Genomic DNA, 266,750 nt, shown 5'->3' with positions numbered 1-266,750 from the left:
TTGCTGCTTAGCATGTGTATTTATAAATAAACGGATACTATCAAAACACTGTGAGTCCCTAGTACTTTCTCCAGTGGTCAGACTCCTAAATTACCAGTGGCTTTTCCCAAAAAGTCCGTGGCTGCTCCTATCAAGCAGGTCAAGGCTCTTCAAAGGCAGGTGTTGGTTCCTATATGGTTTATGAAGAATTTTAAAAGTTTGGTCGAGAGATTGGGGAAGACAGCACCTCCCAGATGTAGTTGATTTCTGCTCTCAGATTTCTTTGCCATGGGCTCTCTGCTGACTAAAGCTGATAGGAATTGAAGTCAGACAGCCTCAGAAAGATCCCATGTTCCCCAGTTCTGGTGGGAGTGGAGAGGACTGTTCTTTGGGTTTTACCTCAGGCAGCAAAATGTCTTGGGCAGGCATTGTAAAATTCCTACAGTTTCTATGCATAGCTTGGGACCAAACATGGAGAAGTTCCCCCTGTTTAGACCACAGCTCAAGAATTCCCCTGTTGGTAGGGCCAGTTGCACTGTTAGTGGAGGATTCTGAGAACTGTAGTCCAAAAATGAGTTTCGCAAGCTCTAGGCTGAAGGACCATTAAGTGTACAGTTGACAGAATATGACACCACCATTTTGTCCAGCGTCTTGTTTCCCGGGGTGAACTGCCTGCCTGCCTCCAGGAACACAACTACTTAGGCATGGAGGAGAGAGAGCAATATCCAAGGTTGGGCCTTTATTCAGTGGCATGGCATGTTTTGCTCACGGAGGGTTCGTTGAGTCATGGAAATGAATTTTATTGATTGGGTGGTGAGAATATTTTGCTTCCTTTCATGTGTGACCAGTTTCCCACTGCATAGCATCTCTTTCTTTCCTGGAGTCCTGATCTAATTAAAGCTGATAAGGCTTACCAGGCGAGCTGAATTGGGGGAAAAGCAAGAGGGGACCAAAGGAAAGAATATCCTAACATTTTGCCAGTCTCTGTGGCCGGCATCTTCATTGCTGGGAGCCAGGCTTTGTTGAGTTTTAGACTTTCTTCTTTTTTGTTGAAGCTGTGCTGAAGTTTGTGGATTTCAGAAACATCAGCACAAATACCAGCAGAACTTCCACAAAAAAGAAGAAAGTCTAGAACTCAACAAAGCCTGGCTCCCTGCACTGAAAAATACAGCCTGCAAAAAAGTCAACAAACTCTACCCAGCAACAAAGACCGGTGACCACTGCATACAATAGACTAGTTAACGACACCCATCAATCACAATGAGAGATCATCTCCCCCCTTTTCACAACAATACACCCATAACAAAAAACACCCTGATCACCACAATCACCCTATCTCCTAAAAAGGACAAAAAGCTGATCCCACAGCTATAAATATTCAACTATCCCACACACTACACCAGAACACAGACAGAGTTCTAACTCCTGTCCTCTGAAGATTCTGGCCACAGAGACTGGCGAAACGTTAGGAAGAAAAACCTCCAGAACATGGCCAGACAGCCCAAAACCTACAACAACCATCGGATCCTGGCCATGAAAGCCTTCGAGAATACATTGTAGAAATTCTTCATTATTTTTTAGAGAAAACAGAAGGAGTTCTCCAACTGTCTAGGAGCCAATATGAAAGTGGTTATACCTGAAGTCCTGTGTTTACTTGGACCAGTGATTCCCAACCTTGGGTCCCTAAATGTTCTTGGACTAAAACTCCCAGAAGCCTTCATCACTAGCTGTGCCAGGATTTCTGGGACTTGTAGTCCAAGAACATCTGGGAACCCAAGGTTAGGAATCACTGATTTTAGATAGTAATAAGTGCCCATATATGGGAATTAAATAAAAGGAAATCTGAGGAATTCACCACCAACTTTATTTCACACTTCAGTTCCACAGTCTCTCAGAGAAATGTGCATACAATAATAAATACAAGACAGGCTCTGTCTGCAAGTTTATAACCTAAGAGATGGGATACAGAAAAGAGATGGAAGGAAAAGAGAAAAGACCAACCAGCTGTTAAAGTTTTTATTATTATTATTATTACTTCAGATGACCAGCTGAAATAAAAACTTTTCAGGGAGGGGAAGGGGCCTTTCAGCACAACTGATCAAATGGGCCTTCCTTGGTTGCTGTTGCTGAAGAAATGGCTGCTGCCACATCATAGCTGAAGGGAGTAGCCCAACAGGAGCTGGCTGGATGAAAGATATTACACCACAAACCACAAAAATGTGTGGTTGTCATACCACTGACATCTTCTATTAATACGAGCTCATGTGACACAAAGGTATTTAATAAAGGCACAAAAAATAGCTCCTCAAGTCCTCAGGCATTACAACTAGCTGGCAGTCAAATGTTTGATAATGAATCCAGTTTTTAGGATTTTTTTTTAAAAAAAGAATCACTATAATGTTGCAGGGGGGGTGGAATTAGACCCTTGCAGGTCTCTCCTTTAACACTGGCTGTCAGTAGGGAGCCTCTCTTATCCCTGTGACTGTCTTAACTGGACAGGTTTATTATTGTTGCATGATAGTGCAACTAGCTTATTGTGCAGCAGAGCAAATCAACATTCTCAAAGGCAATTCTAAAAACGGGGGCAGCTCAAATGAAAAATTATAACTTTGAAACTGGACTTTGGATCAGCACCAAATGCTATGCACCAAATTCTAAATCCCTACAACATATAAACATATAATACATACTATTGCTTGTTGGCTATGTCATGCTGCAGACAAGCCATTCTGGCTATTACATTCCTCAGAGTCCTGTTTTGTTTCCTGTGTGATTTACCATATGTATGAAACCACTGGGAGAGCTTGTCATCAATAGGCTTTGGTGTCATCAATATGTGGATGATTCCCAACTCTATCTCTTGTTTCCATCTAATTCCAAGGACGTTGTTTCAGTTCTAAATCAATGTATGGTTTCAGCCATGGGTGAATAAACTGAAGCTTAATCCAGACAAGGCAGAGATGATTCTGGTCAGTCAAAAGGCAGATCAGGGAACAAGGTTTGAGCCAGTGCTGGATAGGAAAACACAGGTGCTCAGCTTTTGTATGCTCCTGGATTTACACTTGAGTCAGGATGCCTAGGTCACACCAGTGCTGCCTTTGGAAAGCGTTCAGAAACTTCAGCAGGTCCAAAATGACACTGTCACATTGTTATCTGAAGTTGTACAGAGATCACACAACTCCCTATTATAGCTGCTCCACTGGCCAGTCTGTTTCTGGGCTAAATTCAAAGTGGTGATTTGGACTTAGAAAGCCCTAAATCACTTGGGTCCAAGCTATTTGAGTGACTGTATCTCCCTTTAGGAGTCTGTCCGGGTTTTAAAATCCTCAGGGGAGATCATTCTCTCCATCCTGTCAACCTCATGAGATCATCTGGTGAGCACATAAGAGAGGAGAGCCGTCTCTGTTGGTGCTCCCAAGTTGTGGAACTCTCTCCCACAGGAGGTCAGGCTGGTCCCCTCCTTGTTGTCTTTGCACAGGCAGGCAAAGACTTTTCTTCAGTTTTTTATCTCTCTCTCTCTGTATACATACAGGTCCTGATAATGTGTGTAACAGTAGAACCTCAGTTTACGAATTGAATGCGTTCTCTGGGACATTTTCGCAAACCGAAACGCGGTTTCCCATACGAACACATGCACAGGGGCAGCACTATTAACCTCCCAGATGGAATGCATCCTGGAGAAACGCTTCATATTGTGAAAAAAAAAATCGTAAACCGAGGCATTCTTTTCAATGGATTGTAAACCGAAAATTACGTTAACCGAGGCATTGGTAAACCAAGGTACCACTGTATATATGTTATGAGTGACAGTTTGTTGAACGGGAAGTGTTAATAACCCACATTTAACGGATACTCCCAGTGCTCTCTCTGGGAGCCATTTCTGCCCGAGGTCCTTCCCCAAGACCCTGGCCTTTTCCTGAGACTGCCTGACGGGCTTGGGCTCCATCTCCTGGTGTACTTCAAAGTGTTTCCTGTCAAAGTGCTTCTGCATAGCCCTCTTCTGCTCTGACAAGAGGGCATCCACCACCATTCTCCATCTCTGGCCTGTTTCCTCCTTTCCTCTTTCAAGACTCTCATCTCTCAGTTCCTCAGTGAAGGAAAGTGGAGCCTTCTTCAGGAAACTCACTGGGAGGAAGGCCTTCAAAGAGGCAAGGACCTGCCTGGGTAAGCCCCACTGCCGTTGGAGTTTCCTCTTCTGAATGTGAAATTCCAAGCGGCTGGAGATCTCCCGAGGAAGGAACAAGGGATCCTGTCGAAGGGATGGCAAGAGAGTCTGAGAACAATCAATTACTCTAACCCTGCAGAATCCAGGAAATAAAAGAGCGTAGACACCCAGAGGTTCCCATGCATTAGTTTCAGGCTGTGGAACTGGTCCTCTGATGGGAGTGGCACATGATGGGTTGTGGAGGCAGGACCAAGATGGTGGCCTCTGGGAAGGTCCTGGCCTCAGGCGGCTTGGTGCATTTCTTGCCCTCTGTGTCCATTCCCCACCATGGTTTAGCGGTCCTGTCGATGGATGAGTTTTAAAAGGTCACTTTTAAAGAAAGACCTTCTTTTTTGGGAGGCTCTAACAGTGGTTTGTGCTTGCTCACTGGTGACCGTGTGAGCATTTTCCTGCTGAGCATTTCTTTCCTTGACCAGAGGAGACCGTTGATCTGTGAATCTCACTCGGGCCGTGGATTCCTCTCCTCTCCTCATGGAGCCCTGCACTCTTGTTTGGGGTTTCTCTCGGGAGCCAGTGGGGCTCCGCTGCGCACAGCTGAATGCTGACATCTCAAAGGTCAAGCTCTCTTTTTGGCTGCTTGATAATTTCTCCTCTTTCTTCGCAATTTCCCCTCGGCTGGTGCTGGCTTTATATTTCCTGCTCTTGGGTGTCTCTTTCCGGCTGCCAGGTCTCCTCTCAGCTGGCCTGTCCAAGCAGTGGGCTTCCTGTCGTCTCACCCCTCCAGTCCCTGACTTCATGCCCGAGGCCTTGCTCTGGCCTCCATCTCTGGAGAATTTGTCATCTGGCCTTGTGTTCCCATGTTTTCTGCTGTGGTTCCCTTCAGAGGTCTTCTGGGTGAGAGAGGCAACAGTGGAGGCACCTTCTCTGCTCTCCTCACTCCTGGCTACCCTGCTTTTTGGAAAGGACAATTTCCTTTCCACAACTGAACCAGTGAAGGCCACAGTGTTGTCAGGATCCTGGGTGGTCTTAGAGGAGACCTCTTCTCCCTGGGATCTATAGAGGGTTTCAGCCTTTGTGCAGTGTCCCCCAGTGGGTCTCCCTGACATCTCCTGGTCTTTTTTGTGAGAGGCAAGAGTGGGGGCTCTTTCTCTGCTCTTTTCATGCCTAGGCATTGTCCCGCTTTGCATCCAGAGGTGCTGTTGGCCCCTCTTTGTAGAGCTGTGCTCCAAGGACCCAGTCATTTGGCTGCGCCTGGGGTTGTGGGCATTCCAACTGTACTCCCTGGGGAGTAAAGGACGTTGTTGCATGTCCTCCTCTTCTGAAGACTCAGGAAGGGCCTCCAAACCCTCCTCCAGTGCCAGCTTCTGCAAACAGGAGTGTGCAGCAGACCTGTGTACTGGATTCTCAGGTGGTGCTCTTCCTTGATGAAGATGGATCCATACTGTGCTCCTTTCCCAGCTGCCTCCTCCTCCTCCTGGGATCTCCATGGAGGGAGGATGCTGAAGTGATGTGGAGAAAGGGGGCTTTTCAGAGGAAACCCAAGGGCCAATTCTTCCCCCATGGCCCACCCAAAACTTCAGTTCAGTCCGGTAGGTGGGGGGCTTCTCCTGTAGACCAAAGGGAGGGTCCTCTGCGCTCTCATCCTGGAGTTTTCTTTCTCCTGTGGCCTCTGGCCTCCAGGTCTTCTCCCAAGGCCTGAAGAGATTCTCCAGGGTACTTTCTAATCTGGGAAGAAGGGCATCTGTTGTGCTCTCTTCAGAGGACACAGGAGAATTCTCCTGGCTCTCATCTGCTTCTCGTGGGAATGCTAAGTCTCGCTGATATGGAGCCGTGTGGCACCAACAGGGAGAGGAGATCACATGTGAGTCGTCTGCAGAAAAAGGCTTCCTTGGCATCCCTGGATGTGAGCTGTAGGGCTGCTGGAAACATCTGGGAAATGTTACCAAACCAGGGGGGCCTGGAAACATTCCCTGGAGGCTGCTTTCCAGTTGCTGGGAAATCTTTGCATTATCCCGAAGGAGTTTTTCAAAGGAGGAGTTTGCTGCTGGCTGTCGGCCCCTCCCTGCAGAGCTGTGCCCCAAGGACTCAGTCATTTGGCTGCCTCTGGGGCTGTGGGCATTCCAGCTGTACTCCCTGGGGAGTAAAGGACATTGTTGCATGTCCTCCTCTTCTGAAGACTCAGGAAGGGCTTCCAAACCCTCCTCCAGTGCCAGCATCTGCAAACAGGAGTGTGCAGCAGACCTGTGTACTGGATTCTCAGGTGGTGCTCTTCCTTGATGAAGATGGATCCATACTGTGCTCCTTTCCCAGCTGCCTCCTCCTCCTGGGATCTCCATGGAGGGAGGATGATGAAGAGATGTGGAGAAAGGGGGCTTTGTATCCTCCACAGACAGTGACATCTTGCTATCACTGATCTCTTTGGCTGTGGGTAGGGGCCCTCCTACAGTGCCATGCGCAGAAAGTGGCCTTTGTCCAGTGACAGCAAAAGTGGACCCTGCCCCTCGGGTGATCTGTGTCAGAGAAGTGGTGACGTCTGCTGTCAGGGCTATGTCAGAAGCCACCTCCATTCCTAGTGATGTCTCCAAGTTCCTAAAGTCAACGGTTTCATGGTCTGTATCCTCTTGGCTTCCATCAGCAAAGGCCACCTCCTCTGTGGCCTGTGGCATTTCACAAGCCACATTTTCTGTGGACTGTAGTCCAGCCGTACTTGCTACTCCCTCCTCCTCCTCCTCTTCTTCTGTTGTTGTTGTTGTTGGAGTCTTGCCAGTTATGGCTGTTCCTTCCATCTCTGAATGCCCTGTGCTAGAGCTCACTAGCTTAAGGGTTTCTGGCCCCTCACGAGAGATGCTTCCAGCCCTACTGGTTCTTGGGCTCTGTAAACCAGAAACACTCACTTCCTTTGGGGACTCCTTCACTCCCTCGGTGGCTTGCTGGTTTTCCCCAGAGAGGTAAAAAACCTCTTCTACAAGGAGATTTTCAGGACTTTCCTTCTCTGCCTCCAGGGCCTCACCAACAGCAGGGGAGAACATTCGTAGAGAGACACAAATTCTCTTGGGAAGGCCCCACTTTCGATGCGTAATCATTTTCTTTATGCTGTCTTCCAGGGTCTCTCTAAAAACAGTGGGGAGGAAAGAAGGCTGTTTGGTCTGGATTCTCACTTCCAGCCCTCTCCCTTGTGAAGGACAGGTTGGCACCAGTAGAGATGGTGCCAAAGCTTGCACAGATCTCTGCACAGCACCGGGCAGTCCCCACTCATGCTGAAGTCTCTTCTTCTTTAACAGATGTTCCAAGATCTCCCTTTGCTCACTCTGGAGATAAGGAGTCTCTTGCTTAAGAGTTTCTGGCCTCTCACAAGAAATGCTTCCAGCCCTACTGCTTTGTGGGCTCTGTAACCCAGAAATGCTCACTTCCTTTGGGGACTCCTTCACTCCCTCGGTGGCTTGCTGGTTTTCCCCTGAGAGATAAAAAACCTCTTCTACTAGGAGATTTTCAGGACTTTCCTTCACTGTCTCCAAGGCGTCACCAACAGCAGGGGAGAACATTCGTAGAGAGACACGAATTCTCTTGGGAAGGCCCCACTGTCGATGCGTAATCATTTTCTTCAAGCTGTCTTCCAGTGTATCCCTAAAATGGGTGGGGAGGAAAGAGGGCTGTTTGGTCTGGATTCTCACTTCCTGCCCTCTCCCCTGTGAAGGACAGGCTGGCACCAGTAGAGATGGTGCCAAAGCTTGAACAGATCTCTGCACAGCCCTGGGCAGTCCCCACTCATGTTGAAGTCTCTTCCTCTTTAAATGATATTCTAAGACCTCCCTTTGCTCACTCTGGAGATAAGGAGTTTCCACCTCCTGGACACAGAGACTCCACCTTCTGGCTGGGATCAGGGTGTTGGTTTCAGAGGTCGTCTCAAACAGCGGCTCTATGCACTTGCTGGTCTGACCCCATGCAGAAGTCCATTGTTTATATGGTACATTTGGTTCCAAGTCCTTTTGAGTACTGAAGGGCAGAAAAGCTGAGGCCTCTGGTCTCTCTGGGGGCCATTCCTGCCCGAGGTCCTTCCCCATGACCTTGGCCTTTTTCTGAGACTGCCTGACTGGCTTGGGCTCCATCTCCTGGTGCACTTCAAAGTGCTTCTTCATAGCAATCTTCTGCTCTGCCAAGAAGGCATCCTCCACCATTCTCCATCTCTGGCCTGTTTCCTCCTTTCCTCTTTCAAGACTCTCATCTGTCAGTTCCTCAGTGAAGGAAAGTGGAGCCTTCTTCAGGAAACTCATTGGGAAGAAGGCCTTCAAAGAGGCAAGGACCTGCCTGGGTAAGCCCCACTGCCGTTGGAGTTTCCTCTTCTGAATGTGAAATTCCAAGCTGCTGGAGATCTCCCGAGGAAGGAACAAGGGATCCTGTTGAAGGATATGGACATGGATCCCGTTCTTCTTGGGGAGGGACAGCTGGGGAGTCTCTTGCAAGAAAACCTTCAGGGATTTCTGGATAAGGACTGGGAAGCCCCAGGTGTGATGAATCTTCTTCTTTGTGACATGGGCTTCTAAAAGTTGTCTTTGGTGCTCCTGGAGGAAGGGGGTTTGTGCCTCTACGAATTCCGTTTTGGTCCGTCTCAGTCCTACATGCTCAGATAATGGTTTGCCTTCTATCATCCCACTTAGAGCCTCCATGTAACGTGTTCCCAAACCCCAAAGGGATGCCAGGCGGGCACGCCGAATGGCCATGTCAATCTGTCCAGCCTCCCCTGAATGAAGGAAAGGGAAAGAGGCCGAGCGGCTCCGCTGCCACATAAAGCCAGGTCGGATCACCTTAGGAAGACGCTGTTTTGAAAAGAGAGGCATTTGTGTCCATGAATGTCTGACAACACCTGGAATGGCTTCCAGCTGCACCTCTGTGGACTTCTTGGCCAAGTGGAGCTGTAGCTTGGATGCAATCTTTGGTCCCAGAAAGGAGAGAAGGTCACTCCTTCGTTCTGGATACCCAGGTAGAGGTTCAGAAGCTGCCCAATGGCCATACCTAGTCCGGGTCATGTCAGAGGACCGTGTCTGAAACAGAGGGCAAAGGAACAATTTGGTGGATTTCAGAACTCTCTCAGGCAACCTCCACTTTCGCTGCACCTGCATCTTCTGAAGGTGGAACTCCAAGCGGCTGGAGATCTCCCGAGGAAGGAACAAGGGATCCTGTCGAAGGATATGGACGTGGATCCCGTTCTTCTTGGGGAGGGACAGCTGGGGAGTCTCTTGCAAGAAAACCTTCAGGGATTTCTGGATAAGGACTGGGAAGCCCCAGGTGTGATGAATCTTCTTCTTTGTGACATGGGCTTCTAAAAGTTCTCTTTGGTGCTCCTGGAGGAAGTGGGTTTGTGCCTCTACGAATTCTGTTTTGGTCCATCTCAGTCCTACATGCTCAGGTAATGGTTTGCCTTCTATCATCCCACTTAGAGCCTCCACGTAACGTGTTCCCAAACCCCAAAGGGATGCCAGGTGGGCACGCCGAATGGCCATGTCAATCTGACCAGCCTCCCCTGAATGAAGGAAAGGGAAAGAGGCCGAGCGGCTCCGCTGCCACATAAAGCCAGGTTGGATCACCTTGGGAAGATGCTGTTTTGAAAAGAGAGGCATTTGTGTCCAAGAATGTCTGACAACACCTGGAACGGCTTCCAGCTGCACCTCTGTGGACTTCTTGGCCAAGTGGAGCTGTAGCTTGGATGCAATCTTGGGTCCCGGAAAGGAGAGAAGGTCACTCCTTCGTTCTGGATACCCAGGTAGAGGTTCAGAATCTGCCCAATGGCCATAACTTGTCTGGGTCATGTCAGAGGACCGTGTCCGAAACGAAGGGCAAAGGAACAATCTGGTGGATTTCAGAACTCTCTCAGGCAACCTCCACTTTCGCTGCACCTGCATCCTCTGAAGGTGGAACTCCAAGCGGGAACAAATGCTTGGAGGAAGAAAGGAGGGCTCCTGCCGTAGAACATGGACATGGATTTCAGTCTTTCGGAGGCTGGGCTGAGGGGGAGTGCTCTGTATGAAGACCTTCAAGGATTTCAGGAAAAGACCTGGGAAGCCCCAAACATGCTCAAGCCTCTTCTTTCTGACGTGCCGTTCTAAGCCTTCCCTGGCCTGGTCTTGGAGGAACGGAAGCGGCTGCTCCAAGAACTCGACATGAATGCCTTTGAAGCTCGGAGGCTTGGGAGTTGGTTTACCCACGAGTGCACTTGCGGCCCCCACGTAGCTTCTGCCCAGCCCCCAGAGGGATGAGAAGTGATTGCGCAGGACAGCCAGTTCAATCTGACAAAGATCCTCCCTCCGGACAAAGGGCAGGAAGTTGCGGCGGGGGCATGGGGGAGCACGGGGGCTGATTGGCTTGGGGAGGGGTTGCCTCAAAGATATGTTGAGCCAAGATTGCCTTGCAAAAGCTGGGAAGGCTGCCGTCTGCACTTCTACACATTTCTTAAGCAACCGGACCTGCATCTTCTGCTGAGCCTTAGACCTCCAGGTGAGCACAAGACAAGTCTTGGATGGAGGGTAAGCTGTGGTCCTTCTGCCGTCCGGCTCTTCTGAAGGCTCCTCGCAGCTTCTTTCTGGTGATGGATGAGGAGCTCTGGTCCTTTTCTCCCCTGGGATTCCCGCCTCAAGCTGCCAGCCCAAAGGTCTCAAGGACTGGAGGATCCTCTTGGGCAGATGCCATCGCTGCCGATGTTTCATGCTCTGTATATGTTGCTCCAGAAACATACAGACACCAACTGGGAGGAAAGAGATTTCCTCTGGCTTGGGCTGGATGTGTATCCTTGCCTTCTGGAGGCGGGGCATTGAAGGAGCCCCATGCATGAAGCTCTCAAGGGATCTCTTGACCAGACCTGGCAGGCTCCATTCATGCTGGATCCTCTTCTTCTTGATATGTAGCTCTAAGCCCTCTCTGTCCTTGTTGGAGAGGAACAGGATCTGTGCTCCTGAGAAGTCAACGCCTGCCCCTCTCTCCTGCAGGTCTGGCTTGGTCGAATCTCCGTCCTTCCTTTGTATGGAAGGGGGCAAAATGTGTGGAACGCCCTGCAAGCCAGAGACAGAGGCAGGGGACATGGCTCTCAGAGATCCCACCACCCTCCTGGGCAGCCCCCACTGGCGTTTCCGTTTCATTCCTTGAATATGGAACTCCAGGTCACTGCGGGTGTCCTGGGAGATGAATGATAACTCCTGACACACAATGTGTACATCAACTTCAGGGGTCTTCTGATGGGATAGAGGAGGCGGTACTTCTCCTACAAAGCCCCTGAGTGACTTCTGGATCAGGACCGGGAAGCCCCACTGATGCTCCAGTCTCTTCCTCCTGATATGAATCTCTAAGTCTCCTCTTTCTTGCTCCTGCAGGAATGGCAGCTTCGCCTCTGAAAATGGGAAAGCATTTTTGTGAATGATGTTGCATTCAAAAGCAAGCTCTTGGCATCGCGGCTGCTGGGCCTTCAGCCCAAGGGGGATAACTTTGGGAAGGCCATGCTGTTTCCTCATCCGGTTACCAGTTGTTGCCTGAGAGAGATGAAACAGAGGGTCAACTAGTTCCAGCTGGACCTCAAGGGCTTTTTTGGCTACATGACTTCGCAGTGATGAATATTTGCTTTGTTCTATGTGCCTCTTCCCAAAGAGATTTGGTGACTCCCTAGAAGGCGGCGTCTTCGTAAGCGTCTCCTCCTCAAGACACACTGAGGTCTTCTGGCTGCCTCTGGACTTTCTGGTCCTCCTCTTCACAATGATGTGCCACTTTAAGGTCCCTTGTGTGGCATCTCTCACAAAAGGAATGTTCACGGTCACAAATGCAGACCTCTGTGATGGGAGATTGCCAGATTGGAGATGGGTCACTGCTGAGGCTTCTCGGGACAAATGGAGGAGGTGCTTCTCTGGTTTCTGCGGAAGGGATTTGTCCCGGTCAGCTTCATCTTGGCTCTCCAAGGAACGGTCACTCTCGCTGGAAACCTCCTCTTGGTCTTGCTGGCCACTGGAACGTTCCAGGTCAGAGAGGGCAGGGAGTGGCGGCTGCGGCAAAGGAGGACTCCTGGGTGCTTTTCGTAATATGCGCGCCACTTTTGCCGCCTCCACGGCTGTGCGTTCACACAGAGCACAGTCCGCATTGTCACACAGCAGTCTGCGGATGGAGGTACTGCTGGTTCCACCTGGTAGCTGGCCAAGCTGGAGATCTCTCTGCTGGATGGTGGTGCCTGGGAGAGAAAGGGATACAGTGGCTCAGGACGGATGGAAGGAAGCACTTCGTCACTACAGCACATATCTAAACTAAGGCAGCCATTATAATCCAAGAATTACAGAACTGTAGAATGAAGAAGAACCCAAGGATCATCTCTAGCGCAGCCTCCTGCCAATGCAGGAAATCCACAGTGAAACGTCCCTCACAGGTGTCCATCTATTCTAACCTCTCTTTCAAAACCTCTGGGGATGGAGAGTCCACCAGCCTCTGAGACAGTCTGTTCCACTGCTATGCTTTTTCCACTGCTCATGCTGTTGAGAAGTTCTTTCTTAAGTGAACTCTCAGCATTCATACTTTGAATCAATCACTTTGGGTCTTACCTCTTGGAGCTACGGAAAAGATTGCTCCATCATCCACAGAGTAGCCCCTTAAGATGCCAGATGCAGGGGACAGGTATCAGGAGATGAGTATCTAGTTGTGTGCTCCCAGAGGCATCTGATGGGCCACTGTGAAATATAGGAAGCTGGACTAGATGGGCCCTTGGCCTGATCCAGCAGGGCTTTTATGTTCTTATTTGAAGGTGGCTGTCATACCACCTTGGACTCTTCTTTTCTTGATCCAAACAAACCTAGCATAGCCATTTTTCAGAGGTCCTTTGCCATCTTGATCATCTAGCATTTTTTCTTTTAGGACTTACTGAGTCTTCTTACACTTTGGATTCTCTCTTTCTGTCTGTCTGGTTTGTCTGTCTGTCTGTCTGTCTGTCTGTCTCTCCCCCCCCTCTGTGTGTGTGTGTGTGTGTGTGTGTGTGTGTGTGTGTGTGTGTGTGTGTGTGTGTGTGTGTGAGAGAGAGAGAGAGAGAGAGAGAGAGAGAGAGAGAGAGAGAGAGAGAGAGAGAGAGAGAGGTCAAAATTGAGGGGTTTTCCCCTCCCCTATCCCACCACTGCCCTTTTCTAATTGCTTTTATTATTATTTTTAAAGGCTGCAGTTGGTCTTTATTTCCATAACAGTTGTTTTCCTGCTGTGGCTTGCCTGTGTCATCTCCAAAGTCGGTGGGTGTGAAACATGCAGTACTCTTACTTCGGCTAGGCAGTGGATGGGCCAAGCCTGGCTGCTGACTGGGGACACTAAGGAGACATCTTCTGTTCACCCAACACATATATTCTCTGAACATGCCTTGGGTGGTTGGCAGGGGGAGGGACAGAAGGTAGAAAGGCAGGTGGTAGGAGCTTTAGCTGAAAACTAAAGGTCCACCACATGCCCAAATTCGATAGTGCTTCTTAGATCGTGGCTCATCCATTTTTATAGGACTATAGAAACCTGAGGAGAAATGAGTCCAAGCCACCTCCAAATCTGCTTAGGGTGGCTTGGTCCAAATTTTTATATAAATTGTATTTGCACACTCCTAGTGCTCAGTAATAACAATATTGTTGGGTTGTTTTCTTAATTAAATATTGATGGTACGTTCAGATGGGGTACCGTGGTTCACGTCCTAAGAGCTTACCTTCTTCATCATCAACATCTTCCCAACATTCCTGGGACTGGCATTCATTTTCCTCATATTCGTCCTGCTCAGAAGAGAAAAGACTTACTTACTTACTTACTTACTTACTTACTTACTTACTTACTTACTTACTTACTTACTTACTTACTTACTTACTTACTTACTTACTTACTTACATACTTACATACTTACATACTTGTTTGTTTGTTTGTTTATTTGCTGCCTTTCCAAAGAAACAAAACAAAACAGGTGGCCAAGTGACCAAATGTAAGGAGAGAGAGAGTGGAATGGCACAGGATGAGCGACATGTTGTATAGCTGGGCTGCTCGCCCATCAAGTCTAAACATACAACATTACCCAGGCATTCCTTCCCCAGTCAGTTCGTATTGAATTCAACATCATTCACAAAAGGTGAAAATATATGATGCTGCAAGATGAGCCCCTCAGGTTGGAAGGCATCCAATATGCTACTGAGAAAGAGCGGAGGACAAGTAGCTCCAGAACTAATGAAGCAGTTCGGCCAAAGCCGAAAGGATGCTCAGCTGCAGACGTGCATGGAAGTGAAAGGAAAGTCCAATGCTGCAAAGAAAAATAGTGCATAGCAACCTGGAATGTAAGATCTATGAACTTTGGGAAGCTGGATGTGGTCAAACAGATTACAAGAATAAACATTGACATCCAGGGTGTCAGTGAACTAAAATGGATGGAAATGGGCAAATTCAATTCAGATGATTATCATATTTACTATTGTGGGCAAGAATCCCGTAGAAGGAATGGAATAGCCCTCATAGTCAACAAAAGAGTGGGAAAGCTGTACTGGGATACAACCTCAAAAATGATGGAATGACTTCAATACGAATCCAAGGCAGACCTTTCAACATCAGAGTAATCCATGTTTATGCACCAACCATCAATGCTGAAGAGGCTGAAATTGACCAATTCTATGAAGACTGAAAAAAACCTTCTAGAACTTACACCAAAGAAAGATGTTCTTCACATTATAGGGGATTGGAATGCTAAAGTAGGGAGTCAAGAGATAAAAGGAGCAACAGGTAAGTCTGGCCATGGAGTTCAAAACAAAGCAAGGCAAAGGCTAATAGAGTTTTGTCAAGAGAATAAGCTGATCATCACAAACACCTTTTCCAACAACACAAGAGGCAACTCTACACATAGACATCACCAGAAGGGCAATACCGAAATCAGATTGATTATGTTCTCTGCAGCCAAAGATGGAGAATACAGTCAGCAAAAACAAAACCTGGAGCTAATTGTGGCTCTTATTGGCAGCTTCTTATAGCAAAACTCAAGCTTAAACTGAAGAAAGTAGGAAAAACCACTGGGCTAGTCAGGTATAATCTAAACCAAATCCCTTATGAATATACAGTGGAAGTGAAGAACAGATTTAAGGAACTAGACAGTGTGCCTGAAGAACTATGGATGGAGGCTTGTAATATTGGTGCAGGAAGCAGCAACAAAAACCATTGCAAAGAAAAAGAAATCTAAGAAAGCCAAGTGCCTGTCCAACAAGGCCTTGCAAATAGCAGAGAAGTCTTGCCACCTTCACAGGTGCGTTTAGTGGGGACACAGGAGAGGACCTTCTCTGTTGCGGCTCCTCGTCTCTGGAACTCCCTTCCACGAGAAGCGAGGCTGGCTCCATCATTGCTGACTTTCTCCAAGCAGGCAAAGACCTTTCTGTTCAGGCAGGCTTTCCCTTAATAACTGGTAGGCTGAGAGAGTTCTTTAAATGAATGGTTGAGCTGTGCTGTTTTAAATGTGTTTAAGTATTGGTTTTATTACTGCTTTTAATGTAATACTAGTTTAATTCTTTAAAAATATTTCTATACCTACTGTTTTTAGCTTCTACATGTTGTCTTTTTAATGAGGTAAGGCATCATGAGTTCTTTTTAAGGAGTAAGGAGGGATAAAAATATTTTAAATATTAGCCGCCCCGAGTAGACGTTGTCTAGAGGGGCGGGGTAGAAATTGAATAAATAAATAAATAGATAGATAGATAGATAGATAGATAGATAGATAGATAGATAGATAGATAGATAGATAGATAGATAGATAGATAGATAGATAGATAGATAGATAGATAGATAGATAGATAGATAGATAGATAGATAGATAGATAGATAGATAGATAGATAGATAGATAGATAAGAAATGAAATTATATTGGCGCTTTATTCCCACTAGCAGCTACTGATCTTTGGGCTAGAAACTATCATCATACCTATGCTGTCTGCTAGGAATCATAGTAACTTTTTTCCTGAGTTGTGGAAAGGATCTTGTGATGCTGAGACAGGCTTTCCTCTTGACTTGCTGATACTCACCTCCAATGGGTCCGTCTGAGACAAGACTGGTTGTCTCAGGGAGCGATGATTGGCATTTCCTCTTGGTGAGGAGTGCAAGATGCATTTCCAGACTCTGCCAACAATCCCGCTCCACACCAAGAGTCCACCAAGGTTAACTGTGGTGAGGAGCATAAACAGGACCAAGATGGCATTGCCATACCAGACCACCCAGCCGATCTGAGAAAGAAAGGACAAGCTGCAGGGTGCTGCCTCCATCCTTTCAACGAAAGAGAATGCTCTCCAAGGTGGGCACAACGCCATTCTCTATGTATGAGCTAATAGAAGCATTCTGAGGTGCATCACAAAGGAAGGAACAGTTCTTCATGCGCTTCTAGAACCAACAATCAAAAAGGACCCACCTGTGTTCTCTCCAGCCTGTCTGAGCTTAATGGAATCCCATTATTCCATTCCATTCCATTATTTATACCCTGTCTTTCTTGCAAATAAGATTCAAAAAGGCTTCCAGTATTAAAACAGATATCGAAATCTAAGAATACACTGAATCATTACAATATTAAAAACTAATTTAACCGGTACCATATTAGCTTAAGCAATTGTAAAAACATATTAAAACAATATCAAACCTATTAAAAAAGATCACGACAGTGGAAAAGCCAGTTATCTACTTAGATTTATGTTGACAGCTGTTTTGGGAAGTGTTCAAGATCCTACAGCTTTGCACTGTTGCAGTCAATCAAACATGGAGAGGGCCTTCTCTGTTGCTGTTTCCACATTTTTGAACTCACTTCCACAGGAAGCCAGGCTAACTCTATCTTTGCAGTCCTTCTGCAAGCTGGTGTTGTATTTGCTTGATCCTTTTTATGATTTGTATACTTATTTAGCTTTAAATATTTTCTTTTAATGGTGTAAGCCACCTTAGCTCCTCTTTAAGGAGAAAGGCAGGGTAAACATACACACACACACACACACACACACACACACACACACACACACACACACACACACACACACACACCGTCGTCGTTTAGTCGTGTCCGACTCTTCGTGACCCCATGGACCAGAACACGCTAGGCCCTCCTATCCTCCACGGCCTCCTGGAGTTGTGTCAAATTCATGTTGGTCGCTTCGATGACACTGTCCTGTGACAAACCCCAGACCTACTGGGATATGCCACAGTTTCGCTAAGCTGCCACCAACCATTCCCTATAAGAAGTCACACAGACCAGGAATGGATTTTTAAACAAACAAAGGAATAAGGTTTATTTAAATAACACACAGGGAAAATAAAATGATCAAGTGGATAAGATACAGTAACGTGGCTTAGTCTCAATCATACATACACCAGTTTGGTTCACACAGAACACCTTTCAATAAAGCACAGACCCTGAACCTATCAGTTCTGGCTAACCATAAAGACACCTGAACCTATCAGGTTGGTACTGACTGACACACAGTAGTACCCTGTCTGACACACAGACTCCCACACCAGCTTCTTCTCTCAGCTCTCCTTCAGCTCTCCTAACTTCTCCACACAAACTCCACATATATATACAGTACAGCCCCTCCTCCTGATGTCCCGCCTTCCACTCCCCATAGGATGGAACTTTCCCTCCAACCCATGACAGACAGGTAACATCAGTGCTGTATGTAACACCTCCCCTCTTTATAAGTTGTTTTGTAGGGGGAAAGCTAACGTGCTTTTCTCCAAAAAACAACCTGGATCCAAAACATACAAAAACAGTTATACATACAATACCATACTTACTCTAGGATAAACATATCAATTAGGCATTTCCACATTTACCATTTACAATACATCAAGTTACCTTTATTCATACAAACCAAGCATGTTTAATAAACAAGTACATTTAACCTTTGGTCACCAAAATATATACATAGTCCATGTTTCTTTCGCCGTCTTCATTCTTCGGGTCTTCTTGACAAGGCGTCAGCAACACAGTTCACTGACCCTCTGACCACCTTCACTTCAAAGTCATAGTCTTGCAGGTTTAAAGCCCACCTCATAAGTTTGCTATTGTGGGTTTTCATTGTCTTTAACCATTGCAGTGGTGAATGGTCAGTGCACAGAACAAAATGTCTTCCCCAGATGTAAGGCTTGGCCTTCTGGATCGCGTAGACTATGGCCAGGCACTCCTTTTCCACGGTTGCCAAATGTCTCTCACCTTTCTGGAGTTTCCTACTCAGGTAGGACACTGGATGCTGGTCACCATTCTCATCCTCCTGGCAAAGAACTGCTCCTACCCCACTGTTAGACGCATCGGTGTAGATGATGAACTCCCGGTCGAAGTCTGGAGCACGCAGCACTGGATAGTTGATGAGGGCCTCCTTCAACCTCTGGAACGCCTCCTCACAGTCGCTGGTCCACGGGATGCGGTCATCAGTCTTCTTCCTCGTCAGATCGGTCAGTGGAGCCGCAATCTCGCTAAACCTCGGGATGAACTTTCTGTAATAGCCCACCAACCCAAGAAATGATTTGACTTTTTTCTTGGTGTTGGGTCTGGGCCAATCACGAACTGCTTCCATCTTGGCCTCTAGGGGTTTTATCACTCCTCCCCCTACTATGTGACCCAAGTCTTTTATTTCTGGGCTACCCAGCTGCAGTTTGTTTTCTTTGCAGGGCCTAGGCCAAAGCACTTCCTCCCCTGGGTTAAAGTGCCTCTCCCTGCCTTCCTGGTCATCCCAAGCTTTCTTTCTGACCTTTTGAGCTGGCAGGGTCTCTGCTGCTAGCTCTAGGTTTCTCTTTAGGTCATTCCTTAAAGAGTCTATATATGTCACAACATCTTGTAGGTCATCCTGGGTGATCTGCTCCCAATTTTGTTTGATTAAATCAAGTGGCCCTTTCACCCTTCTCCCAAACAAAAGTTCAAACGGACTGAACCCAGTACTGGCTTGTGGCACTGATCGATAAGCAAACAAAAGGGATTGCAGCTTCTGGTCCCAATTGTTTGGATTCTCTGCCAAGTAAGCCCTAATCATGCGCATTAGAGTCCCATTGAACTTCTCCGTTAACCCATTACTTTCAGGGTGATAGGCAGTGGTTTCCTTGTGTTTAATTCCACAGATTTGCCATAACCGTTTCATGAGCTTCGATGTAAACGATGCGCCCAAATCTGTGATTATTTCTGAGGCAAATCCCATCCTGGACATATACCCCACCAAGGCATCTGCCACTGTGTTAGTTTCAATGTTAGTCAAGGGAATGGCTTCAGGGTACCTCGTGGCATGGTCCACAATGGTGAGAATGAACCGGTTCCCCCTCTTTGTGGCCTTGGGCAAAGGTCCCACAATATCCATCCCTATACATTTGAACGGAGTGTCAATCACAGGCAAAGGACACAACTTTGCTTTGGTCCTGTCACGGTTATTCCCCTGCCTCTGACACACATCACATTGTTTACAGAACTCCTTGATCTGCTTCCCTATTTCAGGCCAGTAAAAATTCTGTGTGATTCTCTGCTGTGTTTTGTTCACCCCTAAGTGCGCAGCAAACATGTCAGAGTGCCCCCTTTTTAAGATCATGGGGCGATACTTTTCAGGTACCACCAGCTGACTTCTGATCCCATCTCCCCCTTTTGAGATATTCCTCAGGGTCTCTCTATATAAAATTCCCTTTTTCTCTCGAAATCTCACTGGGGTTTCAGGTGTTAGCTGGGCGTCTGTCACCTGTTCAAAACACTTTTGGAGAGTGGCGTCTGCCTTTTGCTCTTGGCCAAATCTGCTGTCCGTGGTCAAGGTTTCCACCACAGCCTCGGAACTCCCCTCTGCTTCCGTCTCGGGCTCATCAGTACCCCCTTGAACTGTCCCCGTGGTGGCTTGTGAGCGTGTAATCACTAGCACCCGTTTCACATGTTCAGCCAGGTCATTTCCCACGAGCACGGCTGCTGGCAGAGTCGATGAAATCGCTAGCCGCCAAACTCCCCTCCAGCCTTGAAAGTTCACAGGTACCTCAGCTACTGGCAGCGAGATCACCTGTCCCTCAATCCCTGCCACCTTTAGGCTCTCATTCGGGATTATGTACTCCCTAGGAATAATATCTGGATGGCACAGGGTCACCTGGGAACAAGTATCCCTTAGCCCCCTATACTGATGGTCAAGTATTCCTACGTCCACCCCTGCGGTTTCAAACAACTGCGAATCTGTTCTCACTAGTAAGCAGCGCTTGACCTCCACAAGAGGACCATTTTCCCCAGCCTGATCAGCAGATGTATCTGTTCCAGATTGAGTAGCCATGGCAACAGGCTCCCTCAGTGACAAGGAGCTTTGCTCTTTCTGGACACAGAACACAGCTTTTGGCTTGGTTCCACTCAAATCATGAGGCAAATTTCCCTTTATCTGCTTCCATTTCTCACACTCTGAGATTAGATGGCCCTTTCCCTGACAGAAATAACATTTTCTGCTGTACTTGGAGTCTTTCTCATCTGGTTTTGGTTTTCCCTCCAAAATCTGAGGTCTGGACTGGCTCTGCCCAGAAGTTTTATCAACAAAATGGCCGCCCATTTTTGGCGGGCTCTGAACCAACCCTTTGGAGTACTTAGGGTCCCATGTTTCCCTCATGTTTTCTTCAGAATAATTCAGGTTTTGACGTTGTGCCTTAACCTGTGTGCCTTCTTTTGGTTTCTTTTCTAGCTGCAATTCCTTCTCTTTTATTCTCAAATCCAGCTCCTTTTGCTTAGCCTCAAACTCAGCCCTGATCTGTAAAAGTTCTTCCTCAGCCCTAGCTTTTATCTCTTTTACTTTTTCTTCAGTCTTATCTCTGATTTCTTTTAATTTAATGTCTTTTTGCTGATTATATTTTTCAAGATCTTGCTCACTTTGTCTGACCTGAGCCTCATACTTTTCTTTCTTTGACATTTCTTCAACTGATAAATTGTTAATAAACTTATTTAGGAAATCCAATTCCAATTGTACCATTCTAATTTGGTGTCTCAGTTCCATCTCTTTCATCCTCATGGCCATTCCCCTTTTCTTGGCATCTACCTCTGCCTGACTGATTTCAGCTCTTTCTCTGGCCTCCCTTTCCAATTGTCTCATCCTAAATTCATGCTGTTGGGCTAGGAGCATTTTTCTGAGTTCTGGGTTCTGTTCTCCCGTGCTGTCATCCTGCACTGAGCCAAATTCCTCCTCAGAACCTTGGTCTACCTGGGGTTCTTTCACTTCACCCATTTCTGCCATTTGGCTTCGAGTCAAGGGCATAATCCCCCCCCAGAACAGGCTGCTTTCAAAAGTCAAGCCTCAAAATAAAGCGACCACTTTTTTTCTTTTCTCTTTTGCCTCAGAACCAGCCTTCTATAGATTGCTGCTGTTCTTCAGCACTAACTTGCAACTGTTGCCAGCCAGAGTCCACCCCCCTCTGCTAGGCATCTCAGCAGACAGGCTAGATCACTGCTACTTCACTCAGCTTTGCCTCAGCTTTTTCCCGCCAAAACAGGTTGCCTCAGAGCTCCCTAATCTAGTCCCACCAATCTGAGGTCACACGTTCTTCCACTAGCCTACCTCCCCGTGAGGTAAGCCTAGAAGATTACCTACGCACTCTCAGATTGTCCCTGACTAGACCCCCCTTGCTCTGGGCACACTTGCCAAGGCTTTGCTGGACCACTGGACAACTGGACCAGTCGTATCCCACACGCTGGACACCAATCAATGTGACAAACCCCAGACCTACTGGGATATGCCACAGTTTCGCTAAGCTGCCACCAACCATTCCCTATAAGAAGTCACACAGACCAGGAATGGATTTTTAAACAAACAAAGGAATAAGGTTTATTTAAATAACACACAGGGAAAATAAAATGATCAAGTGGATAAGATACAGTAACGTGGCTTAGTCTCAATCATACATACACCAGTTTGGTTCACACAGAACACCTTTCAATAAAGCACAGACCCTGAACCTATCAGTTCTGGCTAACCATAAAGACACCTGAACCTATCAGGTTGGTACTGACTGACACACAGTAGTACCCTGTCTGACACACAGACTCCCACACCAGCTTCTTCTCTCAGCTCTCCTTCAGCTCTCCTAACTTCTCCACACAAACTCCACATATATATACAGTACAGCCCCTCCTCCTGATGTCCCGCCTTCCACTCCCCATAGGATGGAACTTTCCCTCCAACCCATGACAGACAGGTAACATCAGTGAGCCACTGATGGTGTAAGCCACCTTAGCTCCTCTTTAAGGAGAAAGGCAGGGTAAACATATACACACACACACACACACACACACACACACACACCGTCGTCGTTTAGTTGTGTCCGACTCTTCGTGACCCCATGGACCAGAACACGCTAGGCCCTCCTATCCTCCACGGCCTCCTGGAGTTGTGTCAAATTCATGTTGGTTGCTTCGATGACACTGTCCAACCATCTCATCCTATGTCATCCCCTTCTCCTCTTGCCGTCACACTTTCCCAACATCAGGGGCTTTTCCAGGGAGTCTTCTCTTCTCATGAGAGGGCCAAAGTACTGGAGCCTCAGCTTCAGGATCTGTCCTTCCAGTGAGCACTCAGGATTGATTTCCTTCAAAATGGATAGGTTTGTTCTCCTTGCAGTCCAGGGGACTCTCAAGAGCCTCCTCCAGCACCACAATTCAAAGGCATCAATTCTTCGGCGGTCAGCTTTCTTTATGGTCCAGCTCTCACTTCCATACATCACTACAGGAAAAACCATAGCTTTGACTATTCGGACTTTTATTGGCAAGGCAATGTCTCTGCTTTTTAAGATGCTGTCATGAAACATAATCCACGAAGCACCAGGATCCAATTGGAAAACTGAACCAGTTTGCAGTTTGGGGTTCTTGCCTGGCGGAGTGGGCTACCTGCTCCTGCTGCACCGCCACTGTCATGCCCCAGCCAGAACATGAATGCCACCATCATGCTGCTCAGATGGATTGAAGACCAGACAAACATCTACCCCAAGGAATTGCAGAAAAGTCTTCAAGAGCTACAGGACTCATCTTGTCTATATGGTAGCCAGTTTTTCCTTCAGAGCAGGACTGGGATTTCTTACTGCATTGTGATTCTGAATTCTGAGGAGGGTTTGTAGATTCATTTTGAGTCAAGTTAAATGCACTGGAAGCAGCAGCGTGACAGAGCTTTGTCCAATCCAGACCTACTGTTTCCGTGCAGCCACTTCCTTTCTTGCATATCCTGAAGAAATGTGTTTCCTGGGTGTTCTTTGTGACTGGGAGCACTGGCTAGCAAATTATTCGTGTGGTAAAAGAGGAGGGACCTCTCACGAAAAGATTTATTGTTGCTCTTATGTCCTTTCTTTTCCATCTGCTGGTGGGGGAGGAGAGCCCCTTTGTCCTTATTAAGCCATCTTGGCAAGGATGTATATAATTGTTAAAAACTGGAAGTTTTAAATGTTTTTAAGATATTTTTTCTGTTATATTTTTATTATGTATGTAAGCCGCCCCGAGTAGACTTTGTCTAGAGGGGCGGGGTAAAAATCAAATAAAAGTAAAGTAAGTAAAGCCTGACATTTAGAAGAAAGGATGCCTATTCCTTCATTTGACGGCCAGCAGCTGCTTAAAGGAAAGGAAAAAGGAGGATATGGCCAACTCTGAAGATGGCTGGCCTGAATGTCATGACGAATTTGGGTCCAAATCATGGCAGAAGGAGTCTTGGTAGTGGTGGGTTGGATGTCCAGCTCTCTGTTTGCCTAGAAAGGATGAATGCAGCTTGGAGTTCAGGATCAAGGGCAGATTGTTGTGAAGGGGGAACCTACTGTTTCTAAATTTCCAATTCTCTGTGATCTCATATAGGACATCCCAGATCAAATCTAACACCACTATTGTCACCAGATGAGATGCATTTCTTTGCAACCTCCCTTCCCCATTCTTGAAAATAATATGCACACCATGGTTTAATTGAAACCTTCCGCTTCTCTTCCCTCCCACTTAATTTTCAGTTTTCACCTGGTGAAGACTAGACTACACTCTTGAAAGCTTGTGCATTTTTGTTCAGTTCTGCACACATTTTTGATACCTATTTGTTTGGCCTATAAAGGCATCACCTCAGTATGTAGTCTGGAAATAGTTTTGGCTCAAACAGCTGCCATTGCATTTGCTTATCCAGGATTATTTTCTCGACTTTTTGCGGTAGACAATGGCAGCGTATAGGATCTCTACATTCATGGTGGCGAAGATGGTGTTTTACGGCAGACCGCTGGGGGATTGCAGTTTCGTTAGGAAATATATGATGACTCTTACTTAACTGAGGTCATAGATGGCACGTGTCTGAGATCAGAGGCCCTGACAAATCACCCCTTTCTTAAATCCAATCCCAAATACTCAGAATAGACACCTTTTTAAAAAGTGAGTTCTGTAGATCCATCCATAACTTGACAATTTCATTTATTAGTGTGGAACTCAGATAATTTATTTGCCCCTTAAAGATCTTCCAGATAGCTTCACTGATTTTATTCCTGCTTCCGAGCTGGACAATTGAGCAGCACAAGACTCATTCATATATTCTTAACTCTCTTTTTATTGAGACAGTTTAAATTTGAAAAGTATACATTCCAAAAAGCAATATGTCAAAAGTATAAAATTCTAGCCACTTGTACATAGTACTAGGGATATAACTTCCTTCACCTAAAAAGGTATCTAAGCTTATTAATAACGACGAACAAACAGCAACAAGAGTAACATCTCTTACTGTAGAAGGAATGAAAGGTGCGTGCATGTTTGGCCTGGATAAGGTAAAGAACCAGGGAGAGAGTTAGGACACAAAGATGGAGATCAACAAAACCCAGAGGAACTATGGGACTTTGTATTTCTGGCTATAGAAATTCAACTCTTGAATTGAACATTTTGAACTATGCTTTCAGTAAGTTGACAAAAAACATCTGCTCCTAATTCAGGGAGTGGAGCAAACTTGAGGGTTAAGAAGACCTGGTACGAGGATCCTCCTGAGCAAGCAGATTCCACACCTGTCCACTAAGAGATGGAAAACACATTAAGCATTCCATACTTCACTATAAGTGATAAGGACCATATATTAAGGGGGAAACAAAGAAACATCTAATGTGCATGCCCAGCTAGCAACCTGCCTAAAAAGAATATAAAAAGAGGGGTCTGGGCAACCATAATTTGTCTGCTGAGACCAAAAGGCTTTTGGAACTAACTAGAGTGGTGTCTCGCATAACGAGCGCCCCGTTTAACGACGAATACGCATAGCGATGCGGATTTTGTGATCACAAAAGCGATCGCATTATGATGTTGAAATAGGGAAAACATCGCATTGCGATGATCGGTAAGCGTTTCGCTTACCGATCTTCGCATTGCGATGTTTTAGAACAGCTGATCGGCAGTTCCAAAATGGCCACTGGGTCAACAAAATGGCCGCCCACAGCGTTTTCGTGCTAATTCCTCGCTTACCAAGGTGGTGAAAATGGCAGCCCTATGGAGGCTTTCCGCTTAGCGGTGAGTTTTCCCCCCATAGGAACGCATTAAACATATATATGCTGCCCACTCTACCCAGAGGTCTAAACAGGAAAGAATATAACAAAAGCTAGAATTTGTTTATGAGAGTTCCAGAATGGGATAAATTGTCAAAAACAAAAGGTTAAAATCGAAAACGCCTTGTGGATAAAATGAATTCGAGTAGGACGGGGAAAAAATCTTGAAGTATAATTAAAATTTGATCACATTAGCAGATTATTCCATTGGGTCTACATATGCAGGTATTCCAACTATATTTGTGCCAATCCCTAATGATAACAGAGCAGTCAGGATTGCCTGGTTTATGGATTTCAGGCGGGACTTAATGTTTGGTCATGTTTCCATGCAGGATAGGTCTGGCATATTTGTGAGGCATTCTTTCATTAGATCACGTAGTTATTTCAGGAAAATCACATTGTTTGGCTCATGCTCTCATGTAGAAATGTATTGGCCCACCTTGTGATTGACAGAAAATACAACCTAGTGTGCTTCTCTTTTTAACAATGGGCATCAGTGGTGAGCATGCTCAGAACCTGCGACTAATTTAAAGGTTTTCTCATGTACCAGCGTCCTTGGTCTTTCCTGCCCGTTGCTTCCTTTGCTAGCCATCTTTCCTCCCTCCTCATTTGTTTGATAGTTTTCTGCTTCAGAAGTACAAAACCATGGAGCACCAGAAACACACAGCGAAGATCCTCCATAGCACAGCCATTTTCGCTGCCTCTGCAGCGAGGAATCCATCCCAGAAGACAGCGGGCGGCCATTTCGTTTACCCAGGGGCCATTTTGAAACTGCCGATCAGCTGGCCAAAAATAATCACAAACAGGAGTGTGCAGCATACGTGTGTACCGGCTTCTCAGGCAGTGCTCTTCCTTGACGAGGACAGGCTCTTGTTTGCAGAAGGTGGCACTGGAGGAGGGTTTGGTGGCCCTTCCTGAGTCTTCAGAAGAGGAGAACATGCAACAATGTCCTTTACTCCCCAGGGAGTACAGCTGGAATGCCCACAGCCCCAAACTTAGCCAAATGACTGAGTCCTTGGAGCACAGCTCTGCAGGGAGGGGCCGACAGCTAACAGCAAACTCCTCCTTTGAAAAACTCCTTAGGGATAATGCAAAGATTTCCCCGCAACTGGAAAGCAGCCTCCAGGGAATGTTTCCAGGGACCCCTGGTTTGGTAACATTTCCCAGATGTTTCCAGCAACCCTACAGTCCACATCCAGTGGTGGCAAGGGAGCCTTTTTCTGCAGATGACTCCCATGTGATCTCCTCTCCCAGTTGGTGCCACACTGTTGCATATCAGCGACACTTAGCATTCCCACGTGAAGCAGATGAGAGCCAGGAGGATTCTCCTGTGTCCTCTGAAGAGAGCACAACAGATGCCCTTCTTCTCAGATCAGAAAGTACCCTGGAGAATCTCTTCGGGCCTTGGGAGAACAACTGCTACTCCTTCTTCTTCTTCTTCTTTTGTTGTTGTTGTTGGAGTCTTTCCAGTTATGGCTATTCCTTCCATCTCTGAATGCTCTGTGCTAGAGCTCACTTGCTTAAGGGTTTCTGGCCCCTCACGAGAGATGCTTCCAGCCCTACTGCTTCGTGGGCCCTGTAACCCAGAAACACTCACTTCCTTTGGGGACTCCTTCACTCCCTCAGAGGCTTACTGGTTTTCCCCAGAGAGATAAAAAAAAACCCTCTTCTACATGGAGATTTTCCCAGCTTTCCTTCACTGCCTCCAGGGCCTCACCAACAGCAGGGGAGAACATGCGTAGAGAGTCACGAATTCTCTTGGGAAGGCCCCACTGTCGATGTGTAATCATTTTCTTTAAGCTGTCTTCCAGGGTCTCCCTAAAATGGGTGGGGAGGAAAGAGAGCTGATTGGTCTGGATTCTCAGGTCCTGCCCTCTCCCTTGTGAAGGACAGGTTGGCACCAGTAGAGTTGTTGCCAAAGCTTGAACTGATCTTTGTACAGCACTGGGCAGTCCCCACTCATGCTGAAGTCTCTTCTTCTTTAAATGATGTTCCAAGATCTCCCTTTGCTCACTCTGGAGATAAGGAGTTTCTACCTCCTGGACACAGAGACTCCACCTTCTGGCTGGGATCAGGGTGTGGGTTTCAGAGATGGTTTCCAACTGCTGCTCTAAGGACTTGCTGGTCTGACCCCATGCAGAAGTCCATTGTTTATATGGTACATTAAGTTCCAGGTCATTTGGAGTACTGAATGGTAGAAAAGCTGAGGCTTTTCTGCCATTCGGTTAAATTCGGTTAAATTACGTTAACCGAGGCATTCGTAAACCAAGGTACCACTGTATATATGAGTGACCGTTTGTTGAATGGGAAGTGTTAATAACCGACATTTAACTGATACTCCCAGTGCTGTCTGTATTTAAATTTCATCTGATGTCTCTATCTGCAATCTCACCCCCAACTACAGGAAATTCTGGATAATGCCTCATGCATCTGATGAAAGTGGTGATAATCCATGGAAGCTATATACTGAAATCGATGTGTTAACCTTTAAACTTAAATACAGAGCTCCTTATTGTACAACTTTACGTGTTTCAGACAGAACCCTCCAGGCATGATTCTCAGACTTGACCACAAAGAGCTTTGATATTAATGAATGCTGAAGATTGTGTTTACTATTTCATTTCAATGCTAGTAAAATTTTGTTTGGTGGGATTTTTAATTTTAATTTAAAGCATACATTCTACAGCAGCTTGAAAACAGCAATAAAAGCTCCAATGCATCTACTAGAAACCTCGCTGCAAAGCCAGCTTATGTTTAAATGGTGCACAAGTGGCTCCCCCAGGGAAAAAGCTAAGCGGAATATCGAGGGGATGAACTGTATGGCATGACTGTAGGTTGTCCAAGCTTGATGCAATAAGGAATCTGGAAGAAGAAGAAGAAGACAGAGAAATAATACTCAGACAAGTAAAGAGGCATGGAATCAAAGAATAATGGAATTGGAAGGGGCCTATAAGGTGACTGAGTCCAACCCCTTGCTCAACGCAGGAATCCAACCCAAAGCAGATATGACTGATGGTCATCCAGTTTTCTCTTGAATGCCTCCAGCGTTGGAGAGCTCACAACTGCCCAAGATAACTAGTTCCACTGTCATACTGCTCTAAAAGTTGAGACATTTTTCCTGGTATTAAGCCTAAATCTGGCTTTCTATAGCTTGAGCCTATTACAGTGGTGCCCCACATAGCGAGGTTAATCCGTTCCGGATTAACCTTCGCTATGGGGAAACATCGCTATATGGATCAAAAAAACCCATTAATGCGATGTTTAATGCGTTCCAAATGGGCCCAAAACTCACCGTTCTGCGATGTTTCCCCATGTTCCGGCGGCCAGTTTGGGTGTTCCGGCGGCCATTTTGAGTGGTTCTGGCGGCTATTTTGGGTGTTCCGGCCACCGCCGAACAGCTGTTTCCCCCCGCGCAATGCGAAGAAACCGGTATGCGATCACATTAGCAATAGCAAAATCCGCATCGGTATGCGGATTCATCTTTAAACGGTGCGCTCGTTATGCGAGGCACCACTGTATTATGTGCATGGGTTTTGCCTTCAGAGCTTTCTATGAAACTGAGCTCTGATTTGCAACCAAGAAAATAGTTATACTGACTTGTGCTGTGCTTTGCTGCCAGGAAGCTGTTGCACTGGAACTCACTCCTTTGCAGTCTTACATAGAATTAAGTGGTGTTTTGCATGCTTGGTGTGAAAAAAAATTAAAACTTGTAAAAATCATAGCTAGCTCTGCCCATTTTGATTTAGCCAGCAGTCCCCAGACCGCTTCCAAACCGTCACACAGGGAAACAAAAGTTTGGCTGGAAAATAAAGGAAAAGAGTGCTCCCTAAAGATGGAGAGGATTTGCCATTTAAAGGCGTATTTGAAGCCAGAAAAGACTTATTTAAATGGTAATTAGTGTCCTTTCAAAAAGGGACGTGGTGGCGCTGCGGGCTAAACTGCAGATGCCTCTGTGCTGCAAGGTCGGAAGACCAGCAGTCGTAAGATCGAATCCATGCGAAGGAGTGAGCTCCCATCACTTGTCCCAGCTCCTGCCAACCTAGCAGTTTGAAAGCATGCAAATGCGAGTAGATAAATAGGTACCACCATGGCAGGAAGGTAACAGCATTCCGTGCCTAGTTGTGCTGGCCACGTGACCACGGAAACTGTTTTCGGACAAACACTGGCTCTACAGCTGGGAAACGGGGATGAGCACCACCCCCTAGAGCCGGACACAACTGGACTAAATGTCAAGGGGAACCTTTTACCTAATGTCCTCTCAAGGCTCCTGGGGGAACTATTTCCTTTTTTTTAGTCTCAGTTTTTCCCCCTACAGGAAGAGCACTCTGCTAAGATTGAGAGGTAGGCAAAAATGCCCCATGGACACCAGAGGTTGTTCACCATTGCCTTAGACCTATTCATTGCTGAATTGCATCCGCCACTCCAAGCCCTTCTCAAGTTGGAATTTGTTCCAAAAACAGAGAACGCCCTCTGCATAACAGCTTATATTAACCCCTTACTTTACCATCCTGAACTGAATTGACATGTTAAAGGAATGAAAACAAAACCAATCAACCACAGAACAGCAACTGAGCATACAAACACCCCAGCTCAAAATAGTGCTCTTTTTTTCCAGCCATTCTCAATCTCAATATATATATATATATACCAAATCAGGATTATATAAGCAGCAAAATGAACCTTATGAGGTGGCGTGTGGGGTTTCCAGTCCAGTCTGTTTCCAGTTTGTGGCCCACTTCAAATGTGCCAGGGCCTCCAGGGGAATCATACGGCCCCCGTTGAGAATGGTTGCTCTATTCTACAACCTCCTTCTGTATCATGGACGGTCCTTGTTTGAGTTCCCCTTTTTATCCTGTCCTTTATGGCACTTGCTTCAGGAGTTAGAAGGTGATCAAATATTTTCCCTCCAAAGAACTGATCTCCAAAGCCATCCTGTTTACACACCCATCTTGCAAATGGAGCCCCAGCTTATCTCCTGATGAGCAGCCATCAAGCAAAACCAGCTAATTTGCACATCTGATAGCCATTGCTAGTATAAACACATGAATCCTAAGAGAGCTCCTGTTTTTAAACCTGGGCTCCCTGCAACACCTCGTTTGACCCTTGGATCCATCTTGATTGGCCTTCTTTCTACTAGGCTCTTTGCCCACCGCAGGAATCAAGGATGGAGATGGTGAAGCAACAGACTTCTAATGGTCTGTAGTTGCTAGGAAGCAGGAGGAGATAATCTGTCAATACAGCTTGGCAGAGGAGACCAGGGAGTGCTATGCACTCACCTACTAATGGGACCAGAATCACTAGAATTTTGCAGTGTTGGGCTATAGGGCAGGGACGTTTTCCCCTGACTTCCCTGTTCTAGTCTAGTTCCCCAGACTCTATATCTAACAGACAGCTTTGGATCTGGCTCCTGACCCTGCTTTTGAATAATTAAACTAATCTGTATTTGTTACATCTCCTACTTTAGCCCCAGATCACCTCTGACCCTTCTATTATATTATGTGCCATCAAATTGCATCTGACCTATAGAGACCCTAATAGGATTTTGAAGGTATGTGAGATATTTCAGGAGTGGTTTTACCAATGCTATCCACTTCACTCCCCCAAGAATTTCCATTGCTGAGCAGGAATTCAGACCCAAGTTTTCGGAGTCCTAGTCTGCCACTCTATCCATGACATGCTCCTCCCCTTCTAATACTTACCAAAAACAGGAGCCCAACCAGCATGAAAACTATAAAAGCTGTTGCCATGCACAGAAGGGCAGTAGCCCATGCTGGGAAAGCATCACAGTCAGAATAGCAGGTTGCAGAATTTCCTGAAAATAACAAGATTAAGGACACATAAGGAATGATTGAACAGGAATAACCTCATTTCCAAGGCAGGGGGAGGAATTATATAAAAGAAGAGCCACATTACTGATACACAACAATGTTTTTGCTTTGCTGAACGTTCTCTAGTTTTCAAGAGCTTTGAGTACTGTTTTTGGTCCAGCACCAGAGGCTGTGTGCTTCTGAAAGCTGATTGCTACAAAGATTATATTGCTCTCAGATTCAATTTGTAGGCTTCCTGGAAATACCATTTAAAATAAGAAATGGAGGAGAGAAAAGAAAAGCAGAGTTGGGTTGGGAAAATAGATGTGTAACACCCTTTATGCTCAGCCAAACTGTTTTTCTGCTTACCCCTCAAGTTATGAGTAGATAACACAGCGTAACCTGGGAAGAGTGAGATCTCCTCAGAATAAATGCTTTTGTGAAGGAGAATCAACAAGGGTGAGAAGGGACCTCACAGTCTGTCTGCCAGTTCTCCTTTACAACTGCCTCCATCTCTTACATTTTCGTTGCCAGGGGATACATGAGACTTCTGCCCCCAGAGTGAACGGACCTGGGCACTTGGTGGCTCGTTACCTTGAGCATCTCCAAAAGACTCTTTAGGAGGGGAAGTGGCATTTTGAAAATTCGTCGCCATAGCTTGGGTGGATGTTTCTTCATAGACTGAAGGGTATATGTTTCCTCTGGTGCTGCCAGTCGTATTTTCTGTTGGAAGGATGACGTTTTGTGGTTTTGCTGTCAAGCTGGCATCCTCTGTGTCAGAGTAGAGTTCCTGAAGAAAGCTGGAATCTCTTTCTGCTTCAGTAGCCGAGAATTTGTTTTGAGTCGTCACACCCTCAGGACCCACTGTAGCTGAGGACATAGCAGAATGAGTCTTTGCAGAAACAGTGTCCATAATACGTTGGACAGCATTTTTACTCACATCTTCATAAGCAGTTGATGGAACACCAGGACTGGTTGTGAGGGTGGCAGGAGCATCTCCTGAAACAGGACCTTCCAGTCCAGTGGCGGACGGAGCATCACCAATGGTGACTTTAAGAGTAATGGTGGAACATATTTTAACAGTAGCTATAGGTGTGTGAGAAGCTTCATCAGGTGTTGTAATTGTTGCAGTGAATGCGATTGTATATTCCTTAGAATTGGTGCATGGTGTGGTTCTGAGGTTTGTAGAAGCCTCTTCATCAGCACTGGCTGGGGGGATTATCTTCATTTCAAAAATCCTTAGCTGTGATATTTTTGGCTGTATCTTAGGAGTTCCTCCAGCCATTATGGGACCTATAAGAGATGGCAAGTGATTATACGTTGTTGTTTTTTTAACTATAATATTAGGACAAATTTGGGTGTGTGTGTATGTATGGACTTCTGGACTGAATTGTACCATAGTAATAACTTGGGGAATACATGCCATGAGACTTTATGAGAGCTTAAAGCCTGTAAATTGTGCTCACTTGGTGGAAACAGGTAACAGTTTGGAAGAAGGATGAAATTTAACTGAACCAGACAGCCAGCCAATCAGAAATTTATCTAGAGGCTGGATGCACTTCCTTAGTCCTGAGCAAAAAGAATTAGCCAAATCAAATCAGTTGGGTAAATACAGAAAAGACATGAAACGGAAAATGTATACTAGAGATGACAAACTAGGAGACTGGTTTCTCAGCACAGAATTAGGCTATAGGTCAGTGGTATGGAACATGATTCATTTTAGGTGTTCCCAGAGAGTAACTCCTATCAGTCTTAAGCGTTATTTATGCTAACTAGAACTGATTGGAGTCCAGCCTCAGAAGGGTGGCAGATCCTCCCCCAAATCTGTTGAAAGTCACAGAAATCTTACCTGCTTCTCCAAGGCAGAGGAGAGCCGCGAAGATTACTTCCCAGATAGCAGCCAGAACTGGATCCATTGTAGCTGCTTCTCAGAAACTCCACCACCTGTTAATGGCGAATTTCTGTGACCAGATTGGACTGTTTTGTGGGATGGAAGATGCATAGTTTCCAGCGACACCGAGGAATGTTCCCATTATAAATGGAGATTTTGCTGCCTAACGACAAGTGGTGATGGAGAGTGAGAGAAACATACCTAGCAAAGTGTAATAAACAGCCTTTCATCTCACATCCTTGCTTCTAATAAAGCTAAAAGCTTTTCAAGCCAGGCATCTCCTGTCTCCCTTCCACGCAGCCATCATTTCCTGAATCTTGTAAAACCAACGGGTAGAACCTCATTCCCTGGAGATTTTTGAACAGAGGTTGGTTGGCCATTTTAGCCACGACGTCCTGCTTCACCAGGAGATTGAACTCAATGATCCATTCTATCATCTTTAAGATGCCACAAGACTGCTGATTGTATATGTTGCAGCAGACCAACATGGCCAATCCCGATAAAGCTTTGCAGAGGTTCCCATGTGTATGGATGGCATTAGCAATCCCACGGCTTGCAAAACCTCTCCTCCTTACTACATGCAGACGTTACTATCCTAACTTTGACAAGATATTGTCTGGATTGCTCAGTAGTTTAGGAGGTTGGGAGCTGAATTCGCCACTGTGCCTCTTGGGAGAAGAGCCAGCCTGTGTGGCCTTGGGCAAGCTGCACAGTCCCAAGGTGTCCATAGAAAGGAATGTTAAACCACTTCTGAGTATTTTCTACCTGGAAAACCCTAGAAAGGGTGGCCATAAATGAGAATTGACTTGATGCCACATCGTTGTTGCTTTTGTTAACTTTGACAAGCATAGTATGAATTCAACTATTAATTGGTTCCAATGTGTAGACCACTTCTACGTACAGCAGAAGTCACCAAGCACTGGATAAATGGACAATAAAATAAGAACACCTGAAACAATTAATAATATTTAGAAAAGCTTATGAAGAGGAGGTGGGATTGCACAGTAATGATAAAAATAACTTTTAAAAATAACTTTTAAAAATATGACAGTTTCCATAATAGCCTATCCTGCATGTGAGGTATTCTGCCACTCTCCCCAGCTGGATGTTGGACCTGAATGTCCCTCCCTGGCATCTCCTTCGGCACTGAGGGCAGGGGAAGCTGTCCCCCGGGCTGTCCCAGTACATACTGAGGCAGGCTCTGCAGAAGTTGTGTTCACAGTTCAAGACCACTGGCTCTGTGAAATAGTCCAGGCAAATGGGGCAGAACAGCTCTTCCTGCCATGCTCCGGCAGAGCTTGCAGCTGCCATGATTGCTGCTACGGACAGACAGAGAAAGCAACTAGGAAAGGCATCCAGCCCTTTCTGGCACTATACCACGCTAAATACAGCAGTATACAAGGGGCGGGGAGCAGTGCTATTCAAAATACTCTTGCCTTTAAGACTTTGTCTTGTGGTTCAAGTTCAGAGTCTGAAAGTGTTGTTTTCTGGATTCCAGATTCTACAAAGCCGGACTGACTCGTTCTGTTGCTTTTAAACAGCAGCCTGAACAGCAGCAAACCTGGAGCAAAGATTCAAAGACTCGGAAGCTGAGAACAATTAACTAACAGATCAAAGGGGGAGACTCTTTGGTCACAGAGATCCTTCCTATACAGAGATACCGTTTAGTGATAAAATATTTTCTGTAGTTAATACAGAGAAACATTTCACATCAATATTTTGGTGTTGAGCTGAGACCGTTTCCCTGAGATGGTGCTTCTAGATCATGGGCCATGGAGACAGAAGATGATGGGAGCCGTTGTCCTGTCAGGTGAGCTAAGCTAACCCCTGAACCTCCCAGGGTTTCTGGGAGCTGCAGTCCAAGAACTCCTGGGTTACCCAAGGTTTGGACCCGCTGTCTATTCCAACGCTCTCTCCTCTCCGTGCTGGGTTATACCAGACTTTAAGGGAACATTCCTTTGAACATGAAGCTAGGCCTAGCTAGGCCCCAAAGCCCTCGTTTAGACCTTTTCCTCCAGGTGTGCCAAAATTGGGTGCCTGTCTGTCAGGTAGCACCCCCAGAATGGGGAAATATGGGGTTTGTGGGGAAAAAATAATAAATCTGAAAAATCTCTTCCTACTAAGAACAAATTCTTGTTCTCAGAATGTACTCAGAGGCCTCCCATTCTTTAAGCTAGAGAGAGCGTGTCTAAGTGAGAGAGATACACCTGGCCATGCTTGGTTTGGCAGCATGAGATCCAAGTAAAAGCAAACACAGTAGATCCAGGAAGTTTGAATTTTATTCAGCACTGTTTTGGATTTTTGCCACTTTTTGTGCATTATCCCTGCAAAGAGTCTTAATTTCAGGATCTGTCCCTCCAGTGAGCACTCAGAGTTGATTTCCTTGAAAATGGATAGGTTTGTTCTTCTTGCAGTCCAGGGGACTCTCAAGAGTCTCCTCCAGCACCACAATTCAAAGGCATCAATTCTTTGGCAGTCAGCCTTCTTTATGATCATGGAGCCCAAGAAAGTAAAATCTGTCACTGCCTCCATATCTTCCCTTCTCAGGTGCACCGAGAGATTTTTAAATGATAAATTCTTATGGCTGAGAAAGTCCATGAAAGCTCACACTGAAATATAGCAGTTAGTCTTTAAGATGACAGAGACCCCAAGAGAATTTAATATCATCTGTGGTACATAGAGCGGGAAGTGATGGCAGCTATTAATTCCACATGAGATACCAGTATGTTCCCTCCATCAGCTTTTCACAGAGACTGGCCAGAAAAAAACAATCTTTACATCCGGTCCTTGGCATATCTGGTTGAAAGATATCAAACAAGAATGGCAAAAAATAAAATAAATAATTATAATAATAAAAGACCCAGGTTCTTCTGTGGAGCTCTACCTCATGTCCAAGAATTCCCTTACCTGTTTTTCTGAGGCAGAGACCTGGCACCTGCCTTAGCCACAGGAGTAGCCTTTTCTATCATGGCAACATGAAATCAAGGGGTGTGTGTGTGTTTCTATATGGAGCTCCCCTTGCATAGTCTTTTTTGTTCTACGATTTCTAGTCTTTCAGCCAGCATGGTAACTCTAGGTCTTTTAGCCCATCAGAATAAGATCTCCAAGCTTTCCCTTCTGGGAAAACTCTTAACATCAGCCCGGGGATGCTTCTGGGATTCAGCTGCTGGCCTCTAGGGTCCCAATAGAGGCAAGTCCACTGAAGCTGACATGAATTCTGTCACAAAGATTTGGCGGCACAGACTTGCAAGAACTTTCCAATTTCTTCCCCAGGGTTGGCACTTTTCCGTCTTGTCGTTCATCCATCCATCGGGTACAAGGTTAATTCCACCAAATCTCATCATGTAGTCCTACGAGGAGGCAACCCTTATAGCCTAGTCATCTTCTGGAAGGTAGATACGACCTCTTCTATCTGTTCCAACTCTGAGCGAAGCCAGGAAATCTACAAGGAAAAAGAACAGGTGAAGCAGGTGAATGATATATCAAGTGTCACGACGGTGACTGGAATTATGGAATAAATGGGCAAAACCCTGGGATAGTTGTGCCAGCAGGGTGGCAGAAGTACTATCCATGAAGTATTGCTGTCAGCGCATGGCACAACCAGTTGTGCTGGGGATGCATGACCAATGGCACAATAGATTAAAGCAAAGCACAGCGTGTTGATTATACTGTATACCATCCCATAGTGCTTAAAGCTCTCTCTGGGTGGTTTACAATTTAATTATGCAGGCTAGACATGCTCACCCACCCCAGCAAGCTGGATACTCAATTTGCAGACCTCGGAAGGAAGGCTGAGTCAACCTCAAGCGGACTACCCGAGCCCATTGGAATTAAACTCAGGTCATGAGCAGAGTTTTGACTGCAGTACTGCAGTTTAACCACTCTGCCACAAGGCTCCTTTTAGTGAAATTCCTAGTTGCGCGATGTAACGCCTGCCACATTTATAAACACATAATATTGGCTTTACTCAAGATTTTCGAGACATCCTTACAGCATTTGGTGGCACCTAAACAGCAAAAGCAAGCAAAGCGTGCTGCTTATATACCACCCCATAGTGCTTAAAGCTCTCTCTGGGCGGTTTATGATTTAATTATGCAGGCTACACATTGCCACCCCTCCAGTGACCTTGGAAGAATGGAAGGCTGAGTCGACCGCGACCTAGCCACCTGAGCCTGGGATCGAACTCAGGTTTGTGAGCAGAGTCTTGCCCGCAGCACTGCAGTTTAACCACAGTGGCACAGAACTCTCTCTGAAACCATCCCCACTCCCACACAGTAAGAAGCAGTCGGTACCTTTTGCTGATGAACTGCTTTGGCTTTTGGGGAGACCTGCTCCTGGTATCCGGCCCTTTCTACTCGTTCTGTGAGGTCTGACAGCTGCTGGTCCAGTTTCTGTTGCCGAGATGTCAATCTGAGGAGCTCCGTTTGGGGGTTAACCAACCCCTAGAATTGAGAGAAGGGTCACAGACTTATGGGGCAGTCTAAAGACACAGGCCTCTCCCCTTTTTTCACTGCCATACCTGGGGCTGGCCTAGGAGGATGTTGCCTGAGCACAAGAACAAGAGGGCAGGCCTTTCTGTTCCACAGGGCAGCTGAATATTTCTTCAGGACTGGCCATGGTATAGTCGCCTCTATCATGCCTGAAGGCGTCAGGGCTACCTTAGGAAAGGCAGAGCTTTCCCCTCTTTACTACTGCCTTCTGGCATCTGCAGGCTCATGCAATAGCTTTATTTTGACTAATCATTGCACTGACTGTATGACTATTCCATGGGAATGCCATCCTATTACCAAAGAGTAGGCCAGTTCAATATACAGTGGTGCCTCACTTAATGATGTTAATTCGTTCCAGCGAAATCGTTGTAGAGCGAAAACATCGTAAAGCGAAATTAAAAAGCCCATAGAAACACATTAAAACCCATTTAATGCGTTCCGATATGCTGGAAACTCACCGTGCAGCGAAGATCCTCCATAGGACAGCCATTTTCGCTGCCTGTGCAGCAAGGAATCCATCCCAGAAAACAGCGGGGGGCCATTTTGTTTACCCGGTGGCCATTTTGAAACCGCCAATCAGCTGTCCAAAAATCATTGTTTTGTGAAGAATCGGTTGCCGAAGCAGGGAACCGAACATCGCAAAGCAAAATTCCCCCATAGGAAACGCCATAAAGCGATCACAAAAAGTTCGTTGTAATGCGATTTCGTCGTTAAATGGAGCAATCGTAAAGTGAGGCACCACTGTATCACCTTCCCGTCTGGCCCTGGATACAGTCTTCCCACCATCTACTTTACCTGATCATCATCTTTCTTGTCTTTATTCATGAACCTGCTGTTTCTAGCCAATCCAAAGAGTTGCTCCAGTTTAGATCTTACCTGCAGATCCACATAGATGTCAGTGTGATCATTTGCCCTCTTAATGACACAGCTTCCCGGTAGCTCTGCTCCCTCAAGATCAGGCAGCAAATTCAGAGATCCAGCCAAAGATAAAGTCTTCAAGGCTTCTTGATAGCTCTTGTACACCCCACGAGGAGCTGCCTCCGGACAGACCACATACACTATGGGACAGGCAGAAATGTTTAAAATGCAAATTTGAGTCCCAGGCAATCAGCCAATCAAGGATCAGGGTTAGATAACTCCTAGGTGGTGCATGATGGGAATTTTCCTACCCACCAACTGTATCTTGAGCTAGGACAACCACATTCACACACAGAGAACCCAATGGTTCTAAATGCAAACAAATGTCTTGATTTGGACCTGCTGGTGTTAAAGTGACCATTAATAAAAGAAAAACATGAATATCATGTGAGAAAGTAAACTGTACCTTTAAATGAGGAAAACAAGAAAACAGCTATTTTTATTTAAAATATTGTTTCCTCTAACAATGGCCGTCCCTCGGAAACAGGACAATGAAAAAGGACTGTAGACCATTACAGACATATTTTGTCTCTGAAATCAGCCTACCAATTTTGTGAGGTACCATTACCATGGCTTGTTCCACACACCTGGCACAGTAAGAAACCCCCCCCCCCCAATTCCAGTAGAAAACAAACAGCTTCTCCACAACCGCTCTTCTGAAAAGGTCTCACCTGCTGGCTTAGCTTTACCGAGCTGGTAGGTTTCCCTCAGGAGGCGCACGGCTGTGATGACGTCCTGTACCAATGCAAAGTCAGCCTCTTCCTCAGGATGATACCAGTGAGCCTGGAAAATGGGGGAAGGGCGGGAGACGGTGGGGAAGACACACAGAAAGCATTAGGGACCAATACTAAAAGTCAGTGACCGTTACTGATTAGGAACCTCATGGCACAGTGGGGTTAAACTACAGGACTGCAGGCAAGACTCTGATCATGACCTGAGTTCAATCCCAATGAGCTCAGGCAGCCTGCCCAAGGTCGGCTCAGCCTTCCATCCTTCCGAGGCTAGTAAATTGAGTGCCCAGCTTGTTGGGAAGTGTGTGTGTGTGTGTGTAATTTACTTTACTTTATTTGGACTAATACCCTGCCCCTCTAGACAAAGTCTACTCGGGGCGGCTTGCAAGAGTAATAAAATACAATTAAATACGATACAATAAGATACATAATAATAAAACCTACTAACAGATGCATATACAGATTATCAAAATGAGATAATTCAGAAAGAAAGATCAATTAATTGACTGGAGGGAAAGCCTGCCTAAAGAGCCAAGTTTTTAAATGGCTTTTTAAAACGCCCAGCGAGGGAGCCAGGCGGATTTCTGTTGGGAGAGTATTCCACAGCTGAGGGGCCACTGCTGCAAAGGCCTGGTTTCTTGTTCTTTCCTTCCGGGCCTCTCTCGGTGTGAGGCCCCTCAGCCGTCCCTGCTGGTTTTGTCGAGTGATTCGGGTAGACCTGGGTGGGAGAAGACGATCTGCCAGGTACTGAGGTCCCAAACCGTTTAGGGCTTTATATGTCATCATTAGCACTCTGAAATCAATGCGGAAACGAATGGGCAACCAGTGCAAAGCAGCCGGGGGGGGGGGGGAAGATATGCTGATATTTCCTCACCCCACTAAGAAGCCTGGCTGCCGCATTTTGCACCATTTGAAGTTTCTGCATCAATCCCAAAGGCAGCCCCACGTAGAGTGCATTACAATAGTCTAATCTTGAGATGTGTGGCCTGCATAATTAACTTGTAAACCACCAAGAGAGTGCTTTAAGCACCATGGAGTACTCTATAAGCAGCACGCTTTGAGGAAAGGAGGAACAGGGCCATGAAGTCAGAGTTAAGTCTGCTGTAAGGAGCAGGTGTTTACGAAGTCAGCCTCATGAGAGCCTGGCTCCTGAGGGCACAAGCGAGCCCCGGTTCACTCAGAAATACCCCCTCCCCTTGAACTCATTCTTTCTTTTGAGAGAATGGGGACTCACCAGGTGATCTTTGCTCGGGTATCTGGCCACAGAGATGCTGGGAGGAGTGTGGGGGTCTCTCCTGGGGAGGCGCTGCCAGAGCTCCTCCGTCAAGAATGGCATGAAAGGAGACAGGAGGCGCAGAGCCAGGTCTGCACAGCTGTACAAGGTCTGGCGGGTGGACAGGATCTGAGCCACGTCCTCACTCCTCAGTACAGATTTGGTGCATTCCTAGGGAGGGAACGTAATTCTCAGCATTATTTGGAGGGAGGGAGGATGTCCTATGGAGGCAAAACTTTGTGGGGATAAATGTGTTGGCCTCTCCCAATTTGAAGAGACCCTTGTCCAGCAGGCCGAGGCAAAGAGGCAGTTACGAAAGCAGCAAAATCAGGGAGCTGGATAGGGGACAGATTAGATTTGTCTTCAGTGTGGAACGGATTGTCACTCTCGAATTGGCCTTCTCAACCACACTAGACACTGTACCAAGTCCTCCATACAGAGCACGTTACCATAGTCTTTTGAGACTGAAGGATGCCTATGATGATGAGTATGAGAGGACTGCATTTACTCAGCCTTGCCCTCCACTGACCACCTCACAGAAAACCCAGAATTTCCAGATGTTGTGGACTATATCCCCTTCACGCTTAATCTCAACTGATATGCTTTCATATCTACAGAGGGGGTGGGCGAGAGTGGGGGGAGTCCAATCTTTTCAATGAGAACTTCTGCAACCCGTTACCATCGGTTGCGTTTTGTGTCTGTGTGCGGCGGAGACTAGCCTAGGCTGGACGATGTACGCAGCCAAAGTTTCCCCCACCTCTCTTGGGCAAAGGTCTAGCCAGAAGGCAGCTGGAATCTGAAACCATGAGAAGCTCACCAAGTAGACACCGCAAAAATCATGCAGCCAGAAAAGACGGACCGAAGAGGCAATGGAATGGAGCTCGTACTCCTCAAACCAGTGGGCGGCGTCTTCTGCTGTGTGGTAGAGTCTGCTGAGGATCCACTTCTCCAACGGGGTGTGAGGGAAGACCTGGAGGGAGGTGTAAAGGAGAGGCAACAACACTCCCAATTTTGTCGGGATTCTTTCTCATCTTTCTTTTGCCATGAAACTCAAGGTAGCACACATGAGTGTCCCACATGGTCTCCCAGAGAGGAAAGGATCAGACCTCAGGCTGACTTAGTTTCAGCAAAGTTCATGATTCATGGTCTCTCAGATTATGTTCTGGTTATCACTCAATTGCTACTCCTGTAATTTATTTATTTGTGACACATTCCATCCATGTATCATTAATTTTTATACTGTCTTTCTCCCCACAGGGGATCCAAGGTAGCTCACAATAGAAGGCATTTAAAAAAACTATATAAATAATAACTTTAAAAACCAGGAAAACGGGTGTTAAAGATTTTTTTTAAAAAAACCAAGTACAAACACAATTGAAAAACATCTAAAAACCTGTAAGTTAAAGCCCTTCTGACAAAGAACTCAGAACATTGTACAAGGCTCTCCTCTCTTCCATTCTATCATCACAACACCCCTTTGATGTAGACCAATGTGGCAGAGAAAAGTCACTCAGGGAGCTTCAAGGGTCGCTCAGGACCTGGACCACGTTCACCCGCATGCCAAACCCAACACTGTAACCACTACACTACATATTGGTCCAAAACTCACTTCCTCCCCAAAATATATGCACAGGCTTCAGGGGACCCACCCCTGCCCCACTATCAGCACCTTGCCGTTCCATTTCTCCCAGTTACCTTTTCTGGTTCCAGTGGCACAAATCCATCTCCCAAGGCGGCCAAAGTGAACTTCAGCGCATTCCATACCTTGTTGCAGAAGCGACTGGCATTCTCCACAGTGACCACATCCAAGTTAATACCTTTGCCTAAGGTGGTGTATATTGATTGGTATACTTATTTTATGTACCCACAAGTGGGAAAAAAATCTTCAAGCAGAATGAATACACACTATATACTACGCACAATGAACTATAAGCCCATAGTTAAAATACACACATAAAAACATAATGAACTATCTGAAAGCAATGAACTAGTTACTCTGGACAACGCCTGTGTAAACAACTAAGTTTCCAGAAGGCATTTAAAGCTTTCCAGAGCCAGAAGTGTTATAAAGCCTCCATTTTCAAGTCATCAGCTCTGTTACAACATTGAACCAGAGAAAAGGTGTCCAGAGACTTCCATCGACCCCCCTCCCGAAATGCTGGCCAATGTTTTTCTTTCAAGGCATCAAGCTGCTTCCAAGCTATGGCAACCTTCTATATTAATGGCTGGAATCCAGTAGTATGCCAGACCTAGAAAAGGCCCACTGAATCAATGAAACTTAGAGAGTAGTTGACTCACCACATTCTCGCAGATCCAATCAGTCTACTTTAGCTGTGAGTATGGGATTTCAGCCAAAGACTTACGAAAAATGATACACAACTTTTGGTTCAGGTCTTGATAACTATGGGCCATAGCTTTGTTTATGTGTGTTCTGTGCTGTCAAGCTGGAATTCACTTATTTGTTTGCTGAGTCAATATTTTTCAAGCTAGTTCTTCCTCTTTTCCTACTACCTTCAACTTTTCCTAACATTATTGTCTTTTTCACTGAGCCTTGCCTTCTTGCGATATGCTTACTGTCAAACTTCTCCATAAACTAAATAATCACAGTGTTATTCTTAGAATAAAATACTTCACACTATTGTGAAAAATAGCTACAGTGGTGCCCCGCTTGACAACGATAATCCGTTCCAGAAAAATCGCTGTTAAGCGAAATCATCGTCAAGCAAAAACAAAACAAAACACCAATTGTAATGCATTGAAAACCATCAATGCATTCCAATGGGGGAAATACCTCATCGTCCAGCGAAGATCGCCCATAGAGAACCGTCGATCAGCTGTTCTAATTCGCTGTAATGAGAAGCTTCCGTCCGGAAAGCAGCCATTTTGAGAAGGGAGGGAAGCCATTTTACGAAAGGAAGCCATTTTGCGGAGCAGGAAAAATCACTGTTTAGCGAACAAACAGTTCGCGAAGCAGGCTCCTAATCGACGTCAAGCGGAAAAAAACCATTGGAACCATAGTTTTGCGATCGCAATAGCTACACTACATATTGGTCCAAAATTCACGATCGCAAAAAAGTCATTGTTAAGAGATTTTGACATCATGCGGGGTAAGCGTCTTGTGGGGCACCACTATACCTTTTTTTTTCTTTACAGTGATTTGTACAAAATACTTTGCCTTTGAAAGAGCTTCATCTAGGTAATTGAAAAGTATACTCCTGAGCACAAATAAGTATTCTAGAATCTTCTAGATTTGCCCTTTCAAGGATTTCATCTTATTTCAAGGTCTTGTTTCAAGCTCCTTTACCATTTGAGACAATGGCAGCTCTGTAGTGGTACCTTTTGTGGGAGACTTGTATAGTGACCTTGGACATTTTTCAGGCGGCAAGGTAAAATACAGCTTTTTCCATAAGCCTTTTGGGAAGGGGAATGGCTGCTACTTTTGCCTTTACTTACTAGCATTAATATTTCCTGTTGCTCTGTGCTGTAACTATGTTTCTATGTTGAATTTATGGAATTGGAAAATATATTTCCATCCATGTTGGTACTCAAGGCAATTGTTTAATGCAGTGGTTCTTAACCTTGGGTTACTCAGGTGTTTTTGGACTGCAACTCCCAGAAGCCTTCACCACTAGCTGTGCTGGCTGGGGTTTCTGGGAGTTGCAGTTCAAAACCACCTGAGTAACCCAAGGTTAAGAACCACTGGTTTAATGTAGTAATGTTTACTACTTAGATGCAAACTACCTTACAGATTATTTGACAAAATGTGAATATAAATAAATCATACAAAATAATACAAAAAATTGCTACACTGTTAAGAAAATAACTTGGAGTCCAGGACATGCTATCAGCTTAATCTTAGAGAGTACACCGGGATTACCCCATGTATGCCAGTCTAAATTTTGTGAACAAACTGTGGAATACATACATGATAATGAATCAGGAATTGATCAACTCACTACTGACAGATATTCTCTGAGAAGTGTCACAGCAAAACCACGTCACACGTGAACTCCACTAGAACAAGGGACTATTATTACCAGAGGACTGGAAGTAGTATCTGATACCCAGTTCCTAGTAGATAATTCTCTTAGTCCTTCAACTATTTTTATAGATAGCACCCTCTAGGGCAGTGGTTCCCAAACTTGGGTCCCCAGATATTCTTGGATTGCAACTCCCAGATATCTTACCCAGCACAGCTAGTAGTGAAGGCTTCTGCGAGTTTTAGTTTAAAAATATCTGGGCTACCCAAGACTGGGAACCAATGTCCTAGAACAGGGGGTCTCCAAACCTTTTACCATGAGGGCCACACTGGGTATTTTCAAAGTTTTCGAGAGCTGAAGGAACAGGGTTCCCGCCCACACACACACACACACACCCCACCCGCCCGCCCACATGGATGCATACCCTGCCCACCTGCACAGACGCCCGCCCACACACATGCACGTGCCCCTTGCATGCGTATATGCTTCGCCCACCCACCCACCTGCCCACATGGACACCTGCACACACACACACACACCCATGTGTGTGCTCGCATACAGGCTGAAGACAACGGACCAGACAAAATGGCAATGAAGGCCAGATGTGGCCCGAGGGCCGAGGTTTGGAGAACTCTGTCCTAGAGGATGACAGAAGAAAGGTCCAAATTCTTACCTTGTGCAGAGTAAGAGCAGAGGGCAAACCTGAGAGCATCTGTGCCATATTCAGGGATTCCTTGAGGGAAATCTTGCCGCTGGAAAGGGGCAGAGACAGGAGGAAGTGAGGACATCCAAATGTCCCAGAAATTATTAGCAGCAGGCCTTGTGGCGGTTGGGTTGTGGGGAGATTAATTTACCTGGCCTTTCATAGCAATGACAATCTCTTTGGGATCCAAATTGCTATTTTGAAGCTTCTCCTGTAGGACCTGGAGCAGGAGAGCAAATGAATGTTAAGAAATAGTCAGTGGTAATGGCCAAGAAATACCAACATTCTCCTTAGTGTTCTTCCCATCAGCTATACAACCAAGGGTTGGCTGTATATTCTGTGCATATCTACAGGACTATGCCCCACCAGCAGAATCTGAGATTGAGCAGCGCATCATGAAAATCTTGGCTTTCAAAACCTTGTGTTTATGGAAGCCATCTGAGAAGCAAGTTACCAAGAAAAATTCCAAGTAAGATTTTGAGCAAATTTTGGGTTCCTTAGTTCTCTCTGGGACGTGGTGGAGCTGTGGGCTAAACCGCAGAAGCCTGTGCTGTAGGGTCAGAAGACCAAGCAGTCGTAAGATCGAATCCACGCGACGGAGTGAGCGCCCGTCGCTTGTCCCAGCTCCCACCAACCTAGTGGTTCGAAAGCATGCAAGTGCAAGTAGATCAATAGGGACCACCTTGGTGGGAAGGTAACAGCGTTCCGTGTCTAAGTCGCACTGGCCATGTGACCACGGAAGATTGTCTTCGGACAAAAAACGCTGGCTCTATGGCTTGGAAACGGGGATGAGCACCGCCCCCTAGAGTCGAACATGAGTGGACAAAAATTGTCAAGGGGAACCTTTACTTTTACCTTTACCAGTTCTCTCTGGAAAGAACTGACCTATCCATGCAGCAGAGACGTATAATGTTGCTATTCATGGACCATATCTTCTCAGATTGCACAGGAAACCTGCAGTCCAATAGCAAAAATGTACCTTGCACATAAAGTGCTAGCACACAGAAGGAAAAATTGAGCCTCCCTTGAGATCCTAAGGCAAGGGTGGGTTAAATGCACGTGTCTGGAGTATTTTTGAAGCTTCCAAAATAGGGATGTAATGAGTACTTGGTGAAGATTGATGCAATCTGAATCTAAAAAGAGAGAATGCTTGGCATTTTTTTAAAAGAATCCTGGCAATCTTTTGGCCCAGTCTCCTTCTGAGACCCGCCAAAGAGATCAAGAATTTTCCTGGTGCAAGCCAGGGAGAAATGCTGAGCACTGTCCCCCCCCCACCCCCGATTTTCCTGTACATTATTAAATTTAATGGTCCTGTGCTGCTTGTGACTGTAATCACAGCCTTGCAAGATATACAGCAGCATATCAAATCTAAGAAACTACAGAGCATTATCAAAAACAGTGCATGATAGTCTAGTGTTTTGTTTCATACTGTTGCCTTTTACAAGGTCCATCCTAATCAGATGCCTTAAATTGTAACCCGCTTAGTTTTCACATAACCCCAGCACTGATTGCAGTCTAAGGCCATAAACCTTGTTTGAGGAGGCAGGGCTGAATCCTACAGGAGGCAAGTGGAAAGCCCTGCCATTATCGTCTGAACAGGAAGTACCTGCAAAGGGGCCCCATGAATAACATCCAGGGGATCAATAACATTCCCAAGGGATTTACTCATTTTCCTGCCATGAGCATCATGAACCATTGTATGAAGGAATACCTGAGGCACAGAAAGAAAGAGACAGAGAGAGAGAGAGAATCAGAGATGGGCTGTGCTGAAAAGCATCACCAAAAATCTCTCCTTTATAGCCCACAATAGCCAAACACAATGTTGGTTGATTTAAAACAACACACAAACTACAAGTAGCACAAGTAAAACAGACACAGTTTGGGGATCCATCACAGCAGAAGTATGCCCAAATACACTCAAGCTTGCAACAGAATGGGAAGATAAGAGCACGGGAATTGAAAAAAAGAACTCAATGATATGGCAGGAATTAATTTGTGAACCGTATTAATGAAACACAAGGTCTGAACGGCAAGAAATGAAACACCATGATTCCCCTTAAGGCGCGTGTCCACAGTCTAGCCACAATGAGGCTGTTTTCAAGAAATGCTGGTCCAGAAATACACTACAAGAACTGAGGAAGCATTTTGGTGAGCTCTGCTTCTGTGCAATCTTCTCATCATGCTTTTGGGGAGATGAAACCCAGAATCTCTAGTGACCAGTCCCTACCTGAGAGAAAGGTAACTCTCCAGTTAGCTGTTTCCCCAGCATCACCATCCGGGCTACCCAGAAGAAGAGAAGGTCACTTCCTGTCTCCAGGAGGCTGTTGGGATAGAACTGCTTGAGGTCCCCTGTCTGCAGGGAAGACAAACATGCACCTGATATTACCGCAGGAACAGCATCACACAACTAATACCACCTCCTTCCCACCTCTTCTGCTTGCATATCAACCACATGATCACTGAACGCTCTAAGAACAACTGCGGCCTTAGGATAGTAACCCGTGGTAGACGGATGCACATGCTAAGTTACAGTACCAACGCTCAGCCTGGAAGCATTCCCAGTATTGCCCAGGGAGCAAACAAGTTTTGCAAACGCTGTGCCGATGTGCCTTGGATTGTACCTCCACTTGCAAGTCCGCTTGGTCTGAGGAAGTGAACTTGATCCACAAAAACTCACCTTAAAACAGAGCAGTTAGTCTTTAAGGTGCCAGACCATTTTGGTCTTCTTTATTTTTATTTTGCTTTGGCTTGATATGCTAGCACAGATTAACACAGCTACCGCTTCTTAAAACGGCATCCTGCCTTTGCCACTGTGTATGGACGCATGCGCACTAAAAATGTGCGCATGCACGGCAAGTGCAGGGTGCAGTGCTGGCTCCAGGTTTGGTGGATTGTAGAGAGCAGTCTGGAAACACCATGTTTTGGATCAAAGCTCCCAGGATCTCCTAGCTCGCATGGCCTGGGGCAGTGGTCCCCAACCTTGGGCCTCCAGGTGTTCTTGGACTTCAACTCCCAGAAATCCTGGCCAGCAGAGGTGGTGGTGAAGGCTTCTGGGAGATGTAGTCCAAGAACATCTGGAGGCCTAAGGTTGGAGACCACAGGCCTGGGGGATTCCAGGAGCCGTAGTCTAAGCCCTGGCCTCCAGGCTTCTTTAATGGTTCCTTTTGCTCAAGGCGGCTGCCACTGACCATATGCTTGTCCCTTTTTGCTTAGCCCACAGAGAGGAGAGCAGCCTGCTGCTCCTTCTCTGGATTCCTACGGTTCCTGGCTCGCTCAGAGAGGCCAGTGCCAGCAAAGAGGAACAGCAAGAGGACGGGGAGAAGGAGGAAGTGGAGGAACAGTGTGGATGGAGAGTTGCTGGGAGATGGGCTTCATGGGCCAATGCCAACGGGGCCAAACCGTGGCAAGGGATGACATCGGTTCACTCTAGGAATACCCACCACAACCTAGTCAACCACTATGGGAAGCTGCTCCATCCTTTGTGAGATTCACTCACCTCCTGGGGCCAGCCCAAGGCAGCAAAAGGAAAGATGCCGGAGGAGAACCAAGTGTCTAAGACGTCAGCATCTAAGGGAAAGACATGCAGATGAACATTCGATTATGCTCAAGACTGGTAACAACCTTGGGAAAGAGTAGAGCATGGAAATGTGGCTTTTATGGTCTATTGTTCCCAGATTCCCCTGGTCAGCATGCACGTATCACAGAGGGAGAAGTGGGGGGAAGAATGGCTCTGGAGAAACAGCCAGGGATGGCCACTGCTGCCCCTCCAGTATGTGCCACCAAAGGAAGAAAGCAGAGACTGGGTAACAATTTGCTTTTTTTCAAAACACTAGACTCCAGGGTGAGGCAGCGCTAAGAGAAATGCAGAAAAGTTCACTTTTTTGGGGAGAACAACAGCAGAGAATGCCTCTGCCACCATGGCCGGTGGGAGCTGCCGTCCTAAAAAAAGAGAAAAGGACATTTCCCAGCTCTGCTTTCTTGCACTAAACCAACCTTCTCTCCCAACTCCTAGAAATCAGAGTGCTGGGGTTGCTGTGTTACCTCTCACTAGCTCCAGGGACTCTTCCGATTTCCCCAGCATTCCTGCTGCTTTCCTTAGAGCTTCAGTTTCTGTTCTACCCACGACCCAGAATCCATCGCTCTCCTCCAGCTGCAATGTGTGAAAAAGACAAATTAAGGTCATGTGACATTATGGTCGGGACTGAAAAGGATAAGTATTCCTTCTGTACAAAATTAACCCTGTGATGGATGGATGGATGGATGGACGGACGGACGGCTTAGACTCTGATAGGCTAACTCACCTTCCCTACAACAGGTGACCCAGATATCGTGACTCGATAGGCTGGAATTTGATGTCCCCACCACAGCTGGCGAGAAATGCACCAGTCACTAGGAAACCAATGATTAAAAAGGACAACCATTAGGATTTCAAAGATTTATTTACAGGATTTTTTAGCCACGTCATTACCAATGGTCTCTGATGAAACCACCATTCTGCTGGATCAGATTGATCCAAAACGCCATTGTCCTGGAATGATTGGATAGAGACTTAAGAGATCAAAGGAGAATTTAGATATTGCCTTGTAACAAAAATAAAATCCAGCTGAGAATCTTGATTTGTCTCTGCCTTGTTTGAAGCTCCTGGTTCTTCCTTATTGAAGTAAATGGATGAGGAGTCCAACAGAATAAAAGAGTTCCTCACATTATTGCCACACTGATTTTTCAAACAAGTTAATCATGATAGATATCCTCACGGGTCAATCACAGGACATGTGGTCAAATAAAAAAAGGGATAAAAACATGGATTGGCCTCCTCCTTACCTCGTATTCAAGAGCCAAGTCCTCCAAGTTTTCTCATGAAATTTAGGAGTGAATTTCAAGTGTCCGGATTCCATGGCCTTAAGAGAAAAATGAACAAACCAGATAAATTCAAAGTGAGCAAGTCAAACTCTTGGACAGAGCGGTGAATCTTTGTACAGTATCTTATCTGAAGCCAATCATTTAGCAACCCTATTAAGGGTGCTTGTGCTCGGTGACCAAGGTTCTGTGCAAATGGATGCAGTTTAGTTGTTGACAAGATGCCTAAACTGCTCTGTATGAGGCAATTGGGAGCCATGCCAAAAACAAATAAACCCCACATATTAAATAGTTACAATAAAAACCAATTTATGAAAACTTTGTGAGGGAAAGAAGGGTTTTCAGCAAAGATTGGAAATAAGAGAAATGTTATGCTATGATATAATAAAGGCATCTACATTTCCCACGCCCCTCCCCTCAACAATAATTGATTTTAGTGCTATCTTTACAAGCACAGCTTTGGAGTTCGGTCAGAATTTACTAGAAAGGACAAGGCTACCTCCAAGGCTGCACGACCCATCGCTTCACATCGGACAAACCACTGGTGCTTCAAGAGGGTTTCAACCACATCCCCAGAGCGGCTGTGGATAAGAGAAAAAACAAAGGCACAGCGTCACTGCAGGTTGCGTGTCTCCTTACAGAACAATCTAAACCTGTGAGGCTACAGAGAGGTGTGTGTGTGTGTGTGTGTGTGTGTACACACACACACACACACACACACATATATACAGTGGTGCCTCGCTTAACGAGCGCACCGTTTAACGACGAATCCGCATAGCGACCCTTTTTTGGGGTCGCTAATGCGATCGCATTGCGATGTTTAGATAGGCTAAACATCGCATTGCGATCATTTCAGCACCCGGCGGCCGTTTTGGAAACAGCTGATCGGCGGTTCCAAAATGGCCGCCGGGTGCAGAAAATGGCCGCCCGCACCATTTTCGCACCCTGCCCTCGCTTACCGAGGGTGTGAAAATGACGGTGCTATGGAGAAACTTCGCAGAACGGTGAGTTTAAGAGCCATAGGAGCCATATGGCGTTTTCCGTTCCGTATAGCGATGTTTCCCCATAGTGACGGTTAATCCGGAACGGATTAACCTCGCTATGCGGGGCACCACTGTATATTGTAATTGCCAACCACATAGTTGTCTCTGCTCCAAGAAGCATGCCAACTGCTTACAAGTGAACCTGTCCCAGGGTTTCTTTATTCAGCAGAATGAGTACCCCCCCAACCCTTCAATAAAGGTAACGTTTACACGCATTCCGGCCTTCCATGCACTCTCACACCAGTAAAAATGTCAAATGGGCTCAGAACAAAAATGTGGCATATCAGAGAATTATTAAAGAGGCCCTGACCTGTTTTGCTAACTGGGTACAATCAGGACTTAGAATTCACTGCCACACGAAGTAACCTGAGCCAGTGAAATAGGGACCATCTTTAACAAAAACAGGAAACAACCCCCCCCCCCCCCAAAAGGTATATCCAGGATAACATTCCCAGAGCAATGGCATCTTCAGATCTTTAGACGGTAGACATACAGGCAAGATTTTCGTGATTGTCTTTTTACGCACTTTCATTTTTATTTTGCACCTTTTCTCAAATTGAGTTCCCGTCCATATCTAATGAAATCAATAATTTAAGAGCTGAAAGTTCCAATTCACATTGTAAGAAAAAGCTGTCAGAAAACAGGAACAGAAAACCAGACCGGAAAATAAACTATAATTAAAAATAATAAAGTTTGATTAAAAGAGACTAAGAAAGCTCACGAGGAAGATCTCAACTGTGGCCAGTAAGTTACATTTACCTTCTGCAGGCATACATAAGCAATAGGATTTGCGCTATTCTGCTGCTGCTTTCTAGATCGAAATCCTATTGCTTTACCTTACAAATGGTGCAGTGCTGATTGTATCTTGATTTTTTTAAAAAGCATTTTATTTATATTGTGCGTAGCCCTAAGATGAAATGTGAAAGATGGCTGGGGAGAAGAAACAGTGGTACGCAATTGTTGAGGTAAGTCCTTGGCTATTACCTGCAAAGAGGGAGAACCATGGGATGTTCCTTTGTACCCTGATGGAGACCTTTCTCCTTCAAAGCAGCCAACACTTTCTCTCGAGCCACAAACCTATTCAGCCCCTGAAAGAGGAATATGATTACACAGAGTCTTGGAGGCATCTCAAAAAAGCTAACATTTTTACTATGACATCTGGGTTCCCAGACCTGAATTCACTTTTATTAGGTACACCTATCAAGCACAAAGGTGAGCCAAGCACATCCCTCCAGTTGTTGTTCGACTAATGCTCCCATCATCTCTCACCACTGGCTATGCCATCCTGGGTTAATGGGAAGTGCAGTTCAACAGCGTCAGGAGATTCACCCGTTCATCAACCCTGATCTAACAGAATCAGCTGAGCCTGCAGAAGACACTCCGGTATCAGACAGGCTGGAAGATCGTCATGATAAATTATACACCCATTCATTTCATTAATAATGTTGTCAAATAATGCTGCATCCCTTAGCCTGGCCCTGATACGAGACATGTTTGGGACCTCGTCACTTGGCAGAGTGCCTCTCCCTTAAATCATCCACCTGCACCACTGAAGTGACGATGCTGCCGGTTGCCATCCTGAGGCAGGCCTGGAAATCTATGACCAGGAATCTCAATGGTGGCCACCACATTATGGAATGCTTTGTCAGCGGAGGTGTGCCAGGCCTTTTCCTTCCTAGCATTCAGGAAGTCAGTCAAACCAGATTTTTTTCAGATAAGCTTTTCTAAATACTTTTCCTGCATAAATTGCCTATGTTGTTGTTGTTTTTTAATTGCTGCCACAGCTGGGTCCCCCCCCCCCCCGCCAACAATTATTTCCTTTCAATAATATCTGTCAGGTTGGGGATTGGGTGTGTTTATGTTTTTATCTGTGTAAGCTGCTCAGAATAAGGCATACCACTAGATGGATGGGGTAGAAAAATATATAAACCAATCAATCAATAAGTCCCAGGCAGGTTTTAATTCATGCTACTGGCTGCAATAAATATTGCATCGATATACATTCAAACAAGGTGAATAAAAATCAATTTAAAGTGCACTTAAATCACAATTTATATACAGTGGTGCCTCGCTTGACGAGGATAATCTGTTCCAGCGAAATCGCTGTAGAGAAATCCTTGTCAAGCAAAATAAAAAAAGCCCATTGAAACTCATTGAAAACCACTCAATGCGTTCCAATGGGCTAAATACCTCAGCGAAATCGCTGTAGAGAGAAATCCTTGTCAAGCAAAATAAAAAAAGCCCATTGAAACTCATTGAAAACCACTCAATGCGTTCCAATGGGCTAAATACCTCAGCGTCCAGCAAAGATCCCCCATGGGGCGGACATTTTCCGATGCCTGTGCAGCGAAAAATCTGTCCTAAAGCACAGCGGGGAGCCATTTTACACAGCGGGCGGCCATTTTGAAACCTGACAAGCTGCTGTTTTGATCGTCGTAATGCGAAGAATCGGTTCCCGAAGCAGGGAACCGATCGTCGGGAAGCGAATTTTGCCCTTTAAAACATTGTTTTGCAATCGCAAAAACCTCATAGTCAAGCAGTTTCATCGTTTAACGAGGTAACAGTTAAGCGAGGCACCACTGTATATATAAAAATCTAGTTTTTAACTTAAATGGCCAAAAAAATTCCAAAATTTAAAAATTGTGATTTAAATCAAATCCACCCTGCATTCAAAGGAACGATACTAATACAAATAGACGTCTTAGGCACCAGAAGCGTAAGTGCTGAAATTCAACAAAGCCGTTGTGACTGCAGCAACTCCTTTCAGAATATCTTCGGCAAGCAGAAAGACAAAGCCACCGACCACACAAGATGCTCTTCCAAAGGAAGATCCTACCTGGAGCCACTCCCCACACTCGGATGCCATCGTTCCATCTTCTTCAATCACTGAAATGCACGGCAGGCCATGCCCGCGAGCCATTTCATAGTCCACATGGCTGTGCCCTGGGGTCACCTTCACAGCTCCTGGAAGAGGGCGTGGAATCATAAGGGAAAGGCAACTCTGAGACCAGGGACACCGCGGCATCTCTGGCTCCTGAGAGGCACGAAGGGGCCGTTCTCTCACCTGTGCCCATCCCCCGTTCTACCAAAGGATCAGTGATGACAGGAAGGAGGCGTCCAGTGAAAGGGTGGCGGAGTCTCTTTCCATGGAGGTGCTGAGAAAGAGAGAAAAAATCCAGAAAGAGAACAATGATCAGTCAGGCTAGGCTGCAGTCAGCACGTCATCCATTAAAAAGGCGAATACTCTTTTTTCTTATTAGTAACATTCTACTACCTAGCCAACTGACATAGAAATCTGCCTAATTTCAAAGATGAATACAGTGGTGCCCTGCATAGCAACGTTAATCCGTTCCGGATTAATCGTCACTATGCAGAAACATCGCTAAACGGATCAAAAAAAACCATAGGAACACATTAAACTTGGTTTAATTCATTCCTATGGGGCCCAAACTCACCGTTCAGCGAAGTTCCTCCATAGTGCTGCCATTTTCGCGCCCTCGGTAAGCGAGGGCAGGGCGCGAAAACACTTGCAGCGGCCATTTTGGGCACCCGGTGGCCATTTTGGAACCGCCGATCAGCTGTTTAAAAAAACATCGCAATGCGAAGATTGGTAAGCGAAACGCTTACCGATCATCGCAATGCGAGTTTTTGCCTATGTAAACATCGCAATGTAATCGCTTTTGCGATCACAAAAGCGACATCGCTATGCGGATTCATTGTTAAACAGTGCGCACGTTAAGTGAGGCACAACTGTACTTCATTTAGCCCAGAATTCTTGAACTGGCATCTCAGACTGAGAATTTCTGAGGCTGGAAAGCTGAGGTAGGCACACTCTAGATTTTTATGGTATAGCAGTGTATCTGAGTTATTTTTGTCTGAATATTATACTGCTTTTCCAAAAATGAAATAGCAAGTCAGGTCTCCTCAGGAGAGAACGTGAGGCCCTACATGTGACAGGAAGCTAGGAAAGTTACTTTTTGGAATACACTGTAGCTCCCAGAATGTCTGAGCCAACAAGGCACCTGCAGCTGGTGTTGCCTCTCATGGGTTTATGGTTGCAGTCAGAACTTTGTGTGTGGGGGGCTGAGTTTCCGCTCAGTGCTGGTGGAAAATTAAAGGGAATATTGCCTAGCACTAATAAAACAGCAAATCCACAGCATAAGCATGTTAAGCATCACATCATAACACAAGCAAAGCTACTTCCCCTTCTAATGAGGATTTGGCATCATGCACATTCTGTGTCTCATGTTCCTTCCTCCTAATTTCATTTTATTTCTGACTTATATTTACATTCCTGTGTGTACTTTATTTTTCCCCAAACAATCATTCATTCCCTGACTTTCTCCTTAAAAAAGGACTCAAGTCAGCTTACATCATTAAAAAGCAGCATTTAAAACAAACAGTAAAGAGGGTACAATTACTCAAATGGATCAAACACAAATACCATACTTTTAAAAAATAAGGATTACTCATTTTATCTTAATCTTCTGCAGGGGTTGTTAATGGCTTGGGTTGCCCCTGAGAGAGAGAGAGAGACAGAAAGAGAGAGAGATCCGGCCCTTTGCCAATGAAGATTTGTATAGAAGATTTAGCAAGATTTAGCTAATGGAAATCCCTGAGAATGGGAGGTTCTGAGCTTTTGCTGCAATTCATACTGGAATAGCACTAGAAGGTACTGTATAAATATAAACCTGCTCTATCCCTAAAGTACAAATTAATCTGAACTTCCATTTGTTTATTTTCCCTTTTTAAATCCCTTTTCACCTACCATCACACAAGCAACTTAGAACATTTTTTACTCGTTGACACCTTCACTACTCATCATCTAAACCAGTGGTTCTCAAACTTGGTTAAACCAGGTGTTCTTGGGCTGCAACTCCCAGAAACCCTGGCCATTACAGCCAATGGTGCAGGCTTCTCAGTTTCAGCCCAAGAATATCTCTGGGGACCCAAGGTTGGGAATCAGAGTTGTAGACCCTTCTGAATGATGCCCAATAAGCTTAGGTCCAAACTTCCTAGCAGGGCTTGAAAAAGTTGCTTTTGGAACTCCAATTTCCTCCATCAGAATAGCCAGTTGAGGGTAATCTGAGAGTGGTCATCCATAAAAGTAACTATCAAAGGTATGCTTCCGTGCCAGAGGAACCTACCCCAAGGCAGGTCTCTGCTAGCACCCAGGGCTTCTGCAACCCAAGACCCTTTTATGCTCTGAGCCAAGGCCCTTCTGCAAACACCAAGCATGAGCTCTACCGTGGCTCCATAGCAGCTTTCCCACAAGAAGGGAGAACCGGGCAGAGCAGCCTTACTGTGTAACGCGGGTCCTCTGGATGAACAGCGACAGCTACATCTCCCAACATGGTCTCTGGGCGGGTTGTGGCGACAGGAAGCTCCTCGCCTGCCCTCAGTCAAGAGATGATATTAAAAAGGTTGCTTCAGTTAGAAAAACAGCTTTCCCTTGGCACCGTGGAACACTTAAAATCAGTTTAAACAGGGATACAAGCGTGTGAGAAGCAGAGAAACAAATGTTGACAATAAAGACGATATAAATCGTAGATAACCTCTTTCTCTTTACTGTGCTATTTTTCTGGCATTGATTGAGGATTTCCTTTTGGTGTTTATTATTTATTATTTTTATTTATTTAATTTATATGCCACCCACACTACCCAAAGGTCTCTGAGCGGCTTACAACATTAAAAATACAATAAAAATTCAGAATAATTAAAATGCAATTAAAATACATATAAAAATTGCCATCGGACCCACAGCTAATATTATTTCAATTAAAAGCCTTCTGGAACAGAAAGGTTTTGACCTGGCGCCGAAATGTCATCAGCTGTGTTGATTGGCTAGCCACTGCAAAGGATTCTGGGAGGTATCCCAGGGTGCACTCCTAAGGTACACAGGTAGGGTTCCCTAATTCCAGCCATCGACCAAAAGAGAGCATGTCTCAAACTGGACCCAAGCTAGCCTGTGAGGTAACAGGTACCCTGTGATAAGGTTGTGAACCAGGGAAATTAGGATTTGTATCGGCTCTCATCTGCGAATTTTGAACCATATTCTTTCAGCCCAATTTATCTTAGGAAGCCGCTTCAAGCACAGAATGGGAAGTCTTGCCGTCCCTGCGTTTCTTGCATTTGCTTATATCTGACACGACGTCAGGAAATGAAAATGGATGAAATCCAAAATCACAGCGACAAATACCAAATAAAAACTGTGAACAAACAAAAGCAGAGTTTCTTGGGAAAATGCAATGCAACCATCCTGTTTAAGGTTAGGTTGCCGCCCGCTATCATTTGTTCCTGCACAAGCTTGCTTAACATTGTAAACTCACCTTCCTCTCCATCCACCTTGTAGGCAAAGGTCTCCAAAACCCCAAAGGGTACTTTGCCCGGGACTCCAGGCACCAAGAGCTCCGTCCGTCCCCCGAGCTGCCTGTTCTCCACCTGCCAGAGACCTGCAGTGAAACATCTCTGCCAAGACAGCATCAAACTCTTCCGTCCCCCCGCCTGATCCCTTGGATGCCCCATTCACCTCAATGTCAGAAATGGCCGACCGCAAGGCACACGACCAGTTTACTAAACGCCTGTCCCGATACACCAGGCCTTGCTCGTGCAATCGGACAAACGCCTCAGTGACTGCCTGGGAAAAGCCCTGTGGAAAAAAATGGAAAGACACATGGAAGCAAGGATACTTCAGGATATTTCAGGAAGCACTGGAACCACAGGGAAAAGTTCTTCAGAAAAAAACTTAAAATGTGTTACATATGATGGTGAGTGTTTATAAAAATATCATGCTTGGAGGTATTACAAGTGCATTTGTACTCACTGAATTTACCCTTACACGGCTTGGAGGTACAAGCTGCTGGCCTCTACCTCTCCCGCCCTAGCCATCACATTTCAAGGCACTGACATCATGAATTTATTATAGATATACTCCACTTGTGGCATAAACAAGAACTAACCCTACATCTCACCTGCTTCCAGGCAACTGTGTCCAGTTTAAAAAAGATGCCAACAAACTGGAGGGCAACAAGCATGATCAGGGACTGAAAACTCCTCCACGAGTTCCATTGATTCAAATAGGCCAACTCTAACTGCAACTTACTTTAGCATAGTAAAGGGCTATTGAAGGACACCCATATAAATCGATGGACTTTACTAAGAAGTTAGCTGAACCAAACCCCATTGATTCCATGGACCTACAATAGTGCAATTTACTATTCTAAGCAAATGGATCTTGGCCAATATTTATGAGGATTTCTTAACTTAAGAACTTCACCTCCAAGAATTATGCCATTCATATTATTCCAGCATAACTAGGCAAAAGGGATTGGCCACTGGAACTTCAGCGTGTTTGTCTTACTCACATGGTCCATGGTGAAACAGACACGGTCCCAGTCTAAGGAGGCACCCATCACCTTCAATTGTTGGAATATTTCATTTCCCTTTCTGATCTCGGGGGGGGGGGGGAGAAACAAAACACCAGAAACCTCCGTTACACGCAGACATGCAAATGAAAAGCCCGTATGTAAATAACTTGATCAGGCAGAAGAGAACTGACTAAAGCCTTTACCAAAACAAGTTGTAGGCTATTTTATTAGGGTTAATGTTGACCTACAGTTGCCCTTGACATTTAGTCCAGTCATGTCTGACTCTAGGGGGCAGTGCTCATCCCCATTTCCAAGCCGTAGAGCCAGTGTTTGTCCATAGACAGTTTCCGTGGTCACGTGGCCAACACGACTAGACACGGAACACCATTACCTTCCCACCGTGCTGGTACCAATTTATCTACTTGTATTTTTGCATGCTTTCGAACTGCTAGGTTGGCAGGAGCTGGGATGAGCGACGGGAGCTCACTCCGTCCCGTGGATTCGATCTTACGACTGCCGGTCTTCTGACCTTGCAGCCCAGAGGCTTCTGCGGTTTAACCCGCAGCGCCACCACCTTGACATACCCTCCCCTCCAAATCTATAATCTGTGCACTCAGAGGAGGGCAGATTTTGGCTACACTTCTAGCTCCTGACATACTCACTCCTCCTTCCATTTCCAGACTTCTTGGAGGAATTCCTCTCGTGTAAGGTCTTGTCGCAGGGCGCGCCATTCCTTCCAGATCTTTTTTTCCACCACAGCCTGAGCAAGCCCAAGAAAAGCATAAGGAGGCCTCAAAACCACAAGTGGAAAACTTGATTTAAAAAAAACCCCAGCATCCTATATTATCATATTCTAAGGTTCCAATCCTAAGCACATGTACTAAGGAGTTAAGAGGCACAGTTTACTTCTGAGTAAACAGACATAAGATTGTACTTTTTGTTTTAGAACCTACAGCAACAGGAAAGGAGGGGAACTGCCCCTCAGAAAGGCTTTGTGCCTTTTGTTTGCATGTCAAGTAAAGACGACACTGTTTTGTTCTTGGTCTGATTACTATTCAAAACATTCTCTTCTGCTGCCCCTGTGTTATACACTCTTATGGCTACCATTTTATTTTGTTTTTAATATTTTAAACTTAGTTTCCTAAGGTTTTCTGATTGTGGGGTGCCTTGATGTCACCTAACAGCAGAAAGACAAAATAAAGTGTCTCTCATTAACTCATTCATGTCAGGAGCATTATTTACACACAGAGAGAGGTAGAAAATACAGAGGTATTCTACAGAGGGAGAAAACAGCAGCAGAACTACTCAAATTTACATTTTGGGAGTACAGCAAGAGGCAGAATATAGAAAATAACTTTGGTCCATAGCACTGGTTCTTAACCTTTATTACTCAGATGTTTTTGGACTGCAACTCCCAGAAACCTTCACCATCAGCTCTGCTAGCTGAGGTTTCTGGGAGTTGCAGTTCAAAAACACCTGAGTAACAAAGGTTAAGAACCACTGGTCCATAGCATGGGCTTCCCTTCTGAATTGGATGAAACCAAAGTAACAAGTGGCAAGTTACTAAAGTGAGGTGGAGCTGCTGTTCCAGGATTTCTAACCACTCCCTTCTGTATCCCAGCCCACTTCCATTGGTCTGCATTCTGTGATGACACAGCAGGCTCAGTCCTTATTGGGCGACCTTTGACACTCCCCAACCCTTCCTCTAGCAACTTGCGGTGTAGAATGTTGAGTATTCCAACCTTTCCACAAAATTCTGTTCTCCTTTCATACCATGATTCCTTCTGCCAATCAACCTTGGAATGGAATGTCTGTTCTCACTGGGCTATTCACAAGAAAGGCATTTTCACCTAAAGATATTTTGTATGGTTGAAAACCCACAGTTTCTCCAGCCATGCTGGTATCTCCCTCTTGTGCTTGGGGTCACAAATGGAACGCCGGAAATATTGGGAACAATTGTTGGTCCTCACCTGCGTGGCAATTCCAGCATGATCTGAACCCGGGACCCACAGAACCTTATAGCCTTGCATCCTCTTCCTGTAAAATCAAGAATGAAAAACAAACAAACAAAACCCTAACCAAAATTCACATAAATCTTAGCAGGTGGAAGAGGTACAGATATGTTGACACAGAAAGGAAAAAAAATAGTCCAGTGAACTAGGAATTTTCCATTTTGCCATTTAACATTTGAGTCCCTTTTTGTCCCCATTGTGAACTGCATTTTGAGAGCTTCGGCATCAACACTCTAATTCTCTTTCTAACAAGGGTGGAGAATAAAATACAAATAAATAAAATAAACTCTCTGGCTTGACAGATGGTTTTGGGCTTCAGTTTCCCTTGGCACTAGCCAAAATTGCCAACGATGCCAGTCATGGGAGTTGCAGTGCCATATTAAGTGGACAACTACACTTCCTGTTTCTCCTGCATAGGGTCCAGATTTCTTTGCTATAAAACACTGATCATAACTGAATCTATGACTAAGCAGATCAATAACTCCTCAAAGAAAAAAAAACACCTTTTTTTTAAAGCAGAAGGTTACAGTTGAAGTGATGTTCCAAAAAAAAAAAAAACAAACAAACAAAAAAAAAAAACCCTGAGACCACAGACGTTTCCCTCAAAATAAAGTAACAGAGGGGGGGAGATTGTCCATAAGATACCATAAATACCTGCCATCAACCATAAAAATGCAATGGTTAGAATCACTGTATAAATAAATATGGAAGCGTGTGGTGATACCTCACCCCTGGAAGCTAAGGGCTCAAATAACCATTTCCTAAACCCTCTAAAACTTCACTTACCACCGTACCAAAGCATCTTCAATGGCAACCGTCAAGGCATGGCCCAGGTGCAAGGACCCGGTGACATTAGGTGGAGGAATAGAGAGAGAAAAGATTTCTTGCTTCCGATGTGGTAAATGTTGCTGCAGGAAGAAGAGGCAAGAGATAAGCGCTGTTGGAAACCCCAACAGCTGGTGGCTTCTTTGCTTACTCTAAGGTTCATAAAACTAGGGCAGTGGTTCTTAACCTTGGGTTACTCAGGTGTTTTTGGACTGCATCTCCCAGAAGCCTTCACCACCAGCTGTGCTGGCTGGGGTTTCTGGGAGTTGCAGTTCAAAAACACCTGAGTAACCCAAGGTTAAGAACCACTGAACTAGGGGAGCTGCTCTCAACAGGCAGGTTGATGGCCCACCTCATCTTGCATCTTGCTTGAAGCAGATGTTGATGCGAAATTGAGAAGCACAGCACAAAAGCCATTAATCTGCTCCTGTTCTATGCCAAAATCATGGCAAACTGCTCTGATTTACCCTCCATGAACTATACAGAAGACACATTAGAAGTAAAGATGGCCACAAATTGATTGGTGCTGCTTCGTATGAAGTGCCGCCATGTGTTCCCTTCCCCGACCTCCCAGCCTGCTGGCCCATTAACGATCCTTCATGGTCTTACTTCTCCTGCGGTGGTCCAGTCAGCAGAGCTCAGCTGCCCTTCCCTGCCTCCTCCAGCAGCTAACCGCTCAGACAAGGAGGCGGGGCAGGGATTCTCCCTGCACAGCCGTTGAATGGTCAGCTGCCAGAGGAGGTGGGGAAAAGCAGCCTGAGCAACTATCTGGACTACTCCGCTGCCAGAGAAGAAAACCTATGGTGCTGCGTGTTGGAATTCATACAAAGCAGCACTAATCAATTTGTGCCTATCTCTAATTAGAAGCCACACAGTATGAATTCCACCCCTTACCGCAGGATTCTCCAACTACAGCATTGTCCAACAAATGGTTGTTCAGCCCCTGCTTACATGTCTTCCACAATCAAACAGGTCATATCCTTAAAGCAGGGGCGGAGAACATGTGACCCTCTATTGTTGGACTGCGACTCCTGTCTGCTCTAGCTAGCAAGCCAATGGCAAGAGGTAACAACAGCTGCAGAAGAACAACATCTGGGAGGGCCACACATTCGCCACTCCTGTGTTTCTCCTCTCCAACCTCCTCTCTTCTAATTTCCTCTCCTGTCCAGTGGAGCAACATGTATGCCACCAAATCTGCCCTTTGCAAAGGCATTTAAGCCATGCCATCTTTGTATCTCTAATGGGAGCCTTGTGACAGTGGTTAAACTGCAGCACTGCAGCCAAGACTCTGCACATGACCTGAGTTCAATCCCAGGTTAGCCAGCTTGAGGTTGAATCAACCTTCCATTCTTCTGAGGTTGGTAAAATGAGCACCCAGCTTGCTTGAAGGCAAAATGCTCATTGCATAATTATGTTGCAAACTGCCCAGAGAGTGCTTTAAGCTGTAGGGGGCGGTATACAAGTAGCAGATTTTGCTTTGCTTTAGCATGAGCGAAGTCCAAAATTAATTGCATATTGCAAGAAATACTTCCACTCTGAGTTTAATGCCAAATGATTCAACTGTGTGACTGGTTTTCATGTTCGAGGAAAACTATGGAAAAAAGGTTTTCTACCCACTCCCTCCATCTCTTAACCTATTGTGTCTTCCTTAAGTCATCCAGTGGGTTTTGCTCATCTATCCATGTATCTTTCAGGAGAGAGTCTCTGCTTCACTTGCTTATGACAGAGTTTATTTTCCTTTTAACAGGACAGATGTCCTACCTGGTACTCTGGCTTAAAAAATCCCTCCTTCACCCACCAAGCGTACCAAGCAGCTTCAACATAGCGTGGGCTATAAGAGGCAGGCAGCGGCCCTGAGGTATCTGCAGGAAAGAACGAAACACACAAAAGGCTGACAGTCAAAACCAGACATTTCTGCACTCCCTATAAATGGTGCTGTGCAAGTCTGGCCACAGTGACACAAGCCTTAGTTACAGTCCAGCTGCATTACTGTGACACGCTCTATGTGAGGCTACCTAAGGAAAATATCAGGAGACGTCACTAGAACCAAAACACTGCAGCCAGATTGCTAACTGTGGCTGGTGAAAGGGATCACATCATCCCCGTTATAGCAGCTCCATTGGCTGCTTATCCATTTCTGGGCACAATTCAAAGTGCTCGTTCTAACCTATAAAACCCTAAACCGCTTGAGTCCAAGCTATCTCAAGGATTGTGTCTCCCATTATGCGCCTACTTGAGTGTTAGCATCATCATGCCTTTCCATCCCATCACCTTCACAGGTTTGTTTCACGAGGACATAGGAGAGCGTATTCTCTGTTGGTGCTCCAAGACTTTGGAACTCCCTCCCACTGGAGGCCAGACTGGCCCCATCTTTGCTGTCCTGCAAGCAGGCCAAGATCTTTCTCTCCAAGCAGGTCAAGTTCTTTGCTTTTTTGTATTGCTTTTGTTTACCATTTATCCAAGTCTATTTGTTTGATCCTTTTTAGTATTTAGTATTGTTTCTATCTTTAATCATTGTCTTTTAATGATCTAAGTGACTTTGGGTCCTTTTAAGGAGAGGGGCGGGGTAAAAATATTTTAACTAAACAAATACAATCTATAACTACAATCTGTATTTGGGAAATAACAGCATTTTGTTTTGAAGAGGCAAGTTTATTGTGCATATATTGGATGAGGGGGAAAAAATCTAGAGAACGCACAGGCACAATGTCAAAAATCTCAGATTCTAATGGAAGCACTATAGCAGCAAGCTGCATAGTTTGAATAAATAAAATAAACCCTAAAATCTAGAATCGCAAGTCAACGCTACTAAGCAAAAATAAGGTCAATTGTTAAAAAAAAAACACATAGGCCAGCATGGGAAAAGGACTTCCTTCGTATCCTGGCTTCTCATAGGACTTCTACTGGATTCTACAGCATCACTGAAATGAGCAAGTAGAGCCCAAGAGGTTGAGCGACAGGACCTAATATATTCTGTTTGTGTAACAGCTTAAGATATTAGTTTTTCTCATTTCTCAAAGCCTATTGAAGATGTATTTTTTTAAACATACGTTCCCTAGCTGGTCATGATTAGGACTACTACCTTTTGGTATTGATTCTTTGGGCTGTTTTAAGGTTATGATTAAGTTCACCCATCCTACCTTTCTTTTGCCCAGGTTCAGTCGGGATGTTGTATAGAACCGTGTTTTTCGAGCTTCTCCCCTTCTCTTGGCTTGGAGGCTCCTCCTGTGAACAGTTAAACAGATAACTGATTTGTTTTTTCATACGTTGTTTCTTATGTTTTAATTTTTCTTGTTTTCATCTTGTTAAGGGCTATAGAGAAAAGTGGCTGATAAAGGAGACTAAATAAATAAACCACAGTTAAAAACAGAGAGGTGTTTCGAAAAGATCTGTCTGGTGAAGGAGAAAGCAACACTGTCCATCAGGAATAACCTTGTGGGGAAAGAATATACAGTGGTGCCTCGCTTGACGATGTTAATTCGTTCCAGCAAAATCACTGTAGATGTAGAGCAAAAATGTCGTCAAACAAAATTTAAAAACCCATTGAAAACCCCTCAATGCGTTCCAATGGGCTGAAAACTCACCCTCCAGCGAAGATCCTCCATAGGGGCTCCCATTTTCGGGTGCCTGTAAAGCGAAAAATGGCTCCTAAACACAACGGGGAGCCACTTTGTACACCCGGCAGCCATTTTGAAACCCGACAATCAGCTGTTTGCTGATCGTTGTAAAGCGAAAATCAGTTCCCGAAGCAGGGAACCAATCATTGCAAGGCAGGAAAACCCCATTCAAACCATCGTTTTGCGATCGCAAAACCTCACCATCAAGCGGATTCATACTGATAATAAAAGAGTGTAGCAAGGTCGTTAAAATAACGGATCAGGACCCGGGAGATCCAGGTTCAAACCCCAACTTCGCTGTAAAGCTCATGGGCTGAATCTAGTTACATCAGGGTGAATGAATCTTTGGTCCTCCCATATCTGGAATCCCTTCCCTGCTATGCCGAGGAGGGTTGATGGGAGTTGAAGTCCGTAATATCTGGAGAATCTAAGGTACCCCACCTCTCTCTTGAATTCTGTTTAATGGATGGCATGAATGGCTCAGCTGGACTTAAATTTCACCCAGCTTCATCCTGCTCTCCACATGCTCTACAGCTCCACCCACATCTATATATACAGTTGTGCCTCGCTTAACGATTGCTCCGCATTGCGACAAATCCGCTTTATGACAATATTTTCGCGATCGCAATTGCGATCGCAAAACGATGGTCTAAATGGGGGAATTTCGCTTAGCGATGATCGGCTCCCTGCTTCGGGAACCCATTTTCGCTTTACGACGATCAAAAACAGCTGATCGTCGGGTTTTCAAAATGGCTGCCGGGTACTTAAAATGGCTCCCTGCTGTGCTTAGGGACGAATTCCTCGCTATACAGGCACCGAAAATGGCCGCCGTATGGAGGATCTTCGCTGGATGGTGAGTTTTTAGCCCACTGGAACACATTGAATGGGTTTTCAATGTGTTTCAATGGGCTTTTTAATTTCGTTTTTAGCTTAACAGTGATTTTCCTGGAAAAGATTATCGTTGTTAAGGAAGACACCACTGTATCTCGATTTCCTTCCCATGGCCAATTTATCCAGATTTGGCCATCATCATTATGGATACCAGAGGCAACCCCACTCACCTTTAGCCCAGCAGCCAGCTGGGCTTCGATGGACTCCATCCTCTTCCGCTGCCTCTTCTGCTTCTCCGTCCTATTTTTTAGATGGGCCATTCTTCCTACCTGACCGTGCGGGTCAGTCGTACTTGCTTGAGAGAAAGACCGGCAGCCTCCAGATCCATCATGGCCCTTCTGCTGAGCCTGGAGAACCAGGCGGCAAAGAGAACACAGATGCCGCCTGGCGCTGCAGTTAAGTTGCACTGACCTCATGCTCAGAAGCGGAAGGGTTCAACTCTTACGCAGCTGTGGAAGGAAGGGAACAGTGCTTCTCTCACAAGTATCCAAATCATGTGTTTCTTTTAAACATCCAATCTCTTTTTTATCTGGCTGGAATCTGCATAAAGACAAGGCCAAGACAAGAGCTATAATGACATGAGCAGTTAGCTTCTGTTTCAGAATCTTTGTTCCCTTTTGCTTGGTTACTCCAACATATCAGAAGAAATATACTACAGTGGTGCCTTGCTTTACGATTGCCCCGCATTATGATGAAACTGCATTACGACGATCTTTCCACAATCGCAAAACGATGGTCTGAATGGGGTTTTTTCGCTTTGCGATGATTGGTTCTCTGCTTTGGGAACCAATTCTTCACAAAACGATGATTTTCCTCCAGCAGATTGGCGGTTTCAAAATGGCCACCGGGTAAATAAAATGGCTCCCCGCTGTTTTCTGGGACGGATTCCTCGCTGCACAGGCACCGAAAATGGCCGCCCTATGGAGGATCTTCGCTGGATGGTGAGTTTCCAGCCCATTGGAATGCACTGAAGGGGTTTCAATGTGGTTTTTATTTTCGCATTACGATGTTTTCGTTCTACAGCGATTTCGCTGGAACGAATTAACGTTGTAATGCGAGGCACCACTGTATATATACCAACACTGAAATCTCTTTTTCATTGTGAATATTATGGAATAGGGTCTCCAACGTGAAAGAAACAAAAGGGAGTCAGTTCTGAGGTGAACATGAAGTTTCTTTTGGACTCATGTTTTGGGGGATGGGGGATTCCTAAAGAGAGATTTATCTCTTTTTTTTATATGGGATGACCACCAGATGAAAAAGAGGACAGTTCTCTCATACTTTTAATAATCACTTGATGATGGTGGTGATGATGTTCAGATGAGGGTGACAAGGATGATCAATGGGCGGGAAACGAAGACTGAAAGACTCATTAGCCTTGAGAAAAGAAGACAGAGGGGTGGTGTGACAGCACTTTTCAAATACTTGAAAGGCTGCCATAGAGAGGAGGAGCAGGATCTGTTCTCGATCATCCCCAAGTGTAGGGCATGCAACAATGGGCTCAAGTTACTGGAAGCCAGATTTCGACTGAATGTCAGGAAAAACTTCCTGTTAGAGCAGTATGACAGTAGAATCAGTTTCCTTGGGAGTTGGTGAGTGCTCCAACACTGGAGGCATTCAAGAAAAACTTAAAATAATCACCTGGCAGATATGCTTTGACTTGTATTGCTGCAACGAGCAGAGGGTTGGACTTGATGGCCTTATAGGCCCCTTTCAATTTCATTTTTCTATGATTCCAGGTGCCATCAAGTCAATTCTGACTTATGCTAACTCTTTTTCAGAGTTTTCCAGACATGGTTCACCATTTGATTCTTCTGGGGGCACCCTGGGACTCTGCAGCTTGCCCAAGATCACACAGGCTGGCTCTCCTGGGTTGTGTTTATCTGTTTCATCCGTTCCTAAAGGAGGGGAACTGAACTGAACTCCCAGCCTCTGGATCTGCAGACACCTAAGAGGGGTTTTGTGTTTTTTAAATGAGATTGTTGTTTTGAAAAATTGAATTCAAGTGTCCGAGAAAGTGGATGATAATCTACCGAAATTCATGGTGAAATAAAAGTTGGGAAATCTTTTGACGTGCCAGAAATCATAATGTATGCAATTGTATGCATGATTTCATTCCCCAACATATTTTAGGCAGGTGTCTGGGGAAGTGGATTCTGTTGATCCTCCAAAGCTCACCCTGAGCCAAATCATCATCATCTCAGAGCTTCAGAGCTGGAAGGGACTCTATGAATGAATCATCAAGCCCAGACCCTAAACGAAGTGGAACTGATCTCCCAATCTCAGGCTCGAATTGGTTTTAAAGGTCTTTTCCTTCTCCCCTCCCCTCCCTCCCCCCTTTAATTTTTTTAATTGCTTAAGAGAGAAAAGGGCGAGTGACTCACAGTCAAATGCATATGCGCTGCGAATGGGAAAATGCACGCGGAGAGTCACCCGAAGATTTGCAGACCCTCGTTAGCGACCTTTCTCCTGGCAAGGAGGAAGAGACACAACCCGCCGCCTGTGCTGAAAGCGTCGCAACCCCTACACGCCACGCACGGGGCGTTTTTCCCCGTCCGCGCAAGGCATGATGGGGAAAAGGGGAAGGCCGGCGATCCGCGAACGTGAGAACCCGGCGACCGAGAGAGAAAGGAAGCGGATCCTCGTGGGGTCTTCCGCTGGGAGGGGGCGGGTAAGCGCAATGGTCGCCTAATGGTAAGGCATGCGATGAACTTTGCGTGTATGAGAGAGAGAGAGAGCAACGCTGAACAGAATACCTCGTTGGGACTTTTTCTAGCTCCTGCAGATTGAATAAGGGCGAGAGAAGCAAGGGATGCTGAAGGTATCGTGCCGGCTTTGTCGTCCCTTGCTTGCACGAAAGCTAGAAAAAGCGCTCCGTGAGAACACGTCGTCTTCACGTGTATGTGCCCTTGCACTCCCAAACGGGGCTTGCATTGTGCCTTTCGGTAAAGTTAGGGAGAAGGGAATTGGGGGGTGGGTGGGAGGCTCTCCCCTTCCCGATCAAGGATTATTTTCTCTCCAAGGAGTGTGTGATGGATGACCCACAGATCAGATCTGTCCTTCTGAATCTGGAGGGGGGGTCAGCGTCCATGGAGACACACGCGTGTTTGCCTTTGCTCACGCCCAGGTTGCTCGGCCGTTTCCAGCAAAGAGTTTCGGAGGAACAATCAAGAACTCTTTCTAACGAAAATGCCTCCCAGTTCAAAATGCTGAGCAGGACAGATGAAGCCCTATATGACTTGGGCCTGGAGTATCTGAAGCATTGCCCGCCCCCGTTTTGGGATCTTCAGGGAAATTGTTCCTCTTGGCCCTCCTGCATTCATGGGAATGCCTGGAGAGGACTCGAGACAGGGTCTTTTTAGTGGCTGCTCTGGGGCTGCAGAGCTCTCTCCCATAGCAAGCTAGGTCAGCATCCTTCCTACTGCCTTCCATGAACAAGCAAGCATTTTTCTTCTGCAGCAAGCTTTTGACCACTGATTAGGCCACAGAGAAAGGCAAAGGCTAATGCACTTTTCTTTTTTCTAGTCATTTAATTTTTTTTTCATTTCAGTACTTTTAAATAGTGTTAATAGTCTTTTAATCTTACCCTATGGTTAATTGAATTTTTAATATCCGTTTCATGTATCTGTTTGTTCCGTATTTCGTAAGTCCATGAACTGGGAGAAAGACAGATTAAAAAGTAAATGACCAGAATCCTGTTTCTGATTTATGCTTGTGCCGTGGAAATTGTGTAATTGGTGACAAATTGCTGTTTGTTAAAGAGGTGCTGGTTGCATTCCTGAATTTGTGCCCCATTTGACGATTGGGTGCATGTCCAAAACACAACTTTTTGTTGTTTAGTCGTTAAGTCTTGTCTGACTCTTCGTGATCCCATGGACCAGAGCATGCCAGGCCCTCCTGTCCTCCACTGCCTCCCGGAGTCGGGTCAAATCCATGTTGGTTGCTTCAATGACACTGTCCAACCATCTCATCCTCTGTCGTCCCCTTCTCTTGCCTTCACGCTTTCCCAACATCAGGGTCTTTTCCAGGGAGTCTTCTCTTCTCATGAGATGGCCAAAGTATTTGAGCCTCAGCTTCAGGATATACTGTGCAGTATTTTCAACAGTTTCAAGTCTGTTTTTCAGTTGTTGAGCATGTCTTGCCAGGCTTGATAGTTCAGTGGCTTACAATATTTTAAAGCTGTACAAATGTTTTTCCTCTCAGCTATCACAGTGGAAATGTCTCGGCCCTCAAGTACAATTGCTGTTATGGACTCTGTGATGAAGCTTCAAAGGGTACAGTTGAAATGTAAGAACCTTCACGAATTCCTACGGGGCCTCAGCCCTGGCATATTAGACCGCCTCTACAATCATCCTGCTACTTGTCTAGCAGTTTTTCGGTGAGTTAAAAAACCCCACTTTCTCTGGAATATCAGAACATGTTTTTCTCACTCTCTGTGGGACACAAGGTAATACCGGAAATAAAAACGTCCGTATACCTCTTAAGAATATGTTTTTTTTCTCCAGTTTATATTCAATTTAGTATCACAGATCTCTGGTATTTCATCTGGAGAGGCAACATGTTATAAAGATCCCGGATGACTTACACAGAATCAGAGACTTGGTCAAGTGTTAACGAACTGGCAGTGATTCTCACCGATTTCAGCTGCAATTCATTCTGTTCAACCTGGAGATGTCAGAGATGGATCTACATGCAAGCCATGGGCTCTACCACTGAGCTACAGTCTCATTCTGTTGTAATTTTTCCTGTGCATCTCAGTATCACATTTAAGTCCGGCTTGAACATGTGACAGCATCTGTGAACAGAAAAATATGTGCCCACTGTTCAGATCCAGTGACTGTGGATCTTGAAATGAGTGAACAAAATCAACTTTTATAGTTGCACTGGCAGAAGGGAAATGATGTAACCTTCAGCAGCAAATTGCCAGTAATTAATAAGTCCCAGCTTGGATTTCTGGTTGTGCACTAGTCTATTTGACTGTTGTGTAATGAGGAATCTAAGCAGAAACACATTCATTAGTGGCAATTTGCTGCTGTGAGTTATGTTATTTCTTTTTTTTTCTGCCTGTGTAGCTATGCAAAAGGATTTAGGTCAGTGATGGCTAACCTTTTTGAGCCTGAGTGCCCAAACTTGGGGGGGGGGGGAGGAAACAGCATGCAGTTGTGGAAGTGGAAGGGGGGAATCCCAGACATGGAGGCACCTCCAGATCCCACTCTGGATCGTGACCAACTCCTCCCAGCACCAGCTGCTGCGGATCCTGGCTCGCCACCTGTCGGGGCGCCAGCACTGCGGCTGCAGCTGCCTCCTCAGGTTTGACTGCCAGGTGTAGCGATCTGGCAATTTATGGCTCATGTGCCCGCAGAGAGGGCTCTGCTTGCCAGCTGTGGCACGTGCGCCATAGGTTCGCCATCGCTGGGCCATTGTTTTTTTTTAAGAAAAAATGTTTTTTTCCCCCAAATTAAATATAATGTTTATCTTGTATTGTGAAAATAGTCAAGACCTTAATAAGTTTCTTTTGGCCCGTAATGAATAGAATCCACCAGCTAACATGGTAAAAAAAAATATTTCCAAACAATGCCCCTGCTCACCATACCATCTACACAACAGTGTATGTGTGCCTATCTTTACATGTTTAAAATGTATAGGAGAGGCAACCTCACATCCTCAGTGTTTTGAACTACAACACCCTTGAACCCAAGCTGCATGTCTAGCAATCCAGAATGATCATGATCCGTGTTGTCGTCTAAAACATTGGGAGGATGCGAGTGTGCTTCTTCTTTCTTTAAGTGCAGCCAGAAGTATAGTGCTCTGGGGTGGTTGTATATCATATATAGAAAGAGAAATTGAATCTTTGTGGTGTCTGTTGAGTCTTGGTTGGTGTTTGTGAGACTGTCTTTCTGTTCTTGTGACTTCAGGGAGCTGCCTGGGTTGGCGAAGAACTATGTCATGCGGATGCTGTTTCTAGAACAGCCCCTCCCTCAGGCAGCTGTCGCGACATGGGTAAAGAAGGAGTATGCCAAGTAAGTTTTTATTCAGATTTCTAATTTAAGCTAAAGGTTCCCCTTGACATTTAGTCCAGTCATGTCCGACTCTAGGGCGAGGTGCTCATCCCGTTTTCCAAGCCGTAGAGCCAGCGTTTGTCCACAGACAATCCTCCGTAGTCATGTGGCCAGCGCGACTAGACACGGAACGCTGTTACCTTCCCACCGAGGTGGTCCCTATTTATCTACTTGCATTTGCATGCTTTCGAACCGCTAGATTGGCAGGATCTGGGACAAGCGACGGAGTGAGCTCCCATCGCATGGATTCGATCTTACGACTGCTGGTCTTCTGACCTTGCAGCACAGAGGCTTCTGCAGTTTAAATTTTTCTAATTTAGTCTGTTTCAAAAGGCTCAGGCTGTGTAACAAGAGTGCAAAATCAACAACCAATAACAGTTGACATTAAAATGTGTGCTGCGATTGTTATGTACAGTCAAGTTACTTACAAGTTACGGCGACCCTGGTAGGGTTTTCAAAGTACATGGGAATATTCAGGGAGTGGCTTGCCACTGCTGTTGTCCAACTCCCAATCGGCTGTTCTGGCTTTCATAGATGGGTCAAGCAGAATAAATGATGGCTCGCTAAGCCTGTTGCATGATAGTTGTAGAAATGTAGCCCAGTCAAGATCTTAACAGGCTTTGTGGAAATTCTAATGTTTGCTGAAGGGTAAAGGGTTGTTGGCCCCCATCTACATGACCTATATTTGTGTATAGGGCAGGTGAAGCAGCATCAAAGTGTACAGGCCCCCTTCTTGTGGAAAACAGGGAATACCTCAAACTTGGAAAAATTTCTTTCATGGACTACTGCTCCTAGAATCCTCAAGGCAGTATTTAGGGATTCTGGGACCTGTAGTTCAAAAACAACAACAACCAAAACGTGTTGTATACTGGCAGTGGAACATGTTGCTGAGAGAATAGGAGGAACCTGCTGAATTACTACGGTGTGCTTCAGCTGATGCTCTAAACTTAGCAGTCCCATTGGCTGGAGGATCCTGGAAGCTGTAATTCCTTCCACCCAAAAAAGTGTGATGTTTCTGGTGGTCCCACATTCAGCACACTGCAGTTTCCCAGCATCTTTTCTGTAGCCTGATACATGTACCAGACTGTACAGTCTTCTCCATGAGAAGATGGTGCTTGTCTAGCTCCTCATACGTGTCTGTGTCCTGAGTATTGGCCTCACTTTTTCTACTTTCCTGGCTCATGTGCGATTCTCTCTTTTCAGGGAACAAGAGGAGAGCTCGGACGTCTTGCTGGGGCTGCGCCTCTGGCACACCCAGTTGCTCCCAGGGGGCCTCCAGGGACTCTTCTTGAACCCCATCTTTAAGGAAAACCTGCGCATTGCTTTGTTGGGAGGGTAAGGGAGCTCCATGAGGAAGCCTGTGTTCTGTCAAGGCAGAGACTCAGCGCTTTTAGTGAAGGAAGTCTGTGACCCGTGGTTTGGTTGCAGTGTCTTAAGAAGGAGGCCTATTTCCTTTTATATTGGTCCTGTGGAAATGGGAAGGGCCAAGGCGGTCACCCTTCCTCCTCTGGGGCGCACATTTCCCATTTGTAGCCATCATAGCATGAATGTGGCCATCAGCTCAACCATTATTACAAGGAGGGGCAACCAGGACTGTGGACAACCTGGGGAATTGTGGGAGGGGTCATCCAAGCAATACCAATCTGCCCACCTCAACTTACAAGCTAACCTGCATTTGATGGTTGTTGTGGGTTTTTTGGGCTCTTTGGCCATGTTCTGAAAGTTGTTTTCCTGATGTTTTTCCTGCATTTTTTCCTGTTCATCTTATCTCTACAGAGGGAAGGCTTGGTCTGATGACACCAGCCAACTGGGCCCAGACAAACATGCCCGGGATGTCCCATCTCTAGACAAGTATGCTGAGGAGAGGTGGGAGGTAAGTGCTCTCGTTTCCTTCTTCTTCTCCCCCCCCCCCCCATTTTGACCAGTTTAAGGGTGCATTGTTTAGCTCTGAGCTCCCAGCTGCTGATTGACGCATAAACTCAACCAAAGTTTGGCCTTCCATCAGAGATCCGCCTGGCTCCCTCGCTGGGTGTTTTTAAGAACCATTTAAAAACTTGGCTCTTCAGGCAGGCTTTCCCTCATGTCAGTTCCTGAATTCTATCTTTTCTGTTCTTGGATTCCCCATCTTGATCATGCTATATTATTGTTCAAATGTTTTTATGATTATAAATGTTGTTTATTTTTGATTGTGATGTTTTTATTGTTATTTAATGATTTAATGATTTTGTAAGCTGCCCCGAGTAGACACTGTCTGGGGGGGGCGGGGTATAAATCGAATGGATGAATTAATGAATAAATAAATAAATAAGTAAACAAATAAACAAACAAACAAAGAAAGAAAGAAAGAAAGAAAGAAAGAAAGAAAGAAAGAAAGAAAGAAAGAAAGAAAGAAAGAAAGTTTGCCCTTTGTTGGCGGTCCAGGGATCACAGGACTCTGTTGGAGACCACACCTTTTTTTCTGTCAGTCTGGGCGGCAGGATGGTGATAGAATTTTTTTTGCTAATGAACCGTTGGGGATTGAGTTTTCAAAAAGAGGCACTGCTGTAGTTATGCACCAGTCTGTGTCCTGATGAATCAACCCACCCAGACGTTTCAGTGCAGGCCCAGTCAAAACGCTGGTAACCTACCTGCTGGTTATCTATTTTCGTAATGTTTTTAATTAACCTTTTTGAATGTAATGTTATTACTTATTTAATATTTGAATAATTCACTGTTTTTAGCTTTTAATATTATGTTTTTAATGCTGTAAAGCACCATTGGGTGCTTTTTTAAGCAGGAAGGCAGGATAAAGATATTTTAAATAAATAACATGTTTGCTTTTAGGTCATCTTGCACTTCATGGTGGGCTCCCCGAGTGCAGCCGTGAGCCAAGACTTAGCTCAGCTCCTCATTGAAGCAGGCCTCATGAAAAGGTAAGAGGCAAAAGAATGGGAAGGGGGAAAATAAAACCCAGAGGGGAAAAAAATGAACTGAGGAGCTAACAGAGATTAGAATGGAGAGTCGTCTCTGGACCTCATTTGTAGTTTCAATAATGATGCGGCCTGTTGTGAAGACCCGAAGAATTTCATATGAATGTTTTCATTCTTAAATACATTACTTATTTATTTATCTGGTTTATTCCCCATCTCTCTCCAATGGACTGAAGACACCTCATCTCCAAATTAAAGCAAATTTTAAAAAACAGATGCGGGGGGGGTGGTTATCGGTTAAACCGGTGTTACTATGTTAAAATTTTATTAGCCTGAAAATAATATTAAAAGTATTGAAGTAAAAGAAAGCTAAAAACAGATTAGCCAAAATCATGTTTTTAGTTACCCCAGCAGAATGGAATTGGTGTAACTCGCAGCAGTTAATTGCTGCTAATTAGTACTTTCCTATTTGGGTTCTTGGTCATATGCCAAGCCATCTGATTGCTGTGCATCAAGGTTTGTGTGTGTGTGTTCTGTGTCATCAAGTAGGACTGACCTATAGGGGCCCTAATAGGGCTTGCAAGGGAAGTGAGATATTTAATGAGTGGTTTTACCAGTTCCACTCCCCCATTGAGTTTCCATGGATTTGAATCCTGTTCTCCAAAATTCTAGTTCATCACTTTATCCAATGCACCACACTGGAAATTCACACATTCACTGGGGACTTGGTAGTTATCAGCAATCAGGCGCTGTGGGTGTTGCCATTTCCTTTCTGCCAGCATAACAGGGGAACCTCAAAACAGCCAAAGGCTCCCCTTGGCTTGATAGCCAATCATGTGTTGAAAGCCTGCTGGAATCTCTGCCTTGCAGCGGCATTTTAATGCTCTCTTCCTAATGCTTTGTGGCTGTCACCCAAGTAGTTACACCTCCACCTTCTCTCATTCCCAGAGTGTCTCTTTCTACTGTAAAAAGGGCTACTTCCTGTGTTCAAAAACCGCTGTGAAGGATGCTGGAATAGCCTTATGCGGTCCCATTTGATATAGCAACAAAGAGTCTAGTGTCACTTTAAAGACGAATAAGCTTCGGTGGACTAAAGCTGACTTCATGGAATAAGTTTTGAAGGAGGCTACAATCTATGAAAGCTGATGCCAAACCAAACTTGTTAGTCTTTAGGTACCTTAAGACTGTTTGTTGTTTTGCCTGCAAAACAGTGACATGGTTAACATTGCACCTCCTGGAACTTTGCATTCATTGGATGGGGAGGAGACAAACTTTACAGTGGGGTCTCGACTTACGAACGGCTCGACATACGAACGTTTCGACTTACGAACCGCTCTCATAGGAATGTATGGACTCAACTTACGAACTTAGATTCGAGTTACGAACTCTTTTTTTTCCTTTTTTTAAAAGCTAAGTCATCTTAGGTTAAAAGGAAAAAAGGAAAAAATATCCCCCTCTAGTGGCAGAAGGCAGAATAGCAGCTTCCCATTAGTTTCTATGGACGAAAAGAGCAGATACGGATTAAATGGTTTTCAATGCATTCCTATGGGAAATGCAGATTCGACTTAAGAACTTTTCGACCTGAGAACTACCTTCCAATACGGATTAAGTTCGTAAGTCGAGACCCCACTGTATTTCAGTACAGAAAGAGGACATGAACCATATGGAAGGAAAGCTTAATTTCCTGGCTTAACACTCTTTGAAGATCCCTAACTCTCTGTTGCCTTTAACCTCTCTTCAGCAGTGAACCTGGAGAGCCGCCTTGCATCACATCTTCGGGCTTCCAGTTCCTGTTGCTGGACACCTCGTCTCAGCTGTGGTACTTCATGTTGCAGTATCTCCAGTCAGCTGAGGTGGGGTAAAAGCTGGTTTCTACTTTAGTCCTCCTTGCTCTGCCTGTCTCTTTTCAGGAGGTTATAACTCCTCTTCTTTCTCTGCCTCACAGACCCGGGGCATGGACCTGGTGGAGATCCTTTCCTTCCTGTTCCAGCTCAGCTTCTCCACGCTAGGCAAGGTGAGAAAGGAAAATAGGCTTTGTTTGGCGCTAGGCTGGTACCACAGATCATGTAAGAAGAAAGCATTGTTAAGTGCACAGTCAGCTCATAAGTATGGGCAGGGGTCCCTTTCCCTGCCAGTTTGGGAGTGGTCTCTCCCTATCTCTGCCCACAAAGCTGCCCTAGATTTATTTTATTTTATTTATTTATTTAATTTTTACCCCGCCCCTCTAGACAACGTCTACTCGGGGCGGCTTACAAAAATTAAAACACATTAAAACAATGTAGAGAAATAACTAGCATAATGCAATTATTATAATTAATACTATCCAAGATGGCAACATTAAGAACCAGAAAAAAGAACTTAGGTGACTGGGGGGAAGGCCTGTCTGAATAACCATGTTTTTAGTTGTCCCAACTAAACTGTAGAATTGCTTTGATCCCTGCTTTCCCCTCAGCTTGTTTTAGTTCTCTCCTCAGCTTACTTCCGTGGATAAGACGACCCTCAATTTTAGTCTAAAGATTTTAGACAAAAGTATAGTCTTATACACGGAAAAATACGGTAACTTCTTTGTGTGGATGAGCTATCACGAATAGACCTGTAATGACAGAAAATCTAGCTGTATTCTAATGCTTTTCAGGAGAGCCACCTCACCGTGCTTCAGTCGCCTTTCACTAAGGGATGAATAATCAAATGATGCAGTTGTATGTGTAAACTTGTCCCTTTCTAATCGCTCTGTCCTCAGGATTATTCAGTGGAAGGAATGAGTGATTCTTTGCTGAATTTCCTTCAACATCTCCGGGAGTTTGGCCTAGTCTTTCAGAGGAAGGTAAGCCACAAAAGGCCGTAAGAGCCCTGATTTGAGTTCGATGACATTGGGCTTTGGGAGACTTAGGTGGGTGCAGAGTTAAGGAAAATGGAATATGGTAAGTTGGGAAACAGACAGTGTTAGAGGCAGTAAGCAGGGCTTGGGCCTAGCGAGTTGAAAACTTGGTTTTGCATTGAAGATTGGGAATGAAACTCGAGCTGACAGCTTTTAGGCTGTTTAATCTGCTACTGTCCATTCTTCTCCCCTTGCAGAGGAAATCCAGGCGGTACTACCCCACCCGCCTGGCCATCAACCTTTCCTCTGGCATCTCAGGCACCACAGTCGACACCCACAACCAGGGCTTTATCGTTGTGGAGACAAACTACAGGATTTACGCATACACAGGTGAGAGATTGGACCCAGTGTGTCTTTGCTAAGGATCTGCATTTTGGATTTTGTGGACTATAAACCTCACAATTCTCCTTTCTGGGAATCCCACCTGCAGGGCCCAGACCTTACAGACACCTGTGTTATGTTCACTTGGAGAGAAGGCCCAGCTGGCAGGAATTCATGCCTTGGATAGGCCTCACTTCCTGTTCAAAAAAGAAACTGCCCAGGGGTTGCTGGGAAGATTTCTTTACACCTTCCTGAGGCATGGAGCCGGTCCACTGGGCCTGCTCTCCAGGTGAGGATAGCTTAGGTGTCTGTAAGTTTGGAGACTCCTAAAAAGGAGAATTTTATTTTATTTTATATAAAATATTCTACCCTGTCTTTCTCCTTAAAAGGACCCAAGGCAGCTTACATAATTAAAAAAGACAATATTGAAAAGCTAAAAAGAGTAATAATAATAATATGTTCTTTATTGTTTTGACCACTTTGGTCATGCAACATCCACAGATTTAAAACATAGGTATAAATATAAAAATATACACTTGCTTGGAGCCAACTGAACATCCACAGAGCTAGCAAGTTAAAAAGTACAAATACAAATACATACTTTCTACAAAGTGCTGAATTAAAAACATAATACAAGAGGATTAAAATGTACACATACTTCAATTCTAAAAACCAAGTCATTTCAGGTGGGTCCTCAGATGGGGTATGAGGTATTCCCACAGCATAAAAAATGATTATATCTGCTGACCATTAAAACCACAGACATTTACATATACATTAAAATGCACAACAAAATGATACAACACTGGTAAGATTGTAAGTATATAAAAATATAAAACATTATGGGGTTTGTAGTTTTTATTTTAAAAAAAAAATCCAAAATGCATATCCGTTTTCTTTCCCAAGATGGTTTGCTTGTGCGCAGGATCTTTGCCTGCTGTCTTCTGTCATTCATGGCAGTGAAAGCATGTTTTCATATTGACCGTCTCCGCCCACCCATTTCTGCAAATCTAAGAGTAATACATGGATGCTTGAACTGGCATGAAACCAAGATATTGCAAAGAGCCTCCAAATGTCCAGGGTCTTCTCTCCCTCTTTGAGGAACTTTTTCCCAGCCAAGGCATAACCGAAAACCTATTTCTCAAGCATCTAGGAAATTGCTAACCCAGACTGTTCATCTGTCTAGCCTGGTATTTTCTACCCCGACTGACATTCACTCTCTGCGGTCTCGAGCAGAGCTCTTTTGGATGATCTGCTGTGATCCTTTCTTTAAAACTGGAAGTGGCAAGAATGGAACCTGGAATCTACTGTATACAAAGCAGTTGTTTTACTGCTGATCTATAATCTCTCTTATATTGAAAACTTTCATTTCTGGGGATGACAATGAAACATGTGAAACAATAATAAAAGAGGAGTGTGCTTCAACATGTGTAGAATATCTTGCTGGCACTACCACAACTCTTCTAGAAACATTTTTCCAGCTCCTTGTGAGTGTATCTTTTAGGTAACAGTAAAGGTTCCCCTTGACAATTTTTGTCCAGTCGTGTTCGACTCTAGGGGGCGGCGCTCATCCCGCTCTTCAAGCCATAGAGCCAGCGTTTTTGTCCAAAGACAATCTTCCGTAGTCACGTGGCCAGTGCGACTTAGACACGGAACGCTGTTACCTTCCCACCGAGGTGGTCCCTATTTATCTACTTGCATTTGCATGCTTTTGAACCGCTAGGTTGGCAGGAGCTGGGACAAGCGACGGGCGCTCACTCCATCGCGTGGATTCAATCTTACGACTGCTTGGTCTTCTGACCCTGCAGCACAGGCTTCTGCGGTTTAGCCCACAGCGCCACCACGTCCCTTTGTGTATCTTTTAGGGAGGCTTAAATTCTCACACTTTATTCTTCTCTCTTTCTATCAGATTCTGAGCTGCAGATCGCACTCATTGCCCTTTTTTCTGAGATGCTCTATCGCTTCCCCAACTTGGTAGTGGCTCAAGTCACCCGAGAAAGTGTGCAGCAGGCCATCGCCAATGGCATCACAGCAGATCAGGTGAGAACCAGGGAAATGTCACTGAAACCCAGACCCTGGATTATATAATCCAGTTTGAAAGAAATGTAAAGAAATATGATTTGATTTTGTCTGCCGGGCTGGTTAGTTTTCTCTTCCAGAGGCTTCCAAGGGGGTGTTTCCTAGCCTAGTGAGAGCCACTGGGAATAACAAATTGGATTTGTAGCAGTAGCAGTAAAATTGTGATGAGGCTAAGTCTGATTTATTCACTGTTATCTTTTTTGTACAGATCATTCACTTTTTACGTACTCGAGCTCACGCTGTGATGCTGAAACAGGTGAGATAGTGGGGAATCTCTGTGTATGTAGAAGGATATTCTGTGTTAGGGATGTTTCTGAGGCTTGTGAACAAGATATTTTCCAAATGAAAAGGCTAAGGGCTGTCACTTAATGTTGACAGTGACAGTTTTTACCAGCCAGTCCCAGTTAGAGTGGTATAAATATACCAGATGAGCGGGATATAAATTAAATAAATAAACAAACAAACAAACAAACAAACAAACTGACAGCTCTATTTTAAACTAACTGATGTTTCCAAGCTGTTTTCAAAAATTAACCCCATCTTTAAGACTTTTGGCTGAAATTTTGTTGCAGTGCTACTGAATTTTGGTAGGGGTGAATGGCCTCAAGTTAAGAAATTCCCATATAATCTGTCGTATCCTGAGTCATGGGACTCGGTAATGCAATGGATAATGTGTATGCGGGTTTCTTAATTTACAGCAATTATGTTCAGGGTGGATTTAATTTAAATCCAATTGTGTAACTTTTGCAACAGAATTGGGGTGGATAAAAATCAAGGATCTTTTAAAAAAACCAAATGGATTTAAATTCTGATTTAAGTCATGATTTAAATTAAAAAATCAGATTTTTTGGCAATTTAAATTTTTAAAAAAAATTTAAAAATGAAATCATGATTGAAGACTGTTGGATTTTTAAAAAATCCTTGATATTCATCTACCCTGATTCTGTTCCAAAAGTTACCCCTTTTATGGGATTTCTGTCTCTTTAGTAATAAGGACGGACTTGGGGGCGCCATCCAGCTTCACACTCGAATCTTGTGAGATGAACTGTCTGAGATCATCACTGCTGGGCCCCTTGTAGGCAAAGGAGAGGGACAACAGGTGCCAGCGAAAGAGCTGGCTGAGGAAGTCAACCCACAAAGGGGAGATGGCAAGGGAAATGGAGGGAGGTGGGGAGACTACAAAGGAGGAAAGGCCATCGAGGATTGGGATTCCCAGTCCTGCTCAGCTGTGACGGACAGGTGAGGGCAGGGCTGAATGCTACAGGCACCATCACAGGCGGCAGAGGAGTGGGCACCTTCAGCCAGCGCCAGGACTTCCCCTCTTGCTTTGTGAGACCGGGTCTCTGTGTCCTTAACTCTTGAAAGGGCATTCTTGGAGGGTTAGTACAAGGAACTCAACCTTTTAGAAAGCTCATGCAGGGAGTTAAGGACAGTGTTCCTGTTTCTGTTGGTCTTCCATTTCAATAAGTTCTGTGTTCTTGGTTATTCTCCCCAGCTCATTGAATTATTGTCAGGAGACCCAGCCACTGCCAAAACCACCATGGGGGGTGGGGACCAGTGGCGCTCACAAATCTTTGAGGGGAAGAAACAACATTTAACTGTATTGAGGACCCACCAACACACACAAGCTTTGCCGTTGCCTGAAACGAGCTTTACTCTGCTGCATCAAAAGTAAAGGAAGTGTGTTGCAGTGTTTCAAAAATTAGCAAATCGTTATGGTGTAAGTTTTTTATAGACTGAATTGCACTCCGCCGGATGTATTTTGAGAGGGGATCTCTTTTGCCCTGTGCCTGTTACATCTTCATGGTTCTTCTCCCTGACAGACTCCGGTGTTGCCGCCCACAATCACAGACCAGATCCGACTGTGGGAGCTGGAGCGGGACAGGCTGCGCTTCTCGGAGGGTGAGTGTCTGTGGAAGAAAGAGCAGATCAGAGCGGTGCGAGGAAAAGATTTATATCTACCTGGGAAATCTTTTGTGTTCTGAGAAGATCCTCCCACCACCTCCTTGCCTTTGGCTGATCTCTCTTCCTCTTACTTCCTTTCTATTTCCCTTGATTTTTATGTTTTCCTTCTCACCTTTTTTCTTATGCGATAATTTCATTCCTTTCACGCTCCTTCTTGCCTCTCTCCTTTTTCCAGCTCCTAGTCTGTTTTTGTTTTCTTGCCTTCTCTGAACTTCTCTTTCCCCTCTGTTCTCTTATTTTTAAATTATTGTTCACCTTATCATCTCCGATTAGTGGTTTGCAACCTTTTGGGTTCCCCCAAAAGCTGTGCTGGCCAGGATTTCTGGGAGTTGTAGTTCAAAAACATCTGGAGCCCTAAGGTTGGGAACTACTGTTCTAGATCTATTGATTCCAGTCTTTCCCCTGCGTCCCTTCCTTTCACCATCACTTGGCATTTGTTTGACTACTTCTCTTCTGCCTGGTGTATTTTATCATTTCTCTCATCTCCTTTAATTTAATTCTTTCCCTCATCCCTTCATCACTAATTTTACATCCTGATTTTGTGAATCAACCTCTGCAGCCCTTTCCTTTTCTCCTAAATTAATGATGGTCCAAACCTATGATCACGTCTCCTCATACAGTGGTGCCTCGCTTAATGAGTGCACCGTATAACGACGAAATCGCATAGCGATCCGTTTTTTGGGATCGCTAATGCGATTGCTTACCGATGGCCCCAATGGGCGAAAATCGCATTGCGAAGACCGGTAAGCATTTCGCTTACCGATCTTCGCATTGCGACGCCCGACAATCAGCTGTTCGGCGGTTCTAAAATGGCCGCCGCACAACCCAAAATGGCCGCCGCAACCATTTTCGTGCCCTGCCCTCACTTACCGAGGGCACGAAAATGGCGTCACAATGAGGAAACATTGCATAACGGTGAGTAAAGAAGCCATTGGAACGCATTAAACTAAGTTTGATGCGTTCCAATGGCTTTTTCCGTCCCGTTTAGCAATGTTTCATCATAGCGAAGGTTAATCCGGAATGGATTAACCTCGCTATGCGGGGCTCCACTGCATTTCTATCCTGATGGTGTCCCTGGTGCCTTTAGCCTCGCTTGTTTCCTTCTCATGCCCATCTCTGCTTTCTTCCCTTTTCTGCTTCTGGCCTCACTTCCTGCTAAGTTCTCTTCTGCCCTTTTCAACATGTTCTTCCTCTCCCCTAGGTGTCCTCTATAACCAGTTCCTATCCCAGGTGGATTTTGAGCTGTTGCGCGATCACGCCAGGGAACTGGGGGTGCTGGTCTTTGAGAACCCTGCCAAACGCCTCATGGTGGTGACCCCTGCAGGCCACTCAGATGTCAAACGCTTCTGGAAGAGACAGAAACACAGCTCCTGAAGAACAGCGGCTCTGCTCCAGATGGACGCTGAGATGCAGGAGCGATCCCTCTGTCCATAACTGAAGAGGGACAGAGAGAATTAAGAAATGGGGGTTGCTTAGTGACGGCCTCCTAAGCCCAAGAAAAGTTTACGTTAAGGAAACATTTCCTGAAGCTGTAGGTCAAGGAAGAAAAGGGCTAAACTCCTGTCATTTCCCAGCAATTCATCTCTGGAAAGAAAGACAACTACAGCTGGAACACTGTTGGCACGGCACAGGTTGAAATGGGCCAGAATGTTTCAGGAAACTGGAAATGAGTGGGGAAAATGCAGCGGCATCTCCACTCTAGAGCTACTTGCTAGGGGGACCATTGAAACATTTTGCGGACAAGTGCTGTCGGCAATGTTGCTGAAGCCAGTTGTGTGAATAGGAGGTCGCTGGCCCTTGATATATGAAAAAGCAAAGAAGGATGACCTTCCCCCCCCCTTGCCTCTTTATACTTTCTCCTTCATGGACTCATAGCAGAGTGTGTTGGAGAGGGATATACAGGGAGGGGCATACTTTCTCCATTTCATTGTGAAGGGTGGCTGTCGTGAACACGCAACATAAACTCAGTCCACTGCAAGTCTTATCATTTTAATTTCACTTTTTGGGAAAGATGGGGGCCTCAGCAATGGAAGGAGGGGCATCAGTCAGGCCGGGCGAAGGCATCTTGGACAACTTGTTGAAAAAAGGAACTTCTGCAAACTCTGCTCATTATTGGGATCAAAAGTGTGTAGGGCTCCTAACTAGGGAACTATAAAGGAGCAAGTACTTTCCTTAGAAATAAAGAAATACAAAGAGACTACAGTATTTGCAAACATATAGCCTGTTATTGCAGGGTCTTTTTCTGCTCAACCTTAAATGGAAATAAATTGTGTACATGTGTGTGCTCTATGTGCCTTCAAGCCAAAACCGACTTACAGTGATCCTAATTGGGCTTCAAGGTGAGTGTGATATTAAATATCACCTGGCAGATAGGCTTTGATGGTATTCCTGGATTGAACAGGGGGTTGGACTTGATGGCCTTGTAGGCCCCTTCCAACTTCGCTTTCCTATGAGTCTATGAAATACGAGCTTTTATCATTTCCAGGCTGGCTGGATAGCTCAGTGGTTTAGGAATTGCTGTGGGGCCAGAGATGGGGAACTCTATTCCCCACTGTGGGAGTTCTCTGTATCCAATTCCTTTTCAATGCCTGATGGTTATAGTTTATTTCATTGCTCTGAAGCTAGACATGGGTAGATCTAGTGGGCGAAATCCTGCTCATTAGCACAGGAAGTTGCACAAGAATAGAGCCATTGAATCGTAGGATTTGGTGAGTCAACTTCTCCATAAGTTCCATTTATTAAAATGGGTCTGCTTTGGTAGAGACTGAACTATGCTAAAGGAAGTTGCAAAGGGATTTATAGAACTGACTCTACATATCCCCCTTGAGTCGATAGGTCTGCTGTGAAGGAGAGCATGTTAGTGAGCTGTCCTCGGTCAAAAGTGTGCAGGAGGAGATTTGTGCATGTGTAGAAGGCATACAGTCGTGCCCTGCTTAATGATTGCCCTGCATTACGACAAATCCGCTTTACGATGATGTTTTTGCAATCGCAAAACGATGGTCTAAATGGGGGAATTTCGCTTAGCAATGATCGGTTCCCTGCTTCGGGAACTGCTTTTCGCTTTACGATAATCAAAACCAGCTGATCGTCGGGTTTTCAGAATGGCCACCGGGTGCTTAAAATGGCTTCCCGCTGTGCTTAGAGACGGATTCCTCGCTATACAGGCACCAAAAATGGCCGCGGTATGGAGGATCTTCGCTGGACGGTGAGTTTTTAGCCCATTGGAACTCATTGAGGGGTTTTCAATGCATTTCAATGGGCTTTTAAATTTTGCTTTACGCTGTTTTTGTTTAACAGCGGTTTTCCTGGAATGGATTATCGTTGTTAAGTGAGGCACCACTGTACTCAAAAATAGAAGAGGAAGGAATAACAGAAAGGAAGGCAATAGAAGTATGTCTGTCAGAAGATCAGGGGGAGGGGAAAGGGGAGGAGCAAGATCTAATAGTTTGTGAGGAATTTATAAAGGAGTGGGGTGATGCATGGGAATTTAGAATTGAAACAGAGGAGATAAAGGGATGATTGTGTGATACAGACAGAAAGAGAAGAAGCTTCTTCAAAGGTCTGACTTGTTAAAAGATTTTCCGAATGTAAAGACAGGTGGAGAACTGCTACCAGATCTACCCGGAGTGGAGAAGAAGGGAGTGAAACCCTTAGAATGGACAGTAGTAGTTTACCCCTGCAGCTAAGGTGGAGGGAGGAAGGTGATTTGTCCCAGTCCCTCTTACAACGTTCCACCTCTAGAAGGAGATTGGGCGAGACACCCTTGCTGTGGGACGGTGTGCGCAGTAAGGAGCGCTCCCCTGAGGGAGATGACTGATCGCGAGTGCTTTGGTCCAGCCCCAATGTGAGAAGCGACATGTTTACAGGGACGGTGTCAGGGATGTGTGTTTACCAGCTTGTGACTTGGACTCAGGAGCCAGTTATCCAGCTACAGGTAAACAGTGATTCCCCCTGCTGAAAGCCTGAGAAAATGTTGATGGCCTGACCGGATGCCGTCATGAAAACAAGCATCCAACCAACTCTCTGGATATAACATGTGAATAACAGAGTCCAAGAGAGCCATACGGAATCTACGTAGAGTAATAAAAGATTTCAGGCCTTCAAAATCAAGAATGGACCAGAGGCCTCCATCCTTTTTGGGGGGGAGGTGTGCGTGGCCATAACGTGGCCTATAATAGTGGGGTATACTGAATTCAATAGCATAGCCGGTAGCTATGATAGAGAGCACCCAAGTATTAAACATGAAGGAACACCAATCGGAAAGACGAGGGGCCAGACGGCCTGACTGGTCAACGACAGAGAAGTCAGGTGCAGTAAAGAGACCCCTCGGTTTTGCGGTCCTGCCTGCAGATCTGCTGGTCAGGGCGCTGCCTGCCCACATGTCTAGGGGGTGGCGGCTGGTAACTTTGGGGTTGAGGCCTTTGATGTCCCTGGTATGCCCTAAGCTGGTAGGAGCATCACCACAAATGACTGTGCCACCTTTGGGAACTTGGGCCGCTTATCAGGAATAACATCAGTTTTCTGACTAAAAGCTGTGCACCAACAAATGGCAGATCCTGGACCCGTCAGTTGTTTGGATGCTGGTTTAGGGCATGTCGAGCAGCAATGCGCTCATGACGCGCCCGCCCCATTGCCTCCTAGTGACATGGGAGGCCTTAACTGTAAAGGTGCACGGGAGTTACCCGTAGAATTGGCAATGTCCAATTCAATAAGTGGTGATGATAAGCAACCATGGCAGAGGAGTGGTTGGCTACATGGTGGCCAGAAAATAAAAACACCGACCAAAGAACTCCTTATCTGTTAACAGTAAAGGAGGGTGATTAACTATGGCAACTGATATAGGAGTAGGAAGATTAGTTGGAATTCTTCCTCCCCTTCTGACTCTTGTGAGTCCCAGCGGAGCCTACAGGCAACACCCTGAGAGCTCTTTTATTTACTTAGTATGATTTACATAGTATGTTGTGAGAGAGACAGATAGGATACTAGTTGCCTAATCGTAACCAGGATTGGCTAAAATAACCCTTCGATCTTATGGCTCCACCTCTAAGCGAAAGGGCAGAATAAGGGTTTACCCCGCCTGCTGGCAGCTGCCTCTTCATGCTAGGAAGTATATTTGCGTCACTGGAACAGAATGCAGTTACAACCTTTAAGCAGAAGTTTCCCACATAGGAAGAAAAAAGAGCAAGTGTGGGAAAGAAAACAACATTAGCATGGTGGGATGTCAGTGGCGATTTTATTATTTCTTCACTATATTATTTATTTTAAATATTTTTACCTCTTCTTTCTTCTTGAAAAGGACCTAAGGCAGCTTATAACCATGCAAGACAATATTTAAAGTTGAAAATAATGAATAAACAATGTTATTTAAAGCAAATAACAAAGAGTCAAGAAGCATCTTACATTAATAAAGGGCAATATTAATGCTAAGAACAATAAGTATACCATTTAAAAATGGCACTCTGAGTAATGGAAAACACAAGCAGTGCTAAAAATTCAGTCACAGCAGTAATGCATAACAATTTATCCAAAGAAATCAAACACAGGTACAGTAGTGCCTCGACTTATGAGCATTTTGAGTCATGACCAGCTCCAGCCGCAAAATGTTGCTTCGACTTGCAATTGGAGCTTCAAGTTAGGAACACAAAGAGGCAGGGGAAAAAGGCGGGAAATTCAAATTGCTAACCACTGGTGGCAAAGAGGCTGCTTCTTTGTAGCTCTTTTGCCCCAAGAGTGAGTGAGATTGGGGGAAGCTTTAGGCTGCCTGGTAAGGTAAGGTGCCGCTTTCTGCTTTTTAAAAACTGTTCTGGGTGGGTTTTGCATGGTTTGGGCTGGGGGGTTATGTTTCTGTGCTGTGTTGTTGTTTTTTAAAAAAATTTTTTTCAAGCCCCAGTGCCTTTGGGGCTTGCTTTGCTGTTTATTTTTGGTTTTGTTTGTTTTTTCTTAAGCCCCAGCAACGGAGGTTGCTGTGTACTTTATTTTTGATTTGTTTTTTTAAAAGCCCTAGCGCCTTCCGACGGGGCCTGCTGTGTGCTTTTTTTGTTTGTTGCGAACGGATTATTTGCATTCCAGTGTATTTGAATGGGAAATGATGCTTTCAACTTATTTTCGAGTTAAGTCCATTTTCTGGAATGGATTATGGTCATCAGTCGAGGCACCACTGTAGCTAGTTACTGAGGGAAGGCTTGCCTGAAGAGAAAGGTCTTTGCCTTCTTGCAGAAGGAGAGCAAAGATGGGGCCAGCCTGGCCTCCTGTGGGAGGGAGTCTGGGAATAGGAACAAAGAAGGCTCTCTCCTGTGCAAGAGCAAGCAGGTCATGACTCCAAATGTGTGAATCTTCCCGTTTTCCTAGCAGTGTTTCTTCATTTTCATCGCTGAGAAGAATTTTCTTCCGCTGCTGATTTCTTCACTGAAAAGAACCGTGGTGGATACTTCTGTTTTCAAAACCCAGTTGCTCCGTAGTCAGATCATTCTTAAAATTGTATCATATTAACAGAAAAATGTATATCTTACATTAAAAACTATATAACCCAAGGATATAAGAATATAGGTCAGATGGTCATAGGAAGCACTTGCTGCAGCCTTCTGTGGATCTGAAAAGAAAAAGCAAAGAAAACTATGGAAACATCAAATATATGTTTTCTTAACTTGTCCAGCTCCTTTAATTCTGGAAATGCTGACTTTTGGGGGGGGGGGGAATTCTAAAGATATAATCAACTTATCACATTTAGTTACCATTAAATTGGTTTAAAACCTTGGATGGAAAAAATAAATCCATTTGATTGTTCTAAGGCAGACATCAGTAATGGGAATTAATACCAAGGCACCTTAAGGTTGATTTTAAATCCTTCTTCTCTCCTAGCTTTAAATTTATCTTCATTACATACTCATGAAACAATTCTACATATATCAAGATCTCTGTGTATATAAGAAAAAAACAACAAATACAACAGTAAGTCAAAAGTTATGTAGGAAAGGTGTGTTGGTAAATGGTTCTGCTGATGGGACAGAACATAGAGCTTATTAGCTAATTATGGTATTTTCTATATCTATGTTTTTTTCTATACTGAGATACCTTGATTAACATTGCTGCCCTACTTCCATTCCCATTTTTATAAAAAATAAAGCAGTGCTTTCAAACTCAGTTCTCAAGATGTTGTTGGACTTCAGCTCCCAGACACACACACACCCAGACAGAATGGCTGCCAGGTATTCTGGGAGCTGTAGTATAACAACATCGGTAGACCCAAGCCCCTACAATGCAATGCTGTTCAAGCTTCAGCACAACTTGAGCACTTGGGGTAGGTAGCCACATCACCACATCTTCAGTCATATCCCAAGCCCTAACTTGCTTCCACTCTCTTCTCAAATCTTAATTTCTAATCCCCACTAAGAATGGGGCAGAGGAAGGGACAGCCTCCTGCACTGCTTGGCTTTGTACAGTGGTGCCTCGCTTTACGATTGCCCCGCATTACAATGAAACCGCATTACGACGATCTTTTTGCGATCGAAAACCGATGGCCTGAATAGGTTTTTTTCGCTTTGCGATGATCGGTTCCCTGCTTCAGGAACTTATTTTTCGCAAAACGACGCTTTTCCTCCAGCTGATTGGCAGTTTCAAAATGGCCACCAGGTAAATAAAATGGCTCCCCACTGTTTTCTGGGACGGATTCCTCGCCAGACAACCACCGAAAATGGCTGCCCTATGGAGGATCTTCGCTAGATGGTGAGTTTCCAGCCCATTGGAACGTATTGAAGGGATTTCAGTGCGTTTCAATGGGCTTCTTATTTTCACATTATGTTTTCGTTCTACAGCGATTTCGCTGGAACAAATTAACGTCGTAATGCGAGGCACCACTGTATGTGAATCTGTTGCTGGCTAAAGTGCTTTCAGTCATGATGGTAGAGGGGGTTGTTGTTGTTATGTGCTGTCAAGTCATCTCTGACTTATGTCAATGCTATGAATGAGTGATCTCTACAATATCCTGTCCTCAACTGACCCGCTCAGACCATTTCACATTTGGCCTTCCTGTTTTCCTATTGCCTTCAACCTTTGCCAGGATTACTGTGTTTTTCAGAAAATTTTGCCTTTTCATGATGTGCCCAAAGTAGGATAGCCTCAGTTGCAACATTTTTGTCTGCAGCAGAGATCACTCAGAATTGATTTAGCTCACAACCTATTTATTTATCTTTCTTGAGTAGTGTTCTGTTAAATCCAGAAGCAAGTAGTGATTCCAGTTTGCTAGCAAGGATGAAGCTTTGTGAACTCAAACTCAGAGCAGGGATTGAATGTTTAAATTTTCTGACTACAGACACTATAATTCTCCATTCTGGGAGTTCTACTTACTTTGTGGGCACCTTTCACATGTGATGCACCCAGGAGACCTGAATTAGAAGGCTCTGGAGTTTAGTTAACTACGTTCTGCCCAAGCTTCCTGTTCCTGCCCCAATACTAGCTGGGAGCTTTTTTTCTGAGAAGGAAGCTTGGGAAGAGCTGGACCTGGCTGAGCTTTATAGTCTTCTAATTTAGGCTTTTCTCTCAGGTGGACTACATTAACATGTTGGAAAGGTGTCCAAGTGGTCAGTAGAACAGGCCCAAATTGAGAATGATGGTATTTGCAGTCCAATAAAATCTGAAAATCCCATTCCTAGCCCACAGTTCACATGCATGCTTTTTGTGCAAATTGCTCTAACCCTATTGCATTCCACAATGTATATGGGTTCCAGTCAGCAGATGGTTATACTGGAATTGGACTGATGAAAGCTCACACTGAAATAAACTTCTTAATCTTTAAACAGCTATATTGTTTTCTCTTTTCTCTTGATAACTCTCATATGCCTGTTGTTCTTTAGTCATTAAGTTGTGACTGACTCTTCGTGACCCCATGGACCAGAGCACGCCAGGCCCTCCTGTCTTCCACTGCCTCCCGGAGTTGGGTCAAATTCATGTTGGTCGCTTCAATGAGACTGTCCAACCATGCAGTCCTTTGTCGTCCCCTTCTCCTCTTGCCTTCACACTTTCCCAACATCAGGGTCTTTTCCAGGGAGTCTTCTCTTCTCATGAGATGGCCAAAGTACTGGAGCCTCAGCTTCAGGATCTGTCCTTCCAGTGAGCACTCAGGGTTGATTTCCTTTAGAATGGATAGGTTTGTTCTCCTTGCAGTCCAGGGGACTCTCAAGAGTCTCCTCCAGCACCACAATTCAAAAGCATCAATTCTTCGGCGGTCTGCTTTTTTTATGGTCCAGTTCTCACTCTCATACATTGCTACTGGAAAAACCATAGCTCTGACTATGCGGACCTTTCTCGACAAGGTGATGTGTCTGCTTTTTAAGATGCTGTCTAGGTTTGTCATAGCTTTCCTCCGAAGAGGCAGGTGTCTTTACTTTTGTGGCTGCTATCACCATCTGCAGTGATCATGGAGCCCAAGAAAGTAAAATCTGTCACTGCCTCCATATCTTCCTCTTCTATTTGCGGGGAGGTGATGGGGCCAGTGGCCATGATCTTTTTTTTCTTTTTTCTTTTTTTGATGTTGAGCTTCAGACCATTTTTTGCACTCTTCTCTTTCACCCTCATTAAGAGGTTTTTTAATTCCTCCACACTTTCTGCCATCCAAGCAGTATCATCTGCATATCAGGGGTTGTTTATATTTCTTCCAGCAATCTTAATTCCGGCTTGGGATTCCTCCAGTCCGGCCTTTCACATAATGTATCCTACATATAAGTTGAATAAGCAGGGGGACAATATACAACCTTGTTATACTCCTTTTCCAATTTTGAACCAATCAGTTGTTCCATATCCAGTTGCTTCCTATCCCACATATAGATTTCTCAGGAGATAGATAAGATGGCCAGGCACTCCCATTTCTTTAAGGACTTGTGGTCCACACAGTCAAAGGCTTTTGCATAGTCAATGAAGCTGAAGTAGATGTTTTTCTGGAACTCTCTGGCTTTCTCCATAATCCAGTGCATATTAGCAATTTGGTCTCATCTATCTATCTATCTATCTATCTATCTATCTATCTATCTATCTATCTATCTATCTATCTATCTATCTATCTATCTATCTATCTATCTATCTATCTATCTATCTATTTCATTTCATTTCATTTCATTTCATTTCATTTCATTTCATTTCTACCCTGCCTATCTAGTCAATTGTGACCACTCTAGGTGGCTTACAACATAGTTCCTCTGTCCCTTTGAAATCCAGCTTGTACTTCTGGGAATTCTTGCTCCACATACTGCTGAAGCCTACCATGTAGGATTTTGAGGATAACCCTGCTAGCGTGTGAAATGAGTGCAATTGTACAGTAGTTGGAGCATTATTTGGCACTGTCCTTCTTTGGGACTCGGATGTAGACTGATCTTTTTCAATCCTCTGGTCATTGCTGACTTTTCCAAACTTCCTGGCATATTGAGTGTAGCACCTTAACAGCATTATCTTTTATTTTATTTTATTTTTTATTTATTTATTAGATTTCTATCCTGCCCTTTTAGACAAAGTGTACTCCAGGCAGGTATTAAGATTTTAAAAAGTTCAACTGGAATGCCATCACCTCCACTGGCCTTGTTGTTAGCCGTGTTTTCTAAGGCCCACTTGACTTCACTCTCCAGGATGTCCGGCTCAAGGTCAGCAACCACACTGTCTGGGTTGTCCGGGACATCCAGATCTTTCTGGTACAATTCCTCTGTGTATTCTTGCCATGTCTTCTTGATGTTTTCTGCTTCTGTTAGGTCCCTACCATTTTGTCCTTTATCATGTCCATTTTTGCACAAAATGTTCCTTTAATATCTCCAATTTTCTTGAACAGATATCTGGTTTTTCCCTTTCTATTATTTTCCTCTACAGTATATTTTTGCAATGTTCATTTAAGAAGGCCCTCTTGTCTCTCCTTGCTACTCTTTGGAAGTCTGCATTCAACTTTCTGTAACTTTCCCTATCTCCCTTGCATTTTGCTTCCCTTCTCCTCTCTGCTATTTCTAAGGCCTCCTTGGACAGCCACTTTGCTTTCTTGCCTTTCCTTTTCTTTGGTATGGTTTTTGTTGCTTCCTCCTGTACAATGTTATGAGCCCATATCCAAAGTTCTTCAGACACTCTGTCCACCAAATCTAGTTCCTTAAATCTGTTCTTCACTTCCACTGTATATTCATTAGGGATTTGGTTTAGATTATACCTGACTAGCCCAATGGTTTTTCCTGCTTTCTTCAGTTTAAGCTTGAGTTTTGCTATAAGAAGCTGACGATCACAGCCACAATCAGCTCCAGGTCTTGTTTTTGCTGACTGTATAGAGCTTCTCCATCTTTCGCTGTACAGAACATAATCAGTCTTATTTCGGTGTTGCCCATCTAGTGATGTCCATGTGTAGAGTAGCCTTTTGTGTTGTTGGAAAAGAGTGTTTGTGATGACCAGCTTGTTCTCTTGACAAAACTCTATTAACTTTTGCCTTGCTTCATTCTGAACTCCAAGGCCAAACTTTCCTGTTTATTTATTTATTTTATTTATTTATTTGATTTTTACCCCACCCCTCTAGACCATGTCTACTGTTGTTCCTTTTATCTCTTGACCCCCTACTTTAGCATTCCAATCCCCTAGAATGAGAAGAACATCGTTCTTTGGTGTCAGTTTTAGAAGTTGTTGTAAGTCTTCATAGAATTGGTCAATTTCAGTCTTCTCAGCACTGGTGGTTGGTGCATAAACTTGGATTATTGTGATATTGAAAGGTCTGCCTTGAATTCGTCTTGAAATCATTTTATCATTTTTGAAATTGTATCCAAGTACAGCTTTTCCCACTCTTTTGTTGACTATGAGGGCTACTCCATTTCTTCTACGGGATTCTTGCCCACAACAGTAGATATGGTAACTGTCTGAATTGAATTCGCCCATTCCTGTCCATTTTAGTTCACTGACGCCCAAGATGTCAATGTTTCTTCTTGCCATCTCCTGTTTGACCACATCCAGCTTACCAAGGTTCATAGATCTTACATTCCAGGTTCCTATGCAGTATTTTTCTTTGCAGCATCGGACTTTCCTTTCACTTCCAGGTGTGTCCGCAGCTGAGCATCCTTTCGGCTTTGGCCCAACCACTTCATTAGTTCTGGAGCTACTTGTACTTGTCCTCCGCTCTTCCTCAGTAGCATGTTGGACACCTTCCGACCTGAGTGGCCCATCTTCCAGCGTCATATCTTTTAGCCTGCTGTTTCTGTCCATGGAGTTTTCTTGGCAAATATACTGGAGTGGCTTGCCAATTCCTGTGCCAAGTGGATCGCGTTTAGTCAGAACTCTCCACTATGATCTGTCTGTCTTGGGTGTCCCTGCACACATAGCCCATAGCTTCTCTGAATTACTCAAGCCCCTTCGTCATGACAAGGCAGTAATCCGTGAAGGGGTCTCATATGCCAGAAGTCTCTAAAAGCACAGGGACTCCCACCCCAAATTTAAAGGTCTGAGTCACTGTTGCACTGATGTACTGTAGTAATCAGGAGACAGGTTTGCCCAGGGATCATCTCAGAATCAAACATTTTAACTCAGTGGAAGAGGGTGATTCCAGTTTTGCAAGCAACAAATATGATCTGGGTCATGGCCGTCAAAGGAGCTGTCCAAGATACTGATGAATTTATTTGGAGAACTTGTTTCAGCACCATGGACAGCTGAAGCCTCAGTGCAGGATTCACTGCCTCTGGGAGACTGGAGTCATAAGCAGAAAGGGAAGACGCAGATCATCTGCAAGCACCAAACTAGGAAATCAGGAAGCTGGTTGGGAGTCATGTGGCTTTTGGGTTGCACAGAGACCCCAAGGCCATAGTTGCACCCTGAAGGCTTCTACAACACCCCCCCCCCATCACAAAAAAGAATTAAGGAAGAATCGCATCTTCAGAAGCCAGCAAGATGTGTGACTCTCCTCTGAAACAACATGGATCTTCTCCCTGGATGTTGCTTTGTCATGGGAGAAGGGCTCTCCAAATTCTCTGTGGCTGCCCATCTCTTCCCTCCATCTCTTCCAGTCTTTTGCTGGACAAAATGTTCCCATTCGGCCAAAACTCCATAATACTCAGGACCAGCATCAAACTGATCTCAAGAAAATAAAAGCAAAAAAAAGTGTTTCAGCAAGATACACATCTATGGATGACAATACATTTCTGTACTGTGAACACACTTTTTTGCAGTGAGCCCAGCAACCAATGGCACATTTTCTTTGCTAACAGCAAGTTGACTGGGCTAGGCCTATGCCAGTCCATTCAGCCTTCCAGTCTAGTTTTTCTGCTGGTGAGCCACTTTTAGGGATCTATAATTTTTTTCATGTGGAACTCCCAAAATGGGAATTAGCTCACAAAATCTGAATGGCATATCCCTAGTTGTCACATGAATCTCTAGATACATGAAATGACTCTGTTGCCCCATTTCTGTTCAGTGGTTCAACTGATTTCTGTTCCATAGAGTATGGTGGACACAACTTTTTCACAAACTGAAAGAGATGGAGGTACAAAATTCCAAACTACATTTGTGTCCTACAATATGGAACAAAGAAATATTCCAACTCACCTGGATCAAGGGAGATACGGAAATATATTGTCGTGTTTTTTCTCTCTTTCACTTCATAATTTCCTAGGAGGAACTCTGTCATATTCTCAATAATCAAATCATGCCCACTGAGGGAAAAATGCCCTTGGAAGGTGCTGTTGAAAAAATGAATGGACCCATTCATGATTGATAAAATGTTTTGACATGGGTCCCCGTAAGTTTGAGTTTTGCAGATATAGATCCAATGTAGAGTCATCAGAGTGAATCGGGTGAAAAAACCCCTAGGGGCACTGCAGTTGTATGTGTCCAAGGTAGCTGTAATAAAGATGGGACAGTTCAACACAACTGGAGTGAAATCTGATCTGAAATCCACAATTTCAAATCTTGAAATATCAGCTGAGAAAGAAACATAAGATTTGGCTACATCTATCCATCTACCTCAGTCTACTTTCATTTTGGATTGTCAGATTCTTCTTGAGTACAAGAAACAAGGCATAAATCAGAAGACTCCCCCACAACTGGCAGGGATAGCTCCTCTGGGAGGCAATTCGAGAAGGATGGTGCCATCGCAGAAAAGGCCTGATTCCTTGTAGAAACTTTCCTGGCCTCCTTCAGCGTACCCACTTGGAGGTGCACGGTGGTGCACAGAGATGACCTTGGGTAAAGAAACTCTGGGAGAGAACATGATCCCAAACTGTGAAGGGCTTTATAGGTTACCATTCAATACCTTGAATCTGAGTCAGTGCAAGCGAGCCAGCCCTGGGGAAATGTGATCAAATCTGCTCACAGCTGCCACCAGCCTGGACACCACATTTTGCACCTGCTGTAGTCTATGGGTCAGCCCCCAAGGGAAGCCCCACATTGAGAGAGTTGCAGTAGTCGATCCTGGAGATCACCAACACATGAACCAATGTCCTGAGGCTTATCACCACTTGCATGAGATGTGTCCAGAGGATACGTCTCTAAGTAGATGTGTTACTTTGGGGTGATTCCCTTCTGTGAAAATGTGATTGTAAGCTTACCGGGGCTGGGAATTTTTTACTACAAATAATAACTATGCGTCCTCAAGTCAATTGTGACTTACAAAGAACCTTAATGGCGTTTTCTAGATAGAGAGCACTCCAAAGTAGTTTACTATTCCTTTCTTCTGGGCATCACCCCAGAGCTATGCAGGCTGAACAAAGTCACATATCTTCTGGGATGAATAGTGTGGAAATGCACCTCCAGTTCTGCAGCCAGATACATAACACACTGAGATGTCCACAAGTGGTACTTCCTAAATACATTACTGGAAGTTTTCCAACAATAAAGCAGTTGTGTGCATCCATAGCTTTGTTTGGCATCTAAATGCATATCAACTTCAGCACTGCTAGCAGCAGAAGAAAAGCTATTATGTAATAATCATTAAAGACGTTTTAAAAATAAAATGGTTATTAGGTTTACTTAAACTTATTGCAATTTAGTGTTTTTAGTACCGATTTTATTTACCATTTTCAATATAATTCTTGCTAAATTCTTTTTTAATATTTGTATACTTACTGATTTTAGCTTTTAAATATTGTCTTTATACCTTGGGTCTTTTTAAGGAAAATGGTGGATTAAAATAAAGAAATATACAAAATGTATGTGGAGGAGCAGAAGGAACAACAATCTTTATGAACGGGGTAATTCTTAAATGGCCCTAAACGCTGATTCACTGTACCATTAGATCCATAATAATGGTGTCAGTTATTATGATGATGAAACCTGATTGTCAAAGACACTGAAGAAGTTGGAAGAGAGAGAGATCACTTATCCTGCATGTGAACCTGGACAAATCATGAATATTCCAAGTAACCAATATTTGGAAAAGTCTGCTGGAGTTATTTTTCTCCAGTTACAGAGCTGGAAGTTGGGAGTTCAATTCTGCACTGAGCCTTCTATGGGTAGAGCCAGCCTGTGTGGCCTTGGCCAAGCTGCACAATTCCAGGGTACTTCCAGAAAAAGGGAATGATAAACCATGTCTGAGTACTGTATTCTCTACCCTAGAAACCCTGGAAATTGACTTTCCAGGGTTGTTGTTGTTGTTAGTGTGTGATGTCATCATCATCATCATCAACAACAACAACAACAACAATGATGATGATGATGATTTATTTATTTATTTGATTTGTTGCCTTAGGCTCAGCCAAGCCACATTACCTGCTTCCTAAACCGCATTCTTACCTTGCTGATCTTTCTGGCAGTAATGGATACTCGTGCCGGCCATCTCAGATGGGGCCTGACAAATTAGCCAGAGGAGGACTGTGGCCCGAAAACACTTTGTTGTAGACATAATAGGCAAGTCCTGAGGAGCCCTACGGAAGGAAGAGAAAGCGGGGGGGAGGGATTAACATGAGGAGTCAAAAAACTGGGAGCCCTTATTGGTCGCTTACTGTGATCTGATCGTCTCAGGCAGAAGATTTTAGATGTCCAGAAAGGGCAGCAAATGTGTGTGTGTTTTTTTAAAAACATTTTTTTTTTGCTGTTTTACTGCCAGCGACTGAAACAGTGACGTCTATGTTGGCTCAGGCATATCATGATAATGGCTGATGGTCAGATTCCAAAAGATCTCCTGTATGGAGAATTAGTGCAGGGAAATCGCCCCAGAGGAAGACCACAGCTGCGATACAAGGAGATCTGCAAGCGGGATCTGAAGGCCTTAGGAATGGACCTCAACAGATGGGAAACCTTGACATCTGAGCGTTCAGCCTGGAGGCAGGCGGTGCATCACAGCCTTTCCCATTTTGAAGAGACACTTGTCCAGCAGGCTGAGGCAAAGGGGCAGTCCCGAAACCAGCAAAAGCAGGGAGCTGGACAGGGGACAGATTGTATTTGTCTTCAGTGTGGAAGGGATTGTCTCTCTCTTGAATTGGATCTTCTCAGCCACACTAGACGCTGTTCCAAGACCTGTATTCAGAGCATGTTACCATAGTCTCTCGAGACTGAAGGATGCCTACTACTGCATATGATGCTTTGCCTTTAGCAGCCAAATTCCTTGGACTGACTCACAAAGCAACACTTCTAGGACTTTTTTGTTTTAAAGAATCTATTTGATTAAATGAATAACAACAGTAATAATACATGCCAACAATACCAAACAGTCTATCTGATACCTAAAATTGAAGAGTTAAGCTCAGTTTGCATTTCCATCTATTGCCCCATAGGATTTTTAACCTTAGTTTTTGTTGTTGTTGTTGCTGCCATGTGCTGTCAAGTCAGAACTGTATTTTAGCGGACCCTAATAGGGCTTTCAAGATAAGAGAGATATTTAAAGGGTGCTTTTACCAGTTCCACTCCCCTAGTGAACTGGCTGAGCAGGGCTTAAAACTGACTCAGAGTCTGCCACTCTATCCACTAGGCTGCAGTGTGTATCCCTTATACTGTATGTTATTTAGGCCAGATCGCACTGAAACACAAAGCGCCATATGTTTTGAAACAGATTTACTGGGAAATGATAAAAGAAGCGGACATTTTTCTTCCACCATCACCGAAATCGTGACTTCAGCAAATTAATAAGGGACTCTATATCAGACATTTCCAAGCAGTCCTTTGAACAACTCAAAAGCAGGCTGCTGCAAGCTACTGAATTTTCATGCTCTTTTATAAATCTCGACATAAGGCAACACTGAATACTTCCACAATTTTGTTTTAACGCAGTGCCAAAACTCTAAGGACGGGATAGGCAACTTTCTCAGGCCCTAACCCTCCCCCGCCCCGCCCGCCCGACTTTGAAGAGTTGCACCACCACTACCACCCAAAACATTTTAGTGATCTTTTTTAAGTGAAAAGACTTTTGCACCTTCAAAAAGGGAAGTTTCGGAGCAATGTATATATTTTTTTAATAATTGGGAAAACGTGGACCCGGCGATCCATATTTGAGCCACCTAAGAATCTAAGGCGACTGCTTATAACCCAGGCATCGCCCAGGCAATGTACATCGCGGTATTCGCTCAGCCTCTGCGGGTGTGGGCAGGGCAGGAGTCGCCCGCTGCCAAGGAAGGCGGCTACGCAGCAGCGGGAGGGAGGGAGGGATGGAAGGGGGGGGGAGGCGCCTTCTTGCTCTCCTTCCACGCCTCGCCCAAACTTTCCGAAGAAAGTTGGGGGCCTTCTTCTGGGCAGAGGGAAAAGACTTGGGAAACCCGCCTGGGTGGAGGGGGATCCTGGGAGCTGGAGTCGCAAACAAGGGCCATTCATTTCCAAGGGTGCGAGAAAGGAGAGGCCGTAGCAGGGCGTCCTCCGGGGAGCCGCGCCGGGAAAGCAGGGAGAGGGAAGCCCGTGCCCAGGAGGGGAAAGAGCCCAAAGTTAAAAGGGGAACTCGCTCGCCATGCGCCCCTGCGGTCTCGCTTTCTCTCCCTTTCCCCTTTCCTCCCTCCTCATCGGTGCAACGTTACGGAGCGCACAGATCGCCGCGATTTACACCTTGGACCGCGCGGATCGCGGCCCTGAGACGAGCCAGGGATTGCGTTGAGAAACGGTCGATCACTCACCTGACCCGGACGGAGGGAGAGACGACGCCTTCTACTGTAGTTCTCGACCCCAGCCGAGCATTGCTTTCGCGACCGGCTTTTTTCTTCCTAGAAAAACCGCGGCCAACCTGCATGCGCCGGCTCAACACATTGCCCCGCCTCCCCTGGAAGCTCCGCCTACTTCGCCCCTCCTTCCCGGTGTGCTCTTTGGACCAAGCGCTTTCTCAGCCAAATAGGGAAGCCCGCACGCACGCACACACACACACGCATGACAGCAACCAATTAAAAACACAATAGTTGGTCGAGCCCAACGGGGTTCCTCACAGTAAAAGTGACTGATGTTATCTCTGCCACCATCTTCCCTCCACGGCCCTAAAATCAAAATAATTCCCGTTATTTCGATGTGTCTTTACATCTTGATTAAAACTTAATAGAATGCAGGAGGTGGCTTTCTTTAGGATTAAACTGGATAAGCGGATAAAATTCGCGAAACGTCGGATTTATTTTTTTTTAAAAAGCTCAGAAAAAGTTTTAAGTTCCGTTTTGCTCTTGCAAGTAGACCGGAGGATGTTGAAGGCAATGGCGTACTCTTGGGTAACGTGAGATGTGCCGGTGACACCGTCTGGATAGCCAGACCCTCAAAGATCATTTCATTAGGTCGCAGAAGAAAATAGCGGAGGAGAATAGGAAAACCTTGCGGTGAGACCAGTCAACACGAAATCCATGAACCGACAAAGGAAACCACAGCCTCCAGCTTGCCAGACTAGGGCAGGGCTGTTAGTAACAGGGTCTTTTCACAGGCTGGACTGGAGGGTTCAAAGCAATGAAAAGAATCAGTCCTCAGAGTGTTGATCACAAAGAATAATTGGTTTATTTCCAGCTTTTCTGGAAGCTTAATGATGACCATACATTACAATCAAGGAAAACTAACAGAAAAGGAAATATGTTCTTTTTAAAGGTTCCAGAATTTCCTGGGGAGGAATGCTCAAACTCGATTATAACATGGTCATCAAACATGGTAACATAGGTCTTAAAGAAAACAGGCCCAGGACATTTCGACAAGAATTTAGGCTAAGAGAGAAACTTTCACAAGTAGTGTAGATTTCCTTTGTAACTTCATCCTTTGCCCATTCAGCTGGTTTCGTCTGCGCCCGTTTCCTTGCCGGAGAAACTTAGAACCCAGGACTGGCCGCTAGCACCTCTTCCGTCTACCGTTATTTCACATGCTACTTTATAATACCAATTTTGTTGTTATAAATCTGTCCGAAACAAGGTGGTCGGAGCGGGAAATAAGCTCTGGGCGAGAGCGGAGAGGACGTTCCCCGAATCTTCCACGAACAAGCCTTAATAATAAAAGATGCTAGCGTTAGAAATGTACCCCAACTTGGACAGTGTAAGAAAAGAGAAAGAATTAATACATTCCGATTGAGCTAAAGTGGAAGTTGTCGGCCGCAAGAATGAGAGCTTGCCGCTCTACAGAAGCATTCTGGTTCCTAAATATTTTATAATTTATATTGTTATAATAATCTTAGAGCTGTAGAACTGGATCACTGAGTCTGGACTCTGTCAATAGGGCACAGTGGGGAATAAAGTTATTTAATATTTAGATCGTTTATTATGAAGTTAATTAATTTTAGATCCAGACATTTTAGCCATATATTTCGATTTTAAATGAATGTAATAAATGGATTATAAATAAAGGAAACTGAAAATCCATTTCTTTTAGTAACAATGCAAACCTTGCAAACAGAAACAGAACCAGCAGATTCCTTGACAGACATTCCGGACATCATTATATACAGTATAACGCAATATAAATCAAATGATCCAAAAGGAAAATCCTGAAGGCTTTATTTTTGAAATTCTTAATAGACGACGTGATAGGCCTTGCTTCAGCCGCCGTCCCTTGTGCTCCTGCCCTGAATTTCGCATCTCCCCCGCAAACTTTTCCCTGCAACTCTGGGAGTTCGCTTTTTGTTCCGTATCTTAAAACAGAACGTCTGAAGGCCGCCTGGATCAGCAGGGCGTCCCTTGCGAACCCAAAGCCCGTCCACCAAGGGCACACAGGGAAGATCTGCTGCCTATCATCCTTCCCCTTTCACACGGAGGCTTTAAATGGGCTCCATTTAGAGCTGACTGACTGCCCGCCAGAGAGGGAAGGCCGGTGGTTCTAACACGCGCTCGGAGTAAGAAATACTCCGGGTTTGCATTTTTAAGCCGCCACAAGACCCTGGATTGGTTTTGCCAGCGCAGAAGACATGGCCATCCTTCGGGAAAATATTTCAAAGGACTACAGAGGACTCAACGAGGAAACAGATGCCATTATTAAAATACGCCATAAACCACCGATCGTGCAGTTGTGGAGCGGGGGGGGGACATACTTCATCCTGAGAAGCCGTCCTCTGCATGCAGCTTCCATCGTCAAGAGTGGCCGCGGGCCAGCGGTATGTGCTGGTCGCTAGCCTGTAACCCGGCCCACTGCAACGGAATAAATCCGTTTAGGATGCAGAGGAGGGACAAGCACGCTTCTTGCCGTCCCCACATTGATGTTGGCAGTCTGCTTCCAAGGCAGAACTAGAAACTCACTTTATAGGACTCTGAGCGCGGAGGCCAACGATGTCTCAAAATGTCCTGCCAGTCGTCTATTGATCGGGGGTGGGGTGGGGCGGTTCGGATGTAATAGACAAAAACGATGCAATATCTAAAACTGCAAACTCAGCGGAAAGCAGCCCGACTCATCTGTTGAACTCAAACAGTCAAATGCCAGCCCAAAGGGAAAGTCGTTCTGGGTTCGGAAATTCTCCGTGGGAAGTGAATCCAAAGTTCCCTAGTTCAGGTTGTCTGGACTTACTTTGGAGTGAAGATAGGAAGACGGAAAGGCGGACATGAAAGCTTGCCTGCTCCCTCTTGCCTTGTTTATGTCATCCCGTCCTTCCCAGTTGGTTGCGCCGGCGCCGGCTTCAATCCAAGGAGTTTACCTACGCCTAATTTTGCACATAATTGCCCTATAAACCTTTAGATGAGGAGAAGTTATGTCTAGAATTTTAGTCTCAGCATACATAGTATTACAGCCTTTTATTTACAATTTAATTTACAGAATATAATGATAGAAAAGTGAAGTTGGAAGGGTCCTACAAGGCCATCAAGTCCAACCCCCTGCTCAAGGCAGGAATACAAATAAGTTGAAATATACCGTGGCATATTTTTAAAAAAAATATTAAGTACTGCTGCTTCTGTGTTATTCAGAGCTTTATATTTCAACTGCTAGATTCCCTCAGCCGGATCTATCCAAAAAGCAAGTTTTCCAGCTCCTCTTCAGGGGAATGTTGACAAATAGATCCAGAAGTAAGTTGAAAACCTCTTCCCCCAAAGGTACATAAGATCACAGCTTTTGTCAGTAAGGGAAGTAGAAGGATATCATTGAACATGAAAACAGAGATTATCAGCAGAACCCTTCGCAAAAGGATGGCTTTATTATTTGGGTTTAGAAACAAAAAACAAACCTTAGCTGAATGTTATCTTGCTAAAAAAAAAAAAAAGACATGTAGTTTAAGAGAAACAGTTGAGACTTACGTGTTTATATCGCTGTAAAGTAAGAAAGAAATCATAAAGAAAGAAACTTAGTATTAATTGACTTTATCTAAAATACACCACCATAAATAAGAAGCAAACATCATACTAAATTGTATTTTAATCATTGTATTTTTATTGTATTTTAATTGATTTTTAATTGTTGTAAGCCGCCCAGAGACCTTTGGGTAGAGTGGGCGGCATATAAATAAATAAATAAATAAATAAATGAATAAATAAATAAATAAATAAATAAATAAATAAATAAATAAATAAATAGGAAAAACACATTTTACCCATAGGCGATTCGTGGAAATGTTTCTGTTGATTTTGCCAGCAATTTTTCCTTTTGCATCATTTCTTGGTGGGTTTTCTGCAGCAAGACTTCGAGAAACGGGCTTGTCTCCAAGGCGCGGGGGCCCACTCCTGGTGGTCATCTCCGCCCCGGAGTAATGAGGCGATCCTGGAAAGTTTTATTCAAATTACTCGGGCAGACGGCTCTTCCGCGGGGTTTCTTCAGAGCGAGAGCTTTCCACTCAGTAAGCTAAAAACCAACGCTGCCACGAACACAGACCTACTGAAATGAATAAGAAAAAAATGATTGCTTTTAGTGGGTCTAATCTATCTCAGAGTAACCTTCGATTTCGGCCAATCTATCTATCTATCTATCTATCTATCTATCTATCTATCTATCTATCTATCTATCTATCTATCTATCTATCTATCTATCTATCTATCTATCTATCTATCTATCTATCTATCTATCTATCTATCTATAGGGCTGCTGCTTGAAGCCGATTTTCCTAGAGGAATCCGGGTGAGTTTCATCATCCCACAGAAATGAAGCGGGATGTCATGCTTAACTCCATGTGTCCTGGTCGGTTCTGTAGGGAAGCCTCCGCTCGTCGATGGCCCCCCTCCAGCGATGTTTTCAAAAGGGCAGCCAGCCGGACGCCGCTCGGTTTCAGCCGCTCACGCTTCAGGGAAACCACCCGTGGGCCTCTGACAGGACGTCTCGGTAACCCACACTTTCCCTTCGTCCTTCTTGAGATTTAACCTCGGCCTCGTTCCTCTCGAGCGCCGGTTGCCCCCCGTCAGGGCCGCTCCCCCCCTTTTTTCCTTTTCTCATTCGCCCCCCCCCCAACCCTTTTCCCTCTGGCCGACCGCCTCCGCTCAGGCGCCTGAGGAGAGAGCGCGACCGACTCAAAAGTTACTCCCCGGGAGACCCCTTCGAAGACGCCCGGCTGGGAACAGACAAACCGGCCCACAAAACAAAGGTGAAATAATGGAACACTTTAAAAAAAAGAAAGAACACATTTTATTTCAGCTTTCGTAGGGGCGGGTTTTGATCCGCGAAAGCTTACCCTGACATAAAACTGTTTTTAAAGCCTTAAAAGTATTTCACCACTTTGTTTCTGACTACATGAGAGGCATCTATTAAGCCTTTCAGATCTCAACTCTTTCGTTGTTGTTGTTGTTGTTGTTGTTGTTGTTGTTGTTGTTGTTGTTGTTACATATACATAAATGTACATATATGTATATATTTAATATATTATATATAAAATATATAATATATTAAATATATATATACATGTACATATACATACACACGCGGTAACTAGAAGGGAATCTGTGCAGATTATCTCCTCAAGCCAGCTAGTCAACGGCCTCCCTTCCCCCCACTCTTTCAAGTGCATGCGCAGGTACGGAGCTCCCCCCCCCCCAGTTGAACACCTCCCTTTCCCTATACCAATCTCTTGCAACCCAATAAAGCATTGAAGCTCCAGGTGCCAAAAAAGCAGCTAGTTATACTGCTGTCCAGAGATCCGGTGAGGTATGGTAGACAGAGGGATGGACTAGGACTCAAGGGACCTGGGTTCAAATCCATTTTCAGCCAGAGAAACCCATTGGAGATTGGTAATGGTAAAGGCACTCCTTAAATACAGTACAGTAATGTACCTTGAAAACCTATTCCATACAATATGGTTATGTCCACTAGGAGGCAGCATTCTGTTGTTTAGTCATTAAGTCATGTCTGACCTCATGGACCAGAGCATGCCAGGCCTTCCTGTCTTCCACTGCCTTCCGGAGCTGGGTCAAGTTCATGTTGGTGGCTTCGATGACACTTTCCAACCATCTCATCCTCGGTCGTCCCCTTCTCCTCTTGCCTTCGCACTTCCCCAACATCAGGGTCTTTTCCAGGGAGTCTTCTCTTATGAGATGGCCAAAGTATTGGAGCCTCAGCTTCAGGATCTGTTCTTCAAGTGAGCACTCGGGGTTGATTTCTTTCAAAATGGATAGATTTGTTCTCTTTGCACTGTATAGCGCTTCTCCATCTTTGGCTGCAGAGAACAACATCAATCTGATTTCGGTATTGCCCATCTGGTGATGCCCATGTGTAGAGTCGCCTCTTGTGTTGTTGGAAAAGAGTGTTTGTGATGACCAGATTGTTCTCTTGACAAAACTCTATTAGCCTTTGTCCTGCTTCGTTCTGAACTCCAACCGCAAACTTTCCTGTTGTTCCTTTTATCTCTTGACTCCCTACTTTAGCATTCCAATCCCACTCTAGCCGCCTAGAGTGGTCGTTTGACCAGATAGATAGATAGATAGATAGATAGATAGATAGATAGATAGATAGATAGATAGATAGATAGATAGATAGATAGATAGATAGATAGATAGATAGATAGATAGATAGATAGATAGATAGATATAGATAGAATGAGAGGAACATCTTTCTTTGGTCCAGAAAGTTTTGTAAGAACTGGTCAGTTTCAGCCTCTTCAGCATAGATGGTTGGTGCCTCCGTGGTTGGCAGCGTTCTACTTATCAGCAAATTTTTTCAGTGCAGTTTTCAATTGTCCACTAGGTGTCAGCCCAACTTTGTTCTCAACTTTTGAGTCCCCAGATGTCCTTGGACTGCAACTCCCAGAAGCCTTCACCACCAGCTGTGCTGCCTGGGGTTTCTGGGAACTGCAGTCCAAGAACCCCTGGGCTAACCCAAGGTTGGGAACCACTGCCTACTTCATCTTCCCATTATCAAAATTAAAGGACAATGTAAGTTAGCTTGCTGGGTTTGGCTAAAGGTTCTGCTAGCCCTCTGTTGTGGCTGTGTATCGAGTCCGTAGACTTGTGAACGCACAAGCAAGACATGATGTAAAACTGCTTCCTGCTTGCCAGAGGAAATGAGAAGCAGAGGCTGATTGGCTTTGCCCAAAATGAAAACGAGAGAAGCAAGCAATTCTATGAAAAGCCTCAGTGACACCTACATCTAGAGACAGTTTTGAAGCACCTTCAATACCTGGAAGACAAGCTTGGCAATGACAGTGGTAACACTTGTGCTTGGCTTTGTTGAAATGCTGGAAACTTAAAAAGACAGCTTTAAGTTAAGATGGGAAAGAATGAAGCTAGATTAGGAGACCCTGCTGAAACAATTTAGCACTGCAGCCACAGCTTATTGTTTTTAAAAAATATGTGCAGTATAAAGGAGTACTTCATATGGTTTTCAACTGGCCAGAAAGCTCCCTGTCCTGGCCTTTTTTCATCCCTTAATGGGCAGAGTATATTAGTCTGATGTTCAGACATTGTTGTTATGTGTTTCTAGCTTAAGGTGACCATATGAGTTAAATCAGTGGTCCCCAACCTTGGGCCTCCAGATGTTCTTGGACTACAACTTCACCACCACCTCTGCTGGCCAGGATTTCTGGGAGTTGAAGTCCAAGAACATCTGGAGGCCCAAGATTGGAGACCACTGAGTTAAATGACCTCCAAAAGGTTATGGCTTCTTTTACTGAGTCAATCCATGTCATGCTTGGCCTTCTTTTTCAACTCCTTCCAGCTTTTCCCATCTTTTTCCTTTTTCCAACATGTCTAAAATATGATAGATTCAGGATGGTCATTTTTTTGCTTTTAGGGGCAGTTCAGACTTGAATGGATCCAGTACCTGCTGTGAGAGGAACACCTACATTGTCTGTAGTTGGCTGTTTTTGTCTTCACGCCTGCCTGCCCCTAGGACTGCAGTGAGGCACTGGTGGCCGGGCACCTAAGGGACACACAAAGAGAGTTAGGGCACCTGGGAGGAGGCAGTAGTAAGGAACAGCCAGTGCTAGTGGGTGGCACAAGTGGGGTGAAGTAGGCAGAGCCATCAATAGGAGGTGGGGAGGCCAAGAGGGAGGCTTGGTCAGAGGCCTAAGAAGAACTTACCTTGGCCTTCTGCACTTCATGAGAGACCCTCCCCGGATGCTCAAAGATTCTTGGATGGGTGGAGTGGGTAAGTCCTGCCTCAGCAAGGATGTATGGAGCCATCGGGGCAGCCAATGAGCTGGCATAGGGAGCCTTGCCCACTGGAACCAACACCCACCTACCTAGAAGCGATGCAGTGATGCCAACATCTGCACCTGACACAGATGGCTTGGTGACAGGTGGAACTACCAGAGTCTACTAATTTAAGAATTAGTGACATCAGCTCAGCCCCAGTGGAAAGCAGTGGATGGACAGGAGCCAGGTCCTGATGGCAAAATAAGGCAGACACGTTCAGCTTCCTCCAGCACGACACGTGTATTTACAACAAATACAAATATACAAAGCGGCAGCACGACAGCATGGAATTATCGAAATGAAGGGTGGGACATGTTCTCTGTACAGTTCATATATATACCCTTGAGTATTTGCCCTTGCCCAATCAGAGCAGGTGTTGCATCATCCAGGCACCACCTCTCCCGAGTCACTGTGACTCAGCATTTTACACACTTGGATATCATACCAGCTCATTATTGCTTCTGTTCTGTTCTGTTCAGGCCTGTAAATTCTCAATACTCTGACACAACTTTAGTGAGAAGAACTGAAACCCAACAACGAAGAACTGGTGGAGTGATCAGGAAGTGCTGATGGGAGTGTGAAGTTGAGCCAGGATTGAGAAACACTTGAACTCTCTATCTGCACACTGAACTCTTTTCCCTGAAGCAATAAAGGCTGTTCAGAAGCATCCTGGGGTCAGCCACGTCCATGGAGCCCATGCAGGTGTAAACGTTGCCTCTGCCCCTCCACCCCAAGGTATGCGACCATTTATTTGTCTTTCTGGCACTGTATGGTATCTGCTGTAAACACCACATTTCAGATGAATATTTCGTTTTTGCTCCTGGAGCTTTTATTCTCTGGGCCCTCCAGATGCTGTTGAGACTGACCGACTATGCTGGCTGGGGCTGATAGAAGCTGTTGCCCTGTATGTCCCTCCCACTGACAAATAGGCAACTGGAGATGGGCCACTGCTAGCTTAAAACTGCAGTGCCCCTGTGGCCTACATCTGTGACAAGTGGAGGCTTGTCATGTGGCAAACAAAACTGGATTTGGCACATTATAAGGGACGGTAGGAAGGTGCACAAAGAAGGTGTGCCTTGCTTCCTTCATTCCTCTTCTGGGCACGGTTGCTTGCCTCAGCATGAGGAAGTCTCAGCCTGGGCTTGCCAGCACTGAATAGCTGCCTTATGCCATTGGCATGTCTAGACCCAGAAGGCAGGTGGATGTGTCAGAAAGTGAGTTACTAATGGAAAAGGAAGAGCCATGGAAGGGAGTTGGGCAAGAAAGTGAGGGAGGCAGCAGCAAGGTGTGGGAGGGGAGGTAAGATGTTGAAGCAGCAACAAGGATCTGAGCGGCCTAGAGTGGCCTTTTAGGCTAGATGGGCGGGGTATAAATCAAATCAAATCAAATCAAATCAAATCAAATCAAATCAAATCACTCAATCAATCAATCAATCAACCAATCAACCAATCAATCAATCAATCAATCAATCAATCAATCAATCAATCAATCAATCAATCAATCAATCAATCAATCAATCAATCAATCAATCAATCAATCAATCAATCAATCAATCAATCAATCAATCAATCAAATAAATAAATAAATAAATAAATAAATAAATAAATAAATAAATAAATAAATAAATAAATAAATAAGACTGATGACAGCTAACTCCCAATGACTTAATGGGGAGTCTACTTCCTGGGCAGTCTCATCTTCATAAGCCTTTCCCACTGCATCTTTCCCTCATTCAGTGCTACTAGTAAAATCATAATTTTGAATTGATATCAGTGAGGACATGTAGCCTGATGCTTCAAAAAATGCCCTCTTTCTCCTTGGCTTGATATAAAGCAAGTTGTCTCCAATGCAGACAAGAATATTGTATTCAGACCAGAAATGTATTCCTTCACACCAGGTGTGTGAAGGAATACATTTCACCTCAGGGATGGTTGATTTCATCCTAAATGCCCCTAGACAAATCTTGAGGTGAAATCTCCCCTGAACCCCTGAGGTGAAATCTCCCCTCTCAAGCTGATCCTGAAGGCTGCAGAACTAATGTCAAAAAAAAAAAATATAAAATTGAGAGGGCCTGGCCTCAACATTTGGTCTGGATGATTTTTCTGTTTCTCCCCACTGCCCTCAGCTTTGAAATGCCCAGTCCTCCCGACTCAAAAGCTAGCCATGTGGCAACATTTTAAGGGTCTAATAAAGGTATCAACTGCCTCCTTTTTTGGATGAAGCAAACATGAAAACTTATTGATGTATGGAGGCTGTTGTGTGTGTGTAGGTTTTCTTTTTTTCCCATGGAAGGAACAATTCTGTAGAAATAGAAGGAGAGGAACAAATGAAGGAAAAGCACAGCCAGATGAGTGTGCATCTCCCATCTTACATCAGCCCATTCTGTTATTAATAAAATACTGAACAATGCTGTGCACTGTTGTGGGGAAAAAGTAGCAAACAGAGGGGAGAGAGGAAGTGCATTGGCTATCAGTTACATCCTTTACACAAAACATATTGATGAGGAAGTTTCTCATAAACCACATTTCTGACCATGTCTAGTCTTTCTCTGACACTAGGCATTTTCCCAGAGGCAAAACAATACAGTGAATGTATTCTCGAAGGCATTCATGGCCAGGATCCAATGGTTGTTGTAGATTTTTCAGGCTGTTTGGCTGGTTTCTGAAGGTTTTCCTTCCTAACATTTTGCCAATCTCTGTGGCCAGTCTCTGTGGCTGGCATTTTCATGTCTGAAGATGCTGGCCACAGAGACTGGTGAAACGTTAGGAAGAAATACCTCCAGAAATGGTCAAACAGCTCAAAAAAAGTTACTACCACCAATACAGTTAATGACTGAAATCCTGTTACTTGGCAGAGTTAATTACACTAGAGTAGTCCCATTGAGGGAGGCAGTGGCAAGGTGTGGGAGGGGAATTAAGATGTTGAGGCAGCAACAAGGATCTGATAAGACTGAGGACAGCTAACTCCCAACTCAGCTAACTTCCAACTCAACTTTGACCCAACTCCGGGAGGCAGTGGAAGACAGGAGGGCCTGGCGTGCTCTGGTCCATGGGGTCACGAAGAGCCTGACACGACTAAATGACTAAACAACAACAACAAGGCCCATTGAACCAGTATACATTTGGTGAATCAACTCCTCCATTAGTTTCATTAATTCAAAAGAACTTACTCTAAATTGCAACTAGAGTAGGCCCATTTGAATCAACTGAATTTACAGAGGTTGATTAACTAAATTCCCCACAGTGGGCTTGCTGTGGTGCAATTTATTACATATGAAATAGGATTTTGGCCATTATCCCTGCCCCTTGTCCTTTCTTTCTGAAACCAAAACACAGAAAAGTCTTCTTTTTGGAATCCATTTGAGGAGAAAGATGGGTAAAAATGTTTTAAATAAATAACTAATAAATAATTCATCTTGGAACCCAGCTCCGTTCTGTTGATTTTAGAGGCAAGCCCTTTTCATCTCAGAAGGCAACCAACCCAAACCTCCCCTTCGCACTTCTGCTCTGACTCTGAATAAATATAATACAGATAGCTGGTAGAAGCATATTTTAGATTAAGATTTCAGCATCTTCTGATATCTCAGAAAGGATTTTTGCATAAGTGAGAGTTTACGTAAAATTTTATAAGAACAACATCTGGTTTTTAAACGACATGCATCTCACATGTCACAAAAGCTGCTGTAATTCAGTGGGTGTCTGCTGGGAGTTCAAAACCCCACTGTGCCTCCCGGGGGAGGGGCCAGGCAAGATAACAGGGGGGCATTTCCAGATAATGGGGTTACATGCCCTGCCACCTGGGCAGCCTGCATGGATCCAGAGTGCCATTGGAAGGACAACTGATAAACAACTTCGGAGTACCTGTACTTTACATCTAGAGATCCATGAAGGGATCACCATAACCAAGTGGACTTTACATCTAGAGATCCATGAAGGGATCACCATAACCAAGTGGACCAAGTGGACAGCACATGGTTTATCTTGTTTCTATTTTTATTTCAGTCTGTGTGATATTCCTGCCAGGTGAACTTCAGCTCTCTTCTGGCCATCGGCAATCATGATGGAAATATATTCGCTGTCCTCATTTTAATTTTTTTTAACAGAAGAATCAAAGAGAATTCAGAGCATTATTAGATCTGGCAAGAATAAGACAAAGATTATACCTACCCCATTACTGTAACAAGCAGGTCTGGTCCTTATCAGCTGTTGAAAAAGGGAAGTTTGATTTTGCTAGATGTTGCAGGAGTGGTCACATAACAGATTTTCATTCGGTTGTGTTCAGTCGAGCTACTCCTCTGACATTACTTATTTTTAGTCTGCTTCACTGAACTACGCTGGAAAACAGAAAAACTGAAAGAAGAGTTTGAAATCTCTTAAGGGCGGTGAAGCAAACATACAACCACACACAGTTTTCATCTGAGAGGAAGAAGTTTGAAATCCAGGGGGGGGGGGAAACCCCTCAAAAATACTTCTGAGTATTTTATGCCTGCAAACCCCGGGAGGGTTAGAAAAAAAATTGATAGCTAACAATAGCAGCAGCAACAATAGATTTCCTCATTATGACAGCAGTCCTTAACACTGATGAAGTTCTGCATGGTGTGACACTACATCCCAGGGGACGACTGGGGGCCAATTTGCCAAAGGACAAAGCCCAGAGTCTTATAGTTGAAATAAAAAACGGAAGTCTTTCCCCCATCTACCGAGCTCCCATTCCAGTCAAAATCCAAACAGTGGAGGAAGACGATGATTACCCGCTGCCTTACATCCCCATGGCCCCCTTTTGCCATTGATCCCCCCCCATGGGACTACCTGTCCTTGGTGCAGTTGCCGCCTTGGAGCCCACCCTTAGTCCACCCCCAGTAATGCCAACCGTGGGAAGTCAGGGGGATGACCCCATCCCATCAGACCACCAGGGTCTCCAGGGAGAAATTTTGGGTGATCCCCAAACCCCAGTCTCCCAAAGGAATAAAGACTGATTGGTCCTGCTGCTATTTGCCCCCTTCAGGAAGTCCCTCTGGGCAATCACCTTGTCCTCATTCATATCAGGAGAAAGACATCACTCATCTATCACCTGACTCTCCACCTAGGGACCCCTAGTCCTTCCTGGGAGTCGATATCCACGCTGCTCTCTGGAAAGCTTGAGGCTTCCATGGGGCAGATGGGAAGCCTCCGAAGATGGTGCCCCTCTTGGGGCGCCTCATGACCACCCTACTCCTCCCCTCTGAGGTAGCTGTCATAGATTGTAAGGGCCATCACTCTTTATACAGGAGATCTTTTGGAATCTGACCATCAGCCATTCTCACAACATGCCCAAGCCAATGTAGAGAGATTCGGTGTTATTATATTGCTGGCTGTGGGAGTAGCCCTGAATGTCTGACAGCTTAGACAGCGCTTGTATCAACTGGAAGCCTTAGAATATATATTACAGCTCACGGGATGAAGGCCCTTCAGACGGAGACCATCTCCCTGGCAGGGATGTTCATGCAGCATGAATCGGCCCTAGACTGTCTGCTTCATAAAGAAGGAGGTCTTTGCTTCTGGTTGAATAACACATGCTGCCATTACATCAACAAAAGTGGAGCCATTGAAATCAACATGGGAAAATTACATAAAATAGCAGAGGACATGTGGAAAACATATGCTCCGGCTGATAATATGTGATGGACTTGATTGGCTTCTGGGGTAGGGATGGCCGCGCAGTCTGTTTCTTGGGTTTATATGCATGACAGTGGTTATAGTTATTTCATGCATGGTAGTTCAGTGTGCTGCCTGTCGCATAACCCAGAGGTATGTCCTGTAGGTTGGTTACATAGGTGCGGGTCCATGGACTATGTCCAAGCCCCTTAAAAGCAAAGGGATGAATGAAGAGATTCTATGCATAGTCAAATGCTTTGATTAGCTTCTGTAACCAGGCTTTAAGCCTAGGCCCACAGGTAGGGACTTATCCTAACTCACAACATCTTGCTTCTGTGCTACTGCTTGCATTAAGGGAAAATACGGTATATGCTGCAAAATGTTTACTGCAAAGAAGGATGTGGGTGAGAAAGATGTTCCAACCACAGAAGAGCACATGCGATCATCATCTGTATTGTAGCTGAACCAGAAAGGAAGGAGAGGGTGGTGGACTGCAAAGTGCTGAAAGGTATAAGCATCTCTGGAAATGAAAGGTGGGGGCGACACTCCGTGCCTGCGTGCAGAGGTTTGTCTGCCCCATTGCTTTGCTTAGCTAAATAGAGGAACTGGAAATGATCTCCTCTCGTCTGAGCTTAATTGGGCTTGTGACGTCCGGGTAGGTTATTGGGTGCTCGATTAGCGGGACCCAACAGTCTTTCTGGCCTGTAGAAGGATAGCAAATATTTATTTATTGTTTATTTTAAATACTTTTACCCCTCCTCTCTCCTTAAAAGGACCCAGGGCAGCTTACATGCTTAAAAGACAACATTGAAAGCTAAACACAGTAAGAATTCAACTACTAAAAAAGATTACACAAATACCACAGAAGAAAATGGTAATCAAAAGTAACACCAAAAACCCATTCAAAGCAGTAAGGCCCAACTGTCCATTTTAAAAACCCCACTCAGGCAGCCAGTCACTGAGGAAAGGCTTGCCTGAAGAGAAAGCTCTTTGTCTGCTGGAGGAAGGACAGCAATTATGGGGCCAGCCTGGTCTCCAGTGGGAGGGAGTTCCAATGTCTAGGAGCAAGAACAGAGAAGGCTCTCTCCTGTATCGCCATCAAATGCACCTGTGAAGTGGAAGGACTGAGAATGGCCTCATTTTTTATATACAATCCCACCACCACCCCAAGTCTCTCCTAGTGACACAAACCACAAACAGCATGTGAGGTTGTAAGTAAAACTCCAGTGCTATTAAGATTGTATATGTGACTGTGGAATGATGATTGTTGTTTGGGCCCTGAAAGGATAAGTCACACATTAAGGACATTAAGATCTGTCCTCCTCATTCATCTGTTACTCCCGGAGCTCGGTGTCTCAGCTAATTCTGTCTTCCTTACAAAGCACTTATTTGGCATTTGCTCCCTTCTTACACATTGATACATATTTTTGGCATGGTAGTGCGAATACCAACCACTGCTTTCAGGGCTTCTGGTTACAGGGTTAACGTCTGCCCTATGCCCAAAATAGATGGTCCTCGGAGCCTCCTCCAGGTCATAACCAGCTGCACTCCCTTTTCTTTTGACAGAGAATTTGAAATATACTCTTCTTGCAATGACTATTTCACAATTTTCAAAGTTCTGTGTTTTAGCAATTTTGCTTCCTGCTGCACAGCATGAAGGCAAGGCAACACTTTCCTGCTTTAAAGATGGGCCGCATCATTGAAGCAGCGTTTGCGTAGCTTTTCCAAGTTCTCAGAAGGTTTTAACCAACTATCTTAGCAATCCTAAGGAGGTCATTATCCTTAAGGCTGTCACACGCCAGCTGTATCCTGCTGTTACTTGGCTTGCCTGCAGCTACTACTAACAGTCTTATGGGGGCATGGGAAGCAAGGCCCGAGGGAGGGAGGGAGGGCAGCAGATGGAAACAGCAGCCACTTCCTCTTCCTGCTCGCTCTGGACAACCGTTTTATTTGAAGGACAGGAGGAGAGTAAACAATAGCCTTGCAGATTCTGCTGGACTCTGAGCCAATTTATGCCTAATTGGCATGGCCAATGGTTTGGACTGATGGGAATTATAGTCCAACAGTCACTGGAGAGCACCCCCCTCCCCCAGCATTAACTGTATGGTTTGTATCCATATATTTTATAAAGATGGCAAGACACTGAAGACACCAATTGAAAATGCAGAAGAAATGAGTCCACAAAACAATACTTAGTATACCTGGCAGCGCATGGAGAAGTTGGCATTGTGCAATTCTTCCTGATTCAAAATCTTGTCATTCCAGTATTTTGAGCATGAACTTGGCATAGTGAAATTAATTAATTGCTTTGTTTATTTGGAGGGTTGTCTGTCTGTTTATTCTTCAGGTAACTGTTTACTTTTTGCCGCGGATAACATACGGGATTTCAACACTCTGGCAACCAGGCAAGAATTTCTGAAAGTAGAACTGACCATGGGGGGAGGGGAGGAGAATAAAAGCCACATCCCTTCCTTTTTGAATTGTAAGCACTTCTTGATAAGAAGGTTGCTCTTAGGTTTTCAGTCATTTGCTCTGGTGAAAAGTATGGGAAAGATCAGTCAGCCTGCTGTGGAACTTTCCTGGGCAAAGGGTAACTGCCACTGATATAAACAATTGTCTAGAGAGCAGGGGAGGAGGATTACAAGAACTTGATTGGGTGGTTCTGACTGGAGTGTGTCCAAAACGAAACAAAAAAGTCTTGCTGGTCTGAGCTTCTTCCATGCTCCCTAGCAAGAAAATATCACCTCTGGATCATGACTTTGAGCGCTGAGTCTTGCTTGCTTTATTGCTCCCTTATCTGTCAGACTGAGTGCTTTACAGAACAAAGGTTCCAGGTCTGAACTTTCTGTCTTGCTCACCTGTCAGTGAATGTCTAACATCCACCCTTCTCCTCCTAGATAACAGATCCAAGGGCAGGCATACTAACAGAAATGGAACCATATATGAGGCACCTTGAGGACTAACCACTTGGTACTGAATAAGCTTTTGGGGAGCAAAGTCCAGAAACTAGTACCCTGTTGCTAGAACCAACCAGAGTAAACCCATTGAGTCAACTACTGAATATTTCAGGCGAAAACAAAACAGGCAAGAACGTTGTGGCACCTAAAAGGCTAACTGCTGTATTTTAATGTGAGCTTTCATGGACCAGTCCACTTCTTCATTTCCGACTTCTTAATTTTTGTTTCGTTTTTGCCTGGCATGCTAAGCAGGCACTAACAGAACTACCTTTTCTAAAAATAACAGAACAGTAAATCACCAGTTATGTAACGCAGCTGGAGCCATAGGACCCCACTTTTTGCAGGAATAGCAATAGGATACTGACCATAACGTGTTTTTTTAAACCCTTAGGATGAGGTTACACTGCATAAAAAAACACATGGGTTTACTTTTATAGAATTCGGATTTGTTGTGGAAACTGCTGCTTCTCTATTTTGCGGGGTGGGCGGATTTGGACTTTCTCTCCCCCCCCCAACCGGTGAACTCTTGAAGTCGAAGAGCAAATGTAAACGTCAAACCCCAAACATGGGGTGGAACCAGCTTGGCTCTGCGTATCTTCCTGAGCTGTCAAAGTGCAACTGAGGAAGCTGGACTCATTTCAGCGAGGCGGGGTGATTTCCTCGCCACAGAAAAGTCGGAGAGCAGAAACTCAGAGTGAGTAACAAGTTGTCTCTTTTTCGCCTGATCTGTGAATATCCGTGACTTGCGTGTAGGGTCCGCGTTCATGCGTTACGGGGTTCATGCGTTTGTGTTTTTCCCAGGGAAACTGTGGAGGGTTAGACTTGGTCGTCTACACAGGCGCGGGTTGTGAGTTTGTTGACTCAGGGGAGGCTCCCTGAAAGCTGGGTAGAGAGAGGACGAGTCCCCGCAATGGAAACGAAGGTCGAAAAGGCGGGAAGTTTTGTCGCCTTCTGCGAGAAAGAGTCTGTTTTTTAAAGTGTGGTAAAGCGGCTCCTATTATACTCGAGTTGTGTGGGTTTGTTTGTTTTTTTTAAACTCGCTTGGTCTATGTAGTTTAAGGGGGGGGGAGAAATACAAAGGAAAGGGCGTCACGTCCACATTTTGAGGGATTTGAAGGCACCCAGACCGCAACTACCCCTGTGCCCTTTTCCAGCGATTCCTTTCGAGTCGCCTTTTTGGCAGCGACGGTGGCGGCTTTGAGTCCCCCCCCCTTGAAGCTTGAAAGCGCGGGCTTTGGGGTCGGGGCGGGGGCGGGGGGGGGAAGCTGAGACGGGGGGCAGGCGAGCCCCAAGGAAACCGGCCTGTGATACTCTGACAGAATGGAGAAAGGATTGCTTGGAGGGGTGGAAAGGGTGGGTATTTGGGAGAGGGACGCGGCGAGAGAGCCCTGACAAGTTGTTGTTTTGTCGTTAAGTCGTGTCCGACTCTTCGTGACCCCATGGACCAGAGCATGCCAGGCCCTCCTGTCTTGCCCTGTCTGACAAGACGGAGCAACGAATATCTGCTCCTTCAGTTCGGTGATTCGTCTGCAGTTGAACTTCGCCACAGCTGCAGGACGAAGGGAAGGAATGCAGATCCCTTTTGTGGGAATGGGCCCTCTGCTCACTTTTTGTTGGCGTCCTGCCATGCAATGACGGCATGGGAAAAGGATTTCCTGTTCTTTTTCCACCTCAGCTTTCAGTAACTCCTGATTGCTATGGCTGTTCTTAGGAACTAGTACAGTGGTGCCTGGCAAGACGAATTTAATTCGTTCTGGCAGTTAATGTCTTGCGAAGCGTGTTTTCCCATAGGAATGCATTGAAATCTAATTAATGCGTTCCTATAGGCAAAAAAAAAAAAGTCAGAACAAAGTCAAATTTGGTTTACAAAGGGTTTATTAAGTGCTCTTTAAAGCCATACATATTGTACAGAATCATTTTAAGAACTTGAGAGGCACCACTGTATTAGTTAACAGGTCGGTCTTTTTGAGTAAAAGAGGTCAGGTTTTTCCGGGTAACAGAAACTTCCCGCCCAAAAGAAGATAGCTTCTTGGTGGTTGTTGTGGGTTTTTCGGGCTCTTTGGCCATGTTCTGAAGGTTGTTCTTCCTGACGTTTGGCCAGTCTCTGTGGCCGGCATCTTCAGAGGACTGGAGTCAGAACTCTGTGCTCTGTCGCAGTTTTTATTTATACTGTAGCTGTGGGATCAGCTTTTGTCCTTTTCAGGAGATAGGGAGATCAGCGTGTTTTTGTTGTAATGGGGGGGGGGGGGGAGAGAGATTCCTGTCTGCTGTTGTTTAGTCATTTAGTTGTTAAGTCGTGTCTGACTCTTCGTGACCCCATGGACTGGAGCACACCAGGCCCTCCTATCTTTCACTGCCTCCCGGAGCTGGGTCAAATTCATGTTGACAGCTTCAATGACACTGTCCAACCGTCTCATCCTCGGTCGTCCCCTTCTCCTCTTGCCTTCACACTTTCCCAACATCAGGGTCTTTTCCAGGGAGTCTTCTCTTCTCATCAGATGGCCAAGAGAAGGCTTCCTGTCTGGGTCCATTTCAAATAGCACATCCTCTTGAGATAAACTTGTTTACAGCCAACAGCGCTGCTGAAAGGGCTGGGGGGGGGGCGCCCTACCATTTTCAGAGGCTTTATATGCCTTTCCCTGCAGCCTTTTTCCCTTCTGCTCTGAGTCTCTTGAGGGTGCTAGCTGTACTTTCGCTTTCGTGGCAGCGAAGTAAAAACTTATTTTCCTCATTTAATTTATTTCTTAATTCATTCATTAATATTATTTGAACTTTACTGGGACTCTGGGGAGGGATTTATTTAGCTGTGTGGGCATTTCAGTTAGGATACTTCTTTTTGGAGGCTTGTGTTCCGGCAGGGTGGGTGGGGGAATTTTTTTGTGCTACTGTGGAATTTCCAAAAAATTATTTTCTGAGTGCTTGAGTGTCTGTCTGGTGGTTCTTCTCTGAATGTGTGTGTGCTTCTCCAGTCTATATGCTTAAAATACATTCATTCTAATTTTGTTTAGTGGGAGACTTGGTTAGTAGGGCTTTGTTTAGACTGATGACTAGTTTAAAAGTAGTTATTTTTGGAGGTTTGTGTTAAGGCAGGGTAGGTGATCTCAGGGAGGGGATTTTTTGTGTGAGTGTGGAACCCCTTTTCCCAAAATTTATTTCCTGAGTGTTTGAGTGTCTTCTGAGTGCTTCTCCAGTCTATGTAGAAAGCACATTCAATTTAAAATAAACTCATTCTTCAGAAATTATTTCATTTTCATTAGTGGGAGACTGGGGATGGCTTTGTTTAGGCAGGTCACATTTTAGTTAAGCTATTACTGTAGGAATAGGATGGTTGTGTTCACACAAGGTGGGTGATCTTTGGGGGGAGTGCTCTGTGTCTGTGTGTGGGTAGTGTGTTTCTTCTAGTTATTAGGGTACAATTAGGGTACAATTACATCCCCCATTACTCTTTTAAAAATTTAAAAAACTGTTCAGTTCCATCCCCACCATCATTTAAAAAACGCTCTTCAAGCTTTTTATTAATGACTTGGATGGGGGCATATAGGAAATGCTTACCAAATCTGCCAATGACACAAAATTGGGTGGAATAGCTAATACCCGGGGGGTGGGGGACAAAATTCAAAAAGATCTTAACAGGCTTGAGCACTGGGTTCAAAACAAGACAATAAAGTTTAATAAGAATAAGTGCAAAGTTCTATACCAAATGGAGAAAAAAAAGCCCAAATGCACTGTTTCAAGATGGGGGATACCTGGCTCAGTAATACTATAGGCAGGGATGTTGGCAAGTCTTTGGGTCTAAGTCGAAGTCCGAGTCTCTATTTAAAACAAGCTGTTTTCCCCCAGAAAAAAAAGGGAGCGGGTGGGTGCATCCCGAGTCACAAGCTGAGTCCAAGATTAAAAAAATCAGAGTCTAGTCACAGTTGCAACTTAAGTCCAACTAGACAGCGAGGCCTGCAACTCAAGTCCCCATCCCTGACTACAAATGAGAAGGATCTTGAAATTATTATAGATCACAGGCTGAACATGAGGCAACAGTGTGATGCTGTTGCAAAAATGGCCAGTGCTATTTTAGGTTGTGTTAATACCTGTCCTTCCACAAGCATGTGAAGACCTTTCTCTCCAGGCAAGCTTTCTCAGAGTGACTGCCTGTTTGAGTGGGGTTTTAAATGGAGTGTTCTTTCTTACTGCTTTGAATGTGTTTTGGTGTTGCTTATGCTCTTTAGTATGGTATTTGATCTTTTCAGTATTTATATACTCACTGTTGTTAGCTTTAAATACTGTCTTTTAATAATGTTTGCTGTCTTGGGTCCTTTTTTAAGCAGAGGGCTGGGGTAAAAATATTTTAAATAAATAAATAATGAGATAATGAAATAAGCGAAGTACTAGTTCCCCTCTGTCCAAAACTGGTTAGGTCTCATCCTGAGTTCTATGTCTAGTTCCTTTTAAGAAAGATGCAAACAGACTGGAAGAAGTTCAGAGGAGGGCAACAAGGAAATCAGGGCAACTGGAAATTAAGCCCTGTGATGGAAGACTGAAAAAACTGGGTGTGTTTAGCTTTGTGAAAAGAAGACTGAGAGGAGATAAGATCATGTTCTTCTATTACTTGGATGATTGTTGTATAGAGAAGGGACAAGATCTGTTTTAGATCAACCCAGATTGTAGAGCTCATAATAATGGCTCAAGTTTGTTTGTTGGTTGGTTAGTTCACATCCTACCTTTCTCCCCAAGGTGGCTTACAGGAAGCTGCTGAATAGCTTAGTGGTTTAGGTATCTGACTGCAGAGACAGAGGTTGGGTGTTCGGTTCCCCATTGAGGGCTGGATTTGATGATCCATATGGTGCCTTCCAGTTCTACGTTCTAAGCCAGATGTTGGTTGAATATCAGGAAAAACTTCGTAACTATTAGAGCAGTACTACAATGAAACCAGTTATCTCAGGAGATGGTGAGCACTCCAATGCTGGTGGCATATAAGAGAAAATTAGACAACTGGCTATCGGATATAGTTTGTTTCAGATTCCTGTATTAAGCAGGGGGTTGGACTTGATGGCCTTATAGGCTCTTTCCAATTTAAATTCTTCTGTGATTTTCTCTTTCTTTACTTGTGATCCATCAGGGTGTGTGGCAAGCGAGGCTCATACATTCCCAAGGCGAGGCTTGAACTGAGATAAATAATTGGTATCATCCAAAAGCTCTTTCATAACTCCATCAAGAACTTAGTCTAAGCAGTATTTATGATGATGAGGAAGCTCTTTGTTTTGTAGCATTGACAGCAGGAAATAAAGCAGTTTTTTTTTTTAAAAAAAAGGCACTGCTGCCATCTAATGGACAACATAAAGCAATATTACCATATTTCTTCATGTATAAGATGCCACCACTTTTCTAACCCAAAATTATGAAATCTAAGTGGGGCTTAGCAAGTGTAGGGGGGAAAGAATTAAAGCACTGCAGGATCACTTTGATCCCTGCTTTCCCCTCCACTTGTTTTTATCTCTCCACAGCATAATTCTGCGCATAAGACGACCCTCAATTTTTATTCTAAAGATTTTAGACAAAAGTATAGTCTTATAATGGAAAAATAGGGTAGTTTACACCTAAGTCTAGAGAGCAACAAGAGAGCAATAAATATAGTTTATTTTATTCATGTAAGTATTCAGTTAGTGGCCTTTCCGTTAATTTTAAAAGCCCTAGTGTATCTTACAGTACAAATATAAGCTGAAATCCTTTTGATGTCATTTACTGGGCTGTTTTAGGGGAATTTTAAAAATCCTATTATTCCTCTGAAGGTTCCTAGATTTTTGAGAAGTCTTTTGGGGGGCGGGGTTGGAGCTTTTAATTTTCAGAAATCAGTATAAGTTTGGCAATCGATCACTGGATTTAATGCTGGAAATGAAATCTCTGGAGAAGATGGCTGAACAGGTTGGCCCAGCCCAGCCATCAGCTGTTGCTTAGCATAGTTCAGCCATAGATTATGCCCTGGTTAGTGTGGTTTTTGAGCACCAGGCTCGGATTGATTTTGAAGACTGGAGTACAGGTGAATACAGGTGGCTCCTCAAGGAAGAACAAAGGAAGAGCTTTTCAGCAGCAATAGCTGCAAAAAAGGAAGAAGTGAGGAAAGGTAAAGTTAGAATCACGACACGCTGGTGGTTTCATGATGCAGTAGCTCGAGTGTACAGTACTCTACAGAGAGAGAGAGAGAGAGAGAGATCCAATACATTTTAAAGTCTTCCTGTTATGTACTTATCTACTACTTTTAATATTTGTACTGAGGTACTGTATATAAATTCCTGTCTGGTTCTAAATGGCAAATTAAATATTTTACGAACAGTTTTTTGTGGACTGCAGTTTATACACAGCAAACTTCACTGTATGGGGAACGAGATATGCAAAAATGAACATGAATCGCGTGTGACATCTAAACAGAATATTCCTTTCGAAATTGTTAAGTGCAAAGCCTATTGAAAATGGGGTTCCTGCTATCCCAAATGACACTAGGCTAACTTGCAGGCCAGGCAACCGGGAGCGGAAGCTGCGGTTCACTCCGCCCCGGCCGGGGTCCTGCGGATGGCTCCGTCTCCGAGCGATCGGGGCGGATTCTGCCTCCAGAGCCTGGCATCGGAGGGAGGGGTGGCGGCTCCTCGGCCAAGAAGGATCGGTGGGGGTGTGTGTGGAATTTAACTAGTCCCAGGCAGCGGTGGCGGCACCCGGGCCTCCTTATCCTTATCCAGCGGGGCTCGGTTGGGCGGCCCTTCCCTTGGCAGAAGGGGTCGACGGTCGGAGCCGAAAGGGGTTTCGGCCAGAAGCAGGGCGTGAGAACGGCGGGCGGGGAGGCGAAAGGCGGGTTTAGGAAGGCGGCAGCGGCGGCGGCTGCTTCCCGGGTGGAAGACCTCCCCTGGGCAGCCGAGCGGAAGGCGCTTATTACCCAGCGGGGGGAAAGCCCTGGGTTGGCCAGACCCCCTGAGCAGGGGGAGGCCCGTGGCGGCGGCGGAGCATTTCCCACCCCTAAGAATTTTGCACCCAAGGCAACTGCCCCACTGCCCCCCCCCGCGCTACCCTAGTTCCCTCCCCCCCCCGCCACGATCCTTTGATTCCCTTTCGCGCGCCCCCTCCGGGACCCCCTTTACCTGAGCGGCATGGCTGGGCTGAACCTGCAGAGAGGAAGAAAAGAGACAGAAACCGCCGCGAACCACCGATGCCCGAGGTGCCGGCTCCCATTGCGCACCACGGCTTCTCCGGGCAGAATGAAAAGCGCTTCCGCGGGCGCCTGCTGTCATCTGGTGAAGCTCCTCCCTTTTGGCAGCGATTAAAGAGCCCGCGAACAACCAACCATACGAGAGTGTCTTTTGTGCTGTACGAGGTGCCGCATTCTTAAGGATTGTAGGCTCAAAACCAACGGCAACTGCTTTGAAGCTGCTGGGAGTGCTGTGGTGCCCCCTCGCCTTTGGTGCCCCCTGGCGCCGAGACCCAGTTGCTCCACCCTGCTTATGGCCCAATTCGCCCCAGATTTCGTGTGTGTATGTGTAGTCCGAATAGCCAAAGCTATGGTTTTTCCTGTCGTGATGTATGGAAGTGAGAGCTGGACCATAAAGAAAGCAGACCACCGAAGAATTGATGCCTTTGAATTGTGGTGCTGGAGGAGACTCTTGAGAATCCCCTGGACTGCAAGGAGAACAAACCTATCCATTTTGAAGGAAATCAACCCTGAGTGCTCACCGGAAGGACAAATCCTGAAGCTGAGGCTCCAGTACTTTGGCCATCTAATGAGAAGAAAAGACTCCCTGGAAAAGACCCTGATGTTGGGAAAGTGTGATGGCAAGAGGAGAAGGGGGCGACCGAGGATGAGATGGCTGGACAGTGTCTGCGAAGCAACCAACATGAATTTGACACAACTCCGGGAGGCAGTGGAAGATAGGAGGGCCTTGCGTGCTCTGGTCCATGGGGTCACGAAGAGTCGGACACGACTAAACGACTAAACGATGTGTAGGGAAGCCGCTTCTGGCCAGGGGCTGTTTGCACGCTGTTCAGGGATGGGAATCGTGTCACCCTCTCGGTTCAGGGAGCGAGGAGCAACTGCACCCATTTCCACCACCATCCGTCCTTGTGGGCAGCCGCGGCATCTACACACGCAGGCTCCAAACTGCCCCGGGCCCCACACAACCCCTGGAGGGGGCATCAAGTGTGAAGAGGGTGCGGCTTGCAGTCCAACTTGCGCGTCTAATCTCGCCTCCTGCCTTGACGGCAACCACCTTTCACCTGAGCCTTCTCGTTACTGTGTAAAGGTCTGGTTAGGATTACGTTTTGTACGCCAAAATGTTGTACAAGAATGTGCACGCAAACAGTTTCACACACTTGACGCCACAGATGTTGTTGGACTACAACTCCCAAAATCCCCAGTTTACACAGTCCGTAGTGGGGGCGTTGTAAAGAAATGAACAAAAAAATGAACAAAAAGAAATGAACAAAAACATTGTCATCATTATCATCAAGGAAACCTCATTAGTTAGCTGCAATGGGTTGCCTAGTTTACATGGCTTCACATAATCTGCCATAAAATCCAAATCAGATTCCCGCCAATACAGTATTTATTGTAAAGATTACTGATATCATTTGTTGGGTAGACAGTAACTGGTTTCATTGGCCCTTATCATTCATTCATTCATTCATTCATTCATTCATTCATTCATTCATTCATTCATTCATTCATTCATTCATTCATTTGTTGTCATGAAATGTTTTCCCTTCCCCATTTCTGTATTTGCTTCAGTATGAGATCTCTTGCAGTAAAGTCGTTTCCCCAAAAGAGTTTTCCTCCCCCCCCCCGTCACAAATCTCATTAGCCTGTGTCAGTAATAAATATCCCAAGTCCTCCTGAGACCTTTAGACAGGTCGATCGAGGGATAGCAAAACTCGTCCTGACTTAAGCTGTGCTGTGAGGACGGGGGGGGGGGTGAGGTGGGGAGGCATCTGGGACTTTGGACGACAAAATGGTTGCAGGAGTCTAGAAAATGGAGGTGCGGTCAAAGAAGGGCGTTGGCCATTTGGGGGAGCCTTTAGGCTCGGCCTGGCACCGTAGACGGCAGTGCCAGGGCCGCGCGGGGAGTGTCGGCATTTTCCACCCCTAAGAATTTTGCACCCAGGGCCACTGCCCCACTGCCACCACCACCCCGCGTTACCTTACGTCCCACCCCACCCCCAAGCCACGATCCTTTGATTTTTTTTTCCCCCGAGCCCCCTTTACCTGCACAGCATGGCTGGGCTGAACTTGGAGAGAGGAGGAGAAACAGACACAGCGCCGCTGAACCCGAGCTGCCGACTCCCGCAGCGCCCCAGGGCTTCTCCCGGCAGAATGAAAAGCGCTTCCCCTCTGGCGCCGGCTGCCATCTAGAGGAGCCTCCTCCGTTTTTTGGCAACGATTAAAGCCCGCGAACAGCTAACCGTGCGAGTTTCTCTGTAGTTCTCCGCGAGGTGCTGCGTTCTTACGGCTGCCGGCTCAAAACCGACGGCACTGCTTTGAAGCGGCTGGGTGTGTGACGTAGTGCCTAGTTTGGAGGGATTTGGGCTGCCTTTCCGGTTTCTTGGAAGGAAGGGATCACCCCATTTCAAGGGCATCAAGCCTGGCTGGCCAATCCCCTATTATAAAACATTCTGGTTCCTCTCAAAGAAATGGAAGGTTTTAAGCTTGGGTTTCAACTTTAAAGAAAGTTGCTTTTCTGGAGTTACACATATCCCTTTGGTTTTGTGTGTGTGTGTGTGTGTGTGTGTGTGTGTGTGTGTGTGTGTGTGTGGACAGATCATGATTCTGGAACAAGTTACGTATGTTAGTCTTTATGGTGCCTCCATCTTTTGTTCCCTTTATACTTTTGTCAGTGCAATGAAACAGACAAATTGACATAGGGCTCCTTGCCTTTCCGAGGCGACCCCCCCCCCCTATAGGTCTCCTGCTAGGTAGGACTTTTCCTTCTTCAGGCAACTCTTATGGGGCGGTAGTGGGGGGCGCGCGGTGCAGGAAGATCGGGCTGTAACATGAAACAAAGGCACATCACTAGAACTTACCTTTGAGCCGGCTGTAACATGTAAAGGAAGCGTGGACCATTTCGTATTCATGCGGGCCTTAGTGATGGCTGGAAGAATTCTCAGGATCCAACCCGAAAGGTATTTGGTGGGAAAGGCTGTGATTTTTTTTGTTTTAATTTCCAACGAAAGCAGCCCTGTTGGTCTGTATCAGCATATTAGGCGGGAATGAGAAGAGCAAAATATTGTAGCACTTTATTGTAGTTTTAACTCAGTGTTAGCTCTTGTGGATGGAAACCCATGAACGAAAAGGAGATGTCTGAAGAAGTGGATTTTGATCCACAAAACTCCCCCTGAAACCAGGCGATTAGTCCTTAAATTGCCACAATGTTACATCCCCCCCCACAGACACACTTTGTCTATAAATTTTGTTTGCATTTTCCTGGATTCCAGACATCTGTCTTTTCCACTTGTGAAAAGAGTCCGATGGCCACTAAAAAAACACTGAGTTTTCTTATGCATAAGCTTCCGTGAGCTGCAATTTGCTTCATCACAAAGTGAGGAGATCCCAGGTCAAAGGAAACTCCATTTCTGAAAACTTCAGATGCCACACCAGCCTTTTGTGTTGAGAATTTTGGTTAATCTGTGTTCTCAGGACATAAACAGAGTTAGGAGATATCGAGTTGCATAGACGCTGCAGTGGATATAAAAAGTTTACACACTCCTGTCAAAATGTCAAGTGTCTGTGATTTTAAAAAATGTGACAATGATAAATTATTTCAGAACTTTTCCCACCTTTAATGAGACCTATGAACTGTACAACTCAGTTGAACAACAAACTGGACTCTTTTAGGTGGAGGGAAGTAAAAATAAAAAACTGAAATAATATGGTTGCCTCTTTGTGCACACCCTCTTATAACTGGGGATGTAGCTGTGTTCAGCAGTAAACAACAACATTCAAACTCATGTTGAGTAGCCGTCAGTACACCCCTACCATCTTTTGAAGCGCCTCTGAGGAATCCCAAATAAAGATCAGCTGTGCTGGTAGGTCTTTCCTGACATTTTCTTAAGTCACATCCTACATCAGAAGCCATGATCAGCAAAGCATCCAAAGCATCAGAGGGATCTCATTGTTAAAAATGTATCAGTCAGGAAAAGGGAAGAAAAGAATTTCCAAGGCATTAGATATACTATGGAAGACGGTCATCATCAAGTGGAGAAAATATGGCACAACAGTGACATTACCAAGAACTGGAGGTCCTTGCAAAATTGATGAAATAACTAGAAGAAAACTGGTCGGGGAGGCTGCCAAGAGGCCTACAGCAACATTAAAGGAGCTGCAGGAATATCTGGCAAGTACTGGCTGTGTGGTACATGTGACAACAATCTCCCATATTCTTCATAGGTCTGGGCTATGGGGTAGAGTGGCAAGATGGAAGCCTTTTCTTCTGAAGAAAAATATCCAAGCCCTGCTAAATTTTGCAAAAACACACCTGGAGACTCCCAAAAGCATGTGGGGGAAAAGTGTTATGGTCTGATGAAACTAAGGTTGAACTTTTCGGCCCCAATTCAAAAAAAAATATGTTTTGTGCAAAAACAACACTGCACATCACCAAAAGAACACCATACCACAGTGAAATGTGGTGGTGGCAGCATCATGCTTTGGGGCTGTTTTCTTCAGCTGGGACAGGGACCTTAGTCAAGGTAGAGGGAATTATGAACAGTTCCAAATACCAGTCAATATTGGCACAAAACCTTCAGGCTTCTGCTAGAAAGCTGAACATGAGGAGGAACTCTACCTTTCAGCATGACAACGACCCAAAGCATACATCCAAATCAAAAAAGGAATGGCTTCACTAGAAGAAGATTGACGTTTTGGAATGGCCCAGCCAGAGCCCAGACTTGGATCTGATTGAATATCTGTGAGGTGACCTGAAGAGGGCTGTGCACAGGAGACGCCCTTGCAATCTGACGCATTTGGAGCGTCTTTGTAAAGAACGGGCAAATCTTGCCTAGTCAAGATGTGCCATACTGACAGACTCATATCCAAAAAGGCTGAGTGCTGTGATAAAATTCAAAGGTGCTTCCACAAAGTATTAGTTGAAAGGTGTGCACACAGATGCAACCATATTATTTCAGTTTTTTATTTTTACTTCCCACCTAGAAGATTTCAGTTTGTTGTTCAACTGAGTTGTACAGTTCATAGGTCTCATTAGAGGCAGAAAAAGTTCTGAAATGATTTATCTTTGTCTCCTTATTTACGCCACAGACACTTGACATTTTAACAGGAGTGTGTAAACTTTTTATATCCACTGTATAACACTGAGAGAGTAAAATACCAACTTAGTCTATTAACATAGATACTGAGAGAATAGACATTCATCTGGCAGCATAACATGGTACAATACATAGGACTGAAAAAAGTGATCTGACTTAACAGCAGATAAAATGTCCCCCTTTAGACATGACTTATATACATTCTTGGGACCAATCAGAAAATACATTACTTCATGTTCTACTTACATGAGAGTGCCCCGTTTTCTACAGCTGTACAACATTAAGTCCTTAAACCTTGGTACCCACACCTGAATACACTCAGTATATGACTCAGGTAAAATCAGCCATTTTACTTTCACTATACAACATTTATATTTAATACATTTTGAGTCCAAAATCTCAACACTCCTCCTTAAATTAATTGTTGTATAGACAAATCTTATGACATAGATAAGCATGTTTCTGCATGGTCAATGGCTTTGTGAAAATATCAGCAATATCATTTTCACTTGGACAATAATGTAAATCTATCACTTTTTCATCCACAGCACATTGTATTACAGTACTTTATGCAAATATGCTTGCTTCTACTTTTCATTTGACCATCAGTTGCTAGCTTATCAAAGCCCCTCCTAGACTTATTGCTATTCCTGAAATTGATTTCCTATCAATGTCACATGATCCCCAATCTGAATCTGCATAATATTTTGATTTCAGATTGTTAGATACATATAAGTTTAATTGACAATCTATGGTTCCGTTTAAATATCTCAGCACTCTTTTCACACCGTTCCAGTGCTTTAGCAAGGAATTTGCAGCGCTCTGACTTAAAACAATTCACTTTCGTTGCAATGTAAAACCTAGAGTCACCAAATGTGCCTTCTATTGCTGGGTGTTATGCCTTCAACTTGTAAACCCATCTGCAGACTACTAAATTTTCATCCTCCGGCAACTCGTGAAAAAACGTTGTGCTCCTGTAAATATATACAGTCATTTAACATGGCTTCTCTCCATTTTACTTGTCGAGCATGAGGCAATTTTAACATCTGCTCATAATTCTCAGGTTCAGACATTACCATATTTACATATGTTGCTGTGAACCTCTCGAGCTGGACACCAAAATTATACCTTTGTGAGTGTCTTGGAGACTCTTGAAAGTCCCCTGGAGTGCAAGGAGAACAAACCTATCCATTCTGAAGGAAATCAACCCTGAGTGCTCACTCGAAGGACAAATCCTGAAGCTGAGGCTCCAATACTTTGGCCATCTCATGAGAAGAGAAGACTCCCTGGAAAAGACCCTGAGGAGAAGGGGACGACAGAGGTTGAGATGGATGGACAATGTCATTGAAGCTACCAACATGAATTTGACACAATTCCGGGAGGCAGTGGAAGACAGGAGGGCCTGGCGTGCTCTGGTCCATGGGGTCACGAAGAGTCGGACACGACTGAACAACTAAACAAAAGAGAGTGTCTTGGAACAATTTCCACAGCTTCACTACATGTCTCATGTTCCCTTCATAAAGCCTCGTTTTCTTTTTCATCCTCAAACTTTTCTTGTCTGTCTCTAGACAATAGCAAAAGTATTTCACTGTTTGCATGTATTTGTGACCAATTTTTCACAAAAATTTGGCTGACCTGCTAATTATTACATTTCCAAACTGATCACAAAACCTATAACTTTTACTTCCTGTTCGAAAGCCTAAGAAAATCAACTTTCTTGCTTTTGGGCTACCCTTCTTCCTAAATGTTTTTGGTATATGAACCCAAGCATGACAACCAAAAAATTTCACATGCTTCAAATAAGGTTGTCCATAGAACATCAAGTCCTTAAACCTTGGTACCCCCCACCAGACTACATTCGGTATATGACTCAGGTAAAATCAGCCATTTTACTTCTACTGTGCAACATTTATATTTAATACATTTTGAGATCAAAATCTCAACATTTTGCTCCTTTTCCTGTCACAGAAGGAACCACCCCTGCCTCCTGGAGATTCCCACGTCCCGCAGAAGCCAAAAGCCACGGTTAGGTAGCCAGGAAGCTTTTAGGGAGGTCGTGGAGAGAAGAGAACGGGGATGAAGACCCTCAGCTTTGAGAATCCCCACTTTGAAGGAAAAAAATTTACGAGGCCGTGAGTAGTATGTTCCTGCTTCGGAATGATCGCTGGATGTTTGGCTTGGATTCCACTCAAAAACGATCGTGAGAGTTTTGCAGAGGGGCGCTCGGGGAGGACTCGCCCGGGGCAGCAGGGTGTCTAAAAACCGATGGGGACCAGAGAAAGGACTTGTTCCGCGGTCTAACACCCGAACTGCGGACAGGAGATCAAAGCTTCCACGGAGGACGCGCTAAATTCGTTGTAATGGCAATCAACGAATTCCAAACCTAACACGTCTCCCCTGCTCTGGGGTGCGCAACACCATCTCCGTCTCTTTGAGCTGTGTAAGGCTGATCAACTTAACAGATGGGAAAAATCAGTGCTTTTCAACCTTCCATAAAATCAATTTCCTTTTCTAAAACATTTGTTTTAAAAATTCTCATTTTTGTACAGTGTGTGCCCGTGCAGGTTGGGGGGGGGGGAGATCGCTGCGCGGCGAGGGTGATGGTCCATTCAGTGACCTATAAATATATGGATTTACATTTCTGAGATCTTTCCACAACGAGGCATTTAAATTAATTTAGTTCTCCACAGATTGAATCCGCTTCTATGGGACATTTTGCTTTAAAAACTCCTGTTCTTGGTCCTCCACTTACTTGACGGTCAATCAAGTTCCGGCTTCTTCGCTGTCATTATGTTCCGCTCTTGCCTCTTGTTGTTCAGACTCCTTTTGAGTGCTGAATCTCCCATTTCTTCCATCCAAAAGATTTTAAACAACAGAAATATTTTGCTTAGCTTTGGGTGGATTTCATATCGTGGGGTTTTGGTTTTCTGACTAGTGAATTAGTGACCTCAGCTCGTTTCCTACATCTTTCACACGCAAGGCAAGGACGGCCCTCCAGGAGACAGGAATGGGTTGCGTGGAGGCAGCTGGAGCCCCGGCCGTCCCTCCTTCCTCTTAATAGAGGAATGAAAAATAAAAAGGAGGATGGGAATATGGAGTCCCCTCAAAAGAAAGTGAGCTTGTTCGATTTTTTAAAAAAGTGACTAAGACAGGAGTTGTCACTGCTTTTTCCCCCCTCTAACATTCATCCATGCATTCGCCTCTCGATTTTGTACCTTCTAAATTCTGGGACCCTGAAGCCTTGATTATAACAGTGACAAGTTGAGTCCTGGCAACTGGATTTCTTTCTTACCAGCTTGAAAGGTTTCCCTACTCATCCAAGCAGCTTCTTCTGTCTGAGGAGAGCTGGTGGGAGATCCCCGATCTCTCCTCCGCTTTAGTTTCCCTTCCCCTTGGTCAGAATAGGCTCCTTAGATGGACAATGGACGGGGATTGAGTGAAAAGCCCCACTGCCGCAGTCCTTCCCTAGCACCTAGGAAGGGTGATTGCATCCTGCCAGAGCATGACAACTCCTTCTCCCCCCCCCCCCACCCTCCAGGTCTGATTTTCTGCTGCACACAGAATACAGGTGGACGAAACTGAGGCAGACTAACTCCCCCCAGCTTCATCCACATACATATCTGTAATGCAAGCCAGGTCCGCACGTTCATCCAGGATCAGAGCCTGGAAGTCTTACCTTTCGTTGATCCAGTATTGAGCTACAGCCCCTTCAGCCCATAGGATGTGTCATCCAGATATTTGACTTGGGAGACAGGGTTTTTCTTGTGGGGTGGGGTGTCATCAGCACTCTTGTTTCCCACCCTCCTCCCATGAAGCTGCCGGTGTGTCCTAACTCAGCCCCCCTCCCGTCCCTAAGGTAATGGCTACTCCCTGCTCTCTCAGCAACATCCGTCCTCAACAGACAAAGGACTCACAACAGCAGCAAAGTCAGGCAGGTTGTGTAGCATTAAATATCTCTCTTTTACTTTATTCCTCTCTCCTTTTTTAAAAATAAACCACTCTTCCTGTACAGTACTCTCCAACCCCAAAGAAATGGTAAAGTCACAGAAAAAAAAAATCAAGGAAACAAAGGGGGGGGGGGGAGAGAGCAAAGCAAGCATAATCCAGAAGCAGGGAGGGTTCAATCCTGCAGAAAAGCGGAGGCTCCACAGGCCAAAGTTCAGGAAAGGAAGTGGAGGGACAGGGCAGCAGACATTCTCTTGGCCCACACACTCCCCTGTCCTGGCAGAGGAGAAGCAGGTCTTCTCTTCGCACCGAGGAAGGCAGGCACTAATCTCATAACACAGTCTCTTCTTCTGGGGAAAACCCTGCAGAGGCATTACGTCTGGGTTGAGAGGTTCTCCTCTTGATGCATGTGATTATTTTTTTGTTCCTCAAAATAATGACAAGGACCATGGCCAGAATGATAACGGCCAGAATAACAATGGCCGGAAAAACATCCACACCTGTATCTGAAATAAAATAAGAAAGACAGAGAGTTTCAGCATTTTAAAGGAATTACGGATTCATTTCTTTTTTTCTTTTTTTTTTACACTTCTAATCTGGATTGTCAGCATGAAAAATGCTAACAGACAAGCTTACATGCCTTGCATTTCAAGGATACACAGTGTGAATTTGGTTGGAACTATACAAATTTTATTCCTACAAGGGATCAAAGTGAGCAAATCGGTCTCATTTTCAGAATTGGATAGCAGAGTTATTTCCACAAAAAAGATTTACTACATCCAAATGGTGAAGGGAATGGGGGTGCTAAGAAACACCTCCCTTCCCAATACTTACAGTTATTTTCTGGAGGATCCTGTGTGGGTGTAACAGGTATATTTCCATTAGGTGAGTTTGTTATACCTGGAGGCGGAGTAGGATCTGGAAGAAAAATGAAGGAAGAGAGCAATTAATGTATTGCGTATTGAGCTCAGTTTGTGTGGTCCACAGACTGCCAAAGCATTTGTTGGGCAGGACCAACAGACTGCACATGGGGGTACCTCTGTCCTGTTTATAGAGTCACCAATAATAGTGGTAAGGGCACACCATTGAACAGGATGTATGCACTTTACACCACTACGGCATCCCTACAGGCAGTGCAGGGGTATGTTCAGGGGCACTCTTCATTTATTGATGATCATTTGTAGGTTGCGTTTCTCCCTAGACGCTTCATGATTGATTGATTGATTGATTGTTTGATTGATTTGATTTGATTTATATCCCGCCCACCTGGTCAATGTTAAAACAATTAGCACTAAAGCACAAGAAATCGCAGGTTTAAAAGAATTTGAAGGTGCAATAAGAATTAAAAATGAATCGTAAAGTATTTGAAGTTTTAATAACAGATCTAGAGGAAGAAAGGAAAAATAGTATCCAGAAACTCAGTATTCTTACAAGTCCCTAAAAGCTTGTCTGAAGAGGTGGCACTTCTGACCCTTGGCAGAAGGATAAAAGGGTGTGGGGTGGGTGGGGGAGCAACCTAACTTCTGAAGGGAGAGCCTTCCAGAGCCTGGGAGCTGCCAGAGAAAAAGCCCTCTCTCGCGACCCCATGAAACATCCCTGTGCTGGCAAATGGGACTGAGAGAAGGACCTCCTCTGAAGATCTGTAGAAGGCTCCTGTGGAGAGAGATGGTCCCTCAGGTAGCTTGGGACCTAAATCATTTAGGGCTTTATAGGATAGAACCAGCTCTTTAGAAGCCTGGAAATGACTTCTAGCCAGTGCATTACAGTATAGATCTTATTTACCACAGTTTTAACAAGAGGAGTCCAGCGGTGCATGACAATTAGGTTAGAAGCATGCCACATTTTAAAGACACCAGAGGAGTTTTGCTTAGAGAGGTCTTTTTTCAGGACTTACCAGAAAGAGTTACAATAACTTGAGCCAAGCATCTTTGGGTAATGTACTCCCTGATTCGATACAGGCCTTCATCTGCTTTTTTCGCATTCTGCAAGGTGAAAATTTGGTTGTCCAGAGAAACCTCTGTCTTGTTGTCATGTTTGTTAAGATTGTTTGGAACACCAACCAGAAGGTATTTTTCCTCACGTTTCTGCGAGTCCCATCGAGACACCAGTATCTGCCCAGTTGTATTAACTGGGAGCATCACTGATCTACTGCCACCTCTAGGTATGTTCATATAGTATTTGAGACCACATTCTTTTGTTTCTGTCAAAAGAAAATGTTGACATGGATGACTTTCAGAAATGCATAGACTTAAGGCACAGTAGAAGCTGGGTTCTCAAGCACCAGTATAGTTTAGTGGTGAGAATATCAGCCTTGCACTCACAGGGCTGGGCTTCAAATCCCTTCTTGGCCATGGATATTTACTGGGGGTTACCAATATTAAACCACTTATTGAGTATCTCGCATACCCCAAAATCATATTAGGGATGCCATTAAGGGACTTGATGGTACATAACAGCAAAGAAGCTGGGTCAGAACCAGATGGTTCCTCGGCAAAAAGACGAGGCAGTGTCACAATTAGAAAACAAGGTACTGCAATGGGGGAGCTAACATGTAGGGGGAAAATGCAGCAAGGCATTAAGATAATATTTTAAATTAAGAAGTAGTGGCCAGAATCCTATTGGGATTTACCCTGGAGTATGTGAAATTTTGAATTGTGTTGCCCTGGTTGACATGATTTCAAATACACAGAATCCAAATAAGAATCTGGGCCATAATTATTACAAAGAAATTTGGTACCTTTTGATGGGTATACAGTAATTAAAGTGCATCGTTCATAAAGGTTATATCTTGTCTTTATTTTTAAGTGCAATGTACATATGTGCCAGGTAATTTGGAGGGAACATTTTAAGAATAAACAATGCAATACTCGGTCAGAAAAATGAAAGCTTATGGACATGTGTTGTTTTGATCTTTTAACAAATGTTTTTGTTATTGGTTGTGTTGATCCTTAGCATTTACTTTTTGTCCCTCATTGTTTCACTGCCCATCTTTCTTTTTGTTTTTAAGGAAGAATCACTTCCTAGCATTTTTGTCCAGATCTCTCCAAGTGAAACACTTCCCCCAATAGCCTGTTCCCTTGAAGTTGTCTTGGATCCAATTAAGTTTTGTCAGTAAATTTATGTAACTTAGAATTCTGTACTACAGTTAGAAACAGAATCTCGGACAGCCCATTTCCACTTGAGTAAGAAAACCGTGCAAGTCTTTGTGACAAATGGCCTCCCATTTACAAAGTGCCAGTGGTGTTCCTGAGCAAGTGCCTGATTGTGCAGTCAGGTGCACACGAGAGAATGCAACCAGCAACTCATGAATAAGCAGAAATTTGCCCTAGAGGCACTTTCCCTTCAGCAAGTGTCACTCACCAACAGTATTCTGGTCATTAATGCACACAGAAATCTCACTAGTTTCAGATGAACCCACTTCGAAACACTGAGTGTCAGGTTGTAGACAACTACTGGTTTGTTTGTAAGTGTTAACCACAACAGCTCTTGTTGTGACAGTACATGATTTAGTTCTTTGTCAGTCAAGGCACACGAGGCACAGAGTAGGTTCTCTGTCAAAGCAGTATTTTGAGGAATTTCCTGCAATAGCTAACCAAGCTCTGGAGCTCTGTAGGCATCCCTTCAGGGACTAACGAGCATGGGAGCCCATAAGACGGATGGGCTTTTCTGCCAGAATCCTGGCTCTTGCATTTCAACCATCTTGTTTATAGATGTATTGCATGGTGAGTTCTCTTGGGTCTCAGTATAGATAGGAAGGCTGAGAGAGGAGGGAGGGGGAGAGAGAGGGGGAGAGGGATGGCCCACTTGAAATTCAACTCTCGGCCAAGGAAAGAGGCCATCTGCATCATCCTTACCGTCTTGCACTTTGTGGCCCTCTATGCCGCTAGAGTGTGGTCTTCCAGATACCAGCCGAATCAGCAAGAGGAGGAGGTTTAAAATCCCAGCGCCAATATACCGTCTTGGATCCATGTCCGTAGGCAAGGAGGAGGTTCCTGGCAGGAGAGATGGACACAAAAACCTTGAGATCCAAAGGAGGGGGCTCTGCAAGAGAAGAGGGACCTTCTTGCCTATGCCTGTGTCTCTTCTTTATAGTCTGAGTCTTCTCTGCTAAACCCAAAGCACTAGTCTTCTTCTTCTGCTGCTGCTGCTGCTGCAGGCTTTGACAGCCGCCAGTGGGAAGAGGGGACACACATGGAACGAGAGGGTAGCGAAGGCAGCTGGAATGGGGAAGATCTGGCATTGTGAAACAGGAGGGTCGAGGGATCAGAGCTGGCCACTCCCTACAATTAAAAAAAACTATACCCCCCACTAGATATACCTAAACAAACCCAAACAGAAAGGTCCTCAACGAAACCTATAATAATATAAAATACAACACTAACATTAATATAACATTATAACACTACATATAATGTTAGTGTCTGTGGAGGTTCCTTATAAATAGTGGCCAGAGTTATATATACATATGGGAGAATGAGAACAGACCAAATAAAATATTTATTGACCCAGCATGTTGTTAGTCTGTGGAACTCCTTGCCACAGGATGTGGTGCTGGCATCTGGCCTAGATGCCTTTAAAAGGGGACTGGACAGATTTCTGGAAGAAAAGCCCATCGCAGGTTACAAGCCATGATGGGGATGATGTGCAATGTCCCGGCCAGAGTTTTTTTACACATCATTCCCATCATGGCTTATGTTCCACAGACTAACAACACGCTGGGTCAAGAAATGTTTTCTTTGGTCTGTTCTCATTCTCCCAACACTCAATTGAAGGGGATGTCTCCTAGGTCTGGGATTGCGCGAGAGGGGAAACGCGAGAGGGGAAACAGCTTCCCTCTCTCCACTTGATCCACCCCTCGCATCATTTTATACCTCTCAATCATGCTCCCTCCCATTCAGGTGCTTTTTCTCTCTACTAGTAATCATTTTAGTCGCTTTCCTACTCACAGATAGAGTTACTACTGTATATGCAGATCAAGTTACCATATATATATAGCAACTCTATATAGAGAGATTTACTATATACAGATCGAGTTACTATATATAGTAACTACTGTATATAGAGAGAGTTACTATATACAGATAGTTACTATATTCAATCTCTCTCTCTCTCTCTCTCTCTCTCTCTCTCTCTCTCTCGTGCTTTCAGAGTCATCAGGCTATTCCTGTTGAGAGTTTGGTACTGTACTGAATTCCAGTACAATGCACAGCAGAAGTGCCAGCCGGTTCAGGCAGAATTAGCTAGAAGTTCCCTTTTGTACCCTCCCCTCACCAAAGACTAGCACTCAAGAAATAACACTCAGGGGGTCTTATTTTGTATAAAAGAAAGAGATCTATATTCTACCAACAATTCCAACCACAGGGGAGGAGTGCCATGTTTAATAACACTTGGATAATATAGTTTGGAGGGATTTGGGGGCGGTGGCGCGGGTCATATCAAGGCTGACTTCTAGTCTTGTTCTCAAAATAAGTGGAGCACCCATCCAGCACCGATAGGGCCCCCCAGCTTTGGTTACAGTAAACCTAGATGTCCAAACCCCATAAGCCATGATGGGGATGTACAATCTCCGGGCTTAGCAGGAAGGAACCTCTAAATGGGGAGGGATATCAGGGGACAGGTATCTAATTGCCTCATGTGCTCCCAGAGGCATCTGGTGGGGCCCCTGTGAGATACAGGAAACTGGGCTACATGGACCCTTGGATCTTCTGATGTTCTTATGAGACTCAGTCACCAGTGCACTGGCTGAAAGCCTAGTAGGAGACAGCACTAGCCATATAGTCACAAAATTGCACACGGACTTGTTAGAAGTTGAAGATTTCCCTTTGGTGGAAAAAGGGGTGTCTTCCCCCCCCCCGGGACGCAAAAGAACAAACTGAGTCGTCTTCTCCCTGGTTAAAGAGGCGCAGTGGCAAGTCAAGAAGTTCCCCAGATCCCGACAATAATATTACATGCAAACAAAGAAGGCTAAAAGGCACAAACAAGACTAAATTCTTACAAGTAGAAAGGCCGTTCCTAAAAAAAGTAGGAAATGCCATGCAGTGCAAGGCACAATGAAGAAAAGAGAGCAAACCGAACTTGGAAAAAACGAAATGGCACCCACAAACGCAGTCCATGTGTGCAGGCAAAGACCGATGGGGGGGGGGAGATAGGACGGGGAATCCACCCCGCGCCCATCAGCTGGAAGCCTCTGGATCCCGTGAGCACCAGGGCTGAGCTTTCGAAAAGTCTTGCCTACCTGTTTGGGCAATTGTAGGTGGCAGCCGCAACCGCAGGCGCGATTTTATCCGGCCCCGTAACCTCTTTGGGCGGCTGGGTGAGCCCGAAGTCCTTTTGGGTGTGAGGAGGATCGGTGCTGCGGGGCAGTGGCCCCGCGTCGCCGGATGTGACACAAGCCCTGGCTCTACCTCCACCCCGATCCTAACCGCGGCCACTAAAGCTGCAGCCGGCAGATGCAAAACGGAATGCCAGTTTTCTCTGGCATTCCTCCCTGGAGCCTGGGGGGGGCGGGGGCGGAGAGAGAGAAAGTCACGGACAGAGCAATGCCCCAGCCATTGGTTGGGCTTCTCGGGAGGCGGGCCGGGAAGGGCGGGGCACACGCAAAAGTGCCTGCAGTTATAGGCACGGCCGTGGGCGGGAGAAAGCAGCGAGCCTGCGAGGAATGTCTTCTCCTGCCCTGCTGGCAGCGTGTGACAATCCACTGTTATCTCGTTGATGTCCATCAGAAAGAGGCCTTCGTAGGCTCTTTTCTGGCAAAAGAGGGCTAGGGTCCATTGAATTCCTTCTAAACAGAGCGACTTACCATTTTTAAAACCTTTCCATCATCAGATATTTAAACCGATTTAGTTCTCCGCAGATTGTCTCTGCTCCTGTGGAATGTTTTGCTTTAAAGGCTTCTCTCAGGGTACTGAGGGTCTATCAAGTTCCGACTTCTTCGCTGACATTGTGTTTTGTTCGTATCTCACGTGTAAAAGAGACGGGGTTGCAACCCCAGGTTAGGATGCCAGAGATAGAGCAAATGAATGATCAAAGACATACCTTGGCAAATACTGTACACGCGTCAGAGAAGCGCTCTTTGAAGAGACACTGGTAATAAAGCCACATTCGGCTGCTAGGCAGTGAGGGCAGCGAACTGGCCCCGAAATCCCTTCATATGTAGATCTGACCAGCTCTACCTGAAGAAGAAGAAGCCCAGTTCATTGCCGGGGGGGGGGGGCGAAAGCCCTCCTGGATGTAGCGCTTGGCCCAAGAGATTGCCCGGACAATTAACAAAAGGCCAGAATGGGTCGTTAAGACGGCAGCCAGGGACAGAGAGAGAGAGGAGAGTGGAGAGAGAGAGCTTTCCTATCTTCCAAGACATCCGCATCTAAGTAATTAAAGACAGACCTCCTGAGATCGGCTAAACCTCAGGCGGTTAGAGGCTAGCCGGATTAAAGACAGATCTTTGTAGGTTGCCTGCCACCAAACTTTGGACTTGTCTAAGATGTGGGAACAGTGTGGGGTGGTTTTTTATATATATATAATCACGCTAGACGATGTCTTTCCTGGTTTCTTTGTAATCACGTTTACTCCTGTTAAAACTATCCCCTTGCGTAGGGAGATGCAGAGCTAACCTGGTTGAGTCTGAGTCCAAGTGTCTTATCCTTTTCTGTCCAAAGTCCATGAATTTTTTTTTGGTCTTTTATTCCTTTTACGGAAGGGGGAGGTGGCAGAAGGACCCAGAGACTCAGAAAGAGAGGAGCTGCTGGTTTGCTTCCTCCCCAGCTTGGTTTAGCCAAGACCCCGGCTCCCAAATCCCTTTTGCTGACATCATGTTAAGAACGTAAGAGCCCTGCTGGTTCAGCTCAAGGGCCCATCTAGTCCAGCTTCCTGTATCTCACAGGAGCCCCACCAGAGGCCTCTGGGAGCACATGAGACCACTAGAGACCTGTCTCCTGATATCCCCTCCCCTGCATCTGGCATTTGGAGGTCCCTTCCTGCTAAGCCTGGAGTGGATATGTTCCGTCAGGGCTTGTAACCTGCAATGGACTTTTCCTCCAGAAATCTGTCCAGTCTCCTTTTAAAGGCATCTAGGTCAGATGCCACATCCTGTGGCAAGGGGTTCCACAGACTAACAATACGCTGGGTCAAGGAATAGCTTCTTTTGCTCTCACTCTCCCAACATTCAATTGGAGGGGATGTCCCCTGGTTCTGGGATTGTGCGAAAGGGAAAAGAGCTTCCTTCTATCCACTTCATCCACTCCTTGCATCATTTTAGACCTCTCAATCATGGCCTACTCTTCTGTCTCAAAGCTCTGGGGCCTGGTGCAGTGGCCCACTTGAAATTCTACTCTCGGCCAGGGAGAGAGGCCGTCTGCATCTTCCTTACCATCTTGCACTTTGTGGCCGTCCATGCCGCTAGAGTGTGGTCTTCCAGATACCAGCCAAATCGACAAGAGGAGGAGGTTTAAAATCCCAGCTCCAATATACAGTACAGTCTTGGATCCATGGCTGTAGGCAAGGAGTAGGTTCCTGGCGGGAGAAGTGGACATAGGGAATCAAGGGAGGGGGCTCTGCGAGAGAAGAGGGACCTTCTTGCCTATGCCTGTGCCTCTCCTTTGTAGTCTGACTCTTCTCTGCCAAACCCAAAGCACTAGTCGTCGTCTTCTTCTTCTGCAGGCTTTGACAGCATCCAGCGGGAAGAGGGGAACACAGTGGAGCGAGAGGGTAGCGAAAGCAGCTGGAATGGGGAAGATCTGGCATTACGAAATAGTTCTGGTTGCCAAAACGCAAAAAAGACATCGTGGAACTGGAAAAGGTGCATAGGAGAGCGACTAAAATGATTACTAGTCGAGAGAAAAGGCGCCTGACTGGAGGGGGGGCATGACTGAGACCTCTAAAGTTATGCAGGGGGTGGATCAGGTGGATAGAGGGAAGCTCTTTTCCCTCTCGTGCAATCCCAGAACCAGGGGACACCCCCTCCAATCGAGTGAGAAGGGACCAAATAAACTATTTCTTGATCCATCATGTTGTTAGTCTGCAGAACTCCTTGCCACAGGATGTGGTGCTGGCATCTGGCCTAGAGGCCATTAAAAGGGGATTGGATAGATTTCTGGAGGGAAAGCCCACTGCAGGTTACAAGCCAGGATGGGGATGATGCGTGATGTTCAGGTTTAGCAGGAAGGGACCTCCAAATGCCAGATGCAGGGGAGGGGCATCAGCATCAGCAGGAGCGGCACCCGGCCTGCGAGGAGCGGGACTGCAGAGGCTGTCATCTGCCTCGCCTCAGCCTTTCCCCACCAGCTATCAGGCGAACCCGCCTGGCTTTTCCTTGCCCGCTTGCCTGCCTACCTGCCTCCTGATGCGCCTTAAGGGGGGGGGAGGAAACGGAGGGAGGCGTGGCAGGGATTCCTTGCTGCCTCTCATGCTGATGACCTTCCCTAAAAATATGCAGGCAGAAGGAGGGAAGGAAGAAACCTGTTCGAACCTGTTTGCCTCTTTGCGCCTGGGAGGGAGCCCTGCCAAGCGAGTCTTTCTGGGAAAGTTGTGGTCTTTTCCCCTCCCCTCCCTCAGCACCACAACCCCTTTCGGCTGCCAGAGGAAGAGGAGTTGCTGGCCCCATCGGGGCTCTGTCCCCCTCAGACCCCACCCCTCCCCCACCCCTTGGGCACGTGCCCCTCGTCACACGGTTGCCACTTCCTGTCTCCTGCTAAACCCAGCACAGAGTTGCAAATGAGTTTTGCTGCTTTTGGATTTCACAGTCACCTAGTACTGTACTTTCGCCTCTGCCCGATGCAAAGGAAATGGTTCAAATCTGATCGCTTGTTCCTGGTGCAATTGCAAAGCAGGTGCTGCTGCAGTTAATGTTGCAAGAAGCTGATATTAAATCTTTTTTGCACTTGAGACTTGTGTAGTTGTACAGTGGAACGTTTCATTAAGACTTGCATTCGTGCAACAGGAGGTATTCGTTAAATTTGAATGGTGCTCAGGGAAGTTGACAAAATGCCAGGGAGACTAAAAATAAAAATAATTAGCCAAAATAGATTACAGAGACCTAGGATGAGCACAATATCTATTGTCCCAAGAGATTTCACCATCATTTCAGCACCCTCAAATTTACTCTGGAAAGGCAGTATTGGTCTGAAGAGTTTCCCTTGCAATATGTCTACATGAGTAAGAGAAAATGGTTATAAGATAGCATGGAGATAATTCCGGTAAGATTGAATATAATAAATAAAAATATACAATCTCAATGCTAGAGATGCAAAATGGAAAGAAGGCATATGTGGTGAGGCACTGGATTTTAAGGAAATTAGAAGAATTATTGGATATGATATTCAGAAATCACCAATTATTGCCCTCCTGAACATAATTAAGAATGATCATTTGGAAAAAAAAATCAGAAAGAGTTGCTATAATGGTTACAGTCATCCCCAAATTATCTCCCAATTGTATTTTATGGTCTCCCAATTTGGGGGTGGGTTAAAAATGCTGCTGCTGAATGCCAGGTCAATAAAAGGGAAAACGTCAGCCATCCAGGACCTGATCCTGGAGGAGCAGGCTGATCAGTAATGGGCTGGATGAGGGCAAAAAACCCTGAATCTTAATCCAGACAAGACAGAGGTGCTCCTGGTTAGTCAGAAGGCAGATGAGGAAATAGGGATCCTACCTGTGCTGGATGGGGTTACATGCCCTCTAAAAACTTGGGTCCACAGCTTGGGTGTACTCTGGGATTCATCCCTAAGCTTGGATGTCCAGGTTTTGGCAGAGGCCAGGAGTGCATTTGCACAGCTGAAGCTGGTGTGCCAGCTGTGCCCATTCCATGAGATGTCAGATCTGGTGACAGTGACACATGCCTTAGTTACATCCCATTTGGATTTCTGTAACACTCTCTGTGTGGGGCTGCCTTTGAAGACAGTTTGAAAACTTCCGCTGGTGCAAAACTCTGCAGCCAGATGACTGACTGGGGGCCAGCTACAGGGAGCATATAATGCACCTGGTACAAGAACTGCACTGGCTACCAGTCCGTTTCTGGCCCCAATTCAAAGCGCTGGTCATAACGTATAAAGCCCTATATATATAGTGCTTGGGTCAAGGCTACCTGAAGGAATGTATCTCCCCATATGTGCCTTCTTGGTGATCAAGACCAGCAGAGGAGGCCCTCCTCTCTGTCCCATTGCCAGCAGAAGCACAGCTGATGGGGACACAGGAGAGGGCCTTCTCTGTGGCAGCTCCTAGGTTATGGAACGCTCACGCTCGGGAGATCAGGATGGCCCCCTCCCCTGTTATCCTTTCAAAGAAAGCTAAAGACCCATCTCTTCAGGCAGACTTTTAACAATAATAACTGAATCCTTGAACCCCATTTGAGTAGATAATTTTAATCTTTTTTTATGTTCTCATGTTTTAATCTTTTAATTGTATTTTAAATCAGATATAGTTTAATTTATCTTTTAATATTTAACTTACTGTGTTTTTAAATTGTGTGAATTTTAATGTTGTGAGCTTGTTGGGAGAAATGCAGCATATCATGTCAGCTTCTTGCTGGTAATGTGCAGAATTTCGATGAAGGAAAAAAAAACAGGCTCATCTTCTATAAAGACACATGTATTTACAAAAAATATAGAAATATACAAAGCAGCAGTCCTTCAGCGTGGCAGCAATATAGAGGCAAAGTGCATAGAGGATAGCAGGGTATAGAGGAAGGAGAAGAAGATACATAATACAGTGGTGCCCTGCATAGCGATGTTAATCCATTCCAGGATTAACGTCGCTATCCAGAAACATCGCTATGCGGTGGGGAAAAACCCATAGGAATGCATTAAACTCCGTTTAATGCGTTCCTATTGGGGAAAAACTCACCGCTATGCAGGGAATCCTCCATCCAGCCGCCATTTTCGCCGCCTCGGTAAGCTAGGGCAGGGCGCGAAAACGGAGCGGACGGCCATTTTCTTCTTCCGGCGGCCATTTTGGAACTGCTGATCAGCTGTTCCGCAATCATTGCAATGCGATGTTTTGCCATATAAAACATCGCAATGCGATTGCAAAAACGCATCGCTATGCAGATTCATCGTTAAACGGTGTGCTTGTTATGCGAGGCACCACTGTATACACATTGTTCAGTTATATACACTTGAGCAGATGCCTTTGTCCAATCACGACAAATGTTGAATCATCTTCATACATGGTGTTGCATCATACACAGATGTTGCATCATCCTCTTCACAGTCACTGTGACTCAGCACTTCAGAGTCTGGCACAGGTGATCATTGTGGCAGTTAATTAATACTACTGTCGGGACCTGTCCAGGCCTATAAAATTCCCAATATTCTGACGTATAAATAAAACATAATAATAATAGTAATATGGTAGAAAGATTAATATTTGCAAAGAATTGGAAAAGCAACAAACAAATCAATCTTGAAGATTGGTATAAAGCAATGTGGAGTTTAGCAATTAAAGATAAATTAACATGTGAAACGGAAATAAGAAGAGGAAGGGTATAGTCTAATGATTTAAAAGATGTATCAAATTAATAATTGGAATATCTCTTCTTGAAGGGAAAGGACTATATGGCAGAATCAATGTATTTTTGGAGAGGAATGGGATGAAAATTGGTACAAATTGATTTTACTGGTTAGCTAGTCCCAAGGGTGAATGTGACACAGGTGGGAAATGTGTATTGTGTGTAGTCACTACTGAGTTTGTACTTTAGGTTTTTTTTCTGTTATTTGTAAGTTTCTTCTTATCTATTAAAAGAAAAAGAGAGAGTTTCCCCTGCAACTGAACCACGAAGGTTATGTGTTTTGGCAACAATGACCTCATGTCGATCCTTCCATGACTTCTCTGCAAAACTTTTTTTAAAGTATCATGCTTTCATTAGTGAGAAACATCAAAGGAATTGGAACAGGCTTTATGGTAGACCAAGATTTTTTTAAAGTATCACTTTCAGCCACTTTGTTCCTTTTTCTAAATCAAGTCTGATCATCGAAAGCCTGGGTTCATGGAGCATCACAATATTATGCCCTTCTCGTTTCTCAAGATGATGAAATAGTCAAAGAAAAACACTAAACAAATAAGAAGCATGGTTGTTGTAGGTTTTTCAGGATGTATGGCCGTGTTCTTGAGATTTTTCTTCTTAACTTTTCTCCAGTCTCTGTGGCTGGCATCTTCAGAGGACAGGAGTCTGTCTGTGCTCTGGTGTGGTTTTATGGGATAGTTAAGTATTTATAGCTGTGAGATCAGCTTTTTGTCCTTTTCAGGAGAAGGGTGATTATGGTGATCAGTGTGTTTTTTGTTGTGGGTGTATTGTTGTGATAAGGGGGAGAGATGATCTGTCACTGTGATTGATGGGTGTTGTTAGCTGGTCTTTTGTGTGCAGTGATCACCGGTCCTTGTGGCTGGGTAGAGTTTGTTGACCTTTTTGCAGGCTATATTTTTCAGTGCTGGGAGCCAGGCTTTGTTGAGTTTTAGACTTTCTTCTTTTTTGTTGAAGCTCGGCTGATGTTTGTGGATTATCCTTCCTCTTCCCCTCCTGCTTCTGCACAGCTGCCCAGCCGCTCATCTGCTTTGTTTTGCTGCTTCTTTTCTCCAGGCTGCTGCTTCCGACTCGCTGGAGCGGTGATGTTGGGAGATCTCCCTTGGAAAGACCCCCACCGAGGAAAGGTGCCTGATGGCTTGAGGTAAGTGGAGAGACTGCGGGTGGGTTGTGGGTGAGAGGTGCAGTGCCTTTGCTCTACTTGCCTTTTGCTCCTGGGCATCTGGCTATCAGCAGCCAGAACAGGCCACCCGCGGATGGTCCAGGGAAGCCACTGGACCACTTCTGTGTGGCCCAGGGCTCGTGCACCTTTTTGCTCTGCTCAAGTGCCCTTTGCACAGGTGGAGGCCTCTGGGGGGACTCTTGGGGAGTCTGGCTTGAAGACGGCTGTCTGCAGAGGGAGGAAAGGCCAGGTGGCACCTCTGATGCTCCCCCCCCCCCAGTGCAAGTCCCCATCCTCCTTGAGCTTCCAGCAGCCGCTGGACCAGGACTGAATGTGAGGGTCAGCCACATCCTACTTTTCAAGACTATACAGGATATCCAACCTGACTGTCAAAAGGACACCAGCTTTGCAGAGCTGTGTCCAAAACGGGGAGTAGGAAACATTTTGAGTGTTGAAGCCTAGCGGCTGAAACTCAACTTGTGCTAAGCACAGAAAAGACCCTTCTTCAGCATTGTGTCGTAGAATGAATCCATACAATGTTAAGTTCAAGAAGATCTTTAAAAAGGCAATGTTAGATCAACACCTGCCATACAAACACTGACTCCTTGTGTTTTTGGTAACAGCGTGGTTGGCATAGAGGTCTGAAGGTGCTGAAACCTTGTCCAGATTGTTTGTCAGCCAGAACATGATTCTTGGTCCCTGAGGTTGTTTCTGTGAACTGTGTGGATTTTGATGAACAGTGCAGCTTCAGGAAAGAGAGCCCTCGACTGTGTACATATGATGCAATATTTAGTCCTCCTGTAATAGGGTAGTTTCTTTTTGTTTTGTTTTGCTCATCGTCTGCAAAAAGTGTTAGCCCATAATCTTTGAAAGAGCAGCCTTATTATTTGTTTATTACTTTGATTTATATACCACCCCACTATTGCTGGAGCTCAAAAGAACGTGAACTGTATGCATTTTTAAAGAAAGTGATGAAGACCAGGAGTTGTTGCCCTTGTTTACCCATGAATTCAACTCCAGATTTTGGTACCTTCTGAATTCTGATGCCCTGAAGCAAATCCCATTTAAGTTCAAGGGCTAGGACACTTTTCAAGGGTTTCCCTTCCTTGGAGAAATAAGTGTGAGTCCCTGCCATTTCTACTACTCTGAGAGGAGTCCAGGGACATAGCCTCTCTTAAACTTCCTTTTCCTACTTCAGTCCTAACTGGGAGTTTTCTTTCTGGATAGGAAGCTAGGCAGAGCTAGGCCTAAGTAGCCCTCAAAGTCTTCCAGTTTAGGCCTTTCCAGCAGGTGAGCCAGGTCTAGGTGTCTGTGAGATGTCTGTCTTTCCGTCTGCCAGGTAAAACTCCAAGAATGGCAGATTGTGAGTTTTGTAGTCCAATATTTTTTTAAAAAAAATATCCCATCCCAAGTCAAAAGGGCAGAGGCTCTTTTTAAATAGGCACCCCCTCAGAGCTACACTACCTGTTAAGATGCAGAATGTTAAGAACGTAGATTTCAGCAAAATGATCAAAGTCAGGAGAATACAGAAGGTTTTCTTACCGTTCACTGGGCATTTGTGGACAGACTGAGGTTGGAAAGCTTTCGTAAATTCAGTTCTTAAAGAAACCTCTGTTTTATGAATGTGGGATATTATGCTTCTGTACCCACAATTCAAAATGTCAGGAAATGACCCAATATTGCTGCAAAATATGGTGCCTGCCCGTCAGCAGGAAAAAGAATTCCAAGCTTTTCCTTAGGAAAGAGAAGCCTCAATGTTGACAACACTAATGGCAGCAGTCAAAGTGGTCTATAGCAGTGGTCCCCAACTGTTTTGGAGCCATGAAGTGGCTGGGGGGAGCGAGCTCCATGTGCGGGGCAACAGGGGCACCCCTGCGCTCACATGCTGGACATGTGGCACCCGTGGTGGGTGTGTCGCATGCACCACATGAGTGTGACATGCCCACTGCGCGAGCATCTCACACCCCCCCACAAGTGTGACATGCCTCCCATGAGCATGACACTCCCACCATGCATGCGTGCATGGGGGTGGTGGAATCTGTATCCGCAGCCCAGTTCCGGCAAACCCATGGACCAGCACTGGGCTGCGGACTGAGGGTTGACGAACCCTGGTCTAAAGGATACTCTCTGGTGCTCAGTGCCATAGGCACTTGTAGGAAAACACCCCCGATTATTGCTTTGCCTTCCAGTGACAAGTGGTGGGCTGATGAAAAAAGGAGTTTGCTTCTGGGATTTTCCAGGGTGACAGGAAAGTTTGTTCAAGAGACTTTTGGACATCACCAGCAGGTTCGATGGCCAGCTTGTCATCACTTTGCTTCATGTATCTGCCATCCCAATGACCAGGCAAAGGATTTGGGCTTTTTCAATTATTATTATTATTACATGCAAATTAGAGTCTAACAGGGGAAATTCAAATACAATTTCCAGCTATTGTGTAGTGATTTCTTTCTTTGGAGGATGTGCATGATCTCCATTGGCAGAGTTTATTGAATTTCATAATTTGGGCTAGAAGGCTTTTCTTTAAACTGACCTCTCCATGTGCTATATTCTCTTCCGTCCTCTCCTATTTGAGGGAGCCCATCTGGAAATATGGGAGCATTCGTTCTAATATATTAAAATGCCCCTGATAATCACACAGTCTAGAGGTATGTGATCATGAGAGGACAGAGTGAGAAGGAAAGAAGAGAAAGGGGAACATTTCCAAAAGGAAAGAAGGGATTTTTAAGAAGTGAAATGCCAACCAGAGAAGAGAGGAGGAAAAGCCAGCCTTCCTGCTGGATAAAGCAAGAGCTGCTGCCCCTGAATTTCAGCCTGTTTAAAGTGATCCTTAAACAGTGTCTGGCCTTTTAAGAGCAAAGTCAGCCAATCCCAGTGAGAGACTGTGCAGAAAGTAAGGAGGGGCAAAAGCTTGTGAGCCATCATTCTCTCTGAGCATGCGCAAAAGTTATGAAAATGGCTGCTTTTCTTATTTGAAAGAGCCATTTTAGGCTATCAATTTAAGTAATTTTTTCTATAAGGCCGAATGGATTTGCTTCAAATAAAAAAAAGGGGGGGGGGAAATAAGGCAATTGCTGTCCTTTTAAAATAAAAACACTTGGTGCTCTATGGTGCCAAATTTGCCATACAGCAGTAGCAGAAAGTGTTCTCCCACTGTGCAAAGTTTGGTGCCAATGTGAAGCCCAGTGTTCAAGTTAGAATTTTTTGTTTGGATCACCGCCTCTTTTAGAGTTGCATTGAGGAATCTTATTTTGATCCACTGGCAAAATATCATCACACCACTTCAGGGCAGTGCTAATAACTGCAAAAGCAAGGTGGCAGGGTGGTGGTAGTTAATTCAATATTTTCCCCTTCCCCCACAAAAGAATTCAGAATCCAACACCCTTTGTTCATGAGCCAAGACTTTGGAGCAAGACAGAGGGACTTCCAATTGTTATTGGTCTCTAACTTCCTGAATCCTTAACCAGGAGAGTGTGTGGCGAAGGATTTGTCAGTGCCACACCACAGGTGTCAAAAGCTCCCGTTCTAAACCTCTCTGGCCAGCTCCCCCACTCACCATCCAGCACACGCTGCTCTTTCCCTCCCCTTTGTGTGATCGTCCAGTCGTAGCAGGAGTGTGTGCTTCCCTCTTCCGCTCACTCTCTGCCCCGTCTCCTCGTCTGAGTGGACAGATGCCCGAGGAGGGAAGCACACACCCCTGATGTGACTGGATGATCAGATAGTGCAAAGAGGAGGAAAAAAGCAGCACATGCTGGCTGGTGAATGGGGGAGTTGGCCGGGGGTGGGGTGGGGGGAAGGGTACACACGGCAGCTGTGGTGCCACACCAGCAAACTGGCACGAACCCCTAAACCAAGATTCATGGCCATCTCTATTAATGGATGTTGATGCAAAAATATGAACTCCTGTACTGGTCAATAGATTTCAGAAAACAATTACAACTTTCACACCTTCAGACCAGGTTGGGTTCATACAAGTTTGGCAGGATACCGATAACTTGAGACTGATTGTGGATTTGGTTGCTTTGAATGATGGGCCAGGTTGCTATTTGACGTGATACAGAAAAAGACATGTCAACATATATTGGCAGTTTATTTTTCTTTTATTTGCTAATTTTGGTTTCCCTCCTGAACGTCTGAGATGGATTCAGATCTTTTATTTGTTTCTACGATCCAGGAAATGGAGGGACAGTCATCTCATAATACTGTCTCTTCTTCTGGGGAAAACCCTGCAGAGGCGTTATGTCTGGGTTTAGATATTCTCCCCTTGATGCACGTGATGTATTTTTCTATATCAAAATCATGGCAATAGCTTGAATGATGATCATATAAGTAACCACAGGAACATTGATGACTGCCTCTGAAAGAAAATAAGACAAAGAGTTCCAGCATTTTGAAGGAATTACAGATGGATTTCTTTTTTACACTTATACTCTGTATTGTCAGCATATAAGATGCTGACGGAGAAAGTAAAATTGTCAGTGGTACACACTGTACACTTGGTTGGAATGATGCAAATTACGTTCCTACTTCTGTATGGAGATTAAATCTCGCAATGCAGAGATTTATTCTGCAAAAATCCAAGAGCAAGTCAGGCCAAGCAAGAGACCTGACAAACCCATCAATTTACCCCTGCCTGTTCAGGACTTATATGGAAAGGCATAGACAAATGCTAATTTAGTTGTTATTCCAAAATATAATCTAGCTTGGTTCAATTGTTTCACCACTAACTAGTGGTCATTACCCTACACTTTTCCCTTCGGGCAGAAGGCCATCTGTGTTCCATTTAAAATAACAAAAAAGATTGTGTATAATATTCATATAAAAACCAACATATGGGTAATCTATCTTATTACATTATACTGTTTTAACTGTCTTGAAATGTTTTAATTGCTCCCACTTATTTTAAATATTACACATATGTATTTTAATGCATCAGAGACCGCAAAATAAAGATTGATTTTTTAAAAAGGAAAAGGAAAAAAACAGTTATAGATTTTAATCCCTTGCCTTTTGCACCTGTCATCTCCTCTGCATTAGGAATCCTAGCAAATGAGCAAATCTACCTGATTTTCAGAATTGGAAGGAAGAATTGTTTCCCATTATCTACAAAAAGTTTTATTAAAGCCCAAAGGGCAAGAGCCAATACTTTGCCAATACTTACTGCTGTTTTCAGGGTGAAATTGTGGGGGTGTAATAGTTATGTTCGCATTATGCAAGTTTGTTATATCTGGAGACGGAGACGGAGACGGATCTGGAACAAACGTGAAGGAGGAGAGCAATTACTGATTATTCAGCTCAGTTTGTGTACTCCATGTATTGCCAAACTATTGTTGGGCAGGGCCTGCTTTCACTGGAGGAAAGTCCTGTAACCACCAATGGACTGCACATTGGGATATGTTTTTTGCTATTGACAATAGAGGTAAGGACATGCCACTTTGCAGAGTTTACACCTCTAGGTCATTCATTCCTACATGTAGTGCTTTACATGTTTCTTCAGAAATATATTCAGAAGCGCTATTCAGTTATTGCTTATGATTTGTAGATTGCCTTTTACCCAGTGAGGGGACCCAAGGCACCTGAAAATGTTAATACATGTAATATTAAAAGCACAATAAATTAAATGTTAAAAAGCAATTAAATGTGAAATAATAAGTAAAAAATGAATTATGTAGCATTTAAAGCTTTAAAAGCAAATTTAGTGAAAGAAAGAAAAAAATAGCATCCAAGGACAGTCATCATTCTTAAAAGTTACTAAAAGCTTGTCTGAAGAGGTGGTCTTCCAACCATTGGCAGAAGGACAAAAGGGAGGGGGGGCAACCTAACATTTGAAGGGAGAGCATTCCATAGCCTGGGAGCTGCCAGAGAAAAGACCCTCTCTTGTGTCTCCATCAAATGTGCCCGCACTGGCAATGGGACTGAGAGAAAGGCCTCCTCTGAAGATCTAAGGGCCAAGAAGAGGGAGATATGGTATTGCGGATAGTCCGGACCTAAACCACAAAGAGTTTTATATAGGATGTAACCAGCACTTTAAATTGGCCCTAGAAATGACTTGTAGCCAGTGCAGTTGTTGTAGCAGAGAGTTATACATTCCCTAGAACAACTGCAGGGAGGGATAAATCTACTCCCTGGATTAATATATAGATCCCGTTTACCTCACTTTTGAGAAGAGAAGCAGTACAATCGTGCATGACAATTAGGTTAGACGCATTCCATGTTCTAAATTATATTTCAAAGGAAACATCAAGGTATATTTTACCGATGTGTGTTGCCTTTGGAAAAATGTTTCAGTGCATTTATATGTTTTCCCCCCTAGGTTCACAGCCACTAGTTGAGTCTCTGGTCCTTTATTGTGGATAAGTTATAAGAGCCTACACTTAATAAGACACCAGCCAGAAATGCTTTCTCAGAACAGGCAATTTATCATGTTGCATTTAGTCTTAGCCAGGATTTGACCAGAGTAGGCCTGGCAGGATCAAGCTGTAAACAAGCAAAGTTTTCAGAGGAAAACACACATGCCCACAGCCTTTCCAGCCAGACATACCCTGAAGACACCAGAGGAGTTTTGCTTATAGCGGTCTTTTTCAGGACTTACCAGGAACAGTTACATTAACTTGAGCCAAGCATCTTTGGGTAAAGTACTCCCTGATTCGATACAGGCCTTCATCTGCTTTTTTCGCATCCTGCAAGGTGAAATTTTGGTTGTCCAGAGAAACCTCTGTCTTGTTGTCATGTTTGTTAAGATGATTTGGAAGACCAATCCTAAACCTTTTTCCCTTACATTCTTGGAAGTCACCGTGAAGTAACAAAATCTTCCCAGTTGTATTAATTGGGAGAATCACTGATTCACTGCTCCCTTGAGGTACACTCATATGGAATGTGTGGCTACATTCTTCTGTTCCTGTTAAAACAAAATGTTGATATGGATGACTTTCAGAAACCGTTAGAATTAAGGATACAGCAGAAGTTGGTTTGTGGTTTAGCGGTCAGAATATCAGACTTAAGAAGCTGGGCTTCAAATCCCTGCCTGGCCACAAATACTCAAGGGAGGTTAAATCAGAGGATAATCCATCTTGTACTTCCAGCAGAGACAAATATATTCAATTCCCTTAATTGGACAGCAAAAGAAGTTAGCACAGCTTGGAATTAAAATTAACTTAGCATGTCCCAAAAACACCACACAGAACTTAAACCAGCTTAAATGATTACTCAGACACTGCTTTTAAAGTAAAAGAAAGAAAATCTTTACTCATAGAAACAACTTGCAAACTGCAGGCTGAAGCTTGATTCAGAAAAGTTGCAACAGTAAATAAAAATAACAAGTACGTCCCAGGTTAACAAGAAGGATAAAGAAAAGGTTAAAACAGTAAAAAATGGGTTATCTCAGACCCCGTGGTTGGAGGGAACAAAAATGGTGGGCTTAGGAGGGGTTCATCAGAGCATCCTCCCTCTAACATGTCCCAAAACCTTCTGGAAGAATGTCTATACCAAGGCAGAAAACAATAGTAATGAGAAAGGAGGAGTTTTACCTTTGCCTGCCAAACAACAGGCAGTAGTTAATTGGTTAAGGAGAGGAACAGGTGGTCAAAGGAACTACCAGCATTCAAAATAAATAACGCACAATTCCTCTCGGGTGGTTGTGCGCTGGCTGGCATGTTGATTTGCTATACAAACTCCAATAGGTTTACCAATATTAAACCACTTCTTTAATATCTCACATACCTCAAAATTCTATTACAGAATTGCCCTGCCAGGAAAAAGACAAGGCAAGATCATCATTACAAAACATGGTATTGGGCTTTGTGATTCCTTAGAGCTCACAATAGCTCAGTTAGGTAAGAATCTTAAAGATAGCTAGTTTGTGGCCCTCTCCACCTCCTGGATTTAGCCAGACCCTGCTGTTCAACAGACCTGTCCTTTTGTAGAATTTTTATATTCAGTTTTGAAAAGAAAAATAGAGTTTCATTAGAATCAGCATCAGCATCAAGAACATATTCAAAGATCATTGCAGTTAAATAAAATAACTATTTCCCATGAAAATAATAAACACTACTAAACTGGCTAAGGTGGGCTATAGTGGGCTCCTTCTTTCCCCTTTACTTACATCCTCTCTCCTTCATGGAATCGAATCCAGATCAGAACATTTGAATCTCCATTCAGCTACTTTCACATAACCCACCATCCATTTCTCTACACTCTCTAACTCCTCATTTCTTCTTGACAACTCTGGCTGTTAACCAATTAGCCTTAAGAGGCTGTACCAATTTCCTCCTCCCCTTATTCCCACAGAGAGTCCAGGTGTTTAATCTTTTCTCCAGTTCCCTCGGAATGTTGAGCCTTTCACCGGCTCTCATTTCGCCCTTCAGCTTTACCTCGAACCAGGCTGTAAGGGTCACCAGAAAAAAAACACTCTCAGGACACTTAGAAAAATACAGTCCAATGTCTCTCAATTCATCTTCACACAGAAACCATCTGACTCCATCCTACATTTCTCTGACTACATATCCCATCATCATGTCAGGGGCGTTGGCCATTGGCCCTGCCTGGCATCGCGGAGGGCAGTGCCAAGGCTGCCAGGAGGAGGGCTGGCATCTTCCACTGCGACATCGCTCCCCCTCCCTCGGCAGTGGAGTTGAGATCATGCGCGACAAACCACAGTTTTCCGGCCGGGCTCAGCGCTTGGCAGCCACCGAACCTGCCCCGGTTGAAAGTAACGAGGCAACAGACCATGAGCCAACCCCCCCCTTCATCAAAGTCTTCCCTTGCCTTCCCCCCCCCCCGCCAGGATCCTTTGATTTCCTTTAGCTCCCGCCCCTCCCCACGCGCCCCCTTTACCTGCACAGCATGGCTTGATAGAACCTGCAGAGAGGAAGAAAACAGCCACACGGGCCGCGAACCACCGGTGCCGGCTCTCGCTGCGCGCCATGGCTTCTCCGGGCAGAATGAAGAGCACTTCCTCGGGTGCCTGAAGTCATCTGGTGGAGCTCCTCCCCAACTTCCCCCTTCGGTTCTACCCTCTCCGTGTCTTTTAGGGACCAGCCATGTCACATCTGAAAAAAAAAAAAACAACGGTGTTTTTCACAACGAGAGGGGGACGCTGCTCTTCATGCAGTCTTCCACAAAATAAACGTTCTTTTCTAAAATATTTGTTCAAAAAAAAAATCCTATTAGTTCATAAGGTGCGCCTCTGCACGGTGTGTCCTTAGGCAGGTCGTTTAGAGCAGTGGTTCTTAACCTTTGTTACTCGGATGTTTTTGAACTGCAACTCCCAGAAACCCCAGTCAGGATAGCTGGTGGTGAAGGCTTCTGAGAGTTGCAGTCCAAAACTCCTGAGTAACCCAAGGTTAAGAACCAGTGGTTTAGAGAGTGTGACTAACTATGCAACCCGTGTACAGGAACGCGTTCGCAAAAGCGTGTTCCTGACCTCCTGGAACTTACTTTCTTAAACAGATAAATTAAACAGGTCGTATTATTAGCATCCCGTGCAAAATAGCTTTGGTGACCAAATTGTTGACTGACAATTTCTCTCCGGAACGAGCTACAGTAACATGGCCGTCGGGATTAGGGCGATCTCTACTGTCCCCAAGAGATTTCGCAACCGTTTCAGCGTCCTTAATTTTACTCTGGAACGGCGGTATTGGTTTGAAGAGTTTCCCCTGCAACCAAATCGTGAGGATTAGGTGTTTAATTCGTTTTGGCAGCAATGAACTCATGCCGATCCCTCCGGAGCTTCTCTGCAAAACCGTTTGCTTTTTAAAAAGAAAGTATGTATCACACTTTCATTAGCAATAAACATCAAAGGAATCGGAACTAGCTTTTTACAAGACCAAGATTTCGTTTTAAAGTATCACTTTCAGCCACTTTGTTCCCCTTTTTTTTTTAATCAACCTTCCCCGTCTGATCATCGAAAACCTGGGTTCATGGAGCATCACAATATTACGCCCTTTCTCGTTTCTCAAGATGACGAAGAAAAAGTCAAAAGAAAAACGCCGAACAAATAAGAAGCAAGTGTATTACAGCAGTAGCCTGCCCAGTGAGGATAGAAGGCTCGACTAGGCTTGGTTTAAACCCACCAAAAAACAGCACTCAGGGCAAATTATAAACTCTTAATAGAACAAAAATAGATTAAAAAAACCTCCTGTAGTTTAAAGAAACTTACGGTAGTGTTGGGGGAGGAGAAGGAAATTGGTACAACCACTCGTTAAATAAGTTCACTTAACTTGAAAGTCTTGTTAGGGTCTCCAGAATCGTGATGTGACTTGAGGGATCACGATGACACGCACATTGTCTTTAAGGTACCATAAAGTTGCTCATCGTTCATTCATTCAGTCCTCATGCAAAGTACAGTACTAGCAACGACTAACACGCGATCTCTTCTAAAAATTGCTGGACTGAAAATCCCAGGGACGCGAGCTGGGCCTTAACCGCGAGCCCCGGTCGTAATAGCCCGAATTGGAGGGGGGGCGCGCACGCGTTCACGGGGACCCGCCCTCCGACCATTTGGACGACATGGGCAGCACAAGATGGCTTAAGCATTCTTTAAACTCTGGGGCCCTTGCCTTCCCCGAAGGACGGCCGGTCCTGTTCGAAATGGCCCGCTCCCTCCTCGGATCTCTCACTCTCCGTCCTGGGGGCGCCAGAAGTGGGTTCTGACACCGAGTGAAGAAACATTGAAATTTTGGAATGAAAATGGATGGAAAGAAGTGTAATGCTAGTCCTGAGGGTGATGGGTTCACTGTTATGTTTTGTAATTTATAGTCTCGTAATTTATAGGGGGTTTTTTTGTTGTTGTAGTAGGTATTTTGTATTTTTCGTATTTTTTTGTATTTTTTGTACTTTTTTATTAAAATAAAATTTATTAAAATTTAAAAAAAAAAGAAGTGGGTTCTGACTCGAGGGCACATCTCCGCCCACACCCACCCCTTGGCGCTGTCAAAATCCGAGGGAGGCGATTTCGGGCTTAACCGCCCGCTTGGGGTCTTAATGGCCCGAAGAGGGCCCGAAGGGGACCCTTCCCAGGGAGGAGGGCGAAGCCCCGCGTCCCTCTGCGCACCTGGCCAGCGCGCCCGCCAGGTTGTCGGGGGAGTGGGTGCGGGTGTGGGCGTCCCTCCTCTCCCCCTCCTGCTTCTGCACGGCCGCCCGGCCGCTCACCTGCTTCCTTTTGCTGCTTCTGTTCTCCAGGCTGCTGCTTCGGACTGGCTGGAGCGGCGATGCGGCGAGATCTCCCTTGGAGAGACCCCCGCCAAGGAAAGGCGCCTGACGGCTCCAGGTAAGTGTGGAGGTACCGGGCGCTGTCCAGGTTAGCCGCCGGACCTCTTCCGCCCAGTCCAGGGAGGGAGCACCTTTTTTCTCTCTGATCAAGCGCCCTTTGCGCGGCACAGGACCGAGGGCGCTCTCTTTCCCGCGTGCCTCTGGAGAGACTCTTGGGGAGCCTGGCTTGAAGCCGGCCGCCTGCCGAGGGAGGAAAGGCCCGGCGGCACCTCAGATGCTCCCCCCCCCGCGCGCAAGTCCCGGTCCTTCTCGAGCTTCCAGCAGCTGCTGGACCAGACTGAGTGTAGTTCCTACTGCTACGGGATCTCCAATCCCCGCACCTCAAAAAAGACAAAATGGAGCTGGAAAGTGTGCAGAAGAGAGTGACTAAAATGATGAGTGGGCTGGGGCACCTTCCTTATGAGGACAGGCTACGGCATTTGGGGCTCTTTAGAGAAAAGGCTCCTGGAGGGGGATCAGATTGAGAGTCTAAAACTATGAAGGGGGTGAACCAAGTGGATAGAGGGAGGCTCTTTCCCCTCTCATGCAATCCCAGAAGCAGGGGACATCTCCTCTAATTGTATGTTGGGAGAGTGAGAAGAGACCAAAGAAACTATTTCTTGACCCAGTGTGGAACTCTTTGCCACAGGATGTACTGATGGCATCTGACCTAGATGCCTTTAAACGAGGATTGGATAGATTTCTGGAGGAAAATCCATCACAGGTTACAAGCCATGAAGAGGAAGGTCCCTCCAAATTCCAGAGACAGGGGAAGGAGTATCAGGAGACAGGTATCCAGTTATCTTGTGTGCTCTCAGAGGCCACTGGTGGGGCCCCTGTGAGATACAGGGAGCTGGACTAGATGGGCCCTTGGCCTGATCCATCAGGGTTCTTCTTATGTTCTTATGGGACAGTGTTTTTGTCTTCTTCATTCCTTCCTTTTTTCTTTTTACTACTTTTTGTTTTGCTTCTGATCTGAAATGTCGATTGTTAAGGGGACAGGCGGGAATGTGTTCTTAGCAGAGAGGATACCAATGAATCACCATGGAACACTATTTTAGAAACATTGTATTCATCAGTGGCTATTTGCTCTGTTTATTTTTTAAAACAAAAAAACCTTGAAAACATTTAAGCTAATTTGTTATGAGTTATTTCCACGATGTGCTGGACTTCCATCTCCTGATATTAAAATAATGAATTGTGATTGATATTGCTACTATTCCTCACTGCCCCCACGACCCTGTGTAGCTGGAAAGTAGCAGGTCTTCTTTCTCCAGCTCTCCATGTGACATGCAGAGGAAATTGTGGAATGTAAAGTCAAGCCCGGTCCAATTTCTCCAAAACACTTGCCCTCGTGTAGTGGTTTGAAATAGTAAATATAATAGCAGAAATGACTCTTGCATGCTCCTGTGGCTTTGTGCCTTACACATGCTCCTTTGATCTGTGGTGAGTCACCATATCATGGAAGCCTTAAACAAGCCCCATGCAATCATTAAGGAAATGTATGTGTTCTCCACGGATTAAAGAGATCGTGTTAGTCCTACTCCCCTTCATCCTTGCAATGAACATGGGAACACAATGGACTGAAGAGAAGGAGTTGCTGTATGTCGTTAGGAATCTTCAGTGAGTGAAAATCTCTCAGAATCACATTTCTGTCTCCTATGGAGAAACTACCCTCGTACAGCAGCCAGTTCCTGTTCAGACAGTTATGTTTTGGTGTTCAGTGGAGCCACAGATGGAACTGCTCATTTAGTCCTTGGTTCTTGCCATTTTTCTTTTCCTGCAGAATAGGTATAATCATCTTGAGTTTGCAGAAGATCTTTTGGAGAGTTTTTGCCACCAGATGAGTCTACTCTGCCAGCGGTTCCAGCCCTATTGGGCCTTTGCTTTTATTTTCTTGGTCTACCTATAGGAGTGAGCCTGTGGTTAAAATGTCCTGTCTCCTAGAGCAATCCTCAGCTTCATCATCCACCTTCAGGCATCCATATCTATTATGCAGCTCTACTGGAGAGTAAAAATCCTCCAGTCTGGATTGCTTACGGGTTGGTGAGATTTTTTTTTCTACTCTGGAAAGGGAGCGTTCTTTTTCTGCCCCATTTGAGTTGATAGTATTCTTGGTATTCTGACATTCTCAATATTCCCAATAGGTCCTATGTAGATTTCTTTGCTTATCACTTTGTTCAGCTGTCTCTTCAGTAGTATTTCATTAGCCAGGCAGAGCCCGGAGATCTCTCTTGTCTCTTTACTCTCCTTCCTTGTTGAGGATTTTTCTGCTTTTAAAAGTCTTCCAGCTCTATGCTGTGGCTGAATACAGATGTTATTGTTGTTTGAGAGTGAGATAAGGCTGAGATTAATCTCCGCAACCTTCTCCTTCGCCCCCCCCCTTTGGGAGGCCAACTCCCTAGGATCCTATTGTGACTCCAGAAAAAAAAATGTTAAAAGATTTGCCAGAGCCAATGTTAAAAGCTGAGAGGTTGAAGCAATTTAAAAAATTAAAGAATTAAATTGTTTAAAGTATTAAAAAGTGATCTGAACTATTTAAGACAAGGAGTAGAGCAAAGCGCGGCTCCACGCTAAAGCTGGAACCTTCTGGTCCGTTTAGAGACTTGATTTCCCTAAATGCAGTAGAATGTGTTTTAAAAAAGAATTCACCCTATTACTTGTGTGTGTTCTTTTTTTAAAAAAAATTGTGTTATTCACAGAATTATTTAAAAGTAAACCACTGTGTTGTCCTTTTACTTTGCATTACTCAGCGGAAGGAAGGAAGGAAGGAAGGAAGGAGGGAGGGAGGGAGGGAGGGAGGGAGGAAGGAAGGAAGGAAGGAAGGAAGGAAAAAAAACACACAAAACCCCCACCTCTGGACTGATAAGTGAACAACAAAAAAGTTGGAAGAACCTTTGAAAGTATCTCTAAAAAAATCTTAGAAATATCCTTCGGAAGTAGTTTTTAGAAATGACTAACAGCTTTACTTCATTGCCCAAGTCAAGTAATTTCTTTCCTGCTCATTATGTTACTCTTCAAATGCAATTATGTTATCCTATTATCACGAAAGTGAAAAAGAAAAACAAAACAAGAGAAATGCTTTATCCTGCTTCCTTAGTCATGCAGAGTGAGGTGGAAGGGTCTGCTTGCATTGAAGTGAGTTGCTAGCACAGAAGCTATTTTCAGATCTCTTTGCCCAAATGCTGAAGGTCAGATAGAAAAGATGTAAGACGGGAGGCACAACAGATGTTGGAGGGAGAAGGACAGCAGGCATTGGGCTGTGCAAAGTCTCTACCATATTTGGAGATCACACCACCAGGCTTGTGGGATCAGGTGAACCAACTACAGAGTTGGCTTCCACTGAGCAGTGGTTGGCATGGAGATTGGCTTCCTGTTTGTTTCTTCTCCTGCTGCTGAAGACCCGTCAGTTTGTCTAGACAAATGGGTTATCTTTTTCTGCTTACATCTTTATACACTTTAAATTTGTTCGTTAGACTTTTATACTGCACATTTGGCTGCAAGGCCACTCTGGGCAGTTTACAATAAAATGAAACAAAACAATAAAAGAATAACACCAACGCTATATAAAAAAAAATCAGACATAATACTTGTACAAAAAAAAATCAAATTCAAAATAGCAATAGCTATCAAAATTGCAATTTGATCCATCACTAATAACTAAAACAATAAGAATGCAAACATAAACACAAATAAGACCAAGAACATTGCATTGATCACCTGGTTAAAAGGCAGAAAAAGAATCAGCAAAAATGTATACCGGATGCCGAATCCTACACACCACAGAGATTAGAAGGCGTTACAGAGGCACTTCTGCCTAGGCAGCTGATGAATAAGATCAACAGCTAGAGGGTTGTGCAGACTGACCACAATAAATGTGTTTTTGTCAGAGATAACATTCCTTAGAGGAACATTCTCTGCCTTAATAACTAGATTTTCAAGAGAAAATGAAGTTCTTAAAACATCCGTTGAAAGCCACGTTGACTCTGTGATTTTGGTCTACAAAGGTTGTCTCCAGTAGCAGCTCCTGTTGTCTTCAGCACCTTTCTCTGCATAGGTCATGGTTGGGGGAATAACCTATGCAGATTTAAACATCCAGGAAACCCCTTCCTCTTTGAACCCATCAGTGCCACATCCATCTGAGAACTCTGGTAAGTGCCCTATTTATTCATGTTTTTATCACTGACGGATGTTTAGTACAAGTAATTCAGCGGGGGGGGGGGGGGGTTTCCTAGAATCTGAATTTCTCTGATTTATCCTGTAGGTCTCTTAACACTTATTTTGCTGTCAGAGCGAACCTGCTGGACAGTCTCTAAAACGATGGAGGCTTCTTTTAATTTAGAACTCAAAACAAATTATACGGAGACATGCTAGACCAGTGGTTCTTAACCTTTGTTACTCGGATGTTTTTGAACTGCAACTCCCAGAAATCCCAGCCAGCACAGTTGGTGGTGAAGGCTTCTGGGAGTTGCAGTCCAAAACTCCTGAGTAACCCAAGGTTAAGAACCAGTGTGCTAGACTCTAACAGGTGAAGGCGCAGGCCATGTGAATAGTAATGCTTAAGTATTAAAATCACAACGACTGAGAGGAATTAGTTGCTCGTAGAACAGAATAATGAATGAACTCCTCAGAGAATTATAAAATATTCAATTTACCTTACCTTATTTCAGTTTTTAAAATTCCTCATTTCCCTATAACTATGAGAGCCATTTGGATGTAACGGATAGTGTGTCAAACTGGGACTTAGGAGATCTCGGTTCCAATCCCCACTTAGCCACAGAAACTGAGGTGGCAGTTATGAACAATTCCTTCAGTAGTTCATGACACTCCCAACAACCTGAGCATATCTGAGTTAGATTTGGGGGCTTAATGAAAATTAACAATACTGAAAATCAATTAAACTGTAACGCTAATTTTCTCATTAGAGAAAATGTCATCCATAATAGGTTGAACTCCATCTCTCAGATTAAACAAATAATCCCGTCCAATGGTGCCTTTACTTTGTCTGGAGAGAACTTCACTTTACCTGTCTTCATCAGGTTCATTATTTTTTTATTTTTAAAAGAAAGAAACCACACTAAAAAAACCCCACACCATTGTACCTCTATTTTGAATCCTCTCCAGCTATTTGTGTGTGTGACTCATCTGCTCCTTTACTGATTCTGGGCACTGATTCACAACCTTAATATCCTTATCTAAACCAGACATAAAGGAAAAATCACCTTGCCATATATTATGCCATATATTACAGGTATGAAGGGGAATGTAAACAAAAAAAGCACTGCATATCTTTCCCAAACACCCACACATGTCTAAAATAAGCACAAGCAGCCTTAATCTGAATCATGATAAAGGCGCATGGGGGAGAAAATACACCTTCCCATTTCATTTTTTGTGTATACATGCTGGATGGGTCTGAATAGGTTTTCTTTCTTTTAAAAAAAAAACAAACAACCCACAACCCTAGTCTTTATAACAATAGGATCCCCTGCTATTTTAACCTCCACTTGAGGGGACAATTTTAAAAATAAAAACCAGATAGGAAAAAAGTTTACTCTGCTCCCACCTGCACATGTCTTGGTCCCAAACATAACCAGGACTGTGGATTGAAGCAGAATTAAAATGGAGTTACTCCCTCCTCAACTTGATAAGTATAAGTCCATCCAGAGATGATGCTGTCAGACAGCTGTATTTCAGCTGTTTCTAGAGTGATCTTGTGCTGGTCAAACTTCAATTGTAGTTGTTTTTTTTTTAACACAAAACCCAACAGCAACACAGCCTGTCCAGAGTCATTTAGCAAAGCGCTGCTTTGCAGTCCTACAGTATTATTGAGAGACTTCTTCCTCTAGAAGCAGATGAATTATTTCTTGCAATTTAAAAGTAGGGTGCTTGGGAGTAACAATATTTTCAGATTTCCAGAGGTTTCACCTCTGCCATTTTAACTTCGCCACAGAAATAGCCTTTAAAGTGTATTCGATACATGTGCACACACCTGTAAGAACAAAGGCTATTATTTCTGTTTCAGTTAAAAAGATCATAGCCTGAACACTGGTAATTCTGCCTCGCTAGCTGCATCCTCTTAAATGAAATGTTGCAGACATCTTAACCAGTTGTAGTTGTAGAAGAGGTAGCCGTGTTAGTTTGTGCAAGCGTTAGCAGTGAAAACAAAATAAAAATTAAAAAAATGATTTTTTAAAAAGAACAAATAAAAAAGATTAAAACATGGTGGCACTATCTTATTTTTTAAGTTAAAACTTATATTTTTTAAATGTGCACTTCTGTGGACAAGTCCACTTCCTTCTACATCTTAACCAGTTGTTCTTAAAGGTGTGCACACACATATCTAATACATTTTATCTACAGGTTAGGAGCTATAGGATTGCAGCTGAGAGAATCCTAAATTTCTTCTTCACCATGAGTTGAAACCACTTCCCCTCTCTCTCAATACATTCTCCCTCCCTCCATTACTTTTATGAAAATAACATGCATAGAAGAAAGGACACCGATTTACTCATGAAGAAGGGTTGGTGGATTGGGCTGTAAGGTGACCCTACTTTGCGCATTTCCCTGGTAGTAAGTCTCTTAAATACACTCGGCCTCCCCTTACCCCAATTAAATGTGCTTTGAATCAGATGGCGTGCCTACACTGCAAGCCACATGTCCCTCCAGACAGCATAACTCTGAACTTTATGGCTGAATGGAAGTTTGGATACAGGTCTCTGAAGCCTTGCTTCATTGAGCATCAGGATATCATGAACAACCAATTCCATTGTTTGCCTTATTTTGTTTTTCTTCAAGAAGTCATTCAATATGTTCCTGTGAAAGAACCATGCATGTAATCATTTTAGTAACTTTAACTGTCATTCCTTTCATCCTCATTCTCCTCACTATCATTTTGTGGCCATCTGGGTTTTTTCATTGCGTGTCACCTACAGTGGTGTGCCCTGATATTTAGCTCAAGTTAATTTAACATCTTTTAGCCTTTTGTTTCTGATCATGGGGCATTCTTGGCAAAGATACTGGAGTGGAATTGCCGGTTCCTACCCCAGGTGGATTGCGTTTAGTCAGAACTCTCCACTATGACCTGTCCGTCTTGGGTGGCCCTGCACGGCATAGCCCATAGCTTCTCTGAGTTACTCAAGCCCCTTTGCCACGACAAGGCAGCAATCCATGAAGGGATTGCAAAGAGAACAAACCTATCAATTCTAAAGGAAATCAACCCCGAGTGCTCATTGGAAGGACAGATCCTGAAGCTGAGGCTCCAGTACTTTGGCCATCTCATGAGAAGAGAAGACTCCTTGGAAAAGACTTTGACGTTGGGAAAGTGTGAAGGCAAGAGGAGAAGGGGACAACCGAGGATGAGATGGTTGGACAGTGTCATCGAAGCAACCAACATGAATTTGACACAACTCCGGGAGGCGGTGGAAGATAGGAGGGCCTGGCGTGCTCTGGTCCATGGGGTCACGGACATGACTAAACGACTGAACAAACAAAATTTAACATCTAAGGTCCAGTGCAGGCTTAGTGATCACAGTGTAAGAGCTACTGTCCCATTGCAGCACACACACACACACACCCTTGAAGGTATTTAGAGCAAAGAATCACTTAAGTCGCTGATGGACACCTGTTGAACAACAAATACGATGATCTTCATGGTTAGCTGTCCTGGTTGGAGCTACAGTAATAGGAACTGTAGTCTGATGCCATCTGGAACAGCTTTTGAAGTTCCTTCCCACACAGGCAATCATTGATGGGCGGCGGGGGGGGGGGAACAGCAATGGGGAAGCAATGCTTAAATGAAAAAAGAACATACGAGAAGCAGCTTCCATGTCACTCACAAGGAACTGGGACTAGGTGAGTGATGGAATGGGGAGGGGGGAATGGACGTTGATTGCTCATGCCTTCGCTCTGTGCCTTGTCTTGGTTAACCACAGTTTTTCAGTGCTTGAGCTATGACATGGAATTTTATACGCTGTACAGTCATACTGACTGCCACCCCCTCCTTCTGGAGGTCCTTGGGCACAGTGCTACTACCCACAAGTGACAGGACATGGAGAACCATAACACAAACACACACATCGTGGTTAGACTAAATATTATGTGTAAAGACCACATAGGAAAACCTACCAAATCTCTGCTTTTTTAAGAGAAAAATGTTAAACACACACAAAAATTCAGCAAAACTTTATGCAAATGTATGAGGTTAAAATGCCTTTGTGCTTATTTTTATTTTTCAAACCACAAGCAGTATAACAAAGCACTGTAATGATAAATAAACCTTGTAGCAGCTGATAACAGTCCCACAGCGTGCATTATTGTATTACAATAATGTATTGTATTTGCATTTTAGATAATAAGAGAGAGACAGAGAGAGTGCAAGGCAAAGAGTTGTTGATATACACTCTCTGTTTTAAATTGCTCTTTTCTGATATCATTAACTCTTCAGGGACTCCAAGTCATTATTGGCTATATTGCAAGCTCAGTCAGCAAAGGGAATTTTATGGTTTCTTAATTTTATGATTTTTCTTCCAGTGGCCACTGTTCCTTCTGGGCTTTTCTCCATCTTGGGAAATGTTAGAGATGTTCACCTCCACCCCTATCACAAAAATCCGTAGAAACCCATAGAAGCAGCTTGTGGTCCAAGCACATGGGGGCCTTTCCCTCCAAAAGTAGAGGTTGAGGCACATCTCAGATCAAGAGAAAGAATCTCCCAGCAAGCATGGCCACTAAGTATTCATTCATTCATTCATTCATTCATTCATTCATTCATTCATTCATTCATTCATTCATTCATTCATTCATTCAAAACATTTTTACTCTGACTTTCTCCATAAAAAGGACCCAAGGTGGCTTGCATCATTAAAATACAGTGTTTATAGCTAGCAATGGTGAGTACACAAACACAAAAACAAATGTGTTACTGGAAAACATAGGCAACGCCAAAACACATTCAAAGCTATAAGATACAACAATCCATTTAAAGACTCCACTCAGGCAGCCAGTCACTGAGGGAAGGCTTGCCTGAAGAGAAAGGTCTTCACCTGCTTGGGGAAGGACAGGAAAAATTGGGACACTCTGGCCTCCAGTGGGAGGGAGTTCCAAAGTATGGAAACAGCAACAGAGAAGGCCCTCTCCTGTGTCCCCATAGATGCACCTGTCAAGCTAGCAGGGCGGAGAGAAAGTCCTCTCCTGATGATCTTAACACTCAATCCGGCTCATAAAGGGGGAAGCAGTCCATGAGATAGCTTGGACCCAAGCTGTTTGGGACTTAATAGGTTAGAACCACCACTTTGAATTCAGCCCAGAAACAGATCGGCAGCCAGTGGAGCTGCTGTAACAGGGGGGTTGTGTGACTCCTCTGTCCAGCTCCAGTTAGCAGTCTGGCTGCTGCTAGGCTGCTACCTGGACCCACTGAAGTTTCCTGACACTTTTCATTTTCCAGACCACAAACAATATATCAAGGTAATGATAAATAAATTTTGCAGTGACTGATAACAGTCCCACAGCATGCATGATTGTATTACAATTACAACATACTACTCCTTGTGCGTGTTACGGTCCTCCAGCTGGAATGTAACTCAGGTATGTGTTACCTTGGCCAGATCAAGCCCCTCCTGGAACGGACACAGCTGGCGCACTAAGTGTTAATTGCACAAACGCAGTGCTGGCTACCTCTGGAACTTGGGCATCCAGGCTCAGAGACGAATCCAGGAGCTCCCTCAAGCTGTATGCTGTTTGGGGGTGAGGGTGCTGAAATCCTGTTGCTTGGTGTAGTAAGTTGCAACTAGACTAGCCCTGTAGTGGGACTTACAGAAGAGCGGACTCACAATATCCCCCATTGATTCAGTGGGCCTGCTCTGAAATCTACTTTGCTAACCAACAGAGTTTCAGCCAGAGTCCAAAACAGCAGTTTTTCAGGCTGTACGTACAGGTTGTGTCCCGCCTCCAGTCTTCCTTGCTACCCCTTGCCCCTTCTATTACACCCTTCACTCCAGTGCCCTCCGTTCTCTACCAACTAACGCCATTGGCTCGTCCATCTTCTTTATCTCCTTCTGTCCCTTCAATCTCCACTCACAGTTCAGCCGCCGGTGGAACAGAACAGACCCATTTTCCCAGGAGGCAGACCAGTCAGAAACGAGTAGTGGTGGTGGATACCAGGGCACCATAGGTCTATAGGGGTAGGTGGAACAGTCACTCCCCTCCCTATTTCTAACCTTAGTCCCACTCTTGATTTAGCCAGGAGTAGGGAACAAGTACCTTTTCCCTTCAGAAAGACCGCTCTTTTCCTTCAATGTTATGCAGATTTTAACCTGAGGCTATATCATTAGTCAGGGAACAGCTCTCAACCTGAGTGGCTTTGTTCTAGTTGATTTATACCCACACCCTCAGGGCTCAACTGGATGTAAAGGGAGATTATCTGATGCTACTCACTCAAACCTGAGTGCTCGCTGGAAGGATGGATCCTGAAGCTGAGGCTCCAGTACTTTGGCCATCTCATGAGAAGAGAAGACTCCCTGGAAAAGACCCTAATGTTGGGAAAGTGTGAAGGCAAGAGGAGAAGGGGACGACAGAGGATGAGATAGTTGGACAGTGTCATCGAAGCGACCAAAATGGATTTGACCCAACTCCGGGAGGCAGTGGAAGACAGGAGGGCCTGGCGTGCTCACTGTCGGACTTAAGGACTAAACAAGAACAATTGATATAACCTGGGACTTCAGCCCAAGTCACAATGTTCCATGCAATTATCTCTTCAATACAGACTTAATGGGATTAATGACCCATGTAATACACACCGTGCAGTGTTCCCCACATCTTTATGGACGATGTTGCATTTCATTATCTGAGAAGTGCTTTCTAAATGCTGGTCTTATCTGGCTCTGACCCAGAGAAGCCTGCTGCTCTGCATAACCTTGTACTGGAAACCAGGGTAGTCCCTGCTGTCCCATGAATGAAAAATAAAATCTACAGGTAGGCTATAATTTATCTGGACTTAAAAACGCCACAAAAGTGTGCAAACTTTTGAGTTCTTCAGATCTCCTCCTAATGGTGAGGAGGTGATCTGATCCAGCCGAGGAGACTGGAAATTCAGGGCCCAAACGATCACCAAAGTAAGATTTTCTACCTTCTACATCTACTTTTACTTTTTTTTATACTTTTTTTTCTAAAGAGGGACTGTACAGAGGATTCATCCTGTATTGTTTAACTTGCTGGTCATTTGGCCTTATTGTTTAGCCTCAACCGGCCAAAGAAGGGGGTTCCGTCACCCTCCAAATCTGCTGGGCAGTTTTGCTGCCGTAAATTATCCCACGCCCTGGTATGCCTCTGCTCTGCGCCCTCTGAGCAACTTCTCCATTTCCCCACAAGGGAACGGGCAGATCTCGCCAGCGCCAGCCCCTTCCCCGCCTCCTCCGGACGCTCGCGGCTGCGGCGACAAAAAGAGTCGCTCTGCGCCGATTGGTGTCGAGCGGGTCGGACGCGCGAGAGGGCGCGGCGGGAGTTTCGCAGGTGAGTTCCGCGGGCCTGCTCTTCGCAGCCCCGCTCAGGGTGCCCCCCCCTTCTCAGCGAGCTAGGTGGCTGTCGTTGGGGTCGGTTCGATCCCACCGGCAAGGGAAGGTCCCCTCCTCTCCAGGTCCCGGAGGCGAAAAAGATCCCGGGCTGATGACAGCCAGCCGGTCGGGTTTTCTTCCAGCGACCCAGTTCATCATCGTTTTGCCCGTGCGCTCCCCTCCCCCCCCACCTCCGCCCGCAAGGGTGCATCGGAAGTCGCCCAGGATCTCCAGCTCGCAGGTCTTCTTTGCACCGGGAGGCGGCAGCGGCAGGCACGTCGGGACGCTTTTCAAGAGTCTCGGCACCCAGAGGCGGCAACTGGGCCGCTCCGGGTAAGGCGCAGGCAGGCAGCGATAATGGACGACGGCGGGCGGGCGAGGGAGGCTCTTGCTGCGGATTGGCAATCTAGTTTTTCGTTTTCATCGGCCGTGTGTCCTCCAGTCAGGACCGGCTTAGGGCGACCCTAATAGGGCTTTCAAAGTATCCTTGAGATCTTTTAGCACTTATTTTGCCGGTTCCACGCCCCCCCCCCCCGCGCGAGTTTCCATAGCCGAGCAGAGACTCAGATCCGGCCTCTGGAACCCTCGTCGATCACTTTGCCCTTTAACAGTCCAAAAGGGGTATCTTTTTATTAAATATTGTTAAAAGCACTTAATTTAGGATAGAGCGGGGAAAACGCTGCGCTGCCCGCTCCTCACCAGACAGCTGCATGCATCTTGGCCAGCAGCTACTTTTCTATCGCCTTGGCATAAATCAGGGTTTTCAGATTACTACAAATCGTACCGCTTCTCTCAGAAGCCTGAATGGGGCAAGTGCTGGGAGTTTGCTTTTTTAAAAAAATTAACTGCGCCACCTTTGTTGGACGGCTGCGAACAACGAACTGCAGGAACGAGCGAGCGAAGTTGCCACCATCCTCTTTTGTATACTTACTGCTTTTGGCTTTAAATGTTGTACTTTAATTGTCTAAGCCGGCTTACATCCTTCTTCAGGAGAAGGGGGGGGGATAAAAATATTTTAAATAAATAAATCATGTAGTGTGTCCCTGAATTAAAGAAGAATTTGTTTGTAATGAGGGAGTACTGTATATGTGGTGTGGTAAGCTCTTTCCAGGGAGGGGGGGGGGACAATTTTTAAAAAATAATCGGAATAACTCTGAAGAAGTTATGATCAACGTAAAAGCCATCTGCTGTGCTTTTCTTTCATACCCCTTTAATACTATGTGGCAATATAAACATAGAGGCTGGAAGGAGGAGAGTGGGCAGAAGGTGTGTGTGTGTGTGTGTGTGTGTGTGTGTGTGTGTGTGTGTGTGTGTGTGTGTGTGTGTGTGTGTGAGTGTGTGAGTGTGTGTGTGTGTGAGAGAGAGAGAGAGAGAGAGAGAGAGAGAGAGAGAGAGAGAGAGAGAGAGCAGCAATAAGGCCTGAAGTTGTGCAGTCAGCTGAAACACAGCTTCACGTGGTAAAGAAGCATTTACTTTGGTTTCTGAAGAGAAGAGCAATACCAGCGTAGTATCACAAAAAGGATTGTCAACCTACAGGAATCTTCATAAGTCTGGGCATGACATTAAGAACAAGAAAGGTCATCATGGCTAGATGTACAATGCCAGGTCCTTCTGTTTAATGCAAGATTCCTTCCTTCCTTCCTTCCTTTCAATGAGGTTTTTGAGCTCTCCTTTGACATGAGAGATCGTCATAGGTTTGGAAGGGACCTTGGAGGTCTTCTAGTCCAACCCCTTGCCCAATACAGGAGACCTCATACCATCCTCTCTTTCTTTCTTTCTTTCTTTCTTTCTTTCTTTCTTTCTTTCTTTCTTTCTTCCTTTCTTCCTTCCTTCCTTCCTCCCTCCCTCCCTCCCTCCCTCCCTCCCTCTCTCTCTCTCTCTCTCTCTCTCATGCCATTACTCTTGAAGCTCTGTACATTGAAGCATGTGGCTAAGAAGCCAATGGAGTTCAAATACCTATCGTGCTTCCTGGGGGAAGCCAGCTGAGGTCCCACAGGGCATGTGTGGTTTATGGGATTACATGCCCTACAACCTGTGAGTCTTTGGCCAAGCTGCATGATCCCAGACCACTGCCAGAAGCAGGGACTGATAAACCACTTCCGAGTGCTTCCTACCTAAAAAATCCTGTAAGATTCCTGTAAATTGGAATCAACTTGACAGCCTATCATGTTTTTTTAAAAAATTAATCTCCCAGTCGGTACGGCCAACGGCCTTGTTGGCCAGGAGTTCTGGGAGTTGTAATCCAAAAATGTAAATTTTCCAAGCTCTGTTCCAGATCTATCCTCTTGTGGAGTTGGGGAGGAATAGAAACAAGCCACATGAGTTAAAAGAGGCAGCCCTAGCTTTTTCCTTCAATGATAATCTAAAATGGATGATGTGCCTACTTGTTGTGACTTTATAATCCAGCCCAATTTTACAAGGGTCCATTGACCACCTTCTAATTTGGGGACCAGAAAAGGGGATGTGATGAGAGGCTGGCCACAATATGTGATCTGCCAGGCAAATCCTCTTCAGACAGGAATGGTCTCCTTGGGTGTAACAGCAGGGAAACACTGGAATCAAGGCAGTATGGAGAGTATCCTGGCATAAAGAACACATGTTGTGAAACAATACATGAATGAAATGGGACTGTCTGTTTTGTACAGAACTCTGAATATTTGCATCTTTTAAAAGGACAGAGCAGTAATCATGTGTGAAGAAGGAAAGGCTAACAGTGGGGATCCTACTGCTAATGAGAAGAGTGACTGCAATGGGAACAGTAAAAATGAACCAAAGGCTTCTGAAAATACAGAACTGATGATTGAGCCCTTACAAGGGGCAAAACCACGTGGTAAGCTAAGTTTGTTTTCTCGTGACAAATTTTATTGGGACAGAGACGACAGGACATGTTTCTTTTTTCTTCGGAGCATTGAGGGAGGTTTGGGAAAGAAATGGCTTCTGTACTATGTTTATCCATCTTGCTTGTCCGCTGCCTGCAGTCTAAAACCTAAGTTCCAGTGACTCTCAAGGAGGAAGAGTGAGACAAAGGATTCTAGAATCTAAGTTTCCTGCTTCTGTCTGTCTCCATTTTCTCTATCTGTTCTTTGTGTTCAGTGGACCGGAAGCCGATAGGTTCATCCAAATAGGTTGGCTAGAAGTCATACCCACTTTCCCCACCAACAGGACAGAATCAAGTATGATCACAGAAAGAAAAAAATACTGGCTTATTCTTCAGATGTGTGTTCCATGTTCAAGGGTTGCATCTCTGAGCCTACTTATTGCCAGCTTTCAACCCGCTTTTCACTGCCTCTCTTTTTCCTGATAAGCACCAGCTGCCACTGGTTAAGGGCACATGTCTCCAATCTTCATGTCTCATGAAGGCTTTCCACACAGTTTAAAACCCTCAATAACCAGGCTTTCTGATAAGCAAACATTGCTTCAAAAATCGTGCAAATCCTTTGTGACAAAGAGGTAGCAGTGAGTGTGTGTGATAACCCCAGGAAACAAAGTTTCTTGAAATCCACTTTGAACCCACTACCCTTCTTTTCTTTTTAACAACAAAAAAAGAGGTTTGTATACACCCTGTGAAATTAGCTTTTGGTATGTACAGAACACCACAGCAGGATGATTTTGAAGACTGCTAATAATAGTGGCTGTTGTGGGTTTTTCGGGCTCTTTGGCCGTGTTCTGAAGGTTGTTCTTCCTAACGTTTCACCAGTCTCTGTGGCCGGCATCTTCAGATGCTAATAATACCTCATTATTACATGAGTTATTGTTGGAGAGATAAATAGATGAGTTGGGGGGAGAATTGCAATAGGGAAGGGTAGGATAACATCAGAAGATCTAGGGACCAAAACCGTACCCCAAACAGCCACCCATCCCATGTATTTCTAGTTACCATATGGGGGTGTGAAAGATGGACAAGAATAAAAAAGCTGAAAGGAAAAAAATGATTCATTTGAAGTGTGGTGCTGGAGGAGAGCTTTCTGGCCTTGGACTGCCAGAAAGATGAACAAGTGCGTCCTAGAATCTAGATCAAATCAAGCCTGAAAACTCTCTGGAGCTAAAAATATTGAAAGTGAGGTTGTCCTAATTTGGGCACTTCATGAGAAGACAAGTTTCTGGGAAAGGTGGAAGGCAGCAGGGAAAGAAGAAGACCAAATGTGAGATGGATTGATGGATTTTATGTTGTAAGCCGCCCCGAGTAGACATGGTCTAGAGGGGCAGGGTATAAATAAATAAATAAATAAATAAATAAATAAATAAATAAATAAGATTGACTCCCTAAAGGAAGTCACAAACTTCACTTTGCAAGACCTAAGCAGGGCTATTGCGGACACGACATTTTGGAGACTGGTTTTCCACAGGGTCGCCATAAGTCAAAGATGACTCAATGGCACATAATAAGAATGTCATAATGGCTGGAATCCAGTTGCTTATTGTAGTAACTTGCACTAGAGTTCACCCACTGAGTCAGCAGGAATTTGGTGAGTCAAGTGTTCACTAAGACAAGAGCACTTTCTACTCCCTCGTGTCAAGCCGCTGAATTTACACCATACCAGGGAACAAGCCAAGTTGGCCTTAAAGGCCTGGCTCACAGTTCAGGGACATTTCATGCCTCTTCCAGTAGCAGCTCACTAATTCCTTCTGTCCATTTGGTTCAGACTCAGAGGAATGAAAGAGTGGTGAATTAATCCAACTAATATTTAGCACCTCGTTTCTTCGCAGGAGTGGAAGTTGGTTAATTCTACTGTCTGGACAGTTTGATGGCCTTCTCTTCTAGCAGTGAAGGATTAAAATGAATCTGAACTAGTTTTCTGTAACTTTGTAGGGCGTATCCAGAGATTCTCTTTCCTTTTTGCCTCCTCATAGGTCACCTGTGTAGGGTTTTTTTTTTTTGTTCACTGAAATGTCATGTTTTCAGAGGAGCACTGCAGTTTACACAAGGTTTAGAATTGTGGTGGATAACCTATTTCAGAGGTGGAAGTTTGTGCTATTGCACATCCATGTGCACGGACTGCCGGTAGCACCAATATATTTACTTATTATTTTATTTATTTGTTACATTTCGAGCTACCTCTTTGTCCAAGCAGCTCCAAATGGTATACACAGCTCTCCCTCACCCCTAACCTTTCCTTCACAACAGCCTTGTGAGGTGGGTCAGGCCGACAATGAAAGACTGACCCAGGGTCACCCGCATAGCTTTGCGACAGAGGGGAGAACTAAACCTGGGTTTCTTCCATCGTTGTCTCTTGTTCTAACTGCTACATCACACTGAAGTGATGAATATAGCTCAGAGTGACAGCTGTGCACTTTTTCATGAATGTACATGAGTGGCACAACACGTTTGCTAATACACAGGATAATTTCCCGATTTTGGAGCACCTGGTGTTACACGCATGCACATAGGCATGGCCAGTTGAGCATGTTCTAATGCATAACAATTGTATGTGTGATTGCAGCGAGCTACACTAAACATATGTTTGTGTCTCAGGTTGTGGATGGAGAGCAAACCTGAGGGAGATGCCATTTTGGAAACGTGTTACAATAGTCGGTGCCATCGCTTCTGTTGTCTGTGTCATCACTGCTTTGGTTGTCTGGCCTGCCACTGGTGAGTTCTCAACCCTCTTCTCGATCCTCCTCTTTGACTGATATTTTGCAGTTTCTGCCTCTATGTCTGCCTGTCACTGGGTCTGCATAGAGTTTCCCTCTGCACCTCCAGCCTGGCTCTGGCTGCCCTGCCACAGCAGCACCAGAAGCAGCAGCCACACCCCGTCCAGCAGCCCTGGGAAGGGCCGTTGGATGGCAACTACCAGCACGTTCTCCTTGATGGGGTGGTCTACTCCCCTTCCATGCCTGATGCTGCTCTTGTGCTGGGCTGGGGGTAGCTGGCTCACCCTGCCCACCAGAGAGCCTTGGCAGGCAGGGACATTGGAGTGGCAGTGGAAGGGGGGGGGAGAGAGAGAACAGATGGATGGTGCCACCCTGGCCAACTCAGTGGCAAAACAGAGTGTGGGTGTGCTCTGGGGCGACCACCCCTCTGCCCCTTACAGTACACCGCTGCCTACAACTCATAGCTAAAAGGTCTAACATATACTATAAAACAATCACAGCCCATTCTAGACAATAAAATAAAAAGTAATTGCACGTACGCTTCAAAGATAAAATCCCAACTGTTGTCTACTAGCAAATAGATGAGCTCCTCTATTTCTTGCCACAATATATGTGTGCAAGCAACACTTACAAAACTCATTACCAGAGTTAATAAGATAATTGACTATTTTTAATATGTGTTTAGTTCTTTTTAAATATTTGTATACTCACTGTTTTCAACTTTTAAATATTGTCTTTTAATTGTTATAGGCCACCTTGAGTCCTTTTAAGGAGAAAGGAGGGGTAAAATATATTAGTTAGTTAGTTTAGTTAGGCATCCTTCAGTCTCGAAAGACTATGGTAACGTGTTCTGTATAGAGGACTTGGAACAGCGTCTAGTGTGGCTGAGGAGGCCGATTCGAGAGTGACAATCCCTTCCACACTGAAGACAAATCCAATCTGTCCCCTGCCCAGCTCCCTGATTTTGCTCCTTTTGTGACTTCCTCTTTGCCTTGGCCTGCTGGACAAGGGTCTCTTCAAATTGGGAGAGGCCATGATGCAACGCCTGCCTCCAGGCTGAATGCTCAGATGTCAGGGTTTCCCATCTGTTGAGGTCCATTCCTAAGGCCTTCAGATCCCGCTTGCAGATATCCTTGTATTGCAGCTGTGGTCTCCCTCTGGGGCGATTTCCCTGCACTAATTCTTCATACAGGAGATCCTTCGGAATCCGACCGTCAGCCATTCTCACGACGTGCCCAAGCCAACATAGATGTTGTTGTTTCAGTAATGTATACATGCTAAAAATTCCAGCTCATTCTAGGACTACTCTGTTTGGAACTTTGTCCTGCCAGGTGATACCAAAAATCCGTCGGAGGCAACGCCGTACACAAAGGGTCCAGGACTCACTGCAGTACAGGAGTGTGCTCAGGACACAGGCTCTATAGACCTGGATCTTGGTATGTGTCATCAGCTTCTTATTGAGCCATACTCTCTTTGTGAGCCTAGAGAACATGGTAGCTGCTTTGCCAATGCGTTTATGCAACTCGACATCTAGAGAATGTGTGTCAGAGATGGTTGAGCCAAGGTACACAAAGTCATGAACAATTTCCTAAATATATAAATATATTTATTTATATACATATTAAAATATTTATATTTATATACATATTAAAATATTTATATTTATATAAATATATTTATATATTTATATATTTATATATATTTATAAATATATAAATATATTTAATGGGATCCCTGTATCCCATTTCATTTGATCCCCACCCTCCCAACCATATACATTATATGTATAAACCTGTGGTCTAAATATTGTGTTCCTCCATGTATCTGAGATAGTTGTTTTGAATCCTTGAAACCTCAAACTGTGAAACGAGTCCGGTAGTATTCTGTCATGAGATGTTGGTTCTTGTTTAGTTTTTGTTACACACATGTAAAAGTTATACATTTTTTCCAGATTTTCTTTTTCATTCATTTCTAATGATCAGCAATGTTAATGTGTTAGAAATGAGAAAAAAAAAGCCTTCACAGACTGACTACTTTATTTCTGTTACTTAGTTGTGATCATGAACAAATCCTCTCCAGATCCTTGTCCTTCTGGCTGGGTTAAGCATGAAAGAAAGTGTTACTATTTCTCCAAAGCTGAAAGTGATTGGGACTCCAGCCAAAGAACTGGTGCTTCTCTGGCCAGGATTGACACCAAGGAAGAATTGGTGAGAGTCTTTGTAACCATGTAAAATATGCTTGGTTGATACGTGCCCAATGGTGGAAGGCTCTAATGCAAGATAAATTTCAATTGAAATGGTCCCTACAGACCGTTGTTATTACATTCTTTCTTCTTTTTATACAGCCTTGATGCCTCAGTCTCTAATCCTACTTAGGCATTACTACTTACTGTTTTAATGAGCATGCAAGCAGGAGAGCTCTTAGCCTCACTCTGTTCCACCACTCTCTTGACATACAGTGGTGCCTTGCTTAACGACGATAATCTGTTCCAGGAAAATCGCCGTTATGCAAAAACATTGTACAGCGGGGAAAAAACCCATTGAAACTCCTTAAACGTGTTCCAATGGGGTCAAAACTCACAGTCCAGTGAAGATCGTCCATAGGGCAGCCATTTTCATTGCCTGTCTTACGAGGAATCCGTCCCTAAACACAGCAGAGAGCCATTTTGTTTACCCGGTGGCCATTTTGAAACTGCTGATCAGCTGTTGTAAAATCGTCGTTTTGTGAAGAATCGGTTCCCGAAGCAGGGAACTGATCATCGCAAAGTGAAAAAACTCCATTTAGACCACTGTTTTGCGATCGCAAAAAGATCGTCATAATGCAGTTTTGTCGTAATGCGGGGCAATCGTAAAGCGAGGCACGACTGTACAAAGTGACACACCTGAAAAGGAGAGGTTCCTGTTCAGAGGAAGGTTCTCTTTACTGTCCATTTGGAGTTCTGGCTTGTGTGGAGAGCCTCCTGGTGAACAGGAACCCCTCCTGTTTAGATCCATTGAGAGGAACCATGATTGCATTGTTGTAAGAATTTGATACTGCTTTGACTGCAGTGACTTCATCATATTGCATCCTTTGATTTGTGGTTTGGTGAGGTATGTAGAATTATCTGCTAGAGAGTTCTTGTGCAGTCTCTTGAATGACATCAGAGACCATAAATGACAGATCCCAAGATTCTGTTGGATGGAGAGCTATGACTGTTATATTTTACATATGCAGGCAGGTATAAGTATAGTGGTGCCTCGCAAGACAATGTTAATTCATTCTGTGAAAATCTCTGTCTTGCGAAAACATCATCTTGCGAAATGCGGTTCCCTATTGGAATGAATTGAAATCTAATCAATACATTCCAATGGGGGAAAAATCATCACCTTGCTAAAACCGTCCATAGGAAAAACCGTTATGCGAAGCATGGACCCAGCTGTCAAAAACATCATCTTGTGAAAAACCGTCCCTTTAAAAAACAGTTTTGCGAAGCACGGACCCAACTGTCAAAAACATTGTCTTGCAAAAAACTGTCCCTTTAAAAAAAAGTCTTGTGAAGCACAGACGAAACATTGTCTAGCGAAAAGCGCCCATAGGAAAAACCGTTTTGTGAAGCGCCACAGCGATCGCAAAAACCATCGTCTTGCGGATTAATCGTCCCGCAAGGCAACCGTCTTGCGAGGCACCACTGTACTAGGATTCTGGGCAAGATGTCCAAACACAGAGGTAGACTGATTTTAAGTTTGTAGGATCCACTTATTTATTTATTCATTTATTTATCAGAATCCTGTGGTCCAAAATCAGAATTAACAGACAAATCTAGGATGGGGAGCCTTTACATTCTTGTTAATGTTTAAAAAATAGCTAGAAATCAGCATCACCTGAAGTTCCATCTATTAAATCTGATGTACTTTCTGCCTTTTTTGAATAATTTTTTTATTGCACTGTGGACATTATCATGTTTTTAAACAATTCTGCATGCAATGCTAATCATGCAGTTTGCACTTTTTAGCAGACTTGTCTATTGTGTGATACACCTCTGTGATTAGTGTCTAGCTGGTCTTGTGATATCTAGAGGTAGGGAGCAAAATCTTTTCCAAAGAGCAGCAAATAAAATTAAACAAAATGCCAAAAAAAAAAAATCAGACAAATATTCAATTTGTTATTCATGGATTATTACCAACTATGTTTACAGAAGATCAACATGAGTAATAGTAATGTATAAATCAATTCAAAAGCTGATTAATCTTCAAAACACACAAGAGCTGTAACAACCTTTCTTTCAATGACAGGATTTTATTGTTTCCAACCTAAAGTATCCATATCATTGGATTGGGCTTCGACGGAAGAACAACCAAACTTGGAAATGGACAAACGGTTCGGAATACAATGGCAGCTTGTAAGTTCTGTGCTATCTTTAGACCCCATTTGCATAAATTTTTAGGGCAATATTTCCTTTTACAAAATGTGTTTAAAATTGTGCTTTTTATAAAATTGTTTATAGATTTCAATTCATATTTTTCTTTAAAGCGTTAAGGTATTTTTTTTTTCAAAAATGTTATCAAATATTATTAAATGTTCAAAAATGTTATCAAAATGTTCTGTTATCAAGAGTCTAGATAACAGAAACCCAAAATGTAATTTCTGACATTATAGATAACGGCCTAATAGTAATAATTTGGTTGTTGTTGTTTAGTCATTAAGTCATGTCCAACTCTTCGTAACCCCATGGATGAGAGCACGTCAGGCCCTCCTGTCTTCCACTGCCTCCCAGAGTTGGGTCAAATTGGTAGCTTTGATGACACTGTCCAACCATCTCATCCTCTGATGTCCCCTTCTCTTTCCAGGGAGTCTTCTCTTCTCATGAGATGGCCAAAGTATTGGAGCCTCAGCTTCAGGATCTGTACTTCCAGTGAGCACTCAGGGTTGATTTCCTTCAAAATGGATAGGTTTGTTCTCTTTGTAGTCTACGGGACTCTCAAGAGTCTCCTCCAGCACCACAATTCAAAAGCATCAATTCTTTGGCGGTCAGCCTTTTTTATGGTCCAGCTCTTACTTTCATACATTGCTACTGGAAAAACCATAGCTTTGACTGCGCGGACCTTTGTCGGCAAGGTGATGTCTCTGCTTTTTAAGATGCTGTCTAGGTTTGTCATTGCTTTCCTCCCAAGAAGCAGGCGTCTTTTAATTTTGTGGCTGCTCTCTCCATCTGCAGTGATCATGGAGCCCAAGAAAGTAAAATCCGTCACTGCCTCCATATCTTCCACCTTCTATTTGCCAGGAGGTGATGAGCCAGTTGCATGATCTTAGTTTTTTTTGATGTTGAACTTCAGACTATTTTTTGCACTCTCCTCTTTCACCCTCATTAAGAGGTTCTTTAATTCCTCTTCACTTTTTTCCATCAAAGTGGTATCATCTGCATATCTGGGGTTGTTGATATTTCTTCCAGCAATCTTAATTCCAGTTTGGGATTCCTCCAGTCCGGCCTTTCGTATTATGTATTCTCCATATAGGTTAAATAAGCAGGGAGACAATATACAGCCTTGTCGTACTCCTTTCCCAATTTTGAACCAATCACTTGTTCCATATCCAGTTCTAACTGTTTTCTTCCTATACCACATATAGTTTTCTCAGGAGATAGATAAGGTGGTCAGGCACTCCCATTTTTTAAAGACTTGCCATAGTTTGCTGTGGTCCACAAAGTCAAAGGCTTTTGCATAGTCAATAAAGCAGAAGTAGATGTTTTTCTGGAACTCTCTGGCTTTCTATATAATCCGATTTGGTCTCTAGTTCCTCTGCCCTTTAGAAATCCAGCTTGTACTTCTGGGAGTTCTCGGTCCACATACTGCTGAAGCCTACCTTGGAGGATTTTGAGCATAAACTTGCTAGCGTGTGAAATGAGTACAATTGTATGGTAATTGGAGTATTCTTTGGCACTGCCCTTCTTTGGGACTGGGATGTAGACTGATCTTTCCAATCCTCTGGTCACTGCTGACTTTTCTAAACTTCCTGGCATATTGGGTGTAGCACCTTAACAGTGTCATCTTTTAAGATTTTAAATAGTTCAACTGGAATGCCATCACCTCCACTGGCCTTGTTGTTAGCCAGGCTTTCTAAGGCCCACTTGACTTTGCTCTCCAGGATGTCTGGTTTCAGGTCAGCAACGACACTATCTGGGTTGTCCGGGATATCCAGATCTTTCTGATATAATTCCTCTGTGTAGTCTTGCCACCTCTTCTTGATGTCTTCTCCTTCTGTTAGGTCCGTACCATTTTTGTCCTTTATCATGTCCAACTTTGCACAAAATGTTCCATTAATATCTCCAATTTTCCTGAACAGATCTCTGGTTTCCCCCTTTCTATTACAGTGGTGCCCCGCATAGCGAGGTTAATCCGGAATGGATTAACCCTCGCTATGTGAAAACATCATTAAACAGATCAAGAAAACCCACTGGAACGCATTAAACATTGTTTAATGCATTCCAATGGGCCCCAAACTTACCGTTATGCGATGTTTTCCCCATCGGCAGCCATTTTCGCACCCTCGGTAAGCGAGGGCAGGGCACGAAAACCCTGCGCGCGGCCATTTTGGAGCCGCCGAACAGCTGATTGTCGGGCGTCGCAATGCGAAGATCGGTAAGCAAAACCCTTACCAGTCTTCGCAATGCAATTTTCGCCCATTGGGGCCATCGGTAAGCGATCGGAAAAACCTTATCGCTATGCGGTTTCGTCGTTATACGGTGCGCTCGTTAAGCGAGGCACCACTGTATTTTCCTCTACGTATATCTTTGTACTGTTCATTTAAGAAGGCCCTCTTTTCTCTCCTTGCTATTCTTTGGAAGTCTGCATTCTATTTTCTGTAACTTTCCCTGTATCCCTTGCATTTTGTTTCCCTTCTCTTCTCTGACATTTGTAACGCCTCGTTAGACAGCCACTTTGCTTTCTTACATTTCCTTTACTGTACAAACAATGTCATGAACCTCCATCCGTAGTTCTTAAGGCATTCTGTCCACCAAATTTAGTTCCTGAAATTTGTTCTTCCCTTCCACTGTGTATTCATAAGTGATTTGATTTAGATCATACCTGACTGGCTCAGTGGTTTTTCCTACTCTCTTCAGTCTAAGCTTGAACTTTGCTATGAGAAGCTGATGATCAGAGCCACAATCAGCTCCAGGCCTTGATTTTGCTGACTGTATTGTGCTTCTCCATCTTTGTCTGCAGAGAATATAATCTATCTGCTTTCAATATCGCCCATCTGGTGATGTCCATGTGTAGAATCACCTCTTGTGTTGTTGGAAAAGAGTGTTTGTGATGACCAGCTTGTTCTCTTGACAAAACTCTGCTAGCCTTTGCCCTGCTTCATTCTGAACTCAGAGGTCAAACTTCCCTGTTGTTCCTTTTATGTCTTGACTCCCTACTTAAGCATTCCAATCCCCTATAATGAGAAGAACATCTTTCTTTGCTGTCAGTTCAGAAAGCGTTGTAAATCTTCATAGAACTGGTCAATTTCAGTCTCCTCAGCATTGGTGGTTGGTGCATAAACTTGGATTACTGTGATGTTGAAAGGTCTGCGTTGGACTCATATTGAATTCATTCTATCATTTTTGAGATTATATCCCAATACAGTTTTTCCCACTCTTTTCTTGACTATGAGGGCTACTCTATTTCTTCTAGCGGATTCTTGTCCACAAGAGTAGATACGGTAATTGTCTGAACTGAATTTGCCCATTCCCATCCATTTTAGTTCACTGACGCCCAGGATGTCAATGTTTATTCTTGCCATCTCCTGTTTGACCACATCCAGCTTACCAAAGTTCATAGATCTTACATTCCAGGTTCCTATGCAGTATTTTTTGTTTGCAGCATTGGACTTACCTTTCACTTCCACGCATGTCCGCAGCTGAATATCGTTTCGACTTTGGCCCAACCACTTCATTAGCTCTGGCGCTACTTGTACTTGTCCTCCGCTCTTCCTCAGTAGCATGTTGGATGCCTTCCGACCTGAGGGACTCATTTTCCAGCATCATATCTTTTAGCCTTTTGTTTCTGTCCATGGGGTTTTCTCGGCAAAGATATTGGAGTGGCTTGCCAGTTCCTTCTCTAGGTGGATCACGTTTAGTCAGAACTCTCCACCATGACCTGTACTTTTTGGGTGTCCCTGCACAGTATAGCCCATAGCTTCTCGAATTACTCAAGCCCTTCGCCACTACAAGGCAGCAATCAGTGAAGGGGACTAATAATATTAGAGAGAGAGAAATAAAGCAGAATTTTGTGCTTGAAAATTCAGTCTTCAAAGGAATTTTGCACTTATGTCCTGAAGATCAGTCATAAGACCAAACAAGCTGATTAACAAAGAAGGACTAGTGAGAGATGGTCTTGTGTGACATTCACAGATAATTAGCACTGAAGGATTTTTCTCTTTGTCTAGAATGTCTCTTTCTGCTCTCATAGAGTCATAGAATGACTGAGTTGGAAGGGGGCCTATAAGCCCATCAAGTCCAACCTCCTGATCAATGCAGGATTCCAAATCAAAGCAAATCTGACAGACGGTTGTCCAATTTTCTCTTGAATGTCTCCAGTGTTGGAGCACTCACCACCTCCTGAGTCAAAAAGATCATTTATCATACTGCTTTAAGAGTTAAAAGGATTTCCCGAATATTCAGCTGAAATCTGCCTTTTGGTAACTTGAGCCATTACGTGTCCGGCATTCTGGGGTGATCAAGAATGGATCCGGCCCCTCCTCTGTATGACTACCATTCAGGTACAGTGGTGCCTCACTTAACGGGTGCTCCATTTAACAACGAAATCTCTTAGCGATTACTTTTTCGGAGCGTTTTTACGATTTGTTTAATGATGGTCCCTATGGGCGATTTTCTCTTAGCGATGGTTTAAATGACCTCATGTTTGCTGTTTTTTAAATGTTTAAAAACTGTTTAAAATGTTTGAAATCATAAAGTGCACTTAATAAACCCTTTATAAACAAATTTGACTTTGTTCTGACTCTTTTTAAATTTGTTGTTGTATTTCCTCCCCCCCATTGAGATGCATTGAATAGGTTTCAATGCATTTCAATTGGGGAACCACGTTTTGCTTAGCGATGTTTCCTATGGCAATTTTCGCTTAAGGACGGCAATTCGTTCCTATTGGAATGGATTATACAGTTTTCAATGCATTTCAATGGAAAACCGTGTTTTGCTTAGCGATGAAATCGCTTAGCAGCATTTTTTTTGGAACGAATTAACATCGTTAAGCGAGGCACCACTGTATTATAAAAGTACTAGCATATTTCCTCTCTGTCTTCTTTTCTCAAAGCTAAACATGCCCATTTCTCCAGTCTGTCCTTGCAGGGCTTGGTTTCCGCTCTCCTGATCATCCTTCTTGCCCTCCTCTGAATCAACATCCTTCTTAAAGTGTTGTGTCCAGAACCGGACACAGTACTCTAGATCACTGGTTCTTAACCTTTGTTACTCAGATGTTTTTGGACTGCAACTCCCAGAAGCCTTCACCATCAGCTCTGCTGGCTGGGGTTTCTGGGAGTTGCAGTTCAAAAACACCTGAGTAACAAAGGTTAAGAACCACAGCTCTAGATGAGGCCTAAGCAGTGCTGAATAGAGGGGAACAAGTATCTTGAGGGGCTTGGAAATTATACTGTACTTCTGTGAATGCAGTCTAAAAGAGCATTGGCTTTTTTTGCAGCCACATCACGATGTTGGCTCATATTCAGCTTGTGATCTACAACAATTCCAAGATCTTTCTCACTTGTAATGTTGCTAAATCAGGTTTTCCCCATTTTGTAATTATGCATTTCTTTTTTTCTCTCCACGTAGTAGAGACTTCTTCAATTGTGCATTTGTTTTTTCTCCATGTTGCAGAACTTTGCACTTAATCCTCTCATACACAGACACATTGTGGTAGGGAATTATTACCTGGTAGAGTACTCCACCGGTTATGAGATCCATTTTAAAGCCCCCAAAAAGGGTGTCCTGGATATAAGTTGATTTGGCTCCACTCAGGAGTGTAAGGAAGGGCCCCTTTAAATACACTAGCCTGGAGGTGGCAGAGGTAATCCACACACCCACACCATTAACACACACACACACATACATACAAAATATCTGCTCCAATATGATACACACGCTGCAATAAAATGTACTGCAATACAAAAACCAAAACATTGGTTATCCTTCTAAGCTGTTTTTTGTTTTGTTTTGTTTAAAAAACTGTTCAAAGCACATGGATGAAATCGGGGGAAACTTCAGAACAAGTCTAATGCTTAATGCAGGTCTCAATGTGTATGGATTCTGTGTACAAAGACATGGCTCTGGGTGACAAAAACATCCTTTCCTGGCTCATGAGGCCTAGGTTTCAATTCAATGAGATTAACATCTTGTATTCTCTTTTTACATTGATTAATGCTGCCAAAGTTATCCAAAATTATGTATTTTCAGTTTCAAAACAGCAGTTCCGTCTTCGTGGTTTCTGTGAATGCACACAAATGGGTTTAGACTGCGCCTGCGCAGGACTCTTCGGAATGTTCTAGAGCAGTGGTCCCCAACATTTTTCAGTAAACAGACTGTCTGGGGAAGGCTGGGCACTCCCTGCGCTCATGCACATGCATGAACAAGCATGCACACTTTCTCACACAAGTGCATGCATGACCATGTGCCTGTGTGCATGTGCAAATGGAAGTGCAGTGCTTGCACAGGTGCACATGTGATCATGCATATGTGCAAACAGAGGTGTGGCACTTGTCTGGGCACGCATGCTCATGTGCATGCACAAATAGTGCTGCAGCACTCACATGGACATGCTGGAGCGCATGCACAGGAGCAAACAGGCTGTGTGGGGTGAGTGTGTGTGAGGGGTGGGGCAGGTCTGTCTTGGTGGCCAGTCCAACTCATACCATGGACTGGCACCGGGTCACGGACCGGCGGTTGAGGACCTCTGTTTTAGATCTTAAATACTGGTCAATAGAAATGTTTCCCTAAGGTGCACATGTTCTGCCCGCAGTACCTCAGTTCCTTTTTGCTGCCGCTGCAATCAGACTACTTCTATGCCTAGAGCTCTTTCAATTAGTTTTAAAATTTTCTAGTTTTGATCTCGGTCTGGCTGTCGTTTGCAATTCTGATCTGGCTATTTGATTTGGACTGTTTGACTTCGTTTCCCGCTTTCTGAATCAGCTTCATTGTTATTGGTTTGAATTTGGACTGGTTATCGTTTTGGCTTGGATTACGAATCGGACCTCATTATCGGATGTATCCTTTTGATTATCTCACCTATCTTGATTATCGGATTGTTCTTGGACTGCTACTGATAAAGCCTCCTGTGAATCTTTTTCCCCTTCCCTGTCCCCTTCCCTGTTCCTATGCACTTTCATAGTATTTCATAGTATTGTTATGAGGAGGAAATGACGAGTAAAAGAGCCATGTCCTTGAGCTCATGCAAGAGAATGTAGGATTAAAATATGACTAATAAATAGGAAGTTGGAGATGCATGGAACTGAAAGCATCAAAGACAAAAACAGGCCAGAGTAAAATTCCAGAAGAAGACATGTTGAGGGCTGAAAAGATGGAATGAAAAAGTGTGGGTTGGAATAAACTTTGATCCCATTCGCTTCAGCCAACAGAGGTGAGGAATAAGGCTGCTGCCTTCCAGATGTTGTTTGATTATACTTGTCATCCCTGATCATTGGCTATTCTGGCTGAGGCCAATGGGATCAAAGCCAATAACATCTGGAAAGCTACAGGTTGCCCCATTTTTTAAAGTAATGGAATCTCTTGCAATGTCTGTGTGGTGTGTCTTGTAAGAATAAATACTGTATGTACAGCACGGTCAAGAAAAACAATGTTTATATATTGCCCTAGAAAGACATTTTTGGAAGCTCTTATAGAAGTGAGTAATGAATGGAAGAAGTGAAAAAAATTCTTAAGGTTAGGAGATTCCCTAGAATCTAAGCTAACCAATGCGTAGATGTAGGACATAGGTTTAAAATCTATTAAAGTGAGGGGCCAGTGGATGAAAAGAGACTGGTTGCAGGGGACTTCTGTGTGCTAATAAATGTAGGAATGGAGTAGAGGCACATCACTTGAACAGCATCTGTCTGATATGGAATGGAATCTAATCTAACCAGTCATTGTCTTTCTTTTCACAGGTTTCAGTTTGGAGCAGACGGAGATTGTGCCTACCTGAATGATGTTAGTTCAAAGGCTAGTTCGACCCGGTGCAGATCACCACGATACTGGATATGTAGCAAATCACTGAGCGCTTTCTAAAACAGAGATGCCAACTTCCAGCCAGGTCTAAATACCGGTGTGGGTCCTATGTTCAAAAGAGTGATACCTGCATATGCACAAAAATAATTTAAGAGTAAGAAAGACTTTTAGGTGCAACCAAATAATGTAACTTTTGATATTAGAAGGTTTCTCTTGTTCCTCACCTTCCACCCATTTACAGTGGTGCCCCGCATAGCGACGTTAATCCGTTACAGGAAAAACGTCGCTATCCGAAAACATCGCTATACGGAATAGAAAACCCCATAGGAACGCATTAAACTCTGTTTAATGCATGCCTATGGGGGGGTAAACTCACTGCTAAGTGGGAATCCGCCATAGGGCCGCCATTTTAGTCGCCTCAGTAAGTGAGGAATTGGCGCAAAAACGCTGCGGGCGGCCATTTTCTTCATCCGGTGGCCATTTTGGAACCGCCGATCAGCTGTGCGAAAATAGGGCCTTTGGGAGGACCACGGAGGAGGGCTCCCCCACAGTCCTTCCAAAGCACCCGCCGGCATTTTCCCCCAGATGGCCGGCGGGCGCTTCAGAAGGACTGCGGGGGAGGGCTCCCCACGGTCCTTCCGAAGCGCCCGCTGGCATTTTCCCCCAGCTGACCGGTGGGCGCTTTGAAAGGACCGTGGCCGCTGTCCTTCCGAAGCTCCCGCCAGTCAGATGGGAGGAAATGGGGCCTATGGGGAAATATCACAAAGCAATGTTTCCCCATAGGGAACATCGCAATGCAATCGCTTTTGCGATCGCAAAATCCACATCGCTATGCGGATTCGTCGTTAAACGGGGCGTCTGTTAAGCGAGACACCACTGCTTTGAACTAACAGATGGCCAGGCTTAGGAATGTTGCCAGAACACAGGGTGAAGATACTCGAAACATAAAACCAGCAGGGAGTTGGAGATTGAAAGCCATACATTTAGGCCCAGGAAGGCAACATGAACATATCAATAGACAAGGAAGATGGAATACACTTTCTTCCAGACATTGAGGTGCATCTCTAAGGAAGGTCAAAAGGGAATTTGAGCATCTTGTGTACAGTGGTGACTCGCAAGACGAAATTAATCCGTTCCACGGTTAATGCCGTCTAGCGAAAATTTCGTCTTGCGAGGCACGGTTTCCCATAGGAATGCATTGAAATTTAATTAATGCGTTCCTATGGGGAAAAGAAGCCCCAAAACAACAAAAAAATTAAAATAAAGCCACTTACCTATAGACTGAGCCCGGCTCCTCACAGTGCCTTGGTAGCCCCAGAACAGCAGGAAAAAGAGCGCGAAACAGCTCAGAGCCAGTATCCAGCAGGGAGCTGGCAGCCATTTTGTGCTCTTCTCCTCCAGCCACTCCCTCTCCCCGCCTCACAGCTGATTGGCGCAGGGTCTTAGAAGCTTCCCTGGGCTTGCCCAGCAGGTAAACAGGCAGTGGAAATGTACCGGGAAGCCTCTGAAAGCAGCGCTTTGCTGGGAGTGGGTGGGTGGCAGGGGCAGGCCCGCCCCCCATGCACCCCTGCACCCCCCGTGGCAAAGCGCCACTTTCAAAAGCCTCCCAGGTGCTTTTCCACTGCTGAACAAGCCCTGGGAGGCTTCTGAAAGCAGTGCTTTGCCGTGGGGGGGGCAGGGTGGGGTGGTGGTGGTGGTGGGCCTGCCCTGACACCCACCCACCCCCTCCTACCCATCCACCCCGCGGCAAAGCGCTGCTTTCAGAGGCTTCCCTGGGTGCATTTCCACTGCCTGATTACCTGCTGGGAAAGCCTGGAGAAGCCTCTGACACCCTGTGCCAATCAGCTGTGAGGCGGGGAGGGAGGTGGGAGAGGAAAGAGCACACATACCCCGCCCCCCCCAAGCAAAGCATCACTTTCAGAAGCCTCCCCGTGCTTCGTCTTGCAAAACAGGGCCACAGGAAAAATCGTCGTGAGGCACCAAAACCTTCCCCGGACCCATTCGTCTAGCGAGTTTTTCATCCAGCAAGGCAGTCATCTTGTGGGGCACCACCGTATATCCATAGGACACCAATAATTTTGTAACCTTGGCATCTCTACCCAACTAGGTTTAGGATTTGAACTTCAGGACAATGTGGACCAATAGTATTCTAGAATTTTATGGCTCTTTGTTATGTTATAAAACATCTGTACACTGTATTTTGGAGTCTTCCCTGGCTTTAAGAAAAGTCCCAGCTAACTTCATTTTGAATTCTGAATAAAGTTGGACTTTGGTTTAGCTGGTTGAGTCTTATCTGACCCCTTGCCGGAGGCCAAAACCAGGAAACAGTAACCATGTTCATTCAGATCAGCATATTGGAAAAATTAAAGGGGGGGGGGAGATTGGAAGACAAAAAAAGTTAGCAAATGATTCGAAGAAATGGATACACAAAAGTTCACACAAAAATAAATGAGCTACTCTTTAAAGTATAACAATACTTTGCCTTTATTTCTCCTTTTCTCTCCCCCCCACATTAATTGTGAGACTGAGAGTAACACTCAGGGTGTTACTCAGGGTGTAACTTCTGTCTCTCCTAACCACCCTTATAGAAAAAAACAAGACATATAAGTTTGAGGGAAGAAACAGCAAGGGGTGATGTTTTGGTGGAAAAGGAGGAGAACAAGAAGGAAAATACAAGAGAGGGAGAGGAGGAGATATGCTAGACGAGAGAGAAGAGGGAGGGAAGAAGGAGAAACAGAGTGATGTAGTGGAAATACAGTGGTGCCTCGACTGACAAGGATAATCCATTCCAGGAAAATTGCTGTAGAACGAAATCCTTGTCAAGCGAAAATTTAAAAAACCATTGAAACGCATGAAAAACCGGTTAATGTGTTCCAATGGCTAAATACCTCACCGTCCAGCGAAGATCCTCCATAGGGTGGCCATTTTCTGCTCCCTGTCTTGCGAAGAATCCATCCTGAACACAGCGGGGAGTCACTTTCTACAGCCGGTGGCCATTTTGAAACCGAACAATCAGCTGTTTTCTGATCATCGTATAGTGAATTTTTCATATTTAAAAATCATTTAGCGATCGCAAAAGTGATCACAAAAACACATCGTCAAGCAATTTCCTCGTCTAACAAGCGGAGCACCAGTGTAGTAGAGGAAGAACCTTGGATGGGACAATGGGTTGAGTTTAAGGTGCCCAGAGAAGGAAAACATATACGGACCCTCCTTACTGAGGGGAGACCGAGGAAAGGAAACAGTGTAGAGAATATAAAGCATGGCTGGAAAGTGAGTCACAGAGACGAGCGAACAGGAGCTGTGTGGAAACCTCTGACCAATCTCGTGGGAGCAGCCCCTTCAGATCACAACTGAGACAAAACCAAGGCAAGAAAGTGTGGGAACCTCTCTGGTGAGATGGGTTTACCATCCAAGTCAATGATGTTCAAGAACAATATGCCTGATGTCTCGGGCTCTGTCCTTAAATAGGACCAAGATATTACTGTTTCATCTCCCCTCTCATTCAAGGAAGATTATTCTTGTTATAAAACTGTTAAAACACATGACTTGTTAAAACCTGAAATAGAAGAAATGACTCTAAATCAGGCAGTTAACTTGTTGGACAAGAAACACATTTTATTTGATGTTTGGTTTGTTGGGTGCTTCTATACAAAAGAAAGTCAGGAGGTAGTGAGTGCAGGACAAGATCACAAGACTCTACTACTGGGGTCCCCAACCTGCAGTCTGTGGTCTTGTGCCGGTCCATGGGCTTCCCAGGACTGGGCCGTGGAAACGGATCTCCACCACCCCATGCATGCATGGTGGGCGTGTGACACTCGCTGATGGGCATGTTGTGCCCACGTACATGCACGCAAGCGCAATATGCACCCTGCACGAGCATGACATACCCCTCAAGCATGACACCCCCCCGAGTGCAGCATCCCCCCACGCATGGAGCCCGCAACCGGTCCACAGTTCCAAAACAGTTGGGGACTGCTGTTCCTGTTCATAGCACTGTCATCATGGAAAAACCAGTGTTTATTATAAAAAAAGCACAATTTTTTTTTTGAAACATCAGACACAGAACACCAGTTTACAAGTAGTGGTATATCTTTTGACAGTTGCTTAAATGTACTAAAACAGTGACAAAGAATACAGAGGGTGACTTTATTACTTCAGGACTGCCCCAACATTTCATTTTCCTGTCTTCATTGAGACTTTCTGCCAGTAAGATGGAGTCCTCTACTTAACTTAAATATTTACTTGTTTATGTTTTTTTCACTAATTTTCACTCGTCCTTCATCTGAACTTAATCTGGCTTTCTGTATGATATGTTCTGCCCACAGACTCAACAGATAAGGGGATAAAATACAATCTTGTCTGAAACTTTTGCCAATAGGAAACCATTCTGTCTTTCCATGATCTGTTCTAATGGCAGCTTCTTGTCCACCGTACAAGTTATACACCAGGACAATCAAGTGCGGAAGCACACCCATTTCTAGCAGACAAACTGTAGTTTTTCATGAGCTACAATTATCACATGCTTTGCTGTATTCTGTAAATCATAGATTGGTCTTGTGAAATGCTTTAGTGCGCTCCAGTAGCCAATGAGTATTTGCAATATGATCTCAGGTTCCTCTTCCTTTTTGAAATCCAGTTAAACACCAGGCATTTCTCACTACATATAAGGTAAAAAGCCTTTGCTACGACATTTTACTGAATTCTTTCGAGATGTTAAAAGGTAAAGGTAAAGGTTCCCCTTGACAATTTTTGTCCAGTCGTGTTCGACTCTAGGGGGCGGTGCTCATCCCCGTTTCCAAGCCATAGAGCCAGCGTTTTGTCCAAAGACAATCATCCGTGATCACATGGCCAGTGCGACTTAGACACAGAACGCTGTTACCTTCCCACCAAGGTGGTCCCTATTTATCTACTTGCATTTGCATACTTTCGAACCACTAGGTTGGTAGGAGCTGGGACAAGCGACGGGCGCTCACTCCGTTGCGTGGATTCGATCTTACGACTGCTGGTCTTCTGACCCTGTAGCACAGGCTTCTGCGGTTTAGCCTGCAGCGCCACCATGTCCATTTTTGAGATGTTAGCCATCTTGTAATTTCAGCAGACTAAAGAGAGGGCTACTCTGCTCTCTGTGCCCACCCAGGTCTGGGCAATACAGGCCAGATCTGCCCCCTCATCTAAAAAAATGTGGGGAAGTTGCTGTGGGGCAGCCTGCCCAGGAAGCGTTGACGGCCCGCCACCAGCTTGCCGTCGCCCCACCCAGGGAGAGCGGCTGATCCTGCTGCTTCCTGCCTGGCCGCCTCTTTCCGGGCGGCAAAGGTGGGCTGGGCCGGGCTGCATGGGGCACTGCTCTTCATCCGTGGAAGAGGTTCCAGGAGGGCGGCTTCCCTCCTGGGGCCTCCCCTTGGAGCCTCACTCCTGCCCTTGCAGCAGCGGCTCCGTCGCTCCTGGCGGCCCTGCCCGGCAGCCCTCGCCTCCTCCTTCTCCGTCAGGAGAAGCATCCCCTGCCACTGGAGCCCCGCTTTCCTCACCGATGGAAAGCGCTCAGGAAGGAGGGAGGGGGATGCGCCAGCCTTAGTTTCAAGATGCATCCTGGGCGGCTGCACATCGGTGAGGGAAGTGGGGCTCTGGCAGTGGGGAATGCTTCCCCTGCCGCAGAAGGAGGAGGCGAGGGCTGCCGGGCAGGGCCGCCAGGAGCCACGGAGCCGGCGCTGCAAGGGTGGGAGCAAGGTCTGGTTGGAAAGAATGGACTGTCGGCGGGCTAAGTGGGGCCTCATTTCCACCCTTGTAGCGCCGGGTGGAAATGAGCATTGAGTGTTCTACTTGGTAAATCTGTAATGTTTAGTGCAGGCAACCAGGCTGCCCAGATAGTGTCTGAGGAAGTGGCTGCGTTATGTCTCAGCCTGATGCCCGTTACCGGGGGGGGGGGGGGCAGCATGGTCCTTGCACAGTCCTAAGGCAAGATGATACCTTTGCTGGACCACTAAAAGAATCACAACCATAAATGAGCTTCTGACCCCTCCCCCCTTTGAGAATACCTTCCCCCTTTGAATTCCTGCCTTGAGCAGGGGGTTGGACTCGATGGCCTTATAGGCCCCCTTCAAGCTTCATTACTGTATGATTAATCCAGCTGGACACCACAGAGGATGGTGCAGAAAATACACAAAAGTGTCAAAAATCATGGCAGATTCCTTTTTTAAACAGCAGCAACAAGACCCACGTTTCAAAATAGGGCCTGCAATCTGAAGGGAGGAGTGTGGGTTTTCAGATTCGACTTCTGGTGGTGTAGATTGGAGCAAGTTCTCCGAAACTGCTGGACAAGGATGTTATTGTTGTGTGAGCTTTTCTAGATGTCAACCCATGTCTTGCTGCATGAAAACGTCCACTAGATGACGGTAGTGCTTCGTGTTTGCAGGACAACCCCCTCCCTGCTCCCTAGGCAAAGCTTGTTGAAGACGAAACATGTCTCCTCTCTTGTTACTCCGCTCCCTCCCCACCCCCAACTCTGAGTAACAGACTCACTTGGACATGTAAACAGATGATCTCTTGACACAGTAGGTGGAGCTTGGAAATTTTGTACATATCAATATGTTCGAAGAGTTCTCTTTCTATGCTATTCGTCCTGTTTACAGTATATTAAATTTATATTGGAGGGAGAGAGAGTCTTTACTTCTTTGGATTCTTCTATCTGCTACTAAAGTGACACAAATGCTAAAATCAGCTTCCGTACCTTGTAGGCAATGCTTCCATATTTCCTTCTTTGGATTTCCGACAACACATCACACTATTCCTATCTGGACATTATTCAAGCACAGGTCACTGTGACCAAGAGATCTCTCCCTTGGACGGGCCACAATTGGCATATCCATCTCAAAGGGCGACAGGTGGTCCAAGCTCCAGTGACAAAGGCAAATCTAGCAGCAACATCAGAGTCTATATTAATATCAAGAAAAGTATTGCATTACAAAACACATGCACACAAAAAAACCACAATTATATTCTGATGATGAAGCAACAGTAATGGTCAATGATGGTATCTAAGTTGCAGAACAAGACAGGGATGCCTCCAATCCCTGAGACTGGTTGCATCAATAATGGAATTATTGGTGAATGCAATAAGAACAGATGAAATAATAAAAGGGACCGGATTTCAACAGAAAGCTAAAATAAGTTGATTTGTTAATGATAGAAAATCCAGTAAAAATTATAGACAGGATACAAAAGCATTTAAAGTATTTTGGGGGATTAAGTGGATTAACAATCAAGTGGAATAAATCTGAAAAAGATGTTTTATAATCATTCCAGTGAAGAAATAGGAAAAAAATAAAGCTAAATTTAAGGAGACAAGAGTATATTAGGTATTTGGGTATACATTTGCTCTACGGTCCTAGCAGCTGAAGGCTATACCATGTCTGCCTGTGAACCTGCCCGAACCAATGGGATATTTAAAAATGTACCATCCGCTGCAAAGTCTGCTGGTTCAGGGGGACAGAGTTTGGCTTCATAAGACCGTTTGCGTGGTTCAAAAATCCATGTCATGGCAAAGGTTTTATTCTTAGCTGATTAACAATTGGGAATTAGTTAAAGTGGGAAGCCAATGAACTCCAAATCTAATAGATGATACCAGTGCCAAAGACCTCCCCCCCGCCACACACACAGATCCCATGGCCATTTTCTCCAGAGTATGCACCATGTATCACTGATAAACTCTAAGGCCAAACTTCCCTGTTGTTCCCTTTATCTCTTGACTCCCTACTTTAGCATTCCAGTCCCCTAGAATGAGAAGAACATCTTTCTTTGGTGTCAGCTCTAGAAGGTGTTGTAAGTCTTCATAAAATTAGTCAATTTCAGCCTCTTCAGCATCGGTGGTTGGTGCATAAACATGGATTACTGTGATGTTGAAAGGTCTGCCTTGGATTCGTATTGAAATCATTCTATCATTTTTGAGATTGTATCCCAGTACAGATTTTCCCACTCTTTTGTTGACTATGAAGGTTACTCCATTCCTTCTATGGGATTCTTGCCCACAATAGTAGATATGAGCTGAATTCACCCATTCCTGTCCATTTTAGTTCACTGATGCCCATGATGTCAATATTTATTCTTGCCATCTCCTGCTTGACCACATCCAGCTTACCAAGGTTCATAGATCTTATATTCCAAGTTCCAAGGCAGTATTTTTCTATGCAGCATTGGACTTTCACTTCACTTCCCAGCACGTCCACAGCTGAGCCTCCTTTCAGCTTTGGCCCAACCACTCCATTAGCTCTGGAGCTACTTGTACTTGTCCTCCGCTCTTCCTCAGTAGCATGTTAGACACCTTCCGACCTGAGGGGCTCATCTTCCAGTGTCATATCTTTTAGCCTTTTGTTTCTGTCCATGAAATTTTCTTGGCAAAGATACTGGAGTGGCTTGCCGGTTCCTGCTCCAGGTGGATCGCATTTAGTCAGAACTCTCCACTATGACCTGTCCGTCTTGGGTGTCCCTGCACGGCATAGCCCATAGCTTCTCTGAATTACTCAAGCCCCTTTGCCACGACAAGGCAGCAATCCATGAAGGGGGAAATATAAGTTAGGTGGTGTAAAAGAAGTAGCTTTGGAGCCTTGAAGGTCATCCCTGTTATTTTGTCTTAAAGAGCTCAATGGATTTACACTAAATTTGGTGTAGTACTTCTTAATTTGAAAGATTTCAAGAGTACATATATATTCGCGAAGGCTTTCACGGCCGGGATCTAATGGTTGTTGTGGGTTTTTCGGGCTCTTTGGCTGTGTTCTGAAGGTTGTTCTTCCTAACATTTTGCCAGTCTCTGTGGCTGGCGTCTTCAGAAAAATGCATATGGATGCAATTTAAAGTGCTGGTTTTCATCTATAAAGCCCTAAATGGCCTGGACCCAAGCTATTTCAAAGACTGTATCTGCCATTATGAGTCAGATTGGGTTTGGGCTTTCTCTTGGTCCTGACACCTTCACAGATGCGTCTGATGGGAATCTAGGAGACAGCCTTCTCTGTTGCTGCTCCAACTTTGGAATTCCCTCCCACAGGAGGCCAAACTGCCCCCTTCTTCGTTGTCCTTCCGTAAGCAGGCGAAAACCTTTCTCTTCAGGCAAGTCTTCCCTCAGTAACCAGCTACAGTGGTGCCCCGCATAGCGACGATAATCCGTTCTGAAAAAATTGTCGCTATACGGATTCATCGCTATGTGGACCAAAAAAGCCCATAGGAATGCATTAAAACACGTTTAATGCGTTCCTATGGGCAAAAAACTCACCGTTCTGTGAAAATGTTCCATATGGCTGCCATTTTCGCTGCCCGGTAAGCGAGGAAAGGGCGCGAAAACACAGCGGGCGGCCATTTTCTGTACCCAGTGGCCATTTTGGAACTGCCGATCAGCTGTTGGAAAAACATCGTTATGCGATAATATCATTGCAAAGCTATTTTTCCCATTTAAAACATTGTCATGCGATTGCTTTTGCGATCGCAAAAACTCAATCGCTATGTGGATTCGTCATTAAACAAAGTGCTTGTTATGCGGGGCACCACTGTACTTTTGTATGATTTTTCAATAGATTGTAATGCATTACTGCTTTGACTGGATTATTAGTACTATTTGTGTTTTCCTCTCAGACTGACATTAATAAATTTTTGTACATTGATCTTTGCCTTAAAATGCCTGTTAACTGATGCAAGATGCCTCCTTATTCATTGTTCATAATTTTTCAATATTGCCTTTTAATGATATTAACCACTGTTATATACTAATTGTTTTCAATGTTAAATGTTGTTTTTCATTGTTGTAAGCTGCCTTGGGTCCTTTTCAAGGAGAAAAGTGGGGTAAAAATATTTTAAATAAACAAATAAAATAAATCTATGGACATGTGGATGGAACTGGCCTTCTCAAGGAGTAAGGTACAGTATGCTGCTACATTGAAAAACTCTCCTCAGGGACCACAAAGGTTTCTGGCAGGAAGAGGTGGAGCCCACAGGAAAAGGCAGTGCTCTCTGAAGAAACTGGAGCGAGGAAGAGAGGTAAGTAACCGACAAGGTCTCAAATGTTTATTTTTACCTTTTGGTTCTGAGAAAATGAGCTCACTTAGCTAGCATGGAGGGACTCTGATGGGGAAGAGGTACTGTGTGAGAGAAGCAAGAAGGAAAACAGTATGAAAGGGAATGGAGAGAGCAGAAGGGACCTTCAAGCCAGTCTGCATTTAATGGTTCTTTAAAGAGTTGGGGAATAAATTTCTCCTGCCTGGGGAGAAGTTTGAATACGCCCCCCCAAACCATCTGTAGACTGTCTTTAAACTCATCTTTTTAAAAAAATGCCTAGCACAGACAACAGCCATGTAACTTTGGGACTTTAATATGCAATTTTCTGAACTATCCAGAGGATCTCAGTGCACAGTTCGTGGAAGACAAATGATCATTGTCCCCTTGATTTTTTTTAGTGATCCAATACAGCTATCACCTAATCTTGCATTTGTATTTTTTGGGGGGGAGGGACGCAAAGCCTTTTTTTTCTGAGCATGAAGGCGCTGATGTTCAGACTGGCCTGAAATCACCTCATCAGAAAGCAAAGAGTTTTTGTGTGCCTTTTAAGGGTGTTCGTTTCCAGCGGATGGTTTGCCTTCCTGCCTGCCCATAAGAGGTGGAAAGGGAAGCAAGCCATCAGGAGGCGAAGCAATGCCCTGGATGGGAATCCCACGTGGACGCTGCCTGCAGAGCCAAAGGAAATGACTGTCCCAGGTCTCTGTGCCCACGTGCATCGATTCAACCTTCTCCCAATTAGAAAATGAAACTGCGGGGCAAGTATTGGCGGCCTTTGGCCCCCTGTTATATAGGCTATCAGTGGGCTTTCAAAAAGCTATTAAGGGAAAAAAGGACAGCGGGAGTCTGTGGAGATCGTCTGAAAAGGCTACACGTGTTGCGAGTACAATCGCCATGATGGCGGTGGACCTAACGTGTCAGCACTGTCTGGTATGACGTTATCAGGGTCGCGCCCTCCCCCAGTCTCCCATTTACACACGTGCACCAGGACAGTAATCTCCACTCCCAATACACTGGGACTCCCGTGTCCGTAGTTATATATTAAGGCTGCAACCCAAAAGTACTCAGGGCTCCGGAATAATTGCAGACAAGATTGCATCGTGCAGTTTGCCTTGCCACATTCGCAGGGCAACCCTTAAATCTTCTAAAAACACACTAAAAGACGTGAAACAGGGAGAGACAGAATCGGTGCGCTCCGGATTGCAAAGAGTCCTCCGTCTGGAAGCATTCTAGAGGGAGAAGACTTGGATCTTGGGGAAAAAAAGAAATTAAAACAAGAGGGTCCCAGCTGAAAGTCTCTCCCTCTTTCGCTGCTCTCAAATTTCTGGCCTTCCAAAGCATTGAGGAGTCATGGGCCAACCAAGCATCATCTGTGCTCCGAAAATCATCCTCTTGACGGCGTGGCTGTATAGAGATTTGAACCTGTACCACTACCATTCTACCCCGGTCCCGCAAAAAAACTACAGCGTCGTTTCCATGCTTTTTATACAAATGCTCCGGAATCTGAATCTATTTCTTCCTTCCTTTATTTTTATTTTTTTAAAAAACACCCAAACTCAAAACTATTTAGGATTAAATCTTCGCCCTCTCCGTTTTTGCCTTACTCCGAAGGCGATCAGCCCTCCTTCTCCGGTTTTCAAGTTCCTGCGTCTTCTGAGGGACGCCCAGGTCCTCTCGCACCCGCTTACCTCCGAACTGGTGCCCGGTCGCATAACTCTGCTTATGCGCCAAAAACACAACCACGATCTCGACTGCCCGACTGGGCGCTAGCTCTTAAAAATCGACCTTTAAGCCGAAGGCTCCGCCCCGGGTAGGTGGTAATAGCCTCCTCCTCCTCCGCCTACAATGTTCATGATGCGGAGTGACGCTGCTTTGTTTTCACTCAACGTCCAAACCCTTAACCCGTTCTATGGCCATGACAGCAGTGTCTCTGTGGCAATTTAAACTGTAACCTCTGTGGAGGCAAAAACGAGTTTTCCCCCGGTACTGGCATTGTATGATGGACGTTGATTGTGATATGTATGTATGTATGTATGTATGTATGTATGTATGTATGTATGTATGTATGTATGTATGTCCGTCCATGGGGTCACGAAGAGTCGGACACGACTAAATAACTAAACACACACACACACACACGTATGTATGTGTGTGTGTGTGTGTGTGTGTGTGTGTGTGTGTATGTGACTATACTGTAAATAAATAAATAAATAAATAAACAGTGCCGAATCATGCTATAGTCCCGTTACCTCTGCATAAAGGTGAAACCTTCCAGAATCTTTACTCCGGGGAAAGGGGTTAGTAAGAGACGGACGAATGGGTTTTAATGCAGAAAACATGAAAGTAAAGAAGTTGATAATCATTTGTTGCATAACTTCAGTGGGGAAAGCTGGAAAGAAGTGGCCCAGAATAAGCTTTTCAAAGAGGTAGTTTCAGAAGAGGTAGCTGTGTCAGTGTGGGTGTGCAATTATAACAGGCAAAATCCAAAGAAACACAACAAAGCAATACAGTGGGGTCTTGACTTGAGAACTTAATCTGTATTGGAAGGCGGTTCTCAAGTCAAAAAGTTCTCAGGTCAAATTTGCATTTCCCATAGGAATGCATAGAAAACCATTTGATCCGTATCTGCTCTTTTCCGTCCATAGAAACTAATGGGAAGCTGCTATTCTGCCTTTGACCACTAGCGGGGGATGTTTTGTTTCTTTTTTCTTAGGTCAAGAAAGGTTCAGGGAAGGCCTGGAAAATACAGTCCAGGCAGTACCAGGCAGTCCGAAGACTGTCTCCCAATCCACTCTCTAAACGCTGGGAGGAGTGAGGAAGCAGACAGGCACCCTTTTCAATGGCCAACAGTTAACTGAAAGTTCAAATTTTGCACTTTCCCTGCCTCCCACGTGGTTTTTTTTTCAGTTCTTAACTCAAATCTAAGTATGTAAGTCAAGTCAATATTTTCCTATGAGAGCGGTTCTTAAGTCAAAATGTTCTTAACTCGAGCCATTCTTAAGTCAAGACCCCACTGTACATTATTTTCACTACAGGACTGTAAAACAGACACAGGACTAATTACTGCGTGTAACCAAGGAGTATTTATTTAGAATGTGAAACAGTTGTTTCATCTGCATTCCATTCAATTCCATTCTGTCCCTTGATGTGCGACCAAGTGGACGCGTCCATGAAAATTTATGTTAAAATATAATGGTTAGTCTTTAAGGTGCAACAGGTTTTTGTCCCATTTTTTGTGCATTGTTTTGCTTTGTTTTGTTTCTTTGGATTTCACCTTTTTATAGAGAAAACTGATGCAAAAAATAGTAACATTGGCATTTTGTTTATGTATTTATTTGCAAAAAGCAACGAGAAATGCTAAATATGCACAATAACAAGATTTTAGAAATAAAATTCAGGCATAATTAAAATTTGAAATATATCACTTTAAAGGCTTCTCAGATTTACCTTACTTCTATCTTTTATACGCATATGAGCTGATACTGAAATAAATTTGTTAGTCTGAGTCATCATCATCTCAGAACCGCAGAGCTGAAAGTGACCTTATGGGTTATCGAGTCTAACGCCTGTTGTTTATCCCAAAACAAGCTAATGTGGCTACCTCTCTAAACATTATTGGGAAAGTTTTGCTTCTAAAATATTCTGAGATGCCATTCATGCATAACAGTCCCTGGTGCCGGTTTCATAAAGTAAATGTGATATGTATATGATTTTGCTTTATAAAGGGTACATGCCAACAGATTCCAGTCCAGGTTTTTGTCCTCTCCATAACTGTGAGAACAACTGATTGGTTCTTCTGTTGTTAATGTGTTTGACTGCTGAAGAGTTCTTCCTCCTGCAGGAGAAATGGTAATTCTTTTGTTTTCTTTGATGGGTGTAGTAGTTAGCAGAGAAACAAATACAGTACCAAAGATATTTGAACACAGCCTCCCCAGCCTAACCCCCCCCCCTTAAGAATGGGCTGGACTTGCTACAGTGCTCCTAATCAGCAAAACTACGTAAACCTAGCCTTAAAGTGCGATTGTTTGGTTTGTGTGATACTGTAGAAATTACAGCCCTTTGGGTGATCCCTTTTTTTTTACAGTGCAGAATGAATAATTCTTTCCACATATCCTGAAGGGTTAGCTCTTTTTAAAGCTCTTTAAATGCATTTTTATTTACTTCCAAACTGCAAGGGTAATGCAGTAAATATAGTTTGTCAATAAGCAATTTGAATCCTAATTTCTTTTTTCTCTCTTCTTCCTTTCTTTATAGTAATATTTATTTATTTTGCCTTCATATTTTGATTTGGCTTTTCTGTGACTTAAAACAAAACATAAGATTCTTAGATGGTAAACAGAACTTTAAGTATATGTGTTCTTGAGCTAGTTTAGCTCTTGTGTTCAATTAGGGAATGCTAAATATTCTCACATTTGAAGCCTGAAGTGAAGATCTTTGGAAATGTAACAGTGGTAAAGTTTTGTTCTGTTTTACTGTGTAGCTTTAAATCCCAGACAGCCCTAATAATAAAGGAAACTATTCTTTGGGCCCTAACCAACATTGGCGGCCAGCGTAGCTGAATTTAAGGCAGCTTTCCAAGTCCGAAGATTGTCCTTTTCACAAAGAGGAAGCAGCCATAACAGAAACAAGGGGAACTCCAAAGCTGCTGGATGTGATTGGGCCATGCCAGACTTTAAAGGAAGTAGACACAGTTCTTGATGCAGATTCTGCTGATGTTTAAGGCTTTCAGATCAATCTGTGAAAAAGGATGTGACTTCCCCATCCCTGTAAATGGCCTAATGATTGCCTGGTAGACTGGAATCAAAACGTCATCTGTTGCAAGTTTGCATTTAAAACTACAGCTAGCCAGTCCCTCACCACCAACCAAATGATGGAGGGAGGTAGCCATCTTTTCATTTTATCTAGTATCTGGCATTTAGAAGCATGCTACCTCCCGATCATGGAGTTTTAATTTAATTATTACTTTTCTCCTTCTCATATGCTTTCCCAGTATCTGCAAGGATGAAAGACCATTTTAAATCGGTTTATGCTGTCAATTTGTGATGTTGTGGATGGGAAATATACTTTCTTTAACCTTTCCTGAAGATGTCGTAAGAGAGGGCTTGATTCTTTGTGTTTGGGCTTTCGTCCCTAGACAGCTACGGCACAAGAAATAATAAACACAGGTGTTGATGCTGAAGAGAGATTGAATACAGTTAAGGAAGAAACGGAGGCTTCTGACAAAGTCACGGTGAAGAGGCAAAGCTTATGTTGGGACAGAAAAAATGGAGGTAAGCCAGAATGATTATGTGGAGCCTTAGCAGGAAGCCATGAGGTACTTTGGCACATCTTCATCTGCAAAGCAATTTATTATTTTTTAACCCAGAGTTTAAAAATCTATTGGCTTGCATGATGTGTCTCTCCTCCCTCCTTTGTTTTTTTAATAAAGCCCAAGCGAACAAAACTATGGCTGGAATCCATGCATACAGCGGATGATGTCATAAGCCTGGGTTCGACTCAATGGCTGTAGGGATCATCCTGCTTTGGCTCAGGTAGAAGATTATTGGCATATACCAATGAGAACTGTTGGGAGTAGGAGCCAGAGAAACTAGAAGGGGGGGTGAGTCATAAGTCTGGGGAGTTCAGTCAGAGACAGAGTTTTGAGGGGAGATAGTTTGGGTTTGAGGTAGAGAGAATTTAAGGAGTGAATAGAGTATTATCTGTATTAGTTCAGATAGAAAAGCTTAAAGAAAACTACTGAAGCCTTGTGTAACTTTAAGAATGTGCTTAAGAATTATTTCTGAAACAGCTTGTAATCAAGAAACCTGTTCCTATTTCAAAGTCAAGTACAGTCAAGTACTGAATGGACCTCAGTTGTTCATAGGAAGTATAGTTGGTAAATAGATCAACTGGTGGCAGCGAGGTAAAGGACGTGTTGGGATACTCCGTGAGCTTATTGTTTGGTGAAGCAAGCAGGGGCTTTGTGGGTAAACGTCACAATGGCCTTGTAGGCCCTTTCAAGCTCAATTCATTTATGGCTCTATGAATGAGAAACAGAGTTGCCCTGTCCACTCATCTCAAAGATAACTTTCTGATGCTTTATTTTTGATTTCATTATCTCCTGGTGCCTCTGGTTAGCTAATCCCTGTTCTCAGTGATACCGACACCCATAACCAGCAAATCTATGAACCACCTCAAAATTTAGGGGGCCACCTCCTGTTCTTTTTGTGGGCAATGCATGGCTCTCTGAGCTAGCTTGTATGTTTTGTAAAGCAGGATAATAATTAACTTTAAACATGCTAGCCACTGTTGCTGCAGCAGTGTGTCCCTTTTAAGTGGTATGGAAAGACTCTGCAGTTCTCAGCATTAGCCGAAGCTGAGCATGTTAGAAGGAACCCCTGCAGCCTGGTTTTAAAGGCTGCAGGGATGGTCAAAGTACAACCCAAGGCTGCAGGATTTCTCCAATTTAATTGTAAACAGCATAAGTTTCTTGGAAAGAAGTGGGAACTCAGACCACAAAAGCTCCTGGAGAACATATAATGTTAAACTTTTGGGAAGGGTTGTGAGAGTTGTATGTAACCTGCCAAATACCGGTATGGACAAAAGTGCAAGACTGTCATTGGTGTCCATTGATGCCCATATGATTTGGGTCTAGGAAATATGAAGTCTTACATTCTTCCATATGAAGCTATCTGTATTAAAAAATTTTTTGTAAGTTCTACCTTCTATATATCTGTGAACATTCTCAGTCATCCAGATGAGGTTATCTGGAAGCTATCACAACTGGACTTCTGTCTTAGGTTGAAACTCATCCAAGTAGTGAAACTTTTCAACCTAATAAGAAAGAAGTCCAGTTGCTATAACTCAGCTTACAGATTTTACTTTCCATCTAATCACCTTCTGAGGTATGGAAATCCTGCCAAAGGAAGTTTGTCTCATCTCCTTTTGCTAATGCCAAAGGCTGTGCCATTTGTTATATTTAGTATTGTTGTATTGGATGTGTTTTGATTGCATTAGATTAGGCATCCTTCAGTCCCAAGAGACTATGATAACGTGCTCTGAATAGAGGACTTGGAACAGCATCTAGTGTAGCTGAGAAGCCCAATTCAAGAGTGACAATCCCTTCCACAATGAAGATAAATACTATCTGTCCCGTGTCCAGCTCCCTCATTTGGCTGGGTTCGGGACTGCCTCTTTGCCTCAGCCTGCTGGACAAGGGTCTCTTCAAAATGGGAAAGGCCATGAAGCACCACCTGCCTCCAGACTGAACACTCAGATGTTAAGGTTTTCCATCTGTTGAGGTCAATTCCTAAGGCCTTCCTACTGCAGATCTCCTTGTATCGCAGCTGTGGTCTCCCTCTGGGGCGCTTTCCCTGCACTAATTCTCCATACAGGAGATCTTTTGGAATCCGACCATCAGCCATTCTCACGACATGCCCAAACCAAAGTAGATCTCACTGTTTCAGTACATGCTAAAAATTCCAGCTTGTTTTAGGACTATTTGGAACTTTATCCTGCCATCATTGTTTAGTCGTGTCTGACTCTTCGTGACCCCATGGACCAGAGCAGGCCAGGCCCTCCTGTCTTCCACTGCCTCCCGGAGTTGTGTCAAATTCATTATGGTTGCTTCGATGACACTGTCCAACCATCTCATCCTCTGTCATCCCCTTCTCCTCTTGCCTTCACACTTTCCCAACATCAAGGTCTTTTCCAAGGAGTCTTCTTTTCTCATGAGATGGCCAAAGTATTGGAGCCTTAGCTTCAAGATCTGTCCTTCCAGTGAGCACTCGGGGTTGATTTTCCTTTAGAATTAATAAGTTTGTTCTCTTTGCAGTCCAGGGGACTCTCAAGAGTCTCCTCCAGCATCACAATTCAAAGGCATCAATTCTTCGGCGGTCAGCTTTCTTTATGGTCCAGCTCTCACCTCCATACATCACTACAGGAAAAACCATAGTTTTGACTATGCGGACTTTTGTTGGCAAGGTGATGTCTCTGGTTTTTAAGAAAGATGCTGTCAAGGTTTTTCATCGCTTTCCTCCCAAGAAGCAGGCGTCTTTTAATTTTGTTGCTGCTGTCTCCATCTGCAGTGATCATGGAGCCCAAGAAAGTAAAATCTGTCACTGCCTCCATATCTTCCCCTTCTATTTGCCAGGAGGTGAAGGGACCAGTGGCCATGATCTTAGTTTTTTTTGATGTTGAGTTTCAGACCGTTTTTTGCACTCTCCTCTTTCACCCTCATTACGAGGTTCTTTAATTCCTCCTCACTTTCTGCCATCTGAGTGGTATCATCTGCATATCAGAGGTTGTTGATATTTCTTCCGGCAATCTTAATTCCAGTTTGGGATTCCTCCAGTCCAGCCTTCCGCATGATGTATTCTGCATACAAGTTGAATAAGATGGGGGACAATATACAGCCTTGTCATACTCCTTTCCCAATTTTAAACCAATCAGTTGTTCCATATCCAGTTCTAACTGTTGCTTCCTGTCCCACGTATAGGTTTCTCAGGAGATAGACAAGGTGGTCAGGCACTCCCATTTCTTTAAGGACTTGCCATAGTTTGCTGTAGTCCACTCAGTCAAAGGCTTTTGCATAGTTAATGAAGCAGAAGTAGATGTTTTTCTGGAACTTCCTGGCTTTCTCCACAATAATATTTAAAATAGTTAGAACTTCAATGTAATATAAATAGGTTCATAATAACTGAGATCACAAAGATGATCTTTTAGAGTTCTTTAAAAATGTCACCAGATATGTGGCCAGGGGTAATCCAGAAGATATCAGCTGTCTTTGGTTGTTCTGGAAGCATGTGGTGAACACATATGATGAGGGAAGTGTGCTTGTGGAAAGGCATCAGTATAAGCAGTTTTAAAATTATGTACATTGGAGCAAGAAATCCCACCTTCACATATACATCAATAGAATCTGAGTGTCAACAACTGGCTGTGAAACAGATCTCATTTCTTGTAGATATCAACCATGCCAATTGTAAGGCTGCTGTAAAGCTAACGAGCTAGCTAAATGACAAAACCTATGTTAAGAAGGTTTTTAAAAAAGAATTGGAAAAAAAAACTACCACTGTCATACTGCCCTTAAAGAAATTGATGATGAAGGTATATTTGGAATATTATACAGCTCTGATCACTGCCCCTGAAAAAGAATATTGTGAAGTCGGGAAGACAAATAAAAGGATGGCTGCAGTGATCAAGGAAGTGAAGAAACTACTCTCTGAAGAAAGCATACAAAGTTTGGAAATGTTTAACTCAGAAAAAGGTGGATTCTGATAAATTGTGTTAAACTACATATCAAGAAAAAACTAGCAAGCCCTTAGAAGTGATTGGACAAATTAACTAAGGATGAGTCTGTCAGATGGTGCTAAGGATAAATGTGTATTCTCTCCACTACCAGAGGCGAACTGTCTCTTAATATTCTAAGAAAACACATTTTTGCAAGTTCTAGTTTGATATATTTTAGTTCAGCGCATTTGTGCATTTTTTTTCCGAAGGTAAAACTCCAAGTGAGCTAAATAAATATTTGTTAGGCATTGCTAGCAACATTTGCATGTCTTTTTCCCCCCAGCGAGCCATTTCAGCTTTCAACCATATGGGCTTATCCTTGTCAGTGTAATAATAATCATCTTCGTTATTGCCATCCCCATTGTCTGGAAAGGTGAGTTGTTTTTTCTGAGACCTTTCTTTACGTTCCGCAACAGTGATGACACTCACTGCCCCAGTCCCTCACTATGCTGTGTTCAGGAGCAAAATCTCAGTGTCTAACAATGAAGGATCTCTGATCGTACTGAAGACTTCCAATTGTGTTCAAGAAAACACAACTTCTATGCAGATTTTGCCACCTACTGCTGCAAGGTATGAATTGAGGGGCTGGGGCTGGAACAGAATGGGCTCAAGGAGCAGAATTGAGTTGAGTAGCCTCGTGTCTTAATTGTATGTTTGGCATTATCAACAATTCGGATAAAGTTTGTTTGGAAGGATTCGGGGCTACACACATGAGATTGCCAGCCTTCTGAGGTCCAGGGTTTGAGTGTGTATGTCCCATGGACCTCTGGAAGTTCCCCATCCAAAATTTAAAGCCAGAAAGGTACATAGCTGAGCATTCTACTCTGTTTGTGCAGTAATCACAAGCTCCTGGGGCTTTTCAGATGAATCCACTGAGATTGGAGATGCAAGGTTTACTGCTTTTTTTCCTGTTTCAACAAGTGGATCTATTAAGGCAGTGGTCCTCTACCTTGGGCCTCCGGATGTTCTTGGACTACAACTCCCAGAAGCCATCACCACCGCCTCTGCTGGCCAGGATTTCTGGGAGTTGAAGTCCAAGAACATCTGGAGGCCCAAGGTTGGGGACCACTGTATTAAGGCACAAGTACTGGATCTATTTGGTACAGATGGACTAGTAATAACTTATTTAGACCAGTAGCATTTGTGGTCGTCTCTGCATAGCTGAAACATGGAGTTTGAATGCCCCTGTCATATGGAGGTGGCCTGGCTGAGCAGTAGTTTAAGCTGCTGGTTGAATCCTGTTTCCTCTTACGTTTTCAGTCTCATGTAAAAACTGCGACCAGCTTGTCACTCAAGTGGAACCCCTTGCTCTTTGTGGGCCAGTGTGTCCAGCAGGCTGGATCGGCTATGAAAGGAAGTGCTTCTACTTCTCAGAAGGGGAAGGAAACTGGACTTTTGGCCAGAACTTTTGCACTTCCCACAGCTCTACCCTGGCCGTGATTGAAAGTGAACTAGAAAAGGTAAGACCAACAGATGTACAGTACTTGATAGGCTGTGTGAGAGAACTGTTCCGTGTTAAGAGAAGTATCCTGTTCCTTGTAAAAGCATAAAGAAGACTCCATACAAGTTTGTCATAACTTTAGAAATAATTTATTTACCACACTGAAATACAGAATTTGCTGAAAAGGTAGAAGGGACTGCAGTTACCTTTGATCTGCTATGATGAACGAGTTGAAAGAGGCCCAGACACAAAAGATTATGCATTTGACTCTGTACATACAAATAATGTACATCTCATATACTGTATACAGATAGGTTTCAATGCCAATTAAATATAACTGGGTATCTTATAATTAGAGGTGGGGAAGACACACCATTTTGGTGAGTCGTCCTGCTTTGTGAATCATCAAAAGTGGGACTACTCACGAAGCACGAAGTTGCCCCCATGAAGCGACAAATAACAAAATTATTCATTGATTCGTGGGGGGGTATTTTTTAAAAACCGTGCCCCCCCCCCCGCTGCCACTGCAGGGTGGCTGCCTGCCTATCGGTAGTTGATTGGCAGCCGGTAGGCAGAATGGTGTTGTGTGGGGTTGTTGGTTTTTTTGGTAATACGAAGGATGAATAAAAATGGATAAATATTAATCACTTCATATTTCTGGGGGTCTTTGGAACCCACGAATATGAAGGGATGAATATTTAACTAAATGGCTATTTTCGTTGAAAAAGCCAATGCATTTTTATATTCGTTCCCATCTCTAATTATAATTGTAGCGAACAGCCCTGCCCTCACCTGTCCGTCACAGCTGAGCAGTGGAGAAGGAGCCAATGAGTGAATGGAAGGCGGTGCCAAGGGGGGGAGGGGTTCAGATATAAAGGCTGGTGTATGGAGTATGAGAGGAGTTCAGTTCAGTGAGTGAGAGAGATTCTGGTATTAAGAGACTGTGTGAAACTTAAGAGTGAACTAAGAGTGAGTGGGAGATCTGTGAGGACGCTGAATAGTAGTACTGATTCTGATTTAAGTGATTATCAACCTGTGATTTACCTACTGCATATTAATCAGATGTTACCCTCCCTGATCAAATAAGTTTAATTTCAAAGATACACGTGTCTCCTTGAGTGATTAGTATTGAGACAGCAATACTTGGTGGCAGCTAAGAAGGAAGAAGAGCGAGAACCTCCTGGAGGCCTTAGAGAATAAGGGCTTCAGAGAGGCCGCCACAATAATTATACAGATTTCTAAAGTAATCACTGAAGTAAATTAATCACACTCAACGTTTCGCCAGTCTCTGTGGCCGGCATCTTCAGAGGACAGCACTCTGTGCTCTGGTCCTCTGAAGTGCTATCCTCTGAAGATGCCCATGGCCACAGAGACTGGCAAAATGTCAGTAAGAACAACCTTCAGAACACGGCCAAAGAGCCCGAAAAACCCACAGCAACCATTAGATCCCAGCCATGAAAGCCTTCGCGAATACATTAAATAAATAAGTCTTAGATCAAACCAAGCCCGAACTCACTCTAGAACAGTGATGGTGAACCTTTTTAGCCCGAGTGCCCAAACTGCAACAAAAAATCAACTTATTTATTTCAAAGTGCCAATACTTCAATTAAAACCCAAATGCTGAGGTTTTAGTTTAGAAAAAACAACTGCTCATGCACTGCAAGGGTTAAATGGTTGTGTTTCCCCCCCCCCCCCATGGATGGTATTAACAAATAAATACTTACTAGTCCTCCAATCCCCCATGGGGCTAGACCGGTAATGGCCGCCATTGCACCCCTCCGCTGGACCACTGCACTAGCAAAGGTGAGTGCCCAAATCTGGGATCGGAGGACAGGTAAGTATTTCTGTATGGCGACTTACGGCTCGTGTGCCAGCTGTGGCACGCATGCCATAGGTTTGCCATCACTGCTCTAGAAGCAAAAATGATGAAAATACTGTCATACTTGAAGCACATTATGAAAAGAGAATTTTCATTGAAAAAGACAATAATCTTAGGGAAAGTTGAAGAAAATGGGAAAAAGGAAGACCAGATTTGAAATGGGTTGATACCACAAAGGAAGCCGTGGCTTTGAGATTACAGGAGCTGAGCAAGGCTGCTAATTTCATTTATTTGTCTTATATACCCCAGAGAAGAGTGGTGGAGGACAATCTGGTGATCACTCATTCATATGGTCTCCATGTCAGATATTTGACAGCATGTAACAACAATAAAAGTTCATAGAAACATATTTAAATTTCGCCCTTAAGACAGTTGTCCTTAAACGTTGACTTTGTGGTATCTGCCATGCTGCCTTTTGTAGCTTTTCATCTACCCTTTACTCATATAATGTATTCTATCATAATAACTTCACCTTTTTGTATCTCCAGTTGCACTGGCTGTTTCCTATGCCATCCCCAGTACAGAGGTGCCTCGCATAACGAGCGCCCTGTTTAATGACGAATCCGCATAGTGATGCGGATTTTGTGATCGCAAAAGCGATCGCATTGCGATGTTTTTAATGGGTAAACATCGCTTTGCGATGATCAGTAAGCGCTTCGCTTACCGATTTTCGCATTGCAATGTTTCTCCAACAGCTGATCAGCGGTTCCAAAATGGCCACCGGAAGAAAAAATGGCCGCCTGCAGCATTTTCGTGCAGTTTCCTCGCTTACTGAGGTGGCGAAAATGGCAGCCATATGGAGGATTTCTGCATAGCTGTGAGTTTATCCCCCATAGGAACGCATTGAAGGGGTTTCAATGCGTTCCTATGGGGTTTTTGCCCCATATAGCAACGATTCCAGATAGCGACAATTTATCCGGAACGGATTATCGTCACTATGCGGGGCACCACTGTACTTTGTTCACATTCTTTGTCCTGCTATCTTACGTAGGTACAAAAACGTTTACCACTTGAGGTACTGCATAGTCATTTGAAGACATCTGTCTGTCTGTTTCTCTCTCTCTCTCTCTCTAAGAAATTCATCTTGCGTTACAAGGGCACACCTGATCATTGGATAGGCCTCTGGAAAGAATCAAACCAAGTATGGAAGTGGGCAGATGAGACAGAATTCAACAACACGTGAGTCATTGTTCTACCCAGAATTAGGGTTGTGAGGTGTAAATTGCTAAGTAGGAGCAGCCTCACTGTCTGCCAGTTTCAGGCAAATCTAAAATTCATTATATAACTGGCTGTAGAATTCTGTTGGGAAACGAGCAAAGCTCATGGGGTTTTGTTTGTGTTTGTGTTTGTATTTTAATTGGGAACTCCACAGTGGTGAGGAATAGAAGAAGATACTGTATATGAATGAACCAATGTAGATGAGAGGCCAGAACATGAAATATAGGGACAGACATTCATACCATACATATGTAGTTTGTTCTGGCCATCTGCTATTTCATTTAGAGCTCATAGTTAAGTGGTAATGATAATCCATTAAATGTACTACAAATATAACAAAATATCTCGAGTGATAAGTCCTGTCCATTATTTATACACAATAATAAAGTCTTGTTTTATAGTTAATATTAAGAGCGCAAAACACAAGGAAAGGAGAATGAAAGGGGAAAGGATGTTTTTAATTACAGTGGTGCCTCGCAAGACGATTGCCTTGTGGGACGATTAATCCACAAGACAATTGGTTTTTGCAATCGTTGTGGCACTTCGCAAGATGATGTTTTCTATGGACGATTTTTGCAAGACGACAATTTTTCCCCATTGGAACACATTAAGTAGATTTCAATGCATTCCAATGGGGAACCGCCTTTCGCAAGACAATGTTTTCTATGGACGATTTTCGCAAGACGACTATTTTCCCATTGGAACACATTAATTAGATTTCAATGCATTCCCATGGGGAACCACGTTTCGCAAGACAATGTTGTCACAAGACAACGTTTTTCGCGGAACAAATTAACATATTGCGAGGCACCACTGTATTTTAAAACACCATTGAAGCTGCAGCCAACACTAGTTAATTGTAGTGAACTCTGTGAGAGCTAGTGTGCAGCAGTGGGCTGGGACTCAGGAGGCAATGGTTCAAATCCCTGCTTGGCCATAGAAACTGAAGGGGGTAGGAGTAAGAGGATAAAATGACCCCTAAAATATCTCACATACTTTGAAAACCCTGAATTGAAGAGTTTTAGGAAATACTGTACTGATGATCGGAACAGAGCCCTGATTTTAAATGTTTGGGCTCCTTTGTGCATAGTTTGGAATGCCCTTCTTGTTCACAAAAGAGAGAGTGAACAGTGTGGTTTCATTATGTCACACTTACATTTTTAATTGCAGGATAGAGGTGGGAGGAAAAGGAGGAGAATGTGCATTTCTAAGCACTGATATTGCCATTGGCTCTCGTTGCCACATAAGAAGAAATTGGATCTGCAACCGCTATGACATGTATACAACAAAGAACTCAACAAGGGAAAAGCGAATATAGTAAGCCTTATGATAATATCACCTGAATGTCAACTGCAGAGGGAATGGGAAGAAAATCTGTATCTGTTTCAGAGGATTTGAGTATGGTTTCTGTGGGTATTTTTTTTAAAGCACTGAATGACATTAGGAATCTACTGGTGAGGATTTTGACAGTTAGGGAGAGAGTATAAGAGGTCACTATACTGCTTCTTCTTGTTGTAAAATCGTGCCCAACTCTTCGTGACCCCATGGACCAGAGCACATCTGATTGTCCTTTCAGCATACCAAAGTTGTGAGAGTTGTGGTTTTCTTATCTGAAAATGAGCCCATTATGCATAATATATGATAAGAGCATATGGTAGGGATTCACGATAAACATGATGAAAGAGTCTTATGGTAACTTAGACAGAGATGTTTAATTTGGCATAAACTTCTACAAATGGTAGGCAGCATCATCATGTGAGTTAAGGAATCATCTGAAGACAGAAAACATCTGTTGGCTGTAGGGCGATGCTACAGGGTGCATGTTAAACGAATAGCCACCTCCTTCCGCAGATTGCAGTGACTGTAATTTCCAATGTGTTTGTTTATAAGGTGAAAGCTGTTTTCATGCAGACCCAGGGATGAAGAGAACTGCAATCTTCAGAGCTGACCTCACCATCCTTTGTCATTACACAACTGTTATTTTCAGCTGGGCCTGATACAGCAAACCTGCAACTCAAGGAAGTTGTTTATTTAAAAAACAATGAACAAGCCTTCAGTCAAAGTTATCTTAAGTGTCTACATTCTCATGTCAAAAATCTTCTCATACTGAATAGGTGAAGACTGTTTGATTTGCAGCTTCCATGGGCAACATCTGTTTCCAAATTATGCTAATAAGCATCACAGCCTTTTTCTCACTCTCTAGAGAGAATAGTTGACCCTGCCTATTGAGTGTACCAGCATTAGCATGTCAAAATGTACAGCAAATACTCAGCCGCTATGAATTTTGTACCATCTTTCCATCTGTGCTTGGGATCTGGGCTGACCAGCCTACCCCAAGAAACATATTGCCTAGAAATACAAGGCAAAGTCCTCCCACCAGCAAAACTAAACTTTCCACATTAATGCAATGGCATGCCAAGAACATAGGGTCCCTTCTGAGGACTCTTGCATAAGGTTTCCAGTTTCCCGAGCTGAAAATGGCAAGTCTTTCCTTGATCTATGGCAAAAAGACAGTATTCAAGAGCAATGAGTCATGTGACAGTCATTTTGCAACTCCACAACTGTCAAGCTGCTGTATGCCTTAGAAGGAGAGTGATGGGCTACTGCACTATCAATATGCAACCTGGTGGTTTTGAATGGCACCTCATTATGTAAACAGTTATTCAAGCAACAGGGTTTGTGTCTTTCTGCTAACTTATAATGTTCTCCTGTTGCTCCTATTTCTCACGTACACGCCAGGTATGAAGGTTGCAGAAATCAACAGATGACTTCTATAAAATTTGATTTGTTCAGGTGCCTCTTCCATTAATTTCAGATAGCTGTGCTTATCATCGTAGGCAAAACTAGCAGCCAACCTGCACTCATTGATTTGCTATGGCTTTGACAATTTGACATATGTTTTGTATCTCTCAGACTTCTGACTTTGGACTGACTTATTAGACTTTTGCCTGCTGCATCCCCTGGAAACATGACACTTATGTGCTGTTATTTTTAGGGGGAGAATAAATGTAAGCAAGACAAAACAGTATAAAAGCAAATTATTTGAAACAAATTTTTAAAAGAGGAGAAAATATCCACATATGTGAATACAAATGCTTCTTCTGGGAGTTAGAACATGAATTTTACAGTACATTTTATGTGATATAAAATTGATTATTGTGGTAGAAACTAAGAAAAAAAGGATCTGACTAGCTCAGTGGTTTAAGTATCTGGCTGTGTTGCTGGAAGTTGGGAGTTCAGTTCCCCGCTGGGCCTCCTTGACAGAGGCTGGGGTTGATGATCCATAAGGTCCCTTCCAGCTCTGCAGTTCTAAGACGATGATGATGACTTGATGACCAAACTGGATCTGACTGCATTTATATTATATTTATATTCTAGATTACAGTAGATCCATGGTATCCATGGGGGATTGGTTCCAAGCATCCCCAAGGATACTGGAAAGTGTGGATAGTGTCAAACAACTAGCAAGTATGCTTTTAAAGTTTGATTTATAAATTCCTTATGTGCATGGAAGGAGGAATGTTTTTCTGCCACATCAGGCAAAGTCCAAAGAAACAACAGAAAACAAAAGAAAACAAAAGATTTAAAAACAAAAGATTAAAAGGAAGATTTCCACCAGATTCTACCAAGCTAGAATCCTCTCATAAACTATCTGAGCAACTGCTTGGGTGATTGCAAACACTATGCTTTTAACACTATGGTTTCAATACTTTTCTTTTAAAGTTAATTTATGAATTAAGCACATTAAAACACAAACAACATGAAACACAGAAGAACAATGAAAGTAATGTGAATGCGGTCACTCCAGTGCAGTGTCGGGCATATTCATCTTCTGGGGATCCTTCTGGTCTTTGTAGTCTCATGGCTCCACTTTCTTCACGGGTGTTATTTCAGAACACCTAAGCCCCGGAGAATTAAGATTCTAGATTCAAGTTTAGTAGAATTTATACTGAATTCCTTACTTGAATGGGAAGAGGAACTGTTTTTTTCTGCAAGAACCCCTTCTACCAAGCTAATAAGAATAACTGGAAGTAAAGAAAGATTTATTTTCTTGCATCCCGAGACTGCAGTTTCTCCTTCAGAATTAGATTTGTTGGATTCTTTTTGTTTCGTCTACACAAGGACAATCTCCTACACTTGTATACAATGGATAAAATGAGCAGCAATCAACTTGTGTGGTCTATTTGCCTTTACAAGTACTCACAGTTTTTCTTTTAAGGGGGATCCATCAGTCCATTTCCAGATCCACCTTTCAGAATACTCGGCTACTAGCCCCAGCCAATAAGAAGTTGATTTTTGGGTAATGTTTTTTATGAATGTCTGCAAGGCAAGGATGTTGTAGAGTTAATACCTGCATGAACGGTTAATGCTCTGCTCCTTGACTGACTGACTGACTGACTGACTGACTGACTGACTGACTGACTTTCTTTCTTTCTTTCTTTCTTTCTTTCTTTCTTTCTTTCTTTCTTTCTTTCTTTCTTTCTTTCTTTCTTTCTTTCTTTCTTTATTTATTTATTTATTTATTTATAGGCTACCCTTGTCCTGATAAAGAGACTCTAGTGCTGTGCTACATTCCTGATGATCCACCTGGAGCTGTACATTGTCTTGTCTTGCGGGCATGCCAGGCTGATTGTTTGTTGTTTCTTTTGTTATTTGTTTGTTTGTTTATTTATATAACTTATACCTTACCTAGCCAATAGCGAGTTACTATTCTGGGCAGCTATACAACAAAAGAAACAACAGATTCCCTTGCCACTGGATTCTTGTCATACAGTTGCCTTGAATATTGTCAACGATTTGGAAGCAAGCGGGTTAATACTCTTTGCCTAGATATGTTATGTTTTCCTTGGTAAAGGGGTTCTCAGGGTATGAACATTTATTTTAAGGTGTTCTCCAAGGTCGTGGGGGAAGACTTCAAAACACTGATCTAGATTGTTGCCACCAATTAACAGATTCATATCTGGACACCATGTTTATGGAATCCAGTGCCATGTGATTTACTAGTTTGGAATCTGGGGGGAGTTTGTATTATTTTCTCTGCTGTTGAGTTTGAATTGCAGAGTAAATGATGTTGTTTGCTATGTTTTTATGTATGTAAGCCGCCCCGAGAAGACCTTGTTTAGGGGGGGCGGGGTAAAAATCTAATAAAAGTAAAGTTATTTATTTGAAGTATATTGTTTTTTATTTACACAAATCTTGAATGAGTTATCATAAAACCGGACCAGCATTCCTGCGTTCAGGGAAGCCAAAGATCATCTGCCTTCTACAGGTCACTGTGTGAGAGGCAGTGGGACTGTGGTTGGGCTGCTGCCTGGCTCAGTCTCCCTCTGCTTTGTCAGTGGTGGATCTATTAGCTCGAAATCTACACTGTGATTCTGGATAGACTCTGTCTGCAAGCGCCTGGAGTCTCTTCAGCACAACACGGGGCAGCAGCTTCCCTACAACACTGAGAAGAGAGATGCCACGGTAGTTATTGCAGGAGGAGAGGTGGGCTTCATTCAAGTTGTGTATGCCCCCTCTGGAGCCAGTTTTCAATTTTCGCTGGATGTTTTTATTGGTTTATTTTTACTCAGCTCTTATTTGGGGGAAGGGTATGGAAAATGAAGACCAGGCCTCTAGAAGTACAGAATGAAATAGAAAAAAGTATTTGGTTTATTTTAGAAATTGCATACAGTCCAAAGCAATAGAAAACAAGAATTACCAATATCCAAACAAAAGAGATGTAAGCAAAGTCCAAGATGAAAAAACAGAGGGAACTAAGTGATAGAAGGGGGGGAGGCCTGCCTGAAGAACCAAGTCTTCAGCTTGTTCTTTAAAACTCCCAGCGAGGGTGCCAGGCAAATTTCAGGGGGCAAAATATCCCAGAGGCGAGGGGCCACCGCAAAGAAGGCCCAGTTTCTAGTTCTGTCCTTCCGGGCCTCTCTTGTGGTCAAGCCCCTCAGCCACCCACCCTGGCGAGATCAAGTGACAGGAGTAGAGCTAATTGGGAACATACGCTGTCCCAGGTGTCGAGGTCCTAAACCGTTTAGGGCTTTATATGTAAGTATTCATACCTTGAAGTCAATGTGGAAACCAATGGGCAACCAGTGTAAGGGTGCCAGATTGGGGGAAATGTGATGGTATTTTTTCATTTCAGTTAATAGTCTGGCAGCTGTGTTCTGGACCATTTGTAGTTTCCGCATCAATCTCAAGGGGCAGCCTCACATAAAGCGCATTACAGTAGTCTAGTCTTGAGACTATGACCACATGGACCAGAGTGGTAAGCACCCCAACATCAAGATAGGAGCACAGCTGGGCAATCCGCTGAACATGTAGATGGGCGGTATGGAACACAGACGCTACATGGGAATACATGGTAAGTGCTGGGTCAAGATGGACCCCCAAGAAAGTAACTTTTGTTATTTTCTGCTTTTGTAACTGCTGTAACTTTCTTCTTTCTAATAGCTATAAATACACCAGTTTCTTAAACACTTACTGAGATGTGCTTTGTTGGAACTCGTGATTATGAGAGAAGTCCAGCAAAAGAAATGAAACTTGAATATTATGTTTACCGTCTGATCCACATCCTGTATCACAGGTAGTGTAGAGTTCTTTGCTCTACAGTCATCTTGACTCTGAGTCCAGCTTTTTCTTTCTTGAGATACCCAGTAGCATTTGCCCTTATATAACTTCCAGTTCTGAGGACATAATTTACAATCCTTCACGTAGTCTGGAGAAAGAAATGGAAAGAAATGAAGTCCAAAAAACACAATAAGGAGTGTCTTTTCTACAAACAGCTACCCATTCCGCCACTCTTCGCAGTCCAGAATGTTAAAAACTAATAAGACCAAGGAAGGCCAGAAAAAAGAAGGGAATGGTAAGCCACTTCTGAGTACTTTGTATTCTGGAAAGGCTGTCTGAAGCCAGAATCAATTTGATGGCAAATAATAATAATTACATATACCAATCCCTAAGGCACTGTGTACCGGGTAGGTGGGGCTTGTCAGCCTTGGAAGGCAGCCCATCTAGCAGAAGGAAAACTCCAATTTCAAACCTCCACTGCCTTGTGGTTATTTCCACTGATGGAAAAGGCTTCAGGAGTTAACCTGAAGTTAACCCCTAGTGTCATGCTCTACTATGCCAATTGAGCAAAGACGTAACTTATAACCAGTAACTGCTACTCCCCATGTTATTTCGACACTGTATGCAAAGCGGAGTGTCATCTCCAGAGCACAAAGCCTGGTAAAATAATATGGAGGATAGGCTGTTACCCAAGCAGCAAATCCCTTCTCTCCATGTCACTGAAATGGTCCAATGGAAAGGCAAGAGCCAATACAACCGGTTCCAGCAACGTCACAGGAGTTGGCAGAATGACACAAACTGTCTTCAGGACTCCAGCTCCGGATTTTGCCTCTAGGTTTACTCCTTGTGGGGACGTGGTGGCGCTGCGGGCTAAACCGCAGAAGCCTGTGCTGCAGGGTCAGAAGACCAAGCAGTCGTAAGATCGAATCCATGCGACGGAGTGAGCTCCCGTCGCTTGTCCCAGCTCCTGCCAACCTAGCGGTTCGAAAGCGTGCAAATGCAAGTAGATAAATAGGGACCACTTCGGTGGGAAAGTAACAAACAGCGTTCCGTGTCTAAGTCACACTGGCCATGTGACCACGGAAGATTGTCTTCGGACAAACGCTGGCTCTACGGCTTGGAAACGGGGATGAGCACCGCCCCCTAGAGTCGAACACGACTGGACAAAAATTGTCAAGGGGAACCTTTACCTTTACCTTTAACTCCTGAAGCCTATTCCATCAGTGGATATAGCCACAAGGCAGTGGAGGTTTGAAATCGGAGTTTTCCTTCTCCCAGATGGGCTGCTTTCCAAGGCTTATGAGCCCCACCTACCCTGCCTGCTCCCTAAGAGTGTGGAGATTAGAACACAGGCCAAGTAAAAAACTACCAACCACAAATACCCATTGTTCCCATGTTTGGTCTGGGAGTTATAGATCAGATAAAAGGGTTTTTAAAAGACAAAACAATAGCGATAAAAACAAATAAAAACTTGATTATATGCTTTTGATATGGTGAGCATATTCCAACTGGTGATTTACTGTTGTGAAAGTGACATCATGGAACTGAGGGCAGCAAATTGTTGCTAATTCTATAGATGCTGGTCGCATTCCTAAGTATGTGCCTAACTGGGTGCATGGCCAGGAATCTAACCATCAGCACACAAATTAGCAGCAATTTGCTTTTGTGACTAATGCAGTTTCACTTAACACAACTGTAAATTGCCAATGGGATTCTGCCTGGAAATGTGTCAGGATTAGAGATGGGGATATTTGTATTCATAAACAAATACAAATATCCTTGTCTCAGGTGCGCCTAATACAGGTCCAGAAGGTTGGTTCTGCAGATGCAACAGGCGGATAGATATTGTTCATACACACACATGCACAAATACATGTACCCACTTCACCCATACATACACCGGGAACTAGAGTGGCTGAGGTTACCTGCTGCATAGCTGTTTGGGGAGTAGCATAGAGAGGTTTTCAGATGTAGCATTTCAGAGGCGAGAAAGCAGTCAGTTCCAGATGTTTTGTAACCCTGAAAACCTACAAAAACAAGACTATCTTATTGTTAATGATTGCAGATTATAATTGCTCCATTCAATCTTGTTATTGGATGGAGAGACATGAAAGATAACGGGGGTTAAGAAGGAGTAAAATATGTTATGCTTTCTTTTGTATAAAAGAACATACAGATGTGTTAAAAATGGTGATATGGGTTCTATATATATATATACAGTGGTGCCTCGCTTAACGGGTGCCCTGTTTAACTACGAATCCACATAGCGAAGAAGATTTTGTGATCGCTTTTGCAATCGCATTGTGATGTTCCCTATGGGGAAAAATCGCTTTGCGATTTTTCCCCATAGGCCCCTCCCGCTGGTCAGCTGGGGGAAAAAGCTGGTGTGCGCTCGGGAGGAGGGTGGGGAAGCCTTCCCCCGCCCTCCTGGCCGAGCGCCGGCCGGTCAGCTGGCCAAAAAAGCGGGTGGGCGCTTGTGAGGAGGGCCAGGGAGCCCTCCCCCACCCTCCTGGCCAAGCGCCGGCCCCATTTTCGGCCAGATGATCGGTGGTTCCAAAATGGCCTCTGTGACGTGTGCCATGACGTCACCTGCCTGTCTTGGCTAAGGCTGGAGTTTCCTGGCCTATGGCAGGGCAGGAGGTGGGTCTTAAAGGGGTGGAGTTTGTGTATATAAGGGGGGTGTGCAAAGAGGGGAAAGGTTGTTGTTGGGGAATTAGAGAGTTGGAGAGTGACAGGGTTAGATATAGGTTAGGTAACTGAGTGTCTAGTAATAAAGATCTGTGCAGGGTTAAGGTCTGAGAAATATAGTTTGACAAGTGATTCTTTCATTCATTGATTTACATTTTATTTTATGTATTAAATAAAACATCATTTTTATTTTAAAATCCATACATAGTCTGAAGGGTCAGGTTTATGTGTGGTTGGTGGCAGCGAAGAAGTACTGTGTGTGTGTGTGTGAAGGATCGTGACCTGTCATCTCTTGTGGTGACGTAGAAGGAGGTGGCAGTCGCGACAAAACTGGTGCCAGCGTGTGGGATACGAGTTGTCCAGTTGCCCAGTTGCCCAGAAAAGCCTTGGCTAGTGTGACCAGAGCAAAAGGATTTCAGTTAGGTGCACCTGACCTGAAGTGGGGTGTGGGTAACTCTCTAGGATTTGTCTCCAGGGGGGAGCAGATCTAGTAGAGCGGCACCTAAACTTCAGAGTGAGGGAACTGACTTATGAGCTCTAGAAGGTCCATTTTGTGAGGGAGATTGGCTCAAAATAGGAGGCTGTTGTGACTTGGTCTGAGAGTCCAGAGTTGGGAGAACTCGGAAGGGACAGACAGACCAAGGGCAGCGAAGATTTGGGATCTCCCTAGTGAACTACAGAACCTGAGAGAAGGTGAAGCTGTGGTGGATTTTGAAGTAGAGCCAAGGGCAGAAAATTAAAGTAGCCCTAAATCTGGCAAGAGGCCCAGTGAAGGGGCAGAAGCCATTAGAGACTACAGTAACAAGCCTAGCCATATCTGTTGGTATACCCTGTTAGAGAGTGTCAGACCTTAGCACAGGAAAGGAAAAAGTGACGTTTTAAACAGAGGCTTGAAAATAGAAAAGAGCCTTCTGTGTGATTAAAATGCCTCTCACGCGCAGTCAAATGGCAGAAGTGAGTGAACAAAGAGACCAAGCAATGTCAGACTGGTCTGGGGATGAGTCAAATGGTGAGGGAAGAGTTGCCTCAGTGCAGGAAGAAGCTCATGGTGAACAGTTATCAGAACTGAGGAAAATTCAATTAGCCCAGGCACATGAATTTCAACTGAGACAAATAGAAAAGGAGGAAAGAATAGAAAGGGAAAGAATTGCCCTAGAGAAAGAGAAGATGGAAAGAGAAGAAAGATTGGAGAGAGAGAGGATGGCTTTTGAACTTAGGAAATTGGAGATACTGAACCAAAACAACAACAACAGAGATTCTGGTACTGAACCAAGCCAGTTATCAAAATCAGATTTGAAGAAATTTCCTACATACAAACAGGGGGATTGTCCTGAAAACTTCCTTAAAATCTTTGAACGAAGTTGTGCTGATTTTTCAGTGAGGGAGACAGAGAAAATGATAATTTTGAGGTCTCTCCTGAGTGGAAAAATGGCTGATGTGTATGCTGATATGCCAGTTGAGCTCAGTAAAGATTATTCAGAGTTCAAAAAAATGGTTTGCAATCGATTTGGCATTAATTCAGAACATCTTAGGCTGAAGTTCAGAAAACTTACTAAAAGATCAGATGAATCTTATACCCAACTTGGTTTTAACTTAGAAAAGTGTTTAGATCGGTGGCTTGAACAGGAGAATGTAAAAACTTTTCAGGAATTGAAAAATGTTGTGGGCCTGGAGCAGTTTTATTCCTTACTCCATGGGGAACTTAAATTTTTAGTTCAAGAACGGAAACCAACTGTTAGAAATGCTGGACAAATAGCTGATTTTATTTCTCAAATAAGGGGTCCTAGTTGTTATGAGGGGAGAGGTGTGAGGAAAACATGGGACCCAAAGTTCTCTAAGGAACAAGCACAGAGACAGACTAAAGTGGGCGGCCATTTTAGTGAAAAGCCCTCAGAACAGGGCCAGCACAGTAAACAAGTTTTGGAGGGAAAAGAGAAACTTGAAAGATTTGATGGGAAAAGCTCATGGGGGGAGAGAATCTGCTTCATTTGCAAAAAGAAAGGCCACATTGCTGCACAATGTTTTAATACAAGGCAAAATAAAGAAATTCCACCTCAGAAAGTTAATGTAAAAGAAGCAAAGGCTGTATTTTGTGTTCAGAGTAAACCTCAAGCTTCTTCTATTGAGAGTACTGTTGTCATGGAAACCCAGGCAGAGGCAGTTAGGAGCTCTGAATTGGACACATTGAAGGAGCTACCTCTCGCTGAAGTTGTCCACTGTTATTACATAGAGACCAGTGGTGCTTTATTGGAATCTGCTGGGGACAGGATAAAAGTTTTTGAAAATGACTATTCAGCTTTGAGAGACACCTGTTCTCAAATTTCTATATGCCACTCAGACATAGTACCACAAAGTTGTATGATTGCTGACCAGACTCTATCTGTGAAAGGGATTGGGACAGAACTAGTTTCATTACCTGTAGCTGATTTGAAAATTGAATATCAAGGTTGGAAGGGATTGTGGAGAGTGGGGGTGTCTTCTGAGATTCCTACCCCTTTTCTTATTGGTAATGACTTAACAAAGCATGTCAAGAGTGCCCTGGTGGTAACACGTTCACAATCAGTACAAAGTGAAGCCAGTAGTGAGACTGACTCTCAAGAGCCAGAGAAATTTGTACCACAACCTGAGGCATTCTCAGTTGAAATACCGCAGAAAAGCCTCTTTGTCAAGGAACAAACAGCAGACCCCACCTTAAAAGACTGTTTTGGAAAGGTGACTGATAAAGATTTGTCACCTGAGTGCCCTGAACGTTTTATTATTAAGGGTGGTTTACTGTATAGGGAAAAACTGAATAATATTTCAAAAGGGGGGCCTGAAGTTAAGAGACAGTTGGTGGTGCCTGAGAAATATCGCCCTATGATTCTGGAAAAGGGACATGCAGACATTTTCTCAGCTCATATGGGGATCAACAAGACCAAACAAAGAATAGCCCAAAACTTTTACTGGCCTGATATGGGTAAACATATTAAGAGTTTCTGTCAAAGATGCCATATTTGTCAGAGACAGGGCTATAACTGTGATAAAACTAGAGCAAAACTATGCCCATTACCAGTGATTTCAACTCCTTTTACACGTCTAGGGGTGGATATCATAGGTCCAATGCCCAATGCCACTAAGCGGGGGAACAGATTTATTTTAACTATAGAGACCCAGACTGTGGCAGAAGCCTTAGTAAATTACAGGAATAGGATGGGTTTTCTTTCTGAGATAATCACAGACTTAGGAACCTCTCATATATCCAAACTTATGAAAAGGTTAGGCGGGGGGGGGGGGTTTGTTCACATCAATGCCCTGAACCAACCATGTGCAGTTTGCAATAAAAGCGGCTGATAAGGAGGAACATGGGTTGCCCTTCGGGGAAGGGAGGGGCCCACAAAAGTTCAATCCACAAGAGGTGCAGATCAGCCATGCTCTATCCAGAGAACAGCAGAATAGTTGTGGAATGCTGGCTACAAAACCTCAAGAAGTGTTCTCAAACAAACCTGGTGTTGACAAGGGAATGCTACCCAGGAATGACACAGGGAATGCTTCTCAGTCTGTAACACCATATAGAGTAAGAGGTTATTACTTTGACAATATTCGCAGAACATTAGACAAAATGCTAAACGATCAAATTATTGTACACTCATCTAGCGCTTGGTTAGCCCCTGTAGTTTTAGTAGTCAAGCCGGATGGCAGTGTCAGGCTCTGTGTGTATTACAGCAAGTTGTATTCAGTAACTAAACCTGAAGCTTATCCTAGGCCTAGGCTTGATGACCTAAGTAAGATGATTGGAGGTTGCAGAGTCATATCCTTTTTAGGTCTAACCAAAGAGTGTTGGCAAGGAAGAAGTGATCCTAGGGCCCAAGAGAAAATCTTGTTTTGTAGTCCATTTGGCCTGTTTGAGTTCCGGGTCCTCAGTTTTGGCCTGAGAAACTCACCAGCAACATTTCAAAGGCTCATGGACCATACTCTGAAAGGGCTTAGTGACTTCACAGTAGCTTATATCGATGACATAGGGGTCTTTAGCAACACCTGGCAAGATCACCTGCATCATCTAGAGTTAGTGCTACAAAGATTGAAAGATGCTGGCTTAACCGTTAAAGCTAGTAAGTGTCAGCTAGGTAACTCAGAGATGAAGTACCTAGGTCACATAGTGGGAGGAGGCCTAATCAAACCTTTAGGGGCCAAGGTAGAAGCAATCCTGAAGTGGCCCAGACCTACCACTAAAAAGAAAGTTAGGTCCTTTCTAGGTCTGGCAGGGTATTACAGAAGGTTTATACCCGGTTTCAGTGAGATTGCTGCACCTTTATCAGACCTGACAAAGAAGCAGAGCAGCAACAGCGTTTCCTGGTCGGAAGAGTGCGAGATGGCGTTTGGATGGCTGAAAGATGCTCTAACCAACCATCCAGTGCTGCACGCTCCTGACTTCAACAGAGAGTTCATCATCTACACAGATGCGTCTAATGCCGGTGTGGGAGCGGTACTGTGCCAACAGGATGACAGCGGAGACCAACATCCAGTGGCGTACCTGAGCAAGAAGTTGCTTCCCAGGGAGAAGAATCTTTCTACCATCGAGAAAGAGTGTTTGGCGATCATCTTCGCGATCCGGAAGCTGAAGGCTTACGTCTGGGGTCGACATTTTACCTTGTGCACTGATCACTCACCTCTATCGTGGTTGCGGACTATGAAATCACAGAACAGTAAACTGATGAGGTGGGTGCTTCTTTTGCAGGACTATGATTTCGAGGTTAAGGTGGTCAGAGGGACTATAAACTGTGTGGCTGACGCCTTATCCAGAAGACCGGAAGACGACATCTAAAGGACTTATGGACTCTGTGTATGGTATATGGCAATGTAAAGTGTTTGGAAAGTTATGTATGGTGTTATGATAAATGTTTTGCATTGCATGTTTTTATTTACCTGTATGGAGGAAGTGTAAGTATATTTGTAGTTGTGTTAAACTGCGATGACAAATGTAATGATTGATGTTTGTTGCAGTTGTTTTGGGGAAAAAGCACCTTAGCTTTCCCCCACAAAACAACTTATTAAAGGGGGAAGGTATGTGACGTGTGCCATGACGTCACCTGCCTGTCTTGGCTGAGGCTGGAGTTTCCTGGCCTACGGCAGGGCAGGAGGTGGGTCTTAAAGGGGTGGAGTTTGTGTATATAAGGGGGGTGTGCAAAGAGGGGAAAGGTTGTTGTTGGGGAATTAGAGAGTTGGAGAGTGACAGGGTTAGATATAGGTTAGGTAACTGAGTGTCTAGTAATAAAGAACTGTGCAGGGTTAAGGTCTGAGAAATATAGTTTGACAAGTGTTTCTTTCATTCATTGATTTACATTTTATTTTATGTATTAAATAAAACATCATTTTTATTTTAAAATCCATACATAGTCTGAAGGGTCAGGTTTATGTGTGGTTGGTGGCAGCGAAGAAGTACTGTGTGTGTGTGTGAAGGATCGTGACCTGTCATCTCTTGTGGTGATGTAGAAGGAGGTGGCAGTCGCGACAGCCTCCGCAACCATTTTCGCTCAATTTCCTTGCTTACCGAGGGCGCGAAAATGGCAGCGCTATGGAGGATCTTCGCATAACAGTGAGTTTTCACCCCATAGGAACGCATTAAACGAAGTTTTCCTACCCGCATTGCAATGTTTCCGGATAGCGACGATTAATCCGGAACGGATTAACGTCGCTATGCGGGGCACCACTGTAAATATAAATATATATTAATAGTTTTGCCATTCATGGTTGAAAACTCTTTTTCCTAGCTACACATAGTCTACTCTGGGTGGCTCACAACATACAAGATAAAAACAATTTAAAATATACACAGTTTTACATAGATAAAAACAGAACGATATAAAATATAAAATCATAGAATTACAATTTTAACAATTTGATGCAAACAGTCCCAAGATGGCCTAGTCAATCAAGTTTTTAAAAATCATAGATATTATTAGTTGGATACAGAGTATCATCATGCATTTATTAAGTTAAGGGAATTCACTTCCTATAGTTACAAGAGGTCATTGTTTTATTGGATCATTGTTTTTCTGGGGCATCAAGAAGATGAGATGACTCAGATGACTCCCAAATAATAGAATCTGCTGAACTATGCCTAGTAAATTTATCTGTATTCATGCAGTCACAATGCAGCACTAAATCTACTTGACTGGAAGTAAGCCTCATCAAACTCAATGGTAATTAGGTAAAGGTAAAGGTTCCCCTTGACATTTAGTCCAGTCGTGTCCAACTCTAGGGCCTGGTGCTCATCCCCGTTTCCAAGCCATAGAGCCAGCGTTTGTCGGAAGAAAGTTTCCATGGTCACGTGGCCAGCGCGACTAGACAAGGAATGCTGTGACCTTTCCACCATGGTGGTACCTATTTATCTACTCGCATTTCCATGCTTTCAAACAGCTAGGGTGGCAGGAGCTGAGATAAGCAACAGGAGCTCACTCCGTCTTGTGGATTTGATCTTATGATGGCTGGTCTTCCGAACTTGCAGCACAGAGGCTTCTGCGGTTTAACCCGCAGTGCCACCACGTCCCTAATTCTTTGGAATAAACACAAGAGTGTGCCACACATGCAGAAGTCCGTACACATGAAGACGCCAGTATTAAACATAATTTAAGGTGACCCTAATAAAAGAATTTCCAAAATTTGTGTAATGTTTAAGGAATGGTTTTGCAATGCTACCCTTCCCAGCGAATTTCTACAGCTAAGCAGGAATTTGAACCCAAGTCTCCTGAGTCCTTCTCTCACACTTCATACAGTACACCAGCTGTTGTTAACCACAGTTACTCACCCCAAATTATAAGTATTGTTACAGCTCCAGAGAGGAGAAGAATCACAATGCAGGAAACCCCAAGAGCGGTCTGATACCGCTGTGTACATGTGCACACACCTGTAAGAACAACTCGTTAAGATGTATGAGGAAGTGGACTTGTTCATGAAAGCTCACTTTTAAAAAATATGGTTTTAACTTAAAATATACCACATAGTCCCACCACGTCTTTATCTTTTTTTATTTGTTCTTTTTTAAAAAAATCCTTTTTAAATTTTTATTTTGTTTTCACTACTAACGCTTGCACAGACTAACACAGCTACCTCTTCTACAACTACAACTGCTTGAGATGTGCGCAACATTTCATATAAGAGGACACAACTAGCGAGGCAAAATTACCAGTGTTCAGGCTATGATCTTTTAACTGAAACAGAAATAATCGCCTTTCTGTACATAAAGGCTATTATTTCTGTTTTGTATGATGAAGTTAAAATGGCAGAGATGAAACCTCTGGAAATCTGAAGTAAAATATTGTTACTCCCAAGCACCCCACTTTTAAGTTGCAAGAAATAGGTGATCGGCTTCTAGAGGAAGAAGTTTCTCATTAATAATACTGTAGGACTGACAAGCAGCACTTTGCTAAATGACTCTGGACAGGCTGCGTTGCTGTTGGGTTTTGTGCAGTTTTTGAAAATCTGAGGGACAGAGTGACCAGCACAAGTTCACTCTAGATTTAGGCTTGTCAAGTTGAGGGGGGAGTAACTCCATTTTAATTCTGCTTCAATCCACAGTCCTAGTTATGTTTGGGACCAAGACATGCGCAGATGGGAGCAGAATAAACTTCTTTCCCATCTGGTTTTTATTTTTAAAATTGTTCCCTCAAGTGGAGGTTAAAATGGCAGGGGACCCCATTTTATAAAGGCTAGGGTTGTGGGTTGTTTTTTAAAAAAAGAAAGAAAACCTATTCAGACCCATCCAGCATGTATAGAAAAAAAATGAAATGGGAAGGTGTATTTCCTCCCCCATGCATCTTTATCATGATCCAGATTAAGGCTGCCTGTGCTTATTTTAGACATGTGTGGGTGTTTGGGAAAGATATGTAGTGTTTTTTTTTTGTTTACAGTTCCCTTCATGCACATAATATATGGCATAATATATGGCAAGGTGATTTTCCCATTATGTCTGGTTTAGATAAGGATATTAATGTTGTGAATCAGTGCCGAGAATCAGTAAAGGAGCAGATCAGTCACACACACAAATAGCTGGAGAGGATTCAAAATAGAGGTACAATGGTGTGGGTTTTTTAGTGTGGCTTCTTTCTTTGAAAAATAAAAAAATAATGAACCTGATGAAAACAGGTAAAGTGAAGTTCTCTCCACGACAAAGTAAAGGCACCATTGGATGGGATCATTTGTTAATCTGAGAGGTGGAGTTCAACCTATTATGGATGACATTTTCTCTAATGATAAAATTAGAGTTACAGTTTAGTTAATTTTCGATATACAGTAGTTAATTTTCATTTAGCCCCAAAATCTAACTCAGATATGCTCAAGTTGTTGTTATGTCCCCTCAAACTGTTACAATTTATGGCACTCCTATGAAGGTTTTAGAGTGTCATCAGCTGTTAAAGGAATTGTTCATAACTGCCACCTCAGTTTCTGTGGCTAAGTGGGGATTGGAACCGAGATCTCCTAAGTCCCAGTTTGACACACTCTCCGTTACATCCAAATTGCTCTCATAGTTACAGGGAAAGGAGGAATTTTAAAAACTGAAATAACGTGAGGTAAATTGAATACAGTGGCGCCTCGCTTAACGATTGCCTCGTTTAGCGATTAATTCGCATAACGATGTGGTTTTTTAGAAAATAATATGCACCGTATAACGATGTTTCCTATGGGCGATTTTCACTTAGCGAAGTTTGGGACCATGCTTCGCATAACGAATGCGATTTTAGGTCCCCTGCTTCACTTAACGATGTTTCTTTTTTCAATTAAAAAAGTGTCTTAGAAGGGTCAAAAACGGTTCTAAATGCTTGGATTCGTTAGAGGACCCCCTAAGTCATGTGCAAACCTGATTTGGCTTTGATCTGACTTTTCGTTAATTTATGGTGAATTTTTTTTTTCGGCCCATAGGAACCAATGGACCTGTCAAAATCTGACAGCTCCATGCTTTCCTATGGGGGAGAAAACAATTCACCATAAATTAACGGAAATTCAGATCAAAGCCAAATCAGGTTTGCACATGACTTAGGGGGTCCTCTAAAGAACCCAAGCATTTAGAACAGTTGCTGAGTCTTCGTTAATTTTTTGTGAAGTTTTTCTTCCCCCATAGGAAATAATGGAGCTGTCAGATTTTGAGCTGTCAAAAGTTGGGGGGAAAAATTCACCATAAATTAACGAAAAGTCAGATCAAAGCCAAATTAACTTTTGCATCCGTTTTAGAGGGTGCAGAAGCTAATCCAAGCATTTAAAACCATTTTGACCCTTTTATGACACACTTAATTTTGCAAAAATTGACTTTGCAAAGCCATTGAAATGTATTGAGTCAGCTTCAATACATTCCAATGGAGGAAACATTGTATCGTTTAACAATGTTTCCTATGGGTTTTTTCGCTTAAGGACGGCAATCCGTGCCTATTGGAACGGATTAACCGGTTTCCAATGCATTCCTATGGAAAATGGTGTTTCGCATAACGATGTTTCACATAACGTTTTTTTTGGAACCAATTAAAATCGTTATGCGAAGCACCACTGTATTTTATAATTCTCGGAGGAGTGCTGTTCTACGAGCAATTCTTATCAGTCAGTGTGATTTTAATATTTAAGCATTATTATTCACATTGTCTGAACCTTCACCTGTTAGAGTCTAACATGTCTCCATATAACTGGAACATTTAAGTTTGTTTTCAGTTCTAAATTAAAAGAAGCCTCCATCGTTTTAGAGACTGTCCAGCAGGTTCACTCTGGCAGCAAAATACTGTAAGTGTTAGAGACCTACTGGAGAAATCAGAGAAATTCAGATTCTAGGAACCCCCCGCTGAACTAATTGTACTAAACATCCGTCAGTGATAAAAACATGAATAAATAGGGCACTTACCGGAGTTCTCAGATGGATGTGACACTGATGGGCTCAAAGATGAAGGGGTTTCCTGGATGTTTAAATCTGTGTAGGTTATTCCCCCAACCATGACCTATGCAGAGAAAGGTGAATATGTACTGAAGACAACAGGAGCTGTACCGGACACAACCTTTGGAGACCAAGACCACAGAGTCAAAGTGGCTTTCAACTGATGTTTTAGAACTTCATTTTCTCTTGAAAATATAGTTACATTCCTCTAAGGAGTATTATCTCTGACAAAAACACATTTACTGTGGTCAGTCTGCACAACCCTCTAGCTGTTGATCTTATTCATCAGCTGCCTAGGCAGAAGTGCCTCTGTAACGCCTTCTAATCTCTGTGGTTTGTAGGATTCGGCATCCGGTATGCACTTGCTGATTCTTTTTCTGCCTTTTAACCAGGTGATCAATGCAATGTTTTTGTTCTTATTTGTGTTTATGTTTGCATTCTTATTGTTTTAGTTATTAGTGATGGATACTGCATTTTTGATAGATATTGCAATTTTGATTTTGATTTTTGTATAAGTATTATTTCTGATTTTTTTATAGTGTTGGTGTTATTTATTTATTTATTTATTTATTTATTTATTTATTTATTTATTTATTTATTTATTTATTTATTTATTTATTTATTGCATTTATATGCCGCCCATCTAGACATAGTCTACTCTGGGCGGCTTTTATTGTTTTGTTTTGTTTCATTTTATTGTAAACTGCCCAGAATGGTCTTGCAGCCAAATGGGCAGTATAAAAATCTAACAAACAAACTAAATAACAAATAAATAAATAGCTGAAATCTGACTGTGAACCTTTCTGAGCTATTAAACAATACATGACAACTTACATAAATTGCTAAAATGAAGCAATTCAAATATCGAGAACACAGTTCAAATTGTATTTAGTACAATTGCCTTCGAGGATACAATTCAAATATTTTGGATTTTATTAAACGTTATAAATCCTGAACAGAAAAAAACCATTTACAGAAATGGTTCAACCGTTCACTTTCTTCCGGGCTACCCTGAGATTGTGCAGTTTGCCCAAGGTCACATAGTCTGCCTCTTCTCCCTTGAGACTCACAGTGAGGAATTGAATTCCCGATATTTTGCTCCACAGTCAGTTAGCTAACTCACTAAGCTATCCAGCCAATTTGTACTGACCTCTAATATTAGTAACGACTGGTGTCATTGCATATATATTGACAAAAGAAAAGGAAAATTAAAAAAGAAATATTGTAGCAGTGTGATTAGCCTCTAGTCATTTGTGTTGTGCAGTGTTGCCATTTTCTACCACAGATTGTGACATTTTCTGGTTGGTTTTTTTTTCATTCCAGCCCCATCTTGCACCTGGAATGTTTTGCTTTATTTTTTAAAAAAGATACTTAGAAATAGCTCCTCACCACTGTGATGGAGTTGAAGCAGTGTAGGATATGTAGTCAGAGAAATGCAAGATAGAGTCAGACAGGTTCTGTCTGATTTGAGAGACATTGGAATGTGTTTTTCTAAGTGCTATGAGAGTGTTTTTCTGAAGACTGGTACAGCATGGTTCGGGATAAAGCTGAAGGTCAGACAAATAGGCCCGTGAAAGACTCAACATTCTGAGCTATTTGGAGAAGAAATAAAAGACCTGATCTTCATGGGAATTGAGGACTGAGGAAGGGGTTACAGCCCCTTGAGGCTAATTGGTAAACAGCCATGAAGTGTCAAGAAGAAGGGAGGAGTTAGATAATGTAGAAAATGAACGATGGGTTATGTGGGAGAGGTTCGATTCCATGATGATGGGAGAGAAAAAGAACTTGATAGTTTGAGCATGTGGCTTGAAGGAGAAAGAATGTAAGTAAAGAGAAAGAAGGAGGTAGGGCTAGCCCACCTTAGCCCAGCTTAGTAGTGTTTTTTATTTTAATGGGGATTAGTTATTTTATTTAACTATAATAATCTTTGAATATGTTCTTTATGCTAAAGCTTGAGCAATATAAACTGATTCTATGAAACTCTATTTTTCTGATAAAAATAATTATAAAAATTCTTACAAAAGGAATTGTCTCTTGAACAGCAGGGTCTGGCTAAATTCAGGAAGGTGGAGAGGGCCACAAACTAGCTATTGAGAGTCTTAACTGAGCTTTTGTGAACTCTAAGGAATCACAAAGCCTATGTATCTGTACTTGCAAAGTACTGGGTAAAAGTAAAGGGTTCTTTTAAGGTCAGACTTGTTCAAGGGGCTTACACTATGCACTGCTGAGGTCTTTATTTATTTATTTATTTATTTATTTATTTATTTATTTATTTATTTATTTATTTATTTATTTATTTATTTATTTATTTTATTTATTTATTTATTTATTTATTTATTTATTTATTTATTTATTTATTTATTTAATATCCCGCCTATCTAGTCAGCTCAGACCACTCTAGGTGGCTTGGGACTTGCCTCAGCACAAAGGTGGTAGGCAAGTGGCCTGTGGAACTTTCTGAAGACCAGTACAGCGTGCTTCGAGAACATATCACAGTGGTGAACAATAAATATGTGAAAGAGAAGAGAAAATACGCTATTACAAAACTTTAGTAAAACCATAAAATAGACTGACCAGCTACAGTATATTGCACACAAAAATGTTTTGGCCCAGTGTTTTTATTGTTGCTCATGAAATCTGCAGATGACTTCCAACTGAGAGGGATAACAAAGATTTCAGAAGACAGAATCGGGATTCAAGATGACACAGAGATGGGTGAGCACAAGAAAGTTGGAGACCAAGCAGCTTTACTCTTCGTGTGTTTCCCCTCTCCAGTATGAGCCCATTTGTCTATTGGGTGTGAGGATAAAAACAGAAACAGTTAGGAACGACATATTCAGATCGATGACAGCAGTATAGTCTCTAATATTTGAGGAAGTGGACTTCATCCATGAAAGCTCAAATATAGCAGCCTTTAAGGTGTCACAACATTGCTATCTCTTTTTTTTTTCTTTTTTTATCTATTCATTTTGTTTTTTGCTCTGATATGCTTGCATAGGCTAATGTGGTTGCTTCTTTGAAAAAAATACAGCTATCTTTAGTAAAGGTCTTAGTGAAATGGCTAATTGCTATTACTACAGTTTACTTAGTGTATAGTTAAACATACATTCCAGGCACGCTGATTCCTAGGTCCTTTTCGGTAGGGATTGATCTTATATTAATTTTGTATTGGTTCATTTTCAAACTTTTGTTGATGTTTTAAAAAGTACTTGCCATTTCCTGGAGGTTACTTGTATATTATGTGCCGTCAAGTCAGAACTGACAGATAGCATCAGTGGTATGGGTATCCAGCTGTGGAGCCAGAGGTTGGGAGTTTAATTCCCCACTGTGCCTCCTGGGAGATGAGCCAGCCTGTGTGGCCTTGGGTGAGCTGCACAGCTGCAAGGTGCCCCCAGAAGAAGGGAATGATAAAACACATCTGAGTACTTTCAGCCCTGAAAAGAGTTGCCATAAGCCAGAATTGACAGGACATGATTATTATCAATAGGGTCTTAAAAGTTAGTGAGACATTTAAGAAGTGGTTTTACCAGTTCTTCACTGTCAGTGAACTTGCACAGCTGAGCAGGGATTAGAACACAGGCCTCCTGAGTCCTAGGCTGTCATTCTATCTACTACACCAAGGGCCCCCAACCCCTGGTCCGCAGCCCACTGACAGTCTGTGGGTTTCCCAGGACTGGGCCACAGAGATGGATCTCTGCCCCCCGCATGCACACACAGTGGGTGTATCGCGCTCGTGAGCGCAACACATCCACCCGCAAGTGTGGTGGTGCCCTGGGCATGGAGCCTGACCCCCCCCCAAACTGGTCCGTGGTTCCAAAAAGGGTTGGGGACCACTGTACTACACCACACTGGGTATCTGGAGGCTAACTACCGGCCAGCAAAAATGGATTCTCCATACCTTTCTTGTGGCTAAAAGATTTCCATTGCGGTATTGGAGACATAAATGCCCAGATGACTTTACAGCTCTGTCAACACAGAAACACATGCCATATAGATAGCAATTCTGTATTTTCAAACATTAGGAAGTCTTAGAAGTTTATGTATAGGGCTTTTAAAAAAAAGTATCATTAATATTGTTCTTTCATATATTTCTAGCACTAAAAAAAATTTAAAATATATATGGTCCTTTCCAGTTTCCATGTTTGATTCTATCTTCATAAGCCTCTATGGAATCAGCAGCTCTGCATTATCACTCAGAGAGTCAGGAAAGCTTTCAAACAGTCTGAAAAATTGCTCTTACTGGACACATAACTCATCCAGTTATGGCTGGCATATGATATCTACTGAGTTGGGAGTAACCCTATTAAGTTCTGCAGGATGTACATATTAGTAGAGATATATTGCATTACATTGAATGGCTATTATCCTATGGATGTGGAAGAAAGACACACTGAGAGGCTGGAAAGTACTGAGCTTGAAATGAGAAAACATTCTTGACACCTTTCAGCAGGCAAGACTGTAGGAGAAGCCCAGGAAGATGGTCAGTGGTTCAGAGGCCCATTTCCTGTGGGTGGCTGAAGACTGTGCTGAGCCAGAAATAGCTCTTCTCACACTCCTTCTCTCTCACACACACTCCTCTATCTGTCACACATATATTGAATGGAAATTTCCACCAGAACTTGTGAAATGGAGACTGGGGGAGGCTATATTAATTTCTGAACAAGGAAAGAAAACAGGAGACACAACACTACACCTCAGGTTTAAAAATCTTGGTTTTTAATTTTTATTTTTTAAAGGAGTCCAAAATCTAACTGTTTGGTTTTCCAAACTCTGAGGGCTTTGAAGGTGGGGGCTTGTAAGTCTTATATTTGTGCAGAAAAAGTAAGTGGGCAAGTGCAGCTTTTTTCACACCTGCAGGGCAAAATTTTCCTATGCAGACTCTTTTCTATACAGAAGCACTAAAGGTATTTTGTCCTGCCATTCTATTTATTATTATTTTTAATGAACAATTATTAATCTAAAATATTTTAACCTACTTTTCTCCTTAGAAAGGACCCAGGGTGGCTGACATCATTAAAAGATAATATTTAAAGCGAAAAACTATGTAAAATATTTCTATATAATACGTATACAAATACAAATTTTAATATTTGTAAACAATAAGTGTACAACATTTTAACAGATATTAAAAAGGAACAAATACCATTATGAGAAACAGAAAACAAAAACAATACATAAAATACAGTCAAAGCAGTAATGCATATTCATCCATTGATTGATTTGATTTGATTTGATTTGAAGATCCCATTCAGGCAGCCAATCACTGTTCAAGTTATAGTGTGTTTTCTTCCCATAACGACAGGGACCAGCAATAGGGAGGCAAGCCACTATTCACAGGGATGGGGTGGGTGGGGTTGCCTCTCTTCATCTTAGCTCTGGCACCACTTATGAATGGCTATCCCTTTTTTGTTATGTGCTGTTGGGCTGCTTGCAACGCACAGTTACTCTCACAGAGGTTCCCAGATATGTGAAATGTTCAAGGAGTGGTGAACCAATGCTCCCCTCATGAGAAGAGCTGAGAGTTATTTATTTATTTATTTATTTATTTATTTATTTATTTGTTTGTTTGTTTGTTTGTTTATTCATTCATTCATTCATTCATTTATACCCCGCCCACCTAGACCGAAGTCTACTCTGGGCGGCTAAGTATGGGCATGCATCGGATGAGATCTGCTGGGATAAGTGACAGATGGGTGTTGTTCATCTGTACTGCTAGATGCTGATTGGTTGGTGAGAATGAATAGGCAATGAGGAGTGGCAGAGTTTTATTAAAGAAGATGGGGAAGAGATAACCATTGTATGTCAAATCAGTAGACCAACCTGATATTTTGCATGGGAGAAGAAGTGCCAAATCGCCTAGAGCTCGGTAAGCGCTGACAGAATGCAGTGGACCATCGACTTACAGATGGCTCGACTTGCAGACTTTTCGAGTTACAGACTTCTCTGGCCGCAAAATTTAGGTTCGACTTGCAGCTGGAGAATCGACCTACAGACCAGGAAAAAAAGAAAATGGAACAAAAATGGAACAAAAACGGCCGGTTACGGATTAATCAGTTTTCAATGCATTGTAGGTCAATGGAGACTTGACCTACAGACTTTTCGACCTGCAGCCACAGTTCCAATACGGTTCCACTGTAGCCTATTGCCACCAGCCTGCCTAATGTGATGGCTGGGCCTGGTGCCTGAATACTACACAAGCTCCAGTTAGTCCAGAACCCTCTTGCCAACAGTGGTTAGCCAGATCCAGAGTCTCAGGAACCAGGTATGAAAGCAAACACACCCCTTTGGTTGTTCATTCCTCAACATCTGGCATTCAAGAGCACAAGGAAGGTTTCTTTCTTTTATTTATATTCCCCCTTTATCCCCATAAAGAACTGTGAGAGGAGTGACCCAACTCCACAAACAGACTTTGGCCAACTTAACCACAGTGACAAGAACTCAAGGCCAGGGCAAGATCTGATTCTTTTTTGGGGGGAGGGGTGCTAATGGAGCTAGCTCAGCCGCCCTCGCCCCAGTGGACTGGCGGGACCAGGCACAGGTGGCACCCTCTCTTTTGCTATACTCTGCTCCTCCGTTGCAATAAAATCAAGTCTGGGCAGTTCCAAGAGCTTGGGATTTATAGAAATCATGAATGAAGAGATGCTTCCAACAGCTGCCACTGCAGGAAAATGGCGGCAGTGCTCACAGGGACTCAATGATGGCTCAAAATGGTTTAAAAATGACACAAGCGTCACAGTTAATAATATTGTGAAGTATAACATGAAAAACAAACTAACAGCATTACAGGATTTTAAAAATGCCTTTAAAGCATTTTTGCAACCACTTTAAAAATCCCTAAAGCTAATATATGCAGTGTTCCTTTAAAATGCTACTTATCACTTAAAAGCCTGCCTGAAAAGGAAGGTTTTCTTCTGCTTTCAACTCATCTGTTTATGAATATGCCTTACCCTCTTCAGGCCATCAGGGCTGAATTTAACAGTCAATGCCAGAGTGTGACAGCCAGTTTTAATTGTGTGTGTGTGTGTCTCTCCATCCACTTGCTCCTTGCCATTCTCTTTCCCAACCCCTATGATATCCCCTCCCCCTCTTTATTTAATTGTAAGAAGCTGACTGATGCTTACACTCTATACTGAGTCCTGAGTACTTTTTTCAAGGTGAGAAATGTAATACAGGAAATGCAGACTCTTGACTATTGTCTATATATAACCAAGCAAATCTGTCACTTTTTTTGACCACAAGGTTACCCACATTTTGTTTCCAACTATACATTTCCTTTGTTCCAGAAGGGGCTCTCTCCTCTGTCTTCATAGTGTGATCTTTTTGTCTTTTTTCTGTGCAATTTATTTTCTGAAGACAGTGTCTAACTAGAGATACTTACTAGAGATACAGTACTGTATCCTGTTTTAGGCACATGCAACGGAACTGGCTGAAGAAGACTTTTTTTTCTCAGCAGAAAAGGAGGAAGAACAAACATGAAATGGATTGACTCAGTAAAAAAAGCCACAGGCTTGAAATGGCAAGATCCGAGTTAAGTTGTTAATGACAGGAACATTTTGGAGGCCACTCATTCATGGTATGATCATGAGGCCACGTAATGGCACAAAAGAACAATGTGCTCTCACACCAGTAAACACTCCATTCATCAGGAGTGGGCCATGGTGTGCCTGTGTGTTTCCCACTGTTTTTGTTTAGCTCTGAAGTTCATTTCCAGTTTAGAATCCAGTCCCACCATTGGGGAAGGGGGTTATGTTTGCTAGATTTCCTGGAAATTTCCAGCATTTCAATTATGTGTTTGGAACAATACATGTTTTATGGAAAAGGTGATTGGTGGGGGAGCTACACAAATGGCCTATGGGCCTTGTGTTGTCCACTTCTGGTGTGGCATTATTTGGGGCTCTGGAGAACCTGCCATTAGAGGGAAAAGCAGGGAAATCCAATTCTGCCAGACCAATTGTGTGTGCCAAGACCTGCATCCAACCCAGTGTTCTAAACAGTACTGCTTGTTCAGCAGAGTTTGTTAGATCGCTGCAAATCTTTTTAGGTGAGGCTCCCCTACTTTAGAAATAGATTAGCCCACCGTGGATTAGTTTGCAAAGAATAGAGGTGGAAGATACCGTTCCTTAAACATATCTATACTGTGAAGTTTATATGTGCTAAAGGACTTATTACAAAATTTATTTTCATTAACTGTTCATTGCATTATGAGCCCATAATTCTCTGATGATACTCATTTTTTATGAGGAAAAATAGGAAATCTCTGTTCCCTGATATCCTTTACCTCTTCCTGTAGCAGAAATTTGTTTTTCAGATCCTTGAAGGCGGCTAAATTTGTACCGCCTGAGTTGAGAAGTGCTACAATAGCGCTTCCTGAGCATGAACTGCTTTGGTTGGTCAGCTTGATTTATATATGTGCTACACAATCTAGAGGCAGCTGAACTGGCCCCTTCTTGAATGCACACAACCTCTTGGTCTTATTTCCTTCTGCCACCATGGCAAATGAAATTATCTATGCTGACCTCGGGTTTTCCTCCGAACCCAGCTCTGCAAGGGCACTCCGTCCATCTCAAGAAGCAAGTAAGTGTTGTTGTTTTCCAAAAATTTGATTGATGTTTCCAGCAGTGTGAGAGGCATGAATTTAGGACAAATGAAATCTTTGTAGGGTGTCTGGTTGTTTTTTGAAATGTTGGACAAAGGCAAGCTGGGATCTAAGCCTTGAGACTCCTCTCATAATCTGTATCGGGGTCCAGAAAACTGAAATAACTCTCTTCTTCAATGAGATATCAAATAATAGAATCATATTATTTTGTCTAAAGTTACTGGAAGTGCAGCTGCAATAGCGGAAGAAACAGGTACAGTGAACTTGAAGAATGGTATGTAGAAAAATAGTAATACCTGTGTGCCATCAAGTTAATACTTACTTATGGTAACCCTTTTCAGGGTTTTCTAGATAGGAAGTACTTAGAAGTGGTTTACCATTCCCTTTTTCTGAAGAATTCTGGGCTTGTGCAGCTTGCTCAAGTCTGCACAGACTGGCTCTTCTGTGAATATAACTCCTAACCTCTGGCTCCACGATCAGAAACCTTACTCACTGAGCTCTCCAGCCAGAATACAGACACATATCTATCATCTATTTCAGAGAATGTCAGGAGGACCAAGCAGAAAAGCTGTTCACTAATAAAGATAGAGACTAGGACATGGAGGAATGCGTAGGGCTGAGAGATAATTTAGCCACGAAGTCTTCAACACGCCTAGCCTTCAGTTTATTTTAATTTTATTTTTTTGCTTCTTTTGCCAGCAGACTCATCCATGCAACATTACAAACTATTTCTGACACTTGCCCACATTTTCAAAAGTGACTTGCCATGTAACTTTGGGGTAACTATTCAGAAAGCAATACCACAGATTGTTCATGGAAACATTAAACTTGTTGCATTGCACTCTAGAGACTTGCCAATGGATTTAAACTATAGGAAGAAATGCTTCCCAAGTTAGAAAGCCATTCAGTAGTTTACAATGAATGATTTCACAGAAATCACCATATAAACTATGTTTGATTTTCCATCATCAGCTATCTGCACAATACGTAGTCTTCTGATAAAAAATGAACAAGCTCCTGTTTTCAGTCCAAGTCTAAAAACAGACTTATGCTACCACAATGAGACACATGCATGATACATTAATAGGATAAAGTCAGATGTTTGCAGAGAATTTAATGAGTTTGAGTTCATAGTTTATGAACTGTGATCAGTCCAACTTAGATGTAAAGTGTTGCAAATACGTACAGTGGACCCTCTACTTAAGGAATTAATCCGTATTGGAATGGTGGCTGCAAGTCGAAAAGTCTGTAAGTCGAATCTCCATTGACCTACAATGCACTGAAAACCAATTAATCCCATAACCAGTGGTTTTTATTCTATTTTTATTCCATTTTGGGTTTTTTCTGGTCTGTAAGTCGATTCTCTGGCTGCAAGTCGAATCTAAATTTTGCAGCCAGAGAAGTCTGTAACTCGAAAAGTCTGCAAGTCGAGCCGTCTGTAAGTCGAGGGTCCACTGTATACAAGTCTCACTGAAATGAGCAGTGACTGGATTGCCGGAAAGATTTGCCTTTTACTGTATTCTTAAAATGCAGCCAAAAATGAGGATAGTGTTTAAAATAATATAGTGAAAATAAATTGTGGTGCCACTTTTTTTTCTCCTAAAGAATGGAATTAAGAATTTGAAGTCATCCCGGACAACAGATTTTGGGTGTCAGGAAAAGGCAGGAAATGGTTAGTTATTAGATTTGTTATAATGTTTTTACTCCAGTTTTGTGGCTCAGGAGGAGAAGGCACTTATGAGACTTTCCAAAAATCAGAATCACTTGGCTGGCTTTGGCTATTATTCAAATTGACCCATGGGACATTTCTGAAGCAGCAAGATATCTTGGGACAGCCTTGCAATTTGTTAAATTAAAATGATGCATTATTTATGTTAATTTTATTTATTTATTGGATTTATACCCTGCCCATCTAGTTGACTGGCTACTCTGGGCAGCTAACAACATATAGTATAAACAATTTAAAATATAAAAAACATTAGTAGACATTATAGATTATATTTATGCAACATTTTCTTATCAGCATCCCTAAAGGGAGATGGGGTCCTTTAGATAGGCTGGGCCCAAGCCATTTAGGACTTAATAGATTAGAGCCATCACTTTGAATTCTGTCCAGAAACAGATTGGCAGCAAATGGAGCTGCTGTAAGAGGGGGGTATTTCCAGCCCTAGTTAGCAGTCTGGTTCCTGCATTTTGGACCTGCTGAAGTTTTCTGACTCTTTCCATAGGCAGACCCATGTAGAGTGCATGGCACTAATCCAGCTGAGATGTAACTAAGGCATGTGTCACCATGGCCAAATCAGACCTCTTCAGGAATGGACACAGCTCGCACACTAGTATTAACTTTGCAAATGCACTTCTGGCCACTGCCAAAACCTGGGAATCCAAGCTCTGAGATGAATCAAGGAGCATCCCCAGGGTGCACACCTGGGTTTTTAGGGGCTGTGTAACCCATTCCAGCACAGGCTGCATCCCTTTTTTCTTGATCTGCCATATGACTGACCAGGAGCACTTCTGTCTTGTCTGGATTACGTTTCAGTTTATTCAACCTCATCCAGTTCATTATTGACACCAGAAACTGATCTAGAGCTGAAACAGCTTCCCCATATTTAGATAAAAAGGAAAGATAGTGTTGGCTGTCATCCCCATACTGGTATCACTCAAACCCCAAACTCCAGACACTCACTCTCAGCAGTTTCATGTACTTGTTGAATAGCAAAGGAAACAAAATGGAAACCCCCCCCCCCCCGAGAGATCCTGCAGGCCAGCAGCCAGGGTGTCAAACTGGAGTCTTCCATCACCACCTTCTGAGTTCTCCCATCCAGGAAAGACCAGAACCGCCATAAAACAGTGCCTCCAACTCCCATCCTAGAGAGACAGGCCAGAAGGAAACTATGGTCAATGGTACTGAAAGCTGCTGAGAGATCCAGAAGGATAAACAGAGATATACTCCTTGTTGCATAATGTTCCTGAATGTATGGTGCTCAGTCTGATCCTAGGAATAATCACTCTATAAGCCATATGTATGTGTGAGGAGGAACCACTTCCCAACAGAAAAGAAGTGGGCCGTCCCCTCCAGCGCCCACAACCGAGGGATACGAGACAGCATATACCGTATACTTACGAACTTAATCCGTTCTGGAAGTCTGTTCGTAAGTTGAAACGTTCGTAAGTCGAAACTAAATTTCCCATAGGAAGGCATTGAAAATTAATTAATGTGTTCCTATGGGAGGGAAAGGTCAGAAACTTAAAAATAAATAAAAGAAAGTCACTTACCAGGCCTTGGTAGCCCCCAAACTGTAGGAAAAAGAGCAGCAAACAGCTAAAAGCCGACACCCAGAAGGGAGCCTGGCAGCCATTTTGTGCTCTTCTCTGCTCCTGCACCCTCCTTTCCCCACTTAATGGCTGGCTCTGAAGAGGCTTCTGGAGGCTTGCTCAGCACCTAAAAAGGCAGGGGAATAAAGCTTCCCCCGCTTTCAGAAGCCTCCCGGGGGCAAGGGAAAAGCAGCAATGTTTCATTTCCAGCTTTATTCCTATGCTGAGACCCACAGTGGCCCAAATGAGAGCAGAGGAGAAAAAATAGCGAGAGGAGGAAGGCGAGAAAGGGGAGGAGCAAAGAGCGGAGGGTTATCTGGGGACAGGGGCTGAGAAGGGAGAAGGAGAAAGAGAGCTAGATTGGGAAACTGAGGGGGCAAAGGAGGAGGAGAAAAATCAAAGAAAGGAAGGATTTGAGGTATAGCTGGGGGAAGCAGAACCTGTGGAATGGACGGCATCTGTCTATCCCAAGAAGGAAGACGGGTGGAAGAAGGAGGGGGCCAGGCCAGTGGGGATGCCTAAGCCAGAGATGCCCATGGAGGGAGAGTTGGTATCACCCCATGGCAGCATCCTAGGCCCCAGTCTGAGGAGGCCCACGAGGAAGCCCACGCATCATGAACTCTTTCGTGCTGCCTAAGGGACAGTTATGTTAAGTGGAAAGAAACTGAGGGACCCGTTGCTCCAACTGAAGTTGCTGTTCATAGTACTCCATGGTTTGAAAACAAAAGAAGTATTTGCAGAAAAGGACTATCTTCACTTTTTAGAAAACAAAAGGGGGAACGGGGTTTTCCCAAATTTGAACTCACTCAGAGTACGTCATCAGCTAATTGTATCCAAGGCATCTTTAGGACAAACTAGAAAACTGGGTGTCTTCAGAGAAACTCTTGGCAGAAAAACAAGTAGGATTCTGCTGCAGCTGGTTTACAATTGTCTGTTGTTTTTTTTTATTATGATACCTAGTTGGGAAAATATACATCTCTGCTACACCATTCACTTTTTGTGGCTCTTGTAGACTTTAAAACAGATCTTGATTCCAAAGATAGTGGCCCTATCTTTGGAACTAATTAGAATCTTTGTATTTGGATTATAGGATCCCTAGGAGAATTCAAGGATTCGAGGAGAATACTGCCCAATGATTGAGAGTCAACTCTGATAGTGATCTGTCAGATCAAATCCCTATCAAAAAGAGTGCACCAGAGAAGTTTAATAGCTCCTGCTGTGTTTAATGTACATTTAAATGACATAGTCTCCTCCTTATCTAGCCACAAGTTTTTCCCCCATCATATCTAGAGAACAGAAATATTTCAGTATTTTTGTATGTAGTTGACACTATCCTCCTTCCCATACTCAGGTGGAGATGCAAAGACTATTAAGGGCCTTAGGCACTTATTGCAATAGGGAGCACCTCTGGGTTAAGGCCACCAATTCTGAAAAAATAATTCTGGGGGAAAAGGAGAAAGTAATACAGATGGCAGTTGAACAGGTAATTGATAGATCAATACATGTAAATATATTGAAGTCATGTTTAAAAGTTCTGGAACATGGCCGGATCACTTAGAATCTGAAGATCTGTTAACTGAGGTATCCTGAAATACTATGTATGGTATTTCTTCCAGACCAGGTGGAGAAAGGATGATGCCCTTAATAAAGCTTTATAAGGATAAATTCTTTTATGGAGTCCACACTTTGGACTTTCAAATATCACAATATGGAAATCTTTCCAAATAAAATTTTGATAAGGGCACTAAAAGTACCAAGATTCACTTCCAAGGTCATAGCCTGCTTTGAAACTTCATACTGTTTTCTAGGTAGTCTTGCAACCATTTTGTTTTGGCTCAAGATAGTATTTCAGATAGCTTCACCCCTGGTTTTACTGACCTACAAGGAAAAGGTAAGGGACTTCTGGGCAGCTAAGATGACTGCACTTATATCTAAGCTGGGCTGTCTTCAGCCTGCCTCCACAGGAGGGAATATGAAACTGCCTGCGAACACATGATTGAATAACTACATGACATGATATTCAGACTACTATGCTATGTGTTGTTGCTGTTTAGTAATTAAGTCGTGTCCGACTCTTCGTGACCCCATGGACCAGAACATGCCAGGCCCCCCCTGTCTTCCACTGCCTCCCAGAGTTGGGTCAAATTCATGTTGGTAGCTTCGAAGACACTGTCCAGCCATCTCGTCCTCTGTCATCCCCTTCTAGCTGCCATTACAAAAGGATATATAAAGGCTTTTCTTTCTTTTAATTTTACAAATTATGGGAATACAGCTAGTCAGAATTTAATTAGTTATTTTGCTTTCTTGTGCTGAGTCAACCACTTTTAAATTCCCACAGATGCCTCTCGGGATTCCCACTGCTTACGCACTGCTCTCTGGATAGGATGGTCTGTGAATATTGTCCTTGTGATCCTTGTGATAGTGCTTCTGGGTAAGTGCAAATCAAGGTATAGTTCTTGATAAATTTGTGTAGCTGGCTAGCATGGCCATCTCAGAGTCACAGGTGTAAAGAATGCTATGTAGGCAAAGAACAAAAAGTAGCCATAGGATACCTATATAGAAACAAGGATCTTGGTTCTATCATACATTTACTGGATTGCTAGAGTTATAAATAAGGTCATGGAATCATCGAATCATGAAATTGGAAGAGGCCTATAAGGCAAATGAGTACAAACCCCTGCTCAGTGCAGAAATATAATTCAAAGGATATCTGCCAGGTGGTTGTCTAAATTTCTCTTGAATGCCTCCAGTGTTGGAGCACTCACCACCTCTTGAAGTTATTGGTTTCATTGTGAGTAGCAATCTCACTTACAGGCAGGTTGGATGTCATGCCAGAGATGGTGAGAACACTGCTCTTCCAAAAGCCACAGATATTTTATCACAAGCATCCATCCTGTAGTGATGCACAAAGGTTGAAGATTGGGACCATATTGCAGCTCTACACATTTCTAGAAGAGGAACGCCTTTGAGAAAAGCAGTCGATGCTGACACAGCTGTCGTGGAATGGCCTTGATGGATTGAAGCAACAGCTGCTTGGCTAACTGAAGGAAATGGTGGTGGTCTTATCTGATGGAGATATGAAATGATATAGCAGAAACCGCCCAGTGAGAAAACTGCTGGATTGAAACTGATGACCCCTTAGCTGGGGTATCATAACAAAAGAAAAAAAAAGAATCTCAAGGCGGAATGGGATGAAGCAGTCCATGAAGAATGAAAGGTCAGAGCTCTACAAACATACAACATGTGGAAGTCCCTTTACAAAGAAGAATATGAATTTGGGAAAAAAGGTAGGGAGGACTATAGGCTGAGACAAGTGGTAGTGAGAGTCTACTTTAGATAGAAAGGCAATATCAGGGTATGCTATGACTCTGTCACTGAAGAACTGGAGATATGGAGGCTCATGCCCAAGATCTCACCCCCAAGCTGGGGCAGATCCAGGTCCCTCAGCCAGGTTCCCATGTGGGGATTTCTCACCCACGCAGACATGCAGGTCATCGCCTGCTGTCCAGCAACCTGTTGGATCCTTCCCAATGCCTGAAAACGCCTTCCAAGTTGTGACAATTGAACATATAAACTAACAACCTAACAAAGTAATACTGTTTCAACCTGTGAGCACAGAAAAGTAGTGCAACCAACTAGGGTGGGTGGGCAGGGAGACTCGCCTTTCTTTTTTAACTGTGCTGGCGGACTGCCCTACATCCTTTGCCCTGCACCAGCCCACTCCCCATAGGGGGTGGTGTCACTGAGCCAGCGCAGGCTCCCAGGCTCCTTTGCCATTCACCATCTGGTGGCGGCCATCGTTTCTCCCTGGCAGCCGCCAGCAGGACCCAGCAGGACCAGGTAAGTCCGTGTCCAAACCATATAATTCTTGATAAAAGCAATTCCAAGTGTCAAAGATGGATGGCATAAAAGTAGAGTAACTTCTTTGGTGGACACAAGCAATCATTTGGTCTGTTGCAGATTGAAACCTTTGCCCCCTTTCACTACTACTATGTGTATTAACTGTACCTTGTTCAATCTTGTATTTAACATTTGCCCCCACAAAGCAAGGCAGAGAATTGGTTAATTCATGCATCTTGAGGTCTTTGTCATCCTATTTGGTGATTTGTATGTTCAAATTGAAAAAAACTGACAAGTCCTTGAATGCTCTCATCTGTGAACATCCAGTGGAAAAAGAAACAGTTCGTCCTATGCCTGGTATATTCTCAAAGGATGACGGCTTTAATTTTGTGAGCTTATATTTTATGAACATAATACTTTGGATTTAGCCATTTTAAATGCAGGGGTTCAGGAGGGACTCTTTATGGAGCTTTTCTTGACTTTGAGTTAACATTTTATGCAATTTTGAGAACTAGATTATGGATATTATTACTGCCCTGTTGCTTCGCCCTAGAGTCTCCAAAGATCCAGTGCTCTTTCATTTGTTTAGTTCCTTTGTACAAATAACACAGTTTCCAATTTCCACCCAACCTTATAGCTTTTGTTTCTTTCTTTACCGCTGCATTCATATGCTTAGCTACCGTGAGCTCTTACAAGGCAGTGTAGTGTAAAAATTGAATAAATGCTGATAGTGATGATGTAGTAAATGTTGCTCAAAGTCACCTCATAACAATGAAAGCAATGTGTCATAATATTAAGTAAATAATAATACAGTATAATTCTAATTGACTTCAGATACACATTAATTTTCTTAATTTGGTAATCACATTAAGTGAATATTTGTACTGGAAGTTTTTCAGATGAGGGAATGTAATCCTGCGGATGGTCCAGAGAAAGACCAGGATTGTCAGAGATCCAGCAATGGAAGAGAAGATAATTCATGCCCAGAGACTGTAACTAAGTTGAGGACATTTTTGTGTAAGCCACTTGACAACAGCACCACAGGTAATTTCAGTGTTTTCCCACAGCGATAATGTTTAATTCACATCTTATAGCAGTTTGCTAAACCTACCTTTTATAAACTGTGATGGCTTATGTGAAATGTGTTATCTAGACCTCATGTCATGGAAACACCGGATAGTCTAGCCACAAACTGAAACAATTCATGTGAATGTCTGCTTATTTAACCTTAATCTGTTTGTGTAGTAGTAGTAGTAGTAGTAGTAGCAGCAGCAGCAGCAGCAGTTGTGGTTTCTACTTACATAGTGCTACTCTCTGAGTATTTTACAACATAATTATGCAAGGAACACTTTGCCCCCCAGTTTTACCAACCTCAGAAGGATCAATGTTACAGCCTATTCTATTCTGAATGCATTTGGGGTGGGGGCAGGATTAAAGCTCTATACAGTGGTGCCTCGCTTAACGATGATAATCCATTCCCAGAAAATCGCTGTTAAGCAAAAATATCGTAAAGCAAAATTTAAAAGCCCATTAGAATGCATTAGGAACCGGCTAATGTGTTCTAATGAGCTAAAAACTCACCATATAGCGAAGATCCTCCATAGGGGCAGCCATTTTTGGGTGCCTGTTTTGCGAAAAATGGCTCCTAAACACAGTGGGCCATTTTGAAAACCCAACAATCAGCTGTTTTGATCGTCGTAATGCGAAGAATCGGTTCCTGAAGTAGGGAACCGATCTTCACAAAGCGAAAAAAACCCATTTAGACCATCGTTTTGCAATCGCAATTGCGATCACAAAAAGATTGTTGTAAAGCAGATTTGTTGTAATGCGGGGCAATTGTTAAGCAAGGCACCACTGTAATTCTCCAAGCAGTGAGAAGTCCCTGGAGCGGTACTCTCAGCCTCAGTTTTCATTGGAGGAGAGGGCACTCAAGGTTTATATTATCTCTATTCACCTATGCAAGTCTACCGCTTACATCACTTAGAGAAATCTTTTGGTAGAAACTGACAAAGGCCTTTTCTGTCCTGAGGGCAAGTGAGTGAGGAAGGAGCAAAATGGCATTTTGCATATTAATAAAAAATAATTGTATGCCCTCAAATCAATTCTGACTTTTCAGGGTTTTCTAGCTGAGTACTCAGAAGGAATTTATAATTTTCTGCAGTTTGGCATTTTGGCTCAGTCCTGCTACTCTTCATCAAAATAAAATAATAAAGCAATTTTGAGTAAAACTTCAAATGTTACTTCTTCATTCCCCCCCCCGTTTCTTTAAATACCGTTTCCCTCCCATTTCTTGAAACACCAAAATTCCAAAATTTTGATATTGCTTCATAATCCTGCCACATATGGAAATAAGTACCTACATCCTGTCCACATCTCCATATACTTTAGAGTACTTAGAATCTAGAATTTCTAATTTCACAGGTGTCAAATACCATCTCCAAATCAATTTATAATAATTTTCTTTTTTTCTTACAGGCGTGCATTTTAAAATATTTTTGCTCATATAATAATCCATATCTCAGTACTTATTTCTTTAGCCTGATTTATTACCCATAATGTTTAAAGAGCTTCTCAGTGTTTTTCTACCCCTAACACAACCTTATACATCTTGACCACCATCCCTTTCATTAGCTTGTCCTTTTCTCTCTCTCTTTGAATTATAATCTTTTTAAACTCCGTCATCACCAGGCATCTCCCATTTTACTTTTCCCATTCTCTTGTCCAGTGATCTAATTAATCCACATTAATACATGGTATTTAGCATGAAACCAGTAATTAACGTTGCCAAGGAGTTGACTGTACTCCCTCAGTCTTTGGTGCAGTGCCGCTGCACAGTTTCTTACTGAGAGGAGCAGAACCTGCCTCCTCTATTCATTCATTCATTCATTCATTCATTCATTCATTCATTCATTCATTCATTCATTCATTCATTCATTCACTCATCCATCCATCCATTTAGTGAGCATGCCACTACTCTGGGTGGCTTACAAAATATTTTATTATATATTTATATATATAAAACTCTAAACCACCACCATCCCATAAAATCACCTGTCTGGGGCCTAAGATGACATACAATCGGCCAATTTTACAAAAGGGTGGTGCTTGGAAAGGCATGGGTAAAAAGCCAGGTTTTAATTTGCTTGTGGAAGCTCAGGAGTATGGGGAGCCAGTCACACCTCCACAGGAAGAGAGTTTCAGAGGGGAGCGGCCACTACTGAAAAGGTCCAGTTTCTGGTTGATGCCTTTTGGACCTCTCTTGGAGTGGCCACCTGCAACAAAGGCTGGGAGGTGCAGGTGGGATGAGAAAGTGACCTGAAGGAGAGGCGATCTGACAGGTAGCAAGGTCCTAAACTGTAAAGGGCTCCTCTACAGAACCCCTTGCAGGTGGGCTAGGGATGGGTTGCCACAACAAGGGCACCTCAAATAAGACACTGTGGAATTGGAAAAGGTGCAGAAGAGAGTGACTAAAATGGTGACTGGGCTGGGGCACCTCCCTTATGAGGAAGGGCTATAGCATTTGGGGCTCTTTAGTCTAGAGAATAGGTGCCTGAAGGGGGAGATGATTGAGACATATAAAATTAATGCAGGGGGTGGATAAAGTGGATAGAGGGAAGCTCTTTTCCCTCTCACTCAATACTAGAACCAGGAGGTATCCCCTCAAATTGAGTGTTGGGGAAGTGAGAAGAGACAAAAGAAAATATTTATTTACCCAGCATGTTTTTAGTCTGTGAAACTCCTTGCCATATGATGTGGTGATGGCACCTGGCCTAGATGCCTTTAAAAGGGGATTGGACAGATTCCTGGAGGAAAAGTCCATCACAGGTTACAAGACATGATGGGGATGTATAATCTCCAGGCTTCGAAAGAAAGGGACCTCCAAATGCCAGAGGTACAGGGGAAGGGGTCTCGCATGCTCCCAGAGGCATCTGGTGGGGCTACCGTGAGATCCAGGAAGCTGGACTAGATGGGCCCTTGGCCTGATCCAGCAGGGCTCTTCTTACGTTCTTACAGGTGCTGGATACACATGGTCAAGTGACTCTGAATGTAGGTAGCAAAGGCTCCTTCCTTCTCTAGCCTCACTTCCATGGTCCCCACCGGCAGCTGCCAGTCCATTTGTGTGATAATCCTCCCAAGAGGTGCGGCCAAACTCTACTCACACCTGGCTGGTATCTCCTTCCTAATGGGATGTAGGGCAGGGTGGAGTGGGAGGCGACCTTGTAACTTGGAGGGAGACTGACCATGGGACTTTCTTTGGTGTGGTGGCTTGCCTTTGCTCCTTCCTCTGCTGGTGGCTTGTTCAGCACTTGTTCTTGAGCCTTGTGGTGCCAGGCTTGATCCTGATGGACCTGGGCAGCCTCCTCCAGTGGCATGAGCAACTTAGCCCAGCAGTTGGTCTCAGGGTCATACCCATGGCATACCATCCTCATCCAACCTTCAACTTATCCAGTACCAGTAGCACCTCCTGAGCCTTACATGCCTTCCAGTTCACAACGTCCAACCAACCAATGTCCAACCTCTCCTATCTCTTCCTCCTCCTCAAGTCCAAGCTCCACCATCGCCACACTGCAGCCTTGAGGGTATCATCCCCATCTCCTTCACCAACTCCCCAGTCCACAGGTGAGCTGTGGATGGGGAATTCAGTCATCACTCCCTGAGAGGTGGGGAACTCACTCTTGCAGCCGGGGGGGGGGGACTCTCTCCAGTCCCATAATTTTCTTATTCTTTGAATCAAATCTGGACAAGTTATAATATCAAGAATAAGTCTTAATTAGTTAACTAAATAATAAGATTGCATAACAGGAAGAACTAGCCCACTCTCCTTTTGATGTTGATACCTTATTTTTTAAAAAATTTGTCCTGGCTTTTTAATCACCATTACACAATTTATTAATCACGTTTTGCCATTCTTTTATTTCCACATCCCTTATTGATATTGATAGCATTCAAAATAACAAAATTATCTTTGGCAAAAGTTTCATTTTTACACAACAGAATTAAACTAAACCAGGATAGCCTAATCCTCCTATTCCTTTAATGTATTTTTCACTTCTAAAATCAACTTCTCAAAATTTTTATTTTGTAAATCCTGTAAATTTTTTGCGAGTTTTATACCTCAATATTTAATAGCTTTTGTTATATTTATGTACAGTTTTTCTTTTATCAGTGCTTTCTCCTAATTATTGTATCTGTATAGCATCATTTCCAATTTATTTGTAAGCCAGTTGCTTCCCCAAATTCTACCAAATGAGCTTTTATATGATCCATAACCCTATGTGGATCCTCTATTAGCAATGTATCATCAGCAAATAAATTAATCTTAGACTTACCTTTTTGTCCGATACTCTCTATTAAATCATCTTCCTTAATAGCATTTGCCAACAGTTCTATAACAAAACCAAATTGGGGAAAGTGTGCATCCTTATCTTATACCTTTACAAGTCTCTTTAATCTACTGTTTGCATCAGAAGGAAAGCCAGCATTGGTAGCAATTACTGTATACAATTAAAAGCAATCAGTCCTGTGAATTTTTTTTTTTTTTTTTTTGCAACAGTAATTCATGGTATTTATTGATACTTCTGCCTTGTTCTGTGAACTGCCAAAAGCAATCAAGGGCATTTTGAACATGGCTCCTATTTTCCTGGCTTGTATTTGAACAGTGAGATTCTTTCTAAACAAACAGATACCAGACTTCCTTTTTAAGAACTGTACCTTTGATTTTAACTTGCCTGGGCCCAAGTGTCTTTATTACTGCTTTGTTCGTTTCTTTTTCATCCCAGAGTGCAGAATCTGCCCTGAGAACTGGCTTCGTCACAAGAGTAAGTGCTACTGGATCTCCAAAGAAAAACAATCCTGGCACAAGGGTCAGGATGATTGCAGAGAAAAACACGCTCAAATGTGGGTGATACGAAGCCAAGAAGAACAGGTAAACTTAGGCCCTGATCACACCAGCTAAATGTTCCCCATTTATTAACAATACCTTCCATACCTCTGCTGTACTGAATCGCAGTCGTGTGGTATACTTGGGGAAATGGTCCCATTTGTTTTGATGTTACAGATTCGTTTCTTCATATTAGAAATGTTATGGCCGGCACGCTTCTTCAAGGTAGCACCTTGGTCCTAGCCATTCTCCGTCTCCTTCCCTCCCTCCCTCCCTCCTCTGGCAAAGGCTGGGTGTACACGCTTCTACTCCTGGGTCAAGCCCCATGGGGTGGATGCACTTCTGTGAGGTGGTGTCGTGGTCCTGACCACTCTCCCTTCTTCAATTTCCCCAGTGGGATTGACATTCATACATGCAAGGAATGTCCTGATACATCCTCAGAACAAAATAACACAACCCTCCTGATGAGGGGGTAGTAGACTGCAGTTACACCATTGGCTGGGACAATATTTCAATCTTGGCCATGCAGTCATGTGACTAGTCATGTGATAATATGACGGGTACAACTAGGCAACATTTGGTTGTTGTGATCAGGGCCTTATAGTAACATTTTCCTTCCACTAATGTCCAGGAAGAAATGTATGCAGGTGTGAGTACAATGGTACCTCTTATAGTCCAGATAGGCGGGATATAAATAAATAAAATAAAATAAAATAAAATAAAATAAAAAAATAAAATAAAATAAAATAAAATAAATAAATAAATAAATAAATAAATAAATAAGAATATTATTCCTCAGAAGACCCGACATCTTTCAAAGTGCCCTGGACCCTGCCTTCAGGTTTACCTGCAAAAAAGACAAGAGAGTCAAGTAAAAAGAAAAAAAAGGAAAGTTTGGAGCTCTCGGTGCCCGGATGAGACCGTAGAGCAGCCTGACGTAGTTCTCTCTTCAGACATCATGTATTTTTATTCTGTTATTTCTGATTAGAAAAATGAATCAGTGACACTGGTACTGTTTTATATGCTTTTGTTTAATCTGCCTTCCATATGCAAGAAAATAGCACTCTAAAATGTAAAAAATTGGATCATAAAGAGTACAGTCAGAAAAAGATATTTCAACCACATTCTAAAATGTAAAAAGTATAAAATCTAAAGAATGACTTTATATAATTTATAAAAATATAGCCGTAAACCATTTTAACTGTGGCGTATATCAAAAATTTCTAAAATCAAGATCTCTTAGACTTATGCCACATAGATGGAGCTCATCAGCCCTGGAAGGCAGCCCATCTAGGAAAAGGAAAACTCCAGTTTCAAACCTCCACTGCCTTGTGGCTATATCCACTGATGGAAAAGGCTTCAGGAGTTAACCTCGAGGCAAAGTCCAGAGTCCCAGAAGCAGTTTGTGACACTCTAACAACTCCTGCGACATCACTGGAACCAGTTGTATTGGCTCTTGCCTTTCTATTGGACTATTTCAGTGACGTGGAGAGGGAGGATTTGCCGGAACAGCCTATCCTCCACATTATTTTACCTAGGCTTTCTGCTCTGGAGAGGACACTCTAGTTTCGCGTAGAGTGTCGAAATAACACGGGAAGTAGCAGTTACCAGTTATAAGTCTCTGCTCGATTGGCGTAGAGCATGATGTCAGGGGCTACCCCCGATGGTGGGAGAGGTCATTGTACCTCATTAAGTAGCTACTGCCCACCTTAAGCTGGGCAGCCCCCAGCCAAAGGTATTGCCTTGCCACACTCTGTTAACCTCTTCCCACTTAATGGGTACCATTGTGCTCACACCTGCATACATTTCTTCCTGGACATTAATGGAAAGAAAATGTTACTGTAAGACCCTGATCACACCAACCAAATGTTGTCTAGTTATTTATTTTATTTTATTTATTTTATTCAATTTATATGCCGCCCACACTACCCATTAGATTGTCACGTGACTAGTCACATGCTGCATGGCCAAGATTGAACTTCAGTCTTTGCATTGCTTTCAAGGTGCTTGCAGAGTGACTGGTTTATAATCTGCTCCAGAATTTTTCCCTGGGATTGATGTCAGGTTGACTGGTCTGGAATTCCCCAGTGCCGATTTTTTGCCATTTTAGAAGATTGGGAAAAATGTTAACTTTCCTCCAATCATTTGGTACTTACCCATCCTCTGTGATTTCAAGAAAATAATAGACAGCAGTTCTGCAATCTCTTCAGCTGGCTCCTTCAGTATCCTTGGATACTGTGCATCTGGCTGTTCATCTGGCCTTGGGGCTTTGAACTCATTTACAGTAGTATAGTACTCCTTGACTGTTTATCAATCTCAAGCTGCACAGCTATCCCCTCTCTTTGTACTTCCTGGAAGAGTATAGACTGTCTTTTGAGAGAAGACCGAAATGAAGTAGAATTGAGCGATCATTGCTGCTTTCTGCCTGTAAGATGGTGACATCTGCATATCTTAAATTACTGAGGTTTCTTCCACTAATTTTCACACCTCCTTCATCCGAATCTAGCCTGGCTTTCCGTATACGTCGTGCATACAGATTGAATACATGAGGGGATAAAATGCACCACTGCCTGATACCTTTCTCTTAGGAAGCCATTCTCCATGTAATGTCTTAGTAGTAGCTTTTTGTCCATCAGATAGTTTATACCTCAGGACAATCACGTGCTGAGGTGTACCCATTTGTTTCAGAAAAACCCATTGTATCTCATAATCCACACAATCAAAGGTTTGCTGCAATCCATAAAGCATAGACTGATCTTATGAAATTGTTTGGTGTGCTACAGTAGTGAATGGATATTTGAATATGTTCTTAACTGTTGTGGTGTTCACACTTATGTTAAATAGGTCGTGCATTATTTATGTTTTATGCTGATGTGATTGAGAGGTGGGGCACTAGAGATGTTGAAAAGCGGAGCCAGAGAGGAGGAGTTTAGTTTACAGTCTGGATCTGAGTCAGAGTTAGAGAAAAAGAGAGAGAGAGAGAGAGAAGTGGGAGATCTGAGTAGTGGTTAGTCTGAGGAGTGTATAAGTAACCTGTGATTTAATATAGAAAATTGATATAGATTATTGATGAACCTGAAGAAAATACTTATGAATTATTAATGAAACATCTGTACAGTAATCAATAAACCTGTTTTAAGAAAAAGTGAGAACTGAATGGACCTTCATCTTTCCTAAGTATGTTTATTTAGTGATCAACTGGTGGCAGCTTTTGAAAAGGTGTTCGGTTAGCCTTCGTGTGCTGTGTTTGAAAGACAGGCAGGGGCCACGAGGGGCAAACGTCACAACTGTCTTTTCATTTTCAAAATCTGGCTTGAACATCAGACATTTCTCGCTCCATATAAGGAAAAAACCTTTGTTGCAACACCTTGAGGAACACTTTGCTTGCTACACTTTGCTTTAATTGCTATTAAACAATGGTCCTGTAGCTATTGCTGTCCTTCGCATTTCCTTTCTTGGATACTGGAATGTATATTGACTGCTTCTAGTTTGTGGGCCATTATTTTGTTTTAGATATTTGTTGGCATATTATTGTTAGGAGTTTCAGTTTCTGCCTCTGTGGCTTGCAACAGTTCTATCAGTATCTTATCTACTCCTGGTGATTTATTTCTTCCTAGTGCTTTCAGAGCAGCTTTTATTTTGCATTCTGGAACTGCAGGATCTTTGTCATAGGATCAATTTTCAAAGGAGTCTGCCATCCTTTTCTCTTCTGTAGAGGTCTTCAATATATTGTTTCTAAGTCTTCTTGATTTTCTCCTGGCCAAATAGTGTGCTTAGCTCTTTGTTTCTCAGCATTTTTTAATCTAGTCTTAAATATCCCTTTGATTTATTGGATCTTTTGGAAGAGAGCTCTTCCCCCCCCCTTTCATTGTTCTCCTCTATTTCTTTGCAGTAGTTGTTATAGTTGTTCTCTTTGTCTCTATATAACAGTCATGGAGAAACTGCATTCAGGTTTCTGAACTTATTTCTGTCACCTTTTCCTTTTCCTTCTCTTCTGTCCTTCGTAATTTTAAGTGTCTCTTCAGTAATCCATCTAATTTTTTAGATGAATTGACCTTTTACATTCTTCCTTAATAATCTCTGGTTTCATTCCACAGTTCTTCAAGCTCATGGTCAATGCACATCTGTTATCTATGTGGACTTTTAAGATGGCGACCTGATAGCAGGAGGGTTTTTCTTTCTTTTTTGGTCTTTTTTATTTTGTTTTCTTTGTTTGTTTCTTGCCTCCTTGCTTTGCTGCAGCTGCTTTTTATTCTTTTATCTCAGCTGCAACAGCAATAACCATTATTACTGGTACTGCCTCCACCACCATCACCAGAGAGTAAAAACAACAATGCCACTGCCCTCGCTGTTGGGGAATGGGCAAGCAGGTTGCAGTACAGCGACTTAGAGCCCTTCAAGGGGGAAAGAAGGGAAAAGGGCCGTCAAGGAGGTGTGAGACTGTCCAACTCCCTGCCCTCACATCTGCCGCCAGCCAGCCTGTTCCTGCGCTTCCACTCACCATGCTTGGTCTTGTGGTTGCCTGGGCTTAATGCATTGGCCACTGCAGTGGACTTCTGTGTCATCCTACAGGTCTTTTTCCTGTTCAGCTTGCAGCTTTACCTGGGCATGTTTCCCGGCATGGACTCATGTGACCTGGCCGGGGTGGTGGTGCTGAACCGGGACTGTCTTAACGCTCACTTCCTGGTCTCCTCTACCACCATCACAAGGTGGCCTCGCACAGACCAAGCACTACTGGTGGTTGGAAGGTGCCCTTCATCTGGGAGCCTGTGCAGGCCTCACACCACCACCAAAGCCCTATGCTCTTCCATGAGGAGGACCACTACCTGGCACCCAATGCCTCCATGTGTTACAATGAATGTGGACACACTGGGCTTGTGACTGTCCAGTCTCTCAAGTGCTCTCGCTGGACACCTACGCGCTAGTGTGCGGACCCTTGGTCAGCTGCGCTGACAGGGTGGACCTTAAGATCTGGAAGTTGATTGAACACAACATGGGCCTGTCTTTTGGCCATGACATCTACAAGCAGCAACTGGCCTATTCCAAGGCTTTCTGCACCTATGACAACTACAACTGGCTTTGGACCTTGCAGCACCTGACACCTAGGCGTGGTTTGGGAGTGGTTTGGGTAGGGGGAGAAACTCTGCTTTTTTTCATTTTCATTGCTTTATGTCTTCCTAATTTACCTTTTCTTCGTTGTCTCTGGGTGTGACCGGGTGGTGGTGGAGGGGTGTTCTGTTTCTTATGTTTATTCTGTCTTTTTCTTAAAGTTTTAACTTTTAAGTTGCTTAATTTGTTTATTATTTAATTTAAATGTGTAATTTTATGTTATGACTTTGAATAATTTTGTTAACTTTGTTATTACTGTATTGCTCACTTTTAATATGTTAAATTCTTTGGTCTTTTCTCTTTCTTTTCTTCTCTTTTGTTTGATATGCAGTGGAAGGCTTGCCCCCCCAGTGCAGGTCCTTTGAACATCTGAGTAATTACAGGTAGAGGGAGATATGGCAATAGCACAGTTCCTACTCATTTCAGAACGGTGAACAGATGTTTGAAGGCTGCTCACTGTTCTGCCACTGTGACCACCTCTCAGATTCGAGGCTGCTAGATCAGCCATCCCTCCACTCTAAATCTGGTGTTGTTGAATGCCAGCAAGTATCCAACAAATCCCAGATTATTCAAGACCTTATTCTAGAGGAGGATGCAGATCTGGCATGCATAACCGAAACTTGGATGGGCAGGGAAGGGGGACATTCCCTTGACTCTTGCCTGTCCTCTCAGTTATGCAGTCCAACAACAGGGTAGACTCGAGGGGCAGGGAGGGAGTAGCCATTGTTTATAGAAACACTCTGGTGGTTGTTAGGCGCTCTGTGGTGGTGATGTCGGGTCTTGAGGTGCTCCACATGTCAATTTGGGACAGGGATGGTATTGGGATCTTGTTGGGTTACCGCGCTCCCCATGACCCAGTCATTTCCTTACTGGAGCTGGCAGACTTAGTCTCCGTGGCACTGTTGGAATCCCCAAGGCTTCTGGTCTTGGGTGATTTCAAGATCCATACGGAGGTGGAGGTTTCTGGTCCAGCTCTTGAGTTCTTGGAAACCATGGCTACCTTGAACATGTCCTAACATGTCAACAGCCCCACCCATGTGGGCGGTCACACATTAGACCTGGTGTTCTCCACCAAGCAGAGTAAGTACAGTCTGATGGTGACTGACCTTGTGTCAGTCCCCTTGTCATAGTCGGATCACCACCTAATCAAATACAACCTCTCAGTGGCTCTCCCTCCTCACAGGGAGGACCTACTTTAATGGTCCACCCTCGAAGGCTACTGGATCCTATAGGATTCCAGAATACATGAGAGGGATTCTAGCTGATCTGACTGGCGCTCCTGTTGAGGCTCTGCTTGATGGCTGGCTTGCCACTGCCACTGCCACTAGGGTTGTTGACACAATGGCTCCTAAACACCCTCTCCATTGCAGAGCTTGTCCAGTGCCCTGGTTTAACCAGCAGCTGTGAGCTATGAAGCAGAACAGGAGAAGGCTAGAGTGCAATTGGAAATGGAACCCAACAGAATGTAATCAGAAAGCTATCAAGATCATTACTAAACATTACCTTACTAGAGTGAGGGCTGCCAGTCAAGCTCACTTCGCTGTCCAGAGAAGTAAAGCCTCTAATCAGCAGGCGGAACTTTTCCATATAGTCCACGATCTATCTGGAGTTGGTCACAGTGATTGGCCTCCCACTAGGATCTCACCTGACCAATTTGCAGCATTTAAAAAAAAATCTAAAGTGGAGGCTCCCACCAGGATCTTATCCTCTATTTGTACACAGTAGATCAAGCAGAGATGTCTGGTGCCCCGCCTTGCGTAATCATTTTCTGACTGTGATGTCAGATATGGTGGACAAAGTGTTTAGATTGCTTCATGTTGCCACCACCTACATTGACCCTTGCTTGGCCTGGCTAATCAAATTAGCCAGGCCTGTAACAACTGAATGGGCCACTGCAATAATCAATGGGTCTCTCCAGGAGACACTCATTAGGCCCTTGATATCTCACTGCAATAATTAATGGGTCTCTCCAGGACACACTCATTGGGCCCTGGATATCTCAGCTGCCTTTGGTACCGTCAACCATGGTATCCTCCTGGGGAGGCTTTCCAAGCTGGGAATCAGTGGTCTGGCACTTGCCTGGCTCTGTCCTTCTTGGAGAACCGTCCTCAGAGAGTACAGCTTGGGGAGAGTGTATCGGCCCCATGGAGTCTCAATTGTGGGGTTCTGCAGAGCTCAATTATCTCCCCAATACTGTTTAATATTTATATGAGGCCACTGGGTGTGTTCATCAGGGGGTGTGGGGCTTCGTGTCATCAGTACTCTGATGACATCCAGCTCTACATCTCCTTTTTTCTAACAAGAGTGGATGCCGTTCCATCCCTTCAGCACTACCTGGAGGCTGTACTGCAATGGATGCAGGAGAATGGACTGAGGCTGAACCCGGACAAGACAGAAGTCCTGAGGGTGGGCAATCCCTCCATCCGTGGTTTGGGAAACTCCCTTTCTTTTGGGGGAGTGACTCTCACCCCAAAGAGTGAAATTCGCAACTTGGGGGTCCATCTGGATCCAGCGCTCCCCATGGAAACCCAGGTGGCGTCAGTGGTCCACTCCACCTATTTCCATCTCTGGTGGATTGTCCAGCTGCATCCCTATCTTGATGTTGGGACACTCACCTCTCTAGTCCATGTTCTTGTAGTCTCTAGATTAGACTACTGCAATGCACTCTATGTGGGGCTACCTTTGATACTGATGTGGAAGCTTCAAATGGTGCAGAATGCAGCGGCCAGACTTCTCACTGGGGTGAACAAATATCAGCATATTTTCCCTACTCTGGCTGTCCTGCATTGGCTGCCCATTCATTTCCACATTGATTTTAAAGTGATTTTAATGATGACATATAAAGCCCTAAACGGTTTAGGATCTTGATATCTAGCGGAATGCCTCCTCCACCTAGATCTACCCGAATCACTAGTTCGAGCCAAAATGAGCAGCTGAAGAGCCTAATGCTGAGGGATGCCCAGAGAGAAAGAACAAGAAACGGGGCTTTCTCAGCAGTGGCCCCTCGCCTCTGGAAATGTCTGCCCATAGAGATCTGCCTGGCTCCCTCACTTTTTAAGTTTTTAAGAGCAAACTTAAGACCTGGCTCTTTAGGCAGGCTTTCTCTCCTGTCATCACCTAATTACTTTTGCCATCTTGAATTATATTATTACTGTTATCTTTGTTTTATTATATTGTTTTTACTTTAATGTATTATTGTTAGCTGCCCAGAGTAGGCTTCAGCCTAGATGGGTGGGGTATGAATTGAATGAATGAATGAATGAATTTAAATTCATTGTTTGACTCGGTGTGTATCCAAGAAGGGGTTTCTCCTCAAGTGAAAGTTTATACTATACTAAGACATATTTTATTAACTGAAATATACACCTGTAGTGTATGTTGATACCAACAAACATTTGGGGAAAAGGCCGCCATTCAGTGAAAATATGGATGTCAAAACAAGTGGCTTTTGGAAGAATGCATTTTTTTGCATCAAAAATTCCTCCTGTAATTCTACTCTGAATGATATCATATTCATGCTTCATTTAGGACATCTGTCAGCCTTGTTTTGCTCAAATTCCCACAAGATTTTCTGTTCTTACATATGCTGAATGCTTGGAAAGAGATATATAGTGGTCTGCCATTAGTAGGAAACAGTTGATGAGGCACAAAGTGTGTAGAATGATGTTGGTATACTAGATCCAAGAGGTATAGAAAACAGAAGTTTACACCATCTTCCTTACACCTTTTTCCAGTTCCACAAAGTGTGCAATCAAACCAACCCTTGAAAGCATCACCATATTTCTGTTTTGGTGTTGTTGTTTTTAAAGCTAGGATGAAATAGAGTCTATGTGGCTACAAAGATGTGGTTTTCTATGTTTTCATGGTGTATTTTGCTATTTACAGAGGTTCATATGGAAGATGATTAGTGAAGAAAGAAAACTTCCATGGATTGGACTTAAAACCACATCCGCTGGAGACAACTGGTCCTGGATAGATGGCTCCCCATTAAATGACACAACGTATTTCCTCCTTTAGTTCACAGTGATTTTGGCTAGAAATGTTTGCTTTGCACTGCCTAATCTAATTAATAGCTATATTCAGCTTCAATCTGCAACTGTTATGTGCTCTTAAGTCAACTCCAATTTACGATGACCCTGACAATGAGCAATCTCCAAAATGTTCTTTCCTCAACTGGCCTACTCAGCACCTCCCTGCACTACTGACTACTCTGCAGCTGAGTGGGGAGACTCGTCATCCCGCCTCCTCATCAGATAGGTCAGCAATGCAGGGAGGTGAGAATCTTCAGCCAGGCTACTTCCACGATTGGAGCAGCATGAATGACAATAGTCACACATGTCACACCATGAGTGGTAAGTAGACGGTCCAGTTCTGGGGGAGGGTCCAATCAGCCCAGCCACCTGTGGTGGTGATATTCCTTTTTATCTCCCCAGGGATACAAATATGAATATCACATCTCTAGTTAAAATCAGCACTTTCAATTATGCCCAGAGAAGGATTGGCAGCCAGTGGAGCTGTTATAAGAGGAGAGTTATGTTAGCCTTGTAACCAGCCCCAGTTAACACTCTGGTCGCATCATTTTGGACCTGCTGAAGTTTCTGAGAACTTTCCAAAGGCAGCCCCATGTACAGCACATTACATTTATTCTGCCAGGATAAGTAAGGTTGTGGTCACAACAAAAAAAAGTTTCTAAGTTACTCCTCATGAATTTCAACCCCTTTTTAAAAGGTTCAGATAACACAATTCTTATCAATTCTTTGTTTCCGCCTCTCTGCTATCTCTGTATCAATTCCATCCTGCTGGGAGGCTACTACTATACTGTATTTGTTCCATGTTTCATTGCATAGTATAACCCAGAAGTCCCCAACCTTTTTAACCCTGCCGACTGACTGGGGAAGGCGAGGCACCCCCTGCGCTCATGCGCATGTGTGGAGTGCTCTCTCTCACATGGGTGAGCTCACTCTTGTGCACATGTGTGAAGGTGCTCATGTACATGCGTGCACACTTGTGCGCATACACAAAGGAGCAGGAGGGTGCTCGTGGGGGGCGTGCTCATGCACATGCGCAAATGGCAGCACGGTGCTCATGCAGGTGCATGGATGCATGCACAAAGGGACTTGTGGGGGGAATGCGTGGGGGTGGGTGGGAGATCTGTCTCTGCGGCCCAATCCGGCTCAGGCCACAGACCAGCACCGGGCTGCAGACTGGGGGTTAGGGACCTCTGGTATAACCAACATCCAACTGAATGTGTACTCCAAAATCAATTCATTTCCTGTGCATCTGGAATGTGACCCCACCAGCCTCACCTGCTGTCCTTTGACTCCTTTGATTTTTAAAATTAGTTTTTAAACAGGAATGTTGCCACATTGGTATACTTCTGTCAAATATGGAGTATCAATTCCCCCTACTGTCCTTTGACCACCACTGCAGTGCACTGTGGGTTCTCCTCCATAAAGGGTAATGAAGCGCAGAAATAGGAAGAAATGCCCCAGGTCAGTATGTGACCAGCAATAGTTGGTCACTATTAATCTGTCAAATTTTCCCCCTCTATCTTCTGTCCTACATCAATCAGCTCCACCTTTTTTCTTCTCAGGACCATGATACAATCATTGAACAATTCAGGTGCCCTGAAAATCTTCATGCTTCTCTCTAAAACCAAATCAACTTTTCTCAATAATCTTCCTTAGTCAAATGTTCTAGATCTCACATATTGTTTGGTCCCTCACTAATGAGTTCCTGATAGCTCCAATGTTGCAACTGCCTGCTAGCAAATTCAAATCAGTGCAATATTCTTCACTGCTTCTCTCATTGCTTTGTCTTTAGTGACAAAAAAAAAACACCTATCTTTTTATTGTTTCATTATTACTGGAATGCCAGGGTGCATCAGATAACTTATCCATATAGCTAGTGTGTGCTATATTTCAGGATTATTTCAGTGCAAAGTTTCTCTTCCACTTTCTGCAATCAAATAATAATCTAAAAGCGTCATTTTCAGAGTTTCCTTTTTATCAGCCATTGCAATGTCCACACAAACATTCAAGTCCTCTTTCCAGACTTCCCAGGGCCGGTCTAGGTTCTGAACCTGTAGATTTAAAATATCTTGTTGTCTCAAGCACTCCATTTTTAGTTTTGTAGTTTCTCCCTTTTTAATAATAATAATAATAATAATAATAATAATAATAATAATAATAATAATAATAATAATAATAATAATAATAATAATAATAATATAACCTTTGAACTGCAGAGCTGGAAGGGACCACCTATGGATAATCAAATCCAGCCCCTCTCAAGGAGGCACAGTGGGGGATCAAACTCTCAACCTCTCATTCTGTTTTCTTTTTCTTCTTATTAGTCCCTGCTGATAACTATGTTTCAAGGTGGATCACTGTTGTCACAATTTCCAATAAACTTCAATTAAAAAGAAAGAAGCCCTTCCCAGGTGATGCTGTGATAGATGGTGCTCCCACCCAATTCTTCTTTCCTGTCAGGAACCACAACAAATTCCAATCTCTTCTTTCATATTATTACACCCACCAGCTGTGGTACAATAGTTGTGTACATGCCCTTCATCTATTACAGAGGTCCTTTTTTTTTTTCCCCTTCATCTATTACAGAGGTCCTTATAGGTGCCTGCAGTATATCTGTAGATCCGCATAAGAGGTGTAAGATGTTGGAGGAATGATGCAACACGTTTTCATAACAATACTTTCTCTTTTGTTCTGCAGGTCACAATCTTTAGGTATTGCAGAACCAAACAGCTGTGGAATGCTGAAGAACAACCAGATTTCTTCACAATCCTGTGGTAGCATAGCACAGTGGATCTGTGAAACAGAAGCTTTTCTGGTGTAAATAATAAAATGGAAAAATAAACTGTTGTGCTCAAACATCAACACAGTCTTAACATTAGTTGTGAAACAATTATACAAAGTGTTCAGTACGACTGGGCCGCTGTTTCAGGAATGAATTTGGATCTTATCAATTCATATTTCCAAGAGGAACTGACAGGAATGCAGCTCTAAATGGCCCCCATACATAAAAGACATGAATACACCAGCTCACAGGACAGCCCTCCTGTGAAGAGGCCATATAGATAAGATCTCTCCCTCCCTCCCTCTCTCGCTCTCTCTCTTGTACTGCAAGGACTGTTTGGAGCTCTAGCAGAACAAATAGCCCAGAATGTTATAATTTTTCTAAAAAGAGTCTGCTGGTGTCTATTTGTCCTTGGAACCATTAGATAGGATTAATCTTGTCAAGATAGCTGGTGTTTGTTTAGCTTTTTTTTCTTTAAGAATTTATTTGACCCCTTGGGCACTCCACAACTCAGGGTCCAAGTTGCAAGCTGAACTTTCTGGATATGGTCCTTGACATACATGAAAAGGTACATATGAAAAGAGGCAGTGGTTAAACAGCTGTACTACAGCCAAACTGTGCTCACAACCCAGCGTTCAGTCCCAGGTAGCCGGCTCAAGGTTCACTCAGCCTTCTATCCTTCTGAGGTCGGTAAAATGAGTACCCAGCTCACTGGGGTGAAGGAAACAATGTGTAGTCTGTGTAATTAACTTGTAAAGTGCCCAGAGAGTGCTTGAAGCATTATGGGGTGGTATATAAGCAGCATGCTTTGCTATCTATTGCATCAGTTTTGCACATTCATCATGACTCAGCATGATAGGACACATGGTGCATTTACACCCTGTTCTGCTCATGCTTGTAAATTCTGCTTCCATTTTTTATTTCAATATCCTAACAAAATTAGTTTCGGTTAGGGGTGATGGCAGCCTTTTTTGCAGTTTTTGAGTAAACTCCCTGAAAGGTTGGGGCAAAGGAGCCAGGGTGTAAGATGTTTGCATATGTGAGCCAGGAGGCAAGATAGTGCCACTGCTCACTAGAGTGCCATCCCTTCTCACAAAAGAGGCTGAAAGAGAAGGGGACTAACAAGGTGTTTAGAGGAAACCTCAGAGAATCCCTCAATGAAATGGAAGAGGAAGAACTATCCCAGGATGTGACAGGGATGAGAGTAAAGGAAGACCAGTTAGAAAAGGTAGGAAAGGAGAGAGACAGAGGAAATAGAAGCAGGAGAAGGGGAGGAGATAGAAAGGAGAAAAATTCTACCTCCAGGTTGGGAATGGATTTGGTTGCAAGATCCTTGGACCCACAAGAGGGAAAGACTGAAAGTGCCCAGGGAAGAAGCTGATCATAGAAAGAGAACAGTGATTCTCCCTAGACCAGTGATGTCAAACCTTTTTGAGCCTGAGCGCCCAAACTGGGGGTGAGGGTGGGGGGAAAGCAGCAGTTGGAGTCAGAAGGGGGAATGTCAGGCATGGAGGTGCCTCCAGTTTTTTGTGTTGTTCCAATGAACATTTTAGTACCAAAACATTTGCAACTGCAACAATTTTCTGAGAGAAGGGTTGCATTTTCTTACAGAATTGCAAGGGTGCCAATATTTTCCGTTATGACTATACATTGGTGCCTCACATAGCGACGTTAATCCATGCAGCAAAAATTGCTGCTAAGCGATTTCGTCGCTATGCGATTTTAAAAAGCCCATAGAAACACATTAAAACCTGTTTAATGCGTTCCTATGGGCTAAAAACTGACCTTAAAGCGAAGATCCTCCATACGGCGGCCATTTTCACTGCCTCTTAAGCGAGGAATCCGTGCAAAAACACAGCGGGCGGCCATTTTGGACCTACCGATCAGCTGTTAAAAAATCATCGCTAGCAATGATCAGCAAGCGAAACGGGGAACCAATCATCGCAAAGCGAAATTCCCCTATAGGGAACATCGCAAAGCGATCACTTTTGCGATCGCAAAAAGTTCGTTGCTATGCGGTTTCGTCGCTAAACTGAGCACCCGTTAAGCGAGGCACCACTGTATATAAAATAATAACTTAACCTAAGGCAAAGGTAAAGGTTCCCCTTGACAATTTTTGTCCAGTCGTGTTCGACTCTAGGAGGCGGTGCTCATCCCCGTTTCCAAACCATAGAGCCAGCGTTTGTCTGAAGACAATCTTCCGTGGTCACATGGCCAGTGTGACTTAGACACGGAATGCTGTTGCCTTCCCACCGAAGTAGTCCCTATTTATCTACTTGCATTTGCATGCTTTCGAACCGCTAGGTTGGCAGGAGCTGGGACAAGCGACGGGAGCTCACTCCGTCACGTAGATTGGATCTTACGACTGCTTGGTCTTCTGACCCTGCAACAACTTAACCTAAAAGCAGCCAAAAAGATTTGTATGTCTGATTTACAGAGGACGAGATGACTAGACAGTGTCATCGAAGAGACTAACATAAATTTGACCAAACTCTGGGAGGCAGTGGAAGACAGGAGGGCCTGGCATGCTCTGGTCCATGAGGTCACGAAAAGTCGGACATGACGAGTAAACAACAACAACAGCAGACATCTTGCCTCTATAATTTGCTTTGCCACATGATATCAGGTTTCTGCTTAGTTGTTGTCGTTTAGCTGTTGAGTCATGCCCAACTCTGTTGTCTCATTCTTCCCTTGCCTTCACACTTTCCCAACATCAGGGTCTTCTCCAGGGAGTCTTCTCTTCTCATGAGTTGACCAATGTATTGGAGCCTCAGCTTTAGGATCTGTCCTTCCAGTGAGCAATCAGGTTTGATTTTCTTTAGAATTAATAGGTTTATTCTCCTTGCAGTCCAGGGGACTCTCAAGAGTCTCTTCCATCACACAATTCAAAAGTATCAATTCTTCAGTGGTCTGCCTTTTTATGGTCCAGCTCTCACTTCCATACATCGCTACTGGAAAAACCATAGCTCTCACTATGCGGACCTTTGTCTGCAAGGTGATGTCTCTGCTTTTTAA

The 266,750-nt window shown here is 44.0% G+C and overlaps 8 protein-coding genes and 2 long non-coding RNA genes across 30 annotated transcripts; 4 read left to right on the top strand and 6 right to left on the bottom strand.

Moving 5' to 3' along the window:
• Positions 1-28,270: 28,270 nt before the first annotated feature.
• On the bottom strand, positions 28,271-33,424 carry LOC140704312 (uncharacterized). Its single transcript, XR_013542741.1, has 4 exons — positions 33,290-33,424; positions 32,035-32,733; positions 31,333-31,445; positions 28,271-28,495 (listed from the first exon to the last, which is right to left on the bottom strand). It is a non-coding gene; the product is annotated as an uncharacterized LOC140704312 (long non-coding RNA).
• Positions 33,425-35,592: 2,168 nt separating this feature from the next.
• On the bottom strand, positions 35,593-68,591 carry VARS2 (valyl-tRNA synthetase 2, mitochondrial). Of its 5 annotated transcripts, none has more exons than XM_072989160.2 (30): positions 68,423-68,591; positions 66,209-66,578; positions 64,671-64,755; positions 63,292-63,392; positions 61,492-61,613; positions 60,664-60,730; positions 59,356-59,453; positions 58,691-58,772; positions 57,856-57,975; positions 57,656-57,767; positions 56,630-56,718; positions 54,391-54,481; positions 54,163-54,290; positions 52,311-52,414; positions 50,783-50,864; positions 50,248-50,324; positions 49,728-49,815; positions 49,468-49,576; positions 48,923-48,993; positions 47,654-47,779; positions 47,033-47,137; positions 45,578-45,646; positions 45,397-45,475; positions 42,439-42,566; positions 41,561-41,713; positions 40,705-40,914; positions 39,411-39,522; positions 38,698-38,879; positions 37,624-37,773; positions 35,593-36,773 (listed from the first exon to the last, which is right to left on the bottom strand). In XM_072989160.2, exons 2-30 carry the CDS (start codon positions 66,452-66,454, stop codon positions 36,699-36,701), a joined length of 3,261 nt encoding a protein of 1,086 aa, XP_072845261.2. In that variant the 5' UTR covers positions 66,455-66,578; positions 68,423-68,591; the 3' UTR covers positions 35,593-36,698. The 5 variants fall into 5 exon arrangements, with proteins under 5 accessions (XP_072845261.2, XP_078244858.1, XP_072845263.2 ...); XM_078388732.1 differs by having other exon boundaries at positions 58,691-58,777; positions 68,423-68,561; XM_072989162.2 differs by having other exon boundaries at positions 61,500-61,613; positions 68,423-68,560.
• Positions 68,592-68,612: 21 nt separating this feature from the next.
• GTF2H4 (general transcription factor IIH subunit 4) lies at positions 68,613-84,447 on the top strand. 3 transcript variants are annotated; one of them, XM_072989164.2, is made up of 14 exons: positions 68,613-68,859; positions 70,242-70,416; positions 71,954-72,058; positions 73,301-73,432; positions 73,874-73,970; positions 74,921-75,009; positions 76,748-76,859; positions 76,952-77,020; positions 77,747-77,830; positions 78,082-78,214; positions 80,115-80,245; positions 80,493-80,540; positions 82,108-82,186; positions 83,451-84,447. In XM_072989164.2, exons 2-14 carry the CDS (start codon positions 70,256-70,258, stop codon positions 83,621-83,623), a joined length of 1,413 nt encoding a protein of 470 aa, XP_072845265.2. In that variant the 5' UTR covers positions 68,613-68,859; positions 70,242-70,255; the 3' UTR covers positions 83,624-84,447. The 3 variants fall into 3 exon arrangements, with proteins under 3 accessions (XP_072845265.2, XP_072845268.2, XP_072845264.2); XM_072989167.2 differs by having other exon boundaries at positions 68,631-68,732; XM_072989163.2 differs by having other exon boundaries at positions 68,665-68,937.
• Positions 84,448-87,465: 3,018 nt separating this feature from the next.
• On the bottom strand, positions 87,466-116,400 carry LOC140704311 (uncharacterized). Of its 3 annotated transcripts, XR_013542740.1 has the most exons (8): positions 112,305-116,400; positions 108,186-108,328; positions 107,765-107,863; positions 104,118-104,398; positions 100,273-101,594; positions 97,970-98,100; positions 95,786-96,079; positions 87,466-88,838 (listed from the first exon to the last, which is right to left on the bottom strand). It is a non-coding gene; the product is annotated as an uncharacterized LOC140704311 (long non-coding RNA). The 3 variants fall into 3 exon arrangements; XR_013542738.1 differs by lacking the exons at positions 107,765-107,863; positions 108,186-108,328; XR_013542739.1 differs by lacking the exons at positions 100,273-101,594; positions 107,765-107,863; positions 108,186-108,328.
• LOC110069874 (C-type lectin domain family 2 member B) lies at positions 116,388-189,477 on the top strand. Of its 10 annotated transcripts, none has more exons than XM_078388724.1 (11): positions 116,388-117,422; positions 146,523-146,610; positions 157,804-157,891; positions 159,785-159,914; positions 161,930-162,023; positions 172,092-172,248; positions 174,892-175,008; positions 176,342-176,446; positions 177,063-177,217; positions 179,282-179,388; positions 187,140-189,477. In XM_078388724.1, exons 6-11 carry the CDS (start codon positions 172,107-172,109, stop codon positions 187,258-187,260), a joined length of 747 nt encoding a protein of 248 aa, XP_078244850.1. In that variant the 5' UTR covers positions 116,388-117,422; positions 146,523-146,610; positions 157,804-157,891; positions 159,785-159,914; positions 161,930-162,023; positions 172,092-172,106; the 3' UTR covers positions 187,261-189,477. The 10 variants fall into 10 exon arrangements, with proteins under 10 accessions (XP_078244850.1, XP_078244849.1, XP_078244848.1 ...); XM_078388723.1 differs by having other exon boundaries at positions 159,659-159,914; XM_078388722.1 differs by lacking the exon at positions 159,785-159,914.
• LOC140704310 (uncharacterized) lies at positions 132,095-137,719 on the bottom strand. The gene is made up of 4 exons (XM_078388730.1): positions 136,810-137,719; positions 134,850-135,155; positions 133,790-133,873; positions 132,095-133,461 (listed from the first exon to the last, which is right to left on the bottom strand). Exons 1-4 carry the CDS (start codon positions 136,922-136,924, stop codon positions 133,286-133,288), a joined length of 681 nt encoding a protein of 226 aa, XP_078244856.1. The 5' UTR covers positions 136,925-137,719; the 3' UTR covers positions 132,095-133,285.
• Positions 150,707-155,581, bottom strand: LOC144587587 (uncharacterized). The gene is made up of 4 exons (XM_078388731.1): positions 155,458-155,581; positions 153,218-153,523; positions 151,787-151,876; positions 150,707-150,982 (listed from the first exon to the last, which is right to left on the bottom strand). Exons 1-4 carry the CDS (start codon positions 155,546-155,548, stop codon positions 150,912-150,914), a joined length of 558 nt encoding a protein of 185 aa, XP_078244857.1. The 5' UTR covers positions 155,549-155,581; the 3' UTR covers positions 150,707-150,911.
• A 7,689-nt stretch (positions 189,478-197,166) lies between the features above and the next one.
• Positions 197,167-216,212, top strand: LOC110069877 (C-type lectin domain family 2 member B). Of its 4 annotated transcripts, none has more exons than XM_072989156.2 (8): positions 197,167-197,220; positions 200,961-201,084; positions 202,370-202,505; positions 206,789-206,878; positions 207,766-207,965; positions 210,901-211,004; positions 212,214-212,360; positions 215,574-216,212. In XM_072989156.2, coding segments are annotated over exons 2-8 (681 nt in total). In that variant the 5' UTR covers positions 197,167-197,220; positions 200,961-201,081; the 3' UTR covers positions 215,575-216,212. The 4 variants fall into 4 exon arrangements, with proteins under 4 accessions (XP_072845257.2, XP_072845256.2, XP_072845258.2 ...); XM_072989155.2 differs by lacking the exon at positions 197,167-197,220 and adding an exon at positions 199,137-199,254; XM_072989157.2 differs by lacking the exon at positions 197,167-197,220 and adding an exon at positions 199,137-199,258.
• LOC110069878 (killer cell lectin-like receptor subfamily B member 1A) lies at positions 212,737-234,149 on the bottom strand. Its single transcript, XM_072989154.2, has 7 exons — positions 234,080-234,149; positions 230,152-232,971; positions 227,077-227,175; positions 219,530-219,631; positions 217,595-217,752; positions 215,248-215,363; positions 212,737-213,050 (listed from the first exon to the last, which is right to left on the bottom strand). Exons 2-7 carry the CDS (start codon positions 230,240-230,242, stop codon positions 212,927-212,929), a joined length of 690 nt encoding a protein of 229 aa, XP_072845255.2. The 5' UTR covers positions 230,243-232,971; positions 234,080-234,149; the 3' UTR covers positions 212,737-212,926.
• Positions 234,150-238,428: 4,279 nt separating this feature from the next.
• LOC110069871 (killer cell lectin-like receptor subfamily B member 1B allele A) lies at positions 238,429-263,815 on the top strand. The gene is made up of 6 exons (XM_020777446.3): positions 238,429-238,755; positions 244,431-244,523; positions 246,824-246,976; positions 251,713-251,858; positions 260,808-260,923; positions 263,651-263,815. Exons 1-6 carry the CDS (start codon positions 238,671-238,673, stop codon positions 263,772-263,774), a joined length of 717 nt encoding a protein of 238 aa, XP_020633105.3. The 5' UTR covers positions 238,429-238,670; the 3' UTR covers positions 263,775-263,815.
• The last annotated feature ends 2,935 nt before the right edge of the window (positions 263,816-266,750 follow it).

The sequence above is a fragment of the Pogona vitticeps genome, chromosome 2, assembly GCF_051106095.1.
Source record: "Pogona vitticeps strain Pit_001003342236 chromosome 2, PviZW2.1, whole genome shotgun sequence".
In the NCBI taxonomy this organism is placed as follows: Eukaryota; Metazoa; Chordata; class Lepidosauria; order Squamata; family Agamidae; genus Pogona; species Pogona vitticeps.
The sequence above is the reverse complement of the archived record's forward strand: the minus strand, read 5'-3'. Positions and strand labels throughout refer to the sequence as shown.

What these genes read in the sequence shown, in the direction of transcription:
- VARS2 (XM_072989160.2), bottom strand. Translation starts at nt 66,454, where the DNA reads ATGAGGTCAGTGCAACTTAACTGCAGCGCCAGGCGGCATCTGTGTTCT. An exon ending in CAGAGGACCCGCGTTACACA is followed by an intron (nt 54,482 to 56,629) that starts GTAAGGCTGCTC and finishes TCTCTTTCTCAG; the next exon opens with CACCTCCATGGAAAGAGACT. An exon ending in TGCCACTGGAACCAGAAAAG is followed by an intron (nt 41,714 to 42,438) that starts GTAACTGGGAGA and finishes ACCTCCCTCCAG; the next exon opens with GTCTTCCCTCACACCCCGTT.
- GTF2H4 (XM_072989164.2), top strand. Translation starts at nt 70,256, where the DNA reads ATGTCTCGGCCCTCAAGTACAATTGCTGTTATGGACTCTGTGATGAAG. An exon ending in ACTTGTCTAGCAGTTTTTCG is followed by an intron (nt 70,417 to 71,953) that starts GTGAGTTAAAAA and finishes TTGTGACTTCAG; the next exon opens with GGAGCTGCCTGGGTTGGCGA. An exon ending in CAGGATTTACGCATACACAG is followed by an intron (nt 78,215 to 80,114) that starts GTGAGAGATTGG and finishes TCTTTCTATCAG; the next exon opens with ATTCTGAGCTGCAGATCGCA.
- LOC140704310 (XM_078388730.1), bottom strand. Translation starts at nt 136,924, where the DNA reads ATGGATCCAAGACGGTATATTGGCGCTGGGATTTTAAACCTCCTCCTC. An exon ending in AGTTATTGTAACTCTTTCTG is followed by an intron (nt 133,874 to 134,849) that starts GTAAGTCCTGAA and finishes TTTTTCTTCCAG; the next exon opens with ATCCTACTCCGCCTCCAGGT. An exon ending in GGATCCTCCAGAAAATAACT is followed by an intron (nt 133,462 to 133,789) that starts GTAAGTATTGGG and finishes ATTTTATTTCAG; the next exon opens with ATACAGGTGTGGATGTTTTT.
- LOC144587587 (XM_078388731.1), bottom strand. Translation starts at nt 155,548, where the DNA reads ATGGCGCGCAGCGAGAGCCGGCACCGGTGGTTCGCGGCCCGTGTGGCT. An exon ending in AGTTAATGTAACTGTTCCTG is followed by an intron (nt 151,877 to 153,217) that starts GTAAGTCCTGAA and finishes CGTTTGTTCCAG; the next exon opens with ATCCGTCTCCGTCTCCGTCT. An exon ending in ATTTCACCCTGAAAACAGCA is followed by an intron (nt 150,983 to 151,786) that starts GTAAGTATTGGC and finishes ATTTTCTTTCAG; the next exon opens with AGGCAGTCATCAATGTTCCT.
- LOC110069874 (XM_078388725.1), top strand. Translation starts at nt 172,107, where the DNA reads ATGTGTGAAGAAGGAAAGGCTAACAGTGGGGATCCTACTGCTAATGAG. An exon ending in GGTTGTCTGGCCTGCCACTG is followed by an intron (nt 175,009 to 176,341) that starts GTGAGTTCTCAA and finishes TTGTCCTGCCAG; the next exon opens with GTGATACCAAAAATCCGTCG. An exon ending in CTCTATAGACCTGGATCTTG is followed by an intron (nt 176,447 to 177,062) that starts GTATGTGTCATC and finishes TCTGTTACTTAG; the next exon opens with TTGTGATCATGAACAAATCC.
- LOC110069877 (XM_072989156.2), top strand. An exon ending in TTGGGACAGAAAAAATGGAG is followed by an intron (nt 202,506 to 206,788) that starts GTAAGCCAGAAT and finishes TTTTCCCCCCAG; the next exon opens with CGAGCCATTTCAGCTTTCAA. An exon ending in TTGAAAGTGAACTAGAAAAG is followed by an intron (nt 207,966 to 210,900) that starts GTAAGACCAACA and finishes TCTCTCTCTAAG; the next exon opens with AAATTCATCTTGCGTTACAA.
- LOC110069878 (XM_072989154.2), bottom strand. Translation starts at nt 230,242, where the DNA reads ATGGTTGGGGGAATAACCTACACAGATTTAAACATCCAGGAAACCCCT. An exon ending in AACAATACTTATAATTTGGG is followed by an intron (nt 219,632 to 227,076) that starts GTGAGTAACTGT and finishes TTGTTTTTGTAG; the next exon opens with GTTTTCAGGGTTACAAAACA. An exon ending in CCCAAACAGCTATGCAGCAG is followed by an intron (nt 217,753 to 219,529) that starts GTAACCTCAGCC and finishes TTCTTTCTCCAG; the next exon opens with ACTACGTGAAGGATTGTAAA.
- LOC110069871 (XM_020777446.3), top strand. Translation starts at nt 238,671, where the DNA reads ATGGCAAATGAAATTATCTATGCTGACCTCGGGTTTTCCTCCGAACCC. An exon ending in CCGTCCATCTCAAGAAGCAA is followed by an intron (nt 238,756 to 244,430) that starts GTAAGTGTTGTT and finishes AAATTCCCACAG; the next exon opens with ATGCCTCTCGGGATTCCCAC. An exon ending in TACGAAGCCAAGAAGAACAG is followed by an intron (nt 251,859 to 260,807) that starts GTAAACTTAGGC and finishes TGCTATTTACAG; the next exon opens with AGGTTCATATGGAAGATGAT.